Raw genomic sequence first — 288358 nt, 5'->3', positions numbered from 1 at the left:
ATTGGTTTACATTTTCCAACTGGTATAATTCTGGTATAAGGCATGTCAAAGAAATGAATCAATAGTAAATATCATAGTCACTGGATCAAACAAACTCGAAACCAAATACATGTTGTCACAGCCCTCTATCTTTGAAATCAACTAGTGACACAAAGGATAAAATAGATTTTCATACTTTTCCAATTAAACATTTGATAGGTTTTGGCTCCACTAAGGAGTACTTCTCCCCTGTTGATAACAGCTAAAAATTATAGATAAAATTTAGAAGGCAATTATTGGAGGTCTGTAAAAAAAAATTTTTTTTTTTATACAATAGCTGGGGTGCAGGTCAGAGGCACAGGAGGGTGAGAGGATTCACCAGAAACAGAGTAGGGAGCAGAACAGGCAGACAGACCAAAAGCACTGCTGAGGGGAGCAGCAGGCTCTACCAGAGAGGTCTGCCACGCCATGTGGGAATCTCCCTGGCTGACTGGGAATTGAACCCATGCTGGAGAGGCTGCAGACAGCTTCACAGCGCTGTGCCACTGGGGGGTCTCAGGGCCTGTAAAATTTAAATAAGAACAGGTAGATATTAAAGCTGAAAGCATGGCCATATTTTGGAAAATATTTTATTCTGTCCTGTTGTATATTTGATTTTTAATTGTATTTGTTCATTTTGCTTTCCACACTCTGGAATTACTTAGTCATCACATTACTGGAATTGCAAAAAGTCACTGGCAGAAAAGGCTCTTTACTCATAGGACCAGGAAGGGGTTACTTTTCAGAACAGAGCTCTTAAAACTTTCCTTGCCTACACCCCAGGAGAGTTTTAGTTATGAAAATGAAAGCTTATTGTAAGCAAAAATGGTGGTTTGAGCAACAGAAGTGGAGGAGGTAGGTGGTGGTGACAGTGGAGGCCCTCCTAGCCTCTTTCCTTCCATTAATTTTCTGCCAAGTAGATGTAGTCACGATGTACCAGGAGTCAAATTCTGCTCTTTGGCAAAGCTTTAGGAAAGGGAGCCTAGGGAATGTGATATGTCTGCTTTCTCTAGAGTCAGAATTAACAGGAACAACTCATTTCAGGAAAGTTGGCAAAATATGTCAAGAGCCACACAAATGGTTATATCCTTTGATAACTTGCCCGAGGAAAAAATTCAAATAGTTTTAAAAGTAAAAGATGGTATTCACTGAAACTATTTTATTGATGAAATAGTTTTGCTACATAATCAGTTGATTTATGTTAAAAGCAAATATATCAGCTTGAATTATGCTCAGCCATTCATGGGATTACTGTAAAAACTAGGGAAGAAATTAAAATCCATCGCAAATAGAATTATGTGAAAAAAACTAGTGTGAGGTTGGAGTTGAGATATGAATAAACTATATATTTGAGCAAAAAAAAGTATTTTAAAGACTTTTAAAAATATATTTTCAAGTTTTATATTATTACCACTGTGATCTTTTAATGAAATTAATGATAGTCTTCGTTAGGTGTAGCAATTGGTTTAAAAATAAAGCAATTTTCTGAAGAATTCTTTATTATTTGTTGGAGACAATCTTTTAGCATTAGAGATCTTTATAAGCTGAAATAAAAAAAATAAGCAGATGTGCAACAATGGCAAAATTCTGACACAGCAACAAAATTCTTAATATCTTTCAATAAATGAGAGTTTAGAGAATATCTTCCTCAAACCTTTCAGCTTTCTATTCCTGAAATAGTAGTAGACTAATACCCCCTTTTTATATTTTTTAAAATTTGGTTGAATAGCTTCCTTGTTATAAACATGTTGATAAGGTTATTGGGATAAAAATAATCAAATGGGCCATGCACTTAAAATCTCTGGACTATGATTTTTTTAATTTCACACAGCTTTGCACTCACATCTTCAGGCTGTGGATGAAGTGGAAGTGAGTGACAAGAGCACAGCATGTCAGTTCCAGTATTGTTCTCCACTCCTGATGGGTGGAGTGAACTGAGACATTTTAGATTCTGCTAACAGTCTGGAATTCAATTTAGTTAATCAAATACTGCCTGCCTGCTATGTGCCAGGCACTGACCAAATCCTTTGAATTCAGAGGGGTGATAAGCCTCATGATTGCCCTTCAAAAGAGAGAGGCACAATACAAATATAACGCAACAATACAAGGGCAGTAATAAGGGGATCTATTCAGTGGTAGGGAAATATAGTTGTTAGGATAACCAGCTCTTCATGGACATGAGAGCAGGTGAGAGACTTTTCCAAGGTAACTTTGAGTTTATTTTTGAAGCCTTGGGTAGAGAAGATCATGATGAAGAGCCGTTAAAAACTTTGTGTCATTTGGGAGAGGAAATAGCATTTCAGATCTTATTGAAAGCACTCAGCTGAGAGGCAATAAAGGTCTAAATCAAGGCATTGATAATGGAGATAGATGAGAAAAGAGATTTTGGATTTGGGAGTTTAGAAATTATAGCCTTCAGAATTTGGTGACTAAATAAGAGAAACAAGAGGGTCTCTAATTTTCCAGTTTAAAGTATTGGTCAAATCTTAGTGCCATTGATTTAAGCCTTGCAAGCTTAATTTTTACTTGATTCATGAATTTTTTTTTAAAGATTTATTTATACAAGCACTGGGCACAGTCAGAAGTGCAGGAGGGTGAGAGAATTCACTAGAGCCAGACTGGGAAACAGAACAGGCAGACTGACGAAACACACTGCTGAGGGGAGCAGCGGGAGGCAGGAGAGGTCTGCATGCCATGTGGGACCTTCACCGGCGGCCGGTGATCAAACTGGCACTGCAGAGGCTGCGGGAAGCCTCACAGCCCAGTGCTCAACTGCTGTGCCACCAGGGGAGGCCCACTTGATTCATGAATTGTTGACTAACTTTCATACTACACTATATTTAGTGTCATCTTTAATTACATTTTATATGATAAAATAACTAGCCTTCAAATTCCAAAAAGATAGACATAGAGCTTCCATATGATCCAGCAATTCCACCCCTAGGTATTTACCCAAAGGACACAGAAACAGTAATTCAAAAGGGCACCTGCACCCCTATGTTTATCGCAGCACTATTTACAATAACTAAGCTATGGAAACAACCCAAATGCCCAAAAATAGATGACTGGATCAAGAAGATGCGGTACATATACACCATGGAATATTACTCGGCATTCAAAAAAGATAAACACATGCAATTTGCAGCAACATGGATGGCGCTGGAAGGGATCATGCTCAGCGAAATAAGCCAAAAAGAAAAAGAAAAATACCGGATGGTCTCACTCATAGCAGGAATTTAGAAAACCTAAATAAGAGACCAGGAAAAAGACTAATCAATACAAAGTAAAAATAAAAAGCAACAAGCAACTATAAACCAGAGACACACTACGGGGGGTGGGGGTGCGGGGAAGAGCAGGGAAAGGTTGGACTAGTCAAAATAAGGGGGGGAGGTGCAATTGTATGGGGAATATAACCAAAATGAAAATGCATACATTGTGCAAAGATGAAAACAGATGTAAGAATTATATAAAATAAAATATTTAAATAAAAAAAGATAGACATAACTCACACATCTAAAAAAATTCAGAAAGTTTGGTGTTACTAATATTTTATCATCAATTTACTTGCCTTAAGATAGATATATATGCAGACATTATAGCTTGTGACTTTCGTTTAGTTTTATTGAAAGTCCTAGTTATACAGCAATCAAATATATAGGCTCACACCATTTACAGTGTTATTTTCTCAGTGATGGTTACTGGGGACAGAGGTGGGAGAATAGGAGAGATGTTGTTTAAGGGTGCAAACTTGCAACTAGTAAACAAATAGATGTTGGACACTTAGTGCACAGCATGGTGAATACAAACAACAATATTGGGTTATACTAGTCAAACTTGCTAAGAGTCTAGATGTTAACTATTCCCCACACACAAAAGAATAATGATGGGGCCTCCCTGGTGGCATTGGGGTTAAGTCTCAGTGATGTAACCACCTCAGCCTGAGTTTGATACCTGGCCAGGGAGCTAACCCACATGGGTTTCCTGTCTTACTCTCTGCTCCCCTCAGCAGTATATGTCAGTGGATCTGCCTGTTTTGCTCCCCACTGTGTGTCTGGTGAATCCTCTCACCCCTGTACCTCTGGCCTAAATGTCAGTTCTTGCATGCATAAATAAATAAAGTAAATCTAAAAAAAAAAAAACAAAAGAAATAGTGATGATGTGATGTGATGGAAGTGCTATACCTATGGTGTAACTACCTTTCAGTGCAGGGATATATAAAATAGATGTGTCTGTGTCTTAAATTTACACAATGTTATTTATCAAACATTTCAATATATAAAAAAACTATAAAAATAAATAAAATAAGGTTTTCTACTCTATTGGTATCTGCTGAGATATTTGAAAGTTGTGCGAATACAGAAAAATTCTTATACAACTTGGCCCTGCACATTTAGCATCCTATCCCCCGCCTTCTCAATGCTGTTAGTACATTTTAATCACTGGGGTTCCCATAAAATGTTCCTGTGAATTTACCGAAGATGTGCCAGTAACCCCGTTGAGAAATACTAGTCATAGTAGGTTACATAGGATCTAGGAAGTGTTAGGAGGCATTGCCATCCTTCAAATAGAGCAGTGACGTGCCTCATGTGTGACATGCCTCGTATGTAACTCTTGTGCCAGTGTGGCTGAGGAACATGAAAAATAAAGTGTTACAGATTGGAAGTAGAGATAGCTGTTATTAAAATATAGTAGTTTAATGGTAATAGGCTGAGATGAGGTAAGACAATTAGAAATAAATAGATAAAAACAGATTTTGGAGACATTTGCAGAAATTATAGTCTGCCTGAATATGATGGGTGGAAGTTGAGATGTCTTAAAAGAATGGGAGCCAGCGTTTATGACCCAAAAAGGCAAAAGAGGAGAAAGAGGAGGAAGGATTTTTGTAAATGTTCTAGGTTTTGTTTAGTGTATGGTCAATATAGTTTTAACTGTTTTGAGATTATGGTCAAGATGACATTACAGGCTATTTGGATGGGATTTTTGGTATTTGTCCTTGATACATTGGTATATATGCGTGTGTGTGTGTGTGTGTGTGTGTGTAAAATTTGCAATATATTCATGACCATTTGAATTTACAGACTTACTAGTTAAATATTTAATCAATGCTCATTAAATTGGAAGTGCCATTGGAACCAATATCTTTGGTCTGATTTTCTTCTGTATCTGCAGTGTCTAAATTCATATTTTATACTTGAGCATCCAATGTAGAATTTCTCAGCCTATGTATATAGGCATTCTGTTTTTGTGGAAGAGATGCCATTTGATGAGTCATCAATATATATATATATTTTTATAAGAACTTAAAGAAGTAGACATGCTTCATTAAGCAGTCTGCAAAAAGTTTACAAAACGCTGAACTGAAAAGGTAGGATCCTGGCTTCTGTTTCTGATGATTCTACTATGTGACTTGGAAAAGTCCTTTATTTTTCAGACCTCAGGTCTGAGTTCCAAATAAAGGTAAGTGTTTGGACATAGACCTTTAGTGTTCTCTGAACTACCAAAACTAATATAAATGGGATTTTTATTGTTAAATCAATATAAAAATTTGGCAGATAACAAAGGAGAAAACAGAAAAAAATATTCAAAGGTGTATGACAGAATATAAGTGGTGACTGATTAACAGACTCTATAAAGCAAATACTAAATTATTTGTGGGGAATACTAAGAATTACTTAGATCTACATAGGATAATAAGAAAACTATTGTGCAGGAGGTGGCAGCACCAGCTACTTCTGGATATAGTATTGAAGGGTGGAGATTTTAAAATATTTAATAAGCAAATAGGTCAGGGGTTCTCAATTTTGACTGTACACTGTAATCACCTGATTGAGTTTTAGAAATTTAATCGGTACCTAAATGATTCTATTGCATTGAAATTGAGAGACAGTGACTTCATATTGGATCAGTATGATTCAAGATTCTGGCTTGTGGAGGGGGAAAATTTACCCAAGTTTCTGACATATCTCCTTTTAAACTTACAGATTACTATAGAAAGGATATATATTCCATGGAAACAAGAGAGTACACCAAGGAGGAAGGGATAGACAGAAAATAGGTAGTCAAACCAGGAGTAAGACAAAGGATATTTCTAGGATTCAGGCAGAGGCAAGTCACCAAATAATGGCTATGCAGTAGAATTAGAAAGAAGCTAGTCTAAATAGCAAAAACATGGAAATTTCAGAGAAGATAGTTTTAAATAAATTGAGTTAATAGTGCAATTGATGTGATTCACCATGGTTACCAGTTCATTCAAAGAGTTTGAAACTTTAGGAAAGTGTATAAAGTGTGAGCAACAGGTCAAAGAAACACTGATTAACAAAATATATTAAGTCAAATAAGCAGTCAACACAGTGCTCAGTTGTGAATAATATTTGTATGGGATATATCTATTTATGAATACACATAACCTGTACAAATATTATATCCTATACAATTATATATGCACATGCACATTTAACCTTTTGAATATAACTTTCAGCAGGACGTTGTGGTATAGCAGAGAGAGGAAATGAGAATAAAAGAGCTGAATTATCATTTTCCTAATTTAGAATTGATAGACAATATGCTTAATTGGTGATACAAAAGATAGCAGATGATGTATAATTCTTTAGGAAAAAATAGTGGGAAAGTTGTTGGTCAATGGAGGGGTCTGTCACAGGGTTTCCTAACCTTGGTGCTATCTGGAACTTGTTGTGGGAGTGTGTCCTGTGCATTTTAGCATGGTTAGCAGCACCTCTGGCCTTTACCAGTCGCCATCTCCTCCCCTCAAATAGTGATAACCAAAAGTGGCCCTGGACCTTGTGTGATGTCTCCTGGATGGGGAAATTATCCCTGGCTGAGAAACACTGAATGGGAAGGAGGGGCAGGGTCCATATTTTATTATCATCATTCATAATTTGATTTTTAAAGCCATGTACTTGTTTTACTTTGATGCAGTAGATACCAACTAATCTTAAAACAAGAGAGTATTCAGATGATTTTGAGTATCCTTAAAGTCTGAAGGGCTACAAAGTCAAATTCCCTCAGTATGATTCTGCTACATTTCTTTCAATTGTAAACTATGTTTCTTGACAGTTAAGTAGACAGTATGCAAAAATTTGTAAAACCTTATCCCTGATTTTACCTACTTACAAACATATGTGGTCATTTGACACAAACAGTGATGTAATAATGAGAAGATTTTGGAGACGTGTTGGAGTCAGTGCAAAATGTTCTCAATTCTTATCGTTCTTCTACATTGGTTCTCTGTGAGCAGCATCTGGTATAATTGCCTTTCTCCTGAAAATTCCTTTCAGTTTCACGACTATGAAAACAGATCAAAATCTATGTTTGCGTTGTATGAACCAAAACAGTAAGTGTTATTGGTATTCCAAGGAAGAAGCAAAAACTCAAGTCATGGAAGCATGGGGGCATATTCTTAGAGGAGAACCACAGCTTCTCGAATGGGTACAATGTAGGGCATGAGTGTTTTAAATGCTTAAAGTCTTTGTCAACAAAGTTTCTTCTATTCTCAATGGAAAAGAGAAATATATAATCTCCTATCTCATACCTAGTGTAAGCCCTGTTGGAGTTATATTAATTTTTATGTGACTGATAGTTTGTTTCTTATTACTTAAAGTATTTGTTTGGCACAAAATTCAGCATAAAAATTATCTGACCCTTTGTTTTGTTTCTCCATATTCCACAAAGGGTCAGATAAAACCAACCCCATAATAAACCCTAGAAATCTGACTCAAGAACTCAGGCTACCAGAGAGGAAGGCTAACGGGAGGGGGAAAGGATGTGGAGAGGGAGCACAGTGGACTATGGTGTAGGATTGTAGGCATCTTGGTGGAGGGTGTGGTGTGGTAACACCTGAAGAGGGTGATTCTATACCTCTAAATCATATCCAGTGTTGTCAAACAGTGTATCCTCAAGAATAAAGTAAAATGATCTGTCATGAAATTGATAATCAGGCTATGAGGATAAATTTCTCTCTCTCTTGTATTTATCAAGGTTTTTGACTTTTAACAAATGCTAAAAATTGCATAAAAAGAGGCCTCTTTTTTGTAAATAAGAATTAAGATGCTTTTAAAACGTAGGTATGAATGTTGTTTTAAGTGGTAGTTTATTCAGGCAGACACACTGGATATAATTTCTTCTGATCTACCTCCTCAGGTAGATATAATTATATGTTGTTCAGAAGAATTATATTCTTATCCCAAATCAGTTTTGCTGCAGTTAAAGTTATTATTATTTATTATTACAGGTAGAACCATGGACATTTTCACATGGCATGAAGTAGACTTTTATTTTTCAAACTCAAGAATAGGCTCAAGTTTGCTAGTGAAACTGCTTGGTAAATACCATCAATTCTGATGACAGATTATTTTCAATAATCCCAGGCAATTTTGTTACACTGCTGTTGTGTTTAGGTGATAGCAAATTAAAATGATAAAATGTCTTTATCTTTTTCCTGCAGCTGTTTTAGCAATCCCATAAAATGAGTTTATACTGTCAGCTGTACTCGTCCAGAAATATATAAATACAGGTGGCATTGTTCCTTAAGTATTCCACTAGTCACTATGCTGTGTAGACACTCTAATGGTCCATTTCTAAAGAAATTGTTTCAGTGTCTGTTTTTCAATTATTTGAGAAATAGACACATTCATTGCATGTCAGGGTCATCTCACCATATATTATGGTAAATTACTATAATAGGAACACTTGGCATGTTGCATTAGAGTGAAAAGAAGAACAGATTGGATGGAAATAAGAAGAATTCATTCTTTCTCCTCTCTTGTGTGTATGCCCTGACTACCACCAGGGGAGCTTATTAACCTTTCTCCCATTGTAAATGTTTCTAGAAAGCAGAACTGAATTGAACAAGCTGTGCAGACAAGCAACCTTTCTCTCATTCCCTACTGAAGACAAATGCTTCTTTCCTAGACTATTTAGAAGAGATAATATAAATATAAATATAAATTTGGGTTTAGTTTTGTTCTCCTTAATATACTTATATGTGCAGTGTGTGCTTATTTATATATGCACCTTTTTTTTTTCTATTTAGGAACCTCATGTTTTTTTGTTTAGGGACCCTTGTTAGTTTGTTTGTACTGAACTTGTGGTTTCCCTCCTTTAACAATTTTTTACTGAATTCTTCCCAGGACCACTCTACTTGGTACTATGGCTTAAGCAAGTAGCACTGTGCCCATCAGGAATCAGGTTTATAGATTGAGAAACTATTACACCATCCCTTTATTCATTTTGTAGCTGAGCTACATCTGTTGATACACAAAACACCTTCCATCATTTCCAATATTCAGTCCTCTATGGGTAAGCTTCTTGGAATATACTTGTCTTCATTCTGTGTTTGCTATGTCCATTCTCTGTTATACCATATTCTCAATCAACATTCCAGCTTATTTCTTACCACTCTTCTCTAAATATCTGAACCACATTGAGACTATCTTATTCTGAAAATAGAGCAAGATATCTACTTCTATGATTTGTATATAGCTAGTTTGGGTCTGGTTTTGCTTTTATCGGACACGTCCTTATATCCAAAAGAAAGATCATTACATTCTCCTGAGTACTTCAGCTAGTTTTATTTGGAAACATTATAACTCAGGCCCACCCTGTTTCCTCAGGGAATCACTGCCAGTGGATGCCAGGTAACAGATGTTCATTATGGATGAACAACTGGAGACAGTCTGGTTTCAGGTCATTTTTAAGTCACTTCTTTTCATATGATTGTTGCATTGTAATTTGGACTTTTGCTGCTTAAGGGTGTAGTACTTCTTTCTTGACTTCATAAATCTCGATCTGGGATACAGAAAAGCATAGCAGCTAAGACATAGGGCCTGCATTCTATAGGACAGAGATTCAATCCTCTACCCACCATCATGCTGTCTAGGCAAGTTATTTAACTCCATGCGTCTATGGGATAGCTAAAATTAAATGACCTATTTAAAGCAGTTACCAAATTGCCTAGTATATAAAAATTAACTTTATTTTTAAAACATGAACACCATCATTCTTATTCTATTCACCCCCTCTACCCCTGTGTAACTACTATTTAATTCTCCTTTTTAAACAAGTTAATGTTTCTAGATTCTACATATATATCAACTGCCCTTATCATAAGTCACAGAGATCCCATACACAGTATAATGACTACAAATAATAATATTAGTTATGTAAAATAATAAATATTGCTTCAATGACAGTATTACATATAAATGTATGAAAGTGCCACGCTATATTCCTTAAATTAACATAATGTTACATATCAGATTTATTCAGTTAGAAAATAGGATTGGGAGAAAAGTAGGCCAAATATCCCCTTGGTACAGCTTTTGATTTGAAGACTTTATGCTATTTAAGGATATCTAAAAAACCCTCCTTGTTAGTACTAAACAGTACAATGGGACAGTACCTCTCTTTCAACATTTTATCTTTAGGAAGATCCTGGTTCAGATCCATCTATGGTTCTCAGGTCCTTGAAAGAAAGTAAGAGGAGTAGCCTATGACTATTTAGTTGTTCAATCTAGCAATATAATGATTATCTTTTCTTTGAAAAAAAATGAAATTTGTTCTTACAGTCTTTGAGATTCATCCATAAAAGTGACTAAAGCAACTTTTCAAAATCATGGAAAATACATTTTTGTTCAATGTTGCAGAAACGTTAACCAAAAACAAGTCCTGTGTTCTTACACCTCCTGAATTGTAGCTAAGATTGTGCTTTGGTTTTTGTTAGTGTTTTTATTTTGTTTTTTATTGAAAGAAAACAAAATATAGCAATTTGATCTCTGGTTTTATTTAATGGTTTAGAAAACAAGTGTAGGATTGAAGCTATAATATACCAGGGATATTGACAGTCATTTAAAAGAGGATGTATCCAGAGAATCTTTTTAAAAAACAGAACCATTGCATTATTGTATACTTAAGGTATATGTATGTTGATGGATATAGCTGTCCTCTGTGGGTTTGTGGAGGCAAAACGCTATTTTCTTGGTTGATAGATCATTTCTAAACATACTTGGTGCCTTAATGTTGTGTAACAATACAGATGGTTTTGTTATCTGTCTAATTTGGAGTGCACATTATAGATCCTGATTGAGTCCATTTTGAAAAGAAAGTTAGTATGAAATTACATTCAGTTTACTTATCTGTAGGCTTCCAAAGTAGATGAAGCAAATGAAATAATTTCTTGTCAAAAATGGAGCTACTGTCCTGGTTAACTAAGATCTGAATCTAGAGCAATGATATGCAACCAACATTGAAATGCTGGCATAATATTCAAGCACAAAGAAGTCTCAGTTTGAGTTCCAATTAGCTGTAGGTAATAATCTGTTTGGCAAGTGGTATGTTAATCCATCTAACATGTTTACCTATCTTTACAGTGGGGGAAATAATAGCACACCCTTCATAAGGACACTGAGAAAATTAATTAAGATAATATACACAAAGTGTTTAGCAATGTGAATGAACCATAGTATATACTTAAAAAAGTAGGTCCTAGAAATAACAGTATTACCTTACTACCATTATTATTATCATTATGAAAAATTTGCCTTTGGTTGCTTCTTATCTTTCCTTTAATCAGTCTTTCATTTATGGTATTGAGCTACAACCTAAGATGTGAAGTACCCAAGAATATACTCATGAAGAGGCTTAATCAGGCATCTTTACGTCTAATGTAAATTTAATTATCATGAGGCCAAAGGAAACACTAATCAAATCAGTGTCACAAGGAATATATCAAAACAATCACAGATCATGAATTACAGATTGTTCAGGTGTGAAAACTGCTTTTGCCTGATAAATATTAGCCCCAGATGTCTCGAGTCCAGCCATGTTCTTTGGTAGGCACTGCCAGTTCAGTAACCAACTGAGTGGTTCTCAGAGTTCCATGAAAAGGAACTCTCCCTCTGGATCAAATTCTTATATTCACATTCTTCATGCAAAACTTCCCCACAAAGTTAGTGAATTTATGCAGAATAGCTTTTCGTAGAACACTTCAGAAGAGGCAAGAAAAAGGAGTGAACAAATGAATGAGAATGTTTAGCATATATATCAAAACTGTGTTTTATAAATTATTGAAAGTAGTGTGTCTGTTTGTGGTAATATTTCATGATTATTACTGCTAATAAAATATTAGCAACAATGCAGCCATTTATTCGAACCCTAATTATATTTTTGTGCTGGACTCGTGTTGAGAGCTGTGATCAAAAATGTATTTCACTGAATGGGTGAACTGGTGGTAGGAATTTTATGGGAACTATACCTGAGAGGAGAAAGCATAGATTATACGAAAAGGGAAGAACTATGTAAAATATATATAAAATAAAATTTGAATGAAATAAAGAACTAAAAAGAAAAAAATGTATTTCATTGAACAGTCCCTGATATAGTAGTTGTTTAATCAGATTTATTTATTCATTTTTTTCTGGTGCTATTTATTTAATATATTCTACTTAGTGGGTATTTCAGTAAATGACCACAACATGGGCTACTACATAACTCATTAGCATGGCAATATATTTTTCAAATTAGATTTTATATTTTCAATAACACCTAAGAATATTTAGAGCTGGTCTTTTGTTCCCATTTCTTAGCATATCTGGTTGCATTAGGATCTAGATTAATTTGCTGAACTTTAAAACTGCAAGGTTGATGTAGAAAATTAGGGAGGGAGCACTATTCCCACTTTACTCTGCAAGAACATAGGCAGATTAGCATGTAACGGCTCAGCTTGGCTGCACATTGGGATCCCTGTGATATCTGAATCCCACTCAAGAGATTCTAATTTCTTAGGTATTGGGTCCAGCTTGAGTATGGGGATTTTTTAAAATCCCAGGTTATTTAAGATGCAGCAAAATTTGAGAACCACTGAATACGAACTCCTGTGTAAGTTCGGTATGCACAAGAAGATAATTAACTTCTTGGAAGGATTTAGCCTTTATTGAACCTTTACTATGTGTTATGGAATATGCCAGGCAGTAAACAATATAAGGCAAACAAGATGGAACCTGTTCACATGTTTAATGTCCCTCTGGTTCCAATCTTTTCCTCTGGCCTCACCTACTACATATCCCCTGTAAGGTTGAGCCAGGGTAGAGATGGGGTTCAGAGAGGAACAACTTGAAACTGCTGCCACCTGCATCCCTGGAGCCAGCTCTACCTGGTTTGCACAGGCCCTGATAAGCAGCGTTGAAAGAGCAACCAGTTCTGAGAGAAAAAACTTTGAAAAGCAACTTTGTCTCAGCATTCTTCACCTCCCTCCAAAGCCAGACCCTGCCCTATAAAAGCTTGCCCTTATCCCACAACTGTGTGACTTCTCTGACCCCCTTATGAGTCAGTGAACTTTGCCCGGGAGCACAATAAATTTCTTGCCTGTGAGAAACTTAGCCTGACTCTCCTTTTCTTTACTGCACCAATCCTTTCATTCCCCAGTACACTGAACCCCAGCCAATAACCTTCTCTTAGCACGCCATGTACCATGCTTGGTACTACTACAATATAATGATTTTCCACAGGTGGTTACTCCTCTCATGTTAAGTTATCTCCTGCTACCTGTTTTGATCTCATTTTGATCCTCCTGGCCTTGCCATTCTTTCTGGGGTCCAAACCATATACCTCACTCTAGCTGACATATATGTTCTTATGTGTTTGCTGTTTCTTTTCCAAATAGAAATCACCATCAAGCAGCCTACAACTGAGTTCCTTAATAAATTCTTAAAATGGTTATTGAATGAATGAAATAACTATGAATTTAATGGAATATAGGTCTATCCTGGTTTTTTTTGTTGCATAACAAAGTACTCTAAAAGTTGCTTAAAGCAATACTTGTTTTAGGATGTCCTTGATTCTGAGGGTGACTGTGCTCACCTGAGAAGATCTACTTCACGGAATATCAGCTGGGACTGCAGCCATCTGGGGGTCTGCTTGGGCTGGAACATTCAAGGTGACTCTCTCAACTGTCTGGTGCCTTGGACGGTCAGGCGGGAGGTTGGTTTTCAGTTGCGATGCTGGGCCCACTTGACCTCTTTCCGGTGCAGTCTTAGGTTCTTCCATTTCTACATGGCATCTGCCTGGTGCCTCCCACAGGTAGTCAGATTTCTTAACAACAGCTCAGAACTTCTAGAATGGGTTTCCAAGAAAGGAAGCAGAAGCAGCCAGGTCTCTTAATGACTGTGTGCAGAGCTGGTCCACTGCTATGCACTGCTACACCTGCCATATCCTATTGGTTCAAGAAGTCACAGGTCCATTCCAGGAAGATTGTGTAAAATGTGAAAGTGAAATGACAGATATCTCTTTGTGGGAAAACCATAAGAATTTTAGTCCATTCTAAATTCACCATAGAAGCAATCCAACATTGAACACATTTCATTTTTTTCTCCTTTTTTTGTGTAGATAAAAATTTTAGTTTGTATTTTAATATCCTAAGAACATTTAACCTAAGATCTATGATCTTAACAGGTTTTTAAGTGTACACTACAATATTGTCAATGATAGGCCCAATATTGTACAGTATCTTTAGAATGTACTTATCTTGTATAATAGAAACTTTGTAGCCATTGGTCAGCAATTCCACATTTCCCGTTTCTCTAACTCCTGAAACCACCCTTTGTTCTATCTGCTTCTCTTTTGGATACTTTGAATAAGTAGAATGATGCAGTGTTGACCTTTCTGTGACTGGCTTAGTATAATGCCCTCTGGATTTTAGGATCTCTTATTAAAGGGTGAATAATATTCCATTACATGCATATACCACATTTTATTTATTAATTCATTAATAGATGGGCATTTAGGTTGTTTGCACATATCAGATGTTGTAAATAAAGATGTAAACATGAACTACTCTTTTTTTTAAAAGATTTTATTTATTTATACAAGCACTGGGTACAGTCAGAAGCGCAGGAGGGTGAGAGAATTCACCAGAGCCAGAATGGGAACAGAACAGGCAGAAGGACTGAAGTACACGTTGAGGGGAGCAGCGGGCGGCAGGAGAGGTCGGCGCACCATGTGGAACTTCACCCAGCGGGATCGAACCGGCGCTGCAGAGGCTGTGGGCAGCTTCACAACCCAGTGCTCAACCGCTGCGCCACCAGGGAGGCCCAACATGAACTACTCTTGATATCTTGATTTCATTGGGGGGGGGGTGGGTATAGTGCCAGGATGGCACAGAGCAGGTGTTCTATGATTGGAGCAAATGGGTAAAGGAGAGTCTGCAGCCCTCGGTGGCTCTCTCAGGCTTTTATTGAGCTCTTATATGTAGTGCAGCAACCAGTTACACAGCAGGCAGGGATGCTGTGGGGGCCAGGAGGCCAATGGCCTCCAAGCCCCTGGCAAGTCTTTACTCAGGGCTCCTATCTCTCTTCTGCTCATTCTCCTGCCTGTGCTTCTCTTGGTGAATATCTCAATATTGCTGCCATGACCCACAGAAGTAAACAACACAACTTATAAAAATGTAACAAATGCAGGTACCCACCATCAGGCATGCAATCCTAATGGTGGGAGGGCAGAAAAGTCTGAAAATTATTTACCCTACAGGGGGAATGATAATTACAATTGGGAAACTAGATTATATGGTAGATATATTTGTAACTTTTTGAGAAATCTCTGTAATCTTTTTATAGTGCCTGCCCCAGTTTTAATTCCCATTAATAGTGCACAAGGAGGGCCTTCCCTGGTGGTGCAGCAGTTGAGCACTGGGCTGCGAAGCTGCCCGCAGCCTCTGCAGCGCCGGTTCAATTCCTGGCCATTGGTGAGGGTCCCACATGGTGTGACAGACCTCTCCTGCCACACCCGCTGCTCCCCTCAGCAGTGTATTTCGTCAGTCTGCCTGTTCTGTTCCCCAATCTGGCTCTGGTGAATTCTCTCACCCTCCCGTGCTTCTGACTGTACCCAGTGCTTGTATAAATAAATAAATAAATAAATAAATAAATAAATAAATAAATCTTAAAAAAAATAGTGTACAAGGGTTACAATTTCTCCACAAACTCACTAACGCGGGATGGAAACAACAGAATGAAAAAAACATCCCCGCAGAATGAGAGAAAATATTTGCAAACTATAGATAAAGGGTTAATATTCAAACTCCTACCCCTCAGTAGCAAACAAATAAAAAAAAAGCAATCCAAAAAGCTAATAACACAATTAAAATATGGACTAAATGCCTAAATAGTCATTTTTTCCAAAGAGACATGCAAATGGTCAACAGGTATATGAAGAATGTCTAACATCACTCATCATCAGGGAAGTGCAAATCTGAACCATGATGTGATATCACCACACACCTGTTCGGATGGCTATGATCAAAAAAATAAAACACAAGTATTATTCAGGATGTGGGGAAATTCACTTTACTTTCTTTACAACACCCTAAGCCTGACTCAGAGGCCCCACTCTGCCAGGCTGCCAGAAGCGTTCCTATCAGTCATTCTTCGGAATCACACTGTCAGGGTTTAGTCTCCTGGTGAGGTGCTGAATGTGCTTTTGCTCATCATCCAGCAGTCCTCACTGTCAGCACAGTGGACCCTTGTGACAACAGACTTGACTGCTTCAGGGACAGCTGTCGTATGGCCTGTGTGCCTGGGAGAGGGTCCCTTGGGGGAGTGGGGATGTTCTTACCTGGATCTTGCTTTCTGCGTATCATTGCCCAATAATTCTACCCTGAGGTCTTTCCTTTCCTTGACATTGCTCGGATAGAAAAATAACTTTTGCCTTTTGATAGGAGGGATGGGCGTGGCTGATGCCTGATCAGTTAACTTCATTACATATTCTCTGGTTTGCATTAGGACCAGGGCTAGTTTTATTTTTGGTTTTGTTTTGCTGTTGTTCTGTCATAATTATCATCTTTCCCCCCTCTGTTTAACTTTTAATCTTGACATATTTTCAGAAAATTTTCAAGAATAGTACAATCAATTCCTTTATTCTTTCATAAAGATTTTTTTTTTTTTACATTTCAAAACGACAAGTTTAGTAAGAAAGAGGAAAGAAAAGGAGAGGTACCTGCATAGTCACAGCTGGGCAGGAGAGCTGCTATTACATCATAAAGAGTCTCTAAATATTAAGGTTCTGTTTCTGTCATCTGTGTTATACAATTCATGTCACTTTATGTGGAACAGTTTTCATGTCTCCTTATGTGACATATATAGCTCATAGTGTAGTTGTTATAGGACAGGGAGGGGGCAGCCCAAACCCCGCTAACCTGCCTATTCTAAATGGGTTCTGCCATCCGCCGCATCAACACAAAACATATGAGACTTTAATGGGAAGGAACTTTAATACAACTAGGAAACAATACAGGTAAGGCAAAGAGTCTAGTTTCTAAATGAAGCACCCAAATTACCCGTCCCCTCGTGGATAAAAGTCCATCCATATGGGATCAGCCCAGAACAAGGTCCCAAAGCCTGCTACAAGTCTAAAGCATCTTCCAGTGGGGACCCACAGAAAAGGGTCACAAACAACCAGACAAGCCCGGAAGGAAAAGAGCAAAATCAACATCAAGATAAAAGCTGCCATTGTCACCTCCCCACAGGTCTCACCCACATCTGTGTCACCCAGTCCACGACCAAAAGACAAGCGCAGTTTCTTCACGTGTCTCTAGGCTCCATGTGCCTCCTCCAGGTCTCCTGGCTCCATCCTGCTTCCTTCCTCAGTCTCTTCTCCAGCTTCTCCTCTTCCTGCTCAGCTCCACCCTCCCTTGGGTGGGGCAGGGAACCTCCCCCTTTCCTGGGGACCACCCTGTTGCATAGTTTCTACAAGCAAGAACACTGGATTATATGGGACCTCCCTGGTGCCTAGGGGTTGAGTCTCAGCGCTATCACTGCTACAGCCTGAGTTCGATCCCTTGCCAGGGAGCTAACCAACATATGGTACAGTAGACCTCTCCTGTCTCTACCACCACTCCTGTCAGCAGTGTATTTCAGTGGATCTGTTACAGGGCAACCCCGATATAAAATGGGTTGCCTAACTATGGATCCTCACCTGCGTGCTTAAAGGGGGCTTAAAATGCCAGCACACACTAAAAGTTAACAAAGGTTTATTTACAAGGGAAAGGGAAATGAGGAAATGTACAGCTCAGAAAAGAGGGAGATAAAGTCTTAAATGTGCCCTACCCGTTCCGCCGACCTGGAATCCCAAATGACCAATGAGACCAAACCTGCCTGGCCGAGAGCACCCACGCTAAGTGCCCCAGACCCCACTAACATGGCTGGTTTTATTTACAAACAGAGAAAATGGCTGCTTAACTCTGCCCTTAGGTCCTTGCAACTTCCCTTTGGGCATCATGGGATTTGTAGTTCCCAATGTCTTGATGGAGTGGGGGTGGAGTCCACAAAGCCTGTATAGAGTTCGCTCAGGACATCCTTTCCCCGTAACAGATCCACCTGTTCTGCTCCCCATTCTGTCTCTGGTGAATCTGCTCATCCTCCTGCACCTCTGGCTTATACCCCAATTCTTCTATGTAAAAATAATTGGAAAAATAAAAACATTGGATTAATAATTAAAATTAGGAAATTAATATTGATGCATATTCAAATATTATCCTTTACCATAAAAGTAAGTTGTGTGTTGAATTCAGGTACTTTATCTCTTTGTTCTTTACTCTGGAAAAGTTCCTCATTCCCTCTATATCTTCAATGACTTTGGCACATTTGAAAAGTATAGCCTGAGATTTTGTAGAATGACCTTCAGTTTAGGATTGTCTTTTGTCTTCTCATGATTAAATTCATGTATTCTGTTTTGACAGAAATACACAGTAGTGTTGTTACATTCTTCTCAGTTCATCATACATCGGTTGGAGTTTCTCCATTATAAAGTTACTATTTACTAATTAATAAATTTCTTATATAATATATAAACACATTGCCAGGTAAATACCTTATTTACCTGCAGTTTTACTTTTCATATTTTTTACCTGAATTAGTTTTCATTGTGATGATTAGCAAATGGTGGTTCCTTGTTGTCTTTTGTTCTACCCATCCTAGTTCATTCTGAGGGATGTGATCCCAAGACTGAATGCGTCTTAGTAGGTTATTTTTGGATGATTATGTCAAATAGTCACGGGCAAAAATAATAGGCCCAAGGGATAGTCCATACTTCTTAATATTTTATTATTTAGTATTTGTAAATTATACTCAATTATTAAAATGAGAAACAGGGAAAAATAGGCATAAGCAACCCAACCTCTAAATTAGCTACTCAGTTTCATAATGTTATGAATGCCTTTATAAATTGCATAAAATTTAAAAAAATATAGCCTTCTCTGAATCAGGAGATTTGCTAATGTAGAGTCATTCAAAGTTATAAAATTATAGCTGTGGTTTGTCACTTAACATTTAACAGTCACTTAACATTAAATCACTTTTAAATCAAGAAAAGGAGGCCCTGTTTTTGAAAGTCTTTTCTAAAAGTAGATGTCTTTTCCTCAAATTAGTTTTTATTTTACGTAATGTTTAGAAAATCAAATATCTTACATATTGATATAAAATATTTTAAAGATAAAATAATTAAAAATTGCATAATATAGAGTCTTACTCTGTATTTTTTTTAAAGATTTATTTATTTATACAAGAACCGGGTATAGGCCAGAGGAGTAGGGGGTGAGAGGATTCACCAGAGATAGAGCGGGGAACAGAACAGGCAGATTGACAGAAATACAATGCTGAGGGGAGCAGTGGGGAGGCAGGAGAGGTCTGCTGCGCCATGTTCTCAGTCTCCCTGGCAGGCCAGGAATCGAACCCGTGCTGCAGAGTCTGCGGACAGCTTCACAGTGTAGCGCTCAACCCACTGAGCCACCAGGGAGGCCCTCAATTTCTTATTTCTATTTCAGAGTGGACAATTTAATGGGAACAGGATAAAACAATTGACTCAATTTCTTTAAGTAGGCAATTACCCTTTTGACTTTATGATGTGATTTGTTTTACAAAATGACAACAATTTTAGTAACTTGGTTATTCTTTCTCTGCCTCTCCTCCCCCCATTAAATCTCTGTCTTGCTTCTGTGCCTCCAGGGCTGAGCCTACAGAGGCATCACTGGGGCTACTTGGAACTCTGGCTTCCAATTGACTTTTGTCAATAAGGAGAATAGAATGAGGAGGAGAAAGGATTGATTATTTCTTTTCCTTCCCCCTCTCTGGTTCTGGTCTGATTCTCCCCTGAAAATTATAAAATACTTCTCCTTTTAGGGACATCCATCACTGCAACTCTCATTAAGCTCCTAATGTTTTTTCCTCTACACTTTTTTATATGGGACCTCCCTGGTGGCCTAGGGGTTGAGTCTCAGTGCTATCACCGCTATGGCCTGAGTTCCATCCCTGGCCAGGGAGCTGACCCACACATGGCGCAGCAGACCTCTCCTTAGCAGTGTATTTCAGTGGATCCACCTGTTCTTGTTTTTTAGTGGGGATCTGCTCCCCACTCTGTCTCTGGTGAATCCTCTCATCCTCCTGTACCTCTTTTGTCCTATTTAAGAACTTATGTTTAAGAGAAAGAAGAAGGAAGAGAGAGAAAGAGAGAGAGAAAGAGATTGAGAGATTAGATGGACAATATATTAGGTCAAGAATAGAAAAGCCTCTCACATTCTGCCCTAAAGTCTAAAGAGAGTAAAATTAATAGGAGCACAGAATTGTCTTGCTCCCCGCTCCAGGGGACATGATGATGGAATTTGTGAAATATATAACATGGAAGAAGAAAACTTCGTGAGTCCTTTCTGCATCCTTTGTGCTGCAGTGTTTTCGGACTGTCATGCTCCTGGCCTGGCCCTCCTTGTGACTTCTAACAAGCAGATCTTCAACAGTTGGGTCACAAAATAACTTCTCTTCTTCTGACTGTATGGGCATTTTCAGGTCCTTGTATTTCCTCCAATTTAGCCACAAAGTTGTGGGTAATCTACACTGTATAACAAGTGGGCCCACGAATGCCCTCGGTGAGCCCGTGTTGCATTGCTGCTCTCATTCTCTCACTTTACTAGGGGATTTTGTGGGGGAAATGTGATCCCTATGACTCTGCTTCGTAGCTTCCACTTTTTCGGTTTGCCCTAGTTGTGCTTCATTACACCTTATTGGTTCTTTCTGCCTTTTTTGTAACTACTCTCTTTGTTAAATTATCTTCAAAATCTTACTTAAGTTACCTTGCATTTTTGATTGGATCCCTGATGGATGCAGTTAACATAACTCAGGAATAAAATAAGAGGGACAAAGTTCCTATTAAATGACTAATGAGTAATAATCAGTAGGAAACAGACTGGGGAAAGTGTAGTTTCACCTGTTTATTTTGTTTTCATTCTGTGATGCTCTTGTAAGAAAAACTCCAATGAAATTGGCAGTAGTTCATTATCCTCCTGGATGTTTATGGATATATATTTTTTCTACTCTGTAACAAAGCAGTATATTAATTGCTATCTGACTTTAAACTTTGTAAACTCTGCCATACATAAGCTTTAACTCAAATACAAATCAAACAAAATGCTTCTAGAATATGTAGGGAGTATTGTTGGAGAGAAATAGAAGAGGGAATGTGGCCCTTCAAAGATAATCTTCTGAGGATGGTGATTAAGCGCTAGAATGGATATCATAGTCAAAGTCTAGCCTCATTTGTTTAACTGATGCTGCTTCATTTAGGCAAAATGCCTCTTTATATCTTAGGCAATTAGACAATGAATTAGAAGAATAGCTTAAAGGAAAAAAAATAGAGAGTTATTCCAGTGAAGCTAGGGAGTGAATAGATATTAAAGCTATTCTCACATTCATTATTCTTAGAGTCTATGACTACAAAATTCAGAATCACAGTTATGTAAATACATTTATTATACTTAAATAAATCAAGAAAGGTTCATTTTCAAAAATGCCAGATGTTCTGTATTTCTCTGGTGGTAATATAAATCTGAAGTTTATTTATACTAACATCTGTCAAAACACACACTGGTTTAAGGGAATCACCAATGGTTCAAAAATAAAGCACTTTGAATTACCTACATCAGTAGGTAAAAGGATTGTTCATTCTATTTATAAAATGAAATAAATACCCCAAGTAGTACCATATATTGTTATGCATATCTATAAAAGGAGGCAAATATATAAAAGCATGAAGGATGTAATTTGCTATATCTTGTTAATTTTGTGGGACACTGCTTTCATACTTTCAGTATATGTTTGTTTCTATACATACTAAGGAATACATGTAATGTTTCATTTCTCATAAAAGGGAAGAAGATTTTTAAGCCTGGGTGGTGAATGTGTGAGTGTTTATTGTAGTTTTTACTAGACATTTATAATAATCCAAAATCACTGTTAAAAATACTTCAAACTTTAAAAAAATGTAAAGAAAATTCAGAGTAAAAAAATTAAATAAGAATAAATAACAAAAATTGTGTATACATGAAAATTAGTGAACTATTTGATCAAAAAGTTAAAATAGTTGCTGCCTGTGGGTCTGTCATGCCTCCTTCTTTGCTCCTCTTCCTGAACATGAAACCTACAGTTTCATGAAGGAACTTACTTTCTTTGGAACTTACTTCTCCTTGGAAGACTAAGTTCTCACTGCTGAATCTGCTTTTCATTTCTAGCACATAAGAGAAATATAGTCATGATATTTTTGTAACTATTTAATATCTGTACGCATAACTAAAATGTTTGTTTTCATAGCTAGAGGGTAAGCAGAGATATAAGGTGGCTTGTAGGTAACAAAGGAAAAAAATAATGAATTGATTGATGAATGATTTAATTGTAAAAGAAATCTAAAAGATTTAAAAATTGTGAAAGATGAAAGGTGAGTTAAGCATGCGTGCATATGGAGGTGTGAAAATGTATCCCCCAAATTGAATAGATGTATAAATGCCTGACACATTACTGAAGTTTGAGGGAAAGTTTTTTTTAAGCTATGAAGAAAAAGTCTCATTCTTTATAGAAAGTTACTGTGTTTTAATCTGTTTTTAGTGTTTTAAAATGCATTTTTAAATTTGCTGTCTGTGTTACTATGTAAATAAACACATACATAATTTGGGGATCTTTTTGCACATATAGTTCACAATTTCTTCCATTATTTACTAATCCTGTTAATCTTTTCATGTTTTAAATATCATTTCAAAAACTAGTAGTTTTCATTGAAGTTATATAATTTCTCGAGGTAATAATTTTCCAGTGCTTTGCAAATATAGCCAATCTTCCTATAAATATCTTTTCCATATGCCATTGTGGACATAAAACATATTTGCTTAAAATAAAATGAGCAGGGAAAACATTAGTGGATCTAAGAGTCTAGAGACTTTATTTGCAGTTTTATTGAATCATAGTTGACAAAATTGTAATATATTTAAAATGTATAATGTAATGATTTATGTATGTGTGTATATTGAAAGGATTCCCACTAATTAAAACATTTACCACTGCACATATTTGCCCTTTAATTTGTTTTTTCCACATGTATGAAAACATTTAAGTTCTATTCTCAGCAAATCGTAAATTATACAATCCAGCATTATTAATGATAGTCACCATGTCATACATTAAATCCTCAGATCATATTCATCTTATGACTGGACTTCTGGTATCCACACTGCTGTCCTTCTACGTGTTCAACTTTTTTGTTTGTTTTTTAGATTATACATACAAGCGATATCATGCAGTATTTGACATTTCCTGTCTGGTTGGTCTCACTTAACCCCTCTAAATTCATTCATTTTGTCACAAATAGCAGGATTGATTTATTTCTTAAAGCTAAATAATATTCCATTATGTATACAGCATGTATTCTTTATTTACTCATCTGATGATGGACAGTTTGTTTCTGTACCTTGGCTGTTAGGAATAATGCTGCAGTGGACATCAGAGTGTCGATTATCTCTTTGAGGTAGTGATTTTATTTCCTTTGTATATATGTCCAGAAATAGGATTGAACATGTGGTTTTAATTTCTCTAGGAACTTACCTAGTGGTTTCCATAGTGGCTTACATCCCCAACTATAAGGTCCAAGGGTTCTCTTCATATCACCTTATATCCAGCATTTTTTTCTCTGGTCTTTTTGATAGTAGACATCCTAAGAGGATGTGAATTGTTAAAGAAGTACTTTCACAAACTTGAAAAATATAACCACATGGATTCTTTTATCACTATTTCTTCCTGGCACTGAACATTTTTCTTCCTGTCAGTAGCAAAAGATTATGGCAATAACCTGCTGGGGTAAATACAGTATGTTGTAAATAAAGTGCTATCAGTTCAGTGACTGAGCATATTCATTTTCAACCCTACACTTAACCAAAAAAAGTATGTATAACACCACAAAATGTTCCTTTCTCCCTCTGAATGCTATTTAAGACTTTCAATGGCTTATTTTAGAAATTGCAAGATTTCAAAAACCTCCTTAACATATGACAAAATGAAAGTGGTTGCCTGTGCTTGTTTGTATTTCAGTTTAGGCTAATTTTTGACAGTTGTTTTATTGATTTTTTTTTTCCTCAGCAGTCAGTGAATTTATTTAATAAGATATTTAACTTCACTTTCTTGGTTTCTTTCTTATTTTGATTGTTTCATTATTATTTTTTCCTTTTGCTTGAAAAATATTTTTGAAGTATGGGATGGAAAGAGCAATATTGATGGCATCACACTTAGGGTTTTGCAACAATTTAGTTGTTTTATGTGAATTGCTCAGGCCAGAGAGCTAGAAAAGATCAAGTCATGAGTGTCAGAAGTCTATGATGGGAAAAGAGAAATACCTGCCGAAGTTGTGTTTCCCAATTATAGCATGACTTTTGGTTATAGTTAGAGTGAATTATTTTGCCTTGAAGAATAATGGTAAAATATGAGTTAAGATCTGGAAGATATATTATGTAAAAATACTGTTAAGATCTTAAACCAATTAAGGAGCTGTTCTGTGGGAAAAAAATCACTCTCCTGAGTATGGCCAAAGATTCTATAGAATGTTGATGAGATAAGAAAGACATACAGATGATGAAATTCCTGTAATATTTTTTTATCATTTTGACATTTTTTTAGTGTCACTGTGATTTTGATTAACACACTTTATGTCTTTGAGCTTCAGTTTTCCTGTTAATAAGTTGAGATTTTTGTAGATAATTTTTAGAAATAATTTTATTTATTATTTATTTGTTTATTTTTGCATAGAAGAACTAGGGTGCAGGCCAGTGGTGCAGGGAGTGAGAGGATACACCAGACACAGAGTGGGGGGCAGAACAGATGAATTTACTGAAATCCACTGCTAAGGGGAGCAGTGACACTGTAGAGGTGTGCTGTACTGTATGTGGATTAGCTTCCTGGCCAGGATCTAACTCAGGCCATGGTGGTGATAGCACTGAGACTTAACCCCTAGGTCACCAGGAGGCTCCATTGATGATTTTTTAAATAGGCAGCAATACTGTAAGTATATGAGCAGCTTTGATAAAAGCCTTCATTAGAGAATTTACTTCTTTTAAGTATAATACTATCTTAAGGGGAAAATAAGAAACAGTTTTTAAATGAAATTAGGATGACAATCTTTCACTCATTCAAAATGTAGCAAAATAATTAATGTAAGAAAAAACTACTTATGTATCTTGTATATTCAAAATGATTTAGTCTAGATTCTCTCCCTATAATGTAGGGAATTCCTGTCTCAGAAATGCCAATTTCCAATTTTATGTTCACCAACTCAAATGTAGTGAGCTATAGGCTATAATTAAATTACATCATTTACATTTGCCTTAACCTATGTGAATGTGAAAAACACAAGCTTCTGGAATATATATGCCAAGATAATGTACTCTTTTTTAGAAATGATCCTTATATAATATATGAATACCAGGTATAGCAAATAATAATGTTATAATACAAGATTTGGCCAATAATTATTTTTTAAAAATCACAGTAATTGTTTTTTAAATTATTTTTTGAAAATCACATCTAATTTAAGGGATCCAGATTGGCAGACTGGGTGTTACTGAAAATTTGTAAGTCTAGCACTTACATCTATAAAAAAAAGGAAAATCTTTAAAATCAGGAAAATCATAATTTCTACTTTATGGATTTGCTGTGAAGATGTGCTATAATACATTGTCCAACACAGCATGCTCCTGTGCATCTGTGGCTCCCCAAGACGTCACTGAGTCTTAATTTTGCCATTAAGGCAAAATTATTTTCATAATACCACTAAGTGATTATTTACCTTTTTCACCCTGTTGACATTTTACACTGATGGTGCACAGTCCATGGTGTAACAAAATTACATCCATGAAAAGGATAAAAACTTTTATTTTATGAAATATTGTGATAATCTTAAGTAAATTCACTTGTGAAATACCATGAATTGACAAATGAACTGGCTTTTTTTTCATGGGACACTTTTTTACTTAAAGAAATGCATCATAGATAAATATGGCTTTTCAAACTTGGGTATTCGACATTTACTTGTAAGTGAACAAAAACTTATCACTTCAAGGTTAGCAACTGACAAGTATTTGTTGCCAAAGATGAAATTTGTGATTGCAAATGAAAGTTAGGATTTTCTAAAACTTGTATCTGCCAGATACAACATGTCAATACTTACATAACTTTATGATGAGTTTAATGGTGGTATTAGCAATGTGATTTTTTTATTTTATAATGAAATGTATTAGCATTTGCATGAACTGTATAATTTAGTGGACCAATAATTTTCAAATAATTAGAATCATGCACAAGTAAAAGGATTTGTTAAATATGCAAGGGAGGCTGAAGGAATTTTATGTAGCAGAGTATAAAAAGTTTGTTGATATGATTTATCATTCCACATTCTCACTAACCTCTAAAAGTCTGCCACTTGCCATGTGCAGGCATAGTATCAAAGAAGAATATTCTCAAATGTCTGAAAAAAGTTTTAAATATCCATATCTTTTCCAACTATATATATATGAGTGAGGCTGCATTTCCTTCAGTATATTTCATATACTGAAATAAAATATTGCATCTCATTGAGTAAAGAAGCTGATTTGATATTCAGCTGTCTTTGTTAAGCTAACCATTAAAGACATTTACAAGCATCTAAAATAATATTACTCTTTTAACTATTATTTTTAAAGTGGTGGAAATTCTATGGGGAATACACTTGTGAAAAGAAAGCAAACCTTGGGCCTCCCCGGTGGCGCAGCAGTTGAGCGCTGGGTTGCGAAGCTGCCCGCGGTCTCCGCGGCGCCGGTTCGATCCCCGGCTGCTCCCCGGCCACTGGAGGAGGGTCCCACATGGCGCGCAGACCTCTCCTGCCGCCCGCTGCTCCCCTCAGCAGTGTACTTCGGTCCTTCTGCCTGCTCTGCTCCCCGCTCTGGCTCTGGTGAATTCTCTCACCCTCCCACGCTTCTGACTGTACCCAGTGCATATATAAAAACAAAAAATAAACAAACAAACAAATAAATAAATAAAAACATGCCTCTATTAAAAAAAAAAGTAAAGAAAGCAAACCTTGTAAAAAAAATGAAAAAAGATGTAAAATATATAAATCCATTAAAAATACAGTTATTTTTCCTAAAATTTGCTATTTAGGGCAACTTTCAATGAATTTAATACAGACATTTCAAAATGAACCAATTCATAAATAATATATATTTTTTCAATTTTAATTTCAGATGTGGTAACATCGACAGCTACAACCTACATAAACAAAAACCTTTTAGGGTCCTCAATACTTTCTAAAGTAACATATTCACAAGACCATAATATTTGAGAACTTTAGGTCTATTCCAGAACTTTAGGTCTATTCTATTTCTCAACACATTTGGCTGTTACTGTAAAATTATTGACTACTGTTATCTAGATTATTGTGTTTTTGCATATGTCTTGACTTATTTTAAGGTTGTATAGAATATACTTAGGAACAGCCACAGAGCCATACCTTTTTTGTTCACATAACAAAATGAGTGCTTCCAGAATACAGTCAGACAGCAACTATTCTAATCTTAGAGAATTATAGTCTTTCTTTATCAATGATTCTTTATGGAGAGCTGGTATCTATCATACTATAAGTGCTTTGAAGTTAACAAAAATAGACTGCCTGAGTACCACCTAGTGGATTAGTAGAGAAAGTGACACACAATTAATGCTGTGAACAGATTTCAATCATCTATTTTAACTCCTCATTTTTGAAAAAGCAAATATGAAATTGATTTCTAGTTTTTTTTGGTGAAACAAAGTGCTTTGATAGAAAGGACATTGTTCCAGGACTCAAACAGAAAATGTAGATTGATTGTGTTTAATCTTGAGCAAATTAATTGACTACCATAGAAATAATGTAAACATTAAATTAAATCATGTACATAAAATTGATGCTAAATTAAATTTCCCACCCAATGCAAGTTCCTGTATTCCTATATAAAAAGCTTTCATTCTAGAAGTGGAAGAGATGAAATTAATTTCCACAATTCTATGTATATTAAATGTAGGTGGAAAGTCAATTCAATATTTCCTTTGCAATATTTCTTCATACATAAATAATGTTTTTTTTTTGCTGGGACTGAAAGTAAATGTCACATACTAATCTCTGTGAACTTCAGTTAACTATTTTAAATAGATAAATTGCATTCTAACTGGATCTGACTGAAGACCTTTAACTTTTGATGTACCCTTTAAATTGATATGAAGCCTAGCCTTCATTGAGAATAAAATAATAACCAATAAAATACAACAAAAATGGACAAAGTTTAATGATGTGACATTTTGTTTTATTTATATAACTTCTATTCCAATTTGTAATATAAATAAAAGAATACAGACTTCTCAGGGGAAGGACTCCACCAAAAATTGAAATGAAATGAAACAAAATTAAAATAAAAGGCTTTGGTTTATTTGCTGCCTATTTTCACGAACTACTTTCATCTCTCCTATTATGAAGCTTTTTGTGATTTTTAAAATATACTGGTGTGTGGAGATTTGTGCTTCTAGCCATTGTGGTGTAACTGGCACCAGGCTTTTGCTGAACACATATGTAAAACTAGATAATATTTGAAATAATTGTTTTCAAACCTTGGTAAAAGACAGCACATGTATATAATTCTGTAAAGAAGGAAAATAAATAAGGCAAACCTAGTGATTGTTCCAACTTTTCCCTTGGCACCACTTTCTAGACATAAGGTGGTGACACTCAGTAGCCTTAGTGAACTGGCAAAACAGTTATGTTTGGAAACTACTGTTTTGACTGAACTTTGTGGCAGACAATACTAAAGAGAAAGAAGTTATGCAGAGAAGGTGCACCAGAAGTCAGAGGAAGGGTTTTATTTAGTCCATTGCTGATGCTAAGTCACTCTGAAGATGAACCTATCATCCTAACTGCCTGCTGTAGTGCTGCTAATTCTATGAATCTATTTCTGTTACTGGCAGTTCTTCTGAAATACATATAGAAAATTCATCCTTAAAATTAAAAATGTAAACTCCATATGATCCATTTACCTGAGGAATACAAAACACTAATTCAGAGAGATATATGCACTCCCATGTTCATTACAGCATAATTATTAATGGCCAAGAGTTGGAAACAACCTAAGTGCCTATTGGCAGACAAGTGGGTAAGGAAGTTGTGGTATATATACACAATGAAGTACTCTGCCAAAAAAAGATGAAACTCTGCTATTTCAAACAACAAGGGTGGACCTAATGGGTGTTATGTCACGTGAAAAAAGATCAAGAAAAATACAGACTAATTTCACTTGTATATGAAAGATAAACAAAACTAATGAACAAACACAAAACCACATCAGAGCATAAGAACAAATTAATGGTTACCAAAATGGATGGGGGATCGGGATGGGGTTAATTATGAAAAAGGAGTTAAATGTATGTTAAAGGATGGAAACTAGACTTTAAGTGGTGAATATGATGCTGTATTTGTAAAATTGTTGATTTATGAAGCTATACACTTGTAACATAGGTAGTGTTATAAATCAGTGTTACCTCAATAAAAAATTATAATGAAATTCAGCTAGAAAAGGGAGGGTTGAATGAAAACATTTTAATTTTATTCATTAATTACATATTCCCTAGCCATAAGTTTTTAATGGGGTAGAATCAATTAAAATCCAGAATATAATCAAAACAATTTCTGGTTCCTTTAAAATAATATTGTAAAATAATATTGTAGGTTTTTTTGGAGTAATATGTTGTATTTTTAACATATGTTTTGAATGTGTTTTCTAATACAGTTTTTTATTTATTTATTTTTTTTTTCTAATACAGTTTTTTAAATTTCTTTATTTAATATTTTATGTAATTCTTACATCATTTTTCATTTTTGCACAATGTATGCATTTTCATTTTGGTTATATTCCCCATACAATTGCACCCCCCTTATTTTGACTCTAGTCCTTTCTCTCCCACCCTTCCCCCTCCTGGGTAGTGTGTCTCTGGTTTATAGTTGCTTTTGCTTTTTTTTTTTAAAGATTTATTTATTTATGCATATAAGACCTGGGGTACAGGCCAGAGATTGGGGGGGGTGAGAGGATCCACCAGAGACAGAGTGGGGAACAGAACAGGCAGATTGACTGAAATACACTGCTGATGGGCAGCGGGCAGCGGGCGAGACAGGAGAGGTCTGCTGCGCCATGTGGGTTGCTCCCTGGCTGGCTGGGGATCGAACTTGTGCTACAGAGGCTGCCGATAGCTTCATAGTGCGGTGCTTAACCCCTTGTGCCACCAGGGAGGCCCTTGATTTTTATTTGTATTTAGTCTTTTTCCTGGTCCCTTATTTAGTTTTCTAAATTCCTGCTACGAGTGAGACCATCTGGTATTTTTCTTTTTCCTTCTGGCTTATTTCACTGAGCATAATTCCTTCTAGCTCCATCCATGTTGCTGCAAACTGCATGTGTTTATCTTTTTTGATTGCTGAGTAATATTCCATATGTACCACATCTTCTTGATCCAGTCATCAATTTTTGAATTGTAATTTGGTTGTCTGAAAAACAGAATAGAAGATTGTTTCTTTAATGACTGATTTCTGGGGAAAATACAATCTTAGCAATTTTACATTTTTGACAAGTTGAAACGATTTTGACAAAATTTCATATTTATGCATCTTATAGAGTAGAAATGAATGGGATTCACAGCTGAGAAAAATGAAACTTCAAACAAAGAGAAGTAATAAATTGTGTCTTACAATGGCAACAGCATCCTATGCCAATAAAAAGGCTCTAAGTTCAAGTAGATGCCAGTTTGCCAGAATCACACACACACACAGACACTTCTTTCAGTTAATCAAATTTGCTATTGCTCAAGACTGTTTTCCATGACACACAATGTCTTCCAATCCTATAATATATAAATGAATGTGTACTACTTCCATTAAGGAATGGAAGCTGAAAATATTTTCATAGATGTAGGTAAGAGTCAAGGTTAATCAGAGTTTAAAATGAGTTAAACCATCTTCTTTAAAAAGTCAGCAAATGAAAGAAATGAGCCAGACTTTTCTATTTCATTTAACTTTCAACCAGAGTTGAAATAGTCGGTTCAAAATAGGGCCATTTCTTTGCCACTTGGGCTATACCTACATTGCTCTTTTGCAAAATAGCATAGTACCAAATTATTTCACTAGTGAGTCTTCAATATATGTTAAATATACTAAGCAACTATTTGCATTTATATAATTTATTTGATCATTTTTAAAAAAGATTTACTTATTTATGCATAAAGAACTGTAGGCCAGAGGTGTGGGAGGTGAGAGTTTTCACCAGAGACAGTGGGGAGCAGAACAGGCAGATCTACTGAAATACACTGCTGAGGGGAGCAACAGGCGAGACAGGAGAGGTCTGCTGTGCATGTGGGTTACCTCCCTGGTGGCTGGGGAGCAAACCCATGTTGCAGTGGCTGGTGATAGCTTTACAGCACTGTCTTTAACCTCTGTGCCACCAGGGAGGCTCTATTTGGTCATTTTTTTAAAAACATTGTTCCTCTCTCTTGTTTCAAATAGTTCCTGATGGTAGTGCTAATTTTAATTCAATTATATTAATCTTTTGGAGAAATATTTAAATGCTGGACCCTTTCTATTTCCCTAGAATTCCTTCATGACTTCAAGAAAATTGTTTGCATTATTTTACCAGTAGGAAAATCTCAATATATGCTCTCTTTTTTTCTCTCATTTACTAAACATGTATTTATCATCTGCCTCTTATGTTCCAGTGCTAGACTCGCTGATGATGCTGTGTCAGTAATTATACAGTGATGTTTTTCTTTCCTACTCCCATGAATGTCCATTTTAATGCAAAAAGCTAACTAATCATAAACAAGCTCTTTTTCATAGCCATACATGATGTAAATTAGAAGTGCAGGATTTTGCTGAGCATCTGCCATAAGGAGACACTGTTGCCTTATGGGGATAAGATTCAGAGTCAAGGAATTGATAGGTGGAATTAGCAATCCACCTGTGTGAAGTGCTTGGTGTCAAGGTCAAGTACATTTCAGGACAAACAATTTGAGGTTGCTGAGACCCTTCTGTCAGCTGACAGTGTCTTAAAAGCAGTGTCAGTTAGTTTGGATTTTATCTTCGGGAATTTAGTGAAGGACATTAAGCATGAGAATAATACAGTTAAATTGTAGTTTTGGATAGACTGCTTTGTATTTAATATGGAGAATAATTTGAGCTGTGTTGGGGTATGAGGGAGTGGTGGAAGAGAGAGAGAAAGACTCTTCAGTCATCCAAGCAACAGAACGTAGTGACTCAGGCTGGTCTGATAGTACTTCACAGAGTGAGTTCCATGCTGCAAACAAACAACTCAGCTTCTTAAACAAAATCCATGAAATGTGATTTTCCCAAGAAATTCCTTGTGAGTCTCTTATGTTCTAAAAAAGAAGGATGTTTGGGGAATGACTTACTTTTTTCTAAATCTTTAATCCTTTTGACTATGCCTTGGATCAAAATCGTGTGTACTTGATATTTTTGGCTATATGCCTCTGTTTGTTTATCTTTTTGAAGAAGCACCTTAAAGATATCTGGAAAGAGTTAGTAGTGACAAGTGAAATATAATATTTAATCTTTTTTTGTATTTTGTCCATGTTTTATTTGCAGTAATGTGTCTATGATTATTGAATACCCTATTTTGGGGAACTCAGTATAGTCTATGTAGAGTATTTACAAGTAGAAACCTTATTTTGATTAATAAAAAGTTGAAATTTAAGTGATGGGGAAATTATCTTGCAAATTAATACATTGTCAGAGAGCAAAAATACCGGGAGGAAGTCATTTTGCTGTCATTATCCCATTAAATACATTGAATAGCTATTTCACCTCTCCCTACTTTACAAATCAATATTCTTCCTTTAACCTAAACAGTAAAAATTGAAAGACAACTAATTAAATTAATAATATCTTTTGGAGAGGTACTTGTGTATTAGTTATAAGATTACTTATAATTTAAATATTTTATCATTAGGGAAAAATAGAATATCTGGAGAAGAACATAGCAGGAAAATGTATTTTTAGTAATTTGGCATCTCAGAGATCTAGCAGATATCAAAATAGAAATATGATATGTGACTTTGCAAAGGCAAAATATTTATCAAATTGAGTTTTTATCACTGTAAAATCCTTTTTCATTTTTAACTGACCTTGATAATCACAAACACACTACTGGTCCTGCTTATATTTATGACAGAGTAAGATTGTATTTTTGAAGTCACTCAAACCATCAAGGGTAAGTGAGAAATAAAACACTTGGTCAGATTGTCAAAGGCAAGCTGGCAGAGTAAAAAAAGTCACTGGAGTCTAGATATGTGGATGTTGGCTCCTAAGGGAACTGAGTAGTGCTTGCCCTGTATCAGACATATGCTCTAGTTGTGTTGCACGCCATGCAAATGTCTGTAGACCAAGTACTAATGTTGTAATAAATGAATAAAATGGAGACAGGTTCAAACCTGAACAAGATCTAACTTCACTGACTCTCTAGAGGGTCTAATCCAAATAACCAATAACAAAACAGATGCTAATACAAATAGTTATGGCAATAATTTTCTTTTTATGCTCATCCATACCCAAAGTCAAAGTATCATTGTGTGAATTATGAAAATCTAATTTTTAATTATATTCTAATTCTAAAATATATTTCTATTAATTTCCATTATATATATATGTGTGGAGAGAGAGAGAGAAGGGGATTTAATAAATTATTTTCTTATCTGTAATAATCTTTTATAACTGATTATAAGAAAGCCATGGAAGAAAGTTAGTGAAGGGGGTGATAATCTGGCTATATAATCTAAAGTGAGGAAACACTGAAACAGAAAATAAAATAATTTCCTTCATCTTGTGTTTCAAATAGGAAACAAATATATCATTCTTTTGTTAGAATTAATGTTAGAATTAAGATATAGTCCTGATGACTGTATAATGTTTAATGTTTTCCCCATGACATTATCTCATAACTGCTATAGTTATTGCTTAACTTGAGTTTTTAGGCATCAAGATAAGTCTTTGTTCCTGTAACAGGTCACATATAATCCAATGGAGAAGTATATTTCTTTTTTTTTTTTTTTTGATTTATTTATTTATTTATACAAGCAACTGGGTACAGTCAGAAGCATGGGAGGGTGAGAGAATTCACCAGAGCCAGAGCGGGGAGCAGAACAGGCAGAAGGACAGAAGTACACTGCTGAGGGGAGCAGCGGGCGGCAGGAGAGGTCTGCGCGCCATGTAGGACCCTCCTCCAGTGGCCGGGGAGCAGCCGGGGATCGAACCGGTGCTGCAGAGGCTGCAGGCAGCTTCGCAGCCCAGCGCTCAACCGCTGCGCCACCGGGGAGGCCCAAGAAGTATATTTCTTAGTTTGAAAAGCCAGTATAAAGTTAGCTGGTCACTACCATGGTTGACCTGTTGTAAGGTCCAACTAAATTATTTTAAAAAGTTTATGAAATTCATTTCACAGCTTTCTACACAAGGTAAAAAAGAGACATCCCTTTCTGCTTTATTTAAAGGAGGCCGGATGGAACCTTGATTTTCCTCCATATGGTTGAATATACAGGGAAGCAGGTAGTGCCCCTGATTGTCCAAAGGTGCCTTTTGGAAAATTCCAGAGCAGGAATCAAGAGGCACACAGGTTAACATGAGCCAACACATTGCTCAGTTGCATGAAATTGTGTAGTTTTTATGAAACTTTTCACTTCAACGCTGCTTAGAATCAGAATATGGGCTGAGTAGACTTGAGCTGTGCCTTAGTGTCTGCTATAGATATTATCATCACCAGTATTTGGACCCTGACCTAGATGCTTAGGAACCCTTGGTCACCCAAAGTCACAAGCTGGCAGAGCCAGATGTCTGTATGATTCTAGTTGTTTATACCAACAACTTCAAATATCAAAACAAATGAGTAACTATTAATTTTACTGCCAAGTGTGTCTTTGCCTATTATTAGCACTAGCATTAACTGTTAACATTATTTGAATCTAGTTACAGCTCACAATGTCAGAAAAATACTTCCTTTTACTTTCTCTACTTGCATTTTGAAGACATTAGGACTATAAATAAAATGTGGGGGGAAAAGTGTTACCATAATATGAAAGTCTTCACAGTACAGCAATACAATATTGTTTCCTGTTCATTTGTCCCCATTCTATCTGAATGAATTGATGTTGTCAGTACAGTTTCAGTTGTTAAATGCATGCATATAGTGTCTAAGCAGGTGGTTGTCAAGGCAATATTTTATAACAAAGAATTACTATATAGTCTGCTTATTTTTTGAAAGCTATAAAAATATAGAAAATATTTTTGTACCTAGTGGAATTCTTTCCTTCTCTCAGCCCTGTACCTTATAATGTTGAGGAAACAATACCTACTCTTCTGTGCAGTTCTGAAAATGAAGATGATGACTATGTGTGTGTGTGTTTTGTGGGAAGGGATATTTGTTTTGACTTGTTGATGAGAAAGTATCAGCAGTTGGGTTTTCGTGTGTTCCTTCCTATTTTGAGAGTGAAGGCACCTATCTGACCATTTTGTCTTACCTCCATGCCCACATCGCCTTAGAAATTAGCACTGAGATGAGATGGTAAAAGCATTTATCTTTTGTTTACTCTCTTTTCCTCTCTTTCTAATGTGTTTACAGTTACAGCTTGGCAAGTATTCATAAACTTGTTCACCCAGTTATTCATTATTTTGTATATACATTTCTTCATTGATATTTAATAATTTGGCTGGCTCACATTGACTGTATTTTTAAATATGATACAGGCACTATACGAGCAAAATGCTTTCATAAATAAGTCCCCGCCTTTGAAGATCTTTCCGTAAGATATAAATATAGATTGGTGCTATATTTTAAACATTGGCGATATAAAAATACTAAGCATGACTAACAGGTATGTGCAGAGTACAAGACCCTAAAGAGGGTGTGCAGGTGAGTGGAGTGTTGTTTTGCTGAATCTGTAAGGCCACGGTAACTGCTCTTGGTACTTTAAAAATATGCCATTGGATTTACTGTCATACAGTTGATTAAAGCTAAGGTTGAACTTTAAAAATCATACTTACAGCTTTGCAGACAGAGTGTAGAATTTTAACATGTTTAGGATAATAAATCCTGACTCTTAGATTTGTAATATTGCATCGATACAACCTCTAGGTGCTCAAGGAATTGATGCTATATATTGGCTGATTTAGCCTGTGTTTACCTCTATTTCTATCTGCTTCAACCTATTACCCACCGATTTCATTAGAAACATAATAAAATATAAAATGATTCTCCAGAACTCTAACTTGCCCTATAACAAACAAACACAAAAGCTTTTGTTCACTGTGGTACTTTTGATTCTACTGTTAAGGGCTTCTTCTGTTTAACATCATTAAAAACAGACTGGCAATATACTATTTCTGTAATTAAATTTTTGAGAAAAAGTAAGCTAGTTTTATTTTATTCATACAACAGATATTTTAATAGGTTTCATTAGTTTTTGTATGAATTGAGCAACTTAACTATATAAAAAACTTCAAATCAGGATCCTAACTCATTTAATTTAAAAGGCAAAGAAAATACTAAATTAATCTGCCAGGTACTTTGATTTTTAACATGAAGTTACCCAAGGACTCATTTTAATATACCTTTTGCAAAGCATTTGGCATAATTCTGCATGTAGAATATTATATATCACAATTACTGGACCATTTTATTATATTTAGTTACCAATGAGGAAACAGACTGTAAGAGGTTAAATTGTATGTTCAGTGTGACAAGACAAAGGATGTAGTCTGGCCTGTGTAACACAGAATGCTGAAAATATCACACTGTTTCTCTAATATTGCTAACCTTGTTAAATCTTTTTTCATAAACATTGGCAAATAAAAAATAGGGGCTCCTTCAAACTGATGTATTGTAGATATATTCAAAAGGATCATTTTGTTTAATATCCTGAATCTTGAATCCTTTCTAATTTTGACTATACATAACAATCAGGGTCACAAAATGAATCAATTATACAAAAATAAAAATAAGCTGAAATTTCTATATTTTGAAAGAAATGCATTGATATTTTGCTCATTGTCTTCTAATGCATATCTTTCTGAATGTGTATGTATGTGTATTGATAATATATGCATGGAATCATTCATTTTATTTATTTTTTTAAGGATTTTTTTTTTAAAGATTTATTTATTTATTTATACAAGCACTGGGTACAGTCAGAAGCCCAGGAGGGTGAGAGAATTCACCAGTGCCAGAGTGGGGAACAGAACAGGCAGAGTGACAAAATACACTGCTGAGGGGAGCAGCAGGTGAGACAGGAGAGGTCTGTCACACCATGTGGGACCCTCACCGGTGACTGGGGATTGAACCGGCGCTGCAGAGGCTGCAAAGACTGCAGAGGCTGCAAAGGCTGCAGAGGCTGCAGAGGCTGCAGGCAGCTTCGCAGCCCAGCGCTCAACTGCTGCGCCACCAGGGGAGGTCCAAGAATCATATCATTTTAAAGTGTATAAGAAGGCCAACATTTTAGTCTCTTTTTTCCCCTGGCATGTCTAAAGTTTCTGTTTCTCTCTTCCCTTTTTCCGGTGACTTGTATTTCACAGTCTTTCATTGCCTTCTGGGCATATACAAATACCAATACATAGACACACATTTAATAATTGTTATTATTAATTTATAAAAATGGGGTTATATGACATAGATCTGTATATATCAAGCTTTTCCTACTTTGATGACAATCATCCCAAATGGTATTTTAATAATTGTTGTTTTATGAGTGCTTAATTCTTATGAAATACATGTGCCAAATTTTTTTCCACATTGTTCCTATTATCATGACAATGTTAATATAAACATCCTGGCATTTATGCCCATGTGTGTTATTATGGATTGCAATGAATTTGTATTATGGACTGGGTATGTGTGCTGAGGTGACTACTTTTATTATCTTCATTGAGATCTAATTCATACGTCATTCAAATGTGCTGTTAACTATCTCATCTTTCTCAAAAAAAATTCAAAGAAATCTACTTTGACCTTACTGCAAATATATATACCAATCCATATATTTTATAATCTTTGTATAAAAACTCCTATATTTTCTATACTTACGTCTAAATTCCATGCTTCTACTACTTCATACTGTTCCTGTTAGTCCCCTGTCGCAAATATCCCCCCAAAGCTTTCATCCATATTACTAGTAAACACCATGATGCAAAATCCAATGTCTACTTTTGCCTTTAATCTTAATATATTGGAATTGTATAAAGAAGTTGATCACTCATAAAGATTTATATACTTTCTCTACTTGGTTTCTATTATACAACATGCTCTTGGTTTTCTTTTTTCCTGCTGCTTCTACTAATCTCTACCTCTCAATGTTAGGTTATCAGTGAACTCTTATTCAACCTTTGCATTTCCCTTACTATACATATCACATGAGTAATCATATTCAGTTCCATGACTTTAAATACCTTTGTATCAGCTACATGTTGGTAATATCCTAATTTATATCTCCAATTCATATCTTTTTGCTGAAATCCACATATCTATAGCCACTCATCTTGAGCTATGTCATCTATATATATGAAAACTATATAATAGCCCTTTGAAAAAAGAATTTAATTGCATCCAAAAATGCTTATTTCTCCTAAGTCCTGAGGAGGCTTTTACCTCAATTCCTCCTAGAAGGCAAAATTATTGGTAGTTACACCTAGTGACCATTATCTGTCATCTTATCTTGTGTGCTACATCCTAACAGCCCCTAATCATCACTCATTTCTCAAAGTTCTTGTTTCCAGAAACAGTGCCTACAAAGTTTTCTTTTATGTTTCAAAATTTACTTATACTGCAAAAATTTTTATAGTTAGATTTGCTGGTTTGTATAGGTTTTCATTTGTAAGGATGGTGGGGGACAGAGAATATTATAAGCACCATAAATGATATTGAACATCAGATCTCTAGAATTTATTCATCTTGCATAGCAACCTTTTTACTGTTGACCAACTCCCCAGACCCTGGCATTACCATTCTATTCTGCTTCTATGAGCTTATCAATTTTATACACCTAGTATAAGTGGAATTAGGCAGTGTTATACTTCTGTGACTGGCTTATTTCACTCAGCACAACATCTTTGATACTCATCATGTTGTGACATATGACATGAGTATCTTCCTTTTTTTAAGATTGAATAATATTTTACTTTATGTGTATTTCATAAGTACTTGCCACATATTCTTGTCCATTCATACATTGATGGATATTTTAATTATTTCCATATCTTGGTTTTTGTGGATAATGCTGCAATGAATATGGAGTGCAGATTTTGATGTTGGCAGTGACTTATTGGATATGACACCAAAGCATAGATAAACAATGCAAAATTAGGTAAGTAGGACTATATCAAAAAGCTTCTATACAGCAAAGGAAATAGTCAACAAAATTAAGAGGCAACCTACAGATTGAGGGAAAATACTTTGAAGCCTTATATATTGAAGGGGCTATACAAAGATATTTAGGCAACACCTACAATTTAGTAGCAAAATCAAAATAACCTGATTTTTAAAAATGAACAAAGGGCTTGCTTGAATAGACATTTCTCTAAAGAAGACTTACAATTGACCAAGAAGTGCAAGAAAATATATCCAACATGTAATCATCAGGGACATACAAATCACACATATGATGATATAGCACCTCACACCTTTTAGGATAGCTGAAAAAAAGCAAACTTGTTGGCAAGGATTGAAGAAATTGAAATTCTTATGCACTGTTGGTGAGAATGTAAAATGTTGAAGCTTCTTTGGAAAACAATATGAAGATTCTTCAAAATATTAAAAACAGAACTAAAATATGATCTAGCATTTCCCCTCTGAGTATAGAGACAAAGAATTGAAGTCAAGACCTCAAAGAGAAGTGAATTTAATTACCCAAAGAGAATAAATTAAATTCCCTGAGATACCAGGTTATCAAAAAGGGAAAGATACTCTTTAAGGAGAAACAACTGGAGTTGATATTATACTACACTATCCCAGATCTAGTGTGTAGTTAAGTAGGTCATTTGTCATGAACAATGTGGGTGACAAGGAAGGAAAAGATTTCTTTTGCAACTGTAGTAAACACTTGGATATACATATTCTTTAAAGTCTGTATTTAGACCTAGCTTTTTTTATATCATTGTGCTTTTGTTTTGCTTTTTTATAGTGCATTTGTTTTCAATGTGTCATTTGGTAAATGTAGGACTGTATTTAAAATAAAGAAAATATTGATAGCTGTAAACACAATTATACATGTAGATGGCTGGATAGTCAACAAAATGTTAATACAGATTATATCCAGATACTGAAATTATGAATTATGAATTATTTTAAAATTTCTTTGTGCCTTTCAATGTCATCTTCCTTTTTACAATCAGCATTTATGATTTGTGTAATCACAGAGTATGAAAAGTTGTTAATTTACACTAATAATGCATTTACATAGTCATGAAGAAACAAAACAGGCAATTGGAAGATTTAAGTGAAAAGCTTAATCTCACTTTTAGAAAATTCTCTTTATAGAGTAACATTCAATAACTTTGACCACAAACAAAAAAGCATTTGCAAAGCTAATTTCAAATATTTAGATTAATGAGGTCATTAGGTTGGTAAATTGAGGGGGTGAAGTATAGTGTGTATACTTTATGTGTATACATACGTGTGTGTGTGTGTGTGTGTGTGTGTGTGTGTGTGTGTATGTCTCAGCAAAGCACTTCTTGTAATATGACTGAAGATTTGATTGAAATAAGTGCTGGCAGGATATCCAAGTGCTTACATGGAGTCATAATTCTTAAGTGACCATCAGAATGTAGGTGGATTAATGTTTGATGACAACCCTTGAAAGGTTCTGTGGCATAGTTCTGAATTTGACCATATTTTATTTAATAATTTTATTAATAAAAACAGATGACATGCTCATTATAATTTAAGTAATAAGGTATCCAGCCTAGTTGATATTAGACCAAAACAGCTTATTTAGAAAGCTGTATGTGGAAAAGGTATGTAGAGTTTAGACAGAGTGAGAGTAGAAAATGTTTGTATTTTTCTGAACTTATAGAGATGGGTGTTAAAAGTTGTTATTCCTGAAAGATGTCAAGTGTAGGATTGATGATTATAAAGGTAATGGGAGGTGACATCAGAAAGCTTGATTTTTATAAATGGATGAAACCCACTAATTACATATACAACATGGGAATAAAATATATAAAGCCTGATACATCTTGAGTATGAATTCTATGCAGATAAAGCTCACTTTAAGTCTAGAAGCTCTGTGTTGTGTGTGTGTGTGCGCGTGTGTGTATGAGTTGTGTTTACAACATTTCTAAATCTCAGTGTGACTTAATGGTAAAATATTTGGATTATTTCAGTAAGTGTCCTTTATTCCAAATGCTCATAAATAGTATGTAGGTTCAATGAGAGGCTTCTGTATAAATTTATGGGGCTATCAATTTTCTGGCTAATTGATCTTGTACTTGATGATTCCAAACATGTTCAGCTCCATTAAATGCAATGTCATTCTTTTCCCAGGGGCTAGTTGATTTCAGTTTGTAAAAAATTATAAAAAAGTGTTTTCTATCATCCTTTGCTCTGCTACCATATACAAATTACAGAAAATTTTGTATGAATCAAAATTCATATGAATCTATGAACCATAATAAGAAAAAGAAAAAACAAACACAATGCACCCCCCCACACACTAAAGGAATAAAAAAATGTTTGTAAGACATGAAAAGGCCTAATAATGCCTATATAAATAATGATGTAATATGTAAAAGAAAAACTAAAAAAGCTTTTCATTGCACAAAATGATTAGCAAGAATAGTTATGCAAAGAACTTAGAAATATTTGATTTTTCCTTCCTATACCTTTGTGTCTTTCAGCAAATCATTTACATTAGTTTGTAATAAAAGCATATTTTAAAACCTAAGTCCTGTCACCCTCACTGCTTATTTATGTCTATTTTCTCTTTTCTCCATTTAATAATTTATAAACCAGAAAACAAATCTACCTGGAAAAGTGCTTCTGTCTTATCTTTTGCTGTGGTTCCTCAGGGAACATGCTTATCGGCAAGCACTTCATTGGGCCTTGCAGTCTTCTATTCCTGATTTTCCTAGTGCACATTTATTTCATATTTGATCATCTTAAAAATAAGAATATTTACTGGTTCTAGATCAAGAACCCAATATTTTGTTTGACCTTGCAGCAAATCTGAAGGAGAGAAATGAAGAAGAAAATACTCAGAAGAGAGAAAAAATAATGACTAGGTACTACCCTTGATGAGTGACACTGTTATTGATTAGAGGCCCCCTGTCTCTGGTTATAGGACCAGCTTATTTCTGTAGCAATAATGGTCACAAGGATCTGGCTGACAGCTAAATTATTAGAAGGGCAGGTAGGAAAAGATGCTACCTGCTCAAGTCTATGTCCTGTAACACACTGTAGTCTAGACTGTCCCAGTGGGACTCATTCAGCAAGTTGTGCCTGTGGGACAGCAGGAGATGGTATTAGGAGGTGATGGTGATGGAGGATAGAGGGTGGTAAGAGAAATTAACTTAGGGATGGTATATAAGCTTCACTTCTTGACTCACATTGATAGTAGTTATAGATCATGAAGGGTTCCTCACATCTGAAGGATGTCCAGTTCTGTTCTTCACTTCTAGAGTAATCATGGTGACCCTGGAATACTCAAAGACTCTTAAGGAAAGAAGATATCACAACTGGGAGTGTAAGAGGACAAGCTGGGTGTCTTCTCATGGCTGACTTCTTTCATTCAATCTAATGTTTCCAGGGTTCATCCAGAGGTAGCAAACATGCACACTTTACTTCTCCATTTTTGCAGAGTCTTTATTATTTTTTTTTAATCAAAATAAAGAGTCATAATCTGATCTGAGGATGCTGGTACTCAATGTAGTGGTTGGAAGTAAATGAAGAAGGCCACCTCTCCACGCTGTAAAGTCTCCACCCAAAGACTTTAGAACAATATCAAAAGTGCAAAACTCCTCTCTCTCTGTTTTTAAAATGAATCAAATGAGAATCTAGTTTTACTTTAATTTTGATGATGACACATAACTATTTTTTTGGACATTTATGTGCTTTAATATTTAATGACAGTGTTTAAGGACAATCCCTGAAAATTAAACAATCAGCTCTTGTGAGGCAGTACTCTAGCTCCAGCACATCCCTGGCTTGCATCCCAGTCAAAGTATTAGACCATAAGCTTTTCCCTCAGGTTCTGCTTTTTAGGAAATGTAGACCATTGTGCAAAAATGAAAAATGATGTAAAAAATAGATATATAATTAAAAAAAACAAAAAATGATGGAAACAATGGTGAATGGTGTTCTTAAAAAAATAAAATACTTCACAATTATTTTGTGGGTGATTCTCACATAACTATTTTTTAAAATTCACTTTAGAGGTAGCTTTATTTTTTTTTTTTTTTTTTTTTATAGAGGCATGTTTTATTTATTTATTTTGTTTGTTTGTTTGTTTTGTTTATACATGCACTGGGTACAGTCAGAGGCGCGGGAGGGTGAGAGAATTCACCAGAGCCAGAGCGGGGAGCAGAGCAGGCAGAAGGACCGAAGTACACTGCTGAGGGGAGCAGCGGGCGGCAGGAGAGGTCTGCGCGCCATGTGGGATCCTCCTCCGGTGGCCGGGAAGCAGCCGGGGATCGAACCGGCGCTGCAGAGGCCGCGGGCAGCTTCGCAACCCAGCGCTCAACCGCTGCGCCACCGGGGAGGCCCTAGAGGTAGCTTTAAAAGAAAGAACATGTTTGCACTATATGCCACTCTTATCCTTTTCTGGTGCTCCTAACAAGACCAGAAAGGAAGAAGTCTATATCAAATTCAAAATATTTATTTTCTGATAAGTTGAGATTGCTGATTTAGAGATGTGAACGGGACATGTTGGATTAAATGAAAAATGTTTCATATTTTGAAAGGAATTTTTGCTGTAAAAGCAAAAGGAAAAGTATCCATCAAATGTTTAATGTGATGTTGTAAAAAGAACAATACACTGGGTTATAAATACATATAACATGCTTCTGCCAATACAAACATCTAATATATGTGTTTATATATATTTATTTTTTAAAAAAGATTTATTTATTTATGTATATCCGAGCTGGGGTACAGGGCAGAGATGCAGGGGGTGAGAAGATTCACCAGAGACAGAGTGGGGAACAGAACAGGCAGACTGACTGAAATACACCGCTGAGGGGAGCAGTGGGTGAGACAGGAGAGGTCTGCTGCGCCATGTGGGTTGCTCCCTGACTGGCCGGGGATTGAACTCATGCTGCAGAGGCTGTGGATTGCTTCATAGTGTGGTGCTTAACCCCTTGCATCACCAGGGAGGCCCATGTTTATATCTATATGTATATGAGGGAGAGAGGTGAAGACTATATGTATATGACTATATTTGGTTTGTGTGTACATTTATTTCCTCTGGGAAGTTAAATAAATATTGAGGGCAGGAGGGATGATTTCATTATTTATTTTATGTATAATTGTATGGTTTTAATTTATCTTTTAAAATTGCCCTCCATTTGTCATTAGGGAGGAAAAATATTTGTAATACACTTGTACTTTCACTGAAGATCTTATACCAAAGCTTATGTTACAGTCATTATTTGAAATTCTAGTCAGTATAGTCAGTATATAAGTTTCCATAGAGAAGCATTATTATTAAAATAATAAGTCTTATGGAATTACTCATAGACTGTGTGATGATGTAAATTTGACATTGTATGTTAAGCACTTCAAAAGTTTAAATTATTCTATCTCCTTTTTTTTAAAAAAAAAGATTTGTTTATTTATGCATACAAGAGCCAGGGTACAGGCCAGAGGCGCGGGGGAGTGAGAGGATTCACCAGAGACAGAGTGGGGAGCAGAACAGGCAGACTGACCATGGTACACTGCTGAGGGGAACAGTGGGCGAGTCAGGAGAGGTCTGCGCCATGTGGGAATCTCCCTGGCAGGCTGGGAATCAAACTTGTGCTGCAGTGGCTGCAGATAGCTTCATAGGTTGCATCTTAGCCCTTACGCCACCAGGGAGACTCCTATTCTATCTCCTTTTGAGGAGAATAAAAAGGAATTACCCCAAAGCTTACAACTACTTGGCAGAGATGCTAAGATTCAAATTCAGGGTGGCCTGGATGCAAGGTCATAAGTGTTCACTGCAGTAATATTTATTAAAAGCAGATACTGTAAATAATTAAGTTTCCTACAGTAGACAGATGGTTAAATAAATTGTAGTTAAGTCCCCATAGTACCTTTTAAACCAGTATTGACATGGGAATGTGATCATGAAATAAACAATTTTGTTTTTCAAAAAGGTTGTAAATGCTATTCAGAAAAGTTTTCTTTTTATTATATATACTCATATATAGGAAAATATCAGAAGAATATTAATGAATTCTTACTAGCTTTTACTTCTGGTTGGTAGTGGGTAATATGGTTATTAATTTCTTTTGAAAATAGATCTGTGGTCTCTAATTAGAGAAAATGAGATTGTGTAATCAAAAAATGGACTCAGAAAAGAATGTTTTTTAAATGGAGAAATTATAGTGTATTTCCTGTAGGATTTATTTTAATTTATAAAATTTTTAAGGTGTTTATTGGCCTTGAGTTTCCTGTTGTTTTCATGAACTTCTTAAGGAAAAATATTATTTTCCACATTTATCAAGAAGATAAATGTTATGACTGATAATATTTATAAAGAAAAATAATTTTTCTTTACTATTTAGCAAAGAGGAACTATTTTTCATCATCCACAGAAGCAAAAGACAGTAAATTGAGAGTATTTTACAACTATCAGGCCAGTGCAGCACATTTTTCTATCAAATAATGCACCAAACTGTGAGAATGTATAATCCCTGCAAATGCTTCTATAGAAAAGTGCCAATAGCATCTACCCATAAAGTGAGAGAGAACGAAGCATTGTCATGAATGATGAGAAGAAGGAAGCACTATGTCAATAGAATGACATTTTTAGAATTTCAACTGCATGAAAAAGGAGATGTCAGGGTGGATTTTTTTATGGTGTTTTTAAGAATTTATAGTCTTCGGTGTCATTTATTTGTTATTATTTTATTAATTCATTTAAGCCCATTCATACGATCAGAACCCATTTCACAATACTTATTAATAAATGCAGTGTGAAGTATTGTTCTAAACCATGGAAATACAAATTTAATTGGCTCTAGGGAAACTTACAGTCAAAGAGACCTTATTGCACCTCTGGCCAAAAAAGATTTGAAGCAATTACAGAAAGAATGTTAAGCAATTATAATGTTTTTGCCTGCCATTGTTACTAGGAAACAATTAGACTGAAAGCATCATAAATATATCAGATCCTGGTCTTCCTCCTTAAGCCTAGTTTTGGCATCTTGACATAGCAGATTTTTGACACAAAACAATAAGCAAACTGAACTTAATTTGGTGACCAGTGTGTGAAGCAGGTAATTCCCACTTCACACATCCAATTATCAGAAATTATCACCTCAATTACAAATGTTAGAAGAGTTGGCTCTAAGAAAATCTTTTTTTAAAATTAATTAATTAATTAATTTATCAAACAATATTTGCTTCCCTCCACCCCCTCAAATTGAGTCCCCATAGAATTTCCTGCCCCAGGGCACCCGTGCACCATCACCACAGTCCCTTGTGCTCCTCCCTCCCTCTGATCCCTCTCCCTCCTCATCCCCTGCAGGATGTCTCTGGTTTATAATTGACTGTTTTTGCTTTGTTGTGTTTTGTACTGTTACTATTTTTTATCCTGATGTCTTATTGGGTTCCCCTATATTCCTGCTATAACTGAAACTATCCAGTATTTTTCTTTTTCTTTCTGGCTTATTTCGCTGAGCATAATTCCTTCTAGCTCCAGAGAATCTTAACTTACCAGCTTGCATTTCTGAGACCTGCCTCAAGGGAGCATACTGGAATCTCATTTCCTAACACATTCTTAGTTTGCTTTGTGGTTCCAGTTTGAAAGCTCTGAAAGTTAAATATAAGAAGGAAAGGTTTAGGAAAACTACACTTCCCTGAAAAAGACAGAGTTGCACAGGAATCATTGCCTTTGTCACATCCATTTTTGTGTGATGATTGCTGTATATTATTTCCCAATTTTCAGATCCTGTCATCACCAGCCATATTTGTTTTTAGAAACAATGTTAAAATTTATTTAGTTAAAGTGGCCACTTTTAGTTTGATCCAAATTCTATGAAAAGCTTAATGGACTTTATTTGAACTTTTTCATATTTATTTAAAATAATGAAGAGAGTGTCTACCCTCTCTTATTATCAAAGTCTAAACAACAATTTTTCTAAAGAGGAATGCCTCAGAGTTAGTTGTTACAGCAATTACCAATTATATTTGGCTTCATTTAATTGTTTGCAAAATTAGCTTTTTTTTTTTGTGGGACCCTTGTGGGCGGCTGGGGTACGAACCGGCACTGCAGCCTAGCACCCCAGCACTCAACCGCTGCACCACCAGGGGAGGCCCTGCAAAATTAGCTTTTTAAGGTACCATTTAATTCTCTTTCCAGTCTCACTTCTCAAGAAAGTGATTAATAAACTAACTATAATTAAATATGAATGATAAAGCATAGGGAACATCTTCAAAATTTTTTTTAAGATTTTATTTATTTTTAAGATTTTATTTATTTTTATTTTATTTATTTTAAGATTTTTATTTTTATTTTATTTATTTTTAAGATTTTATTTATTTTTATATAAGAACTGGGTACAGGCCAGATGCACAGGAGGGTCAGAGGATTCATCAGAGACAGAGTAGGGAACAGAACAGGCAGACTGATGGAATACACTGCTGAGGGGAGCAGTGGGCGAGTCAGGAGAGGTCTACTGCACCATGTGGGATTCTTCCCTGCCGGCCGGGATCGAACCCACGCTGCAGAGGCTGCGGACAGCTTCACAGTGCGTCACTCAACCGCCTGCGCCACCAGGGAGACCGATAGAGGGAACTTTTAAATTAAACCATCATTGAACTTTTTCTATACTATCTATCAGCCAATACTTGGGTACTGCTGGGCTCTGAATACATTAGAGAACTCAGCACACTCCTACTCACCCCCTCCCCCATTTTATCACTGCTGGAAGTTATATATTTAACTTATTAATATAATCAAAATGTCCCATCTGAGTTAATTTCTCAAGCCTGCAGGCAATCAAAAATTTATTTTAAAGTACTCAAAGTGCTGCCAAAAAATACATGTCAACAGTGATCCATCCAATCCCTGTGAAGTAGATAAATGTGACCTGAAGCTTAACCCCTGGTGAGAAAAATGTGTCTGTAGGCTGCAGCATCTGTCTCATACTCTTAAGTGTGTAGCAACTACATCTGCAGTTACTACCCCATAGTTCAGATTGACATATATGATTTTAAGAAATATAGTCGTTTCTCTCCAGAAGAGTTTTGTGCAACCACCTAAAAATATTTCTGGATCTCACTTCTGGAGGATTATAAATATATAAAGTAATCTTTTCATATGTGACAGCATTCAACAATATAATTTGTTAACATTGTTTCTCTTTTTATTGCAAATAATTGCTGCAATTTCGGAAGAATTGATAAATATAGACAGGCAGGAAAAGAAAAAATTTCCAGTGAATAATCTATAATTCTGTCATCATAATAATCTATAATTCTGTCATCAGAGCTAACATTATTAACATTTTGAAATGTAATGTACATGTATATGTAGATATATGTCACACATCCATATATACATGTGTAGCATACATAGCTTACATTCATATTTACTCATTTGTAATAATGTTTTTCTATGTATTTTAATGGCTACAGAATGTTTTATCTGCCATTGATACAATCAATTTTTTTACAATCATATTTACTCATTTGTAATAATGTTTTTCTGTATATTTTAATGGCTACAGAGTATTTTATCTGCCACTGATACAATCTCTTACAGACACGGAGGTTTTCAGCTTTTTAACTAAAATACTAAGTTATGTTGATCCTTATAATTGTTTATCTATCCTTGTATCATTTATTTCTGCTTTGATCTTTATTTTTTTCTTTAACGTGCTCACTTTTGGTCTAATTTGTTCTGCTTTTTTTTTGTTCCTTAAGGTATAAAGTTAGGTTGTTTATTTGAGTTATTCATCTTTTTTATTTAGGCTTTTTTTTTTTTTTTGCTATAAACATGCTCTTGCTACATTCCCAGAGTACCTTGTATTCATTGTTTAAATTTTCTTTTGACTTTGATCCAGTGACTTTTCAAGAGTGTGCTGTTCAATTTCTACATACTTGTAATTTTTCCAGTTATCCTTCTGTTATCGATTTTTAGTTTCATTCCGTTGTAGTTGGAAAAGATACTTGGTATGATTTCAGTCTTAAATTTGTTGGGTTTGTTTTGTGATCTAACATATGATCTGTTCTGGAGAAAGTTTCAGGCACACTTGAAAAAAGTGTGTATTCTGCTATTGCAAATACTTTCAGTCTATAGTGTAGCTCAAGTTCATCGTTTCTCTGTAGGATGTTTCATGCATTATTAAAAGTAGGGTATTGAAGTGTCCTGCTATTATTTCATTGCTGTCTGTTTCTTCTTTTGGATCTGTCAATGTGTAGGTGATCTGATGTTGGGTACATACATATTTATATTTGTCATGTTTTCCTGATCAACTAAGCTACTTATCACTATATTATGACCTTCTTTGTCCTTTGTGATCCATTTTTGACTTATTTTGTCTGATATAAATACTGTTCTCTTTTGTTTGCCATTTGCATGAAATATCTTTTTCCATCCATTCATTTCTGCATATGTGTTTCTGTAGTTCTAAACTGAGTGTCTTGTAAATGGCATATTATTGATCTTGCGTTACTTTTAATCCATTCAGCTGCTCTGTGCTTTTGATCGGAGGCTTTAATCTATTTACATTTAAAAGAATTATGGATAGGTAAAGCCTCACTCTTACTATTAATTTTTTTCTTTCTGATTTATGGTTCTTTTGTCCCTTTTTTCTTCTCTTGCCATCTTCTTTTGTGATTTATTGATATTTTGTAGTGATATGCTTTGGTTCTTTTTCTGTTGTGTATTTACTACAGGTATTTACTTCATGGTTACTGGGAAGCTGATAGCAACCACCTTATACATTTAACTATCTACTTTAAGGTAATAATAATTTAACTTCTATTGCATACAAATACTTTACACTTTTTCTCTTTCATTCATATTTACTCATTTTTCTCTCTCTCCTGTACTTTATTATATTGGTGTCAAACTTTGTATCTTGTTTTAATGGCGTATCATTAAAATATTTTATAGTTATAGAATTTCTTATTACTTTTGACTTTTAATTTTTATGTGAAACTACAGTATGGAAAAATGTGGGATAAACTAGATTATGTTGTGCTAATTGAAAAAAGCCACAGAATGACAAATGCTGATGATTCCCCTCATACTTCAAACCACTTAGAAGACAAGTAAAACATTTTTTTTGATGGTATTAAAAACAAATTAATTAAGGAAACTTCTGATGGTGATGTTTATTACCTGGATTGCAGTTAATTTTCACAGGTGTATGAATATGTTCAAACTTACCAAATATTATGCATTAAGTATTGCGTTTTTAGGTAATCACTTACACCTTGATTAGACTGCTTTAAAAAAATAGAATTAGTATTGTTGGGTGTATTATATTTCTGTCACTTTGTAAAACATTACCACAAATTTAGCAGCTTAAAACAATACCCCTTTATTAACTCATCGTTCTGTGGGGTAGAAATGTGGGCATGGCACCCGTGGCTTCCCTGCTTAGGGTCTCACAAAACTGGAATCCAAGTGTCAGTTAGTTGTTGTAATATCTGGTTCAGATCTCAAACATGCTAACTTCCCCCACATGGGAGAGATTTCACTAATGACTCAAGTCAGTCACATATAATCACATGACTTTATTGGCGAGAATCTACATTGCAATGATATAAACACAACACACAATTCAATTGATTGTAAAAGGTGGTTTTGCAAACCACTAAGCAAAGATCATACTGGAGGTCCATGGGAGACTGAAGTCTGAGGTCTACAACTTCCCTCCTGATGGCCAAGCCTATAGTGGCAGATACCAAAATCTAGAGAAGGCTTTGGAGACCCCATGGGCATGGAATCCAAAGCATCTCAGATTGGCTTAATTCAGCTATTCTATTGTGCTGTTTTCAGAGGTGTGTTATCAGGATCATCTTTAGTTTTAATTTGGGCTTGGCCACTCAGCACAGGTTGGCTTTTTTATCTTTCCTTGTATAACATGTCTGCTTATCAATGACAAGTACTCTCTTCTTAATTGATAACTCTTCTCAACTCACATGATTGAGTCAGAATCCTGTTCCTTGCAGCTGTAGGATTGAGGTTTCTATTATAGTTCTTTGGTGGTTTTTAGCTGGAGGCCACTTTCCATACTCTTGGCACATACCCTCCCCATCTGCAAAACATGCAGTGGAGAATCTTTCTCTATTAGTCTTCTAAGTGTGCTATTATATAACCTGGGTGAAGAAATTAATTTTTTCACATTTCTGAAAACTAGAAGTCCAAGATCAGATATTTCTAGGGTTGGTTACTAGTGAGAGCTCTTGCTCTACCTTATAAATGGCTACATCTTGCTCTGGTCTCTCATGGCCTTTGCTGTGTGTGTGTGTGTGTGTGTGTGTGTGTGTGTGTGTGTGTGTGTGTGTACATGAAAGAGAGATGGAGAAGTGGGGGGGGAGAGAGAGATAGAGAGAGAGAGACACTCTGCCTGTTCCATTGTGAGCTCATTTAACCCATTTTACAGGGTCCTTTCTCCAAATATAGTCACAATGGGAGGGCGGGGGTTAGGGTTTCAATATATGAATTTGGGGGAGGGTGACAGTTCAGATGGTAATACTTCCAACGTCAAATTCCCCTCATAACTCATAACTCTCTTATCTACCTGATGAGGTCAGGCCCATGAGGATAATCTCCTCTGCTAAAGTCAAATCTTGTGCCACTTTACATCTGGAAAACCCCTCAGAGCAGTATCTTAATAACTAGAAGTTCTTATGGTGAATTGAAAAAGTGTGTTACATAAGGGCATAAGAATCTTAGGGTCTAGGGCCTCCTCTAGTGGCACAGGCGGATGAGCGCAGTTCTGTGGAGCTGTCTGCAGCCTCTGCAGAGTGGGTTTGATCCCTACTGGCCGAGGAGATCCCCACATGGTGCGGCAGACCTCTCCTGTCTCACCTGCTGCTCCCCTCAGCAGTGCATTTCAGGCAGTCTGCCTGTTCTGTTCCCCATTGTCTCTGGTGAATCCTCTCACTCTCCTGCACATCTGGCCTGTGTCCCAGTTCTTGTATGCATGAATAAAATAAATCTTAAAAAAAAAAAATCTTAGGGTCTATGTGAGAATTTGACCTCCCACACTGAATCAAAGCATAGGATGCTTAAAAATTTCCATGTGGCACTGGTGTGACATTTTAAAGCAGGAGAGAGAAGGTGCCTCTGTGTCAGCTCTGCTACTAGCTGTGCAAGTCACAGTACCACCGTACCTGCATGAGCCATAATGTGCTTGTCTGAGAAATGAGTCTGATGACCCCTGTTCTAATTTTTGGACCTGATATATTACTTTTTTAAGATGCCAGATCATCTTTTGTGCTGCTTGCCAGTTTTCCTTTCTTTTGCATTTTGTCCATACTTGTCCTTTATTGCTAAACACTGACAGCAGAGGCAATTTCCTCAAAGTTTAAAAAGGAATGACTGTACAAAGGTGAAAAAAAATAGCATTTAATTTTCCCCTTCTGCAAAGCCTCACAATGGTGAGAATTCCCAGGGCACTTCAGATAGCCTCATGACTTGTAATGTGCCCCTGTAGCATCTTTAGGTGGCCGTAACTCACATCCATGAGGCTATATTTCAACACTAGTTGACAGGCATTTAGTGGGATTTTAGTATTTTTTAGTGTTGCCTTTACCATTTTAATAGGCTCCTTCAAAAGAGCAGAACCCAGCATGGTAGTACATGCCTGTGCTGTGAATGTCTGATCTCTTGCTTTCATATTGAATGAGTACCACGTAACTCTTGGGGGTTCATGATGCTTACTTTCCCATTCTAATTTATCGGCATCACCTCTGTTTTTCTCTTAAGCACTGCCAATCCCCTGCAGTGCACACCAATGCCTTGTCAACAGCCTCTCTTGAATTTACGTGGCACTGCCAGTCACCCTGACTGCCCGAAGCCAAAGAAAAGGGAATTCACTTCCATCTTCATTCCTTATCAGCTTGTAGTGATTCTTTATAAAACAAGTCTCTTCAGCTTTTCTAACAAATAAGATGTGCATTATCCATTATGTTTTCCAGTTATCCATTTTAACAAGTTCTTTTAGGAGCATAGGGCTGTGACATCCCATGTGGACCCTGAGTTCTTGTCAGGAGATTATGACAGGAGATTATGGTTAGAGCAATGCAAAGAAAATGTTCATGATGCTTAACTGGCTCTATTCTGTTAGGTAGGTAATTGACATTTGATTATTCTAGTGACAATCACAATTTCTGAGTATTTGCATTGCGTTCCTGGTTTTATCTACCCTGTGTAGCAGGTGCCAATAATTATGGTCTCTGCAAAGTTCTAAAGGGCATTTTCCAGGTGTCAGATACTAGAGTTAATACTTTACATGTATTATCTTATTTACTCCTAATAAAGCACAATTAAGTAGGTATTGTAATTATCCTACTTTGCATATGAAGAAACAGAACACAGAAAGCCTAAATAGCCATGTCTAGCTCAAAGAAACAATACATTGTGAAGATAATAGTTGAACCAATTATTTATGAACCTGGAGACTCCTCTGTTGCAACACAGTATGAAATACTTTAATCTTTTTTTTTTTTTTAACTTCCGAAAACATAATGTGATAGAATAGAGAGAAAAAATGTTAAGGATCTGCCTAGTTTTGGATTCAGATTTTGTTTCAGTCACTTATTAAGTTTGTGTTTGTGTCTAAAGTTTTTATACCTTGGCTTCCTCTTTTCTCAATGAGGATATAAAATATTCCCTGATGGGTATGTTTTTATTTCACGTGACTTATGCAACCAATTAAGAGTGGTTATTTGGATCTCTGGAACTTTTGATCATAGATTAGTGATGTTCCAAATGGATAGTTTGCTGCTATGTGAAATAAAATGAAGTATGCTCACTGAGTTTTAAGAGTTCTTTTTTAATTTTAATTTTCTTTTTAAATTTTAATTGAGAATTTTTAATTGCAAAAATTCTCAACCCATTATTTTATATCAGAGTACTCACTCGAGCCACGACTCCAGAACTCATGGAAATTAATAGTTAAAATGTCAGCAGTAGTAAAGCAGTAATCTGATAGGTAGAAATTAGTTTGCTTTCCTTTCAGTGTTTTCAGCAAATGTAAATTTTTCGATATCTACCCTCTCCCCTAGTTTATTTCACCAGTTGCCTGCCTTATTCCAGAGTATTGGCGGAGTACATCTGAACTGAATTTATTCTAGGGAGAGAACCGGATCCCTCAGCCCTTAAAGAAATACCCTAGAAACGTTTGTTGGGGATTTTGTCTGTCTCCCTGTCCAAACTGAGCCTAACCTAGACCTCACTCTGCAGCTCTCTGTATCGCTGGGCATGCTCTTTGCACTCCGGTTAGCCTACATATGGCTACGTTGGAACGACAGCTGACTGGGCTCCATTTCCAAGCACTCTGTGGGGGCGGGCACTCATGTATTTGGTATCTCTATGTGGTGCCCTCAGGATAAACAGTATCCCGTGTGCCATTCCTCACCCTGGTGTGCTCGGGAACCAGCTCAACTTTCTTTTCAAAGATGTGGCTGTTCATGATCTTAAGTTCACAGGGTGAATATTCATAGGGTAAATGGAGCAAATCACATTCTAGCCCTTAGATATTTTAGGAGAGAAATGTTCCCTACACATTTCATTTTGTCTTTGGGTAGCTTGGTTCTTGGCAACTTAGCAGATTCTATTAAACTTGAAATGTTTAATTGGAGAATAATGACTATGACTCTGACTTTAATCTACACTAATTATGAAAACAGATACTGAGTTCTTTCACTGCACTTCTAATTTTGTGAATGACTATATTCATTTTTTAAAAAGGATATGACCTATTAATGCATTTACCTTTTTTTCAGAGGAATATTGAGTATCTTGTTGTTTTTCATTATCAGGCCTAATAATGCCACATGTTCCTTCAAAGACTTGAGGAATCAGACAAGCTGGATGTCTTGGAAATATCCATCCCTGATATGATCTTGCCCGTTTTTGAAATATGTTTACTTGATTCTAACATAAAAGGACCAATATCTTCACTTTAGAAATGTCATAAAGATGGCTTGATTATACTCAAGAAAATATGTTGAAATTGTTTGGTCTATACTTAGAATACTTTTACTTTACTTTTAGACTATAATGTTATTGCTTTAATTAAAAAAAAAAACTTCATCGATCAAATATTTATGCATTGCAATTTACATGCCAGTTTCTATACTAAGCATTCAGGACTCTGTCTCAACAACATACACACTGCTAAGTATGTCTATTAACCTATATTTGGTTTTCATTGTTGCCTTATGAATTAACACAGACTTTGTGGCTTAAAACAAATTTATTATCTCACGGTGACTGGTGACTTTGTGTCAGGACACAAAGTGACTTAGTGGATCCTTACTTAGGAGTACTTTAAGGCCAAAATCTAAATGTGTTTAAGACTTCATTTCTTTCTGGAGGCTCTGAGGGAGAATTCCTCCTCATTCATTCAGTTTGTCCATAGAATTCAGTTCTGTATCCCATTAGGACTGTAGTCCCCATTCACTTGTTGATTGTTCTCAGCTTTTGGAAACATCTAGAATTCCATTTCATGACTTCCTTCAAAGCCAATAAGGGCAGGGCAAGTCCTTGTCATGCTTCAGATCTTTTTAACTTCCTCCTTTACTCATCTCTTTTGTCTTGCTCTTCTGCTCTCTGTCTCTTTAGCTTTACTTTTCTACATTTATGGGCTTATGTGATTATATTACCAGACCAAAAAATCCATGATAATCTTATTAAAGGTCAACCTTGGGCCTCCCCTGGTGGCGCAGTGGTTGAGCGCTGGGTTGCGAGGCTGCCGGCAGCCTCTGCAGTGCCAGTTCGATCCCCAGCCACCGGCGAGGGTCCCACAAAAAAAAAAAAAAAAAAAAAAAAGGTCAACCTTAATTTCATCTGCAAAGTCCTTTCACATCTTAGTACCTAGCTTAGTATCTGATTGAGTAATCAGAGGATCAAAATCTTAGGACATATCATAATTCTATCCATCACATTGCCTATATTATCTCATATTTTTGAAGCTTTGAGACAGTGGTTTGACCCATGTTATACCAAATATGAACAATGAGAAATGATTAGCACTATTTTTTTCATTGTCATTTTTCAATCATCTGCATGCTTATTAGTGGCATTCTTACATTTACTTTTAATAAGTACAACAATAATGGAATTGTCAAAATAAACTCACTTTCTATTTTCTATAATTCTCAATAATAATAGTGTAATGAATGATAGTCAATCAGCTTTCAAAAATTAGAAGATAATGAATATATGAATACAATTTGCTATAATGTGATGTCTGACTCAAACTGGGTTTTGTTGTTCCAAAACATTTCCAAGATGAATTTTTTTGAAGAGAATTTTTTTGACTATTTGGAGAATGAAAGAAAGAAACTCTGACTCATTAGAGAAGATACTTGGCAAATCTCAAGATATTGCTGATCTTAAGTATTTTATGTGATAACTACTTTTTCAAAAGACCAGAAGTTACAAGGTTAATAGTTAATCCCAGTGAAAATAATCTCTGTTCAAAATATATTTTTGTCATATGAGTGGTCAATAGTATATCTTTGATAAGTCATGTTCTGATCATCTTTTCTGTAAACTTACTTTTGAGGTTAGGTCAAGGTAGTTGTAGAGATGATGGTGATTAAGCAGTGAGAATAAAGGAATAGGATATCTTGGGTGTGTGTGTATGGGTATTTGTGTGTGTGTGTAGTAGAATATGTGTGTAATAGAATATTAGAATATAGAAATGAAAATGAAAAACATTTTGGATAAACCATACAATTATATTGTAACAGTTATTAATTACATATATAATTATTTATAGTAATTGACATAAATAAGTGGTTGAATATTTAACATTTTTGTAAGTTAGTTTGCATATAATATAATCTTATGTATTTTGTAGATTGTAAAATAATGGTACTGGCTCTGTATCAAGGAAACAATACAGTTTTTAAATTCAGTCTTCTTTAAAGTATATTCTTAACACCATTTTCATTTCTTTTATATATAAGAAAATATTCCCAGATTCTTTACAGGTGATTGTTTATCAGGAACGTGCAAACACACAAAATAATCAACTTACAGACAGTCTTCAATTATTTTAACCAAGGCAATTATTTCAGTTAACTTTTTTGTTTTCAGTTAACTTTTGAACACATGTGAAATAATCATGAAATCCAACACTGGCTAGTTTCCATTACTAAAAGTTTCATTCAGCATTTAAAGATAATAAGAGGACTATAGAAGCCACTGGCTCATTACATTAAATTTAAATGTCTTTCCAATTCTGTGTTTTTTATGCTTATACAGTCTCTGTAATGAATACAGCTTCTCTCCAAATGGAAATAATGTGAATTAGTACAGAGGCTGAGATTGAATTAGCATCACAGTATCTTCCATTGATGAGCTTTTTAAGGAGATAAGAATATGTGACACAAGCAGAATTAAGAATATCATTGGCAGCTGCACACTAAAATTCTCAGAAGGAAGCAGTTTGTGTTCCCAAACCTTAGTGTCGTGAAGGGAGAATAGCCAGTGCTTGAAAATGAGTCAGGAGCAATAGAAAAGCAGAGTAAATATATGAGGGGGACTTGCTAATTATTCCACTCAAGTATTGTCTGTAATTTTTCATGTAGAATTGCAGATTACTGAATTGTAATGCAAGCATAGCAAAAACCTATTGTCTAGTGATATTCTTTATCCAGTTCTTTGAGAGACTTTTTGTGGTTGTAAAGGTGATGGTCTACATTTCTAACAGTCTCCCTTGCATTAGAGGCAGCCATATTCCTAAGCACTCACCAGTGAGTCTGAGTGTAATTAGTACGAACCTCTTTTCTGCATGCATCATAAGCAATTACAATGCACTATCATAATTTTTGTCTGCCGACTGAATACAGTTGGAAAAGAAGCCAAGTAAATCGTACAGCTGGAGAGGGAAGGAAGCTGAGTCACTGAATTACTTCAGGGAGGAAGGCAACCCTACTGAAGAAATGATACACAGGCCTGTTAGATGAGCAAGAAGCAATTTTATTTTTTTTATACCAGTCAAGTGTTAGATTCTATTTGAATAAAATATTACCAAATAGACTGTCCTCACTCTAGAAAATCCTCTTTTCCAAGGTTAATGTTTTCTTTTATTTTTATTAAGTTCTAAGACTGAATACTTGTAAGATCACAAAATCAGTGATCAGAACACAGGTCTAAGTGGTGAGGACCTTTTTATTTAGTTGCCTGGAATTGCCTATGTAAAATAATCACTTTGTTTCTAAATTAAAGAATCAAAACAAACTGCTGTGAGGAATTCAAAGTGATTTTTTCCTTATGTCTTCTACCTCTGTTCTCAGGCAGAATAATATTTAACATTTACCCATTAGGTGTTATATACTGAGGAGATGTCTTATTCGGTGCTTGAAGTGCAGTTACCATTGTACCTCCAACATGACCACACCTTCAAGAGACTGGCAGTCTTGCAAAAGACATCAGATATTAAAACAGATAATCACTATTTGTTCTATAGGGATTGTGTATAAAGAATGGTTATGTTTCTAAAACTTATCTGCTCTCATCATCACAATAAAATAATAAAGTTATAGATTATAAAAATTAGAAAATAGTAAATATTATCTAATCAACCATCGCGATTCATGTGAGAGAACTGAGGTCTAATAAATAAAATTGCACCACCCAAGTTAAATCAGTAAAAAAAAAAAAATGGCTATTTGCACATAACATGATGATATGCATGTAAAACCCGAAGATGCCATCAAAAAAAAACTATTAGAAACAATAAGTCAGTACAATAGTGGCAAGTTTCAAAATCACCTTACAAAAGTCAGTTGTGTATCTATATGCAGACAACAAACTACAAGAGAATGAAATAAAGAAATAGTCATTTACTTTTGCATCAAAATAATTAAATATCTAGAGCTAAGCTTAACAAAGGTGGTGAAGCACCTGTACAATGAAAACTACAAGACATTGTTTAAAGAAATAGAAGACACAAAGAAGTGGAAAGATATTTCCTGCTTATCTCTTGGAAGAATTGCCATTGTTAAAATGTCCATTTTATTTTTTTTAATTGAAGTAATGTTGGTTTACATTGTTGTTTGTATTTTGGGAGTATAGGACCCTTCCGCCCCTCTTCAAGTGTCATTGTCATAGTGCACCCACCAGCAAAGCACCTGTGATTCACACATCCTCAGTGCGATGTTCAGTGTGATCCCAAGGTTCAGTGGAATTCTTTGAGTCCCTACTGTAGTTTGAACAGATGTTTTTCACCTGGTTCCTGGTGGATATGACAGTAATGTGAGTTCTAGACACTTTGCCCTAAATGAAATCTCAGCTATGTTCATCATTAAAATAAAATGGAGGAATGGATATCGGGAAGGCAAATTGCTCTGTCAGATTGATCATAGTACTTTCTTTTTTGGCCAGTTGAGAATTAAATGAAATGACTGGAGCAAAGTCCTAGCAAAATGACCCCAAACAGGATAAGCCCTCAATGCAGAGAGCTATCACTATTATTATACTTGTACTTTTTCACCTTCTTGAAATACAATATGAAATATGAACACAAGTGACATGTATTACTTCTGGGTCAAACTTTAAATGTCAGTGTGCAACTTGCCACACTTTCATTTCCTTCCTTGGCAGTCTGTATGTATTGCAGATGGTGGATACTGTGTGAGCCTGGGGCCTGAAGAGAGGATGATGTGGAACAGAACAGTCAGCTGTCCAACAATGATGGATCTGGCATATGAGAAAGAAATAAAACTCATGGTTTTAAGCCACTAAGATTTTGGGATTGTTTAATGGCCATATTGTAGCCTAGGCTATCCTGATTGACACATATTTCATTAAATGCTTTTGCTAAATATGACCTCTTATTTTTACAAGTGAGTTCAGATTGAGGCAGAGGTTAATGATCTGCTTAGCAACTAGCAAACAGTGGAATCCAGATTTGTGCCCTGGTTTTTATGTTTTCATAGGTTATTCTAGAGAGACTGTGTCAGGACAGTAATTGAAATGGAGGAGTTATATTTAGTATATGTATTCTTCCTGTATTCTTCTCTCAAGACTTTCATCAATCCTGGATTCAATGTTTCACTTCCTCATGGATAATTTTATGGGGACAAGAGCCTTTAATGTTGAACAGTAAGATAAAAGTAATGGGAAAGGAAACCAGCTTAGGATTTATGATGATTTTAACTTTCTTTAACCTTTCTCTATATTTTCTTTCTTAAAGAACTAGGGGCCCAACTTCTTCATATGTTTTCACAAAGCACTTTGAGGATATCATATTAATGGTTTATGTCATATGAGATATTTTCTTGACTATTCACATGTTACTCTAGTTTTTAAGTTCTGTTCAACCATGAACCATCAAGTTAATGCAAATTATTAGAACTTAAAGAAATTAAAATGGGACATGAAGAAAGAGAGTGGACTGACAGCATTCTGGAGTTGTATCTTCCCCCATAGGCAAAGCAAACCAGTGTCTTTACTGGAGCAGTTGTATTTGATAAAGAACTGAGGGTTTGCGGTGTCTCCACAAGGAAAAGAGATAGAAACCATCAGAAAGGGTAGGAAAGCATGAGATACAGTACGTCCCGTCAGGAACTATATCTGGGCACTAGGACAATTACAGGCCCATCCCTTACCCCAGTTTTGTGGGCTTCCTGGGACTTACTTGCCCACAGCAGACATGGGAACATGAGTCTCCTGGGAAAATAATGTCTGCAGAACTTGCTGGAAGTGGAAGCAAAAGCACCCAAGGCTTGCTTTCAGCCAGCTCCTGTGGAACCCCAGAATACTTACTGCTCCCTCCCCTGGCTCAGGAGGCTTCTGAGTAGCCTGCTCTGCTATTAATATTGCAACCACCTATAGAAGCTCAAGCCCACAGTCCCCTGCTGCTCTGCTTTTACCTGAGTTTCCAGGGCAAAAACTCTGTTTGCAGAACTTGAGATCAGAGTTCGACTGCAGCTGAGGGGTAACCTGTAGTCTAAGCCTTTTGAGAAAAAAATTCCAAGTAGAATCTGATTTGAGCTCAGTGTTTGAAGATCCTCCCTCAGCTAGAGCAGTTATGGAACCTAGGGAGACCTGTGTCCTTGATACTCTACAGCAGCAACCTCCTCATTTCCTGCTTCCTTGGCTCCTGCCTTGTAGGCTAGGTTCTTGGTCTGCCACCTTGAGTTGATTCTTAAGCTCTAGTCATCCTGACTATGATATGTTTCAACCAATACCACACTAGTATCTCAGCAACCAAGGCTAACACTATGGGTCACTACTTTTCAATTCTAACAGGACTATTATATGAGGATGGGGAAGAAAAACTGTTTAACCTAAGCCATAAAAATGAAGAGAACCCCAAACATGATGGCGAATCAGAGGAATTCATGCCAATTGATGAATCAACACAAAATTCTGGGGAAAAAAATAACCTGTTGCAACAGAACTAAGTAAGCTACTGAAATAAGGTTTCAAAACATCAATCTTTATGATGCTAACAAAAATTGGAACAATGAATGGACAAAATGAGCACTGCAATAAGGACAGAGAAAATCTGAAAAGTTCCAAATGGAAATCATATATCTAAAGAATACAGTAGTTGAGCAAAAAAAATACAATAGAGGGCTTTAACTGTAAACTCGAAACAGAGAACTGAAATGATGAATTAGAATTAATCAGATAGTGAAATGCATTAAAAAACTCAGAAAAAAGAATTTAAAAAATGAAGAGAGAAATGGGACAGTAACAAGAGGAACAGCATAATAGAAAGAGAGAAAGGGACAGACAAACTGAGAACTTCACCCTGGGGAAGGAAACAGACATCCAGATACAATATCCAAGAAGCTCAAAAACTGAATTAGAAAGAAATAGAAAACCTAAATCGACAAACTTCCAGCAAGAAAACTGAAATGGCAGTCAAGTCTCCCCCAAAACCAAAGCCCATGACTGGATGGTTTCACTAGACAGTTCTACAGACCTTCGAAGAAGACTTAATTCTCATCCCTCTCAAAATTTTCCAAAAAGTTGAAGAAGAGTGAATGATTCCAAAACACATTTTATGAAGCCAACTTTACCCTGGTACCAAAAGCACACAAGAACATCACACAAAAAAGTTAACTACTGACCAATATCTCTGATGAATATAAATGCAAAATTTCTCAACAGTAGCTTAGCAAATCAAATCAAACAGTAAATTGAAAGGGTCATACAACATATTCAAGTGGGATTTATTCTAGGGGGTGCAAGGATAAGTCAATATCAAAAATCAATAAATGTAATTCACCTTGTCAACAAAAGGAAAGGCAAAAATCACATTATCATCTCAAAAAATGTGGAGAAAGCATTTGACAATATCCAATAGCCATTTGTGATAACAATTCTCAATAAGATTTCACCTCACACATCTGAGAATGGCTGGTATAAAAAGACCAGAAAGAGAAAATGTTGGTGAGAGTATGGAGGAAGAGGAACACTCATACACTGTTGTTGGGAATGTAAACTGCTCCAGCCTCTATGGAAACAGTATGGAAGTATCTCAAAATTTTAAATGGAGATCTGTCATATGACCTACAAGTTTCTCTCCTGGGTATCTTTCTAACATAAAAAATGGTAATTCATATGATATGCACTCCTCTATTCACTGCAGCACTATTATAAAACAACCTTTAAAGTGTCCAAGGACAGAGAAGTGGATGAAGAAGGTGTGGTATAGATGCACAATGGTGTTTTGCTCAGCTGTTTGAAAAAACAAAAAACAAAAACAAAAAAGATAAAATCTTTCCATTTGTTTCACATGGATGGAACTTGAGGGGATTATGTGAAATAAAATAAGTCAGAAGGAGAAAGACAAATTACGGATGCTTTCACACATATGTGTACTATAAAGAAAAGCAAAGGAACAGACAGAACAAAACAAAACAAACTTGGAAGCTGACTGCAGAACTGAGGCTCCCAAAGGAGGTTGGGGTAGGGATGGGAGCAAGTGGACTGCGGTAGGTTATTATTACCTTGGTGGTGGGCTTAGATTGGTTGTATACATTCCACGAGATGTTAACTTATACTCCCAAACCATATACAGTGTTGTAAATCAACATTACCGCAACAACAACAAAATAAAATCAAGACCAAAATAGAAAAGAAATTACACCTTAAATCACCAAGTTTTTCATCTAAAGAACATGAAAGCAAAATAGCAAAAGCAGAATTTATTTTCTCTGTAGACAAAATATATTTTATCATTTTCAAATCAGTAGGAATAGCTATAGGAATTGAATATCACTTCTGCCTTTTTAAATTTATGATTGCACTCTGAAACTTAAGGGGTTGAACTGTTTACTATATTCTCAATGTATCAAATTACCTTTTGTCACACTTGATTCAGGAAGCATTTTTTAGTTTCCAAGTCTTTATATTAGAATGTACACAATGCCCTTTCCTTAAAGAAAAAAGAAAATGTTTATATCTTGATTGCAAATGATCTCTACTTGAATGAGACTCTCCAGGAAAAGATAGAAACTGATCATTCATTTAATAAACATGTTGAGAACCTGCTGTGTGCCAAACATTGTCCTAAGTGCGGGAGATGTAAACAAAAGTATGGGCTGACTTGTGCCCTCAAGTGTAGCAGTGGAGAAAAGTAGATGAAAATATAATTATCATACTATGTGTTAAGGGCTGTTGTGGAAGTATATGCTTCAGAAAGAAAGGAATACTTATCTAGGCTTTATGGAGTCATGGAAGATTCTATGCAAAGAAAAATGAATTACCTTTTTCAGGATGTATTAATTGCCAATGGATGTGAAAGGGAAGGACAATTAGGGGAGATTTGCATATCATGGATTAAGGTATATTAAACTGCCCTATTCGCAAAGCTCTAAAAGAAAGTCATTGTGGATGGATCTTAGAATTCATGTAGAAGAGTTATTGTGAGTGATGAGATTTGAAAGAAAGACTGGCAAATATGAGTACTTGATCCTGGAACACAGGATGCTGTTTGAGAATGGTGCATTTTTGCCCAGCTAGTAGGGACACATGATTTCACACATAGTTCTCACAAACATATTTGCCTTTCAAAAAGCATACTTGGGCATTAGTAGAGAGTGAAAACCAAGGTCTGTGGAACCATTTGAAATTTATTCCAAAATTTCAGATGAGATATAGGTAGAAATAGTGAGTACAGCAAGAATTGGAGATATAAGCAAGAGATACAACTTAAAAATCTTCATTATACTGCTTGGAGAATGGAAGAGAGAGAGTGATTAAAATTGAATCACAAGTTTTGATTTAGATGACAGGGTGAGGGCTGAGCCAGCATAGAAGATACAACATGAGTCACATGTTTGGGTAAAAGAAGAATGAGTTAGGTTTGTCCTATATTGCATTCCTACTGGAATTGACATTCCTACTGGAAATATACAGCAGGATGTTGATTATAAAGTCTGGTTATAAAAGTTTGGTCCAGAAATATTTATATAAAAGAGGATTCATTGTTTTAAAGATGGCAGTAGAATCCTTGATTTCACATATGGCCACACATAGGAACTTATTTCAAATAACAGAAAACAAAGGAGACAAGGTTGCAGACTAAGGAGGGTTGTATGCCCAAGAGATGAGGAGACTCAGTAGAGTGGACTCCCACAAAACAGGCAGTTCCCATCAGTGGGAGAGCTCATTAATATAAATGCCTCCCATGGAGCCCTTGTCATGAAAGCTGCAGCGGAATCTGTGTATGTGGCAAAAGAAAACCCCAAGTGCTGATGGAACAGTTTAGTGCCATAGCTAGGGTAGAAACCTAGCTATATTGGGTGGGAGAAGATGAAATGAAAAAGTAGATCATTCTTTCAAGAGAAGATTTTCTTTTTGGAAAGAACAAGGCAAGTTAATATTAGTTAAAAGCTGTGCAGATTCGGAAGTTTTATTTTGCTTTTTATTTTGAACAGAAGAGATTGACCTTAAATATCCATGAAGGAAAGGGACCCCAGGAGAGAGGGTTTGAAGCATGTCTGCATTGCTGACACTGGAAGAAATGGTAACTTAGAAAGAGATGGCTGTGGAAAAAAGAGGACAAAGAACGAATAAGTATTGAAACAGGTGAGTGTGGGGCAGATCATTGAAGACAGAAAGCTTTATTACCTTTTTTAAGACTACATAGAAAAGCACAAATAGTTATCTACTAATATTAATTTTAAAGGATTATGGATGTAAGGTTAAAACTAAAACTATAAAAATTCTAGGGGAACATAGAGAACATATTTTGACCTCAGGTTAGTAGGCAAGATTTCCCAGATGTAACAATGAATAAATTGATAAACTGACCTAATTGAAATTAAAAAATTTCTGCTCTGTGAAGGACACTAATAAGAGGATGAAGCGATAAAGCAAAGACTGGGAGAACACATGTGCAAACCACCTATTCGATAAAGAACTTTGTATTCTCAAAGCTCAGAAATAAGAAATACCCCTCTATAGAATGCCCACAATTTGAATAGACACTCCACCAAAGAAAATATACTTTTGGCAAGTAATCACATGAGAAGATGCCTGACACTACTGTCATAATATAATGCAAATTAAAAAAATAAACAGTAACATGCTACTATATGTATGATTTAGAAAATTAACATTTAAAAAGATTGGTAATATGGGAGCCGCCACAGGTAATACCAGTTTTTGGCAGTTATAGAGTGCAACTCTGTGACTAGTAGTGGAAATGTAAAATGGGACAATTTGGAAAACAGCTTTAGCAGTTTCTTTGAAAGCTGAACATATGCTGTCATGTGATCTAGCCATTTCAACTTTAGATATTTACACAGGATTTAAAAATATATAAACATAAAAAATTACAGACTTGTATATAAGTAGCCATAGAAATTTTAATAACCCCATCCAGAAAACAATACAAATGTCCAGCAAGTGGGGAATGGATGAATAAACTGTGCTAACTTCATTCAAATATTACTCAGTAATGAAAAGGAACACATTGATATGGGATTCTAAAAAAATTTAGTCTGTAGTGATAAAAGGGTTGTCAGGCATATTTGATTCCAGGGCAGTCCTAACAAAGTATACTGGTTGGGTGGCTTAAACACCCAACTGTGAGAAAACTGTGAGAAATTTATTTTCTTACAGCTATGCAGGTTGTGTTGTCTGCAGGGTTAACTATAATAAATACAAGTTATCTGCAGCATTTTGATTGCATTCTGAGGCCCCTCTCCTTGACTTGCAGCTGACTACCATCTTGTGTTGTCACATGGTCTTTCCTCTGTACATGTGATCCAGGTGTCTCTGTATCCAAATCTCCTCCTCATAAAATAATTCCAGTCATATTGGATTAGAGTCCATCCTAATGACCTCATTATGACTTAAGCTCAGCTCAGTGATGGCGCGATCTCACATATAGCAGTGTTCTGTGGTACTGTGGGTTAGAGAGTCAACATATAAATTTGGAAAGAAGACATTCAGCCCATCACTCGTGGGTGGGTAGAGAGAGGAATTACACAGGAACTGGAAGAAATTGGGAGGGGGGTGGTCTGTGGACAGAGATGTTCATTGTGCTGATTATAGTGATGGAGTCATGATAATACATATGAGTCAAAAGTGATGAAATTTTGTACTTTAAATGTATGTGGTTTATATTGTGTCAATTATATTTCACCTGTCTTTCAAAATACTTTAGAAGAGTTGTGGATTGAGTGCTTGTTAACTGTGCTATAACACAAGAATAAATGATATCAGTATCTTTTTAATACAGAATATATTCCAAGTCAGATTTCAGATATCAGCTATTTTTTTGATTGACTTTTGCGGATAACCCTTTTTTTTATGTTCAACTTTATTTTATTTTTTATAATAAATTTTATTTTTATATTCCCCATACAATTGCAACCCCCTTATTTTGACCCCAATCCCTCCCCGCCCCCCCCACCCCCCATAGAGTGTCTCTGATTCATAGTTTTTTGTTGATTTTGATTTTCACTTTCTTATAGTTATTCATTTTCCTGGTCCCTTATTTAAGTTTTCTAGATTCCTGCTATGAGTGAGACCATCCGGTATTTTTCTTTTTCTTTCTGGCTTATTTCGCTGAGCATGATCCCTTCCAGCGCCATCCCTGTTGCTGCAAATTGCACATGTTTATCTTTTTTGAATGCTGAGTAATATTCCATGGTGTATATGTACCCCATCTTCTTGTTCCAGTCATCTATTTTTGGGCATTTGGGTTGTTTCCAAAGCTTAGCTATTGCAAATAGTGCTGCTATAAACATAGGGGTGCAGGTGCTCTTTGGAATTGATGTTTCTGTGTCCTTTGAGTAAATACCTAGGAGTGGAATTGCTGGATCATATGGAAGCTCTATGTTTAGTAGGTCCAGAAATCTCCACACAGCTCTCCATAGTGGTTGGACCACTTTGCACTCCCACCAACAGTGCAGAAGAGTTCCTTTTTCTCCACACCCTCGCCAACATTTGTTGTTGCTAGTTTTTTTAATATGTGCCATTCTCACTGGGATAACCCTTTGTTAATCAAAGATAAACAAATCCCCTTCTGAAATCAGAGATCTCACAATCTGACTGTAAAGACCACGAAGCATAAAAAAATTAAATGAGCTGGCTTGTTATGAATCAGTTCAAAATTTGTACTGTATACCTATATCAATAAATGCAATCACTAGAGCAATTTTCAGGAGAGATAAATTAATAGACAGAAATGGAACTCAAGGAGCTTAAGGTGAAAGGATATTCCTCCCTTCCACAATTCCATGCAAGATACCTCACCATAGTTGGGATTAAATACTTCCAGAGACACCTGTCTTCCTAAAACCGGCTCAGTTTAATTTGAGGACATGTCAACTTTTAGACTGTGATTAAGGATAAAAAACAAGAATCAATGAAGAGAGTGTTATCAAAGATAATACAAAGTGGGATTAATAATTGTTGAATTTACCATTGATCGTTTTGCTGAATGAGATTACTATAAAATGGGATGGTCACAACAGATAATACTATTAAGAACTATTGCTTAGTAATCTGCAAGGCTATTATTTGTGGGGGTCAGTCTTAACAGAAACATGGCAGACTTTTTATTACATGCTAAGAAGACTGATATTTTATACTTGCAAATTTGAATGAAAAATAAATCAAAGGGAGGACTCAGTGCTAGACATTTATTTTCAGGTTGTTGAAGAAAGAGGTTACAGGTTTTGTTTTTCATATTTCCCCCATGTTAATTTAGTTGACTGTTCTCCATGTTTAGTAGAGACTGTGCATAGCTGACACTAGATGGTATTGTGACTCCTTCAATGCAGCTTGCTTCCTGCATGAGAGCCACTTCTGCTTATATGTAATTGGTGTGCAGAACATGTATTTAATGTGAGATCGGTACTTCATAGAAAATAATAGCTCTTTGTTTATGAAACATGGTTTAAGAAAATGTAAGACTATCTTCTTTTCTAGTGTTAACCATAAGAGAATGTGTTTGTGATGCTCATACTTCATATCCTCAAATACTAGTGAGATTTTTATTTTGTCAATAAAATTGAGAATAAAAGAAAAAAAGAAGTTAATAGGAAATTAAAAAAGGAATTGATATTATATTTAAAACACTGTAAGAGCAAGTTAATCTTTCTCTAAAACCATGCCATGGAAAAATACGTTGTTTATCTTATCTCTTTGCTTAAAAAAAGTTATTGAACTATTCAAATCATAATTATATTTTGCAAATTAATAACTAGCATTAAACATTGTGCTTAATTTTGAATACAAGGCTAAATGGATACTTTTATTACTGACCAGGATATTAATAATAACATTTTGCAACTAAAGTATATACAGAATTAATAATACCAAAATATAAATCTTGAGCCTAGATGCATGGTTTACCTATTCTTTTGATCTGGAAATCTCTTCTTTTTCATTTGTGTTTCAAAAAATGTGTGCCCATATTGTAAGTCCCAACTTAAAACCACTTTCTCTATGCCAATCTTCCAGTGTAAGTGAATCTCTTATCCTCCCATTACGCAAAATACTTTTCTTGTAGCACTCAGAGTAGGCTTTTATGTCCTAATTACCTTGGTAAATAATGCATGTCCTCCTCAAACATTTAAACATTTTAGAGTAAGTAATAGTCTTGCCCAGATTCATTCAGTATTCTTAATGCAGGATAGGGTAACACTTCAATAAATGTTCATAATTTGACCTTTTTACATACATACATATATATACACACACACACACCATATATGTAAGACTACCTTCTTTACTAATGTTAACTAGAATATATAGAATATAGAAAATATATATAAAGACAGAAATCTTGAATCAAGATCATATACACTATTCTATGTGTAAAGACTGAGAGCATAAAATTTACTCTTTATGCTGTATTTATAATAGGTATTTCTTTATGCTAAAGAATACATGATTTATTGGAAAAGTGTAATTTATTTTTTATTTTTTAAAGATTTATTTATTTATGCATACAAGAGCTGGGGAACAGGCCAGAGATGAGGGGGGTGAGAGGATTCGCCAGAGACAGAGTGGGGAACAGAACAGGAAGACTGACTGAAATACACTGCTGAGGGGAGCAGCCAGCAAGAGAGGAGAGGTCCGCTTCGCCATGTGGGTTGCTCTCTGGCCGGCTGGGGATCGAAATGGTGATGCAGAGGCTAAGGATTGCTTCATAGTGTGGTGCTTAACCTCTTGCACCACCAGCGAGGCCCAGAAAAGTGTAATTTATTTCCAAACATTTCAATATATTCACATTGTAAGTCTCCAAGGTCAGAGCTGCTTTGACTTTTCGATAGTGCTATATATTTCCACATGAAATGTTTGATTCCTTTTTGAGCAAACCTTTTTCAAATGCAATTAAAAGTGTCCATTTTCCAAGTGTTGCTACAACAATGTATATGAGAGCCAATTAGGGAATTAATTAAGCCTTGGGCCTAAATTAGTTCAGGTAGCTAATGTCTGAAATGAAAGGGGGACAGTTCCATCATATTTTTTATTGAAATCACATTAGTTTACAATGCTGTGTAAGTTCCAGATGAACAGTTTTTCATCTCCAACTGTATATATTACAACATGCCTATCACCAAATGATCAGTCACTATCCATTGCCACACAATTGGCCCCCTAGGCTTGTTACATCTACCTCCCCACCACATCTCTTCAAGTAACAACCATTCTGTTGTCAGAGCCTAAGCATTTGTTTGTTTCTTTATATTCTACAAGTGAGTGAAATTATGTGGTATTTGTCTTTCTCCTTCTGATATATTTCACATAGCAAATTCTCAGGGTCCAACCATATTGTCAGAAATGGAAAGATTTTATCATTTTTTATGCCTTAGTAGTATTCTGTTGTGAATGCTTCTCTCTCTCTGTGTGTATGTGTGTGTGTGTGTGTGTGAGAGAGAGAGAGAGAGAGAGAGAGAGAGAGAGAGAGATATCAATTTTTACCCAGTTATCTGTTGTTGAATATGTGGGTTGTTCTATACTGTGGCTATAATGAAGAGTGAGCAGCTCCACCATTTAAAAAAATAAATGATGTAGGTAGACACTTTTACTTTCTTAATTAGATATTCCAGGAGAATAGGGTCCAGGAAAATGAGATCAATTATATAGAAAGCTGCTTCAGTAATTTACCAGAAGCATTGAGATATTAGGGCAACTTGAAGTTTTGGGTTATCATTCCAGGAAAGCCTAATATTAATATAAATGGAACCAGAGTCAGTAGATGTTTGCTGTAAAGCACCAGAGAGTAAATATTTTCAGATTTTTCTCACCATATGGTTTCAATTACATTATTCAAATATGTGACTGTTGCAAAATAGCTGTGCATGATAAATAAGCAAATTGGGAGGCTGAATTTAGCTTTGGTCTGTATTTTGCTCCTGCCTTGTTAATAAAATATAAATAAACATTTATATCATTTGTAACAAGTCTAGATGAAAGAATAGGTTTAAATGTGTTGATAGATGCTAAGTTTCAAAAGAAGTGACCAAATTAAATATCAAGCGATTAGATAGTACAATTGTTTCAACTCTTAAAAAGACTTAATGATATCTTTTAAAGTTCTCCAGACTGAATTAACCTCTTCAAACTTCTCCCATTCATCTCATACACCCTATTGCCACAGTATGGCTTTTATTTGTGTCCATTTCACACATGTATTTTTTTCTTCACTAAAATGTAAACTCCTTGATATCAGGGACTAAGTATTATTCATCTTTGCTTGAAAACTTTGAAATATAAAGGTCCTATTTTAATATCAAAAAAAGTCTGTGCAATCCCAGATGTGTGCAGTTACATTTCAGCATCCATTGACGACTACATAATAACAAAAGGTTATGAATTTGGTAATGCTTACAAGAAATTATATTTAATTTGTTATGATATCTAAAAGCACTGAAAGAGGCATAACATTATCTGGAAAACATTTATTCAGCTCATGAATAATAGTTGATGCAAATAGAAGATTAAAAATTTCAGAACCCTACAGTTCTCAGAGACATATCAAATATACTCTCAAGAATTAATGTTAACTAACAGCATCTTCTCCAATGCTGATGGTAGGCAAGTATTTCTGTAAAATAATTTGCTGCAATATGTGTTTATCTAGAGTAAGACTTTATGAATAATTAAATATTACTAAGTATTTAGCCAAAAAAGTGAGGTAGTATCTGGACACAAAAGTTTTTTCATATAATGAAAATTGGAAATAAAGCCATTGTCACTGAATGTTGAACATTCAAGTGAAAGCAGAGGTATGATAAAAAACGTGATTTTTAAAGAAAGCATTAAAATGTCATCAATTGCGATTAGGCAGCCAAGAAAAGTATAGAAGGAACATAGAATCCGATTATTCAGTAAATAACTTAGTTGAACTCAATGTGAGTGGAGTTACAGAATAATGTGTGACGTAAAATCATGTATTTAAAAACTTGGACTGCGAGGAGTTGGATACTTGGTATCTCCTGTAGAGGTGATAAGTAACCAGATAGTTATCCTTCAATAAAACCTTTATGCTTTCCAGAAGCTAGGGGATAGGAGAATAGGGTAGTGTTGGCAAAGAATTCCGACTTTTAACTCTAAGTAAGTTCTAGGAATTGAATAGTAATAATAGTTCATAATACAATATTGCTTTATTGAAATTTGCTAAGAGAGTAGGTCTTAAGTGTTCTCATCACATGAAAAGATAATGGTTGGTTTTGTTAATCATTTTTCAGTGTGTCTATTAAATCATGTTATACACCTTAAAAATCATATTGCACAACACCAGTGTATACATTATCATTCGTAACATACGTCAGTAAAGTTGGGGGAAAATTTTGACGTCTAGTTATAGTAGAAAAATTCAATCAATTATGATCATGAGGATACTAATGGGAACAGAATTTATCCCATATTTATTGGGTACTAAACACAAATGAAACAATGAAATAAAAATTTCCCAACAGTATTTTGAGGAGTGCATTGTCATAATCTTTTCCATTTATAAAAGAAAAATCAAGGGCCTCCCCGGGTGGCGCAGTGGTTGAGCGCTGGGCTGCAAAGCTGCCCACAGGTTCTGCAGTGCCTCTTTGATCCCCGGTCACTGTTGAGGGTCCCACATGGTGCAGCAGACCTCTCCTGCTGTGCCCGCTGCTCCCCTCAGCAGTGTACTTCATCAGTCTGCCTGTTCTGCTCCCCACTCTGGCTCTGGTGAATCCTCTCACCCTCCCGCGCTTCTGACTATACCCAGTGCTTGTATAAATAAATAAATAAATCTTTTAAAAAAATAGAAATCAAGGCTTATCATAATAAAAAATGGCTAAAGTCATACAGCTAGAAGATGGTAATATTAAAGTAGGAATAAAATGAAACCTTAGAAAAAGAGTAAGTGCCCAAAAATGGCTTTCAGATTTTTGCAATAAAAGTTTTCTAGAAAATATTTCAGAAGTAAAATGTAGGCTAAGTTTTCACCAGTGGTAGCCAAAGAAACTATTTTTCCTAGAATATCTGAAAGAGAGGAATTTATGATCCTGCATTTCAAAGCACTCATTATTTATTAATAATTGTTTGTTTCAAAAACATTTGTTTTTTATTAATTATGTTTGCTTGTCATTTTAGAAGGAAAGAAAATGAGTAAATATGCAAAGAAACATCTCTAAACTTAGGGGGGGAAATGGGAGCAATGTTTGTATTTTTCTGATAAATTGATTTGAAGTACATCTTCATATAAACAAACACTTGAAATTCCATAGACATTTATATGTGTGTAGGACATTGGATGAATAATGTAAAGATATCTGATAGTTTTGAAGGTGTGGTTAAGGGTTTCAATTCACCTATGCAGTAACATTATTTATTATTGTTAGTGACCTGTCTTGGAATTGGTTTAGGCATTAATAAAAGTCATGTTGGGATATACAAATTAATTGTAGGTCATTTAACTCAGATAATTTCTAATAAAGGAATGAATGGTCCAGAATAAATGAGCAATTTAAACTACATATAAATGAATATATTACTTCCTCAGATACTCAGTATTGGTAAGAAATAAACGCGCGTGCATGTGTGTGTGTGTCCTTAATGTATTTGCTTTCTAAATCAGTTCATAAACAAAACATAAAGGAAAATACACTGTATAGTTCTAGGAATAAAGATGACATACAGCAGTTGTCAGCTTCCCTGAGACAGAACTTTCAAGACATCAGTCAACAAGTGCTAGTGAGCCCCCAGAATTCTCTTAAGGATATAAGAAATAGAAAAGATCGATAATGCCATCTACCCGATCCTATAATAGGATCAAGAAAAAAGTTCTAAAAAATGCATACCTGTTACATGAATTTTTATCAATAGAATTCTCCCTTTTTCCCCAAAGATCAGTTACACTTAAAAGTTCTCATAAGTGAACACACATTTGTTTATTAATAGTAATAATGATGTCTGTTAAAACAAATAATATCAGTTTGATGAATATTATTCAAGTAAAATGAGGAAAGGTAGAATTAAAATTGAATATCATAAATAATCTGGAAAGCATTTGTTGATATCTGTTCAGATTATCATGTGGTGTGAAGAGTTTAGCAACAAGAAGTTTTGGATAGTTTTTCATCAGAAAACATTGCTCAAAGTTGTTACGTAAACATGACTGTCATAAAAATTAATTGCATTTCCTCAAAAGTTGTTTTTAAGTAGAGGTTATGTTTCTCAAAAGTAATGCATTTTGTGAATGAAGGTAAAAATTACAAATATCTCTGCAATGTAGAATATATTAATAGCATTTCCATACCAAGAAAAATATAAGAATAGAAATTGTGATATATATATATATAGATAGATAGATAGATAGCCTCCATTTTTGTTGATGATCTTGACTCATAAAACATTAGATAACTCCTACTAAATAAATATTAAGACAGTAAAGAATTTGTCTTAAAATTTCAAATACCCACCAAAAGGCATAAATATATTACGAATAAGAATGTGATAGTCTGAAATCAATGTGCATTTAAAGTTCATGAGATATTAAATAAAGCACATGCAAGTCATATTAATGAATTGAACAGGTTTTAAGTTATTAATACTGTCCAATATGTTCATTTCAAATGTGAAAACATACAAAAGATTTTATTTTCAATTATATCTATTTATCTGTAAATAAACCTATAAGAAACATTGATTTAAAATTGCACTAAAATACTTCACCAAATTAAAATTTAGTATTTGTTAGGCTAATATGACCCTATCACATTTAAATTATTGTTGTTTGACTTTATAAAAGTTCTGGCCATAAACACTTTCATTAAAACCTTGCTCTTGGTGATTCTGTCCTGTAAGATGACTTTCAGTATTCACAGCAGCTACCCGGAGGTTAAGAGAGGAGAAAGAACACTCGGGGAGTCCTAACAGCTCCCTTTCCACAAAAGAATTGTTGCAGCTATGGCATGTGTACGAGAGTAGAGAGTGTAGTGCAATCACAACTGTATGTATGTTTTTATTTGGGGGGACATATGTATATGTGGCGGTATTTATGACTGAAAATTTCAAGTCTGTATAATAATATTTTAATGGAAATGTTGATCCACTGAAATCAAATGACTGACAGTTTTTAAAAATGACAGTTTAAAAAATTACTTCTTATAATTGTAATAATGTTTTGGAAATCTTAATCCAGCAATAAAAGGGACAGGAACATAAAATAAAACTCACAAAGCTTCCCCATTGCATTGTGACTAAGCTCCAGGCTCTCTCACTGTGCCTGTGGGTGGGCCCCGACCCCTCTCCAACCTCATCTTGTGTGATTCACCCACATATTGACTCACCTCAGTGAGGTGTTAGGAAGACACTGTCATCATTCCCACTTCAGAACTGTCACATTTTTTTCATCATTGCCTAGAATTTTCTTAGTTCACATTCATTTTGGAAATTTATCTATCATAAATCCTCTATAAACACTTGCCAGTGTCATGCCCCCATACTTTTTCTTAAACCACAGACTTTTTCTGGAATACCTTTTCTTTTTGGACCAACCTACAAAGTAACTATGCATGTCTGAAGATTCAGGCAAAGAATTTTTGCCCATAAAATGAGATTTTGTTTTTTCCCATGACAAATGGTATTGCATTCTCCCATGTTTTATCAGTATGCACCTTTAAGCACATCAGGATTTACCTTACAGCTAAAAGAATGAACAGCTCCACAGTGGGGTAGAGAGAGAAAGAATAAACAGCTCCACAGTGAGGGGGAGAGAAATTAGGAGAACATGATTTCAAAAAGTCAAGAGATGTCAATGGGAATAACAGAGTGAGGAGCTCCAAAAATCACTTTCCTATAACAACAACGAGAACTCTGCAAAAAATGGTCAAATTCAGTAAGTTTTGAACTCTAGAAATTAACCTAAGGCTTGCAACAATTCAAGGAGCTTATATTTGAGAAAAAGAAAAGTGGCAGATTCTTGGTAACAACAGCAAGTTTTGTGACATTTTAATTTGTCATATTTCAATCCCCTCTCTGCAGCTCCCTGGTAACATTAAAAACTGGTGCACTGTAACCACTGCTGCTGGAAAACTAGTAGCCAAGTAGCCATTGGAGTGGGCAAAATGGTTGTGAAAGCCCACACTCATCCCTTCCCCACAGAACTGCTGTCATCTTCCCTGGCTGCAAGTTCCCAGGAAACCACCATTCATGGGGCTTGATTTTTCAACTGACTCAAAATTTGGTCACTATGAATATTTTATTCCTGAGGCATTTGTCAATACAAATTAGTTACAACTGCTTGTTATCGCAACTATGTGAAGGGGTGATAATAGTTGGGGCAAAGAAGAAACTGAACAAAAGATGCAAAGAAAATCTGGGAAATGAGAGGTCCCCAGCAACTTTTGAAACTGGTGTCTTTCTGGCAATACAGAATACCACGTGCATGTGCCTCTGGGTATATGGTCAGCAATGACCTGAGGAAATCAAAGCTATTATTTCTGGCAGACCTTGAGGTCCTACACATGCCGGAAAGGGTATAGCAGAGCAATGAACTGTAGAAGTATGTGTGCCCCAGGGCACACACAAACCCACCCACAGGGGTAGGAGACTAACATCTAACAAAATGTAACAAAGGCATCTGTCAAAATCTGTCTAGTCATCAGCTGACCACTATCTTAACCAAGCAGGGATATGATTGGCCACACCTTAGCGAGAAGACTCAACAAAATTCACAAAAGTCACTAAAGAATCAAACAGTAGCGCCAGCAACAATAGTAGCTACAATCCAAAACATGGGAATTGGAGGGTCTGATTTACAGAATAACCACAATATATTATTTAAAAATAGCCAATTTTTAACAAAAAAAAGTCAAGAGAAAAATAAGGAAATAAGGAAGTTTGCTGATTTTAAAGAAAAACTAGACTATTCAATGAAAGGAAGGTGAGGAACATAAGTTTTAAGGAGAATGAAGATTCCTCTTATGTTGGTAGAAACTTAAATGTGATTTAGATTGTCAAGTTTTTATTGAAAACTGACTGAGGGACTGTTAAAAGATAGCCAGAATGAAAGCCCTAAGCAGTTGTTTATTTAAAATCATCAGGCTTTTAGTCTGGAAATATTCATTAAAAAAGGAACATTTTGGAAATAAAAGATGTGGAAATGGAAAAAAAAAATCTGTCAGAGTTTAGTACATAATATTGATATAATGTATTGTTGAAGGTAGTTTTGGCACTTCTGTGTGTTTTATTTTACTTGCTGTTATCTCTTATAAGAGACAAATTGTATATAAAATTGCCTTGAATCAGCAGTTAGAGAATATAATAATTCAGCAAGGAAATTCAACACAATGACACATCATGCCACATAAAAAATGTAACTCTCCCAAACAGATTAAATAAGACTGGGAAGAAACTCCTTTTTATCTTAGCTTTAATACATTTTAAAGAAAATATATGAGAAAGGTCTTTTATAATAGGTGAAAATATCAAATAACAAAGCTTTATTATAACTGCTTGGAAATATCTATGATGTACATTCATTTTTCACTTGAAATTCCAGTTGTGTTATTTTGTCTTATAATGAGTGAAAAATATGATTAACACTAGTGATTCTGGATCTATTAACTACTGGGTACTGTTTAATCTTGTAAGGTCTGAGTCTGGGGTGGAGGGGTGGTATGAGTTTATTTACAAGATTTGATGTTGCTGCCTCTGAGATTAAATCTCTTTTAATTAGAAATTTTTTCACATGTGATTTCTTATATTTTAACACATCCTTGGCAGATTTGTAACAAGTGCAATGACATTATGGAATTTAAGATGAATAAATTTTCTTGTCCAAATATTTTGCAGCAAAAATGAGGAGGTATTCAAATTATTTTTAAACTTTTTTATCCAAATCACCATCAGATTTGGGCATACTTGACATTGAAATTCATATATTTTGAGGGTAAGAGTTACATAAATTCTTTATCTTGTTTGGTAAGATCATAAACCTTGACCTCACTAAGACTTACTAGGACTTTGGAGCTTATGTTAGTTTCTTTTTTGGCCTCTCCAGGTTGTAACTGTTCTAGCATTGTCAAGTCAGGAAAGGTAAACCATAGGAGATATATTTTTTAAAACAACTTTATTAAAATACATTTTTTGAAATTCTTGCAGCAACCCCATAGCCTAATTAAAAAATGTCATCACCCCCAAATAATCTTGTACCCATCAACAGTTTGTTCTATCCACTCTGTTAAGTTTTGTAATCCTGGAATCCCCCTAAACTCCTGCAACCAAATGGCCTGCTGGTAGACTCCAATACCTATATGTGTAACGAAGTCCTGCAGGTGATTTTAGAGAATGCTGGAGTTTGACAACTACATCAGTAATCCTGCTCTCTTCTCACTAAATCCATTTCACTTTGCTCTTCCTTACATCTTGGAAGTTCCTAAAGATCTCATTATTTGATGGAGAGAATCATCTATTTGAAATAAACTATATACCTAAGTTTCTGCATTGCCCAATTCTGAAAACATTGTGAATGGTGGTGGGGAGAAAGCCCAGGTCCGAGGACCCCAATTGGGCTCTCTCAGTTCTTTTCTTCAGCAAGGAACAAATTCATTGTAGGGACCAGAGTTAAGCAGAACAGGAAGAGATTTATTAATAGATAAGAGGAAGGACAAGAACACTCTCTAAGCAGAGGGATTGCAAAGGGGTGGCCCCTGAGGGGGCAAGAAGTAGGGATTTATATGGGTGCAGTGAGCAAGGAGTGGGGCTTTGGCCATTGGGTGTCTCTATGTTGTGTATCTTGCTGATTGGTTGGGGACATGGGGTCTCCTAGGTTACTGGAGCTTCCCACCCTACCTGGCCTGCCTTTCCTAAATGGGCTTTGGTTTGTTGCTTTGGTATTGTGTTATCATGTTGGTGTTCTGAGCATCCAGCTCTTGGTTGGGTGGAGGTGGGGTACTCTGTCTCTCATTGATTGTTTCTCCTTCAGTTTGATAGCTGGGGTTGGGGCATCTTCCTGTTTGCCTGCGATTGTTCCTTATTCATATTGATAAGTGGGCTTGGGTTCCCCTGATCCTAAGTGAGTGTCCAACCCATCTCCTGTGACCTTACTCAATAGCAGTCACCTTAAAGAAACAATTGAAGAAGTTGTTTAAGCATGTCGTGGCTACTTGGCTAAGCAAAAGGGATTACAGAGGTAGCAGTAGGAAAAAATCTGCTACCGCTTAGGCTGAGGGAATAAAACTAGGTCCAGAGCCCTGAAGAGGAGTTTGTGCAACCAGTACTGCAGCCTCAGGAGCTCAGAGTCCAGCCTCTACGGATGGCTGCTGTCTGGCTACTTTTGGTACATGTGAAGGGAGAGAGGGGGTGATGGAACTTTTTAGGGAGTCTAAATATATTAGAAATTGGAATCATCTGGACTATAAGAACTAACTACTGGGCCTCCCCTGGGGGTGCAGTGGTTGAGCGCTGGGCTGCGAAGCTGCCCCCAGCCTCTGCAGCACCGGTTCGATCCCCGGCCACCTGCAAGGGTCCCACATGGCGTGCAGACCTCTCCTGCTGCCCGCTGCTCTCCTCAGCAGTGTATTTTGTCAGTCTGCCTGTTCTGCTCCCTGCTCTGGCTCTGGTGAATTCTCTCACCCTCCTGCACTTCTGACTGTGCCCAGTGCTTGTATAAATAAATAAATAAATCTTAAAAAAAAAATGAACTAACTACAGTACTGCTCCTGGGGTGATGCTGACAGTAACAGTGGACACAGGCCCACTCCTTCCTTCTCTAACCTTCGGCCACTCTCTAGTACCCCTTGATGGTCAGACCTACAAGAACTAGTCAGCCAAGTATAAATGTGATTTGCGGAGTCCCAGTCCTGCATCTCAAGATAGAATATTAAATGATGGGTTTGGAACTCAAAGACAATTGTTTTTATGATACCAACCACTTTTCTTTAGTATTGACATTATCCACACTCAATAAACCCACTAAAATTATATAGTTCTGTTATCCCTTAGGATTTTTATAAGGTTTATTTGTGGATGGAGGTAATAATCCAATCTTGTCCTTGAACAGATTTAAAACTTTACTCACATGAATCTCTTTTATGTAGGTCAGATCTCTTATTTGTATGCTGCTGGAAGTGTGCCAGTAATAAAATTACACATAACAATTGTCTTTATACACCTTTTAAAGAAAACAAAATGTCTTCCATTTATTTAAACATGTGGATGAACGAAAAACCTTTGCATTTCTCAGTGCTGCTATTAGCTCCCAGCATCATGAAACTGTACATAAGATGAGAATTAGATCTGTAGTCATTGTTAATTTGCTTTGATCTGATAGGATAACAAAACATAGCTTATCTCCCAGAAAGGGTGAAATAGTCACAGCCAGATGAGTTTCCTAGGTGACCTCCAGGATGCTAGGAAGACTCGAGTGTTTTTCTTTCTAGATACTTATATTTCAAAGGGATATAACCTAGTGTTTGGAGACACTTCAAGGTCATAAAAGCTGCAGAAACCCAAGGTTTTCTGGGTCCCACTGAAAGGTTTAATTTATACACTAAAAGACTGGAGTAGGAGGGGACAGAACTGCTTCCTTCCCTTTGTAAGCAGAGAAAACAGAGATCATTTTCCTGCTGACTCACCTACGGGTACCCAGGTACTCAAGAAAAGACACTTGTCCTGGCTCTCATCACATCACCACATCACCGTAGAGGTAAGGAGTAGGGCAAGGAGGCCCACACACTCGTCATTTACTATGAGGCATTTAATGGGAAGTCTGTGACCCAGAGCACCTTGTGAGCACACGCATAATAAAATTAATGAAGATGAACAATAGCCCAGCAATATGACCCACTATGGAAAATCATTCTTTCACCATCCAACTTAATTATCTAATAAATATAGAGTATAATATTCATTCAGATGATTCACTCTGTTATGATTTGTTCATAAAAACCATACAGAGAGGAAGGAAAATGTCTGTGATTTTTTTCTTTTGTCTTTTGAGATTGCTCAATGTGTTCTGATATTTTATACGATTATTTTTGTTGTTATACTTGCTTTTTCTCTAATATGAAATTACTCATTAGCTGACTGTGGAGGCATCTTAAGTGTTTGGGAAAGAGAATGTGTGCTTTGGATGGTTTGGAAAGAGAAGTAGATGCATATGGAGAGGTGGGGTGAGCAGTTACAGCTCGATGTTGTAGGCTGGTAAAGCTAGGTAAGAGAGATGCTGAAGTCCTAGTACATTTTTGCAACTTTTTTTGTGCTTTTATTTTAAATGAATTAAAAAGACTGCCAGTGTGTGTCTGTCTCAAATTAGGTGTTGATTTACTTATTTATTAATCTTATAAATATTTATAAAACTCATATTTTTCGGGATCTGTGCTAGGTACAGGGCATATTGCTATAAACAAAACAAGCAAGTCTCTTCTGTAGAGAAGGAAAATAAATATGAAAAAAAATTCCATATAGCAGTACTGACAAAGTTTTTGAAGAAGAAAACACAGTAAGGTTGTCAGAGAAGGTCTCTCTCATGAAGTTGCATTTGCAGAAACTCCTAAAGGAAGCGAGGGAATGTTCAGTGGGATTCTCTGCAAAAAGAACTGACCAGCTAGAGGCACAGAAAAACTCGGAAGCCTGGATGTTAGATCAGACAGAGGCCATCTCTGGATTGGTTTCTTATTTTTTCTCTTATCTGCAGAGTCATTCCTCTAACTTAATTTTTCTAGAAACTCCTTTTCCTGTGCAGGTTCCTTTTGGTGGCAAGATGACTGCAATAGATTTAGGGAATGTGAGTTATGAACTAATAATCAACTGGCTGGGAGAAAGTGATGCATAGCCTAGCATAGGACTGGGCCACATGCGCCATCCTACAAGACAAGCAAGGGTGATGGAGACTAAATGCAGTGCAGGAACTGAATTCAGAGTGGGTGGTGTCCCCGTGGGGTGCTGGGGTAGAGTTCCCAAAACAAGTAACACACTCAGGAACCCAAACCAACAATTGTTCACCACCCCTTTTAGAATTCCTAACTTTACTCAAAATATAGGAATGTGGAGAAAAATATCAGGTGTGAGGTAAATTCTACATAGACACAATGTTTCAAAATATGTTTCACAGAAAAAGGAAATTGTCAGTATAAATAATTTTTCAGATTCTACTTAGTATACTAAAAATGGTGAATCAAAGAATACTCTCCAAATCATGGCAGCAAATCCCAAACCTACTGGTATGAATGAGTTGTTATGTAGCATTTGTATTCATGATTGATAGGAGGCCAATTGAGCCAAAAAGTCACTGGGTTACTTTAAGCAAGTAAGCACTGGGTTACTTTAAGAGACAGAATGTAAGCGTTATGCATAGAGTAAATTTTGGTAATAATTTTCTAGTATGTAATATATAGTACATACTTTACCATGTAGAGAAATTGCCTCTTGTACATTTTATCCTACAAGCCTTCTTTCCTCCTTATAATTTCTTCTCTCATTCATCAATTAGATTTGCAGTAATAGAGGTAGAACCAACCTATCACACTGATATTACCTGTATGAGTAAGGGGTGGTGTCTACATGGGGAGGCGCTCTGATCTCAAATGATTGGTGAAAATTTTCTCAGAATGGAAAACATGTTGCATTTTGTAAATAAAATATTTTGTAGGGGAACCATCATTTTTAAAATTTTTCCTCCCTTAGCCCATAAAATAGGATCATCAGTCCTTTAGGAAGGTGGGATATTTTGATTTTTTTTTCACTCCACACTCATTACTTTTGATAAAAGTGAATGTGTTCAATAATAGCTGAGTGGGAAGAATAGGGAGAAAAATCCACCATTTCTTGATAATGATTTGTAAGCATCAAATAAAATAGGGAATATTATAGATATATGTTTTAAAGCATTAAATTATGTAGAGTTTTAAACCTATTATTTCATGACAAATGATTCGATTAAAATTCAGTTTTCATAATTCCATATGGATCAGGGATAGATTTTCTAGCTATGTCTCTTTGTGGTGTTTATGTCTACACACCTGATTTTTAAAGTTATAATTGGAATTGGAATTGGATTCTAATCTTCCAAGTATTGTAATGTCATTGTGACTAGAAAGAAGCTATGAATTAAATATCAAGGGCCCAAGAATAATCAGGATAAAATCCTCTTTTTATCCTTGTCCATATCTGCTGTGGAGATTTGGAGACTTAAGAGAGGAGCATCTCTTCACACTTTCCTCTGAGTTAGGAGTAGAGTAGTCCGGGAATAAAATGGAATCTTCCTGATAGCTTCATTTTTTTTTTAATTATTCAGATTCAGTCCCAAAGGGTTACTTCAAAAACAAAAATCTAGCGAGAAAAAATTCTTAACTGGAATAATACAGTTTTTCATATAATTATGAGTGACAATGGCTAAATAAAACATTAGAATTCTAACCGAGATTGAGATGTGCAAAGTAAAATTATGCTCACTAATCTCCATTCTCCTGTTCTGTTGGATGTGATTTATTAGGTGTTGTGGCTGATCTGACTGTTCATTCTTTGGGCTCACATGTTTGTGGATGTCCCTTTTGTGACTGTGGTTAGCAGAAGAGACAGATTTCTCAGCTAGAAAAATATTTAACTTCACAGTGAGTGAAACCATCTGGTAACTGTCTTTCACTTTCTACCTTATTTCATTTAGTATAGTCATCTTATCTTCCATCCATATTGTTAAAAAGGCATGGTTTTTTTTTATCTTTTAACAGCTGAGTAATATTCCATTAAGTACATATGCCACATTTTCTTTTTAAAAAATAATATGGTTATCAAGGGGAAGAGAACACAGAAAGGATAATGTAATAGAACTTTGGTGGTGAATGAGGGAAATGTGTGCATATCAAATATGAAGCTATATTCCTGAAATTACCATTTTATAAACAAGTGGAAAATCAATACAATTTCATTTTTAAAAAGAAAACTACAATTCCAATGAGGGGAGAAATTGCTGGTCACAATTATTTGCTCTCATATTATTAACAGTAATATGATTCATGTCTAATAATGTAGATTCATACATAATAGATTCATATGTAATTCATATTAGATTCATATATAGCTTCATATATAATAATATTCATACATAATAATACTAAGCATGGGGGCAACATGGGTGTGATAAAAGTGATGAATCTTCACTATGCAATGTACTACAGAAATTATCCCTTGTTTCTCATGTCCTCATATGTTTCTCACGGAAATACTAGAATATTCTCTCTCTTTCCCATTTTAAGAAAAAATATAAATTGAGTATTTGCCTTCTAGGAAACCTCTCCCAAGTGCCCCAGACCCTGTTTTCTCTAATTCCTAACAATACCCTTCTTAGTTGCTGGATTTGACTTTTAGATCCTCTCCTCAGTTAATCCTCTCACTCTTTTATTTCTCTTCTCAGTATGGGGAGAAACTATTTTTAACCAGCCTGGTAAATTTAATTTAGTTTAGGAAAAAGATCTGTGCTTATGGAGTCTTTATAAATGAGTATTTTAATTCATGGGGCCCGTGCTTGTATCTTATTTTCCTGACCTTAATTATGAGAAAGTATGTGCTATGGCTGAATGTGTGCCCCCTTCCGTCCCATTGGCTTAACTGCTCTCCATAACCCCCTCCTGCCCCCCACCATGCGGTGGAATTTGGAGATGAGGCCCTTGAGAGATAAGTAGATTTAGATGAGGTCCTGAGGCTGGGGCTTGGTGATGAAGAAGAGACATCAGAGAGCTCATTCCCTGTCTGCCGCATGCTCTGAGGAAGGGCTGTGTGAACACATGACAAGGGGACTTTCTGCAAACTGGGAAGGCAACCTTCCCTGGAACCCAATCTTGTTGGTACCTGGATCTCAGCCTTCCAGTTGCCAAAGATGTGAGAAAATAAATTTCTGTTGTTTAAGTCACCCAAACAAACTCTCCAATGCCTGATACCTTAACCAGTTAAATGGTTTTACATAATTTTCAAATTATGCACTGAAATGCATAGATACATTAAAATTTTGTCATTAACAATTTTAAATGATATTTACATATGTCATTATTAAATGTACATTTTTTTAAAAGATTTATTTATTTATTTATTTATACAAGAACCGGGGTACAGGCCAGATTCGTGGGAGAGTGAGAGGATTCACCAGAGACAGAGTGGGGAACAGAACAGGCAGATTGACCTAAGTATACTGCTGAGGGGAGCAGGGGGCGAGTCAGGAGAGGTCTGCTGCGCCATGTGGGACCCTCTCCATCCGGCTGGGATCGAACCGGCGCTGTAGAGTTTGCAGACAGCTTTGCAGTGCAGTGCTCAACCGTCTGCGCCACCAGGGGAGGCCCATAAATGTACTTTTGATTTATTAACACATGAAAATTCAAGTATTAAAAGTCAACATTTGAGGTAGTCAACATTTGAAACAATTTTAATTGCTTTAAACTTCTTGCCTTCACTTTCTGTGAAGTTACATTAATGTGATCCTTTCAGTCACTTAAAACTTTCTCTTCCACATCCTATTTTAATATTAAGCAAATACCATTAAAACGATCTTTTGATTATTTTTACATGCTAATTTAGAATATATTTGTTTTTTGATAGAAACTTTGAAATTGACTTGAATGCTGACATTCTTAATCCAATGAAAATTTTTGTTTGAAAACAGCACTTATTTAAAATTTGTAATGCTATATGGTCTTAGTGCTGTTCTAATTATTTCTATTTCTGTAGTTATGACTTTCATTTAAATAGGGTTTCATTTATCAAATACCATTTTAAGTATACGTAATTTATAAATGACAAGCAAAGCAGCACACTAGGTTGAATAGTTCTAACATTTTGTAGAATAAAATAATCTCCTAAATTCATAGAATGCACCTTATTTGAAATTAATAAATTATTGCCCACACTATAGCAAAATTTTATTTTATACTTCTGCAGTGAACTGAAACATTCAGAGTAATGTTTGATTATGTATCTGGGTACGATAGCCCAACTAAGTAACAAAATTAGCCATCACATTATGTCAGCTTTCCACTATGACACACTGCTTCTTAGATCATATGATTATGTCATATCATAATTGGTGAGATGAAGGACTACATAATGAAACAGTCGCCATAGGTTGATAGGGCTGGTGAAGGAGTCATTGATTTGTGCAGTGCTCAAGTTCACAGTTACCAAGTGGAAGAATAAGAATTCACACCTCATCTGTCTGACAGCAAACCTCATTCTCTAACCACAGGATGTATTGTCTTTCACATCCCATCTCTTCAGGTGATTCACCACTGCACTTAATAAAGTGAAACTTTCTTATCTTGTAAATACCAAAGGAAGATTCAGGTTACTGGAACACACAGTATGTCTTCTGAACCTCCTGTTTCACAGAGGTAGAATTTTGAGGGCATGTGGAGAGAGAAATAGGGGCACTTGAAAACTCACAAATCCTGGTGGGCCTCTCTGATCAAGTCTGGATCCAAACTGAACTGCTCTAAATTCTCCTTTCTTCCACCCAGGCTAAAAAGTGTTTTCAGTTAGGGAGTGAGATCCTGAGATCCTGAAACGATGGGAGCCTCCCAACCATGACAAGTTGAAAAGATGGCTAATTGTTTTTTTTAAAAGAAGATTTATTTATGTATATAAGAGCTGGGGTACAGGCCATAGGTGTGGAGTGGGGTGAGAGGATTCACCAGAGACAGAGTGGGGAACCAAACAGGCAGACTGATTGAAATACACTGCTGAGGGGAGCAGTGGGCAAATCAGGAGAGGTCTGCTGCACCATATGGGTTGCTCCCTGGCCAGCCTGTGATCAAACTTGTGCTGCAGAGGCTGCAGATAGCTTCACAGTGCTGTTGTTAACCTCTTGTGCCAGTAGGGTGGCCCAAGACAGATAATTTTTAAGAAAAATGGAATCATGGAAAATCTTTGGTGAGGAAATTTGATGAAAGAACAGAAAAGTTGCCATCATATTTTCATTTAAAATAAAGATTTGTGGGCCTCCGCGCTGGCGCAGCGGTTGAGCGCTGGGTTGCGAAGCTGCCCGCAGCCTCTGCAGCGCTGGTTCGATCCCCGGCTGCTCCCCGGCCACTGGAGGAGGGTCCCACATGGCACGCAGACCCCTCCTGCCGCCCGCTGCTCCCCTCAGCAGTGTACTTCGGTCCTTCTGCCTGCTCTGCTCCCCGCTCTGGCTCTGGTGAATTCTCCCACCCTCCCGCGCTTCTGACTGTACCCAGTGCTTGTATAAACAAAAGAAACAAACAAACATAAATAAATAAATAAAAACATGCCTCTATTAACAAAAAATAATAAAATAAAATGAAGATTTGTGACACACTGTTTCTGAAATCATTTCAAGTGCGTTGGAAAAGTACATTTTTTTTTAAGATTTATTTATGTATACAAGAACTGGGGTACAGGCCAGAGGCACGGGAAGGTGAGAGGATTCACCAGAGAGAACAGGGGGCAGAACAGGCAGACGGACTGAAAACACTGCTGAGGGGAGCAGTGGGCAAGACAGGAGAGGTCTGCTGCACCATGTGGGTATCTCTTTGGCTGGCCAGGAATCGAACGGATGCTGCAAAGGCTGCGGATGGCTTCACAGCACTGCACTCAACCCACTATGCCCCTGGGGAGACCTGGAAAAGTACATATTTTTATACATGTGTTAATGTGTTACTTTTATGGGTTCATGCTATATAATCAACATGTTCATGCTTTCATTTCTAAAGCCAAACCTCCTAAAGTATCTGTGCTTAATGTACTGATATTAGCAGAGTGCATATTTGACAGAATCCTTAGATACTTAATCTATTTGTCATTGTGGAGCCCTGTGACAATCTCTCTATCCCTTAATTATCTCCCTCTAGTATTATATCTGAAAGGATACTATTTCATTTTGAGTGAAAAACATTATAAAAGGTTTATTGTCAGGTCATTATAGGAAATCTAGTGAATATTTTCTCAGAAACTATGGCTACTCGGTACCGAGATATAAACATTTTAGTTGATAACTAAACTGTTTCTGTTTTCATAATTTCCAAACAGAACAGATCTCCACAGAGCATATTCTAATTGCATATCAAAAGTTCCTTGTTAAGAGAGACCATAAGGAACACCATATTTTAAACAATTTTGCATAAGACCACGTGACTATGGAAATTACTGTATGTTATAGAAAACAATTCCAAAATGAAAGTAAGAGAGCTATATATTAAAGCTGAGAGCTTTACCTCTTAAAGCTAGAAGTGAGCTTCTAGTAATTACTGCTTAAAGGAGTTACATCATGGAAATTAGGTCAGGTATGGTTTAATTCACCATCTTTGTATATGTCCATTTCAGTGTTATATATGTTAAAAGTACTAGTGGCTATTGTAAATTATATTTACTTTTTGTATAGAAGTATCAATAAATGAAATGAAATCTGACTTTAAAAAAACTACATTATGCTCACATTTATTGCCTTTGATCACAGCCTGGCCTTTGATGTGTGACAATCTCTCTATCCCTTAATTACCTCCTTTTCCTGCTTCCCACATTGGAAATTCCAATGTGTACTTTGATGACTAAGTACAATCCACCTACTTCCATTCATTCTCCAAAGTATAAATGCTTCTCAAAAGCAATGACATCTCTTAGCTTATGCATTTTAGAAAAAATAATTATGGCTGTGGGCTTCAAACACTGTTTTTCTGTCCTTTCTAGTGACAAAACTTTTAAGCCTAGATTCTTTCTCCATCTTGAGTATAAAAATGGGCCATAGTTGTAGTATCCCCTTTCCTTTGGCCTTTGCCTGCAACTCTTCAGCCATCCTCCAGCCCTGCACAAAATCCTCATTCAGGGGATCACTCACATGTGCTTCAGACTAGCCCAGACAGGTACCATATGGCATCTGTCAGACATGGCTTTCTTACCTACTAGGCGTCTCTGCTTATCCCGGGCACCAGTGCCATAGCCACTTTTGCTCTGCAGCGTTGGCTGTGTATCAGTGTGATTGCTGGGCACTTCTGCCGCTTTCATTCAACACTGCCATGTCTGCCAAGACCTGCTGACATCACCTGCCAGGCGCAAAGTGGACCACCTGGCACTGTAGCTTCTGCCATCTCTTTCTAAGAGCTGCTGGCAAAAAATGCTGTAGATTTAAACCTATAAAGTGGTCTGTGATAAAATGGGGGAGGATGAACCCCACTTCAGTTTTAATATTTCACTCTGACAGAGGGATTTTAAAGTATCTTGCTGTTTATTATTGAGATTTACTGGTATTTGTCCATTTCTCACTCAAAGCCCCATATTGGAGATCATGACAGTTTGAACATGGTCAGTTTTGGATAACAAAACTTACCAGAATGATTTGATGCATGACATGGGATGAAAAGAGAATGAATAAATTCTTTATTTGTTTGTTTTGGGTTAGGTTTTCTCAGCAGGCCCTGAGACAAATATTTGTAAGTAGATCAGTTTTAAGTCGAAAATAGAGAGTAGAGAAAGCAGAAGCTGGAAAGGAAAGGTGTGATTTAGGTAAAATCTAAGCTCCAGCTTGATTTCATGTGGAGTTCTGATGTGCAAATTATACCTCAGGTATTTCCAAAGAGGAGCTGTGTTCTTTTTTTTTTATTTTTTAAAAGATTTATTTATTTATTTACACAAGCACTGGGTACAGTCAGAAGCACTGGAGGGTGAGAGAATTCACCAGAGTAGGGAACAGAATAAACAAACTGAGAAAATACACTGCTGAGGAGCAGCGGGCACGGCAGGAGAGGTCTGTGCGCCATGTGGGACTCTCGCTGGTGGCCGGGGATCGAACCGGCGCCGCAGAGCCTGCGGGCAGCTTTGCAGCCCAGCGCTCAACCATTGTGCCACCAGGAGAGGCCCAAGGAGCTGTGTTCTTATACCTTCCATCAGTCGTTGGCCAAGGCTGCCCTGGAGCCTGCATGGAAGAAGTCAACTTTCAAGCATTCTCAGCTGTCTCGATAGGCCGTGACTCCACCTAGACAAATTTTACCTTCTGGATGTTAAACAAGTCACTATTAGGGCATTTACAATAGTGGTCTTTGCTAGTGACTTTTATATTGTCTTTATGAAAATTATTTTACTTGTAAAATATTTCAGTCACACAGCGAGAATTAATAACACAGATACCCGTATTCTAATTAATATTTAAATCAATATAAACATTTGATCACGATTGGTTGAGCTATTATTTTTCTATCAAAATGGAAAATGTTAATAATTCACCTACAGTGTCAGATTCCATTTCCACTAAACCTCCGTGTAATTTCTTTTTCTGCAGGAGGCACATAATATTAGATTAGATTTTTTGGTTGATTTTATTGCATTTGTATGTAGAGATATACACATACAAATATTACCACATTACATATATCTTTCCACTACTCACTTGTTGCACTCATTTTTTTAAAAGATTATTCCTTCAATACTTTTAGATCTAATTTATTCATTTGAGAAGCTGTATAGAACAGTGTTTATAACATTTCCTGAGATACACAGCCATGTTGTGTTCCTGCTTTATGTCAATCAGTACAGTGCCATTGGAAACTTTGCCTGCTGAATACCTGAGCAAAGACTTCCTGTAGCAGGTGTGGTCTTACTAGGTGGTGATGCATGCATAGCTTCTCTCTTCTAGGTTTATTTTTATAAAAATTTTTTCTTTTTTTTAAGATTTATTTATTTATACAAGCACTGGGTATAGTCAGAAGCACGGGAGGGTGAGAGAATTCACCAGAGCCAGAGCGGGGAACAGAACAGACAGACCGATGAAATACACTGCTGAGGGGAGCAGCGGGCACGGCAGGAGAGGTTTGCACGCCATGTGGGACCCTCGCCGGTGGCCAGGGATCGAACCAGCGCTGCAGAGGCTGCAGGCAGCTTCGCAACCCAGCGCTCAACCGCTGCGCCACCAGGGGAGGCCCTTTAAAAATATTTTAAATCAACTCTTCACTCACAAATTAATTTATAAATTTTCTCAAAAACATTCATTTTTAAGGCAATGTGCTACTTAATGGTCCTGATGTATCATCCTTAAGCTAAAGGACAATCATGATTTAAGTTAACTAGTGTGTTTTTTCATTTGATAGCTTTTTTTTTTAACAGAATCTAAACTTCACTTGCTGTGAATTGTTACGATAGCATTAAGAATATGGAAACACAATATTAAAATTGAATTAGCTGTGAACTTGGAGGTGGCAAACACCTTTCAAGTTTGCTTTCACCTTTTACTCTTAGCATATTTCCTAAGGCAGAATGCTTTTTTATGATTAGCCATATGTGCATTTGATTTTCTTTCCCTTACCCACGAAATAAATTTGAACATGTGTGAGATAAATCTGTCTTCAGTATTTATATATAACCCTCCAACTCTCACCTTCATCCCTAAAACTGCTGTGGTTAGAAATGGAGAAGTACACTTTATAGCAACTCCAAATTATTTCTCAGAAAAATCTGTCTTTTATAACAATATGCTCTTTGAATTATGGTGATATTAGGACTTTCTCAGGTATAGACATTGTAGGGTACAAGCCACCAGATCACCCATAATCCACCACTGTGCTTCCTTCTCTCTGTTTCCACTCCTTCCTTTTCCCACCAACCTCCCCACTTTGGATGCTTCAGCTCAAGGGTTAGCTTTAAGGTTGTCTTTCTCTGGTTCTTAGTTTGGTTTCTCCATATTCTACATATTAGTGACACTATCAGGTATTTATATTTCTCTTTCTTACTTATTTCACTTAGCATTACCTCTTCCTAATCCATCCATGTTGTTGAAAATGGCATGAGTTTATCTGTTTTGACTGTGAGTAGTATTCCATTGTGTATGTATATCTATATGTGTGTGTATATACACCGCATCTTTGTAATCCACTCATCTGCTTTTGGGTATTTAGGCTGTTTCCACATCCTGCCTATTGTAAACAGTGCTGCAATGAACATGGACATGCACATTTCCTTTCAAATTAGTGGTTTTGTGTTCCTTGGGTAAATACCTAGCAGTGGAATTGCTGGGTCATATGGAAGATCCGTTTGTAATCTTTTTTTTTAAGCTTTATTTATGCATACAAGAATTGGGTACTGGCCAGAGGTGTTGAGGGTGGGGGGGGGTGTGAGAGGATTCACCAGAGACAGAGTGGGGAGCAGAACAGGCAGACTGAACTGAAACACGCTGCTGAGGGGAGCAGTGGGTGAGTCAGGAGACGTCTGCCACGCCATGTGGGTCAGCTCCCTGGCTGGGGATTGAATTTGTGCTGCAGTGGCTACGGATAGCTTCATAGGTTGCATCTTAACCCCTTGCACCACCAGGGAGGCCCCTCATTTGTAATCTTTTGAGAAACCTCCATAATCTTTTCCATAGGGGTTGAACCAGTTTTCATTCCCACCAACAGTGTAATAGAGTTCCTTTTCTCTGCATCCTCACTAGCATTCATTGTTTCTGGTCCTTTTGATAAATGGGGCATTCTCAAAAGTGTGAGATGGTATCTCATTGTGGTTTTGACTTGCATTTCTCTGACAATAATGTGCCTGTTGGTCATTTGTATGTCTTCTTTAGAGAAGCCTATTTTGTTCTTCTGCCCTTTTTTAAATTGAGTTATTTTTTTTCTTTTTGTAGAAGTGTATGAGTTCTTGTAAATCTTTGATCTCAATCCCTTGTCAGATATTTGGCATACAAGTATTTTTTCCCTCTCAGTGAAGTGTCTTTTTGCTTTGGTCACAGTTTGTTTTGCTTTTTAGAAGCTTTTTAGTTTTATGTAGCTCCATTTGTTTATGATCTTTTTTTGTTTTCCTGCTGCTGGAGTTGAATCAACAAAGATATTCCTGAAGCATGTGTCGCAAAGTGTTTTGCCTATGTTTTCTTCTATGTATTTTATGGTTTCAGGTCTTAGGTCCAAATTGTTTATCCATTTTGAATTGATTTTGTGTCCTCAGTGTATATTTGTAGATGCTGACAATCATAAAATGTCCTCAAATACAACATAGCAATATAAGGTACCAAGCTTTTGTGGTGATATATTCTCTAAGGCTTTCCCTTTTGGTATAGATGGGCTTGGTATTGTGTTGAAAGGGGTATAACAGAGAAAAGGGACTTGCTCTGTTATTTGAATTAGAACTAATTATATTTTGTGAACTGTTGTCCTCAGAGTCAAGCTTGGTCTAGGGTGCTATCTGATTCTCAAGGCAGAAGGACCTACATGTGGCCATCCAAATCACCACGCTTTCCACTGTCTCATGGCCTCTGTGTTAACCTTATTTATCTCAGAATTTTTGAGTTCATTATTTTTGAGTTCATTATTTTAGAGTTCATAATTTAGAGTTAATTATGCAGTGAGCATAGATTTTAATTGAAAGAATTATTGAAGAGTGAAAAATAAACATCATTTCATGTATACTATTTATTAAATGGTAAGTCCCACCTCTAAAAGGTTAGTAGGTAGTTGTCATTCCCATTTTGCAGATAAGAATGTTGAGACCCACAGAGACCATTTGTCTAAGACCACAGAGTTTGGTCCTAAATTCAGTTATTTCTGGTGGTGTTCACGTTTTAGTATTATGTCACAACAAACCTTGGTGACATAAATTCTAATTAGGATCTTGAGTGTCTCCCAACCTCTCATATTACATCAGCAACCTTGACCCTGCTATGGTATTGAAATGGAATTCTTCCACTGTGTCATCTTTCTTGTTTTCTGACCTACATAGACAAAGTCATGCTGCTGGGACAGGATTTAAGGACAGCCACATTACACTTCTCTAGAGACAATATGGTATAATATTTAAGAGCCTAATCTAAGCTCGGATTCCCCACCTCTTTCACTGTTACTAGTGTGATTATACACAAATTAACTTCCATTCTTCATCTGTAAAATAGGAATAATCACAGCACCCACTTTACAGATGTGCGTGTTTAGAGGAATTACAGAGCACCTGAAGAGAGTGCTTGCCATACAGTAGGTGTTTATTCACGTGTCCAATAGTATTGCAATTCCAGTTTTGAAATATTGTGATTAGGTACTACACACTCAGGCATAGCTTCTCTAAGGGATGATGCTTGCCTGGATGGTTCAATTTTTTTTTTAAGATTTATTTATTTATGCATACAAGAACTAGGGCACAGGCCAGAGGTGGGGGAAGGGTGAGAGGATTCACCAGAGACAGAGCAGGGAAAAGAACAGGCAGACTGACTGAAATACACTGCTGAGGAGAGCAGCAGATGAGACAAGAGAGGTCTGCCTTGCCATGTGGGTAGCTCCCTAGACAGCCAGGGATTGAACTTGTGCTGCAGAGGCTGCAGAGAGCTTTGCAGTGCTGTGTTTAACCCCTTGTGCCACCAGGGAGGCCCTGAATGGTTCAATTTGTATACCAGGGTCATGCTTCTGAGAATTTCTTCTTCTTCATGGATTTTAAATTATTTTCTCCTACATTTCTGGTTATTAAAATCTGACATAAAATACAAAATCTGTACAAAAAATACTCCAAATGACACATTGCTTTGAAACAATAATCTTGAGAGACATTGTCACCTAGAATCTCCTCTTTCTCTGCTTCAGCCATATCTTCTTCCTCTTCCTCTGCCTTGCCCTCCTCCTGCAACAACTTCCCTTTCCTTAGATTTCACCTTCAGTGCAACATCTACAAGTAGTGTGCAGAGGTAAGCTATCTGGCAGAATAAAATATTGAGTGTTATTTCTTTGAGATCTCATTGTTTTCGCCTGTACTTCACATGGCTTTAAAAGCCAACAATTGGCAGAATTGAGAATCACATTTATAACTGAAGTGGATAAAGGAAATAAAGTTTTCCCAAAACTTACCCCAAGTTAAAGTAATAGCTAGTAAACTTAAGTAGTACTCAGGAATTACTGCAATGTGGTTCTGTTGCTTAATGAAATAGGCCTGTTTTGACATCTACCTATTTCATGACTCTGTTCTGTGATGCACAGATTAAAACAACTGATGACATTTCCAAAGGAGGTGGCAGAGAGAATCTAATTTTCATATATCATTTAATAATGGAGATAATAAAACATACATCTAATCACACAATCTTATAAAATTTCCTTTCTTCACAGTGGAGCCTTTGGGTTCACTTCCTCATTGCTTCTTCACCACCCTGCACCCTGCAATTTGGCTTATTTTTTTATGAGTTCTTTCCATTAAAACATAAAACAGACAACTCTGAGAGCATTAACAATTGAACTGCACAGAATGATCATTGGAGAGACAGATTTTAGTTGTAACAATGGAGTGTCCATCCCACAGCTCAAACAATGAGTCATTCTCTGTCCCCAATCTCTGTCTTTTGGTGGCATATTACTCTGCTGACCATTCTCTTTGGCAGGTCTATCTGCCATTTTATCTCATTTGTGATTGTGTTTCATTCACCTCAGAAAGTATGCTTTTTAGTTGTCCACCACATTTTTACTCTCTTCTTCACTTATCATATTCTCTTCAGTGACTTCACCTGTTTTCCTTGGTTTAACTGACCTTTATATCCTGGTAACCTTGGATTAAATGTCTCCAGGCTTCATTTCTCTGCTTAGAACTGGGACCAATGGAAACATTCCAGCAAATATAAGTTGAACTATATAATATGTTGAAAGTCTTAAAAAATATATAACTAATATAAACTATTTCTGATTTTGTAACAGGGATTTGTCTTTGTATCTGTCACAGTGTAACACATCTCTTGTTAAGGACTTATTGGATACATATTGGATAAATGAATTTAATTTCTTAAATTCTTATAAAATGCAAGAGAAGCTGTTCTATTTGTTTGAATTATTGAGTATAAATTTATTAACATTAAGTATAAATCTTAAGGAAAAACATCTCATAAATTAAAAAACTTTCATCATTGTTTATAAAATACATTAGTAGAGCACTGTGTGCCCCTGAAAAATGTGCCATGTGTTCCCCACAAGTTCTCAAAACTGTAATTCACTATCCAGCTGTTCTGTGGTTTATGTAAATTACATTTCCTGGAAGAGCTTACAGCTGTAATCAATCAATCACTCAAAAGATCAGTTAGTGCAGTTGAGTCAATAATGCTCTCAGTCAAGTCAACAGTCCACATCTCTGTTTTCATTACTGATCTGTGATCCTGGAAATGATTTCATGTTTGTTGTGCCTCATACTTTCTTATTTTTAAAATAAGACCTTAGCTAATGTTGACAAGATTACATAAGATATAGCTTTCTAAGGAAAAGAGAACTTACATTGGTAATTAAATTATGTCATTTAGGATAGCTTTGCTATACTTATGAACTTAATGGGATTCCAGTAGTAAGAATATCAATCCAGTGATATGATATGCTGGGTGATTTTTCAATTGTTTCCCCACAAATTCCTAAAAATAAACCAATGAAGTAGGTAATACTACTCCTACTTGGAAATGAGGAAACTGCATAAGGAGTCTGAAAAGAAATGGTGAGCACCAAGGGAGAGTGGGTGAGGAGTGTTGATAGTGGGGAAGGAGAAAACCAGATTAAAATGGGTTAAGGGAAATTTGAGGAGTAAAGAGCTTCCTGAAAAAATAAGTGGTCCATGCAGTTAAATATCAAAGAGTAATTATGTAAGATGAGCTAGAGAAGTGATTCATTCTTTGATAGAGGATTCTGGTGAACTTGCTAAAATACATTCATTTTAGTGGGAGGCAGAAGAAGGGACCGGAGTGCTAGAGGTGAAGGAGTAAGTGGGAGATGAGGAATCTGATCAGCATCTGCACACCATCTGGGTCAACTTGATGCAAAGGTAAGTCATGAGGGTGAAATTGCTCAAGGAAGGCAGCTTCTGGATACAGTTTTCATTGTGGTTGTCATCACATTTGAGCGGGTTAGTTTTAAGAGTGATATTACTCAAAATTTTTATGATACCAGTAAGAATCAGAAGGAGGGGAATGAAAAATAAATAAGTTTAATAATGGAGAAGGACCTTATAATGGTAGGAAGGTGTTGAACCTCAGACACTGAAGACCAGACAAAGGGCTCAGTTTCAGAAAAGGGTAATAAAGTATAAAATGTCAGGAGTAGAAATATATATTTAAAAAGTAGGTTGGGGGCCTCCCCGGTGGCTCAGCAGTTGAGTGCTGGGCTGCAAAGCTGCCTGCAGCCTCTGCAGCACCGGTTCAATCCCCAGCCACCAGCAAGAGTCCCACATGGCGCGCAGACCACCCCTGCCGCGCCTGCTGCTCCCCTCAGCAGTGTATTTTGTCAGTCTGCCTGTTCTACTCCCCTCTCTGGCTCTGATGAATTCTCTCACCACCCCCCTCCCCCCATGCTTCAGACTGTACCCAGTACTTGTATAAATACATAAATAAATCTTTAAAAAAAATAAAAATAAAAAGTAGGCTGGTAAATTGGAAAGTTGACTTTTCTTAGGGAAAAAAGAGAAGCCCAGTATCCTGGGATCTCAGAGTCTGATGGTGTGATTATATACCTTGTGCTAAACATCAGCAAATGGGGATCTTAGGGCCTCTGCAACATGATATATTAGGTAATCAGGGAAAAAACTCCATGGCAGTTAGGTGGAGACATGGCAAGTGAGTTGTTAAGGAAGAAGTAACTCAACTGGCCTGCTTGGATTGCTGAAAATCTCATCATCTATCTATCTTTAGGACCAGTCCTTGGTAGGCTCCTGGAAGATACATCCTGAGGCCTTGGAATAGGCTGTCTGAGAACACTTTTCATATGAGCAGTAAGTGTGACCTGGGGTTTGAATAGCTAAGTCCTATCATGTGGTTACTGCTTACACCCCCAATAAAAATCCTAGAGACTAAGACATGAGTGAATGTCCCTTATTTGGCATCACTTTGCCCCTGTTGTCAGCTATTCCTGTTGGAGAGTGTAACGGGGCAGGAATGAACACAGTGCAGGTTTTCTGATTCCATGCAGACCAGGTAAAGGAGGAATCGGAGTCCTCAGTGGTTTTTTGTAGGTCTTTTATTGGGGTTCACCAGACATATGGCAGGCAGGGGTGCCGGGGGGCTGGGAGGCTGGCAGTCCTCCTAACCCCCAGCAAATCCTCACTATCTGGGCTCTCCGGCCTTCTCTCGGCTTCTGCTTCTCTTGCTTCTCTCGGCTTCTCTTTCGGCTTCTCCTACCACTGGGTGAAGGGGTGGCCTGGCGGGCTGGGTGGCCGCGTCACCTGCCTCTGGGCTTAGCCTCGTCCCTGTGCCGAGTCCACGTACCCCCTGCGGTTGCCAGCCAAGTGGGGGTGCTGTGTGGCTGGGCGTTTCTGGCCTGGAGAGCTGGAACTTTGCACATGGCATATGGGGTTGTTCCTGCTACAACTGCCCCCCAACCCTGTCGATCACTACTGCTGCTGGCGTCCCCGTGACGCCGCCCTTAAAAGGCCAGTCTCTCAGCCCAGGTGTACCCACTTCAGGTGTCCACCATCAGGCATGCATTCAGGATCACAGGGTTCCCTCATCTATCCTGATGGCGGGAGGGCAGAAAAGCCTGATACCTTTTACCTTACCCTACAGAGAGTTAACTGTGTTCTCATGCGACTCCACCAGGAGGGAAAACTTGGGACTTGGCTCCTGTTTTTTTCTGGGCCTTCACTCCATGCACATTATTCCTTTTTAGATTTTAATTTCTATCCTTTTACTGTAGATACTTTTACCATCAGTATAACAGCTCTCCTGAGTCCTGTGAGTCCTAGTAAGTTACTGAGTCTGAAGGTCACCTTTGGAACCCAGACTCAAAAGTCAGCATTATTTACTATTCTTCAAAAGGTGTGGCCTTACAGTTTAGTCACTTGATTTATTATTTATGAATGAAGCGTCCAGTTTGGCCCAGGCACTGCACTGGAAATAGAACATATACTGATGAGCCTGTGTCTGCAGGTTAACCTCGCAAAGCTTGAAGAGCTGTAGAAAAAAACAAAGAGAAAACAAGCAGTCCCAGAGAGAATAAGTTTATTTATTTTTAAATTTTTAAAATTTTTTTACATCATTGTTCATTTTTAAACAATGTTTGCCTCCCCCGCCCTCAGGTGTGGTCCCCATAGAATTTCCTTCACCAATGCACCCGTGCACCCTCACCACAGTCCCCTGTGCTCCTCCCTGCCTCCCTCTGATCCCTCTCCCTCCTCATCCCCTGCAGGATGACTCTGGTTTATAATCATCTGTTTTTGTTTCGTTATCTTGTGTTTTGTATTGTTATTATTTTTTCCCCTGATGTCTTATTTAGTTCTCCAATAGTCCCACTATAAGTGAAATCAAGTTTTTAATAGTAAATACAGACATCAGCAAACTGGCTCAGGGACACTGTGGATAGTGTGGTCTCCATTGGGATAGACTTTTGCTAAAAAGATCATGAGAGAATCTGGACAGAAGAAAAGCCAATTTAAAGGCTCTGATGGTGGAAATGAATTTAACGTAGTATTTAGTAAAGACCAACTGACTGGAGGATAAATGAATGAGAAGCAAATTGGTAAGAACTGAAATCAGAAAATGATTGGGAAATATGATGTTATCTAAGAATATGTTTTAATATTCCATATTGACATGGATAATCTATCTAATTTTGTCATATTGAAATTTTTTACTTTAATTTTGTCTTTGCATTCATTGATATTTTACTGTGGTAGTCTGATTTCTTGAGCTAACTGTTAATTATCACTACCATATTAACCAAAATACCTTTCTTTAAAACACATGGAGGATGCAATGCATTTGAACATATGTCTTAATCTTTATAGTTTTCTACAGTAGCAAAGATGATTTGAATTTGCGGTATAGTCCTCCATAGAATTTTAATGATAATCCTCAAAATCTCTGTGGTAAATACTTCCTATCCAATTGAAAGCAATTAAGAGATATATAAGTAGGATATAAGAAATCATCTAGAAGCTTTTCACATTGAATTACTGTCTTGTTTAAATACTTCTTGATATAGACACCCATTAATGACATTCCTCTTTCCTCAAGCACCTGTTCCTGGTAAAAACAAGGGCTATATTGATTCGCTGCAATTTATCTTCTCCCAGGATTTTTGTCTTGACAGTGTGAGAAGATTAATTGGAATTAATGGCATTTGCACAGCTAATTAAAGTCACTCTTCCTAAGTCAAATCAATTCCTTTAATCAGAGGAGTGACAAAGCTTTGCTACTTGTTATAGTCTGCATGTAAATGTTCCCTGGATGAAAAAGAATCTTTGTGAGCATTAAATATAGAATACAGTAACTACTTGGGTTAGCCAGGAATTTTACTGGTACTTAGTAATTTACAAAATGTTGCTTATGCCACTTACATATACCTTATGAATGGTTTAGATTAAGTGTGATTCAACAGAATTTGCATATATTTTAAATACAGTTTATCTTTGAAACTCCTTAGAGTGGTTGGCATTGACAAGTATAAACCTTAGATCAGGATAAACCTTAGACGAAGTTCACATAGTGCAGGAGGAAGCATTGGGTTAGTAATTACTTGGTTAGTTCAGGCATCACATTATGGTTTAGTTTGCATTGTCTGATTTTATCAAATTCTGTCAAAACCTTCTCCATATTGGCTATGCCATTATAGGAAAAGTGTTGATCAAAGACTTAATACAATTCAGGGCAAAAGAAAGCATATTTCTAAAGGAAAACTTAGAGAGAAGCATCAACATTTTTGCCAAAATCATTGTTCTCTATCAATGCAGTAATGATATAGCATCACACATAGAAAATGGAGTGGGGAATAAGGGACCAGCACATTTTCTTCCTGCATTTTGCAGAAATGATATCTTAACATCCTAGACAAGAGGAGAGCCTGGGGAATATAGGAAAAATAAAGCAGGTTGCTATTGGGGATCAGCTGAAGACATTTTATAATATTCGTGGCAGTAATCTTTGCTCTATGATGGTGTAAACATTAAACATCACAGATCTATGGCTATCATTCTGTAATGGATGTTTCTTAAGCATAGCTTACTCTCCTGGCCTGACCAGTGAGTCCAGTCATTGCTATACTGTTCCCTGCAGACTTCTACCTCTTTAGCATTTGGTCACCTGTCTATTTAGAGAGTCTCACTTTCCCTTCTTGAGGTTTCTTTTGACTCTTTAAGAACTGATGCACTCATGTATGTGCAACTCCAAAATTTAAGGAATCAATGCCCCGTGAATCAACTCTTGAACCCTGGGGGACAAGAACTGATAAAATGAACCCGTAACACATTCTCTAGATTCTTCAGAAGGTCCAGTTTGGATCAGACACTACTCACAGACAACACTTTTTTGTACTGGCTATCCTGCATCCTTGCCTTCCTCCTGTCATTTTCTTGGTGCCTCATTGTTGCTTCCTGGGACCACTTTATACTTAACTTATCTTTACAGAAGCCCTCATATCATACTCTTTGTCTGTGGAATATAGGTTATGACCATAATGGTGTATGTACAAGAAGCTATAACACTGCAGTAAAGACACAATCTCTGTGAGAAATGGTGTGCAATAATGAAAAATAAGAACTGATTAATGACAATAAACCAAGATTTTAAAACAATGTAGAACTGGGGCCTCCCTGGTGGCGCAGTGGTTGAGCGCTGGGTTGTAAAGCTGCCCGCAACCTCTGCAGCACTGATTTGATCCCCTGCCGCCGGGTGAGGGTCCCACATGGCACGACAGACCTCTCCTGCCGCCCGCTGCTCCCCTCACAGTGTACCTCTTCAGTCTGCCTGCTCTGCTCTCCCCTCTGGCTCTCTGGTGAATTCTCTCACCCTTCCATGCTTCTGACTGTACCCAGTGCCTGTATAAATAGATAGATAGATAGATAGATAGATAGATAGATAGATAGATAGATAGATAAATATTAAAAAAAAATGTAGAACCACTACATTGACTTTCTTTTGGAGGAGGGGGTGCTACAGGGCAGGGAGAAGGGTACCCAAGGACCCCTCAAAAATGCCTGCTCTCAATAGGTTCTTGCTATCTGCTATAATCAGAAAAAAACATAGAAGACCTTTAATGGAAAGGAACTTTAATACAATTAGTGTGGAACAAAGGCAAGACAAAAAATATCGTTTCCAAATCAAGCACCTGAACTTACCCATCCTCTCCTGGGTAAATGCCCCGTCAAACAGACAAGACCCAAAATCCTGCCACAAGTCTAAATCACGTTCCGGCGGGGACCCATAGGAAAGGGACAGAAACAGCCAGACAAGTTTGGAAGGAAAAGAGCAAAATCAAAATCAAGATAAAAGCTGCCATTGTTGACCTCCCCATGCGTCTCTCACCCACATCTGTTTCAACCAGTCCAAGATCAAGAAGCAAGTGCAGCTTCTTCACGTGTCTCTCTGCTCCACTTGCCTCCTCGGGGTCTCCTCCTGGCTCTCCATCCTGCTTCCTTTTTCCCCAGTCTCCTCTCCAGCTTCTCCTCCCTGCTCAGCTCCACCCTCCCTTGGGTGGGGTAAGGAAGTGGAATCTCCCCTTTCCCTGGGGACCACCCTGTTACAGGGGTTGTTGGAGAGGACATCCCTTAACATTAACATGTGAAAATAAATAGTTGATCTTTGAGAATTTATCATTGTTATTGCATTATTTTTGAATTTATTCAGATTGTCTATTTTTAAATCTATTTCTTTCTTGGTCTCTACCACATTAGCATCTTTCTTATAAGAGGTTTCCTTCAACGCAAACATGTTGATACTATGGCGGGGAAAAAGAAATGTTCAGGCTGTGTATTAAAAATTCTTTTGTGGACTGTGGAGAAGACATAATGATTGAATTTTATTTAATAATTACAGATTTTTACTTTATGATTCCTTCATTATTACTATTGTTATTCATTGCAATAGATTTGGCTTACAGATTGAACTCCTCATATTTTCTTATCATTCCATAGCTTACAAATGTTTTAAAAACTCTCATCTGAGTCTCACAGCATCCCTCTAGGGTGATTGTTATTTCCATTCAGGGTTTTCCATGATCTGCCCCTCATATGTGTGTGTGTGTGTGTGTGTGTGTGTGTGAGACGTGCCTCTTAAAATTGCTTGTATACATTTTTATGTGGTGTCTGTCTTCTTGATATTTAGGTATTCTTTTTATATTCTGAATACTCACTGCTTATAAGTTTATGTTCTGAAATATCTTCTTTCATTCTCTGATATGTTTTCATTTTTCTAATGTTGTCTTTCAATGAGCAGAAGTTCCTAACTGTCAAGTAATAAAGTTTATATTTTTTTAAGTTTAAAGCTGGTTTTTCCTGCCCTATTTAACAAATCTCACGTGTCCTACCATCAGGAATATATTCTCCCATATTTAGAACTGCAACTCAATAGACTAGATTGGTATAGATTCATGAGGTATAAGGGAAAGCGAGTACTTCATTTTATTTTTCCATGAGCATAATCTCAGTGCCATATACTAAAAAGTTTGTTTTTCTATTGTTACAAAACAAAGCTGATCAAATGGTCTATTGACAATGACAACAGTGTTGGTTCATATTTTGGATTAATGATGAGAGATGAACAATGAACTTGGGATCAAGTGATCTTCAGATATTAAAGCATCATTAAAATATGGATAATATCCTCTGTACATGCGTCTTATGGTATTTATGAGATTGAGATGATTGTTTTCTTATTGCAAAGTGACCTACACATCTAAGAAATATGTGTGAACATTGAGGTCAGTGTCTAGCATGTAGAAGATATACCATATATTCTCAGCTATATAAATATTCTTACAAAACATCCATAATAACTATGTCTTCCCCTTTTATCACCTCTGTTGTTTCAGCTTTGCCCATTATAGTTTAGCAATCCAGTTAAGTTTACAAATTTTCCTAACTCCTTATGATTTTATCTCTTCCATCTGTTTGGAATGAACAACCAGAGATTTAGAGACTTCTTTTTCTATCCTGGAAATAATGGAGAGAATAATTCTGTTGATTATTAAATCAATGCCTTATCTTTCTAAATCAGGATGGTTGGAAAGAGTCATTGCTCTTTGTCACCATAGGGATAGAGTTAAAAAAGAAAATTTGAAATAGCAAGCAACTTCAAAATTCTATAGGAATTATCAAAGACATACCAAAACTCCATGTGAGTTCATTCCCTTGGTTGCTTCTTTGGTATTGTAAGATTTTTTTTTTTTTTTGTAGATTTGAACTGTGGGAGGGATATGTCAATGCTAATTTGGAAAAAAAATTACAAAAAAATCCAAAGATACCTGTTACAGTGATCAAAGTGATCAATGAAAAAGAACAATTACTGAAGATTTTTGGGGGGTTAATATATGTATAGTAGAGTAGTAGTGTGTTTGGTAAGGCAGAACTTTAAATTACATCTAACTCTTTCCATATCTATAGCTATTTAAATATTTGTCAAGGCTTTCTGTGTTTGACTTCTATGGATAGTAGAAATTCTCTCATAATGGAAAGAAACAGAGTGTGTTCCTTTAGCAACATATATAAGTCAAAGGAGACAACTATTACATGAAGAATAGAAGTCTTTTTTTTCCCCTGAAGGTCAATATAGGCTTCCCATTTAATATTCAGATTATTTTTGTCATTTAATCAGTAGATTGTACTGTCAGTATGTTCCATTTCATATATTTTTTCCTTTATTTATTAAACTTTTACATTTTGTTTAGGGAAAAATTTTCCCTACCTCACAGGCAGATGAAAGACTGTTGGGATCTATGTGTACCATGTACATATGAGAAGATAGGACCCGCCAAAGAGGGTTTGGAGACAGTTCAGAGTGGGAGACTGAGAAGAGTAAGATAGATTTCAATTATTAATTGAGGACTTGAATTTTCTAATGTTTGATTAGAAGAGCAATTCAGGGACAGAAATCTAGGCCAAATCTCAATTAAAGATGGTGAGTACAAGCTCACAGACTAAGAACATTGGCAGTAGAATGTCAGCATCATGGTGCTACTTCATTGATCATATCAGGCCATTGTGTTCCCTATAAATGAGTAGAGCATGGTAGGCTTGGAGGTGCATATTGGTCAGCCACCAAACATTTATGAATAAGAATTATGAAAACTCAATGAATTGGATGTGTGTACAGATGGTTCCTGAATACTTTTTGCATCAAATTGTGAGTTTTCCAGTGTAAAAGATCTCTGGATGGTGTCATGTGGATTAACTTATATTTCCTTTCTTTGGAAATAAAGTGGGACTTACCATGGCTTCCTCCGATAACTCATCCTAAATGGACTTTCCTCTAATTTTGTTTGAATCTCCACTATATGCTCTTATATTCCAACATGAGTTGTTTTTGATGTTCTCTCAATGAAACTATTGATTACCTGGGACTGTGGCTTTTGCTAGTTCTCTCCAAGATTCCCCCCCACCCCCCAAATATCCTACTTGTGGGATTTCTATGTGGATATTTTCTTCAGAAAACAGAGTTTCCCATACATAATTGCATAATCATGGATTTTATCAATTGCTTCAACTGAAATAAGTGCTTTGCTGTTATTAAGCCTTTAGCATTTCACTTCATTCTTTGCAGCTCTTATGTTTCAATATAAATTCACATTTAATTTGTTTCCCATTAGCAGTCCCAGAAATCATTCAGTAATAATGTTTTCTATCTTCTCTGCTCATTGAATATCTATTACTATTTATGCATCCCTGGAGATATTAGTTTGCATCCTTCCCAGCAGAATTATATTTTGTTATTTTGAGCTCAGAGTTCTGAGACTTTTGCATCTATTTCAGCTGTCTTTCTCTCAATTACATATTTTAACAGTTTCAGATTTAATATTCTTGAAAATATCACATGCATATTTTCTCATACAAATCATGTTAGTGCTGCTGCGTAAGACCAAAGAGAAGGCAACCTCTTCCAGAGGTCTCTTGGCTATATTACCTTTTATTTGTTCTCACCTTTATTTTACATATGTGTTTTGGACAAAACAACTTTCTGCTATAATGCTATGTGAACAAATATTGAAAATATAAATGGCAGATAAAAATATAAATGTAGTTGAAGTTTTTCGGTGATAATAATAGTTAATAATAATTATTTTAATAATATATGTGTATTGAGTCAAACATGTGCTCCGCTTTGTTACAAGTGCTTTATATATGTTTTCCTTCAGTTAAGGCTCACAATACCTCTATAAATTAGTGATGCATTTTATCCCCATTTTTGCAGACAGGTAAATTGAGCTTCTGAAGGATTAAAGTTTACACAGCTAGTATGTGAGAGATCAGAGAGTCTAATTTTTAAAGTAATATGTTGTTATTCTTTCATTGTACAGCATTGTTATTTGTGTTTAAAATGTTAAAATATACATAAAACTCAAAAGCACTCCCCACCCTCCATAGTGGGAAAATTAAGCAATAGTAAGAAACAGTGGCCTCTATCCTAGGTTTTTCATGGTTATCAAAATTAAAAATAGAAAAAGCAACCATTTTTAACTCTTGGCCCTGGTATTTTTTCTTTTCCAGAATTTACATTTGTCTTTTAATCCACTCTTTTTTTTTTTTTTGGTGCTTCATTGTTGATAATGAAAATTTACAAAATCATATTTCCCAGGTTTAAATTTAAATAGTTATTTATCATTAGCACATTGCAGTGATCTTCAAATGATGCCATTAATTATGAACACAAAATTTTATGAATAAGAAAATGTTTGATGGTTCATTTATTATAATATACCAATTATGAATATAAAATACTTTTTATATTATTAAATAGTGAATATAAACTTTTATGAATGAGAAAATTATTACAATATAACAATTATGAAGCTCAGTAAATTTCATGTTTATCTCACTTTTAAAATCACTGATTTACTCTTCGGGTATAAAACCAACTCTTTGGATCAATCCTTCTTGTGTTGAATAGTTGCTAAAGTGTTAAGTTTCAATGGTTAGAGCAAATATAAAAAGTTGGTTTTGACTCCCCCCCCACCCCCGGTATTTTGTAATATAGATTTAAATCTGCCTCCTTTGTGTTAAACATTAAAGAATAGAGTTTACAATAGATTTCATTATGAAACTTTTCCTGTAGTATTTGAAAAAAAAAATCTCAGCATTTATCAGGACAAGAACAGCATGCAAGAAATGAGCACCTGATCTCTAAGAAGAGAAATTGCAGAGATTATGATCATGAACCAGAATTAGATTATGTTAACATCTGGGCAAATGCCAGACTCTGATTATCAACGTCAAATGCCTTTTAGTTTTCTTGTGATCACTCTCATTTTTAACCAATTTTAAACTCAATTTTGTGATTTACCAAAGTAGACAAGCATGAAATGGATTTTTCATAGTAAAGAGAGATTCTTAGTGAATAATAATGTTGTGTAGTGGTGTCACTCCTCCAGATTCGTTTAACTTCTTCCCTATGCAATGCCTGTTTTGTTGTGAGAGAAATGTATATCTCTTACTCTGTGCTCACAGCTCCTCAGCCTCTTGATAAAAGATGGGTCCACAAAACTGACCTCAGGCCAATGAAAAATCAGTGTAAGTGATGTTACCACCTTCACATATAAGTCATCTTCATATAATTCCACTCTCTTTTTTGTTTCTGTGGCCATTTGGAAGCCAAGTGTGAAAGATGGTGGGTCATACATTGGAAGGAGCCAATGTTTCTCTCTCAACATACACGCACACACACATACATTTATGACTGTGATGTTAATAAAGGATAATGTCTCTACATTAAGCCACTGAGATTTTGGGTGTTACAGTAATAAGCCTACCATGAATAATGCAGTTACTCAGTTATTCCTGGTGTATTGTAAATATGCATAGTGGTTTAAGAGCACAGGTATATGTAAAATGTGTTTGAGTCCATGTCCTGACTTTCCTTTGGTTAATTATGTGGCAAGTTAGTTAGCCTTTCTATTTCTCAGTCCCTTCACCTGTAAAATGAGAATAATAATAGGTACCTCACAGGTAGAATAATTATATAGATGAAATTATATAGTGATATCTTGATATATATTGATATGTAATTACATATTGTTATCTAGATACAGCTATTGATATATAATTAGATATTTATATGTAGTTGATATATAATTATATAAATTATGATACTAGCTACCTCACAAGTAGAAATATTGAATTATATATATGAAATTATATCTATATCTAAATATAGATATTGCTATATATCTAAATGTAGATATTGCTATATAATTTGATATATAAATAAAATTATATAGCAATATCTATAGATCTACCTATATATAGATAATGCTATATAATTTGATATATATTAGATATAATAGACATATAAGAAGTGTATATGTAGATAGTTATAAATATAGATATCCAAATATTGAATTATATATAGATATAGATCTATAGTATTTTGTATAGTATCTTATGGATAGTTAAGTTTGATGCATTAGCTTTTTTAAAAAAATCTTTTTATAGCTATTGCAATTCATTTAGGTTTTCTTCCATTTCTTGAAAAGACAAAATTGAAGATGTCTCCTAGAGTTGGAGGAACAATTATAAATTGCTATGAATGGTTAGTTTTATGTATCAACTTGACTAGGTATAATGCACAGTTATTCAGTCAATCAGTCTTACTGTTCCTGTGAAAATATTTTGTAGACAAGGTTAATAACTATATTTAGTAAACTTCAGTGAAAGAGATTGCCCTGGATAATCTGAGTGTGTTTCACCCACTCAGTTCAAAGACTTAAGAGCAAAGCTGAAGTTTCCTTGAAAACTAATGAATTCAGTCAAGACTGTGTTATCAATACCTGTTTTTGCCTCATACTTTCCAGCCTGCTGGCCTGTCCTACAGATTTTAGACTTTCTTGCCCCCACAGTTGCATAAGCCAGTTTCTTAGAATAAATCTTTATATTTGTCAGTTTGTCTCTTCATCCATCTAGCTGACTTTTCTATATATCTCCTTATCTGTTACTGTTGACCTCTCTGCCTAGACAGCATCTCTCTATCTCTCATCTATCAAGAGATGTGCCTCTGGTTCTATTTACTCTGAAGAATCCTTATCGATACATTGTTTGCTCTGATTTCTTTAATCCAGTTTTTCCATACCTGACAGAAGGTCCTCCATTTTTTGAGTATTTTCATTTAAGGACAGAACCTGCTCCTCACAGTAGCCTTTTGCATTGGTGGCTTGACAGAATTATGTTAGTGTTGTATATTTTAAAGTTTATAATAAAATCATTACCCCTGTTTCACTGTCTAGTAATCTTTGTATTTTATTTAAATATACTTAGGGTTTCTACTTTGTTCACTAGATCTTATGATGCCCATTGGACAAAGCACAAGCATTATTATAGTATGAAATGTATTTAAGTTCCATGTAAAAACATTTCTTCTAGTGTATAAGTTCTTGGGGATAAACATGGTAGGAAACTATGCCGTATACATGATTATCCTTGTGCCTTTCTAGCTTATTCAAAACTACTGTAGAGTTGATGTTGATCTTGGAATCACTGAAATCTACCTCACCAACAGGTTACCTGTTGGCCCTCTCTTTTCTTTCCAGTTCACTAATTATCAATATTGACTTCATCTAAAATTGTCTTTCAAAAGTTCAAACCCTACCCAAACCATTTAAATTGGTTTGTCTCTCTAGGATTGGCTGTAGGTGTGGGAGTTTTTAAAGAGCTCTGAAGAGCTCCCCGATGGTTTGAGTACTGAGGCAAGGTGAACAAATGCTGCTTGGAATATCCCAGAGTATCCTGCTCCTTCCCTGTACACCACTTAAAATTTTGAAGATACTTTCTTATTTCCCTGTCTCTTTCCAAAACAAGGTATTGTATTTATAACTCCAGTGGTTATTACTGTTTCCCTAGAACCTGCATTATGTAGTTTGACTTCCTCAAGGGCTCATATTAACTCATCACAGCCATCATTAGATGCAACATTCTCAGCAAGTAGCTTTTGAGTCTTTTGGAGATTATCAGCTTTTCAACTGAGATTCAGAATTTATGAAATAAAAGCTCTGGAATCTGCTTTTGTTTAGCTCATTTACCACTACTACTCAAGGAAGTTGCCATTGGCTGTTTGACCTTATGTCTGATTCCAGAATTTCTATTTAAGAACCTGTTTTGGATTTGTACTTCTTCTAAATGAATAACAGCTGAGATTACAGGAAAAAAAAAATACAGCAGACTTTGAAATCTGAAACACCATGAATTAATATCTGTTTCTACCAAGTGTAACTAAGTTTGCTTAGAAAAAGCAGTGGTAGCTGGGAGAGATTTGTTTTCCTCATCTGTCAAATGGAGAAATGCAGTAATTTCTTGCATTATTAGTGAAGATTATAAGTAACACTGTAAGGGATTTAGTATAGAATCTGGCAGTTGGAAAATGTCCATCAAATTGTATCCATTCTTATAACATCCATGAATTTAAGGTGGTCATACTTTACCTATCTTGACCTTCAGTGAAAGTGAACTATGCTACAGTAGTTTTATACCAATAACAAACATTTTAGTAAGGAAAGTATTGAAACTATGCTGTTTTGAAAGGTCTAAAAGGGAACTTGGGCTGGAAGTATCTAATTTGCAGAAAACATCCAGCACTTCCTGGTAGGTTTAGGCACAGAGATTCATTGGTTATAGACCCACCCTACCCAGTCTAGTAAGCCCACACAGGCTGGTGCTCAGCCCGGGTAAAGAAACAGTGTTGGTACAAAACCCAGTTGTGAGTATCATGGGCGGTAGGTCCCATCTGCTTCCCTTCCTGCCACACTTCTAGGTTGGAATCATAGTCTGCTGCATCACAGAACATGTGTTAAGGGAGTATTAGAAAGGAAAAATAAATTAAGCCAGAGTTAGTAAGGAAACAAAAGAAGGCACAAGGTTCCCTATTTCTTATTATCTGGCATGAAGGCATGGTGGGGGATAGGGCATCTTGCTTTGTCCCCAGATTTATGTTTTTGTTGCAATAGATGAATTCTTTGGCCTCATGAGTTTATTTATTTTGGTGTGGTGGGAATTACAGTGTTAAAAAATCAACCTTGTCTCCGGAGGAATCAGATGATTTTGACTTCTAAAAGACTGTTGATAGATGTTTATAGCTGTTTATAGGTGTTTTCTGGGAAAAGCCCTCAGGAGCCCTGGGGATGTTCTTTGCAGGAAGAAGATACTGACTCTATTAGAATATTCTTTTTGCATCAGTTCATTCTATTTAGAGAAAGGCAATCTGAATACCAGCATCTTAGGCACCCCAGTGTGAGCTAATGGGGACTGATACATTCTCTTCTACTTTTTCCTTCATCTGAAAAAAAGCAGTTAATGAAAGTATTTTAAATTTGGTGACTGTCTTAAGCAAAGTATTATTTTGTGGCTGGCACAGAGATTATTGCTTCCCAGACACCGCCACCCAGAGGTTGGATGGTTGTGGGGTACATATTAAAACACACTAAAATAGAAATAGTAGATTTTATTTCTAAGTAACTACTGGCATAACTGCCATTTCATCACGATTCTATCATGCTTTCCCTTATATATGTGTCCTTACAAATTGCTATTAAAAAAATAATTTAATCATGACCCAGGAATCAAAATTATATAAAAAATGCTTATGTGGAGAAGTACCTGTTCCTATCTTGCCTGCATATACCATGGAAATAGCAAATTTATAATTCTAGGGATTTATGATGCTTCCAATGTTTCTTGAGCAAATGCGAACAAATATATCTACATATTACAGAAATTTTTCCTAACACGAATAAAGTGACATACAGTATGCAGTGTTCCTTTAAGGTTTCTGATGACTTTTGTTGTTGTTTCTCTCACTAAGAGTGGAAGTGAAGAGAGAATAGCATGGGAGGGAGCTTTTCTATTTCCTGGCTACCCTATAACTTAATTCCCCGCAGTAACGTCATTCTTTCTTCTGTTCACCTCCTAGTTTTCTCCTTTACTATCTTTGGTTGTTATCATCCCTCCACTGCAGTACCTAAGACAATGCTGGCCATGTAGAAGGAGGTATACTCGTAAGTGTATACGAATGTGTATGTTGAATGAGTGCTAAAAAAATACCACAGGGCCTAAGATAAAGGATCTTTGTGTGGCACTCCAGAGTTGCTCCTGCCAAAGGGCCGCTCCCTATTGCAAATTAACCGGTCTTAAGAATAACCCTGTGAGGATAACATTTAATGTTGTAGTCAAATATGAAAAATGGTATTCTTCTCATGCATTGAAACAGTATCAAGTGTTCATAATGTGCTATGCACTCACCCAGTTTTCAAATATATTTTAAAAATGATTCTTAATGATTTAGGAAAAGTGCATTTTGCACAAATTATATATCTGAAATACAGTTTAACTCCAAAGACTCAGTTCTTCTCATACTTTAAATGTTAATCATTTGGTTCAAATATCTGAGTTTAGGTAAAACAAAACAAAACAAAAAAATGGGTATCTTTATGATCAGTTCCTTATCAGTTGAATGGAGTGCAAAGATTTTTTCCCAATTAATGGGGTGTCTCTCTGTTTTGGTTAATGTATGTCTCTTTTGCTGTGCGGAAGCTTTTCAGTTTGATGTAATCCCAGGTGTTTATCTTTTTCTTGACTATCTTTGCTTTGGGTGATGAGTCTTTAAAGATGTTATTGTGCTGTATGTCTTATAGTATTTTACTTATATTTTCTTGTATATATTATATGGTTTCAGGACTCATGTCCAGTTCTTTTATCCATTTTATCCATTTTGATTTTTGTGCATGGTGAAGACAGTGGTTTAGTTTCGTTTTTTTGCATGTGGTAGTTCAGTTTTCCCAGCACCATTTATTGAATAAACTGTCCCTGTTCCATTGCATATTCTTTGTTCCTTTGTCAAAGATTGGTTGTCTATATAAGTATGGTTTTATTTCTGGGCTCTCTATTCAGTTCCATTGGTCTGTGTGTCTGTTTTTGTTCCAATGCCAAACTGTTTTAATTATTATGGCTTTATAGTATAGCTTGAAGTTTGGAAGATATACCAAGAACTCACATGACTCAACAAAAACAAAATAAACAATCCAGTCAAGAAATGGGCAGAAGAACTTAAAATACATTTCTCCAAAGAGGAAATGCAAATGGCCAACAGGCATATGAAAAAATGCTCAACATCACTTATCATCAGGGAAATGCAAATTAAAACCACATTGAGATACCATCTTACACCAGTAAGAATGGCACATATCAAAAAAACAAGCAACTACAAATGTTGGCAAGAATGTGGTGAAAAAGGAACTCTTCTACATTGCTGGGGGGAGTGCAAACTGCTCCAACCACTATGGAAAGCTGTTTGGAGGTTCCTCAGTCTACTAAAAATGGAGCTACCATACATCCTGGCAATTCCACTGCTAAGGATCTATCCAAAGGACACAAAAACATTGATCCAAAAAACTACCTGTACCCCTATGTTTATTGCAGCACTATTTACAATTGGTAAAACCTGGAAACCACCTAAATGCCCAAAAATAGATGACTGGATCAAGATGATGTGGTCTATATACACAATGGAATATTTTTCAACAATCAAAAAAGATAAACTCATGCCATTTGCAGCAACGTGGATGGAGCTAGAAGGAATTATGCTCAGTGAAATAAGCCAGAAGGAAAAAGAAAAATATCAGATGATTTCACTCAGAGCAGGAATATAGGGGAACCAAATAAGACATCTGTGTAAAAAAAAAATAACAACAGTACAAAACACAACGAAGCAAAAAGGGACAATTATAAATCAGAGACATCCTGCAGGGGAGGAGGAGGAAGAGGGATCAGAGGAAGGGAGGAAGGAACACAGCGGACTGAGGTGATGGTGCACGTGCATTGGTGAAGGAAACTCTATGGGGACTACACCTGAGGGGGTGGAGAGAAGCAAATATTGTTTAAAAATGAACAATGATGTAAAAAATTAATATGTAAAAAATAAAATAAAATTGTATAGACATAAAGTGGTTTCTTTAGATGGAATCTAATTCTGGTGAAGATGCTGTGATTACTGTTGAAATGACAACAAATTATTTAGAATATGAAATAAACTTAGTTGAATAAAGCAGTAAAAAAAAAACTGGAATAAAAGTATTGCTTTTCCAATACCCAACTGTATCCAAATGCATTTTTCTGTAGTTAGAATTTTAAATAAGTAGTTGAGAAAAGATACTCGATAATTTTATAGAATAGGATTTCGAGTCTATGATGACAGTTAATAAAATTTCCATTAAAGAGAAACTGAACTGAAATTTAATCACTTGGTCAAAATTATAATTGTCCATTTAAAGTTTGAAATACTGAAATACTGAAATTAAATGATGATAGCATTGCTTTTAAATTTTCACACCCAATTCTGTTGAAGGACAAAGCATCAGGAATTTGTCTGATACCCAGGATGTATAAGTAATTCCTCTGTAGTGAAAGCATAATGGGGTTTTACCAAACTCTTTATAAAAATTAGTTCCTGCTCACATGGTGATAAAAGATGTAAGGAAATTGTGTTTTGGTATATTCATATTCAATAGAGTTTGTAAAATCCCATAAATAAACTAAGGTTATATTTTGATTTATTGTATTACTATGAGACTTACTGTATTACAATGAGACTCATACACTGAGAAGGTCAAATAACTAGCAAAACTATGAAAATCCCATAACTCAAATTTATAGATGGTATTAGAGCAGACAAGTTTTTGATATAGAATGCATTAAGTCTGAAGATTTATTTCAAAAGTATCAGAATAATGATCCCTTATGTCCATGTCCCAACCCCTCCAAACTGTGACTATGGTACCTTAATTGGCAAAAGAACTTCACAGATGTAATTTAAGGATTTTGAGATGAGATCATTTATTTTTTTTAAAGATTTATTTGTTTTTATACCAGAACTGGGGTACAGGCCAGAGGCGTGGGAGGGTGAGGATTCACCAGAGACAGAGTGGGGAGCAGAACAGGCAGACCAACCGAAGTCCACTGCCGAGGGGAGCAGTGGGCGAGACAGGAGAGATCTGCTGTGCCATGTGGGTATCTCCCTGTCTTGCCGGGAATCTAACCTGTGCTGCAGAGGCTTCCAACAGCTTCACAGTGCTGCGTTCAACCTGCTACACCACTGGGGAGGCCCGAGATTATTTTTGTTTTCTGGGTGGGCTTTATGTAGCCACAAATGTGTTCTTGTGGGAGACAGGCAGAGAATCAGAATCAGAGAAGAGGTGACAGTGAAAGCAGGAGTGAGAGATGAAGAGAGATTAAACGGGCAACACTGGCTTCTGCAAAGTGAAAGAAACTGTCATCGAAATGAAAAGACATCCTACTCAGCGGGAGAAGTATTTGTATATCATACATTTCGCAAAGGGATAATACTCAAAATCTATAAAGAACTCATACAACTCAAGAACAACAAAAGATAATTCAATCAAAAACTGGGCAGAAGAGCTAAATAGACAGATCTCCAAAGAATACAGATAGTCAACAGGCAACTGAAAAAATCATCATCACTTATCATCAGGGAAACACAAATCAAAACCACAGTGAGATCCACTTCACATCTGTGAGAATGGCCCATATCAAGAAGACCAGAAATACAAGTGTTGGTGAGGATGTGGAGAAAAAGGAACCCTCATACACTGCTGGTGAGAACGTAGACTGGTCTAATTCCTATGGAAAACAGTATGGGGTTTCCCCTAAACATTAAAATTAGATCTACCTTATGATGCAGAATCCTATCCTTGACATCTATCTGAAGAATGCAAAAACACTCAAAAAAAGTGGGGGATATTGCACTCCTATGTCATTACAGCACTATTTACAGTAGCCAAGTTATGGAATCAACCAAAGTGCCCAAAGACAGATGAATGGATCAGGAAGAAGTGGAATACTAGTCAAATGTGTATATATAAAAAGATAACTCTTCCCATTTATGACAGTATGGAAGGAATTGGAGAGGATTATGCTAAACAAAATAAGCCAAAGGAGAAATACAAATACCAAATTGTTTTCCTCATGTGGAATATGGAGAAACAAAAACAAAACAAGGTTAGACACAATGGAACCAAAAATAAACTATATAAATCTGAGTATAAAATTGACAATACCAAAGGGAAAGTGAAGGGAGTAGAGCAGAGGGTCCCAATGGACTATGGTGGCTAACAGTACCTTGGTTGTGGATATGATGTGCTAAATCTGAAGATGTGTGAATCTATACATTTGAAGCATATAGAGTAATGTTAATCAGTGTTTCTCAGTGAAAACAAGACATGAAAAAAATGGCACTTGGAAAGGACCAATACCACGGAATGCAGGTGATCTGTAAAAGTGGCAAAGAAAAAGCGCCAGGAACAGATTCTGTCCTAGACATTCCAGAAGGAAACAGACCTGCTGACACTTTAATGTTAACAAGTATGATCTTTAGATCTGGGAGTTAATGTGTGTAGTTTGTAAAACCTTTAGTTTGTGGTAATTTGTGGTAATTTATTTGTGGTAGTTTGTGGTCATTTGTGGTAGTTTGTGGTCATTTGTGGTATTCCTAGGCTCCTAACGGGGAGTATTGCTCTCTTGTAGTAAGTCTTCCAGGTCTCCCACTCAGTGAACATTGTATGACTTTACATTTATCTAGGTCTTCTTTAATTTTTCTCAACTATATTTTGTAACTTTTGATACATAATACACTGATTTTTATATATATGCTCCTAAATATTTTATTATCATTTCATTTTAAATGGAATTGTTTTGTTAATTTCATTTTTGGCATTTTCATTTCTAGTATATAAAAGTACAGCTGATTTTTTTGTATTGGCCTTTTATCATTTTGTTGCATTCATTATATATATGTATAAATATAAAATTCTTTAGGATTATTTATGTAGAGAATTATGGCATAAGACTGACATAAGACAAAAGATGTCCTCGTATTTTATTATAAAATAAAATTTTCTTAGTATTTCTCTATCAAATATATTTTCTGAATATTTTCCTGTCCTGTTAAACTGAAAGCATAGGACATGCAGACCTATTTGTTTAGGGACTAGGAGGTGATGTTTTTGCCCCTTACCTCTTTTTTTTAATATTTTATTTTATATAATTCTTACATCATTTTTCATTTTTGCACAATGTATGCATTTTCATTTTGGCTATAGTCCCAATACAATTGCCCCTTCCCCCTTATTTTGACCCTAGTCCTTCCTCTCCCTGCCTTCCCCCCACCCGGGCCCCCCGTAGTGTGTCTCTGATTTATAGTTGCTTGTTGATTTTGATTTTTAATTTGTATTAATTAGTCTTTTTCCTGGTCCCTTACTTAGGTTTTCTAAATTCCTGCTATGAGTGAGACCATCCAGTATTTTTCTTTTTCTTTTTGACTTATTTTGCTGAGCATGATCCCTTCCAGCTCCACCCATGTTACTGCAAACTGCATGTTGTCCTTTACCTCTTAATGACAGATGAAGGGCAGCATACTTTGTTCTGCTGACACTTCAGGAAATTTGTTAGAGGTTTTCGGTAGTAATATACTGACACACATATATATTTTTAACATATGGGAATAAACTACAAATTATTGTTTTTACTGGAAGGATATTTAATTCTTATAAGCAGTTTACTAATATTAAGAAGGAGATATGATTCCACCTTTGTTTGTCCCCTTTTAATCCCAAGATGTTTCTCAATGAAGTTTTAGTGAGGGATATTTACAGGAGATAATACCACAAAAATACAAATAACAGATTTGGTAGAAACCTCTGCCAACAGAGGTTTATTCTGAACTTGGTTTGTAAACATACTCTACTAAAATTTTTGCTTGCCCCCAAGCAAGAATATCATGGTTTGTGGTATGACACTAGAGATAAGTGTTAAGGAAACAAAGCTGATAAGGCTTCCTCCATAAGGAGGAGCTTCTGTTTGGTGATTACTCTGGCAGCCTAACAAAGACGAGCAAGTACTGCTTTAATTTTGTAGTTGTTTCTCTACCTCTAGTTATGCATTCTTTCCTTGACCAAAATAGTTCATCAGAAAAGATTGTGCAATGTTTACTATGAGATTTTACAGCATGTAATGGGATGCAAATAACAACAACACAAACCCAATTTTACACGTGGGATTCCTGTTTCCATACAGAAGCTACACACAAAAACCCAGATCACTCCATTTTATTTTAGACATATATTTTGAAGTGATACAAAGCATAATAAATACATTAAAAAATGTGTTTTAAAACATCTTCTCCCCAGGTTCAAGAAATAATTTTTAAACATTTCATGAAATTGTTTGACCTGCTGTGCTTTATGTGTTGATAGATTCCTGTATGATTCTGTAAGCCTTGAATTGATGTGAACCATCATCTTATATTCAGGAAAACGTATCTACTGGGGAATCGTGTCAATTGCCTGTGTTGTCTTTGGTTCAATGAGAAATGCTTCTATTATAAAATGAATGCAGATTATAAAGTAGAATAACTACCTTTGCAAATATTCAAGATTCTCATGTTTTCTCTAAGATTGTTTAAAATCTTTTCTTGTCGTTGATTATTGATTTAATTTGTTTTTAAAATATAAGCTCAATAGAAGCTCATACGGCATTACCTCTTCAGGTGTCAAAACATTTTCTAAGATGTCTGAGCACCATGTAAATATAAAAAAAACATTTTCAGGAATTTTATTTTATGACCCTGGTAATGTATTTGATGAAGAAAAACTTGGTAACAATTAGAATAAGAGCTTCCCCACCCCCCCTGCCTTGTGTTGGAAGTAAACAGATGTTAACAACCCTGTGATTATCACTTGTCTATCTGTTCCTTAAAAATAGTACATTTGAAATATTCTTGTTCTTAAGTCAGACATTTTCAGAGAAAAGATCAAATGGAACAGAAAAAAAGTCATTTTGAAATTTTTATCTGATCCTGATCCATTTAATCTTGAGCTCAAGCTACCCAGCAGCACTTTCCCTTAAACCTGATTATCAGTAGGAAAACACTTCTTGTCAGACTACAAAGAAAATCTTTCTAAATCCAGACTCCTGTGAGGTCCTCTTGTTTTCAGTAAGTCAGAGAACTGGAATGATATATTTGTTTGATTTAGGATAGAGTTGTGATTTTTGTTGCTGTATTTGTTCATGTTTATTTGCTAGAAAACAGAAGTTCTTAAATCAGTCTGTGAAACTCATAATGGTTTTAGATAAGCCCCATGGAGGCTTTTTTCTCAAAGGGGTTAACACTGGGTAAATAAAACTACTCTATTTTTCATATACAATCTTTGCACAGAGTTTTTCTAACAACAATAAAGAATTTGTGGGATTCTATATGCCTTCTCTGGGCCACGATTCCTGTCACAAGCCATGCTTATTTGCATAATAGCTGGAGTTTCAGACTGCATGCAATTGTCTTGGAATACAGTAGAACAATCAAAAGAAACTTCTGCTCTTACCTAGCCTAAGAGTTGAGCCTAGGATGTAAACTTACCAGAACAAAAGCAACACTTCTGACCCAAGTGAGGACTAAGCCCATAACCATTTTCCACTTCTGTTAAACAATCTGCATTGCAAAATAGTTGATCAGATGACTTAAAAGAAAACAATTATTTAACCAAGGTTTTAGTTGTGACCACACTGGTATCCTGTCTATTTATGACATGGGCAATTGCATCTAGATTCTAGGGCCTTAGTTTATCATTTATAACAAGAAGTGTAGCTAAATTCTGCTCTTAGAATTCCTGGCCTGGGCTTCCCAGGTGGCGCAAGGAGTTGGGTCTCAGCACTATCAGACTAACGGCAACCACTGCACCATGAGTTTGATCCCCAACCAAGGAGCTAACCCACATGGCATGGCAGACCTCTCCTGTCTTGCCCACTCCTTCCCTCAGCAGTGTATTTCAGTAGATCTTCCTGTTCTGCTCCCCACCCTGCCTCTGGTGAATCCTCTCACCCCACCCCGTCCCTCTGGCCTGCACCCCAGTTCTTGTATGCATAAATAAATAAAAAGAATTTAAAAAAAGAATTCCTGGCCTTATTTCTCTTACAATTTTATGCATTTTTTTCCCCAACCAAGTTCATAAAGGATTTAAGTAAAAAATCACGTTACCATGTTATACCTGTGTGATCTTCACAAATGTTCAAGATAAATGGAAACATTTCCCCTGTAGCAAAGGGGGAACTATGTGTTTCTAAACTACCTGATTTTTAAACCATATACTTGATTGATGTTCTTGAATTGATACTTTCACTACCTTGCTAAAAACAAAGGTGTATATATATTTGAGAGAAGCTTATCAGTCCAACAGCTCCTACAAATGTGATGCTTTCTGTTTTCACATAAAATAGCTTGTCCTGATCCTTTGTTTTTTTGCATCCCCACAGTGGCTCATTTGCACCATTTCTAGAAATACCATTTCACTTGGCAGCTTTTCATTAAATGAGGGAGGGAATTTGTCAGCGTCCTCATAGCTATATTTATGTTTATCAGAGGTTGCTTTTACATACTGTGAGCTCTCTGCAGTCCTGGGAAGGCCATGGGGAGCTGTCAGTTCTCTGGACTTTTTGCCTATTGAATTTAAGGAGTTCACACAAGCCTTAGGCTCAGCCTATAAATGAAAGCAGTTAATCTCTTTTACAGGGTTCAAATCATACTGCATTTTTAAAAGTTCAAGTCCTGTTTTATTACTAGCTGAAAACCAATGCACTTTGAGAAGAAACACAAGATTTATTTGTCATTATATATACAATTTCACAAGAAAATTATTTTCAATATATTTTCCCATTTGATCTCAATGCATTTATTTTTCTTGAGCAAATTCCGTATTCACTGATTTTTGGTTTAAGGAGAAAATATTTCATGGTGTTGAAATTCAGTCTATGTGTGCTAGTTTTGTTGAGGATTTCTATTTGAGTGCTTGTTACACATTCTGCTAATCAATCATGACAAATCTGCAGCTACCTTCAAGTTTTCACGATTTATTGAAACAGTTGTACAGTTTTCCTTTTCTCTCTGTTAGATCAAATATCAGCTTTTGATAAAATTTTATTCTATAAGAGCTCTACAAGTACATTGAACAGGCTCTGTGTTCTATAGGTCTTTGCCTTTAGTAAGATTGGTGGGAATCGTATTAGATACTATCATTGCCATATACTTATAATGAGAAACCAAGAACTTAATCTAAACAATTTATAAGAAATTTTTGCCCTTTTCTGTACTGTTCCGGGGACTGTTGAGCTAACTCCTGACAAGAGTGATTTATGAGTTCCTTCTTTTTGTTAATTTTCAGATAGACTAAAAGAGAGCAATAGAAAAATGAAATTACCAGGAAAGAGGGGGCCGGGAAAATGGAATTTTGCAAAGCACAGGGACCCTGTATTATATATTTTTTGTGACAAAATCAAAGCAGTGTCTGGCACATAATAAGTTCACAGTAGGATTTTGTTAAAAACTGAAAACAGACAAAAAATTCTGATGCCATCACCTCAGGAGCTAATGTGGCCTAAAATACTGTGTCTTCATTTTGTAGATAGTGAAAAGCTTTAGGAATCATAATCAATAATCAAATGTCAAAGCCCTCTAAATTCCTTCTGTTTAGAACAGAATGCTCTACTATTCTGAATAGTATAGGAAGGAAAGCCGCATTCATAGATCTATTGTGTAAGTAGAAGAAAAGGCACTATACTCATCTGGAAGTTGACACACTTCCCGTAGTATTTACTGTAGTGACAAGTAATTACTTTGAGTCAGCCTTATGGTTACTAGAAAACACAATATTATATAAGATATAATAATAGTTATAATAATTATAGTCATACCTAATATTCTGGAGTTTATACATGGCTTTGTCAGAACCTATACAATATGTCTATATGTATAATATTATTTATTCTCTTGAATGGTGTAACAAGGTATGTGTATTATTATTTTCAGTTAAAAATGTGGAAACCAAACCAAAGATGTAGTTTAGTATTTGCCCAAAGTTATGCAGTTTTTACATAGGACTAGAATTTGAATCCAGATAATCTGATTCTCCAGGGCCTATAACTTTCATCATTATGCTGCAAAAATGTGAAAGCATTAGCCTATTTTGTGGTTATCTTATGAGTTCACATCTCATTCTAAATAAGGGTGGGGGCAAAGGGAAGTCAACAAATTTATTAGTGGTTTATCCAGATTGATTTCAGCTACTTCCTACATGATAAACATCACTATTGGGTGTGCACACACCTACCCACCCCATCCTCTTACCTACAAACACACACTTAAAACATCTGATCCACATAACCTCAGCAATATGAACCATTTTAAAAATATAATTGTCCATCCTTGAAAAATAAGGTGCCCACCCAACCATTTTTAATGTCAAATAAATATAGGCCTCTTGGTAGTAAGACCACTGCCTAGCAATCTTTGTGTTAATCATAAATTGGCTAAACATGGAGCTTTTCTAAGACAGCTTTATCACTATCATAAAATGTTATCCCTAAAATCTCTCAAACAGTTAAGAAGTTTGAAAAACATGCCTGGATGATATCTGATGAAAGGAATATTTATATTCTCCTGTTCTCCAATTAAGGTGACTAACATTAAAATGTCCATTACAGGAAACTGTATTCTTATGTTAAGCTCACCATTTACTAGATGTGTTTCTTTTGGTTTCTAAATAGTTTCTAAGTGTCAGCAGACTATGGTTACCTTAGTGGTGGGTATGGTGGGGTGACATTGCACCTGAGGAGCTGGGATCTTATGCCTCAGCATCATGTATAGTGTTATAAACCAATGTTAACCTCAATTAAAAAAAATAAGTTAAAAAAAATTAAAGGAATTATCTTAGTAGCAATATTGGTAGCATAAGTGATTTTTTAATATATAGTATATTTATCTGAGTATGTACTCTATGCAAAGTACTCAATGACTGTCAATGATGATAGTAAGATGAACTACTTTGTCAGAAGACACAAATGTTTTTCTACTAAGATACTCCAAAATGAACAAGTTTTTTTTTTTTTTTTTTTTCTGGGTTCTATCCAGAAGTCTGCATTATCAATCACGATGCCTTATAAAGGAAAAGAGCCATATATTCAGAATGATTTCTAGACTATAGTCCTGGTTTTTGAGTGGCCTTAGAAAGATGTCTTACTAATTATGAACTTGCACCATACAAAAGATTCTGGTCTTGGCTCCCTGACTCCCTTTCTCCCCATCCCTGCCCCCTTACTATGTTTTAACTGACTCTTTTATTTGCAGCTTTATTAAGGTATAATTGATGTACAAGAAATGAAATATATTTAACGTTGGCTAATTTTTGTCTGGCCTGAAACCTACCTACTGGTTTAGGAAATCTGTGTGGAAAAGTCTCCTTACCTCTTCTTCAGATTGACTCTCTATAGTCAAATTCTCATCTTAAATTTTCATGGGAGATCTGTGATAACTATCCTATATAAACCTTACTCATTCCCTAATTTTACTGACTCTTAATAATTACCATTATCTGCAACTATCTTATGTATTATTTTATTTATGTGCTGTTGTCTGTTTTTCCTTGACAGGTAAGTTACTGGGAAAGCAAAGACCTTGTCCATTTTCTTCAGTGTATTATATCCTAACACATAGTAGAGTCTCAAATATAGGTTTGAGACAGTTACTCTGTGAGAACTAATACAATCATAGTTGCCAAAGCATCTCCTGAACTGTAAAGTACATTACAAATCATTATTAGATTGTCTTTAACACTTTAATGTGATTTCCCGAAGTTATAGAGCTAATATGTAGGAGAACTAGAACTGAACCTGAATAGTCTGATTCAATAACCTTTAACTGTAGTCATTTTGCTGCAGTGCATGTGCAACTATAGAAACTAGATAAAGTAATGATGGTCAGCTTCTTCCAAAAAATTAATTGGGTTTTTTATTGTCTCAAGTTGGTGCACCAAAGAAATCTCAGTCTACCAAACTTCCAGTGGGTAGAGTCTAACTCAATCTGGTAAACTTTGTTACATATTATAAGAACTCAGTATAGAGTATTTAACTTTTTAATATTTAATCTCCCTTTGATAGCCAAAGGCTGGTTGAGATCAATGCAGTGACCTATACTTTTCATTTTCTGATGCCACGATTAAGGGCGGGTCAAGTAAGGACTCATTAATGAAAAAACTAGAAAGAAACTAACCACACGAAGTCTATAACTTTATAAATATTTTTTTCATGACCTCCAGACAAAAATGTACCTATATTGAGTCTGATTTCAGTATTTAAGCATATTTGCCTGGAGTGAACTCTGTTGGGATTTCATTCGCAGCTGTTAGAAAGAAAATGACTTAAGAGAAACCATATGTGCTTATTTTATAGTTGTTTTAGGCATCGCTTGACAAAATTCAGCTTTGTTAGCCTTAAAATATATTTTATATAACTGGCTTACTTAGGTGTCAGTGTAGGAGTTTTTTCATAATATAATAAGGATATTAAGTGAGTACTCTTTTTTTCCCTCATCCTCTGTCAATGGCATTTTAGGTACATTTGGTTGTCTTTATAGTTCTTCTGTAATGTTGAGTATTTCTTCTAGAGCTAGAGCAAATTTATATTTTTGTTTCTTTATCAGTTACTGTATAAAGTTTATCACAGATACATGGCTTTGAATTACTAATATTCCATTTAGAAAATAAGGAGAACCTACTGGGGGTATTAAAAACTAAGGAATACAAATGTTTTCTTTTGGTCAGGTATAGTAACTGATGAAATGATAGGAACTGCATAATAAGAAAATCCTGTTAAATATCTTTGAAGATAAAAGAAAGATTCAGGTTTAATGTATCAACTCTGCTCATATTTTATTTTATTTTTTAAAAGATTTATTTATTTATACAAGCACTGGGTATAGTCAGAAGCGCAGGAGGGTGAGAGAATTCACCAGAGCCAGAGCGTGGAACAGAACAGGCAGACTGATGAAGTACACTGCTGAGGGGAGCAGCAGGCGTGGCAGGAGAGCTCTGCGCACCATGTGGGACCCTGACTGGTGGTTGGGTATCAAACTGGTGCTGCAGAGGCTGCAGGAGCTTCGCAGCACAGCGCTCAACCGCTGTGCCACCGGGGAGGCCCTCTGCTCATATTTTAAAAGGGCCTTAAAGAGAAAATTTAAAATACTGGAAAGGTTAAAAAACATATCATGTAGCCTAAGGAAGCAGGATGTGTAATCTAGCAAAGAAGAGATTATGAAAAGACAGTATTGCTCCCAAATATTAGAAGTAACAGCATATTAAAGAACCACGAGAATACATATTTTTAATATCTTCTTTGACTCATCCTTTAGAGAGCAAATATTGTATTAGGAGGTGGTAAATTTCCCATAACTGGAAGTATTTAAGTGTAAGAAGAATGTTTACTGAAGATATTACAGCTAGGAAACAAATTTTTGGATTGGTAAAATGAACTTTAGATTCCTTTAAAGTTTAAGATTTTTGTGGACTAGTCATTGGCAGGACACTTGGGTTGTTTACATATCTTAGATATTGTATATAGTGTGCTGCAGTAAACAAAGGGGTTCAGGGATCCTTTTGAATTAATGTTTTGAATTCTTCAGGTAGATTCCTAGGAGTGGAATTGCTGGGTCATATTGTAGCCCCATTTTTAGTAGTTTGAGGAATCTCCACACAGATTTCCATAGTGGTTGGACCAGTTTGCATTCCTACCAGCAATGCAGGAGAGTTTCTTTTTTTCCACATTCTCGCTAACATTTGTTGTTGCCTGGTTTTTTTTAATTGTGTACCATTCTCATGGGTGTAAGGTGTCATCTCATTGTGGGTTTGATTTGCATTTCCCTAATTATAAGTGATGTTCAACATTTTTTCATATACCTGTTGACCATTTGCATTTCATCTTTGGAGAAGTGTTTGATTAGCTCTTCTGCCCATTTTTTTGACTGGATTGTTTACCTTGTTTTTATTGAGTCCTGTGAACTCTTTGTAGCTCTTCCAGATCAGTCCCTTGTCAGTTGTATTATATGCAAAGATTTTCTCCCTATCAGTAGGGTGTCTCTTTGTTTTGGTTAATATCCCAGCTGTTTATCTTTTCCTTCACTTTCTTTGCTTTGGGGGATGAGTCTTTAAAGGTTACTGATATGTTTGTCATGTGGTGTTTTGCTTATATTTTCTTCTATATTTTTTATGGTTTCAGGTCTTGTGTGAAATAGTAGTATAGTTGCATTCTTTTGCATGTGGCTCTTCAGTCTCCCCAGTACCATTTATGGAAGAGGCTATTCTTGTTCCAGTGTATGTTCTTTGCTCCATTATCATAGATTAGTTGACCATATGTGTGTAATTTTATTTCTGGGCTTTCAGTTAGGTTCCATTGGTTTGCATGTCTGTTTTTGTTCCAGTTTCATGCTGTTTTTATTACTGTGAATTTGTAGTATAAAGTCTGGGGGCCTTTCTAGTGGCACAGGGCTTAAAGACACGGCACTGTAAACTATCACCAGTCACTGCAGCATGAGTTCAATCCCCGGCCAGGGTGCTAACCCACATGGTGCAGTACACCTCTCCTGTCTCATCTGCTGCTCTCCTCAGCAGTGTATTTCAGTCAGTCTGCCTGCTCTGCTCCCTACTCTGTCTCTGGTGAATCCTCTCACCTCCCACACCTCTGGTCTACACCCCAGATCTTGTATGCATATAAATAAATCTTAAAAATAATAAAGTCTGGAGGTATAATTCCTTCATTTGTCTCCCTTTCAGTCAGGAGAGTTTTGACTATTCAAGATTTTTTTGTAATTCAAATGAATTTCATCAATATTTGTTCTATTTCTTTTGAGAATGTCAGATTTTTTGTTGGGATTGTGTTGAATCTGTGAAGATTTTTTTTTTTTTTACTTACACATACAAGAACTGGGGTACGGGCAAGAGGTGGCAGGGGATGAGAGGATTTATCAGAGAGAGAGTGGAGAACAGAATAGGTGGATTTACTGAAATACACTGCTAAGGGTTGCAGCAGGTGAGACAGGAAGGTCTGCTGTGCCATGTGTTTTAGCTCCCTGACCCGGGATCGAACTTACACTGCAGTGGAGCATCACAGTGCTGAGATTTAGCTCCTTGTGCCACCAGGGAGACCCCATATTGAAAATTGCTTCAGAAGGGTGGCCATTTTAATAATGTTAATTCTTCCAATCCATGAGCAGGCAATATCTTCCATTTCTTTGTGTCTTCTTCTGTTTCTTTTAACAATGTCTTATAGTTTTCTTTGTATAGGTCACTTACCTCCTTTGTTAGGTTTATTCCAGGTATTTGATTTTTTTGTTGTTTTAATTGTAAATTGGATGGTTTTCTTTATTTCTTCTTCAGGTTGTTTACATATAGGAAGGCTGCTGATTTTTGTGTGTTGATTTTTGTATCCTGCTACTTTACTAATCTATTATTTTAATTAGTTTTTCTGTGGTGTTTTTAGGGTTCTCTATGTATATTATCATATATGCCACAAATAGTGATAATTTTAGTTATTTCTTTCCCTATTTGGATTCCTTACATGTCTTTCTTGTCTTATTGCTCTGGCTTGGACTTCCAATATCATAGTGAAAAGCCGTGGCAGGAATGGACATTCTTATCTTGTTCCTGATCTTAAAGGAAAGGCTTTCAGTTTTTCACTATTGAGAATAATATTGGCTGTGTGTTTGTAATAAATGGCTTTTATTATGTTAAGATATGTTCCTTTTATCCCAAGAATGTTGAGGGCCTTCATCATCAATGGATGTTGAACTTTGTCAAATGCTTTCTCAGCATTTATTGATATGATCATATGGTTTTTGCTTTTTCCTTTTGTTGATGTTCAATTACATAAATTGATTTTCAGATATTGTCCCATTCTTGTTGCCTTGGAATAAAACCCACTTGATTGTGGTGTATTGTCCTTTTGATGCGTTGTTGGATTCTGTTGTTGAGGATTTTATTGAGGATTTTTTGCCTCAGTGTTTGTTAGGGAGATTGGCCTGTAGTTTTCTTTTTTGTGTGTTGTTTTTTTTGGTTTTGGTATTAATGTAATGTTGACTTTATAAAACATGGGAGTATTCCTTCTTTCTCAATTTATTGGAAGAGTTGGTGTAGGATAGGCACTAGTTCATTTCTGAACATTTGGTGGAATTCATTTGTGAAACCATCTAGTCTTGGCTTTTATTTTGGGGAGGGTTTTGATTACCATTTCAATTTCAACCTTGTAATTGTCTGTTTAGATGTTCTATATCTTCTTTATCTAGCTTTGGATGATTTTATAGTTCTAGGAATTTGTCCATCTCTTCTAGATTGTTGAACTTGTTTTCATATAAATGTTCATAGTAATCTCTGAGTATTCTTTTCATTTCTGCTGAGTCTGTTATAATTTCTCCTTTTTTGTTTGATCCTATTTGTGTTTTTTCCCATTTTTTCTTTGTGAGCCTGGTGAGAGGTTTGTCTATTTTGTTTATTTTTTTGAAGTGTCAACTTTTGGTTTCATTGATCTTTTGGATTATTTTTTTAAATTTCTATTTTGTTTATTTCCATTCTGATTTTTATTATTTATTTTCTTCTACTGACTTTCTAGTTGTGTCATAATGAGCCAAGCTGCTGTATATGGTTGCCCAGGTTATGCACTGCTCAGGTAGGCTTAGCCAGTGAAGATTCAATTAAGATGTAACTTGCCACAAGATGTTCAAAGCTCTTTCCCCCTAGAGAGAGGGAAACCTTTTCTTCAATTTGACAAAGGAATTTTGTGCTCTGGGGGTGAAGTTAACCTCTCTGAGACTCAGTTTTTTCATCTTTGACATGTACATAATAATATTTACCTTGTGGAGTTGTGATAATTACCAAAAATGTGTGCAAATAGCCTCTCATTCCCAGGAGGCACCTAATAGAGGCTTTAGAATAATAGGACAATTGTTTTGTCTTCATCTCTGTGCATGTATGGGCGATTGTGTGCATCATATGATGACTTCTGGGAGATTGTGCATTATTTGTGAAGAAAAGGACTTGGTAGCCATATTAAGTAGGAGTGGTCAGAGTAGCCAAGGGAAACTTCCTAGCAGAGGCTGGGACATTTTACTGTAAAACATTATACCTACTTAAAGAAATGTTTTTAAAGATCCTTTGTTTTGAAAGAAAAATGCATGTTATGATTAAAAATATGAAAAAATGGCCCTTGAAAAGGAGTCTGATAAAATATAGCAAAATGTTAATAGCATCAAGGGAGCCCTGTGTAGTGAACTCTAGAGTTAGAGAGCTTGGTTCAGACCTTCTCTCAGCTGTTTACCAGCTTCATGCTTTTTACAAAGCTATTTTCTGAGTTCCAAGATCTGAAGCTGGTGCACACTTTTGCCACTGTTGCTGCTGCTTTTTACCCTGATCATCCTCGAACCACGATGGTTCTTGTCTCATGAAGCCATAGAAAGGAATTTGTAGACAGACTCTCAGATAAATAAGCAGAGAAAAGCAAATATTTGTTTAAAGACAAAGAAGAGCTTATTTAGAGGAAAAAGAACAGAAGCAAAGACTCCAAGGCAACAATGCCAAGGAGGAGCAAAAGACACTACTGTTGTCCAGTGTCTAGGTGATATTGAAACCTCTTTATTCTATTCTAAAATCTCACCATCCTACTTTATGATCGGCTTTCTTCAGTGGTTATACACTTCTGGGAAGATGTGCCCATTTTCACAGATCTTAGCTAGCTTAGAAATTCTCTTAGAGATTCTCCTCTTACCTCCCTGCCCAAGGTCTTATTCTCTCAAGTCTTACTGTTCTTGTATATTTAGTCCTCCTGGACTTTCTGACCTCATCTCTGGAGTGTTTGGTTAGCCCCACTTAGAACTTACTGCCCTTTTCTCAGAAGCCTCTTTAATTTACCCTAAGTCTCCGCCTGAAGATCTAAGTCTTCTGTCCCTGAAGATGCCTACTTAACCCCAACTTGCCCTAGGACTCAGCTCCTCAGTAAAAATGGATTATTTAAAAGAGCTATTTTATACTTAAGCTGTAAGAATGAATGGAGATCATGAAGCAAATAACTTGTAGGCTGTTATCATAGAGCAGGATCACTGTAGGTGATTCCCTCTACCTTGTTGTTTTCAACCCTATAATTAACATGAATGATGTTTATAACAGAAAAAACATAAACTTAATTATAAAAACATTCCAATCACATGAAAGTTGTGATTATATATAAGAAAGCAGATACGTTTTAGGATCAAAAGCTGTGGAAGTAGCTCAAGTTTACGTCATATGGAGCAAAAAGAAATTCTGTCTTTTGCAGACCTATTTTCAAGTGGATGCTTCCTTGGAGTTCTCTAAGGCTACTGTTCGGCCAGATTAATACAGAAGTTACCAGAAGAAAGCTAGGAGAGAGTTACATGAATAAAATTGTCAGAGGGAGAAAAATAAGAGGACATGCATTTAAATTTGAATTTCAAATAAACAATGGGTGCACTTCTTTAGCATATTTGTGCTCTCCAATCTTTGAGACATGCTTACTTTTGTATTCATTGTTTACATGAAATAAAAATTTAACTGGGTATTTTGTATTTTATCTGCCTAACCAACCCAAGAGCCCAGTCATTAAAAATTCACATTCCTTGTCTTTCCTAAGGCTGCTGAGCTCATTTCTCCCTAGGCTACCATAAGGAGGGTGAGCTACCAACATCATCTCCCTCTTCCTCTTTACTGAAGGAACAATGAGGCCTAAAAAAGCAAAACAAACAACACATAAAACTGAGCAGAGATGTTGAGAGGAGTGACTAGAAAACATCACAAAGCTTCAGCCTCTGGTATAGCAGCTTAAAATAAAAAGGAAGTGATTGAATCAAGAGATATTTTAAATGTTGGAACCTCCCTGGTGGCACACGGGGTTAAGCACAGCACTATGAAACTGTCTGCAGCCTCTGCATCATGGGTTTGATCCCTAGCTGGCCAGCGAGTTGACCCACATGGTGCAGCAGACCTCTCCTGTCTCGCCTGCTGCTCCCCTCAGTAGTGTATTTCAGTCAGTCTGCCTGTCTGCTCCCCACTTTGTCTCTGGTGCATCCTCTCAAAAACCCTCCATGCCTCTGGCCTGTACCCCATTCTTACATGCATAAATAAATCAATCTTTACAAAAAAATGTTTTAAATGTAGTGTCAGCAAGACTAGCAATAGCTCCTTAGAATATATAGCCTTTTGAATCAATTTTTTTATTTTTCTTCCTCTCCCCCCCATTCATTTAACATTTATTGAGCACATACTATTTGTCGTCACTGTTTTCAGGACTAGGGATAGAGGAGTGATCAAAACAACTTCATTGCTCTATTGGCGCTTATTCCAACGAATACAATCAAACTACTTATTTGCTATTTTCTAGGAATTTAGAAGTCATTACTTTAATAACTTGTACAGATTTTGAGGGGTTTGTTCCACAACTGCCTCTTCTATATACTTGAAAAAAAATTAACTATTTGATGTAAATCATTTCTCTGATGGAAAAGTGTATCTTATTTTAGCCTTAATAATAAGTCTACTTTTTTATTGTATTATTATTTTTTTGTGAGGTAACACTGATTTATAACATGGTATATGACTTAGGGGTATAGGTTCATACCTTAAAAAAAAAATCAACTTTTCAAGACAAGTATAAATTCACTTTGTCTAAAGAGATAAAGGTCTGAGAGGAGTAATTTCTCAAGTTTACAGACATTTGCAACCATGTTGATGTGGCAGCCAGAGCACATTGGGGAAGGGACAGAAAGCTGTCACACTTGGGATATCAAAAAGAGCATATGTAAATCTGGAATCTGTCTGGGATCAGGAATGCTAAGAGCCATCAGAAGACTCATCTACACTTGCTTTCTTTCCATAGAGCTATATAATGTTTTTGAAAGATTCATGACTTACATCCTGAGGCTGGGCTGGTTTTGTGTGGTTGAAGATTTGGAGAGTATAATTCAAGTTTGGGTTTACCTGGGAGAAGAACAGAGAGCATATCACTAAAATGTTAATTTGTTGGATGAAAACTGTTTTGTGAAAAAATGCAAGGAAATTCCCATTCTACTTTCCATTTTTGTTGTTTTTCATTAAAGATAAAGAAATTTCAGGCTGAGAATCACTATTGCTTTTACTTTTTATTTCAATTATGTAAGCATTACTTTGATCACCTTAGAATTATTTTTGTGTAAAAATTTGACAAAATGTCCCTGTAGATGGTTTATGAAAATCTAATATTTAAGATTTCTAACCTACTGCCTTTTAAAAAATTACCGTCTTTGGGTACAGTAAGGGAAAGTGCTTTAGCATATATTTGTGTGAGATTTTATCTGTTAGTATATTTTGGTGAGAAGAAGTTTTTAGAGCAATTAATAATGCATTAGCTAACAGCTTATCGTTGCTTATTTTTTTAAAAAATCAAATGTCTCGCCACACCACTTTGTAATTTAACTCTCAGACATCTGCTCACCTAGGTACTTTAACCACAATTTGGTATACATATGTGGCCTACTTTGAAAGTTTTAACATTTCTCTGGCTTTGTTTTCAATAGACGCCAAATTCAAATAACTGGATGTGTGAATGTTCCACATTTTTATACAAATATAAGCATCACAGAATGTATGCATACCATCATTACTTGAGAAATATTGTTCTTTAAACTCTTCTTAATTGACTCATTGCTTCTTGATAAAGTAATAAAATCTTAGTATTTATTTTTTGTTTAAGAAAATACTTCTGATGGTTAGAAAAGACAACTAACTTCTTTAAGATTTTCTTTCACTTGTGATTATTCTCAGAACCTTAGTGAAATAACATATTTCCTGTATCCACTGCTGGCAGTTCAGTCCCACGAATATGACTTGAGGCAGTGAAGAAGATAGAATTCTTGTTCCTTATGTCCAAGTGGTGGATGTTGTGGGATTGGTCTCCCCAAAAGGGTTAAATAGGTTTTTTTCAATACTCCTAAAGTGGAATTTTTCCATTAAATGTCTCCTTGACATATAGGGAACCTCAGGAAATCTCTTGTCATCACCAGAGGAATATAGATTATTTCTCAGTTGTTTGCCTTTTTTTAATTTTTTTAATTTTTAAGATTTATTTATTTATACAATAGCTGGGGTACAGACCAGAGGCGTGGGAGGGTGAGAGGGTTCACCAGAGACAGAGCAGGCAGATGGACCTAAAGCACTGCTGAGGGGAGCAGCGGGCGAGACAGGAGAGGTCTGCTGAACTGTGTGGGAATCTCCCTGGCTGGCCAGGAATTGAACCCACACTGCAGAGGCTGCAGACAGCTTTACAGTGCTGTGCTCAACCCGCTGTGCCACCGGGGAGGTGCTGCCTTTTTTTTTTTTTTTAATCGGAGAAAAGATCTCGGGTCCTCCTTTTCATGTCCACAAAGAATGTGGTTTGGGTTTATCATTCATGTGTAGGTTTAACTGTGAATATGGTCTTTCCTTGTCTACAATATGAAATTCTCCCTTCTCTTCTTGATGTCCCAGATCCTTAAGCAAGGATAAATACCCCTAGTCCACTCCACCATTCTTTAGAATGTATAACCATGGGAATTCTCCATATGTATCTTATTAAATTTTGCCTTTTCTCCTTCAATCTGTCTGATGTTAATTTGTTAGTTTGTTCACTCTCAGAAGAACCCAGATGGGGTGGGGAGATTTTCACCCAGACAACACAAATGGAGTAATCCATATTAAAAGGCTCATATATATGACAGAGGACTCCTCCTAACTTTTACCATGCATTACTAGACTGAAAAATTTCCCAATACATCAAAGATATGACCGTAACCAATTTGCCAGAGCCCATAAATGTTACTTTGTTTGGAAAAAGGATCTTTACAGATTCGGATTATTTGAATGGGACTTAAATATGATTGAAAATATGCTTTTAGGAGAGAGACTGAAAGGAGACACCCATAAAAGGGAAGTTTTTTAAAGATTTATTTTATTTATTTGTGCATACAAGAACTGGGGTGTAGGCCAGAGGTGTGGTGAGGGCATGAGAGGATTCACAAGAGAGAATGGGGAGCAGAACAGGTGGATCCACTGAAATACACTACTGAGGGGACCAGCAGGTGAGACAGGAGAGGTCTGCTGCACCATGTAGGTACGTCCCTGGCCTGGGATCAAAGTTGTGCTGCAGTGGCTGGATAGCTTTATAAGGCTGAGACTCTAAGGTCTGTGCCACCAGAGTGGGCCCCAGAAAGGAAGCTTTTGTCAAAGTGGAGGCTGAGATTGGAGTTATGTGTACTTAAGCAAAAAAATGATGAGAGCCTTAAAAAGGTGGCTGGGCAAAGAAGACATCTCCTTTACAGCCCCCAGAAGCAGCATAGCTCTACCAACTGTGATATGAGCTCAATGAAAATAATGCTGAATTTTTGGCTTCCAGGATTGTGGGAAGATAACTTTCTGTTGTTTTAAGACAACAAGTTTGTAGTAATATATTACGACAACTACAGGAAACTAATATAGGAACCAACAGTGTCCTAGGTCTAAATGTCATAGATGTTACTGCCAAGTTATCCTATTCTTCGAAATTATTTGTACTGTGAGGAAGATTATTTTTTCCTCAACTTTATGGATGTGGAAAATGAAGCTGCTTTAAATTGCCCAAGGTCCTACAACTGCAGAGCAGCAGGGCTAGGATACAAGAGTCAGCCTTCTTGGCCCCAAAGTTTATGATGCATTTACCTAGTCCTGTTTTGCTCAGCAATGTTACTCCTTTAAACAGCATTTTGAACATTGATGGACTCCTTTTAAAGGATTTATCACTAAGGTTCTATTTGTATTAATGGAAAGAACAGTGAACCATTGTCTTAGAGAAAACTTTCATTGGTACTTGTTATGTAAAGAGTGGTCACTAAACAGTTACCTCTACTGTTTTTTCACGATAATCGTTATTTTCCCTCAAACCTCGTCAGCATAAGACGGTGCAACTTATTTGACAGGCTGTAAAGTTGGTTGTGATTCCCAAAGTCTTGACAGTTGGAGTTTCTCTTGGTGAAATTCTTGCTCACTAGACAGAGTCTGAGAGAGTCCATTACCCAAGAAAATAATAAATTTTCATTGTCAGTTATCTAATAAAATAATAAATATCAGGTTGAAAGTGTTAAGGAACATACACACATTAAATGTATTCTTCATAAAATGACCACATATATGCATTTATGACTCACATGGTTTCCTGTTTTAACTTAAAGTGATAGACAAACATACTATTTTTCTTTCTCCATCCTCTTTTACTTGTAAAATGCTAACAAACACATTCTAGCCTGAATCTAATTTTGTTATTAATATTGTATCATATTAGGTATAAAGCTGGCCAAAGCTTTAATAAATTATGTAAATCAGATCAATAAACTTCATATCTTTGCTCAGTGGTCTACCTTCTTGCATTTCAATTCAGACTTTCTCTAGTTTTCAGGTCAATAGGGATTTCAGGGAGGAAGCACTATGTTTTATGATTTAAAGGATTATCATTAACAAAATTAGATAGATTTGATAGCCAGGATAGGGTCATTCCAGGTAATTGCAATAATGACTTGAGTGATTTTTTTTGTAGACATTATTATTAAAAATAGTCAATAAAATTGAATGAGCCTATTCATAAGAATGTAAAGAAAATGATTATTTAAACTTTGTTTTACATCGTCTTATTCATAACAAATTTATTCTTGAAAAAAGTGATTCTTTTTAACCTGTTAAATTAGAGCATAATCATTGCATTGGATGAGTCTTGACATCCACTTTTCTCTGCATTGTCCATTGAACTGACCCTATTTTTTTTCCCCCCTTCTGAATCCTGTAGTGTCTGATGACTGTCATTTTCTGTCGGGGTATTTTTTACTTGTTATGACCTGAATTGTGATTTCACATAATCCTTTCAGGTAGACTCTTTACATGTCCAAACTTCATTTTGTGTGCAGTTTTGGGGGTGGACATATCCTTACCCTGTGCACAGAGCAGATGTTTTCTCTACTTGTTAAGTCAGGAATGTCTTTTTTGTCAGTTTGGCAGTTTTTGCTGTGTCTGTAGCACCATGGCCTGCACCACCAGCATCCTCTGCTATGCTGCAGCAACAGTAATTATATTTTCCTCTTGGCAGAAAATGTTACTTTAACTAAAAATGGATTCCACCTTGAAAATTGCCATGACACTTGCTAACAACATCCTTTTCGTGGCAATATATTTTTATCTGTGAAGTATAACTTATATACAGTAAAATGGGCCTCCCCAGTGGCGCAGCGGTTGAGCGCTGGGTTGTGAAGCTGACCGCAGCCTCTGCAGTGCCTGTTCGATCCCCGGCTCTCCCTGGCCACTGGAGAAGGGTCCTACATGGCGCGCAGACCTCTCCTGCCGCCCGCTGCTCCCCTTAGCAGTGTACTTCGGTCCTTCTGCCTGTTCTGCTCCCTGCTCTGGCTCTGGTGAATTCTCTCACCCTCCCATGCTTCTGACTGTACCCAGTGCTTACATAAATAAATAAAAATAAATCTTAAAAAAATAACATACAGTAAAATGCATAAATTTTAAGTTCACAACTTGACAAATGTTGACATCAAGATGTATTTTCATCATCTAATAAATGTTCTTGTGGCTCTTTTCCACCAGCCCATTCCCTGCTCCAGTTAATCACTACTCTGACTTTTGTCACATTAATAATTGTTGCCTCAATGCCCAAAAATAGATGACTGGATCAGGAAGATGGGGTACATATACACCATGGAATATTACTCAGCATTCAAAAAAGATAAACACATGCAATTTGCAGCAACATGGATGGCGCTGGAAGGGATCATGCTCAGCGAAATAAGCCAGAAACAAAAAGAAAAATATCGGATGGTCTCACTCATAGCAGGAATCTAGAAAACTTAAATAAGGGACCAGGAAAAAGAATAACTATAAGAAAGTGAAAATCAAAATCAACAAACAACTATGAACCAGAGACACTCTATGGGGGGTAGGGGGTGGGGAGGGGAGGGATTAGGGTCAAAATGAGGGGGTCACAATTGTATGGGGAATATAAAAATAAAATTTATAATAAAAAAAGAAAAAAGAATTCCCCACAAGTTGACTATTGTAGATGTTAAAAAAAAAAAAAATAATTATTGTTGCCTGGACTTGAACTTCATATAAATGGAATCACACACAATACCTTATAATTACCTTATACATGCATTGTGTATTTTGAATCTTTTGTGCCTGACTTATTTTACACAAGTGTTTTTGCCATTTTTCTATGTTCATACTCATTACTACTTGAGTTTTTGTAATGAATGAGTGTTATTCTGTACTGGAATGTATCAGTTCTGCTCTTAACAGGTATTTGGATTGTTTCCAGTTTGGGGCTACTATGAATAAGATTGGTTAGCAATATACCTAAAAGTGGAATTACTGGGCAGGCATTAAAAGTTGCAGCCTTTGTAGTAACACAGAATAAAAAATATGGCTTCTATTTCTAAAATTTTCAGGGTGACTGTTTTCATTTATTCATTTATTTGATAAACACTTAATAGAAGGAGAAAAGAATTGTCATATGCATGACCCTAGAAACTCCTAATGCCTCAATACAGGTGGGTTGCACCAATGATGATTTTCCTTAATAGGAGGAATTGCACCAAATCTTGCCTTCAGGTGGATGCAAGTCCCTCCCTTTCTCCAGTACATGCATTCTTAATGGTGGTGATCCTACCCCTAAAATGGCAAAATTTGGTTCTTGAGAAGGGAGTGGTGAAAAAATTGCATTCTTTTTGAGATTTAAGATATTTAGCCTTTCCAGTGCCTAGGTTCTTTCCTTTTATATTTCACTTCCAAGGTTATGTGTATATTTGATCTACAAGAAGGTACTTAGCAAAGTATAGGGACTTTTCCTGGAGTACCACTATGCGGTATTACCTCCAACCTCATCTGTTTTTCACCTGGCTTCACTATATATGATGAGTATATATCTACATTTGATAACCTGGAGCTATAGTTTTCCCCTAAAAAGGATGTTCTTGAGCCATGGTATTACACAATTGTCTCTATCCATGGTTGTCAGAAATGTCAAAACCCTTACTGTATTCTATCTTATATTTCATGTAAAACAACCCATATTGATTTGCTTGTTTCATTTTTAAAAATCTTTGCCAAGAATCAGTTTAGAAATCTATATCTTATTATAGTGAATTTCTTCCCCTAATCCCAAGTCCACTGCTCCCAATTATAACTCTTTTTGAGCATACCTAAAGAAACCATATATTGATGTCAGGACATTCACACTTTCTCTGCTTAACTCTACTGATATTTTCAAATATTTACCTTATGAAAGACCACCTGTTTATACCTCTTAAAACAAGCCGTAAATCGACTTTCCTTGATACCAAATATAGAAGTCTAGTGCCATATCCCAATATTCCTCTTGCCTATAAGTCTGACTATGAATACTTAGCAAAGTGAGGGAACTAGATAAATGCTAGGTTTTGAAAAAAGAATGTGACTGAGAACATATGCATTCCCTATGTCTTATAAATTGAATGCTTTGTGTTTTGAAATAGACCTTTGTTTCTCTCCTCCACATTGGCTCAGAGATACTCAGAACATTTAAGGAGCACTTGACTTGAGCATTGGAATATAAATGGTAGAGCCTTGCAAAGCACATCAATGGAAAGTCAGGGTTGGTCCAGAGTATCAGCATTATAAGCCTTCGAATGACCCACACAGCCTTGGACAATGAATATCTTTTTGTGGACCATAACATATAGACTTGTAGTCAATCCATAAGTTTTTCAAAGTTATTAAGTATGGATGTCTTCATGACTCTCAGGAGGGGAAAGTATCTTCTGTAAAATGACTGATTAAAACCTCATTGAACATTCAAGGAGAAGACAGATATAAGGAAGTCCTCAAAGCCCACTTGAAATCAATTTGGAACATGGAGAGTCATACACTCAAGGATTGAGAATCATATTTATACTGTTCTATTTTATATCATAGGAGCTGACTCAGTTAGACTTTCACCATGCTTTCGGAAATAGACAATCCATCTCGACTTTATATCACTTTATAACTTGCTTTATTCTTAGCACTTAATATATCTGACATAATGTTTGTTTATTTATTCTATCCTTTACTAATTTTAAGTCCCATAAAGGAAAAGCTTTGTTTTTCTTATTCACTGTTGTATCTCCTGTACTGATTATACTGCCTGGCATATGATTGGTTCCCAACAAAATTTATTGATTGGATGAATATATTAAAAAGGTCTTAGGTTAAAAAACAGGAGAAGAGGATAAAGGATGTTAAGATATTTAGTCTTGGAATATTAGCAAGCTCAAGCTTGCTAAGAAAGGGAAAATATTTTCTGGATTTCTTGAAAATAATGCAACATCATCATTTTGGTTCATTTTAACATTTTTTGATTTATCTAACACATGTGATTTCCTTTTATGTCTTATCTTTGTTCACAGATGATCCTCCTAGGGTATATCAGCAATTGGAAAGCATGTGATTTAATCAACTCTCTCTGTTTATTTGAGATATTCTTAAATTTCTAGTCAGTCTGAAGTGACCTTATTTGTGTCCCTCTTTGCATATTGTTTATTTACCTTGCTATTTTTTATTATATCTGTATTTTATCTCCTCCCCATTTCTGATTTTCCAAGGTAATGTTAGGTTATTTTCATATGGTGGAGGTTTGGTAGTCTTTACCTTCCTATTCTATTTAGTATATTTACATTTTTATCAGCATGGTATTTTGACTGCATTTTGAAATATAGAATTCATGCTAAGGAAATAAAAGCCACTCTCTTTTTTTTATTTAGAGTAAGCCAAAAAATAAATAGGAGATGAGGAAGAAATGTGAAAATATGAAAAAGAGACTCCAATGTAGAGAGCCAAATTCCAACAGATCCTCAAACAGCAGTGCATGTCATCTGAAGAAAACAAAAAAATCAGTGAGCTATAGGACTTTTCTTTACCATGAGATCTCACCAGGTTACATCTCTCTCCAACAAGAACAGTTTTTCATTTATTATTAATCTAGTGCTTAGTAACAAATCTTCCAAATATTGGTGTTTCAATCCAACTGTAATAGTTTGGTATCCTTCACATTTTTTCCTAGGTCAGAATTTGAAAGTGACTTGACTGGGAATTTTTGACTTAGGGATCACTCTTAAGTTTGTAGCCAGATATTAGTGGGGTTTGCAGCCACCTGAAGTTTGATTAGAACTGTAGAATCCACTATTAGATGATCTCACAAAGCTCACATATTGGTGCTGGGTATTACCAAGAGGTTTCAGTTTCTTTCCCTGTGGGAAGTTCTTTGAAAGTCCTTGTGTCATGATGGTTTCCCCCAGACTGAGCCTTCCAAAAGACCAAAGCAGAGACTGCAGTGCTTTTTATGATCTAGCCTGGAATCCATACCTCTGCCCTAACTATTGGCTACATAGAAAAGTCCTGATTTCTTGTGGGAATAAACTTGACAGAAATGTGAGCACAAGGAAGTAATAATCATTGAAGTTGATCTTGTGGGCTAACTTCCATACCTCTCATAGTTAAAATTTCCCTAGGCAGAATTAATGAGAGAGAAAGCAGATAAACATTTCCCTAGCTATGACTCCCCACATTATTATCTCCCTTACTAGTGTTTTTTTCCCCCTGTTATCTGAACTGACAATCAAGATTCAGAACATCCAGCTTTATAATATATTAGGACGAATTCAAGTGATGTTCAGATACACATGGAGGAGACCAAGGTAAAATATAGTCAATTTTCTTTTCTTCTCTTCCTTACTGCTCCCAACACCCAAATATCAAGAAGCTTGGCAAAACTGACTTGTTCTCATTTCAACATATAAAAACAACACTTGATCAAATGAAAATACAAAATCAAAATACAATAGTTTCGCAGTGGGTAAACTGATAAGACCTTCCTCAGTAAGCACTATAAGTGACTCATTTTACAGCCCTCAGAAAGATTTCATTGTCATTTCAATAATGAATAAGTACCAGTATTATATTATTAGATGAGAAAGCATAACACTTCTTATGAAAAACACCTTAGCACCTTGCATGTAGAATGTCCATTATCTTTAGCAATGCAAATCCTCTCTGATATTCACATTAAGAATTTGTATTATAATGCACACTCTAGTTCTTCACTTTTATCCCTAATTCATAATTATAACCATTTCATTTGGAACAGGATTAGAATCATTATTATTAGGAAAACATTCTTTCCTATTTAGAATGAGTGAATTCACTGGACACTTTTGCCTGCATGATAATTACTTGATTAGATACACCTGGACAATCATAAAAGGAAAAACCCATACAAGAGGAATTCTTTTATATTATTGTTTTTCAGATGTGTGCAGGCATTGGGGATATTAGAGACACTCAGGCTTTATAAATCAAACTATTTATTCAAAACATGGATATTTACTCATTGACCATTTTTGTTCCCATATCAAATTACAGTAGTATTAGAATTAATACATTTTCTGTAAAATGAGCAGAAGCTGGAACTAGAAGAATAAGAGAATAGTTTTATTTAATAATTTAAATTTGATTTTGATGATAACTACCTGTTCAGATTTTCTTACCCACAGAATGAAAAATGGCATGGAAATTTTAATTTTTCTATAATAATATTAACTGAAAACTTTCTTTGTAAGTAGATATGGGGAGCATAATAGAAATATTTTTGAGATTAAGGGTAGCAAGTAACTATAACCATCAATTTTAGTGACTGCTTAAGGCCTAGAGAGAGAAATTTAAGAGAAATGTTTTCCAAAAGCAATTGGATAAAAAAGTTACTTAGCATATTTAAATTTAATTAATATTTAAATATTTTATTAGGCTTCCATTAGTGGAAGATATTTTAAAGACATTTTTAAGGCATATTAATGCATAAAAAGTGTTATGAGAAAGCATTTGTCTCTATAATCTCATTCTGTAATTGGTGGAATTTGTGCTTTGAGTTTCACTTTTGGTAGTCAAAATCAGTTTCTTTAGTGGTACTTTTTTTGGGGACATTTTTTATTTAAACATCATTTTACATGCTAGCCAAAACAATTCATGAGATTACTAATTGTAGACTAGCTGGGAGTACAGTATTTTATTATAAGCAAATTTAGTGAGTTTACGGTATCAAAAAAAATCAGTACAGCTATAAATGAAACATATCCTATTAATATACAGAAAGAAAAGTGTAATCCTGTATTCTTCGTTGGGACTAATTTTACAATCAAATTACAATTATGAGAAATGATATAGTTTCAAATAAAATACAGAACAGGATATGTTTTCTAATGAATATTTGAATTATTTGAATTAAAATGCATGTTGAAGTACTGGCACATCTTGGAGATACTATGGGTGATTCCAGATTACTGCAATAAAGCTAACCACGATAAAATAACACTTTTTTTTTTTGGTTTCCCAGTGTATATAAAAAAAATATGTTTACGTTATACTGTTGTCTATTCATTGTGTAATCACATTCTGTATATATACACCTTAATTTTAAAATACTTTATTGCTAAAAAATGCTATCCATCTTATGAACCTTCAGCAAGTTGTAATCTTTTTGCTGATGCAGATTACAATAGTATCATCAAAGATCACCATAACAGGTATATATGATAATGAAATAGTTTGTTGTAAATGTTACCTCAACAACAAGAAAAAGAAATGACACTACTCATGGGTTTAGTTGGTTAGCATTTTAACTAGCTATTATTCTAGTTTAAAAATCAAGTAGTCAATATAGAGTAGTGACCACTGTGTGACTTGTAGAAAATAGTCAAGAATAGAAATAAATCCACATAAAATGGCTAAGAATAAGCTTTATATAGCAAATATAAGGGCAGAAAATAATTCTCCATTTTGCAAAATGAGAAGTTTAACTATATACTAACTTATAAATTCAATCAGCAGTTAAACATTGTTTGGTGTGTCCCCCCTCTTTGTCCGTCCCCCCACAATGCTTCCCCCAGTCAAATTGCAAATGATCTGTGCCAGTAAGGCAGGGGAGGTAGTTGTTAATGCAAATGGATAATGAGCATGTATATGTAATTACTATTACATATAACAGAATAATTGCCAATGTGATCTCATGTGAAATTTGTTATGCTCTTATGTCTCCAATTAGGGCACACACTGAGTTTAACTGACTACATGGCTAAGTTTCATATAGTCAAATGGTAGTTGGGGATTGATTCTATTAATGTATATAGATTTATGTGAGCATCCAGATTGTTTATGAATGATCAGGGCCATAATAATAAAATAATCTGTATTAGGTTGATAAAGTTAGAGGTCAAAGTTGTTCTTTGATTTATCATTGTACAGCATCTGCAACTGGTTGTACTCCAATGGACTACCGTGTTTGGCTCTTTTTGAAATTTAATGTCACCTAAAATTTGTTTAGGCATTAAGAAGGCCAAGGTTTATGGCATATGGAAAATTAAATGTGAATTAATTATTAACATGTTGGTGAACATAATGTAGGATATCACATGAGCCTCAATGAAGCACACCTGAAATGTTATACTATGTTACTTAAATAAAATAATTTTGATAGATTTAAAAGTTTAAAAAAAAATCCCCTGAAAATTAAGTTTTAAATTACATTGTTATTGTGGAATGGACCTTATATTTCGAGTTCTGTCATACTTTTTATACTTTGTATAAAGAGAAACCAATGGATGCTCTGATCTAAACTCAAGTCACACAGAATTTTAACGATAGGACAAAAGAGCCTTTTTCTTAGAAGTTACATCTTTAGAATATTTGACTGCTGCAATGAAACCATAAATTTTATCATCAATTTGGCCTCTCAAATAGTATTTCATTTTTCACTTGAAAAATTTGCTGTTAATAAAAATTTTAAGTCAGCCAATAATGGTTATGTATTTTGAGTGATTAGTTTAGATTTGATTATTTGTCAGTTTTTCTATGCTCTGAAGTCACTTCAACCAAAATAATTAATTTACTTAGATAACTACTTTTCATATTCATTTAATAAATTTAGCTTTTATTGGGTTTTCTAGTAAATAGAGGGAAGCTTGAATGTTTATTAAGTTACTTCTTTTAATCTTACTGCATGTATGTTTTAGGTTGGCAGTTCATTAAACTGATACATTCAAATTTTATTGGTTTCTCTCTATGCTCTATCAGTGGTTTACCCATTTGGGCAAGAGATTATGCAAAGAAGTATCCTAGTTAATTATATTAGTTTCTTCGCTACACATATAGGTTAATCCAATATTGTATTAGAAGTTGGTTTTGCTTATAAGTATTTAGTTATGGTTGAGCTGGAAAGCATTTGCAATTGGTGCTTTTACCCAATTATAATTTTGCTAGTAGTTCCAAGGAAGGTTTTATCCTGTTTCAAATGATCTGTACATATCCTGATTAACATTTAAATTTACATTAGTATCAATACTTCCTAAGATAAATTCAAAATTGAATTTATATTCTGCCTTGGATATCCAACTATCACGACTCTTTTTTTTTTTTTTACCTCTACCTATAAATCCTTCTAATTATTTTGTCACAGAGTTTTCCATATTAACTGTTTGCAGGCAACTCCTGTATTTTCTATGTTTTAAGTTCAAGTTGCCTTTTGTATATTATGCTCTAGTTATTCATTTGGTTATTCATTATGCCAAAGTATAAGATATAATATTTGTTTGTGGTTGTTATGAACCTTTAATGAGAAAGATATATGTGAAGTAGAGCTCAACAACACTGTGTCTGCTTTCTCACTAGGTTGAGGGTTGGGGATACACAGAGAATTAGCCAACAGGATACAATAAAAAAAGATACACAGCCAGGGAATGATCATTGGTGCCTGGCACAGTTAAATGCTGGGTTTTTCATCACTTAGCAGTATGTTGGGGATTCTACAGCAGACACAGAACAGACACTCTGACTGTGCATTGCAGCATATTCTCCAACACATCCAACTCCAGCAGCATGTGTGGAACATCATCCCCAGAATTTTCTCTTCATGTTCATGTAGAAGGTACAGAAGGAAGCAAGTGTCCCTCCTACACTTGGCGGGTTCAGCAGGTGGTGGGTGAGCAGCGTCAAGTCACCAGTGGGTACTCTGCCATACTATATATTTTTATATATATTATATCTCTCTCCCATACTATTTATTTTTCAATGTTTGTTTTATTACTAGTAGTTGTATTTGCTTGATTAGTGGTAATTGTATTGTTTTGGTTGAGGTTGGCATGGTTCAAAGTGATTTCAAGTTTAGTTTAATTCTCCAGCTATGTGCTTGGTGCTTTAAATTTAAATTATACCTTGGCTTGCCAAGTGACTTTCTAAGATGTTTACTGTTTTATTGTACTAAATTTTGAGATCAATATTGCTTATTTTACATTTTTCACATTATTTTTATTTGAGTGAAGTGGGCTATGTGTATAATTCAAGGCCAAATTCAGCTGGATTTCCTATTGTTAATTAATTAATTTTTAAAAAGATTTATTTATTTATGCATACAAGAACTGGGGTACAGGCCAGAGGTGTGGGAGGTGAGAGGATTCACAAGAGACAGAACGGGGAACAGAACAGGCAGATAGACTGAAGTACACTGCTGAAGGGAGCAGCGGGTGTGACAGGAGAGGTCTGCTGGCCTCCAGGGATCAAACGCATGCTGCAGAGGCTGCTGAGAGCTTCACAGAGCTACCCTTAACTCCTTGTGTCACTAGGGGGGCCCCTGTTAATTTATTTTTAACCTCTTAATTCCCTGAGGGTTCTAAGACTACAACTCTCCACATACACAGATCTAACATTGTTATGATAATTCTTATCATTCATCATTCTTTATAGAATTTGCTGAAAAGCATTATATTGGTTAAATCAGCAAGTAGTTATAAGGATGTATAGATTATGAAAAGGGTTCTTTTGAGGAGTTTAAAGCTACGTAAGATATTTTGGATTTTAAGCTACAATTATTAGAACTGTTGAAATTTCTTTAAAATTTTATGAATAACAATAAGTATCCTAATACATTCATCCTGGCTGTTAGAATTTATGGGAAATGCTTTCTATGGATAGCTCCAAAATAATTCTGTTTTGACACATCTTTAGAGAAGTATCATTTCCCTTTAAAATATCCCTCTGGAAAAGACACATAAATAGATGCAACTTAATACTGTTAAATTATAAAACCCTCTAAAGTCCCCAAAAAAACAAGTTTTAGATTCATTGGTTTTATATCTGTCCCCAGTAAAATGAGAAAGAATCTTTATGCTGCTGGAATATTTTCATTTTTTTAGGGCTTGGACTTTGAAGAGAACAACCTTATTTTCATTTTTAAACTGCAAATGAGAGTGTGATTGCTTATGAATGTATTAGTGAAAGACTCTTTATTTTAGTTAATTCTATGTGGTTTCTTATCTTTTTAAATATTATTAATACATTTACATATTTCTTCTCTTTTCAAAACACATTTATGCATGTAAGAGGATGGAAAGAATCTTTAAAAATGAATAAAAGGAGTTCCTGAAGTTGAGATTTTTCAAGATCTGAGAACTACTTTTATCAAGACTCATAAATGAGGAAAAGTATACTTCTTTCTAGCAGCTGCACGTTGTTTGTTAATCTGGATATAGAACTTGACGTGGGTAGGGAGAAAGTGAAAAATGACCCTTTCGGCTCACTGCTGGATGTTGACAGCTTGGCCATAATGTTCCTAGGAAAATATAAATAACTTTCTCAGAATATAGTCAATACTCTGCAATGCCACTCTGTGAGGCCAATAGAATAAGATGGAGGAAAAAGGACACTTTGCAACCACAAGATCAACTGAACATACCCTTTTGCAGGATCAAATGAGTGACTGTTATTTCTTTACCAGTAAAAATTCTAACTCCATTTTCAACCCCCTGCCTTCTAGATAAATATGAAGATGCCCAGTCATTGACTTGTCTCTGCTACCTGACAAACATCCCTCCTCAAATTATTGACAGGTCTCTAAATCCTCCTCAGAATCACCCAACCTGAGTCCAAATTTTTAAGTCTATCTCCTTTTTATAGAGACAAAAAAGTGTCTCTCTGATGCGTGTTCTCTCTTGAGGCAAGAAGCTAAAGAAACTCAACTTTGTTTGGTTACGGGTATGTGGTGGTTGTTGGTTGGTAGACTTTCACAGAAGTGACAGATGATCCCATGTGGTCAGACTGGAACAAGATCATGATGACCTAATAGAATGTATAATGCCAAGAGAATGACCCTTCATGTTTTTTTGCTATGAAAGGTGATTGGAAGATGTAAAACACAGGAAGGAACATTTTGGAATATTTTACAATATTCTTTTGTGGAAATTTAGAAGATAAATTGGTGTAAGTGTGTAAGGGAAAGACTGAAAGGAAATAATTTGGGGGACAGGTTTAGTAATCTGTACAAAAGATGATGAGGACCACAATAAAAGACTACCAGTATAGTTATTAAAAAAACAGACAGAAAAGAAACGTACAGAGCTTGGTAAATGATTGTAGTAATGTCATTTACTGAAAAGCAATGTGGGAGGAACTGCTTTGGGGAGGGTTGGATGATTAGTTGAGTAGAAGCTGTCTGTAAGAATAGTTTAATAGTCCAGAAGGCAACTCAGCCCATTGATCTGAAACTCAGGAGGGGCCTTTGTGCTGGAAATAACATATTTGGCTGTTGCTACCCGCAGAGAAATGACAATTACAGGCATTTAATTGTTACATGACATTTAGTTATATCCTATGCTGAATGAACCTAGAAGGCTATATTCTAGTTTTTGCTGTCTCCTTCTAGCAACTAACTAATTGATGCGTTCAGTCGTAAAACACCAAGTGAAATTGAATAAGATAATTTGTACTTGCTTTAAGAGTGAAGCAAACTATATTTCAGCAATTCATAAATACAGCTCAACTCAGAGGCAAAATAATAATCAAGCAAGAATGACCTTAGGGATAGAATTATTCAGCTAATTGCTCCTGTCCAACTAGCTCATGACAATGACCAGGCTCAGATGAGTTGATATGGAAGTAGAGGATTTTGCATGAAATGGGTCTAGGGTATATTGTGTGTGTGTGTGTATATATATATATATATATATATATATATATATATATATAAAGGAGTGACATAGATACTTCCCAAGAAGTGGCAATAGGGAGGATAACCTTGGTAATTCATAATCAGAGAATTTAGTGATTATTCATTTCTACATTCATTTGACTCTATTTTTCTTTACTGCAAATAACTTCTTTAAAACAGCTAAAATCTTAAAGCGTACATGAGTCCTTCAAGAGCAATATACTCTTAGAGTTTGACTAAGCAAAGCCTTTGCATGGCAGGGTTTTGTTGTCCCTAGTAATTGTAGATCATTAACATTTATTGTTTGACTCCACTTACTTGTTTTTTAGCTAGTGTTGGATGACATGTGAGTGTGTTGAAAGAATAACAATATTGGACATTCATGCAGTACACAATGTGAAACATTCATTATATACCTTGTTGTATTCAATTTTCATCACAATCTCATGAATTAGTTAATTTCATCCTGATTTTAGGATTGACACAACCAAGACTTACAGAGATTGTTTGTTGTAATATAGCTAGTAGGTATTGGAACTATTGCCAGAGGTAGAACTCTTAAGTACTGTACTTTCATTTACACAGTACAAAAATTAGTGCATAGTCTTCTGAAAAGGAAAAAAAGTCACAAACCTAATAATATTGTTATTGTTTGATAGGCATATTTATTTTTTATTTTTTAAGGATTTTTTATTTTTGCGTGCAAGAACTGGGGGTGTAGGACAGAGGTGCAGTGGGTGAGAGGATTCACCAGAGAAGAGTAGGGAGCAGAACAGGCAGATCTACTGAAATACACTGCTGAGGGGTACAGCCGGTGAGACAGGAGAGGTCTGCTGCGTCATGTGGGTCAGCCCTCTGGCCAGGGATGGAACTCATGCTACGATGGCTGGCAATAGCTTGATAGTGCTGAGACTTTAATCCCTGCATCACCAGGGATGTCCTGATAGCTATATATATATTATAATTTGCTTTTAGGTTTTGATTGTTTTCAAAATATATTCTAGGCATATAAAATTTTATATGGATATTGTTCATCTCTGATTTTAATAGTACTATGGTTTCAAATTCTTGGAATATAAAAGCATATTTATTCTCTCCCTTTTTTCTCACCTTAAAATTGCAAATTGTCTTCTATAACCACTGTTCCTTTCAGGTATGTTCTCTTCAACAACAGTAGGCTCTAATATGAACATATTGGCCTTTTTGCTTTCTGCTGTTGATCTGATTTATATTCTCTATAAGCGTAAGGAACGCTTTCCTGATCTATCACCTTACCTGCTTTTCTCCTTAGATAACCTTTGGCGTCCTTCCTATGACCTTGGTGTGCTGACTTAAAATGAAGTTTCCTGGACTCCACCTTGTATTTACTCAATCAGAATCTTTAAGGATGAAGCCTTTGAATCTGCAATTTTAACAAGGATTCTGAGTAAGTCTTATGTACACTCTAGTTTGGTGACCACAACTCTGGGAAGAGATGATTGGACCTAATTGTCTAGATGATTTACACAACTGCTATTCTTAACTAATGGTGAATAGAACATAAAATTTGTTTTTATTTCTTCTGAAATTGCAAATAATACATTAGTACTCCACATTCCTTATAAGTAGTGCAAGATATTTTTGGTTGCACATAATTAGTACATTTGTATAATTATATATATAAAACTCAAGTGTGAAAAGATTTTATTTTATTTATTTAACACATGATTCAGTGTTAGAATTCACAAACATAAAATAACACTTTTAAAGAATTAAAAAAGACCATAGACATGAACACAGAAGATAAAGTTTCATACTGAAAGAAAGAAGACCCTAAGTATTCCTTGCCGTAGAATCAGCAAGGGTTATAGGTTTTTCTCCTTTTTTTTTTTTAGATTTATTTATTTATTTATACAAGCACTGGGTACAGTCAGAAATGTGGGAGGGTGAGAGAATTCACCAGAGCCAGAGCAGGGAACAGAACAGGCAGACTGATGAAATACACTGCTGAGGGGAGCAGCGGGCGCGGCAGGAGCGGTCTGTCACGCCATGTGGGACCCTCGCCAGTGGCCAGGGATTGAACCGGCACTGCAGAGGCTGCAGGGGAAGGGAAGTTAATACAATTATATAAGCCAAAGGTATCATGATTCAGTTTATCAATTATCTTAGAAGAAAAAGAATTAAGTCTTGCCACTTTCAGAACTGATATAAACTTAACATTACAGCAAATAAAGTGAATATGAGTTATAATGATTTTCTTTTATGTCTAGATAAGGAAATAGAAAGGACCCAGGGATAACAAGGCCAGAAAGAGAAGCCACAGAGACAGAAAATAAGAGGGCAGAGGTAGAGGGCAGGGTGGGAGGTGGTGGTTATGCCTTAGCAATCATGGGGGAAAGCTGAAGGGGAAAAAGCAAACATCTTTAAGACGGCTAGTTGCCACACAATATCCATTTCCTCTTTCCTCTTTAGTAGAAGGCTCTATTCTCACAGTTCTCAGCTTAATGACATTCCCAGCCTTCCCTTATTTATATAAGATATCAAGATAAAATTTGAACCAATATGATATAAGAAAACCAGAGAGGGTGACTAGCAATGTTTGCCTAGTTGGGGGAAGCACCTTTTCTCCTACCCTTCTTCCTCTGTCTTGCTGCCTGATTTGGACATGGTGTACAGAGCTCCAGAAGATCCTGGACAGTAAGCTTTTGGGACAGCACATGATGGGAAGCAATGTGTCTCCTCGATGATCACACCAACCCTGGGCTGTCCACATATGGAATTTTTATATGAGAGAGACATTCTATCATGATTAGGCATCCATAACTTTATTTGTTATCTGAAGCTGATATTAATTTCAGTTGAATCAAAGGTAGAAGCCAAAGAGAATAAGTACAGATTTTCACATATTTATAGAAGGGTGCAGCAACAGATCTTATGGAACCAAAACCCTAGCCCTAACTTTGGCTCTAAACTGGTCATAGTGCATAGATCATACAGATTCATGCCCAGGGAAAGCTGTCCTACACTGAAGAAGCCAGGCAGAGACTCAAAGAAGGTGGCATTTTAGAGTTTCTGCTTGCTAATCAGCTGTTCTGTTTAATGTCATTAATGATGTTATTGATCAGTATCTTTAATTCTCCCAAGAAACTATGACTGACTCATATCCAGTACACAATGATCTCAGAACCCCAGACAAAATCCCATTGGTCTTAGATTCTGTACTTTATCATTACGCTTTTCAAGCAACTGCCTTCTGATTTACCTCTATTAGTTTGACCTTTATTTCTTACATTCTGAAAGTGCTGCTTCAGAAAAAAAGCAATGAGGAAAGACCTTGAAGCAATGAAACCTATCAGCCTTAATAGGTTTGATAATGTGCACATTTGTAAATGAACTGTGTGAATTTTTTTCTCATAGTGATGATCTAGGTGATCCACATTTAACATAAGAGTACTCAAGATAAATTGCTAGAATCACAAGGTCTATATTTGTTCCTATTTTCTTCTTTTGTTCATTGCAATACTAACTCTGCTCAATCAACAGTAGTAGTCTTGAGTTCAGATGGGCTAATCATAACATTGTAAACACAGTAAGTTTACCCAGCAGGAAACTTACTGAACTTTAAAAAATTTTACAGGATAAGCCCCCACACAGCACTCTTGGCAAGAGTATGACAGTGAGGCACATTTTCAAAAGCTGGGCACACTCTGAACACATATGGTGTCATGAGACAAGGCTAGTGTATAACACGTGCGGCCACATGAGAAAAGGGACCAGGGAAATCAGCTCAGGGAAATCCTCAAATCTTGGGACACTTTAACTTTTAAGCCTAGATAATAACTTAGTGGTTTGACTAATACATTTTTCAGTGCAGTTGTACCTCATCAGTGAGGATTACTCATTAATGCAATAACCATTCTCAGAAATGACAAATAGGTGTTTATTTTGGTTCAGATTTTAAATTACTTTGATTTTATATATTTTCTCATTAATTCTTTATTTAGTGTTACAAGGGTCAAATTCTTTTATATATCCCTAAGGCTAGAGAGCAAGGCTTCCAAACCAGCTATGTTCATCCTTTCCTTTTGGGCATTTCCAGAACTGCAGTGCTTTATATTGTTTCGCTTCTTTTTTGAATAATTTGAGTTCATTTAAACTTAAATAATTTATAGTTATATAATGCTATTTTTTCTTCTGATATGTCTACTAATTTTCCCAAGTCTGCCACCATGACTAGTAGGGGATGTAATTAAAGGTGGTGATAGACAAATATTTTGTCTTTGTTGCCCTAATACTATAAAAGTGTTTACTAGACAGTATAATTGAGAATAAATTCTCAACAAATTAGGGAAAATTGTTGAAATAACAAGAGATGGCCAGGTACAAAATTCACATAATTCACTAAAATGCCACACTAGAAATGTTTTCAAGTGGAAATTAAATGTACATAGTGTCTTTATTCATAATTGATCCAGGAATATAGATATCCACATTTACTATAATTTTAAAAGTGCAAAATTATTCCTTTATCAGCCAAATTATGTCTGTAATAAAAAATTAGAGATACTTAAATACCAGAGCACTCCACTCAGCACAAAGAATTGGATTCATGCTTTTATCTTTGCTCTGTCCTAAACACTCACTAAAGTTGTAATAGACAGCAAGGGCCAAAAAAAAACCAACAACAAACAAACAAAAAACAACCAAGAGAGCACATGACATATTTGTGAAAGTGGAAAAACAGGTAGGTAAGTGTTCAGTGGTTTAAAAGAGTAGGGAAATTTGAAATCCAACACTCAATCATGGAAGTTTGGAGAAGTGATCATACCACCCTATGCCAAAAAAGCTCAAATACAAAAGCTCTTGCAAATGGAGGTCCAACATGGAGAGGACTTTTTAAAAATTTGTATAAGATGTTGTTATCTGATCCCTTTTCACAACCAACTAACAACCACCTTCAGTGCCTGCAGAGATAAGAAAGTACGTTTGTCAACAAACTAGAGGGAATCTGGGCTCTGGAATATCAGTACAAAAGATAGAAGGGTATTGAGTGAATTTTTTTAAAGAGCTGGGGTACAGGTCAGAGATGTGGGGGGGGAGAGGATTCACCAGAGACAGAGTGGGGAAAAGAACAGGCAGACTGACTGAAATACACTGCTGAGGGGAGCAGCGGGCAAGACAGGAGAGGTCTGCTGTGCCATGTGAGTTAGCTTCCTGGCCGGCTGGGGATCGAACTTGAGCTGCAGAGGCTGTGGATTGCTTCATAGTGCGGTGCTTAACCCCTTGTGCCACCAGGGAGGCTCTGAATTTTTTTTTAAGATTTATATTTATTTATTTATGCATACAAGAACTAGGGTGTAGGCCAGAGGTGCAGGGGCTAAGAGGATTCATCAGAGACAGAGTGGGGAGCAGAAAAGGCAGATCTGTTGAAATATTCTGCTGAGGGAACAGCACGTGAGAGATGAGAGGTCTGCTGTACGTTGGGGAGTTCCCTGGCTGGGAACTGAATTCAGGCTGTGGCGGTGATAGCACTGAACCTAATCCCTGAGCCAATGGAAGGTCCCAATATTGAGTGAAATTTAATACACTGAACTATGAGGTTCACCAGCCCATTTCCACAGTTACCATAACTGTCATGCTGGAAATTCCTAATTGGAAAAGAAAAATTTTCATTTCTGAATAAAAACCTGTATGACATAATATTCTTTTTTATTTAATTTAATCTATTTTTTAAACATCATGGATTAAAATGTTTTGTTTGTTTTTCATTGAGGTAACATTGGTTTATAGCATTGTATGTGATTCAGAGGTAGAGGACCACACCTCTTCAGATGTAGATTATCATACCACACCCACCACTAAGGCACCCCTTGTCTTCCACTCTAGTCCACTGGGCCCTTCCCTATTTATTCTCCCCCTTCCTCTCTCTCTCTGGTAGCCTCAATTCTATAGTCATATTTATGAGATTTGTTTTTCATTTGTTTCTCTCATATTCCACATATGAATGAAATCAGCCCATCTTACTCTTCAGCCTTCTGACTTAGCATAATCCTCTCTACTTCCATCCATGTTGTTGCAAATGGTAATAATTTATCTCTTTTTAATAACCGAGTAATATTTCATTGTGTACATATACCACACATTCCTAATCCACTCATCTCTCTCTGAGCAGTTAGATTGTTTCCATAATTTAGTTATTGTAAATAAGGCTGCAGTGAGCATAGGCGTGCATATAGCCCTTTGAACTTGTGTTTTTGTATTTTTTTATATATTTTTTATTTTTTACATCATTTTTCATTTTTAAACAATATTTGCTTCCCCCCCACCCCCCTAGGTGTAGTCTCCATAGAGTTTCCTTCACCAATGCACCCGTGCACCCTCACCTCATACCTAGGAGGGATTTTGCTGGATCATACAGTAATCTGTTCTTAGTATTTTGAGAAATCGCCATACTGTTTTCCACAGGGACTGGACCAATCTACTTTCCCACCAGTGGATATAGGTTTATTCCTAAAGACATTCAGAGTAGGCCATTCCCCATCTCATTACCTTGGCTAGACCTGGATCACCCACTTGTTTGTAAGCCCTACTGGGAAGCTTCAAGATGCTTCCCAGTTTTTCTGCTGAATAATAATTTATAGCAAAGAATGCTAAGGAATTTTGGTAAACAACTGAATAGGAAAAACAAACACCAAAACAAAGAGATATAAAGGAAATGATAGGAATATATAGAGTGCAAGAAACAGAAATAAACATATATATATATCGATCTATATAATTAAACTTCTCAGAGGAAATGAAAAAATGTACATTACAGAAGAAGAAAGATGGTAAAGATAACCTTTGGAAGATAAGAAATGATTATTTTATTAGGAGAAATTAGTAATAAAATAATCGGAAGTAACATTGAGATATTCTCTGAGAAAGTAAAACGAATAAAGCCATTTGGCTAAAAATAAAACAAAACATTAATGATGTGAGGGAATAAACATCAATAGTCCAATATCTGAATTGTAGAAATTCCAGAAACTTAATGGACAAAATGGATGGGAGAAAATTATCAAACAGCAGATTATTTTCTTTCATTTTGAATAATTGAATAACTCATTTATCAAGATAAATGGGTACAAAGAATCCAATTAATGAGGAGAAAGAATATAAATGAATATAGGTCATATTATAAATATTTGAAATAATAATAATGGCATTCACCTCAAAAGCCATATTAAAGGAAGAAGTTCCTTTAAAGCACTGAAGGAGGGCCTCCCTGATGGCACAAGGGATTAAGTCTCAGCACCGTGAAGCTATCCACAGCCACTGAAGCATGAGTTTGATCTACTGTAGCACGAATTTTACCCCTGGCCAGGGAGCTAACCCACATATGGTGCAGCAGACCTCTCCTGTCTCGCCCGCTGCTCCCCTTAGCGGTGTATTGCAGTTGATCTGCTTGTTCTGTTCCCCACTCTCTCTCTGGTGAATCCTCTTACCCCCCACATCTCTAACCTACACCCCAGTTCTTGTATGCATAAATAGATCTTTAAAAAAAAAACAAAGCACTGAAGAAATATTATTTTGAACCTAGTATTCTCTACTTGACCCAGAAACAAAATAGTTGTAAGTGCAGATTATAGACATTATTAGAGAAGCAAGATATCAAAAATTTGCCTCTCAGAATCTTTCCAAGGAAGTTAGTGAGCAAAGTACTAAAATATGAAATAAATTAAGAGAATGAAATACATTTTATGAAATAGAGGGTTAGAACTATAGCTAGGAAATTATCTCCCAGGAAAATGGTTTGTGAATCCAAATGACAATTTTGCACTGAGTTTGGAGAAGCATTCTAGATTTGAGTAGAAGGATAAAGGACTCCCAATGAATATTTTCGAAAAGAAAGCATCAAATAGGATATGTGATGGTTTTTAATTTGTTTATAAAGGAATTTATAATTATGAAGAGTAATTTGGGAGTCAGTTTCTGATAAATTAAAATACAAAGAACAAAGCAAACTAAACAAAAATAATTATTTCATTCAATAAAAAGTTATACATAAAAGAAAATGAGATCACAGCAAACCTCAGCAGTGCATTTTATTTACAATGTAATAACTACATTGACGTGCATCATTGACTTAAACAAAATTATCATACATCTCAATTGGGGAGATGAAAGCAGTGGCACTGTGTTTTGAAGTTCACCATATAAGAGACCGCCTAAATCACATTAGATATTTTTAAAACCTAATAACGAAGAAACAAATGTTTAAATATGTCATTTAGAAACTTATCGTTAAATACAAAATCATCGGCTGAAAGAATTGACCTCTGAAAGAGTGAAAGGGTGACCTCTGAAGGAGAGTAAACCATAGAAGTTTAATTTTCTTTTCATAAAAATGTCTTGTCATTTCACCTACTATGTTAAACTACAATATTTTCATTTGTAATTCTATATACAAGTTATTGACTAAAAAACCACAAACATGTCGTGTTCATGTGATAAAATTGTAAGGCTGCCATGCCTTTGTTATTTGTAGTATATATATATGCATGTGTGTGTGTGTCTATATATATAGTCTATGTATTAGTCTATATATTAAGTCTATATATTAGTCTATATATATATATTTAAGATTTTATTCAATTTTTTTTGTAGAAGGACTGTGGTATAGGCCAGAGGTTTGGGGGTGAGATGATTCACCAGACAGTGTGGGGAGCAGAACAGGTGGACTGACTGAAATACACTGCTGAGGGGAGCAGCAGGCGAGACAGGAGAGGACTACTGCACTATATATGGGTTAGCTCCCTGGCTGGTCATGGAACTCAGGCTGCAATGGTGATAGCACTGAGACTTAACCCCTGGGCCTCAAGGGAGGCCCCTGTAGTAGTCAATATTATCAGTGACTTCCTAAGAGCTTTGTACAGAGATGCAAAAGCAAGGAAACAGGGAACACTGTCACTGTCACAAGAATAGAAGATGAAGACTCAGTAACACATGTTTTATACTTTCTAGCTTATTCTGGTTCTATTTAAGAAACTCAATCAAGATCTAATGGCAAAATACCAAACATAATCCATTATTAAATTACAAATAATAAGTCAATTCTAAAATTAAGAAAAATTGCAAAACACCAGAAATTATTGAAAACTCTCTCTCCCCGACCCCCTACAATTATATTATTAGACAATATGGGTTTTGTTTGACTATTGCATACTACAAAATGACTCAAGCTAGGACTTCAGCTTTTACAGTGACTTCAAATTATTTTGTGCCATTGCAAAATGATTTACTTAATATCATCAGGGCTGTATTTTTTAAAATCATTTCTATTCTTCTGTTACCATTCTTATGCCACTTTCTTTTGGCAATCAATATTAATGCTATTTCAAAGCATGATGGGAAAATCAATCCAGGGATTATTATTTTTTTTTCAAGGGCTGCCTCCAAGAACCTGTTTACAAAGTTGTAAGTTTTCTTAAGGACACTTCTTTCTGATGTGATTGAGTGGAGAGATTAATGAATTCAAACGTACTTGCAAAAAAATCTTTAAAGAAAAATCTCTATGTAGTACAATTTTATAAAACAGGAAAAACCCTGATCTTTAAATAATAGAGATATGTTATCTCTCTTTCTTTCCATCCCTACACACACACAAAACACAGCCACGTCAATCTAAGTAAATGCACCTATCCATCCATCCATCCATCCATCCATCCATCCATCCATCCATCCATCTACCTACATATTATAACCCTATGTATATACCTCTCATAGCCCTATCATATAGAATCACATATCCAAAGGTGTGTTAAACTGACATGGCCCAAAACGATGCAACTTTTACTACTTTACTGTTATTTCTTCACGTAATTCTGAACTGGTTATTAATGATATATGGAGCATTTAATATGCTTAAATTCATTGTCCAAAGCAAACTGAGAATTCTGTAGTTTACTGTTCCTCAAATATATATTACATAAGAATCTCTTGTTATTTATTACATTTGCAAATTGCTGCATCATTATCAACAAAGTTACCATGTCTGGAAAGCCCAGAATATGTACTTTCATCTTTATGAAAAATTTTGAGAATCACTGCTCTTGTCCTGGTGCCTACCTTATATTTGTTTTAAATTTTTTAGGACGAAATGGAATCCTATTGCCATTAACATAACAACCAGCGTCTACAATTATGATTCAAATAATTCACTGCACTGTGAAATAATATGAAATTTTTAAAAAACATAAAGCAAATCTAATTAGATTAAACCAGTGGCTCCCCAAAGTAATTCTATGTACTTGCTTCATCAGAATCTCCTAAAGGTTCTTATTTAAAATTATTTTGAACCTTTCCCATAGCTAAAGATTTATTTATTTACACATACAAGAACTGGGGTATAAGCCAGAGGTGCAGATGGTGAGAAGATTCACCAGAGACAGAGTGAGGAGCAGAACAGGCAGACTGACTGAAATACACTGCTGAGGGGTGCAGTGGGCAAGACAGGAGAGGTCTGCCGCATGCACCATGTGGGTTGCTCCCTGACCAGCTGGGGATTGAACTCGTGCTGTAGTGTCTGGAAGTAGGTTGATGGCACTGTCTTTTTAAAAAAAAATTATTTTATATATTTTTACATAATTTTTAATTTTTGCACAAAGTGTGCATTTTCATCTTGGTTATAGTCCCCATAAAATTCCCACCCCCCTTATTTTAACCCTAATCCCTCTTCCCCCTTCCCTCCATAGTGTGTCTCTGGTTTATAGTTGCTTGTTGATTTTGATTTTTACTTTATTATAATTAGTCTTTTTCCTGGTCCCTCATTTAGGTTTTCTAAATTCCTGCTATGAGTGAGACCGTCTGGTATTTTTCTTTTTCTTTCTGGCTTCTTTCGCTGATCATGTTTCCTTCTAGCTCCATCCATGTTGCTGTAAATTGTATGAGTTTATCTTTTTTGATTGCTAAGTAATATTCCATTGTGTATATGTACCACATCTTCTTGATCCAGTCATCTATTTTTGGGCATTTGGGTTGTTTCCATAGCTTAGCTATTGTAAATAGTGCTGCTATAAACATAGGGGTGCAGGGGCCCTTTTGACTTAATAATTCTGTGTCCTTTGGGTAAATACCTAGGAGTGGAATTGCTGGATCGTGTGGAAGCTCCATCTTTAGCAGGTTGAGGAATCTCCAGACAGCTTTCATAGTGGTTGGACCAGTTTGCACTCCCGCCAGCAATGTAGAAGAGTTCCTTTTTCTCCACATCCTCGCCAACATTTGTTGTAGCTAGGTTTTTTTTTTTTTTTTTAATATGTGCCATTCTCACTGGTATAAGATGGTATCTCATTGTCGTTTTGATTTGCATTTCCCTAATTACAAGTGATGCTGAACATTTTTTCATATGCCTGTTGGCCATTTGTATTTCCTCTTTGGAGAAGTTCCTATTTAGCTCTTCTGCCTATTTACTTTGCATTATTTTTTTTTATTTATTTTTTTTTTAGAGGCATGTTTTATTTATTTATTTGTTTGGTTGGTTGTCTTGTTTATACATGCATTGGGCACAGTCAGAAGCGCGGGAGGGTGAGAGAATTCACCAGAACCAGAGTGGGGAGCAGAGCAGGCAGAAGGACCGAAGTACACTGCTGAGGGGAGCAGCGGGTGGCAGAAGAGGTCTGCACGCCATGTGGGACCCTCCTCCGGTGGCCGGGGAGCAGCCGGGGATTGAACCGGCGCCGCAGAGGCCACGGGCAGCTTCGCAACCCAGCGCTCAACCGCTGCGCCACCGGGGAGGCCCCTTACTTTGCATTATTTACTTTGTTTTTGTTGAGTCTCTTCAGCTCTGTAAATTTTTATAATCAGTCCTTTATCATTAGTGTTGTGTGCAAAAGTTTTCTCCCAGTCGGTGGGGTTTCTCTTTGTTTTGTTTATTGTCTCTTTTGCTGTGCAGAAGCTCTTTAATTTGATGTAGTCCCAGCTGTTTATCTTTGCCTTCACTATCACTGCTTTGGGTGAGAGGGTACTTCCCTGCACCCATGGTCTGCCCCAGTGGTAGCTGGATCCCCCTTGATAGCTCTGTCTTTAACCCCTGCGCCACCAGGGAGGCCCTGCAGTCATACTTCTTCAGAATGTGTTCTAGTAGCTGATAGATAACAATTGAGAGGTTCCCTACTACCTGCTTAGACCGAGATTATTTTTGTCTTTCACAAAGTTTAATTTATAATTATAATAAGCAGTGAATAAAAATTGGAGAACTAATTTATGACAGTTTTAAGGTTGTTATTGCATAAGTCACAGTCCTAATAACTGAGTTAAATCTTCCCTGGATTTAAAGGACAGATTTAAAGGACAAGAAACCAAAAGAGGGGAAAAAAACCTTTGCTTTAATTTAGCACTAAGTTTTGAACTCTAAGTGAGGAAGTAAGCTTGCTTTAGCATGCATGGGTAGTCAAGTAGGAAAATGAAAGAAGAGTTTTTAAAAAGAAAACATGTTCATAGGAAATAATGAGAGAAAAAGGCTATAAAATGACCATCAGTATTTCTTATTGGATAACAATTTATCCCATTTGTTAGCCTTCAGCTACATGAAAGCAAAAGTCAAATCTGGACCAAATTGCCAAACTGGATCCTAAATAGAATTTCTAATGCTTATACTTTAAGTAATTATCCTGCTACTCAAAGTGTTTATTGATATCTCCAATCATTCATTAACATAACAAATTACTACATTTTTTGAGATGATATTGAGTTCTTTCAGCACGTTGATGTATGAAATTGCTACCAGGAAATAAATTTAATTATCTGAAAAGTGAAATTCCAAAATACTTATTAAAAAAAGCAAAGAGGATTTTTTGAAGTATTTCTAGGGACTGTTAAGAATAAGTATTCATTTGTTAACCAATTAGAAATTCACTTACCACCTTTTTTGTAGAGTTCTGTTGAGATGATAGAGAATGAACGAACTTTGAAGCTTCTTGAAGCAACCTCAAGAAACAAGCAGAAGTTGAGGAATAATAGCTCACATACAGAGCGCCTCAAAAGGGACAAATTTAGGGTAATGGAACAATTATACTAATACATAATTAGTGCCCACTATTTATGAGGTTTTGCACTAGGAGCTAGAGATAGAAAGTTTTGAGGAGAACACGATTCTGGATTCTGGAGCAAGTAAAAGGATTAAAATGAAATGAAGCTAACATGGGAAACTAATGGGATTAGTCTATTCCACATATTATGAGTAAATGGAAGAAAAGTGGGAAATAAAATTAATATTTAAACCTTACAATAATAATAACTTCTGTTTATAGATTGTTCAGTGTATAGTTAGAGATCCATTAACAGCATTAACTGCATTATGTCATTTAATCCACCCGAACATCATATAAAATGGACTTGTCTTATTTCTGTTGATAGTTTTTTGCCCTGAGGCTCAGAGAGTTTAACTAATTCTCTAAATTTACACAGTATTGATGGCAGACTAATCTCAGAGTCAGTGTCCCTAATAACTACACAGTGCAATCTAAGAGTTATATATGAGAAAAATAGTGAGGGACTTAAAGCTTTTAGTAAATGACATTCTCAGGCTCACAAAGCTTTTATGAGAAAGAAATGCTATTAAAAATATTATCTACATGATTTAAGATTATACCTCCCCCCTCCCCACTTAACCATATCTGCCTCCTAAGATTAAAAGGGAAGTTAAGGATGAAGAACAAAAGTTAGAACTGAGAGGAAATAAGGTTGACTGGGCAGCAGGGTGAGAAATTGTGGGAGCTACATAATTCATAGTTACGCAAGCTGTATATTTTTATATTATAATTTGACACCTTCACTGCATCTTAATTTGCATGAATTTTGCAAGGATTAATTTAATGAAAAAGCATATTTAATGTTTCAGAGGAAGAATAAAAACAATATTTTACTTCTGCATCCGATATAATAGGCCCTACAATGGCTAGAAACTTAGTGAATGAGTAAGTAACACTGTAAATCTTTCAAGAAAAATGAGTTCTTTAGATTTTTAACACAAATAGTATGGTTTCAGAATTGGCATTGTGCACTTATATTACATTTGAAGAGAAGTAACTCATTTCCTCCAACATGTTGGATGCCCAGCTTTATACATTACTGTTTCTGATGTGGTCCTGACATACTCACTGGAGATTATCAGAATATTTGAGTGTGTGTTTGTGTGTGTTGCTGTTCTATTTAATTATACTTTGTAACCTTTCTTGGTTAAATAGTTTTCTGAGACATAATGCATGGTATGTTAATTATTTTATATTGTTAATAATGACAATACTATTTTCATTTTCTCCTTCAATATTCAGTTTTGAGCAGTCTCTGAACTAAATTAAAATGTTTGCATATTCTCTTCTAGTTCTTTTAATGTCTAATAATGACATTTTCAAACAAACCTGTTATAATTATTGCTTTAGACAAATGGCTGCCATAAGAAGTATATTTATTGATTACCTGCCATTTTCTTTGTTTAAAACCTTTGCATGGGGCCTCCCCGGTGGCGCAGCGGTTGAGCGCTGGGCTGCAAAGCTGCCCGCAGCCTCTTCAGTGCCGGTTCAATCCCCAGCTGCTCCCCAGCCACCGGAGGAGGGTCCCACATGGCACGCAGACCTCTCCTGCCGCCCGCTGCTCCCCTCAGCAGTGTACTTCGGTCCTTCTGCCTGCTCTGCTCCCCGCTCTGGCTCTGGTGAATTCTCTCACCCTCCCGCGCTTCTGACTGTGCCCAGTGCTTGTATAAATAAATAAATAAATCTTAAAAAAAGAAAATAAATAAAACCTTTGCATGCATTACCTCATTTAAGCATTTTGGGTGTTATATTATTAGCCCTGTTTTACCAGTAATACTTTCTAGGTTAGAGAGTTTAAATAATTACCCAAAGCCACAGAGAAAGGGTTTGAACTAGACTGCATACATATGCTTGTCATTTTCATTCCTGGATATTTCATTGTGGTGTATTTTGTAGTGAGATTATACTGTGTTTACTGTTTGCCAACAAAAAAAGTTTTAAATGTTCACACAATTTCTACTTACACAAAACAATTTCTAATTCCTCTTTCTCTACCAGGCCCAGAAACTAGTTGTTTAATATATTTATATAACACCTGATCAGAACTATTTAAAGATATATTCAGTAACATATTCAATATATGCATACAGATTTTTGACAATAAAGCTTTCATATACACAAGGAAACCATTCAACAAATAAGCTTGCCTGTGTCTTCTTTTATGAGACCTTGCCCCATCATAAACTTCTCTTTCCAATGCTTGTTCCAAAGAAAGACAGATGTTGGTTTTAGTTTATTCTAATGGGTTCTTTTTTTTTTTTTAAATTTATTTTTTATTTATTTATACAAGCACTGGGTACAGTCAGAAGTGTGGGAGGGTGAGAAGATTCACCAGAGCCAGAGCAGGGAGCAGAACAGGCAGACTGATGAAGTACACTGCTGGGGGGGAGCAGCGGGAGGCAGGAGAGGTCTGCCAGCCATGTGGGACCCTCGCCCAGCGGCCGGGAATCGAACCACGCTGCAGAGGCTGCGGGCAGCTTCTCAACCCAGTGCTCAACTGCTGTGCCACCAGGGAGGCCCCTATTCTAATAGGTTCTTTTTGCTTTATGGGTTCCATTTTTTCCTGGCTTTCTCTCCCACCATGTTTATCTTTCCTTCACAACAGGCAGGCCTGCTAACCTCAGACCTTGTTCCAGATACAGATGCAACAAACTGATATTCGACAACTTAATCAGCTTTTGCAAGCATGTAAAATCTAATTCATACCTATAGTCTTATAGTTTTTTGTCTTTGAGTTCATCCTTACAAATAGAATTGCCATGTGTTCCTCATGTTCCCATTTATAAATATTAAATATTTATCATATTGAATATGCTGGCCAGTTATCATGAATGGCATAATGTGTGTGTGCTCATTTAGCATAAGTAAATTATAACTACACCATTGCATGGTAGAGAAAAGACACTGTTAGGAATATAAAAATCATATTTCTGAAAAGCAATGCTGAAAGGATTTAAAAAAAATGACTTCTACCATTGTCTTTTTCTTACCAATCAATTCTCTCACCTGCCTACCAATGTCTGTTTTTTTAGGGGGAGTTGCTGTCTTTTCTGACATATTCTAGGGATTAGAAACACCTCCGAAGCAGGCTGAAAAATGGTTCCTGACATCAACTCTGCTATTTTTCCCCTCTTTTTTTTTTTTTTTTTTTTTTTGGCTTGGGAAACTATCCCTAGGAAATCAATGATGTTCTATTTCAAGACTGACCTAGATATATTTATCTTAACTTCTAACTTTACCATTTCTTGAGGAGTAGGGCACCTGCTCTTATGACTTTGGAGTTGATACAGGCAAACATTCACACAGGGAAACATTCTTGGGTGTGCCTGTTCCTTCTGAGGTTTAGGGGTTCCCTGAAAAAATCTGAAATGCAGGAGGACTATAGTTTAATATTGTTTTTTCTCTGTGCACATTTCTCTTCAATTCTTTCACTGTTTGCAAAATTATTTGACTCCCTGGAGGAGTAATGATGAAGAAAAGGGGATCTTTGTGTACATGAGATTTATTTCTGAAAACATGATTAATTTTTCTAGAAGACAGGGCATATTTTAGATAAATAGCTATAATTTAGACAAGGGTTCATAAATTGTAAGAATTAGAAAATCTTGAGTATGTAATGCAAAATGAATGGGCAAGCTTGGGAATCAATAACTGCCAGACGTATTGTTGGAAGATACAAAACTACTAATTTATTTTAAAAAATCAGAATAAGCAGAACATATATATGAAACTACTCATTTATTTTAAAAACGCCAAATAAGCAACACATGCATGTAAAATCATGGTTGATCCTTTATTTTTATAGGAATCTAAAAAAATCTGAAGTGTCATTTTTTTTTTTTTGTTAATAGCTGAGCTTTCACCAACGCAGTCTTGCATCCCCTTCATATTTTACTGATTTTTTGTTTTATGGAAGATCTCATTCCTGTGCCCCCTCAGTCTAATTGAAAACAGTTAAGTACCAGTAAATAAATATCTGTCGTTACTACATGTAACGACAGAGAAATGCTCTGTTATTGTCAATATCCATAAAAGAGATATTTTGTTGGAGTGCAAATTGTTTATCCCTAAAGGATTATGCAACCGTGTTATTTATTTATTTATTTACAAAAGAAAATACAATAGCAAATGCAATCCTTTGGATATAAAACATGGTTTAGTTAGGGTAACCTTGTAGATTCAATCATGGGGTGATGAATCAAGTTTCTGATTAAAGGGCAGAGGTGGTTTTATTGTCAAGTATAAAGGTTTAACCACAACCAAAATATATACAGTTGTTCTCATTATTTGCAGGAGTTATGTTCTATAAAAATCACCATGCAATCTGAATTGATAAATACTGAACTGTTGCCCCAAGGGGAAGTGCAGGATTATAAGTTCCTATGAACCTCTGGTCACAACAATTTTCCAACTGTATTGCCATTTATATTCTATAGGTTTGGTTGCCAACATCCTGTGAAATGACTTGGTCTGCGCTCCTACACAGCTCTTTTTCCTGCATAACACTTAGCAGGTAATATTAAAATTTTTCTGCAGCATCTTGATCTGCGGAACCTGACTCACCTCCAAGTTTAACACTTTTTCATGCCATGTTGCCTTTTGAAATGTGTGAGCCATTCAGCCCTATTAGGAATGGGTTTAACCTTTTCCTGAGGTACTGTGACTGTGAAATCATTAGGCTTTTCACCTCATAATGGTGCTGTCCAGATATGCTTTTGGAAAAACCAGTCATCATCTCCTGATTCCACAAATTTAGCCACTTTTTAATATTTTTCTGTAGTTTCATCACACACTATAGATGTTACTTTAGCACTTTAGCTGTTTCACATACAGATTTGTGAATTTCCTCTTCCTTTTCCTGTGTGTAACTTACTCTGAATTCAACCTGGAAATTTTACATTTTTTTAAATCAATAGGTGTCATTATTAATCTAAACCTGGTAATAAGCTTTATTTACTTGAAGCTTATTAGAAGTAACAAGGTATTACTACAATCTTCTTTCAAGTATGTTGATTCAGTTCAAGGGAAAACTAGATTCGAAAAAGTTAATTACTCTTGCTTGTGACATCTGTCATTACTATCGAAGGCAAGTCATCACTGTTTTCTGATTCCTAATGAAAGACAGCCTTCAATGTATTTATGTATGTAGCAAACATTTGTAATAGGATTTGGTCTAATTGTCCATTATAAAGTTCACTTTAGGGCATTTCTTATGTTACAGTAACCTATAACTTCTAGAATATGCAACAAATTCAATTTTGTAATTTACTGTTTATATTTGTCTAAGGTTAGCAGCTTAGTGTTGCAAAATATTTTAAAGGCATGTAAAATGGAACTAGGTGGACAAAAGCACTACAGAAGAATATATTTAAAAAAATGATTTGACTCAAATCGATTTGAGACCAAGGGCCAATTAAAAAAAAAAAAGTAGATGTGACAAGAAAAACCTGTATGCCAACACCTATTTCTTTTTAGATTTGTTTGAGAACTGGTTAAATGTTTGTGAAATGTCTACTGCCAAACCTTTGTCAGAGCAAATTTATTTAAATTAAAAATATTGATTAAATTTATTACCTGTAGCATTTATGGAAGTGAACTTTTACCTTAAGGAAATCTGCTTTTGCCTGCTCTCTTCACATAACTGACATTAGTGACTGTTAGAAGTTACCCTAATTGATCTGACCATAGTAGAATTGTGCTGAAAAAAATCACAATTTTACTCTTAAAAATCAGGTGAAATAGTTTTTTCACCTTAAAAGTGACAACATTAAGTAACTGGAATGAATGTGTATAGACTTTTGAACTTTGGATTCTGATAGTTATTTTTAATCCTGAGTCCTTAGCAATAACTCCCACTGCTGTTTTATTGATTTTATTCTTTTAAATTTTATCACCATTGGACCAATGTGTAGAATTATTCTAGAACCACCTATAATTTGGTAACAATACCTCTGGGAAACCATACAAAGTGCACAATACCTTATGCTACCATTTAAAATCATAATTTGTAAAAATTATGCATTTTGGATAAATGCATAGTTAGTTATTAAAGAAGTTAGAGTTTCAAAATATATAGGAATAGTTCATTCCAACAGCTAATATGGATGCTTTTTCATGGGATAGTTACGTAAGTTCCATTTTATTTTTGAATTGCCTGTTTTGAATATAAATATTTTACATATTTTCTAATTGTACTTGTACAGAGTTTCTACTATGAGTCTCACCAAGATCTAGTGCTGGATATTGTAGTGCTGAAAACACTCCACAGTTACTATAATCATGAAGCATAATTTCTAGAAGAACTAGCCAATTAATAGTCATATGTACATATACAATACGTACATGCAGTTATGGTGTATATATGTATACATATCAAAAGTTATTGGTGAGCGTGGTAAAGAAAACAAATAAAGGAACATTATTTCTGATAAGGCTATCAAGAGGATGGTCCATATTGTAAATGGTGGTCATCATTTAATAAAGTCAATTGGTAAGGCAAATTCTTTCTCTTAAGGTTGGACATATATACACTAGATATTAGATTAAACAGTTTAAAAACAATCAAACAAATAAATGAAAATTTGTTGCAGTTGAAGAAGCATAGTAAAAGGGTATCAATTCCTTTGCTGTTTAAATAAGGAAAAGAGGTAAGCAGGATAAGAAAACTATCTCAGCTGTATTGCTGGTAAATTAAATTGTAGGATATGGCTCTGAAATATCAGATTTTTTTTTTTTAATATTAAACCCCAGGATAGAATTAGTCCATCCAAGCATAGATGATGCTGGAAAATTGGAGCATTTCCCCATAGGTTCCTGTCCTCATAAAATGTAATTGTTTTTGTTTTTGTTTTTTTTAAAGATTTATTTATTTATTTATACAAGCACTGGGCACAGTCAGAAGCGCTGGAGGGTAAGAGAATTCACCAGAGCCAGAGTGGGGAGCAGAACAGGCAGACTGATGAAGTACACTGGTGAGGGGAGCAGCGGGTGGCAGGAGAGGTCTGTGTACCATGTAGGACCCTCACCCCATGGCCCGTGGCCAGGGATTGAACTGGCGCTGCGGAGGCTGTGGGCAGCTTCACAACCCAGCACTCAACGGCTGAGCCGCCAGGAAAGGCCCTGTAATTGTTATTTTAACAAATCTGAATGTTCATCATGTATAGAACACAAAGTATAGTTTACCACCTCCCTTTTACTAGGTGGAGAAGTACTACTCTACTTCACAGGTCTCTGCTTGCTTTAGGTTTGCTTGAGATTTAAAGCCACAAATGCCAATTCATCAATAAAATGCCTGGGTCAAACTAATGCAAACTCGAACTTGGTTTAATCTGAACTGTTTCCTGTTCTGTCAGGTAAGCATGCTTTCAGAGAAGGCATTTGCCATTCCCTACTCATTTTCTGCTTTTTTCTTTAGCTGCCTTTGGACCATCTTTTCTAGGTGGGGGAGTAAGTCCAGGGACAGGCAAGGATTCGGCTTCCTTACCAAATAAGTGTGGGGAGGGGACTTAAGGGGTAGAAGAGAGGGTAAACAGGAGAGCTGAGAGAGTGAATTTTTGCAAATTTTCTTACATCCATTATTAGTCCAGTTTGTTCTACAGACCATACCAGCATCTCCTATCACAGGAGTCCATTGAAGTCACTTGGCTTAGAACTGGTCCAAAAGCATGACCCTGAACTTCCTGAAGCATTTTCTCAAATTTGGAAATTCTAGATTTGGTAACAAGCTTATAAGAACATTTGTTTCAGATTAGAAACAGTTTACATATTCAAGTTTCACTATTCAGTCACCAAATAAATGACATTAAGTACCATTGACACCCAGACTCTCCTTTGAATGCCAGTATATATAACAGAAATCAGTGCAAGCCCCTGTTTTTCAAAACCGTTTTCTCAAGTTGGTTGACATGCCCAGTGCATCCTATCAGTTAGATGTGGCTGATAGTAGAGAAGATTAATGTCATCTTAGTCTTTTTAAGGCTACTGGAACAGTGGGTTATAAGTATCAGAAATTCTTTTCTCACAGTTCTGGAGGCTGGAAAGTCCCAGATCAAGATGTCAGCAGTTTCAGGTGTGCAAGGTAGAACATCTTATCAGACATCTAAGGAAGATCATTAAAGCTTGGAAGATATAATGCTCAGGCTAAAGCAAGTAATAAAATACTTTTTACTTCACATTAAATGCTACAGAGATATTCAATGAAATACATATATGTTTACTATAAAACATTACTGACCAATGTAACAAATATATGTTGAGGCAATATGAAAAGAAATATAAGGAGGTTCAATACATTATTTAGTATGTATGTTTATACAAAGCATTAATTAATAGATTATATATTTATGAATCACGTGGTTCATTTCTTAGTGAATATGATGCCTAGCTTGAAAGGTGTTTATGGGCCTCCCTGGTGGCACAGCAGGGTGAACGCAGCGCTATGAAGCTGTCTTCAGCCTCTGCAGTGTTGGTTCAATTTCTGGCCAGCCAGGGAGATTCCCACATGGCGCACCTCTCCTGTCTCGCTCGCTGCTCTTCTCAGCAGTGCTTTCGGTCCATCCGTCTGTTCTGCTCCCCGTTCTGTCTCTGGTGAATCCTCTTATCTTCCTGTGCCTCTGGCCTGTACCTCAGCTATTATATAAATAAAAATGAATCTTAAAAAAAAAAAAAGGTGTTTACACACAAAAGAGAAAAGAATGTGAATGTTACCATTTTTTCCCTAATAATTAAAGGTTTCACTACTGCTGCCATAACATACTCTGCCTTTTCAAGACACAGAATATGAGATCCCTGCATTACAGATAAATAGACATAAGAAATAGCAATTCTTATGTTAATTTGATCATCATTTGTTTGCTGAGTCAAAGTTAGAGAAGAGCAGACTGTAAGCATCATCCAGTGGCGCTCCTATATCAGTGCAATCACAGTAGGCAGTTAATAGAATACCTACACTGTGTCTCCATGTTTAGCACATGCTCAGCACACATGTATCTTCAATCAAGCTAAATTATCCTAAATTAATTTGATGCATGTTGTACACTTATTCTATGCAAAATCTAGCAAGAAACAAGTTAGAACATCTATACAGATGGTGTAAATTTCATTAGCTAGGATAAGAGAGAAAGATAACTTATGCAAGATGCAATACAATAAATTTTATAAGACAGATGTAGACAATATGCTGTGGACGCTCAGGAGGAATAACACGGAAATTCTTAAATTCTTGAAAAATAAATAAAATAAATCTAAATAAAAGTATGAGACAAAAATGGTTAGAACTCAAAATACCTTTTAGCCATAGAAAGTATAAGAAAATGAAGAGATGCGAAGGTTTATATATATGGAGACTCATAATGAAGGAATGATTAGATGGCTAATTAATTCACTAACATATGTTGAGCTGCTGGGTTTAAGATAAATAAGATAAATACAGCCACTGGCTTCATAGCATTCACACTTTAGTGGGAGAAACATATCAGTAAACAAATATATAATAAATTTGATTATTCTAAAAAGGAATTCAGTAAATATAGGTCCAACTAATTCAGATTTTATGGATGAGGGGACCTGATATGGGAATAAAGAGTTTGGATATTGAAAATAAGTAAGAATTAATGTGACTCTATATTGGGCTGTCCACAGCCTCTGCGGCACAGGTTGGATTCTCAGCTGGCCAGGGAGTTACCCACATGGCATGGCAGACCTCTCCTGTCTCGCCGCTGCTCCCCTCAGCAGTGTATTTCATCAGTCTGCCTTTTCTGTTCCCTGCTCTGTGTCTGGTGAATCCTCTCACCCTCCCATGAATCTGGCCTGTACCCCGAATCTTGTATAAATAAATAAATCTTTAAAAAAAAACTTCTTTGAGACAGTCATCCACTTTTCCTATTTCTGACAAGTGAATGCAACTGCATTTTGAGGGTTTGTTAAAACATTTGAAAAACATCTGTGCTTAGTGAATTTCAGGGTGAATTAAAATGATATTGCAAAGAATACATATTATGATTGAGGCATCCTTACATGAAGTACACAAAAATATACAATGTGCTATTAAAAATTATTTGGATGTGAGCAGTTTTTTTAACATGAAATAGGAAAAAGATATGTTTACTCTAAGTTTTTATGCTTATAAGAAGTCATTGCTAAACTTAAAAAGTGATTTTTGAGAAAAAAGATTCAAAGTTTGAAAGAATCTCCACTTCCCTTCTGGAATGGACAGGACTGATGCTCATCTCAAAGAACTGAGTGACTCATTTGCTTCTTTTAAAGGTTGTTACCCAGGCTTTTGTGTGTGTTTATGTCTATAAGTATTCACCTGAAATTTAGAGGACTGCCCTCAATCTGCAGAAGCCACTTGATCCTCCCCAAAAATACTTTTATCTTATTATGGGACCTAACTGATAACTGATAGAATTATAAAAGCCCATTCTCTTCCAGTTGGGAAACATTGAGGCAAAATGCTTTTTTAGAGTTCTCCTTCAGAATCAGGCTGAGGTTACTCTCTAAGAAATTTGCTTGAAATCATATCCTTCTCTTTCCAGCCACCTCCACTTTTTTTTTTTTTTTAATTGTTCCGGAGAGCACATTCTTAATAAATCCCTGATACAAAACCCTTTTCTTCTGGGGAAACCAAATTAAGACACATCAGCTACAGTGTGTGTGCATATATAAGAGCAATGATGGGAAGAGTAAGTAGTTATTTGACATTGCCCTGTTTTTATTGCCATTTTGTTCCAAATACAGACAATAAACCTTGGCCAGAGAGAGAAGTTAGTTCAACTTTTGGAGAACTGAGGAGAATAGAGACAAAGAAAATGAGATGAGAATAAATTTACCAAGCTTAAAGTCCAGTAAGTAAAATAATATAGAGTGAATGAATTTAAATTTATGGTCATGAACAAAGGCAGTAGCAACCAGAGTGCAATGGGAAGATATAGAGGTGACATAAGAATAGTTAAGGTTTTAAGTGATATGAGTTAGAGAATGATTGGCAGGAATGCTAATGGGAATTAAGCCAGTTTTTAAAGAAGAGGTAAAATTTGTATTGGCAGGAAAGAATTGTGAGAGTATTCCCTTTTGTGTCACTATGTGGACAAAGATGTAACAGTTAAAACATTCAAAGACAAGTTTATGCTAATAGGTGAATAAAAATGAACATAGTAGCTAATAATTATTGAGATTTGTATGAACCAAACACTCTTATATGTGTCAATGTCTTGTATTAATATTTATTTATTAACACCTCTGTGAGGTAGGTGTTGTTTTTCTGCTCTATTATACATGAGTGTCAGGGAGACAAGGAATGCACAATTCGCTAAATGATATGAAGATTAATATTCAAAAATAATATATTTATGGAAGAAAAATTAGATGTTAATTTTAGAAATGCTGGTTCAAAGAAATGAACTTTTAACTTTTACTCAAATTGAGGACACTGAAAATAGAAATAGCAGGGACAGAAGTTACAGTCCTCAAAGTGCATGCCTAGTTATATGTTCGTTTCATCACCCTCAGAAATGTGTGAGATGCAAAATAGTTAAGAAATACTAGGCTACAAAAGAAAAGACCAGTTAGGAGACTTTTGCATGTACTTATTCATAAGGTAAGAACCCAAATAGCTACAGTAGATGTCAGCTGTAAAAAAAAAAAAAAAAAAAAAAAAGAAGTGCTGGGTACAGTGTAAAAAACTGAGGGAAAGAGGTGTGTGTAAAACTATCAGATCATTTTAGCTTTCCTTTCTGCCTTTGAATATAAGCAACAATAATATCAACCTCTATGCCACAACATAAACCCTCTTGAGATTTGAAAATCCACTGGATATTAATTTATGTCTGTATACACACCTATGTCCCTACAAATTACATTGAAGTAGTATTCTTAGAACATTAATTAAATCTGAGTGAAATGCACAAAAATAAGCCTTCATAAATACATTGGCTCACCAAGCCATTTTATGCTGGATTTTTTCCCAGAATTTAATAAGAATTTAGGAAGATGATATTATTGTTGGCATAATTCAAATTATTGCAAATATTTTTTTAACTTTAGATTTTGAATATTGTTTCATTAACTTTAGTGCTAATGTCTTCATAGTTGCCATATACATTTTTGAATTTTGAAATCATAAATTCAAACTGAATATTAGAGATTCAATTAAAGGTGTCAAAAGGACATCTGGGTATTAGCAATTATATTATATAACCTCTTAGAAATATTCTGCCTCTGTGAATTACTATTAAATAATCATCCATGACTGAAATTATCATATCTTCCCACTTGTAGGAAATATATTTTGAAAGTTTTGCAGAATTAAGTCCCACTTGGGTTTTTTTTCCCCATTGGTTGAAAATAGGGTTAACTAACATGATTTTGTTATGTTTATATTCAGCTATTCAAGTAGATGCAGAAGAGGTTGGGAACTTTTCTTAATAAGGGGAGGGTAAAAAATGTACAAAAACGAATATTAAAAAAAGGTTAGATGTGAAAAATTGAGACGGGGCATGAAAGTTGATGACTAAGAGAATAACTTTGTTGTACACAATGGACTTAAAAGAGTTTGAGGAGAGAAATAAAAGCATGAAGAAGGTGAGGAATGTAAATATATGATATTATTAATAGAGAATAAATTTAAATGTTCTATTAGACTATTAGAGGAACAAAGCTAGGAAGATAGACGATATTAATAAAAGAATACAGTAATGAGTGAGTGTGTTAACTAATTATTGATTATACTAGAGATGAAAATGTGGACTGTGACCATAGCTAAAAGTGACTAATGTAGGGATGGAAGATGAAGTCATTGGGAGAGAAGACGTCAAAAAATCAAATTTTAGTATATTGGAAGTAACATTAAAATGGATATCAAAATCACCAAGGATGAAGATAACAGTAGCATTGCAGTGATACAGGTGCTAGAGAGATCCAGTTTTAAAATTCTCAAGGGATGAAACACAATGCTGAGGAGGCCTTGATAGCAAAAAGTAGTGTCTGGTATTGTCTAATTAAGTAAAAATTAAAGCTCAAGAATTCAGTGGTGGAAAGGGGGAATTGTTCTGAAAGCAATGAGGAAAAAGAAGGTAACATGTCAAAGAAGGTATCAGGTCAAATGATATAAGGTGTATAGAAACATTTTTTTAAGCATGAATTACTTAATCAAAATCACGAGTGGAAGAGTTGAACTCACACTCACATCCTTCTGTCTTGAAAACATATATTCTTTTCACTTTTCTTGGCATGCAAAACAATATACTTGATTCATTGCCCAAATGTACTGTAAGTAAAGCTGAGAAATGTAATGTTCAAGAGCGACCAACAAAATAAAATAGAATTGTGAGCATCTCACCAATCTGCCAAAGCCACAGATAAATAGAATTTATTTACATTCTTATGAAAATAGAGTCATTCTGGGATAAGAAGGTACAAAAAAGAAATTATGAAAATACATACAAATATGTTGAGAAAGAAGCAGAGAACTTTCTAAATATAGCAATGAGTCAGACAGCAAGCTGTCAGCAGAGTTCAAAAATAAATATAACAGCTTAGATGTCAAGAATCTTGAGTGACTTTAGTTGTTTGAAAGATCATTAGAGTTACATTATTAATACAGAAAGAAAACTTTCAGCTTTAAAACGGAATAATACATGTAGCCATAGAGTTGGTCAAATAGAAAATTTTAAAAGGAATGTAACATCTTGAAGGATTTATGCTTCATGAGATATTGAGAAACCCTAGAATGTATCTGAAATAAGGAAACAGAAAGGGTAAACATCATATAGCAAAATTAGCTACTTAAGTAAAGATTTGGTAGGAAAGTAGAGGCGGAACACTTCCAGTGTGGAGTGGGAAAAACAACTAAGAAAGTGGTCTATATGCCTTTGGTTTTAATGTTGGGGTATGAGATGTCTCTTACAAGTTAGTCAACAAGATATAAATGGTTATAGCAAATAAGATTTGTCTTCAGTAAGAGTTATATGGGGAAATTTATCTCTGGTAAATCAACCTGAATAACTGATTGCATATTTTTGTAATTTTGGTAATATTTGGTATGTCTTGAAGAGTTGATCATTTAGCATAAGTAATAAAAAAGTAAATGACACTCTTATATGCCGTCACCATTAAAAATATTTTTTTTTTTGGATACTTATTTTCTGGGCTGAAAAGATGTTAACAGTGATTTCTTAAGTAAAGTGAAGTTTACCAAAATGCATAGTGTTCATTGCAGGTATTTACTGAGCACCGGACACTTGATAAATAAATGAGAATCGCCTATTATGTTATATAAATATCTATGCATTTTTATATGAAAGTTTCTAAAAGGTCTAGAAATAATCTCTACAGAGCAGTACATTTTAAGATATTTTAGCATTTTCAAATTATTTGCTTCTGGATACTCTAATTGATGCTGGTATGCACTGTTAAGTTAGCCCTTTAACCACCACAGGTTCTTGTCCCATGAAGCTGTAAAAAGGAATTTGCAGATATTTTAGATAAGTAAGCAGAGAGAAACAAACTTTGTTTAAGGAAAGGAAGGTTTATTTAAAGGAAGAAAGCAAGGACTCCCAGGTATGCTGTATGTGGGGGGAGTAAAAAGCCATTGTGGGCCTATGTCTATAAATATTTAAACCTTTTTTCCCTCTATTTTAAAATCTCATCATCCTACTTTGTGATTGGCTCTTTCTCTTAGTGGCAATATTCCTCCAGGCAGATGTGCCCATTTTCCCAGCTCTTATCTTAGAGTTTTTCTTTTTACATCCCCTGTCCAACAAAGGTCTCTTAAAATTTACTGCCCTTATGTCAGAGGCCTCCTGAAGTCCCTGCCTACACTGTCCCTGAAGCTGCCTAATTAACCCTAACTTGCTCTGGGACTCATAATGTTTTTAAAATTAACTTATTTTTTTGATAGTTAAAATGTAGAAAGGACTTATAAAAAAAAAACAAAGAAATGTCACAGGAGAGTCTATTCCAAAATATGATAAATGCACTTATTTAAAACTTTTTTTGGGAAACAATTTTGCCACACACCAAGTTAGGAGGGAAGATTATGATATAGGGAAGCAAAGGGCACTAAAATTGGCCAAGGACAGTGCCCAAATAGTTTACTGATCACCCTCTGAGTTCTTCACCAGCATGAACAAATGCAAGACTACTTAGGTTCAGAGAACAGCAATAATGGGATTTACTTAACAAACCAGGGAAAAACAAAGTTACTGAAGCCAAAAATGGCTATTTACCTCACCCGAAGCAGTGTCCAGTGTTTTAAAGTCATAAACACAAACACTCCCAAGATGGAATCCTCCCACCACTATGGACCTGGTGCATGTGGCAGCCAGACTATAGGCTGGGATCCAACTCATGAAGAAAACAGAAAACACAACAGGAGATGCTCCCCCAGGCTGTAGAGATGCCCCAGACAAATGACACTCAAAACAGCAGCTGCAACAGCCAAACAACCCAACAAATGGCCACATGCACACAGCTCAGCAAGGTGCCCGCCTCCCAATCTTTCACCTTCCCTGCCAGGCTGTAACAGCAGCAAAAGCAGGAAAAGTTTCAGTTGCTCGGCTACTTGCAAAGCCACTGAACTTTTCCTTTCTGGGCTTGGCTGCTGGAACCTTCTCCATGTCCTTCAGAGGTCCACTATAGCCTTCAGGAAGATTGGCATGGTGGGGGCAGATCACAGACCTGGGTATCGCTGAAGATCCAAAAATGCTGAAATCTCAAATACTGAATCCTGAACACTCAAGCTTGAACACTCAATCCTGAACACTCAATCCTTGGGGCTGCTTCTGCAGTCCCTTCTATTCCTTGTCAGGGTCTCCATCTCACATGCGATACTTTTCCTGTATTTTCCCTGGGGTAATCTATGCTTACCAGCACCCCCTCCAGGACGTGCCACCTGTAACAATCTTTGGCTCCAGCCACCGGTTGCAATTAGACCATCTTTTTCCAACCTATGGTCACGAGTCATCATGGAACCTGCAAATTTCCATTGTTCTAGTCCCCCAAATAGGTCAGTTGCAAATACTCCGATGCCTACTTCAAAGAGGGCTTTCAAAACTACCAGGGGCATCAAATTATATCATGCACCATCACATCTCTTCCTAAGACACTCAGGACTGCAGATCTGGCATTGCTCAGAGAGGGGAAGCCTAGCAACTGAAGCTGAAGTGAAAGGTAATATAACTGTGAAGTCCCACCTTTTATTTAGACATAAGTATATCATTTCACTTATTAAAAAAAAAAAAAAACAGTGCTGAAGGAGCCTAAACTTTCAGCATGAGCCTGTTTGATTTTTTTTTTTTTATTTTTAAATTTTGAAATATAGAGCAAGTGTTTAGGCAAGACCTAGAGAGAGAACTGGGGCAGAAAGATCAATATATACCATGCAAAATAAATCCCTAGGGCCAGGATAATGACCTCCATTATCTCTGAAGAGATAATGCCAGATCACTTATCTCCATGTGTCACACACACACACACACACACACACCCTCAGCCTCCTCACCAGCAGCTGCCATTCAGCAAGTGTGATTCATGGCATGCTGGGAATTGTAGTCCTAGGTGTATGAAATGCTAGCATCATAGTGCCCGTTCCCACAGTGTGTTGATGCTCCTCCCCTTTGGCAATGATATGTTCTGTAACAAGACCACATAGGCAAAGTGCCACTTTCAACAACTGTATCTTGTCTTTTTTATTAGTTTGCTGTGAATGCCAGAACAAAATACTACAGATTAGATGACTTAAAACAATGAAATTTTCTTTCTTACAGTTTTGGAGACCTGAAGTCTAAGATCAATATCAGCAGGGTTGGTTTCATAGTGAGGCCTCTCTTCTTCGTTTGTAGATGGTTGCTTCTTACTTTGCTTCACATGGTCTTTTCTCTGTGAGTGTTCATATTATCTCATTTTGTGTGCACATTTTCTCTTATAGGAACACCAGTCAGGTTGAGTTCGGGCTCACCCTGCTGAGCAAGGTCAGGATACAGCTGCAAGGAGATAGGGAAGCAGGGCCTAGGAAAGATGATGGCACCAATATCCAGAGGGGAGATGGTGGGGCCCTGGTCCAGAATGCAGCGATCCAGCAAGGCCAGGGGACAGCGGCTCCAAAGAAACAAAAATGCAAAACTGCCCCCTAACTATTCCACCAAAGGAGAGCACAACGGCTAACACATACTCAAACAGATAAAAGCAGCCTCCCGAGTCTCACTAACAGCAAGTTTTGTTTTCAAGACTTCTCCTGGCAACTGGAGCTTTTTGCTGCTTTATTGCTTTTTCTTCAAATAGAGATTTCCTGGCTTTGTTTCAAATAAACGTTTGATGTGCATATCCCACTGTCCTTTCTCCTGTTTTTGAGGCCACTGGTTCCCAACCCTTCTGCGGTCTGGGGAAGCCAAGAACTCTCCTGTGAAGTTATGGATGGCCCGTTTTCACTACTAGTCTCATTTTCACTTACCTTTTATTTTCCAATACTTTATTTTTTAAGGTCTTTTTTTATTTATTCATGCATATAAGAACCAGGGTACAGGCCAGATGTGCGGGAGGGTGAGAGGATTCACCAGAGACAGAGTGGGGAACAGTACAGGCAGATTGACTGAAATACACTGCTGAGGGGAGCAGCGGGTGAGACAGGAGAGGTCTGCTGCATCATGTGGGGATCTCGCCAGCAGGCTTGGATCGAACCGGCACTGCAGAGTGTCCGGGCCAGCCGGGCAGATCAACGCGGTACCCGGGGGAGGAAGCAGAGGCTTGGTATGGGACAGGGGTACGCGAGGAGTGGAGACAAAACCAGGATCATCGCCAGTCTCATTTATTCAGGAATGTGTACAATGTTATATAGGGTTCAGAGGAGGAGGTCTCTCGTTATCTCTAACAAGGAGAGACCACCAATGCAAACAAGCCACAGTAGCAAGCAGGGGGAAAGGTTCAGTCCTCACAATAGGAAACTTGAAACCTTCACTCGAGCTAACATTCAGTACCTGCTTCAGGCAAGAACCCGGATGTTCAGGTCTGGGCCCCAAGTCTGGGCCCCGACAGCAGAGGCTGCGGACAGCTTCACCTCCTGCGCCACCAGGGAGGCCCTACTTTAATTTTTTAAACCAGTTTTACTTAGATATTCAGCAAAACTGAAAGGTAGAGTTTTTACACAACCCCACTACCATGCACACACGTGCAGCCACTTCATTATTAACGTCTCCCACCGGGATAATACATTTGTTAGAGCTGATAAACCTTCATTGACCTATCACAGTCACCCAAGTATTTAGTTAATATAGCTTGTAACTTCCTGATAGCCAAACATGATATACTGACTGAAAGTGTTATAGGGCAGCCCCGATTAAAACGGGGTGCCTGACTGTGGGTCCTCACCCGCACGCTTAAAGGACTTATCAATGCTCTACTGCAGGCACACGCGAAAGGTTAATAAAAGGTTAATTTACAAGAGAAGGGGAAATGAGGAAATGTACAGCTCAGGGAGAAAAGTGGGAGATAAAGTTTTAAGTGAGTCCTACTCGATCCGCCGATCAGGAATCCCAAAATGGCGCTCTCAGAGTTGGCCGCCAGCCAGGAGCCGTGAAGCCAGGAGGCAAGCGATAGCGAGTCACCCCAAGGCCCATGTGTTTGGTTTTTATATCCAACCTGGCTGCCCAACTCCACCCTTAGGTCCCAGCCACCCTCCCTCTGGTGGTGATGGGATTTGTCTTTCCCAATGTCTTGATGGCTTTAGTCTGGGGTGGGGGTGGGGTCCACAAAGCCTGTATGGGATTAGCTCAGGACATCCTTTCCCCCTAACAAAAGGAACTGCTGCAAGTAGGCCTTTAGTAATGTGATGTTGAGGTTAGGGGACTGGGGCAAGTTCTATGATTTGGTCTTAACATTTTAGTGAACCTGTTTCTCTGTATGGTGAATTTCACAAGTGTTTCTCAAGTTCATATTTCTGTTCCCTTAATTAAAGCAGGATGACTGATCTGGGCAAGGGGTGGATATTTTCCCCTCATCCTAGGAGGAGGGCTGCAGAGCTCTGTAATTGGGTCTTTTCGTTCCTCCAGGTCTGAGGTTCTGACAATATCTCAGTAGGATAGCCCCTTCTTAACTAGTTTCTCCTGAGGGCTTGCTTTGTTAAGAACAGAGTGTTCTGGTGTATTCACAGTTGTTGATTTTTTCTTCCCCAGCCACATGGATTAGATTTTTCTCTGATATTCGCTGTGAGGACTTGGTCTAGTTCCTGACAAAAATTGTGGGAGCCCCCCGATGACTGAGTTCCCTTGGAATTTTTAACTTCAGAATTGTCCATAATGAATATAGGGTAAATGAAGATTGCTCAGGCTTTTGCGCTGTTGACCTCTGTGGCTATCATCTGTGGCCTTGAATGCAGGAGGCACTTAGGAACGTGGGCTTGAGGTACGCATGCCTGATGGTGAACACCTGGAGTATGGTGTGGATGTGCGTAAGTGGGCACACCTGCGCTGAGAGACAGAGCCTATAAAGGCAGTGTTGCAGAGAATGGTGCAGTGGAGAACAGCAGCTATGAGAGGATGAGCAATGGCTGTGAGAGGAAGCCCAGGAGAAGGAGCATATGGAGATTTGCAGGGGTCCCCAAGTTGCTGTCTCCTTGCTGGCCTGTTTTCCCCAGCATCCTATTAACATAACCTGTGGGGGTGATGCCTAGGGCTCCAAGGTTCTCTTAAGCTGCCTGAACCAAAGGTCAACCTAATCGGCCTGGGATGGTTGTAAAACACTGAGCCTCCAGCAATTCCTCAATTACAGTTCTATTTTTCTTCCTTCCAGTATCTGTGGCATTTTCCACTCCAGATTCTCTGCTCAGGTAAGCCATGACTCCCTATATTTTCCTGTTTATCTTTTCAATCCTGGTGGTAGAGGTTTGGTGTGTTTTCTTTCCATTCTTATAGATCTAAGGAAATTAGTTGTTTTTAAAGTCTGTTCAGCTATTTAGTTGTTGTTAGGATGGAATAAGGACTGCCAAGCTCTTTATATGCACATGTGAAAACATTAGTGACATTTTAAGAATTTTCTTAAATTTTTGAGCATGTTTTCATGTGGACACAGGCCAAATGGATATTAAGTCTGCCCATTCAGCTTTCTCATCCTGGCATATACCGTCTGAGCTTTCTTCTGCTTTGACAGTAGATGGCAGTTCTCAAATAAGAAGTAGATATTCTCTCAATATCATTTTGTCCTATTGAAAAGGCAGTCCAAAGCAAATTCCATACAGGCTTTGTGGACTCACCCCAGTCAAAGCCAAAGACACTGGGAAATCCATCACCATCTGGACCTGGGTTAAGCAGCAGGTGGATACAAAAGGCAGACACGTGGGCTTTGGGGGCTCTCTCCATTTTCGGCCAGCTCGCGGCGTCCGTCTAGCTCTGAGAGTGACTTTGGGGTTTCCAGGTCGTCGGATCGGGTAGGACGCATTAAAGACTTTATTTCCCTATTTTCTCCCTGAGTTGTACATTTTCCTTATTTCTTTTTCTCTTGTAAATAAACCTTTTATTAACCCTTTTGCGTGTGTCTGTAGTAGAGTATTCATAAGTCCCTTTAAATGAGGACCCACAGCCAGGAACCCGTTTAATATCGGGGTTGCTCTATAACACTATCTCTTTTATCCTTCTTAACTTGGCTCTTCTAAACTACATATGGTGATCCCTTTGTCCATTTAGAAAAAGCCACCTTTAAAATTTATTTTCTGTGTTGATTATTTGCAGAAATTTTACATTAAAATACTTAACATCAAATTGAGGATTTTGTTATTTTTTTTTATATGTCCTGAGTAAAGAAACTGGTTTGTGAAAAATGGCAATCCTAGGCCCTTGGATGGTCAAGGATTTTATAACAGATTTGAGCCTTCTAAAATGGACTGTTTGGGCTAGTAAGTATACTTTCTTTATAGGTAGTTGACATCTAACTGGTGAAGATATTGTAGAAAGAACTGGAAAAACAGTTAAGAATTAATAGAGTGGTATTATGAGGTGTCTTCCTACTCAATGTGTCTGTAAATTTATAAATTAATTTTCATGCAGTTAGTGATGATTTCACATGAATTAGCCTTCATAGTCACCTTATCTTCTGACCAAAAAAATTAGAGGTAGGGAGGCAAAATATCGGCCGATACTAACTCACTAATAGTATTGTTGTGGTTTTTGGAGTCTGTGGCTTTGGAGTGCTTGTAACAGGGTGGTCCCCAGGAAAGGGGGAGGTTCCCTGCCCCACCCAAGGGAGGGTGGACCTGAGCAGGAAGAAGAGAAGCTGCAGAAGGGACTGAGGAAGGAAGCAGGATGGAGCCAGGAGGCCTGGAGGAGGCGCATGGAGCCTAGAGACAAGTGAAGAAACTGCGCTTGTCTTTTGGTCGTGGACTGGGTGACACAGATGTGGGTGAGACCCGTGGGGAGGAGACAATGGCAGCTTTTATCTTGATGTTGATTTTGCTCTTTTCCTTCCGGGCTTGTCTGGTTATTTCTGACCCTTTGCTGTGGGTCCCCACTGGAAGATGCTTTAGACTTGTGGCAGGCTTTGGGGCTTTGCTCTGGGCCAATCCCATTTGGATGGACTTTTACCCACGAGGGGACGGGTAACTTTGGGTGCTTCATTTAGAAACTAGACTCTTTGCCTTACCTGTATTGTTTCCTAGTTTTATTAAAGTTCCTTCCCATTAAAGTCTCCTATGTTTTGTGTTGATGCGGTGGATGGCAGAACCCATTTAGAATAGACAGGTTTGCGGGGTTTGGGCTGCCCCTCTCCCTGTCCTATAACATGCTGGGGAAAGGTTTCACCAGAGCTCCCCATTCAGCGACACGTGGTGAGTTTCCCAGGCGAGCTTCTACACGAGACAGAGACATTAGTTATATTTAAAGGGCAGGTTTATTAGGGAAGGGATAAAACAATTAACAACGTTGCAGAGACACAAATAGGCAGGAAGAGCTGCCCCAGAAGGGATAGATTTGCTGAGAGGGGCCTGCATGGTTGCAGGTGGGCGGCTTGACAGGTCATGTGCAGGCAGGAAGGCAGCTGTCCTGCAGAGGGAGACAGTTGGTGAAAAGAGGCACCTGCATAGTCACAGGTGGGCAGTGGGATTGCTGCCCTGAGCCAGTGTGGAGACTGCACTGATACAGTCTTCTGTTTGGGAGGGGTCACCCATGTGAGCTGTCACTTGGTTGCTGATTTTGGATAACTGTAGAATTTGAAAGGAACTGGGAGATTCTACAATGGACTCAATCTCCATATCTTTACCTTTGGGGCCTGTTGGGCTCAATCTCCCCATCTTTATCTTTGGACCTGTGCTCTAGACACTCCCTCCAGCCGTCTGATACCTGCTTGGATGTTATTCGTTGTAATCTAGGCATCTGAGCCTCAGGATACTAGTTTCTGCAACTGTGTCCAGGGTTATGCTAATGTCTTCTGCACCCCCCTCCTTGTGTGAGCCAGGTTTCTGGTCTTGTGGTTCTTTTTTTTTTGTTTTTAGTTTTTTCTTCTATTCTTGTCCTCCCTCAATATCACATAAACCAGATCCTTGAAACCACATATTATAAACTCACTTTGAATGTTTTATGATATATTTACATGCAAATGCGATTTTGTGCTTTAAATTTGTAAGGGTTTTTTTTTGGATAATAGTCATAGTAGTTTTGGAGTAAGAAACTAATAAAAGCTTATTTCATTTGTATGAACACCTAACTGGCTATAGAAAAGATCAGAATTGAAAGATGAAAGGAAGGTCAATCTGACTTATGAAGGGCTCACTTTGATTTGTGAGGGTGAGGATGAAATATTATTGTGGAGTTTGGAACATAAGAGTGATACAAATAGGAACAGAGTGTAAAAGATTTGTGACTGATGTGAGGTAATATATAATTTTTGTGATATAAAATTGATGTAGAAGGGGTCAGCTATCAAAGTGTCGAAGCTCCAAAGACCAGAATTGGAAAGAACTTTGAGGAGCCAGTGAAGGACTTTGAAAAGAAGTTGCTTTGAACTATGTGCACTTTGCAAAATGATGCAGTTCAATTTTAAATCTTCTGGCGTTTATTCATGTGATTTTTGGGGACACCTAGTAAATGGGATCAATATTGATGGCAAATTGAATTTTCAAAAAACACTCAAGAAGCATTCATTTTACTAAATAAAACAGATTCATTTTTTATGAAATAAAAGCACTTTAAAAAAATCATATTAGGTCTAATAATATAAAAGTTGGTGGCTATTCATACTAGTTTGTTCATTTTATGCCACTATGCTCTTACTCTGTCAGGTCATTTTCAATTCATTTTGTTTGAAATGAGGTCTATAAAACATGGTGATGCTTTTTAAGTTTCTTTCAGTTGTTCATGATTGGAATATACATTTGTAGATAAATCTTTCTGGGGCAACTCCTTTACTTAATCATCACTGGTTCTTTGGAAATGAATACATTATTAATCTTTGCAGTGATTTCCATGACCATGATTGAATTGACTGTCTTTGGTGATACCATGAACTCTACTAATTCAATACATTCCATCGTTAGAAAAATAGACTTGACTTTCCTAGATGGAAGATGGATTAGTAGCTCCAGGATATCATGACATTTATTTTTAAAGTACAAAATAACATTTTAGCTAGGAGAATATTCAATAGTGCCCCACTCTTTTTCCTGTTTTAGTCACAGTAAACAGAATGCTGTGAAAACAAGAGTTGTGGTTCATCTGAGCTAGCAATCATAGTTATAAAATAAATATCTATGTCAATAATTTTTACATGATTGAATAGAGCTGTTTCAATCCTCACTCACAAGGGGAAGTTTTTTTTTTAAAATAAATACAAAGGTTAATGGACACCCATCCATAAAAATGAATAGTTCTTTTTCGGTTAGATCTGTTATGCAGCATTCATAAAATTTACAAGCTTTATATGGTTTTCAGCAGCATAACTGGATTGTGAGTTACCCAAAATTGACTGTGGAACAAATTAGGGGTCCTCAGCAGGGTTTTAGAAATAGCTTCTTGTTAGTAAATAAATGTTTTTAAGAGTGAGTTTGTAAAGATATTTCTTTAAAATTAACATTTTCTAGTCAAACCAGAATCTATAGCATCCTTTGTAACTTTATGAAAACACTTGAATTTAAAAATATCTTGCCATAGTGTTGATTATTTGAAGTACAATAGCTTAAAGAAAGGACGTTTTGAACTTACAAGTATTACTGTGAGCACTTGGTTTATTTCAAGAAAAATATAATCGATTTAAAAAATAAATTTGGTGTTTTGCTGGTTATTTTGAAGATCAGTGCTTTAGGAAATACACATCATTCAATTTTGTATTTTATACTATAAATGCTTAAAATAAAAGTGATAGTGTATAAAATTTAATAGTTTATTCCTACTTTATTACTGGTGTCTTAGATTTCCTATGCTAATTTGCTGCATAGGTATGTGTTTGCTTTATATCTAATTATCTGATTACATTACATTTGAAACTGGAAACTAAGGTAGATTTTTCTTCATAAAATACCAATACTTGTTTTCTTGTTTAATTTTTTATTCATGAAGATTATAAATATAATTTTTAGGTTCAACAATTCTCCTAGGACACCATAATCAAGGAAAAGGAAATGCAGCATTGGCCATGAGACAGAGTTAAAAATGCAAGTTTTTATTTGTTTGGAAACAATTCTAAAACTACTCAAATTAAAATTTGGTTTTAACAAATGTAGATATGTCATAGAGGTCAGCATGATATTTAATGCATCATATTCATGCATAAATATTATAATATTGTCAGGAATTGTGACTGTGTCTGTGTCAGAATGCATGTGAAACATAATATGTACCTCAGCCTGTTCTGCTCCTCCATCTGTCTCTGGTGAATCCTCTCAGCCCCCACACCTCTGGCCTAAAACCCAGTTCTTATACACACACACACACACACACAAAAAAAAAAAAAACCTGGCAAACCATCTTCCACAGTGTTTGTACCATTTTTCATTCCTACTAGCAATGAACGAAAGTTCCTATTCTTCTATATCCTTGCCAGAATTTGGTATAGTTAATGTTCTGGATTTTTACCATTTTAATTGGGGTTGTTTCTCATTTTTGCTGATAGTTAATGTGATATAATTCACATATCAAATATAATATCACAATAATGTGATATTATTGATGATATTTGATGTTGTATATCTTTTCCATTTGCCTTTTTGCTATCTCTGTGCCTTTTTTGGTGTGGTATAAAGGTTCATATTTTTAAATAGGTTTTTTTTTGTCTTATTACTGAATTTTAAAAGTTCATTGCAATTTTTGGATATTAGTCCCTTATCAGATATGTCTTTTGCAGATATTTTCTCACCATCTGTCATTTGTCTTCTCATTCTCCTTCAGCATTATGCATTTAAGATTAATGGATTTATTATATGAAATAAAGTTCAAGCAATTGTAGAATTTTGGGATGTGAAGGTCCAGAAGTATTTACTGGAGGATAAAAAAAATAGTCACCAACAGCTTAATCTGACAAGACAAGTAAATCTGACTGATAAATTGAAATCATGAACAGAGTTCCAAGATAATTCTGTGGATTTATTTACTTTGCATAACTTTTACTTCTGTCAGTCTAGAGTTAAGTGAGTGGCAATGGGCAGGGGAGCACTGATAGAGCAGTGACAACATTTGGAAATAACTGGATGCAAAGTGGAGGAAAACAAAGAAATGTTGGAAGCCACTGGGTACCTCTGTCTGCCATATTGTATGATTCCACGGAATGGAAGATATTGGAGTTGGCGGGGGGAACTTCAGAGAATGTTGGGCATTTATGACCTAAAAAATCTCAAACAAATTCTTCTGTTGGCTAACAGAAAAAGGAAGTGAACCTGTAAAACAGCTCCAGCATTAAACAAACTGACACAGCAAAATCAAAATACAATCTTAATATTTTAGTCAATAATTAGGCTAAACTACATTAAGCATGCAAATATTCATGCACAAAAGATAGAAATAATAGACGCAAAGAATATCTACAAAGTTTCTCTAGGAATTAGAGAAAAGTTGAGCCTACAGTAGTAGCTCAGAAATGTCAAGAAAATTATGTAAAGCAAAGCATGTATAAATTGTATACAATAAAGGTTAATAATTAGTAAAAGTGAACATGGCAAGGAAGTAATCTGAAAATGTAAGATAGTATTTTTTAAAAGTTTACAGTGAATAAGGAAAGCAGGAAACAGAACCTTCTGAAAAGGAAATTAGTATCATGAAAGACAGATTTAAGAAAAGCTTTACAACATGAAGAGTCAACATATAAAAAAGATGAACAAGAGAAAGATGATAGTACTGGCCAACAGATGGAAGAGATTCTAAAAAATAAAATGTTACTTGGAGGGTATAGGATAAATCCAGCTAACTGTTTTTTTCTCAACAATTTAAATTGTAGAACAATGAAATCCCACATATTTAGAATTCAGTATAGCTCATATATGAAGGAAAATGCATTTTTTTAGCTTTGCGGTAGCACATGAAGTATCCATTACTATGCGAAAGACATGAACAGTGAATCAATTAACTAAATAATTTTCTTACAAAAATATTAAGCAATTATCACACAACAGGGACATTTCCAAAGAACACTTACAAGTACAAAAATACTACACTGTCTTTTTTAGAATTAACTGAAAGCTCCTGACTGATATAAAATAGAAATAAGTGCAGAATTATGTGTTTTGATACATACATTTATTTAAATTCTAATAAATATTCCCCATATGTGGATTAATTAATCATTCCTGCATTTATTTGCCTATTGAGATAGATTTTTTTTTTTTTAGTTATCTAGATGGACCAGACATTATTCTTTTTTTTTTTAAAAGATTTACTTATTTATTTGTTTTTTTTTTAATATTAAATTTTATTTTTATATTCCCCCATACAATTGCAAACGCCCCATTCTGACCCCAATCCTTCCCCTCCCGCCCCCCACCCCCCAAAAAGTGTCTCTGGTTCATAGTTTTTTGTTGATTTTGATTTTCACTTTCTTATATTCATTTTCCTGGTCCCTTATTTAAGTTTTCTAGATTCCTGCTATGAGTGAGACCATCCGGTATTTTTCTTTTTCTTTTTGGCTTATTTCGCTGAGCATGATCCCTTCCAGCGCCATCCATGTTGCTGCAAATTGCATGTGTTTATCTTTTTTGAATGCTGAGTAATATTCCATGGTATATATGTACCACATCTTCTTGATCCAGTCATCTATTTTTGGGCATTTGGGTTGTTTCCATAGCTTAGCTATTGTAAACAGTGCTGCTATAAACATAGGGGTGCAGGTGCTCTTTGGAATTGATGTTTCTGCATTATTCTTGATAGTAGGTCTGTGATGTTTCTGCAATGTTACTTAATAATAAATATGAAGAAAAATCTGTTTAAAGGATAGGAATAGTTAAAAATCTATTCCAAATTAAAGATAAAAAACAATGCAGACTGAGCTTGAAGATATGACATAAGAAACTTACAAAACTGAAAAACAAAGAGGAAAAGAAATGAAAAAAAAAGTACAGACCATGTTAGAACTGGGATTACTATAAAAGGTAACATGGGTCTAGGTATAATGTAAATACCAGAAGAGGAAGTCAAAGTGAAGTGATGAAGACCTGGACATACTCCTCTAAGATTTAGAACCTGCAGGAATGTGGTACCCATTATTTAAACGTGTTATATAGTCATGCCACTCTCATAAGAAAATCCTCTGTCACTTAAGATCTGTACATTAGATAGTCATAGGTTGTGGATCATGGTTTTCACCCATACTGCTAGTTTGTGCACTCTGCTTTTACCTATTTCATTTTTGGCTTTGTCTATATCACTTTGTTGACTAATATGTCAAATACTTATTAATACTCAATGAATTAAACATATACACACAAAAACAAATCATGGGTATATAAAAATGTGGTATAATTTTGAGAATAGCAGTGTTTAGAAATGTGAAAATCATATTACTGTCTTGTTTGTTTATGTTATTTTCTCATCACCTGTTTTTGACAGTAGATGCAACATAAAAATTACATGGGAAAGTTAATGCAGATGACTTATTTATGCCTATTATTTTATGATTCAACCCAAACTGAAAGTATATTTCAACAATCTCATATAATAGAATATAATTTTGAGCTGACTATGAAACTTTTTACTGCTTTATGTGGGCTATAAGAAAATAACCTGTTTATATAGGAGATTTTGAGACTATCCCATAATTACTCAGCTGTGCTTCTATAGAAAGTAAATGAGATAAATCATTTGTAGTTTTAAGAGGGAACAGTTGAATTGTATTTCCCATGGTAGCCAGTTATTTAAGATGGAGTCCTGGGCTTCTGAAATAATAAGAAGAAAGGGAATTACATATTTGATTCACAATGTGATTTTTTTTTACTAACTCAAATGACATTTAAATTTGTTCTTTTAACTGAATAGGTAATTCTGAGTTTTTAAAATCATTGTTACCAGTTACGAAGACTGTGTAATTAATGCAGTGAAGATTTTATTTATTGGAGGAATTTGGAAGGTTTGTTTTTTCTTTTACCATGTGTTACAGAAATAGTGTGTGAAAGACTACATCTGTCAGATTTGCTCCAATGGATTTTTGAAGTCAATATCTCCAAATAAACATATGACAGTTACAAGTAATCATTTCTGCCACTTTTGAATATCTGTTTGTGTAAACAAGCTGGCTTCCCCCCCTGATGGACTAGTATAATTTATTGCCAGTAGGAACTGCTGATCAAATTAAGAGGCATTATAGTATTGCATTTTCTCACATGAGTTTATATCAAGAGAGGATGTTGATTAAGAATTTCATGGCAAAAATGTGGCTTTTATTTGTTAAGAGTGTATCAGTAGCTGTGTCCACAGAATATCATGTGTCTCCCTCTGTTCTTAATTTTAATAGTTCAATTTTTAATGGAAATTGCAGTAAATCATCTGTGTGATGTTGACTACTATAATTATTACAAGTGTTAATTACTTTAGTGCTATAGTTACTGCTTTATCTAGATTATGTGGAATCTAATTGTACTAATACACATCCTCATGTTATGACATTTCATATGTATGTAAAATACAAATGTGCATAATTGCATCAAGTGACTGCTTGAGTAGAATGACTGTCCTTGATTTGAAGTGTCATGTTTATGAGTTGTCTTAAATAAGCAGTCAGAGCCTTAAAGTAGTATAGATTCTAAAATCAGATTCTAAAGGAAGTAGGTAGAAACCAAAGCTTTTAATAAAGTAGTAAATCAATTAGAATTGGTAAATATATATTTATATATAATATAATTGCCTAAAAGACACTAAATAAGACAATAAAATACTTAGTGTTTAAATAAACTTTATGATACATGAAAACTCTAGGACTCATAGCAACAGTGATAGTTGAATGACCAGGATCAAGAACTTTATATTCAAGCAGACATGAAAAGCAACAATTTTTCTAAACCTTGCATTAATTTTGATAATTGTTATTTGAAGGAATTTGTCCAGTTTGTCTAATTATGAGATTTATTATTTTATATATGTTAATAATGGTTCCTCTGTTAGCTTTTTAAGTATCTGTAGGTCTGTAATATTATCCTTTCTCTCACTCTTTATGCTACAGTACTTATAGTCCTCTTTTTGAATGATTATCTAGATACTTGTAAATTTTCTTAAAATTTTCAAAGATGCAATTATAGCTTTGTTCATTTTCTCTAGTGTTTCTTTTCCTCATTCACTAACTTCATTTCCTTGTTTCTTGAAGTTCATATTTAGATAACAAATCTAATGTTTGTTTTTTTGTAATATGAGAATGTACATTTCCCTCTTCATACCACAACTTACATGATTTCCCTATACTAATTTATATGTGTGTTGTTTGATATTCAAATTTTGGATTTTTCTAGAAATATTTATTTTCAATTTCATTATGTTTTTGTCAAATAACATATTATGTTTACTTGAAGGGAAGCAAATAAATTCTTCCCTATAGGGAAGGTAGTTTTGAAAGTGAATAGTTGAATTGTATTTCAGTTCTTCAGAAACTTAAATCTCTGCTCAGCTTTTCACTCTTCCATATACTGCTTTTCCTCATACTCTTAGAGTCTGGTGCCCATATGAAAAGTTCAGAGGTGAATTAAGTATTTAGCAGTAATTTGTATGCATAGTTGGGGGATCCCTCCACTATAACTTGGACCTTATCCTGATTTACCCAGTTCTAATTTCTAACCACTTAGATGGTCCCAGTCTCCACTGATTAATAGGCCAGTAAGACTTCCACTGGTGACTTGAATTGTATAGTACGGTATACCTCATAGGTTCTATGCTTCCCAGTTCATTGACATGATTTGGAAATTCATATAAAATTGACTCTTAAAATATGATTACTTTTTTGGGTCTCCCCGGTGGCGCAGCGGTTGAGCGCTGGGTTGCAAAGCTGCCGGCAGCCTCTGCAGCACCGGTTCGATCTGCGGCTGCTCCCCGGCCACCAGAGGAGGGTCCCACATGGCGCGCTGAACTCTCCTGCCGCCCACTGCTCCCCTCAGCAGTGTACCTCGGTCCTTCTGCCTGCTCTGCTCCCGGCTCTGTCTCTGGTGAATTATCTCATCCTCCCGTGCTTCAGCTTCTGACTGTACCCAGTGCTTGTATAAATAAATAAATAAATCTTTTTTTTTTTAATTACTTTATTTCTAGTGTCAGATCCCCTCTTAGAGTTTGCCTTTTTTTTTATTACTCCTCCTTCACTTGAAATATATATTCCCTCCCAGTATTTAATAACCAAATGAAGGACTCTTACTTGGATAAAAGATACTCCACTATTACCAAAACTAGAACTTGTCTGCAGGAATTTTAATTTATATTATGATCATGAATTTCTTACTATGATTTTAAAAAGTATTTGCTCTTGCTCTTAATGATTAACCAGGGACACATATCTTTTGTTTCCATCAGCAGTTTCCTCAACAGCAGCTTTAAAGTTTCAGGTTCACATTGAGTTCAAGCAAATAAGCTGCCCAAATTATTATTTGACTCAGATATAATTAATCTCCTTGTTAGAGCATATTAATTTACTCCAGAAAATGTTATTCCAGGAGGTGAGAGTATTTTGAAAGAAGAAACAGACAAATCAAATGGAAGGATCACTGTGTTGCACAGAAACTAATTATTGACCCAGATATTGCGTTTTTACTGGAGAAAGCAAAATAATTACAGTGAACAAAATAAAACTTTAGGAGGGAGGTTTTCTTAATGAATGATATTGAAAGGGAATAAAAAATATAATGGTCTTAAATATAGACATGCTGTATGGCCAATCTAGAATTTTAGCAGATTTTTTTTCTTTTATTTCAAAGAACTTTTTGTTTAATTTCTAACTTGTTCTGTGTTTAGACTTCACCATCCCCTCCTGATCATGTTCACAGAGGGGTAATGAAAATAGTATGGCAAGTGTGATATTCCCAAGTGTGGCACCAGACACTGGCTTGTAATCCCTCTATAAATCCTGGTCCATAAAATTGCCCAAGTGTCTAAGATGAATGTAGCAATACAAGTTATTTACTTTTCCATTTAGAGGAAACTAAACGTGACTGTTGTGCTCCTTCCTGTTCTGTCTTCAGTTCTCTAAATGTCTATATCATCTGCAGGTATATTTTCATTTTCACGCATATTTGGTTCTAGTTTTGACCTCAAAGAATCATGTTCCATATTCTTCTTTCCTCAAATGTGTTGTCTTACCTAACAAAGATGTTAATTGGATTTTTCTTTTGGACTAGATAATGAGCCTATTAACCAAACCTCAACTTTCTGCTACCAGAATAAGAGATTAAATACCAAAGACTTGTCTTTCCTTTCTTCCATATCTACTAATTCAGCAAGAACAAAGCACAAATAAATACATTAAATTTTCCTGTCTTATTTATCAAATAGTGAATTTTTCTACTTCCTGAACTAAGAGACTCACACACAAATTATGATAAGGCATCTTTATTAACTGGGTCTTCAACTCTTTCAAGTATAGGGAAAACTAGGAATAGGATCACACATATTTATAAAGCTAAATTATATCTCTTAACTTTGCCTAATTCAACAGAAGCCATAGCCTCTTCCTTATAAATGTCAGGTATTTTCATGAAAACAAATTAGTACAATAAAATGTTTTCTAATAGAATGCACAATTTAGAATTTAATGTATTGATTTCTTGCCAAAAGGAGAAAGATGTTGAACTGTACTTATCTAAGAATTGCTCTTTGAAGACTGTCAGTTCTCAGCATGAGGCAAATGTTTAAAGAAAAACAAAAACAGCTGCACTCACACTACATGAGATATAAGAAAGTAAAAACTATAAATTCCATATTTTTTTACTTCCATTTCTCAGCGGACATTTATAAAGCAAATCTGTGTTTCTTAAGTTTTGACATGACAGTCAAAGAAAATAAGTCAAATTGTTGCAGCAGTTATAATCATGACGAACTGACATTTTGGCTCGAGTCTTCATATTGTCAAGCAAATATCAGGAATAAACAGCATGAACAGACCACCTGATGTTTGCCACAAATTTTTAAATCTCAGGTCACTAATTGCACAACTTTTTTTTTATAGTGTTATAATTAACATGTAATATTTCATGTGCAGAACATACAGTTCAATATTTATGTTATGCAATTATAGCAATATGTTTAGTTAACTTATGCCATTGTACATAGTTATAAAATTTATTTTTCTTGTGATGAGAATTTCAAGATCTCTCTTATCAACTTTCAAGCATGCAATACTGTATGATTTACTTTAGTCACCATGGTACTGTTTACCCAGTAGTTAAGTTTCTTTTCACCATGTTATTTAAATAACCTCTGTTGCCCTAATATGATTTTTCCACTATTTTTCAAACTATCCAACTTAAATTACACTGCATTGTCACTATTTTCTTTCTCCACCTTTTCTTTTCCTTTGTTTCATTCCTTCTAATTCCTTCCTTTCTTCTCATATCTTACTGTGGTTCCCCTTGAGTATTTGAGCTCTAAACTTTTGTGGGTATCTACTGAAATAAGCAAGAAACAACTTCCACTTTGTATTTATTCATTGGAATAATTTTATTATTGACTTCATGTATGATGCATTATATTAACCTCTGTGAAGAAGAAGATATTGAAGAGGAACATTATCTTTTTAAAGTAAACGAAAACTTATAGGACAATAAGGTAATTTAGTGTGATAATATACATCTGAGGGATGTGATCCTATACTTTTAAATCATACAGTGTTGTAAACTATTTTTATTCAATTAAAAAAACAATATTGAAACATAATATGAATGGATTAGATGTGTTAATGAAATACAACCTATAGGCAAATTATGAAGGTTTTGTGGATAAAATTTTCTCTGTATTCTTGGAAAACTAGTGAAGATTTTAGAAATGCAGAGGCTGAGAAAAGAGAATGTGAGTGAAGAAATGACTTGGAATTACTGTAGAAAATTACTGTTTTATTAATTCATTTAGTCTAAAACTTATTTTAAATAGTAACAAGTATTATTTAACTGCTGTGAAGGTTATTCTGCTTCCTTTAATTGTGAAATGTTCCATAATACAGCTATGTATATATGTGCATTTTTAAGAACTAGAAAATCGATGTCTATGTACCAACATCATATTTAATAGACTATTAAATAAATCTCATGACCTGCTCTCCTCTTCCCCAAACTATAGAATTTCCTTCACATTGTCTTAGGACCTAAACAAATTAATGATTCTGAATTTACTGTTTCTTTTTTATTCACACTGTATCTTTCTTTTTTTAATTATTTTTTTAAAGATTTATTTATTTATTTTTATTTTATTTATTTATACAAGCACTGGGTACAGTCAGAAGAGCAGGAGGGTGAGAGAATTAACCAGAGCCAGAACGGGGAGCAGAGCAGGCAGAAGGACCGAAGTACACTGCTGAGGGGAGCAGCGGGAGGCAGGAGAGGTCTGCGCACCATGTGGGACCCTCCTCTGGTGGCCCTGGGGGCAGCCGGGGATCAAACCAGCACTGCAGAGGCTGCGGGCAGCTTCGCAACCCAGCGCTCAACTGCTGCGCCACCAGGGAGGCCCCTCACTGTATCTTTCACATACACAAATAAGTGTTTCATTTGGCTTGCTTTAAAGTTCTATAGGTGCTATATTTACTATATTTTTCCCCTTTAACTCAGACATCCATTAATATTGATACATCCGGGTGGAGTAAATATACTTTTTATTCATTTTCAAGTATACAGCATATTCATTATATTACCATGTCAAAGTACATGGGAATTTTAGTCAGTAGGTTTAACTGGCAGATTATTTCACTAAAACAGACAACAAGCCATAGAATAATTAATAGATAATTAATGGCTGTGAATCAAAGATTGACTATTCACATATTGATTTTTATTCATTTGTTAGCAAATATGTATTTGACCACTTGATGCTCGAAACCATTCCAGACACAGAATACAGCAATGAACAAAGGTGGAGTCCCTGCTCTAAAAAGTGTAAATAGATGAATTTATAATATGCTAATTGGTTGTAGTGCTACAAAGCTTTAAAAAGATTAAGGAAATAAGGAATGAGTGTGGAAGCTATATATGAGACAAACTAATTGATGAAGTTTGATTCTTGATGAAAAACTAATTTGCTAAATTCATAATGGAAAGGATTGTGAACTGCAGTTAAGATACTGAACACATAATCTCTGCAGATAAGATTTCCAAAAATATAGTGAGTGTGTGTACATAAGGGTAGAAGATGTGTAAAGGAAATCTGCGAGTACATGTCTTAAATTTGCCAAATTTAAGAAGAAAATGTAAATGTAATGGGAAAAAAAATCACTCAGTTGAAGATAACCTGGAGTATAGAGTGAGTTCACCAATTAAAAGTGCAATTAGTAGGTGAATTTGACCAACAGCAAGCAGAGTCTTGGCAGTAGAGCTCTGCTTGGACCAGAAGATGTGAATAAACTTACACTTATTTATTTGAAATTCCAAATAAGTTGCTTGAAGTTTCTAAAAAATGAAACTTTGCCTGTTAAAAGTTTCAGTATTAGTACACTTGAGTTACTTCTTTTTCCCCCATTTTACTTTGCTTCCCTGCATTTTGAAGCTGCTTTTTCTGGTTCTTTTTTTCCCCTCCTCAAGACTTGTGTTTGTCAATAGAAATCATTTCTTTTTAAATATTGGGGATCCAGTGTCTATACTTCAATTTTTTTCCTTAAGAACTCGTCTTTGTCGTTAGAAATGATTTTTTTTAGATATTTGGGATCCAATGTCCACACTTCAAAGTTATGTGTATTTAAAAAAAGAGTAATGTGCAAGGTGAAATGCTTTTGGATAAACATGAGCCTATTTTCTGACCAAAAAAAGTGCAATTAGTGAAAATAACCTCACTTCCAGCTATTGTGTAGTTCATCTTTGCAATGTATGTGCAATATGTGCTATTTGCTGAGTAGTAGTAAGTTCTTTGTCTTCAGTATATTATTTCTCTCTCCCCCACCTTTCTATCCCTCCATATTTTTCCTTCTTTCTTTTTCTTTTCAGCAATCCTATTGATAGGATTCAGTGACTGGGGCTCTTGTGTTTCTTCTGAGAAAGATTTCAGCAATCTCCCATCAGTGGACCACAGGATCCTTAAGGAAAAAGATGTCTGCAGAGACACAAAGAGGCAAAGACTGCATTTTGAAAAGGCAAATTATTTTTTAGGAAAAAGAGACATCTGTGTAGACACAGATGGGTAGTTTTTAAAAGGCAAGAAACTGCCTTTGAAAGGGGCAGGTTTATTAATTAACAAAAAGATTCCTGCATAGATGCAGGCAGCTAGTCCTAGAACAAGAGCTGTGATTTGCCAGAGCAGAGAGTATTCTTATTTATTATTCTTTGGGGTGAGTTGGGGGTTCATTCCTTTGTGGAGTTTTATCTATTGTGGAATCTATCACTTCTAAGGACTAATGTTTCTTTGTAATGAGAGACAGTTCTCCATACCCCCACCTCAAGTTTATGTCTTTGCCTCCAGATCTCCCATAGCCACTTTAATGACTCGTTAATCCTTTCAGCTCTCATTTCTATCTAGTTTCTGGCCTTCCGAAACTTCCATCATCCTGGCAAAACTCAGCTATGAGGTTCTTTTACCTGAGAGGAAATTGAAGCTTAGAAAATTTAAGTCAGCTTCAATTGTGAAGCTGAAACATGAATATCGAACACCTAATGCTTGGAAACATTGGCTGGCTAGACAGAACAAGTAATATATCTTAAAATGCTAACATTCACATGTTACAAAACTGGTTTTTAATTTTGACAAATACAAGTAAAATTTATCACATAAATAAATAGAAATATTTATGATTTAAATTTTTATTTATAAATTACAGGTAACAGCCAAAAAATGCATACTCTTAAGATTAAGAGTAATATTATTAAAAGATGTGATCTAAAATTATTTACAACCTCTTGTGAATGTCCTTGTTTTAATGACTAATTTGAAAATAATACACGCTCTAAGTTTGAATACTTGAGCTTCTACATGCTCTTTTGTTTTGCTACCCTTTTGTCTATAAATTGTAAATATTTTAAAGGATATTTTGATTCCAAACTGATTATATAATTTCTCAACTAAAATTATTTATAGATCATACTAACTTTTGACAATATGTTTAAATGGCTTCAAATGTGTATGCAATGGATGAAATTTGTTTTTCTTTCAGTTGTAGGAAGCTAGCTTAATTTTATTTTCTTGTGTTATTTTCTGAAATAAAGCCAAAGTAATATTGATTCTCAAATTTTATCTAATAATTATGATTACAAAAATTGGCATTTTGATCCTAATAGGTATAATAATAAAATAACTGTAACCAAACCTTTCTCCTAATATGCAGACCATGTATGATGTCTTATTGTTATAGGGCAGCCCCGATATTAAATGGGTTGCCTGGCTGTGGGTCCTCACCTGCGTGCTTGAAAGGGACTTATTAATACTGCACTACAGGCATACACAAAAGGTTAATAAAAGGTTTATTTACAAGGGAAAAGGAAATAAGGAAAATGTACAACTCAGGGAGAAAATAGGGAAATAAAGCCTTTAATGCGTCCTACCCGATCCGCCGACCTGGAAACCCAAAGTCACTCTCAGAGCTGGCCGGATGCTGCGAGCTGGTGGAGAGCCAAAATGGGGGAACCCTCCAAAGCCCACGTGTCTGGCTTTATACCAACCTGGCTGCTTAACCCCACCCTCAGGTCCCAGCTACCTTCCCTTTGGTGGTGATGGGATTTGGAGTTCCCAGTATCTTTGGCCTGAGGTGGGGGTGGAGTCCACAAAGCCTGTATGGGATTAGCTTTAGGACATCCTTTTCCCCCTAACATTATTAGGATCTTTGTGATTTATGAGATAACATTTTTTAACCAATGCAGGAGTTATTAGTAGAGTTCACATAGTGTTAAATGTAACACACCTGGAACTGGAACAAATACAGAGTTTTGTGAAAATTTGACAAAAGTTAAAGTCAACATACTTCCTAACATCAAGGGTTTTCTAAATGAAGTCACTTGAAAAACTTCTGGGAATCCTGTTAAACCAGACACTTGACATAATTTTGTGTTATGTCAGCAGACTAGCTGTAAACTAAGAATTTTGTAACGTGATCACATTTAACTTCTTAGTGCATTTACTAGAAGATGTGGCTATGCAGTTGTTATGGGTATTTAAGGAATCGGGGAAGCAGCTAAATCATAGTACTCTTCAAGGAATGAATTATTAAGAGGCTGTAACTATAATAGCAGGTGGTTACAGCAATGCCTTTTCCTCGTAGATCTCACAATGAACCTAGTTAATGTTATAGAGCCTCTGAGATGAGTAGATAGAATGATTTCTCCATTTGTAAACAATAAAATTGTATCTCAAGATGTGCCACTCATAATTAGGAAGTGATGTGGAGGACAGACCAAAAATACCTGCAATTTTCAGTGCATATCAGAAAAAGCTTATTAATTCTGATTGTATATATAAAAAAGTTCAGTCATTAACAGAGACTACAGAGGTTCACAGAGATCTAGGTATATTGAGTATCATGTGTAATTTTAATTTATGGCATAAAATTTAAAATGTACAAGATTTGGATTTGGGAAAGCTATGTGACAAAAATGCTATTTATATCACTTATGTAAGTGATAAACATGAATTTAAGATTTTTTTATAAGATGATTTGAAGAAAACTATGTTGATGAATAATCTTATTTGGTAAATATGTTAAAGGATGTAAATCAAATTCAATGGACAGGAAATAATCTAGTTTTATGTGGCAGGGTTTTATTGCCGTTTGCATTGTGTTAAATATTTTTATCATTACTGTATATAAGGCTTAGGTGACACATCAGATGATCTTACTATAGGAAACTAGAATGATAAAGACTGTAAGTATTGAGATATTCAGGATTAAAATAACCTTAGAAGGACAAAAGAGTGGAGAAAGTATAACCAGGTCTGTTTTACTTAGATGAATATATTTATATTTACATTATCAAAAATGTCTACAAAAATAGATAATGAGAATGCAGTTGACACAAGTCTATAATCTTTCCAATGTAAGAAATGGCAGTCTGTGCTTACCTCCCACAATCCTAGGCTGCCTTAAGTATCATAAACAATAATGATTATGATTTTAATATTAATTAAATTAAGCTTGCTTTATATATTTTCTGATTTCCTGTTTAGAACAACACTGTGTATTAGGAAATAAAATATTGCAAGGTGATGAGAGACTCCTCCTTGTCACCCCCATCCTTGTTCATGTAAGTGGGTCTTTTTCTATAAAGAGGATATTAGGTGATTTGTGAATGGTACATATTATGAAAGGGTGTTCTTGGCATCACAATCATGCCCAGACTTCCATTCTCTGTAAAGAGAGCACAAGTGATGCAACAGGAAAAAAATAGTGGGTTCTCTGAAAGAAATTATTCCTTATGGACACAAGGCAATGTGCCTTTTTGATACTGACCCAAGACAAGACAATTACGGCAACCCTCTTCATAAGGATTCAGAATTCCATTTAGAGACCATAAATTATGAAGACCATGTAAAATAAGTTTCATTGAAAATTTTTGGTCTCAGGAAATTTGCACAACTTTTCCTTAGAAAATGCTAGATGACATGAAATATTTTTCTAATACACAGTGGGATTAATAGCTCGACTGACATCAGGAAACTAGGACATTTATTTTAGAGAAGTAAACATAAGCTGACATGACAACATATTTCTATTCTGGGTTGGAAATCGATCTTCTTTGAGAACTTTAAATACTGCTATTTCCCTTTTACCTGCAAAGTTTGCACTGAGAAGTATGTGGACAGTTTAGTAGGATTCTCTTGTGGGTAACTCTCTCTCAATGCTCTTATAATTCTTTTCTTGTTTTTAGTTTTCAGAAGTTTGTTTATAATGGATTTTGTGAGTGTATGTGTCTGTTTGGCATTTCATTTGGGATTCTTGGATCAGGATATCTGATTTTCCTAGATTATTAATAGTCTCTACTCCTATTTCTTTAAATTCTCTGTGTCTTTCTCTTTTTCAGGCACTCTCACAATATGGATATTATTCTGTGAATTATTCTGAAGAACTACATTTTTTTTTTTCCTTTTTGTTGTTCTATTTGTGTGTTTTCTGCCACTGTTGAATTCAAGTTCACTGATTCTGCTTGTTACTTTCATTTGTCTACTCTTGGGGCCCTCTTTCATGTTTTTAATTCACTTGTCGTTTTGTTTAGATCAACTAATTTTTTTATAACAAGCTCATATTTTCTGTATATTTATTCCTGTTTTTTGTTGATCCATTTTTTTCCCTTATTTTAACAAGTATGTATATAACTGTTATCTTAAACTCCTCATCAGGCAGAGTGTACATTTCTACTTTGTTGAAACTTCTCTGAGATTTTTTTTACTCTAGTATTTGTGGTATATTCTTCTGTTTCTTGATTATCTGTTTTTATATGTTGATATATGGAGCTTCCTTTTCTGTTTTGATAAGTAGGTCTTACACCATACTTACATGTAGCTGGGTATAACTGAGATTTTTTAACCTAGAACCTTATTTATTTTTTCAGACTGGTCTATGGCTCTGTTCAGATGACCAGGACATCTGTGTTGGCAAGGGATGGTAGATAGGAATGTGCAGTAAGACACCAAAACATCACCTCCCATTAGCACCAAGAGTTCAAGCTTCTTAAAGTGGTATGGCTACCTGAGTTATGTAGTAGGGATCCACAGTGATCCCCTCCCCTAGACAAAACTTTTCATCCAAAACATGTGAACAGTCTTGTGCCAGCACAACCTCTAAGCTATGATTGCATGATGGATGTAGTACCTGGAGAGGATTATATTAATAGTTGAAACAGGGACACAGGTGATGATTTATTCTCTTTACCTTCCTTACAACAGGAGTGCTTGCACCTGTTATGATCTGGGTACATTGAACTCTGGTTAATGACAGTACACCGTTTAGTTATTTTCTGGGCTTTGGCCCTGGGTACTAAGGCAGGTGTTTTGCATAAATTAGGTAGCAGCTGCAGATAATACCCTCTTCTATAAGGTGATCCAGTCTAGTTCTATCCACCAGTTCAGGCTGTAGCCATTCTCCTCTGGGAGTCACAGGGTCAATCACCACCTCACACAGACCTCATGCCACAAGTCACAAAGACTGTCTACTGTCCTCACACTCTGCACTTTAGGGATGTGAGGAGTTTCTCCAGCTCCTAGTGCCTTGTTGTTATCTGGCAGTACAGTGTCTGAGTTTTCAGGCATCTGTCTACTCTTCTGTTGTTCTGCTGAGAGTCTCTGCACCCTTACTCCTGTAATTCTCCAGTGGTCCACCATATTCCTGCCCTCTGCCCCTGTGCATTTTCTTCTCCATAAAGTCCCTAGGTGGGTGTGAATCTTCAGCCAGCAAGAGTACAGAGATTTCTCAGGGGAACTGCCCCTCTTTCTCTTTGGTGGCACTGCCCCAGTGTCACTTCCAATAGTTAAATGACATTTTTTCTACCCCAGACCACCATGTCCCTCTTGATGCATCTGACTGTCATCTGTTCATCACTGAGGTGTCACTGTTTTTGTTTAGGTAAAATTTGGTTGTAAATATGTGGAGGAGGTGAGCCTGGAGGAGTCTTCACTCTTCATATTTCCAGACTCCCAAAACATTCCTATTACAAAATGTTTTTAATAACCTCAATGTGCAATCTGGCTTCTTTTGTTCTCTAACTCCACTCCTGATAATTTCCTTCTCTTCCTCTGCTCCATCTACTGGCCTGCTTGCTGTTTTCTGAACTGAGACTGCACTAGCTAATGCTAAGATGCTTGTCTTTCAAAATGTCTTCATGGTTTTCTCTATTTTTGTGGGTTCTGAACTCAAATATCCTCCTATAGGAAACTTCTCAAATTGTTTTTCACCCCAAATTCCTCTCCCCATCTTAGGTTTTTTTTTTTAAGATTTATTTATGCATACAAGAACTGGGATGTAAACCACAGATGTTGGGGGGATGCAAAGATTCACCAGAAAGAGTGGGGAGCAGAACAGGCAGATCCACTGAAATACTGCTGAGGGAGCAGCGGGCGAGACAGGAGAGGTCTGATGCGCCACATGTGGGTCAGCTCCCTGGCCAATTGGTGATCGAATTCCTGCTGCAGTGGCTGGCAACTGCTTAATAGCACTGTCTTTAACCTCTGTGCCACCAGGGAAGCCCCGGTTCTTAGGTTTCTTATTCCTCGCCAGTAACGGGCACATTCTACTTTTTTCTTAGTTCTTTCATTTTTTTTTTTTTTGTCAGACTTCCCTAATGAGAATGTAAGTTCTATGAATGTGGAAATTTTGTGTATTTTGTTCACTGCTATGTTTCCTATGCCTATAATAGTTAACTCTCATTTATATTATTAAATATAATATCTAGATTATTTTTCACTCATATAGTCAACACAAAACTATTCCATTTTGGTATTTCATTTCAGAAAAGAGACTGTTTTGATTTTGTGTTTTTTATATTAATATTAAATGATTAGGTTAAACAGATGGTACATTTTGTAAACAGGCATTATATGAACAGCTGCTAAATTGAAATATATTGGACTTCACAATACTTACAATATAATAAAAGCTCATACAAAGATGGTTAATTCTCTATTAATATCCATAAATTACAAATCATTTTGAATCTGTAGTTGTTGCATTTTATTATTCCAGCAATAAATTGATAACTATGAGATAAAATAACAGGAAAGAATAAATAGGGATGTTTAATTTCTATTAAATGCTATCTTCCCAGCACCAAATGAGAACTGGAATCACTTGAACAGGGAGAGACTACTAGGACAAAAAAGTCCATAAATTGACTTCAAAAAGCAAGTATCTTTTTCCTTTACATCCAAGCCGTTGATTTTTTTCTGCCCTTACCTCTAATACTACATTTCAGAGATATGACAAATGCAGTTGGAACTACAGAGCCTGAAATGAGTGACCAGTTACCATAATTTTTTTTTTAAATTAAAACTTTCCTTTCACTATTTTTATCCCTCTGCTTATTTTCTTCTTTTTTTTGCTTCTTGCTGAGTATGTTTCACTTTCTTTCACATTCTTGATGAATCCATCTCTCCAGCTCTCAGCAGGGCCTTTGAAACACAAAGTGAAATTGTCTAGGAGGATGGATGCATTGAGGGTAAGAAATGGCAGGCTGCCAAAGAGCTGTCCCTGAGTGACAGATAGTTGACAGAAGGCTAGGGACCTCTTATAGAAACAGACAGAAAGCTAGATTTCTGTTATCAAGTACACAAGAGGCTAGGAAGGTGGTCCAGGGGTTCAATTACTGCATTCTGTGTGGAGGTCACACTTACAACACTCTCAGATTTACCAGTCCTCAAACTCTAGAGGGTCTGGTGACCAGTTCCAAGTACCTCTTTATCCTAATTCAGAACCCCAGGATCCTCACTACTAGCAAGTCAGCTTCTCCACTTATAAGTTGCCTGTGACTTGCTACCATGGTAAGCAGCTGCTGGGACATTCTTATATTGCAAATGTTTGTCTCTGGTGTGCACATCAGTGTATTGAGTCAGTTTTGCTCTGTGGTTGCCACAAACTCACTTGATAATACAGTTCCCTCTTCTGGGCATGCAGTACTGGGGCAGGGGAAATCTTTACCATCTATTTGTAACTACATAGCTCACCTACAGTGATCTGTAAAGGCCTGTTTTCTGAGAAATTCAATCATCTAAAAAATAAATAATGCACATGTAATTATATGTATCAGAAAATTAAATGTATAACAGAAAGTGACATTTCCATGAAAATAATTAAAGCAGGATAAACTACTAGAGGGTGATCAGTTCTCTCTGAAAGGTGGTATTTGAGGAGAGGTTCAGTTCTCACAATAGACCATGCCCAGTTAGATGTAACTCAGTAGGGCAAGGATTTACATTATCTTTACTCTAAACCTAGTGCCTAGAATAGTGCTGATATATATTGTTAATCAAAAATATTTATTGAAAACAATTAATGAATGAAGTAATGTTCTTGTTAGCCCTTTCTTTTACATAGGACATACAATTTGGTGATATACATTAAAATAGTTCTATTAAATGTGTTAATATATAATCTATTTCTAAAAGTTTAATCCTGTCATACAGATATACTGACTAATGGTATCATTCATTACCAAAATCATCATCATCATCATCTTCATTCAAAACAAAAAGGGGTCCACAAAATTAACAGTGACAGTATGGAAGTGAAAAAAGTCCTTTGCCCCTCCAGTTCAATTCATTTGATCTGATCTGGATTTCTTTCCTGCCTAACAGGGGGAATGACTTTTTTTGCACTTATGCTATAACACAAAATTTTTCATCAATGAATTTCATTTTCTTCTGAAAGGAAAGGGAACCGTGGATATCAGAGTCAAGTCAACCTTTCAGAATCTACCTGTCAGAAGTGTGGCTTACATATAAAATAGTAAAGCAAAGAATAATGGCAGAAAGACTCTTGAGACCTTTCAAGATTAATAGGTTTTAGAATCTTTCACCTCCTAGTGAGTTCCTCAAAATGACCTATTTCAAAGTGGTCAAGGTGAAACATCTCTGTTATATATATTTAAAATCCTATTTTGCCTCAATAAGTAGTTTTTAAAGGCATGGAGAACAAAAGATGAACAGATAGTGAGGGCCAGTAGATGAGAGTCAAGGTAATGGAACTTGAGTAAGTTTTGAAATAGAGGCAGTTCTTGATTAATTTGTCTTCCTAATAAAGACATAAATCTAAACATGTCTTTATTGATAAATTATGTTTATAATATAGATAAAGTTGGTATCCTGATACCCTGAGAGTTAGTATAGACAAGAAGATTTTTTCTTTTTTTGAGTTTGGAACTATTAAAATAGAAACAATGATAAGTTGACACTTGCACTTTGACATAGCAGAAATAGATCATTTCCCCTTTCTCTACTTTTTGGGAGAGTTTGACAAGAGTAGATATCATCTTTGAAGGTTTTGTAGAAATTACTAATGAAACTGCCTGGCTTTTGCTTTTGTTACTTGGGAGACTCTGGATTATTGTTTGAATTTCCTGGCCTGTGATTGGTCTATTCTGGTTTCCTATCTCCTCCTTGGTTCGGCTTGGTGGGTTGTAAACTTCTGTGAACTTTTCCATTTCATCTAGGTTATTCAACTTGCTGGCATATGGATGTTCATGGTAATCTTTTATAATGGACTATATTTTTGAAATGTCTGTTGTAATTTCTCCTCTTTCAGTTCTGATTCTACTTATCATATTTTTCTCCCTTCTTAGTGAGTCTTGCTAAAGGTTTGTCTAATTTGTTGATTTTTTTCCTTCAGTAACACATTTTTGGTTTCATTAATCTTTTGGACTGTCTTTTTGTTTTCTATTTTATTTATCCTGCACAAAGACACAAGGTCCAAATAGTGTCACACACAGAGATTTGCAAATATTTGTATTTTTTTTTTTAGTTTAAATATGACTTTAGGGGCTCCCTGGTGGCACAGGGGGTTGAGACACTGCCTTTGAAGCTGTTTGCAGCCTCTGCAGCGCAAGTTCGATCTCTGGCCGGCAGGAGAGCAACCCACATGGTACAGCAGACCTCTCCTGACTCGCCTGCTGTTCCCCTCAGCAGTGTACTTCGGTTGATCTGCCTGTTCTGTTCCCTGTTCTGTCTCTGGTGAATCCACTCACCTCCTGCACCTCTGGCCTGTACCCCAGCTCTTGTATGCATACATAAATCTTAAAAAAATGTGACTTAAACTATTTGAGGGCATTTAAAAAAATAATAAACCCCCCAAAATTTTATATAGCAGGTATGAGTGAAAAATTACAACTTTATATATGATGAGCAAAACAATAATCTGAACTATCTTTTAATAAAAAAATCCAAGAGTGTAAGTATAATACATACGATCAAGTGGGGTTTATTCTAATTATTCAATATTAGTAAGTTCATTACTATCACATTTTAATCTACCTAATAAGAAAATCATGTAATGCTAAACTGCAAAGGAAAATAGATTTTTATGTGGCAAAATACAGGAAAACTAGCTCAATAGCTCATCTTATTATATTCAAATTATTAGATACTTAATAATTTCAAGAAAAGAGTGATGTATGTTTTGAAAGTATTTAATATGCACAATAAAATAGGGAATTGAAAAACAATTCTAGGGGTAAAAGTTGAAAAGAAAGAGAACAAAGCTTTTTATTAGGAAAAATGTGATGACATTCTACTCTACTTATTTTTCTCTTTGACAAAGTGGTTATTAGTCTTGATCACATTTGGAATGTGGTCACCTGAGGGAATTGAAGGGGAAAGAGATAAATGAACCTTACATTAAGTTTGCCTCTATACCTCGTATTGTGCCAAACTTACGTAATCGCTTGGTTTGCTCAGCATTATCAAGAGAACTTTACTCACTTTGTAGCATAAAGTTAAGAAGCTTTTCATTGGCATATTTTAGAATTACCAAATTAATCATGTGTTTTAGGTATGTTAGAAGACTGGTTAATATTCTTGCATTTCTGCACACATTCTCATTTTTCATGTATCCTATCCTAATTTGATCTGTCATGTGATGAAGACAACCCCCTTATTCTCTGCGAAACCTAATAGAGAAAAACATGATGGGCAAACACAAGCATCCTGGAGAAGAAGTTTTAGGTCCTTATAAAAGCAGAGCCACAGCTCACCATGTACTCTTTCCTTTCTCTTTTCTAGGCGTCTGTTTCATTATCTGTGAAATTATCCTCAGTCTCATACTGACACTGTTTATATGGGTTGAATGAAAATAACATTGACATCATGAAGTAGAGTGCTCTATATAAATAAGATGTATTATTTTTACAAAAATGAATTATTTTGGAAAATTGGGAACATAACCACTTAAGGGGTGGAACATAGCAGCTGTTAAACAGTACACTTATAGAACTACAGTGCAATTTGGAAGAGGGTGCCAGGATCTGCTGTCTAATTTTATTTTTCAAAATGAAATTACTGGAAGAATTTAGCTCTGCAGCACAGTGCAATTATCTAAATGGGAATTGGCCAGGGAACAAGGGTTAATAACCTCATCCCTTTCAGAGTCTTAGTTTTAATTTGATAAAAAAAATGAGTTGATTTATACATTACCAAAAATGAAATGCAGATTAATAATATTTAAGTTTTCTAGTGACCCAATCCTCAGTTTATTTTCTATTTTTCTATAGGTAGATCCTAATATATTTATTCTATCTTAACCTAGACTGTTCAGATTATTGAAGCCCATATCTTAAAAAAAATAATTGGCAAATTATGATGAACTTAGAATATTGGCAGCAAACCTATCTTATAGAGAGTGGTTATCATTTTTAAAATCTAGCTTGATTTATGTGACTTTCAGCAGAAATATTCTGTCATAATTCCACCACCCCACTATTTCATCATCTTCAGTATACTCAGGAGATTAAGTTGGACACAACTTTATACATAGAATAGCATTAATTGTACTATGCAGGAGATAACTGTTAGTGTACAATTATTGAAGGCTTCAACCTGATGTCATCTTACTCCTTTTATTGCCAGTTGATCATTTTCTCATATAATCTAATTGTGCAAATAATTTTTAAACCTCTATTTTATATAGCAGCACAGTTATCCCCATCAATTATTGGAATGGAAAAGTGAAAATGAATGTAATTAGCTAGAATTTCTTTATTTTAGAACAATGCTGTAGTGGAGGGTTCTACCTTCTGAGTTTGGGGAGAAAATTGACAATAACGAATTGACTGACTCTGTGGGCTTTAAAGACCCATAGAGGTTTTAAATTTGTCTGATTGGTTTTTCTTTCTGCATGTAATCATATACATGAAGTTCTATTAAATAGTTTGTTGGAACTTATTCCAACAAGAATAAGAGGGCAAGAGGAAAGATATGAATTGCAATCTTGAGGGTGAAATCACTAATTCTCCTGTCCCCTATTGTTTTTAATTCTTTATTAATTTTGCATAGTAGAACTAGGGTCTAGGTCAGAGGTGTGGGGGTTAAGAGGATTCACCAGAGACAGAATGGGGAGCAGAATAGGTAGATTCACTGAAATATACTACTAAAGGAGCAGCGGGCAAGACAGGAGAGGTCTGCTACACTGTATGTGTGTTAGCTCCCTGGCTGGGAATAGAACTCAGGTCTTGGTAGTGATAGCACTGACTTAACCCATAGGCCACTAGAGAGGCCCCTGGTCCCCATTCTTTTCTGGGAGAACTACACTAATTATTCTCATAGTTGGACCTGACTTATGAGCACAATATGATTGATGTTCTTTGTTCCCTTTCCCCATGGCAAATCTTGAAGCCTTGGCTGATAGGTGTTAGAAAATAGTGGTGTTAACCTCAGCTTCTGTCCCTTACTGACCTTAAGAAATAATGCCCCTGGGCCTCCCCGGTGGCAAAGCGGTTGAGTGCTGGGCTGCAAAGCTGCCTGCAGCCTCTGCAGCACCAGTTCGATCCCTGGCTGCCGGGCGAGGTTCCCACATAGCTTGCAGACCTCTCCTGCCGCACCCGCTGCTCCCCTCAGCAGTGTATTTTGTCAGTCTGCCTGTTCTGCTCCCCGCTCTGGCTCTGGTGAATTCTCTCACCCTCCCGTGCTTCTGACAGTACCCAGTGCTTGTATAAATAAATAAATAAATCTTTAAAAAAAAAAAAAAGGAATAATGCTCCTGAAAAATGGTACTGGATATGTTGGGTGAATGAGAAATCCGCTGAGAAATGGAGTTGTTATTAACTACTGCATAAGTTATCCCATATTTACAGTTATACTCCTAAGTGACTTGTAATCATAGGTTACCTAATTATACACAACGTAAAATAAGTCAAACCAGATCTACTTCACTAATTCTTTTTATGTTGAGAGCAATTGATAATCTCTTTTACCAGAAAAGTGATAAGTATGTAAATACTTTCTAATGCACACCAAAACTATTCTGAGATTCAAATTAGGTTATTCATTTTAATCTCTTTTGAAAAATTTATAAGACAATTTAATGAGCACTTTATCTTTTTTGTTTTTTTACTTTATGTATCTTACTAAACTCATATGAGAAAAAGTAAGATTTTTAAAGTTTCCACACATTAGTAAATATATCACAGTTGCAGTTGTTAGTAAGATTTGAAATATTGGCTTGTTTTGTGTTCTTCATATCATATTTCTGAAAGGCACTTATTTTAATAAGGAATACCTGCCTTATTATATGCAAGAAAAAAAACAAATGATTTCATTAAAAAGGCAACTCAAAATTTCTTTTCAGATAATTTTGTAAGTCACATTTTGATACCCATAGCAAATGGTTGAGAGAATAAGTTTAGGAACTACTAAATGGAAGATGTGGAGATAAAAAAAAAACTTCATTAATCAACAATCTAACTGCTGATAATCGAATCAATAAGGGCTCAGCTTTGTACTTCCATTTACTCATGTAAATCAAGCTAATGATTTTGACATTTTCAGTTAGGAAGTGTTTTCTTTAGTCTGAATATCTCATCCTACCTTGGGTGACATATAGAACTGAAATTAGGGAGGCACATGGTAAAAATAATACTTTGGATTTTTTTAAAGGGGCACATTTGCCTTTTTACATAAATGTCAATAAGTATTTAGTACACTGTTAAAGTCCAATAAGGTATTCCTCCCAGTGACACTGGTAGATACTCATTTTCTTGAATTCCACACTTCAGTGGAGTTCATCCTTTAAAAAGCAAATTTAATAATAAAAGTTCCAGAAGCTTGGAAAAAAAGGAGGACTGATGGCATAAGAAGAGCAACTCTTTTCACCTCACTTGGTATTCTTCAACTTAACTTCCATCACAAGTCTGACAATTCTGCGTATCCTCAGGAATTTTGCCAACTTGCTCCTTTCTCTAAAATCACCCATGGAGAACACCAGAAAAGCAATTGTTACAATACTATCTTGTTTTATTATAATTCCTTTAACCTTTTCTGTAGATAAATTATACTATAAATGAAGAGGGAGGCAGATTTACTGTGAAATTAATGAGCTCAAGGTTCAGGTTATTTATACACATGAACCCCTCTGAGTATTGGAGTTTATAGTGTTCTAGGCAGGGAGGGGAAGCAGGATTGCAAGTAAAAAGCATTTCTATGCAGCCATTTCTGGTAGAATGCCAAAACACTACTCAAAAGAAAGTTATTTAGATTTCTGAGATGTCTGTTAATTTTTTTTCATTTTTTAAAAATGTATTTACTTTCATACTTAGATTCATATTTATAACCTATTGTTTTTCGTAGATGAGGATCAACAATTTTCATTAAAATTTTGATCTTTAGAATCCTCCATTTTCTCCCCAGGGAAAACAAGTTTAGGTGGTATCTGTTATACTTCTCACTGGTTTTTAAAATAAAGCCCCTATACACTAATCTACTGACCTCAAAATGTTACCCATTGTCAAATCTCAGTGGTTCAAAACAACATGTATTAATTTAACTCATGAGTCTATAGGAGAGTGATTTCAACCAGGTTGAGCTGAACTCACAAATCTGTGGTCAGTTGACTGGAAGTTGGGCTGTGGTGGTTTTAGTTTGGATAACTGGGGTTACTTGGCTCTATTCTATAATCTTTGTCCTTTAGTTTGCTAGTCTGGGCATATTTTCAAAGCAAGGGCAGAGGGAAAGTAGAGTAAGTTAGAGGAAACTTGGAAAAGCTTGTTGAAGAATCTCTGCTTTCCTAACAACCCACTGACCAAAGCAAATCACATGGATGACCTAACTCAGAATCCAGGGATGCAAAATCAATTCATAACTCTGGAAAAGGTTAATCAAAAGTTGTAGAGGCTCTACCTTTTAAAGAAGCAAAGTAAGACATTTGCTGTTGAAATTCTAGATTTGTTTCAAAATAATCTGAAAAGAAGCAATGGATATGAATGAGTGAAATAACATGGATCATAAACTGATGATTGTTGAGGATGGGAGATGGTATGTGTTAAATTACATTATTCTCTCCACTTTTGCAAATGTTTTGTAGAATTGAAAGAACCCTAATTTGCAATCACTACACTAAGAATAAAGGCACCACTTTTAGTAATACTTTGTTTTTTTCAGTATGGGAGTTCCATTATTTTTATAAAATATATGATGGGTAGGGGAAAAAATGGACAATAAGAATTACCTAATAAAATATTAGTTAACTGTATAAAAAAGAAAAAAATGTTTTATCAATGGATGCTGTTAAGTACAGGTTTCTTTCTCATTAGTGTATATACAGATTTACATATTTAATAACTATTGAGTACCACCTATACACTAGATGCATTTCTAAGTTTTGACTTTGAGACAGATGGACGAGGCTTCTGATATTTAGGCTTTTATAGTTGTGCTAGTCTTCTATTGCTGCTATAGTAAATTAACACAATCTTGGTAACTTAACACAAATAAAATATCTTACAACTGTGTAGGTCAGAAATCCAATGTGGCTCTTGGGCTAAAATCAAAAGTATTGGCAGGGCTACATATTTTTCTTTCAGAACTAGGGGAGAATCTATTTACTTGTTTTTTCCATCTGCTAGAGGTCCCCTATATTCTTTGACTTGTGACTCATATTCTCAATCTTTCCAGCAACCATGTTGCCATCATCCGTACTTTTCTTTTTTAGTCTTTGCCTCTGACTACAACTGAGAAAGGTTCTCCATGGTTTAAGGATTCCCAGGATTAAATTGACCTGCCTGGACATTCCAGGATCATGTCCCATGAAGGTCTTTAACTTTAATCACAACTAGAATGTCCCTTTTACCATGTTAGGTAAAGTATTTAGAGGTCCCGGGATTTATTTAGAATGTGGACATCTTTGGAAGGTCATTATTCTGTGTACCACAGTAGCTAAATCCTGTGAGAAAGAAAAGAAATACATAACAAATAAGCAAAATAGATAACTTTCAGACACTGATGTGTATTATAAAAATTCATAAAGCAGTGATACAATAGACAGAAACTTGCAAAAAAACATTTAAATTGAAACTTTTCTGACAAGTGGAGATTATCTTGCAAAGTTCTGTTGGTAGATCTTTTTTTAGTGAAAGCAAAGCTAATGGAAATCCCCAAAGTGAGGGAATGGAATGAAGATAAATGTGCTGGATCCTAAAGAACTAAGAGGAAATTAGCATTTCATGAGGGTGGAGAATTAGTCAGGGCTCAGTATTCAATATGCAGTGTCTGATTTATCAATTTCTTAACAATTATTAAAAAAAAACAAATAGGGAGGTTTAAGGAGAGAAAAGACAGTCTAAGTTTAGAAATGACATCTAGCTGCTTTGTAGATAAAGTGTAGTTGTCTATTCTCCGCAACACCTTGATAACATCTCTTTAATTGATTAATGTCAAGTTTTGAAAAGGATCACTATGATATTTGGAATGGATACTGGAAAGATAAGTGAAATTGATAAAAATGTCAATATTAATTATTTTGCAAAAGTATTCTTCCAATAGAAGTTAGACTGATAATTAGGCATTTTCTCACAGGCTCAAATTGTAATAAGAAAAAAAAATATATTCACATTTATTTTTAACAAATGCCAGCTTACAGTGTCTGAAGTTCCCTATCATATTTTTAAAACTAGAGGAAATCAACCATAATGTTTAAAACCAGTGCTACTATTTACATTTATGGTTAGAAAATCATTTTACAAGTATAGACATAAAAATTCCTAAGTTTGGCAGAAGAAGACTGAAAGAAAAATATCAGCAATTTATATTTTGATGAACGGGAGAGAATGATCCATGTTTACAAAGTGCATTGTGATAAATAGATAAGCTATGTTGTTTTCTTTTGTAATATATACTTAATGTGCTTAAAGGTCAGTCCGTGAAAAGTAATTCAGGTGGTAAATTTTGTCATTCACTAGCAGGTGGTAGCTAGAGGAAACCAACTATAACATTTAATAAGTAAATTTGACTGCTAAAGAAATACATGAAGCCCATTTTCCTCCCTGCTGATCTAGCCAAATCAAGTACCAAGTTCTTATTTTGTCAATAAAGGGTTCTAAAATATACCCACTTATCTATGGTGTTAATACATAATCCTTTCTGGTCTCCATATAAGCTGGCCTACCTTTCTGAGTAGTGAGTAGTGGAAGCTTGATCACTTTGATTAAAATTGAATTTAAATTTAGAATATACTTTGAAAATTAAATTATAATAAAAGAATTTTCAATGTTATTTTTCTAATTTTCACTACAAATAAATTTAATCATTGCATAATTACATCAGAGGATAAACCTAGAAAATCATGATGTATTATACTATGCTTTAATATAATATAAATCTGATTTTCTGTGTGTGTATGTGTAATAGTTATAACTTCATAATTACACTCATAAATAAGAAAGTTTTTAATGTAACTTGTTAATAATTTTAAAAAAATGCATATTTGAACTCCTAAACTTCACCTTAGTTGGGCAGTATGACTGTATTCCAGTGCTCTTCATGGTTGTTTATGAACAGCTTGGCCACAGTAACCCACATTCAAAACAATGGCTAATTCATTGGAAGTGAACATTCTTTCTCAGTGGCCTTGTAACATTATTACAATAAATCTATAGTTATGAAATGATGCAGAATCAGTTATGGCATCTGCCATTGGTAAATAAAGATGTAACAGAATCCAAGACATTTTTCCTCACCTTGAACTCCAGTGAATAAATAAGAGGAAACCACACTCAACAAGCTGCTTTATTTTCTACCCCCTTTTTAATCTCCTCTTGCCTTTCTGCAGACCAAGGAGAAGTAATAGAGCAATTAATCATGTGATATTCCTATCCTGACAGCACCAGCCTCTTCTGACTACATTTATTGCTGTACTGCCAGGCCTTTCTCTGCCATATCCTCTGGCTTGTCATAGCTTTCCCAGTAAATCTCCACACTATCAATTATTTAGTGCAGGCAGCATTATACCTCAATTCAAGAATGATTATTTAGGAAAGAAATCAATAAATGGAAGGTCTATTAAAACCCAGGTAATAATGGAAAATACCGGAAAGATTATATTCTAGCCTGTGCTTTGCACAAAAGGAGTTATCATAAACTAGAGTTCGCTTACAACGGTAAGATCATTGAAACATTTTTAGCAGTAAAGCTTACTTACCTCAATATTCTGACTTGCTAAATAGATTTCTAAAGGAGGTACAAATTGAGCTTCTCACAAAAAAGACTTTTGAAGTTTCAGATTTTGACAGACCTTGAGAGTACCGGAGCCACACTATTAGTCATTTTCCTTTATGAGTTTCAGTGATTGAAACACTCTAAGGGGTCTTCTGGAGACGACCCAGCCACTTATAACTAGGGAGATTTCAGGAGGCATTATACTCTCGATGAAATTGAAATTTGTTAAACAATTTCCTAGTCATTTGAATAAGTCTCAATCTCCAGCTCCTTTTCAATGTGTGGGAAAGACGTGATAAGACTGAGACCTCAGCAAGCAATTTTCTTCCAGAGTTCATAGGGGAATTCTGAGTTCTTTTAAGCTGGTGTATTCAGGATGTTCTTTCAAGGAACAGCCTCTTAAATGTTGCTATGGCTCCTTTCCACCACTGAATGTCAGGTGTCCATCTTGGTGAGTGCATTGATGGTGGAATGGATAGCATGACACTACCCAGCAGTGCAGTCTGTCCTGAAGAGCCTTGCCAGACAGTCGAGTGGCTGGGAAGTACTAAATCATGTCCAGATCATAGAGGGCATATTTCATAATAGACTCAATACCCTTGAGATTCACATGGGTGCTTATGTTCTTCATCTTTCATTTTATGTAAACCAGAAAAAGGTTTGGGATGACTGGCTTCATTCAACAGTCTCTTCCCTAAAGATGAAAGACTAGACCATAGAGTGATGAGACAATGTCTTGATGTCCATTACAGAATAATGAAAAATTATGTTTATACTCTAGAATAACAAGTTTCTGGCTGACTTTGAAATCGCTCTTCATGATGTATAATTATCAATGTTAGTATACAATATGCATGAGTATACAAAGAAGTTTTACTATTTCTTGTTTGGGCAAGATCATCTGTGCTATTTCTAGCTGGATTCTTTTTATGTCTGTTCCAGTGGCAACACTGGAAATGCTTACAGCCTCATGTGCTGCATACATGAAATTAAGTACAGGAACTCAAGTTCTTGCAAAATAAGAAGGAAAAAGAGAATGAGTAGTTTATGTTCTTAGATATTATGTTCCAAATATAAGGATGCCATATCTTTCTGAAAATAAAACTTTGCTTATAGCCCTGTTGATATGCTCAGTAAAAATATAGAATCGTGATGGATTTTTTGTTGTGTCATAGGTTTGGTTCCAATGGAATGCTTTTGTTTCTTTCACTCTTTCTGTAACTTCACAGTTTATTTTTCTTTATATTAAATAGTAAATCATGTTTAGCTCTAGCCATGGCAAAGGAAAAATGAAGTCACTTGCTTCCATGTCATTCCTACGGTCATTTTGTTTTTTTTCATCTCTAGAAATTTCAGACATAAAAGAAAATGGGTCTAGGGGCCTCCCCGGTGGTGCGGCGGGTTGAGCACAACACTGTGAAGCTGTCTGCAGCCTCTGCAGCACTGGTTAGATTCCCGGCCAGCCAGGGAGATTCCCATGTTGCGCGTCAGACCTCTCCTGTTGCACCTGCTTCTTGGCTCAGCAGTGTATTTTGGTCCTTCTGTCTGTTCTGTTTCCCGCTCTGTCTCTGGTGAATCCTCTCACCCTCTTGCTCCTCTGGCCTGTACCCCAGCTCTTGTATAAAAATAAATAAATCTTTAAATAAAAAAAAAACAATTAGGTCAAATTAAAAAAATACATATCAACAGCAGGAGTGACAACTAAGCACATTAACCATCAAAGCCATTTCTGACTTTGTGATGTGACTAATAGTCATTCTACCTTAGGCATTGTGTACAACCAGTTACAGAAGACATTTTTTAAAAAAGATTCATTTATTCATGCATACAAGAACCAGGGTACAGGCCAGATATGCAGGAGGGCGAGAGGATTCACCAGAGACAGAGTGGGGAACAGAACAGGCAGACTGACAAAATACACTGCTGAGGGGAGTAGCAGGCAAGATAGGAGAGGTCTTCTGTGCTCTGTGGGTAGCTCCCTAGCCGGCCGGGATCAAACCTTCTGCAGAGGCTGTGGACAGCTTCACAGCGCTGTTCTCAACCACCTTCCATACAATCACATATCTAGTTCTCCAGCAGGCACAAACATACTGATTCAATTTCTATCCATCTTCACAGCTGCTGGTCTGAGCTCAAGTCTTTGATTCTTTGCTCAATACCACAACATTCATCTTACTGGTTACACTGCCTTATCTATAGCTCTTTCTGTAGTCCTTGATTCAAAAAACTGCCAGAGTGTTCTCAAATACCAACAAATTTAGATGCTTCTCTTGGTAAAACACCTTCTGACTTTTAAGACTTTCAAATCAAAATAAAGGCCCATCTCCTCAATTTGACTGACAAGTAACGTAAGATTTGTTCAACTAACTGAATTTGTTCTCTAGCTTTCTCCTACATCATCCATTAGGCTCAAATCCTTGCTTTCTGTTCTTTGAACCCCAAACTCATTTCCATCATAAAATCTCTGTTTGTCTAGAAAGCCTGTCTTCCCCATATTGTTTTGTCTGATTAAAGGCACTTTGACAGCAATGTCTCCCTTCACACATTCTAAACATCCCCACTCCTGTCCCAACCTCACCCTAGAACTTCCTATCACATCAATCATATTTCCATTTTCATACTCATCGCTTTTTGAATTTATGCTACCTTTTGAACAGGAGTGTGTCTGTCTGCTTGTGTGACATAATCATAGGATTAGTAATGGAGAATGAATAACTTATCAAAATGGGTGATTTCTTATTATTAAATGTGTTTCTAATCTATCAGTACATTAGTTCCTTTATATTACATATGAATTCCTCTCAATTTTGACTGTCCTGTTTTGCAATTTGTAGCTGTTTTCATTTGTTTCCATTATGATTAGAACTTTCTAGAAAATATGTGCTGTATTTTCACATGAATTGAGGAAAAATTCGTACCACTCTTCTTTCCAAAAAAAAAAAAAAAAATCTTTAAATAGTGAATTTCTTCATACCATGCCAATTCTCTTCTCTGTGTTTGCAAATAAAATAGTCAAGTATGTATATTTAATAGATACTTATTTTCTTTTTGGTGGACTAAACATTGTTTACAGGTTATGTGGATCTTTTCTGTCAAGTATCATTTGTGTCTGTAGCCATTTTCCTAGAAAATTGGCTTATTTTATTCAGAATACTGAAAATTAAAAATAGTATTTCCACCATTCTACATGAGAAACTATTCTAAGATAATCACATATAGCCATATTTCTTATCCTCTATCAATGCAAATAACTTTTCTGATCTGTACCTTCTAAAAGTGGCCTAGTTTAACCTTTAGAGTTGTAGCAAAATAAGAGTTCTTTCATATAGCTTTATTGTTGCATTGGGCAACACCACACTAACAAAAACACGGGAGTGGTAGAACAGGCTACATAATGCAGGATGCTGCTGAGAGCAAGAGCCTGGCCGTTTTTATTGATAGAATAATCATACAGCATCAGCTACATGCATTAGGGGGATTTAGAGACCTGTCGATAATTTGAGGAGGGATGCTTGTCAGGTAGCAGAGACAAGTCAATGCTCCATATTGTCACTCAGGAATCGAGGCTAATGAAAGTTCCAACACTGAATAATTGTACCATCTGGGATATATGGCCGGCTAGTGCTACATCAAAGGAAGACCTCTGTAGGCATCTTGCTGATTCTTCGGTGCTTTGATATAGAATAGACATTTGACGTCCCTGCCCACAGTCCAATTGATGTAGCGAGTTATCAGCCCTTCCTTGGAATTGAATGGAGCAGTAAAAGGTTTACTGCACTCACACGATCTCCACAAAAGGTATGAACAATGGATGGAGGTAAGTCAAATAAGATTATTTTGTAAAAGGGTAAGAGTTCTATTTTAAGAAAGTATTCTCTAAGTCTCTTATCTGTTTTGGCTAAAAGCAATGAGGCATATGATCCAGATATATGCAATTTTTAAAAAAATACTACTTTAAAAATCTATTATCTAGATATAATTGAATAAATAATTATTGTCAAGTAGAAGCAAGAATTTTTCCTTGGACTTATCCTGTTCAGGCCAATTAATATTGAGATAAGATATGCACTGCTATATATTTTCTACTGATAAAAATTCTGTTTAAAACTTGAGCATTTATGGGTGTCCCTGGTGGCGCAAGGGGGTTTTAGTTCTGAAATAGAAAGTACCTATTTTAATGTAAAACATTTAATTACTCATTCAACAGGTGAATCCTGTTCCATTTATTTTTATCCTTCTGATTGTTTGCTATTTAAGTTTTATAGATATTTTATAGATATTTTATTGGAGCTATGAAAGTCATTATACCATCCATTTTGTATTTACATATGATTATTTCATATTATTAATGACTTAAGGGCAAAAAGTTAATAGAATATTTCAAGGTAAATAAAAAAGAAATAAATGTAAAGTTTGATAAATACAAATTCATGGTCTGAATCAATAATATTTCACTTGTTCCATACCTTTAAAAATTATTTGAATAGTTCTTTGAGTATATTGTCTTCATGGATCATCCATTACCTTCTTGCTGTTTCTTGTCATCTGATTATTATTGTACAACTTTCATATTATACACTATAATTTGAATGCCTATATCTTCCATAGACAGACACATACATGTACCATTCTGCTATCAAACAAAACACTACAATCACTCTTAAATAGTTCCTTGTTCTTAGAAAAAGGGGAAATAGAAACAAGTCAGTTATAAGGATATAAGAGAAACCATGATGTTTATAACAAAGCCAGAAAAGGAGAGAGCTGTCATGGAAAAGTTAATGAGAGACATCAGGCATCAAAGACTGTTTTATATGCATTGGAACTCAAACATAAGGGTAAGGCCTCAGGAAGCCAGAACAAGAGAACTTGATTTCCCCAGAGATGAAAGAAAATAGGTAATTTTATGTCTCGTGTGCTTAGAAGAACAAAGATGAATTAAGAGTTGATGAGGAAAATAAAGGGCAAAATCCTGAGCATACTGACAATTTGAATTTAATAAATTGTATTTTGTAAATCACGTAACTATAGCATGTCAACCCAATATTTATTTTGATGTAATATAGATGTAAAAAGTTTCAGTTTGGTCTTTGGTCTCCATTTTGGAAATGAAAGGTCCAATGACAATAATAATTACTGTTTGATTTCATCTCTTCTTCCCTGGGAAGATTATTATATCCAAGAAACAAAAACTGAACTGAATGTTTGGAAATGCATTCTTCGAAGCCCAAAATTGTTTGCTGATTTTTTGCATTTTTCTAGATTTTTTTGAAAATTTTTTCTAAAAAGTATCTTTGCAGAAACAGTGTAAAATCGAACTGCTTTGATTCCACATATATCTCTGAGGAGTATTAAACTGACAGCATTACTTCCTCACACTAACTAATCTATGGATTAATTTCCCATAAATTTGTCAGATCAGACTTATGTGGATAAGTGGTATGTGTATCTGGCTATTTTAAATAAGTAGCATACCATTTTTTTCTGAAGCTTTTTAATGACCATAACATTAAATGGATGTATGTACTATACCTTAACAAGCTCTTGTGTAAAGACTGTGTAAAGACAATGTTTATGTGTCTTGTGTAAAGACAATTTTTTATGTTATAAACATTGCTGCAATGAACAATTACAGGCATATATTGTTGAGTAGTTTTAATTGTTTGCTTTAAAAATTACTTGAGGTGGACTTAATGGGTCAATGAAACAGTTAAAATAAGACTAGATAATTAGGAATGCTTTAGTCTTCCTCCTTACACAAAAATGACATTTTGGCCTCTGTTACTTTCTACATGGAGAGAGTAATAATAAAAAAGCATGCAATTCTTTGCTCAATTCATAAGGTACCTTCAAAGAAGACACAGTATTTCAAGATCTTAAATGAGTAGAATGTCTAGGCATCCATATGTGTATGTGTTTATGTATAAAGAGAATCTGTTTTACATGATCATCGTCATAACTTAAGGCCATTAGGTATAAGTGCTGTGACACATCAAGCAATGTTGTAAACATTTTTTACTGTACTACAACAAAAATGTGCAAATGAAGAAACACAGTAATAACATACCCAAGCTCAGAGTAATTAAATTATATGACTGGATTTCTAAGCTTTCACAACTAAAAGTTATGAAAGAGATGAAATCAGCTATCAATATGAAAATGACTTTTGATCTTAGTCTATCACAAAAGAAGCAGAATCTGCTGCAGTCCTGCATTATAGAAAGTCAAAATCTATTTCCTTTTTGAAGATGAAAATTCTTATTTGTAGAAAAATAGTAAAGAGTGGCAGACATATCAGGTACAAAAACTGGCAAAAAGAAAATTTCCAGATATGGAATTGTATAAAAACAAAGTAGTTAATAGCATGATTTAAATATCAGATCCAGAATTTGCTTTGTAATATAAACCATGGGTCATCATATCTCCTGTTGTAGCATTTTTTAAAAGCATATTCTAAATTGGGATGAACCCTGAAAAATACTGAGTTTTTTACTTTAATATCTGCTACTGTAACTTCATTTTGACACAATGATGACAATGTCTACTATCAAAGCCATTGTGGTGATAAGAAAACAAACTTTGATTGCATTTAGCCCTGTTCTAGTGCATCCATGGCTAGAAATAATATTAAGATATATTCCCTGATAACTTGGAAGTAGTTTGTCCTGTGTAAGTGGAATTGATCAAATGGAAACACATTAGTCCTTATTAATTGTCTAGAAATACTTTGATATAAGTAATTAATTAGCAATTAACTGAAAAATAAGTGCATGATTATTGAATGAGAAAATTGTGTTGAATGAAAGAAAACAAGCATCTTGACAAAGCCTTCACAATGAGTCCTAGTTATCATATCAACTTCCTCTTGTTTTGAATGATCACTTGATAACTACTTACTCTCATATTACAGTATACCAAATTTCAGTGTACCAATTATAATATACCAAACAATGGCTTTGCCATTAATTAATTTCCCAAACCATGATAAGAGGTAACTTCATGGGCGGTATAAGCAGCTCCATGCTGAAATGGGCCATGGCTCTTTACTTGTTAATTAAAACCAATTAATTGCTATCCATTAATTTAACTATATTGAATTTAGCCAGAACAGTCTTCCTGCCTCTCTGTGTTGTGACAATAAATAGCTTTTAGTCCAGCAAGGCATTCATAGTCTTCAAAATGAAGTATTTGGAAGGTCAGTTAGCACTCCTTTCAGAAGAAATTTTTCCTACTATGCATTATATCATTTTTTGTAACTTCAAAATTTATGTATATAAAAAGGACAATAACTAAACTATCATATGCCAAGCGATAAAGGATAGTGTTAAAATATTCTCTGAAGTTTTTTTAAAGAATAGCTATAAAACAGTTTTAAAATAATAGATCAATTTGTACCAAGAAAAACATTTATTAGCATGATAAACAGCTGTTTTCTTATCTATTTATTGTGGTTTAATTCAAAACCATACTTTAATTACTGTGGGTTTTTATTGTCTTCGTTCAGTCTAATTGTCTGACAAATCACTCTTAAATAAAATTAAAAGATAGGATGAGATCCAGACAACCTTAAAGTTCCATTAAATTGCACATTCACATTTAATATATAGAGATGTAAATATAGACAGGTCTTATTTATTTTTTACAATTACTAAGGCTGGAAGGAATCCAGCTGCAGATAAAAGAAAAATTAAATTTCTTAAAATAGAGGTCTGTAATGAATGTACTTCTGATCTCTTTGTATGCTAAAGCACATCTTTAACCTCTCCTTCCACTTCCACAGCTCATTTTAAAAACTGGTTTTGGTCTATAAGTCCAGGGGAATTCTCTACCACCCCAAAACTTTACCTGACAATAAAAGGATGGAAATAGAAGAACAAAGATGTGAATTTTATATATCCAGTTCTGCACTGTGCTTTCATTCCACAAAACAAACCTACAGTACTTCCTTGCCTTCAGAGAAGATTATGCATCTATCTTAACATAAGTTTTGAAGGTTTTGTTTTGTTTTGAGTTTCTCCTCTCTCACATCCTCAACCCCCACCCTGATCTAGTTCTCAAATCCCTTGCTTCTTGGAAGGATTGAGCTCCTAAAAATAAAATATTACCTGGGTAAACAGCAGGCAGGAAAGAAGATAAAATTTCCATCAATGTTAGGATTATACCTTTCAGGTCTGAGCAGGGACAATATATTTTTAACTAAGTTTTTTTTTTATTTTTTAAGATCTATGTTGTAATGCAACCCTCTCCGCTTCCAAAACATTAGGAAAGCTTTTTAGGAAAATCATCCACATATTTATTCAAGGAGAGCTCCCTCTTTGTTTGCTTATTATTTAACTCAAAATGCTCTAGGAGAGATATAAATAAATGGACATGGTCTCTCATCTTAAGATTGTTAATAGAGAAACTTAAAATAAGGCAGTGTTAGAGAAGTGATCAGAGGTCAGAGCGTGCTCTGAGAGTGTTAGAGTGGGAGCAATTGTTTCTGGCACGGGGGATTAGGAAAACATTCACATAGGTAAGACTTTTCTGAGTCAGATCGCAGTTCTTAGGAAATGGCAGAGGCAGAATCACCAGATTTAGTGAATAGCATAAAGTATGAGTTCATGAATTTTGTCTTGTTTATGGAAAACTTGTTAGAATGAAGAAGTGTTTACAATCGTTTCTTTTTACCTGATGCTTTGTAAGTAGAGTCTAGAAGTTAATAATCTCTGTCCCTATTTTACGAAAGAAGTGAAAGGCCCGTTTGACTTTTTTTTTTTTTTTATGGTAACACTCATTTACAAGACTGCGTGATTCAGAGATGTAAGATCCCGCATCTTCAGATGTAGGTTACCCCACCACACCCACGGACAAAGCACCCATATTCTTCCACCTAAGTCCATTTGGCACCTCCTACCTCTGCTGTCTGCCCTTTCCTGCCTCCACTGGTAGCCTCAGTTTTGCAGTCAGACTTCTAGCCTTTGTTTTTGGTTTGGTTTTTGCGTTAGTCTGTGCTTTGTTTCTCTGTATTCCACATTAAGCAAACCATCCAGTTTTTATCTTCTTTTTCTGGTTTATTTTGTTTAGCATAATCACCTCCAGTTCTACTCATGTTTCCATAAATGTGAAGAATCATATTTTTTTTAATTGCTGAGTAACATTCAGTTGTGTATATACACCACATCTTTTGAATATACTCACCTGTCCTTGGACATTTAAGTTGCTTCCACAACTTGGCTTTTGTAAATGCTGCTTCAGTGAACATAGTGTGTGTGTATTCCTTCAAATTAGTATTTTTGCATTCTTTGGGTAGCTATTGAGTAGTAAACTGGATGGATCATATGGCAGATATGTTTTTAATATTTCGAGAACACATTTGTCTTTAAACTATCAATCATCTAACTAAATTTGGCATACTAATATAAAACTAGTGAGCAAAATCAGATCTGATACCTCCAAAATCCATTCTTCCAAAATCATATTGCCACCTAATTCAGAAATTTCAAGGTTCGATTACAAAAGATAGGTTATGTGGATGAGAAAATCTTTTCTGTGCTTTCCCGGCTATATCTAAGCCCATTTCAAAATGCAAGTATAATTGTATCATGTTCATTTATTTTGCCACACTCCATATTTTTATCATATAGTAAACATGGCTATACCATCAAGTGAAAAATGAAAATGTCCAGAAATCCAAAAGGTTATTCATATAAAATCCTGATTATTGTGTACTCCCACCTTCACAAAATGTAGACACTATATTGACTGTAGTATAGTCACTTTCTAACTTGCCTTTTGTAGATTTATATCATAGAATAATGAATTTATAAATGTTCACACTTTTTCTTTATGAAAAACTTCATATAAAAAGGTCATGTCATATGCGCTTTCATGTATATTTCTTTTTTGAATTTCTTTTTCTTTTTTTTTTAAGATTTATTTATTTATACAAGCACTGGGTGCAGTCAGAAGTGCGGGAGGGTGAGAGAATTCACCAGAGCCAGAGTGGGGAGCAGAGCAGGCAAACTGATGAAGTACACTGCTGAGGGGAGCAGCGGGCATGGCAGGAGAGATCTGCCGCGCCATGTGGGACCCTCGCCGGTGGCCGGGGATCAAACTGGCACAGCAGAGGCTGCGGGCAGCTTCGCAGCCCAGCGCTCAACCGCTGCGCCATCAGGGAGGCCCCTTTTTGAATTCATTTTTAATTGAAGTAACACTGGTTTACAACACTGATAGTATAGGTATATAATTTGATTGTATAGGTTCACATCCTTCATATATATATGAAGCAAAGTACTCATAATCCTCCACCACTGGAAGAAAATGGGGCTGCGACAGTTTGTAGCTCTGGCACTAATAGTGATGAAAATCTTGTAGGGTGAGATGACAACTTGTGACTTTCCAGAGACATGTTTAAGGATTGAAATCCCAATCCAAGGAATGAGTAAAGAAGCAGAGAGTTACTGGAGGTTTAAAGACTATCCTTTTTGAATTTCAATTTTTAAAACACATCCACCCCTGTACATATTTATACATATTTATCTTTTAATATGTGTTGTATTCTTTTAAGTTTTCTTAAAAAATTTAAGTTATATTTTCTCATCAAATTTCAACTTACATATAGTGTTATTAGCTATGACTGTACTCAGAGATACTGTGTCATACATTAGAGCCTCAGGATTTACTAATCTCATAACTAACCATTTGTACCCTTTTCTAAAACTCTCCCTTTTTCTCTCACCCCCTTAACCCCTTCCAGCCACTTTTCTGCTTGCTTTTCTGTCTAGTAATACCCTTAATATAATATCTTCCAAATTCATCCATATTATGACAAATGTCAAGGTTTCTTTGCCTCACAGGGATGGCTAATATTCATGGTATACCCCCTTTTCTTGGTCCATCCGTTTCCAAACACACAGTTTCTATTCCTTGGCAATTGTAAATAATGCTGCAATGGAAGAATAGATATAACTTTGAGATATCTTTGTGATAATCTTTGGTTTCTTTAGATTTATACTCAAAAACTGATCATGTGGTTATTCTATTTCTTTTTTCTTGAGGAACATCCATACTTTTTTTTTTTGCTAATGATTGAAGCAGTTTGTGTTACTGCCAACAGTTTACAAGGATTCTGTTCTCTTCACATCATCTCAAGCATTTTTTTATATCTTGTCTTTTGAATAACAGCCATCCAATAGGTGTGAAATAATATCTTTTTTTTTCCCATTTCTCTGTTATGGGTGATGTCGAACACCCTTCCATTACCCATTAGACACTTGTCTCCTTGGAAAAATATCTGTTCATGTGCTTGACCAATTTCTAATTGGGTTACTTTGGTTTATTTTTTATCTTGGGCTTTATAACTAATATGTTTATTTCAGATATTAATCACTTATCAGATATGTGATTTGCAAATATTTCCTCCCATTCCAATGTTTCACTATTCATTTTTTTGATGGCTTCCTTTGCCAAGTAGAAACTCTTTAGTTTGATGCAGTCCTATTTGCTTATTTTTGCTTTTCCTGTGAAATCCAAATATTCAATGCCAAGACAATTTTCAAGGAATTTAACTCCTATGTGTTCTTCTATAGAATAATATGGTTTCAGACCTTATGTTCAAGTCTTCAATCCACTATGACTAATTTTCCATGCATTGTATAAGATTAAAATTCCACTCTCATTCTTTTGCATGAAGCAATCCAGTTTCTCCAATACATTTATTAAAGAAACTATTCTTTCTCCATTATATATTCTTGGCCACTTTGTTGGAAATTAAGTGACCCTATAGTTGTGGGCTTATTAATGGGCTTTATGTCCAATATCTGGAATTATATCTAGATCATTTCAGCTTCTTTGTTCTATGCATCTTATTTTTATGTCAATACTGTAGTGTTTTGATTATGGAAGATGTTTTGAATATGTGAATAGTCTTTTTAGCTTACGTACCTCATGCTATTATTATGGGAGACAGCCGTTAAGGAAAGATTAATATGAAACACATCAGGATAGTTGATTATTCAATTATAATAATTTTTTTGATGATCTAGGTAATCTTGATTATATCACTTCTGTTATACTAAATATTAGAATTACTTCTATTGCATGACATGGAGGTTTTTAACTTACTCCCTTTTACTCATTAATGATGATTGTAGCATGCAATAGGTAAAAATGTAGTCCAAAAAGCTCAATTTTGCTTCTCTGACACTTTTTTCTAAACAATTTATTGGAACATCAGTTATTTATGAATCTTCTACATTTAGTAGTAGGAGAGTTATTCATACTCATGTCTTTTAAGGCCACACTATAAATTAAGGCTAGTTTAATGTTTTCCAAGATGGATTCTGAGTTCCTTTCAAGGACAATTTAATTTGAAATGCAATATTTAAAAAGTGGCAGATGTATCTTTAATGTGAGCCTATTTAAGCATATAATGTTCTTAATTTTGAAAATGATCACACTTTTATAGTCACCACTATCGGTACATTATATATATGTATGTGTTTATATATTAATGATGAATTATTTATAATTGAATGAAGCAAACTCATTGGACATTAAATCAATAATCAAAGTAAATTAAAATTTACCTGTACCACTGAACACAACACTTTATTTTCTTACATCATTGTTCATTTTTGTACAATATTTGATTTCTCCCCTCAGGTGTAATCCCCATAAATCTCCCATCCCTACCTCACCTGTGAACCATCACCATTGTCTTTTGTGCTCTTCCCTCCAGTTTTGACTCCCTCCCGCCCACTCTCCACTGTATGTCTCAGATCTATAATTTGCCTGCAAGTTTTGTCTTTTTTTTTCCTCTGACCCTTTGTTCAGTTCCCTATATTCCTCCTTGTAGTGAAATCATCCAAAATTTTTCCTTTTCCTTCTAACTTATTTCTCTGAGTATAATTCCCTCCAGCTCCTTCCATATTTCTGCAAATGGCATAAGTTTATCTTTTTTGATTGCTGAGTAGTATTCTATTGTGTATATATGAGACGTCTTTTTGATCCAGTCATCTGTTTTGGGGCATTTAGATTATATCCCTATCTTAGCTATTGTGAATAATGCTGCAGTAAACAAAGGAATGCAGTTTTCCTTTCATATTAATGTTTTTGTGTCCTTTGGATAGATTCCTAGGAGTAGAATTGCTGGGTCATATGATAGCTCCATTTTTAGTAACCTGAGGGTCCTTCGCACAGCTTTCCAGAGTGATTGGACCAGTTTGCATTCTTGCCAGCAGTGTAAGAGGATTCCTTTCTCCACATCCTCGCCAACATTTGTTTCTGGGTTTTTTTTCATGGGGACATTCTCACTGGTTCGAGATGGTATCTCATTGGGGTTTTGATTTGCATTTCTCTCATTATAAGTGATAGTGAGCATTTTTTCATAGACCTGTTGGCTAATTGTTTACTCATTTTAGCTCTTCTGCCCATGTTTTGACTGGTCTGTTTGCGTTGTTTTTGAGTCTTGTGAGCTATTTGTAGCTCTATGTAATCAGTCCCTTATCAGTTGTATAGGGTGTGAATATTTTCTCCCAGTAGGGTGTCACTTCATTTTGGTTATTGTCTCTTTTGCTGTATAGAAGCTTTATAGTTTTATGTAGTCCCAGCTGTTTATCTTTTCCTTCATTTTCTTTGTTTCTGGAGATGAGTCCTCAAAGATGTTTCTGAGATATATGTCATGGACACAACTCTCTCTCTTTTGGGTGTTTTTGCACTTTTAATATTTTTTATATCTTATATATTCAACTACTTTTGTTTGTTAATATTTCACTGAAATCATAGTATTAGTTTTATCTACTTAATGTTTCTTGAAAGCAAATAGAAGAATGCTAAAATTTTATTACAGTCAGATTTGCAACATCATTTTGGTAGCAATAGAAATAATTTGATTTTTATACCTAAAGGTTATCATTGCTGATTAAGATGAAATGATACAAAAAAATGAATGATTTTTATCAGTTGTAAAAGTAATATTGTCTTCATAATTTAGTACTTAAAATTCAAGACAATGTTTTATCAATTTATTATAAAATGTATCCAAATCACTATATAAAGAAGTTTTTATAAATACAGTATATAGGAATAGGCAGTATATTGACAATATATCAAGAGATGTTCCTTACGGACAAGAAGATAGTTACGAGCAAAGTAGACCATCAAAATTAGGTTTTTACAATTTAAATTCCAAAGCAATGTAAATTACTAGGGATATCAAAATATTTATTTTAATTAAACACTGTTTTTGAATGGTGTCAACATGAGCTAGTAATGTTGGATAGAATTTAACACAGTGGACAGTTTAAAAATAAGAATAAGCATGGAGAAAATTGGGTCAAGGAGATTGATCCAGTTATGAGACAAAATAAATCATAGCTTTGTTATAATATTAAATGTATATTTTAGGGCCTCCCTGGTGGCACTAGGGGTTAAATATCAGCACTGTGAAGCTGTCCTGCAGCCACTGCAGCACGAGTTCAATCCCCGGCCAGGGAGATAGCCCACATGGTGCAGCAGACCTCTCCTGCCTCTCCCGCTGCTCCCCTTCGCAGTGTTTTTCAGTAGATCTGCCTGTTCTGCTCCCCACTCTGTCTCCTCTCAGCGCCCCCGCATCTCTGGCCTATACCCTAGCTCTTGTATGCATAAATAAATAAATCTTTAAAAAATAATAAAAATATATATATTTTAGTTAATAAGGTCTATGGAACAAATAAGAAAAGGAAAAATTCTTGGTAAGGGACATGTCATATCAGTTAGGAACCAGGATAGGTGTATTTTAGTTTTAGTCATGACATAATAGTTATGTGCTTTATTTCTTCAGTTGTATGCTAGAAGTAAAAATTCCACCCTAATAACATTCTCTGGTTTATTTTGAAGATTAAATTTGATAATGCATATGAAAGTATGTTGTAAACCACAATGTGTCACGAATACATTTTATCATTATTAAGAAACACTTGCTGTTGTGTTATTTGTTGGCTGTATATCAGGGTTCTCAGTTTAAATATCATTCACTAACTATGGATAAAGGCATTATTACGCTAACACATGATAGCTAATTACATAAATTTATTCAAGCATGAAATTACTTTGTTAATACATAAAGGAACAGATTTGTTATATGTGTTCTTGTAAATGAATACATCTGTGTAAACAGTGACCTTCACAGTATACTTCATTTTCTTTCTTTCTTTATTCTTTTCCTAGTAAAATAATATTTGCACACAGAACTCCCTTTATCACTTGAAAACATGATAAGATTCATCTAATTTCACACCCATGGTCAAGGAAATAATGATAAAACATGACACTGTTAATGTAGAGCATAAATAAGAAATGTAAATGTTTCTGTGAGTTGAATGGCTATTTTTCTTTTATTTAAATTAATATTACCAAACCATTATGTGAAAATGAGATATTAGCATGGTGCTCTTTTTAACCTAAAATATTCTCTTGATGTTTCTTTTCTATGACTTATGTTGTTAATTTCCTCACTGCCTTAGTGGAATATCCTTTTCTTTTTTTCTGAAGTAAACTTATCAATGGGATAGATTTATGTGCCATAAACTCGTTTTTTAAAAAATAACAGATAATGTTAAGATACATAAGCCAAAATGCTGGATAGCCAGTACAAATTCATTTGGAGAATTGCCACTTGAATTTATCAAATCAGCTATAATTAAGTCCTTTACTTTTACTATTTTTGCCTTGTCTTTATTTTCCTAAGGAAACTGAAATTCATGAAATAATGTTTTTCTTTAATTAAAGCATTTGATGTTCTATAGCAATCACTGAAAATTGCAAAATAGGAAGGTGTGTGCTAAAAAATGGTTAACTCATCTTAGTTGTTTGCCAGTCATCTGTCAGTTAGTACAGCCTGCATCTTTCATTGGAATTTGTTTCTGTCAACTTCATACTATTGAATGATTATGTATCCTGTAAGAGGATGGTAATGAGTAAAGAATAACTCTGTTTCATTTTCTCTCTAAACTATAATGAGTTTAAAGAATTATAGATGTAACTCAGATGTGACTAACAGGGAACAATATGTATGCAAACAATTGCCTGGGATAAGTTTAAAAATGGAACATCAGAATAAAGAGTTAACATAAACATGGGAGTTTTGGTCATGGAAATAATTATAATTTGGATAGTTGGTTTTTTAATGGGATAACTTTGGCTTACAGCCCTGTGATTATTAGATATTGTTAATGATGTGTTATCAGAGATAAAACATCCTCAGATGCATGTTACCACACAACCCCTACCACCATGGCACCCAATAGACTTCCACCATGGTCCATTGGAACCCCTCCGTAACCTGCTTTCCAAACTCTGTCCCTTTCTGGTAGCCTCAGTTTCAAAGTTAGACTTCTAGGGTTTGTCACTGGTTTGGTTTTGTCTGACCCTTTTCTTTGTTAGTTTCTCCATAGTCCACATATCAGTGAAACCTTGTGATAGTTGTCTTTTTCCTTCTGATATATTTCAATTAGCATAATCCCCTTCAGTTCTATCCATGTTGTCACAAATGGCAAGTGTTCATTTCTTTTTTATAGTTGAGGAGTATTCCATTGTGTATGTACCAGATCTTCTTATCACTCATCTGCCCTTGGACATTAGGTTTGCTTCCATAACTTGACTATTGTAAACAAAATAGGGCTGCAATGAACATAGGAGTGTATATATCCTTTTGAATTAGTGTTTTTGCATTCTGTGGGTGGATACCTAGAAGTGCAATTGTTGGATCATATGGTAAACATTTCTAATATTTTGAAAAATCTCATACTGTTTTTCATAAGGGGTGGACCAGTCTACTTTTCCACTAACACTCGTTGTTTCTGGTATATTCATATTGACTGTTCTCACAGGTGTGGGGTGGTATCTCACTGATTGGCATTTATGTCATGAAAAGCGATGATGTGCAACATTTCTTGTGCCTGCTGTCCATTTCTGTGCCTTCTTTGGGTAGATTTTGATGAATGCAGAGGGGTTTCAGTCTTTTCCCACTAGAAAAGAAAACAAGTGGAGATGATGCTACAAAAGGGCAGGCTTTTCAATTGGCAAGGAGAAAATAATGAATAAGTGTAAATTAAGGTGTAAATTAAAGCAGAAGTAGTAGTAACCTTGAAACAGTTAATGTGTGTTTGTTGGTGTGTGAAATCACAATAGAAACTTTACTACAGGTAAAGGAACATCCAGGCATGTGAAGGCTGGATATTGCTTGCCATTACTAAAATCATAAAGGAGGTGATAAGTACTGAACTCCAAGTTTATCCCAAGCACTTTCTAAAGCACTTCCTTGCTTTATCTCATTTAGCGTTCTCATCCAGTGCATGAAAAAAAAATGTAAACATTACTTTTATTTTTTTTCCACGTGAAAAGCAATATATTCTCATAGGTACTCATCACATTGGAGGAAGATTTGTAAATTGGTGTGGCCACATTTTAGATAATTGATTTCTAGAAATATTTTTAATAAAACATTAAAAAAGATAAAGCTTTTAAAAAACATTTAAGAGAGAATAATGCCATCGTATGTTAAACCTAATTTAAATTCAGTGATATTAATATATCAATTGTCCTGGAAAAGTGGACAGATAATAGAATTATTGGAAGCACATCCAGATTTACATATGAGTATTTACTATATATAAAGATGACCTTTTCATATAAGAAAGAGAATATTCTTAGCGCAATTGGGGATTTAGAGAATAAAAATATAAACAATGTATATTCCATCCTCACAATGTGTACTAAATGTGTACACAATGTGTACTAAATTAAAATTTAGGATTCTAAGAATGGCTTCTTTAATAAAATCTCATAAGGACTAGTAACATAAATGAATATAAATCTAAAGTAAAAGACTATACAATAACAATAAAATGATGAAAAATATTAAATTCTCAAATGAGATGACAAAGAAAGGACAAATTAGGAAAAGTATCTTTAAGGTGTTAGAAATATAATCATCAATGTCATATAGGTGCTAATAATTTCATAAGTCAAGAATAAGATAATTAGGAAATAATACACCAATAACAATAAACATACTATAAAAAGAAATTTCCCAAATAAGTTCAAGTATCCCACAGTTAATAAAAAATCCTAACTCACTAATATTTGAAGAAATGCTAAATAAAACAAACACAAAATATGTTTTATTAATGAATTTGATAGCATGTGAAACAAATGATAACATGGGCAAGAATATAAGGAAAAAGCAATAAATTTAGGTAAAATCTTACTAGAAGACAATTTGAAAATATAAAAAAGACTCACATTGATCTAATGTTTATATAATAAGAATTTTTCCTGAGCAAGTGGACAGAAACTTGCACAAATACTTATTTTCCTTATATAGTTACAGTATGATTCCAATTTTAAGAACAAACTCACTAGGAAAAAATGAATAAATACTTAGGATCATCAACATTAATATTTCTGAAAAATGAAATGATGTGTATTTTAAGGAAATTATATAATTTCATAAATAATTTTAAGTTAAAAACTTATAAAGATAAAAAGAAGCACACAATACAACTGGGATTTAAACTTAAGTCTGTCTGACTCATGTTATTGATATATGCTTTGCACAGCAGTATTATATGGATGATAGGAGGTAGGTGTAAACTCTCATGCCTGATTGAATAGCTGTGGTAGCTTGTTTTATGTTAGTGTAGTGTTCCTAGTGGTAGCAGTGATTGTAATAATAAATCAATGGCAGTGGTAGACAAAGATGTGCGTGTGTACGTGTGTGTGTGTGTATGACTGTAGGAATAGCAGAAGTAGTAGCGATGGCAGAACATAAATATATATTTTTTAAGATTTTATTTTATTTATGCATAGAAGAACTGGGGTGTAGGCCAGAGGTGTAGGGGGTGAGAGGATTCACCAGAGTGGGAGCAGGACATGCAAGTCTACTGAAATACACTGCTAAAGGGAGCACTGGGGGAGATAGGAGAGGTCTGCTGCACCATATGTGGGTTAGCTTACTGGCCAGGGATAGAACTGAGGCCATAGATAGCATGATTGTGTGATAGCACTAAGATTTAACCCCTAATCCACCAGGGAGAGAGACTCCAGAACATAAATGTATTTAAGGTTTCCAATAGTTAACAATAGAAAGTCAAAACTAGAAAAGTAGTAGATTGCTTAGTTGGAAATGTGATGAATGGTAAGAAAAACAACTGAGGTGCCACATGATAGCTTTGTGACCTTAAAAAAATCTGACTATCTGATATTGATGTCTGTTTCCTCATCTGTAATCTGGGTTGCATAGCATTATGCTTATATTGAAAATTTGTTATTCTCATGTAGGTATGATACACTCTAGAGTATGACCAAAAAATTTTGTTTATATGAAAAAATATTCTTCATTCAAAAGTATTCATACAGATTATTAATCACTAAACCCCAATCTAGTTATAAAATTTGAAATTTTTAAATGTAATGACATACTTTTCCTACATCATAGTTTCAACTTTGAATATATGTTTTCTCCTAATTCAGTGGTTTTAGCCTTCAAGGATAAAGTTGGCGACATAGATTTATTGCTCTTAGCACTTGACATATGTCATGGGAAAAAGAAGATTTTTTTTTTCCAATTGAATTTAAGAGGCAGGACTAATAGGCTTACTATTATTTAAAAAAAGAAAGTAGAGATGAGACTCAGTACTTAGTGCAGTTTAAAACTAATGCTTTAATATATAAATTCATGACCATGAATTCATAGGAAATGACACAAAGATGAATATCACAGCAAGTAAGAGAAAACAACTACTTTGGGTGAGTGTGTGTGTGTGGGTGTGTGTGTGTGTGTGTGTGTGTGTGTGTGTGGTCTTGAGAAAATACTCTGTGGATACTGGTTTATGAGGAGATGAGGTAATCCAGACAGGATGGAAGTAATATCCTAAAAGGACAGAAAGAATTCTGAGCCTGTGGAGAGAAACCACACTCAGTGTCAAAACTGGTAAGTGAAGAAATTGCTTCAGAAATAGAGAAAAGTTCTTGAACATTGAAAGTTTTTTTTTTTTTTTTTTAAATGAGGTAACATTGATTTACAACACTTCCTACTTAGGGTCCAGTTCTTCTAATGAAGTTACAGTTGTTTCAACACCATGGGATTATTAGATATTTTGCTGCAATGTGGTTACTATCCAAAGAGGAAAGATGATGTTTCATAATAGATGATTGAAAAGAAAAAGGTGCTAAGGTTTTAGATGACAAATCAGGTGAGATCGCTCTAAGTCAAACCCTGAATCTCTTAGGGTTTTATTGGATAGAACATTGATATCTCTTCCAAACTATCTCAAGCCTCCATAGTATTTTTTCTTTTTCCTTTTTTTTAAAAAAATATATATTTATGCATACAAGAGCTGGGGTACAGGCCAGAGACATGGGGGGTGAGAGGACCCACCAGAGACAGAGTGGGGAACAGAACAGGCAGACTGACTGAAATACACTGCTGAGGGGAGCAGTGGGTGAGTCAGGAGAGGTCTGCCATGCCATGTGGGTTGTTCCCTGGCAGGCTGGAGATCAAACTTGTGCTGCAGAGACTGTGGATTGCTTCATAGTGTGGTGCTTAACCCCTTGCGCCACCAGGGAGGCCCTCTTTTTCCTTTTTATATTAACCATTGATGCAGCAACCAGCTTTATACAGTTGTGAACTGATACTGGCTCATTTCAGTTTTGTTTTCTTCCATCATGCCATTTTTCACAGTGGAGATTTTCTGGTATCTCTGCTGTGCTAACTATGGAAATCCACCCAATTCCCCTGGAATTTTTAAGAATAAGACTTGATTAATAAGATATGGAAAATGAAAGATAAATAGCCTATTATTTCTTGTCTCAGTATTGAAATTCTTATTCTACTGTTATGAATGTCTTTAGTAGAATCCTGTACCATGCTCACACAATGTTAATCCACAACATAACACAGTTGATTTTGCTTTCCTCCTTCACTTTATTATTTTGGTTCTCACCGATCATTGCTTATGAGCATCAATTTCCAAAATAAAAAATCTGCATGCAAGCATTTTTACATGCTTGCATGAAACATATTTATTTATTTATTTTGCAAGGAGGCCAGGCTAAGAAAGTGGGAAGAATGACCACAGAAAGCACTCTTAGGTTAGTATTCTGGACCTGGTTATTTCATTGTCAGTCAGAAAAACCTGGTTATGGAAAAGTAGAAATGTGGTGGTCCCCAAGTTATAGCAATGTCATATAGCTCAATAGGGTTGTAAAACATTTTACTGTTTTACATTTTGTGGTGGATTTTAATGCTTTACAAATGAAATTTGAAAATCTGGCTTTTGCAATAGTGGAGGCACAAATGATAATGGACAATTGTATTTTTTAAGGACTGTGGAGGTGACTGGCTTTGTAGTCTTGGAAGTCTTGAAGAAAAGAAAGTGACCACTTCATTCTACTCAACTGTTAACTAAGGTACTTTGTAAAAGTCAGAAGGGCCTCCCTGGTGGTGCAGGGGGTTGGGCACCACACTGTGGGGCAGTCTATGGCCTCTGAAGCATGGGTTCAATCCCCAGCTGGCCAGGGAGCAAACCACATGGTGGGGCAGATCTTTCCTGTCTTGCCTGTTGCTCCCCTCAGCAGTGTATTTCAGTCAGTCTGCCTGTTCTGCTCCCTATTCTGTCTCTGGTGAATTATCTCACTGCCCCCACCCCCATCTCTGGCCTGTGCCCCAGCTCTTGTATGCATAAATAAATAAATATTTTAAAAAATAATAAAAATCAGAAAACCCCCATGGCAGTTTATAAAGAGCTCCTTATTTCTGCAAGTTCAGGGAAGACTTTGATAAAAATCTGGCTCATTTTGTAGTTGGAAAAGCAACATAGCTCTGGAAGAGACTGAAGACATACTTTTTTACAGGACTTCTGGGTCAAATTCAGTGCTCAAATAGAGAAAGAGTAGGACTTTGAGACTTGGAAAATAGATATTTTCATAGAAAACCCTGAAAAATTTTAAACCTTAGATTCTCCTGGACTTTCTTGGCTAGAAAGTACAATTTCCTCCTTTATGCAGAGATGACCCTCCCTTGGCTTAGAGAGAGAAGAACCTTTCCTGGTATGTAGCTCACAAATTGATGCTTGTCTTCCATAAGATCTAATACTATCTCTACCCTTTTCCTGTAGATAGAACCATTCTGCTAATGATTTTACTAATTTGAAGGAGTATAATCACTCCTATGTTCATTACAGCACTATTTACAAGTAATAGAAACAACTTAATTGCCCAACAGCAGATGAATGGATGAAGAAAATGTAGGGATATATACACATGGAATTACTAAGCTATCAAACAAAAAAAGTGAATTCTTGCCATTTACAACAACATGAATTGGAACTGGAAGGGATTATGCTAAGTGAAATAAATCAGAAGGGGAAAGACAAGAACTGGATGTTTTCACTCATGTGGAATATAAACAAACAAACTAAGGAACTAACCAAATGAAAAAAAAAAAAAAAAAGAATCTGCAATAGAATTGAGGCTACCAGAGGGAGTGCATGTGGATAGGAGGAGCAGGACAAGGAGGCCCAGGGGGCTATGATGAAAGATTACAGGTGCTACTTCGGTGGTAGGTGTGGTGTTATAACATACATTTAAAGAAGTGTGAGGCTATACCCCTAAATCATATACAGTTGTAAACCAATGTCACCTCAATAAAAAGCAATACTACAGCTTACTTACTGAAAGAGTTACTTAAATATACATGTCTCATGTACAAGCAAGAATGAGGGAATACAGCTGGAACAAACTTGCAATTATTAAATCAGAGATAGTAGAAGATAGGAGAGAATTTGATGGCATAGCAGTTAAACCACTGAATTGTTATGTACAAGTTTTTGTGTATAATATTTTTATATTAGCCTATCATACCAACTAATTAAATATTAACCTAAAGTTAAGGAAGAGTTTACTAGGGGAGGTTTATAGTAAAAAAAAAAATGAGAATTTACAAATGCAATGGTATTTAAGTCATGCATGTAGAGGGACAAGTGTGCGGAAATTTTCTTAGAGTCAAGGCAGAAGTCTTCAATTTGAAGGAATATCTATCCCTACCCGAGAATTTGCACCATATGAGAAAAACAACTAAAACTGTTACAATTTCGCTGGAGTTTCAGGATATTGTAGACATTGCCAACATGAAATCATTTCTATCTCTAACATATGCTACATTTATCTTTATGATTCTGGCTCAGAGAAGAGAAAATGAATGCCAGAAAGATAAAATCTACATTTTAGTTTGAAAATCTGAATGTCAAGTTGGAGAAGTATCATTTTCCCAATGTAAAATATTGATTCAGAGAAAAATGTTTTAGGTTCTGCTTTCCTTCTTAGAGCTTTATTCCTCTTGGACTACTTTTCCTCTTTTTAATAGAGCCCTTTTATTCAGATTATTACATTGTTTCATGCTAATAGTGATAGCACAGTTGTTTGGATTGGATCTGTTTTACCCACAGATACTTACATCTTCGATTTTATCAAATTGCAATCTGTTTCTGAATTGCTGCAAATGGTCTTCAGGTCTAGTGGAATTTTTTCCTACTCTTTTGATATACCTACCTCTAAATATAAACCAGTATACTTCATTAATGCTCCCTAAGTGACACTCATCTATAGAATGTCAAGAATCAGTTGTTAATTTTCAAAAGCTTTTGTCTATCACTGCCTAACCCTGTCCTGTCTAGCTATAGGGGTAAAAGCATGTTTCATGTAAGGTTGATTTCTCCCATTTTCTGATTCAGTTAATAGAATGCTGGTCAGCATACTGACAATGCTTTTAGCCTCACCAGTAGCTTAAAGCAGATGGTTTCCCCATGTGAGGTATGCCAGGAAGATGTCCATGTGTGTCTACATGAATACTAAGCAATAACTATACCTCCCCAAGTGCCTGTTGATACTAAACATAAGATTATTTTATAGGCTTCTGTCTAATGACAGTATATGGCATCATTATATGTCAGAGGTAGCACATCTTCCCAAATGTGTTGACATTTGCAATGTTATTAACATCTATTATTCTTTTTGATTTAAAATGAGATAACTGCATGTTTCAAATATTAAGATAGTGTGTATAACGTGATTCATGTAGAACTTGCTACAGTTTGATAAGCTGCCCTTGTGGTTCTTCTTATTGAGCACACCAGGCCTCAATAAATATGATAAATAGCAGCTAGCAATATAATAATGAATAGAAGCTCTTTGTCTCCAGATATTTTGCTTCCAGTTAGACTATATAATAAAATTCCAAAAGATAATTGCTTCTATAATAAAAAATCAGAAAACAAATGATAAGTTAATATCTGTTTTTTTAAGTCAACAAAAATTGGGGATTCAAAAAATCTAAAGATAGAATTCCAAAGACATAACTGAAATTTCCTTTAAAAAAACACACAAAAAAGCTGAGAGAGTCTTCTCTTTCTTCAGACATATGCTGACACTTGGTAGCTGGATGGGTAAAAGATCAGAGTAGTCAAACATAGATGAACTCTGCCTGATCAGGAGAAACCAGCAAAACAAGCCACTAGGGCTGGTATGATGGATTAGAGTGACCTTATTTTTATCATTCCTGTTTTTGCCTCTGTAGTTTTTCTATGTTTAGTTATAGTAGGGTTATAGTTCGGTAATCTTGTCACTTTGACATTTTGACAAAACAGGAAACTCCATAATATTATTTTGAGTAAATAACCCCAAACTTCTTAATCAATTCGCCATATTGAGCTAAATACCTGCCATATTTTTATTACAATGTGTGTTTAATTCTTATTTCTAATATTGTAAATGTTATAATATCACAATACATATTTTGAAACTTTTTCTTAGCATTAATTCCAATAATTATGATCATTGGGTCAAAGCTTATTAAGATTTGTGGCTACACACGCACACACACACACGAACACATTCCCATTTTATTTTCTACAGATTTTAATTTTTCATGGTGTCAACATTATAAAGAAAAAGTCTGAGATTATGACATCTCTATCTTAAAGGAGGAGGGCACAGAAGCTATTCTGTAATTCCCAGTTCTCAGAACTTATTCATCAAACCAAAAATAAAGGGAAAACCATGTAGGAGAAACATGTTTCCAAAATCAAGTATTAGCAACAGCATATATATTTATTAGGGAAGGGATAACTAAATCCTGTAAATACTCAAGTGATGGGAAATGAAAAATAATTGAGAAAGGACGCATTGCCTATATATTACCCCATATAATGATATTAAGGAAAGTTTGGTATATCAGCCTTCGTTTTTAAAGCCTATCTCAATAGTGGCTAGAATGTTCATTGATTTTTTTTTTTTAATGCTAGAGAGATTTCCCTGGTACATTTTTGATATTCAAAAATGAATGGAAATTAAAGGATGATTCCCCTTTTCCCCTGACCATTCGCTCCATTTTGATCAAATATATAAAATGGAACATTAAATTGAAGTGTAAAAAAGATTATTAAAATGATCATCCAATTTAAATATTACTATTTATTAATTATATGTGATTTTAGCATAATTTAATATTTTATAAGATACTTGGAAAATTAGCTACTCGTTCATTCAGTTGAAAGCAAATTTAAATACCCTAAAAACACTCTAATTTAAAATACTAAAACTGAAGAAGTTTTATATGAAATGTTTGATACTACTAATAATAGAGTATCATGATTTATTTTAGTTAAGGTTAACTTGTAAGTAGCTCTTGCTACTGTACTATTACATCACATATTATTTCTAAGGCTTTAGATTGTTTTCATTTAAGGAGCAGCAACATTAGTCTATCCTTTTTCTAGACTGAACACAGAGCTCAGAGCTCAAGTAGGTTGGAATTAAAAGGGTATGTGCAACAATCTGTGTAGAATCACCATTGACATGTCTCTCTTCTTTAAAACACAAGCAGATAAGTTAACATACTAGCAAAGTACCCCAAATCTTATTTTGTTACAGGTTTCAAATAAGGAATTCTTTGTTTGTTACTCTACTAGTTCCTGGTTTGTTCCTTACCATAGGTTTCATACTTGGTACTTAAATTTCCCAGGGAAACACATAATAAAATAGGATTAGCTTCATTAATGTCAGTACCTACTGATGATGTAATACTTACTTCAGTCTTCTTTATTTGCATGTTCATCTTTTTTATTCATTGCTAGACCAAAAGTTTCCTGGTGGATGGATGGAAGGATGCAATTTTACAGGTTTTGCTCATGAATCCAAACATACATGCTTGCCTAATGATGTATAGCTATGGAGATGTATCTGCAAAGCAAAAGGGCTTCAGAGCCAACCACTGTAACTCTCATTAATTGAAAAAAAAATATTTGCTATATTGAAAAATGTCATCAATTTTAATACTGCTCTACTTCAGGCCTACCTAATAGTAGCAAAATGGGCGAAATAAGTAATAACCAAATAACTAATAACTTCAATAGCAATGTGGCATAGTTCATACTGCATATGGAGAAGTACTTATGAGATTGGAATTTGGATGTGTGTTTTAAAATTGGGGCACTGTTAAAATATCTGGCAAAATATCTTACATTCACTCCTACTTATAAGATAAAGCATTTAAGTCATGTATTTTTTTCCCCATGTGCTGCTTTGTTCTCCAGTGTGACATATTCTAGCAGCATGGATTAATAAAACCTTGCCAAAGCATCTTGTAACTATCTTTTGCCAATAAGCCCAGGCAGGCGCAAAAAAAAAAGTTGTTATTTTTCAATTTCAGATTGCTAGGTAACTTTCATTTTTCATTTGCCCATGATATATTACCAAGTTAAAATATAAACTTGTAAGAATGAAAAAATGTATTAATTAAAATAATAAAAGTCATGTATGTATCAACATACATATATATGTAAGAGCTGTTGTTACATTGTAAATGAGAAACATATTTATTGAAGTTTTTTTTCACTATGGAAGTAAAATAAATGTTTGCAGAAGTGAATTAGGGATAGTACCATTTATTTCACAACTCAAAAATATGTATGAAGTACCTGAATATTTAAGAAAAACAATCTGAGCAACAAACTGATGCTTGAAGATAGTTACCCACATGTAGTGGATTGAAGATCCTGGCATTCAAACAATTTTTTTAAAGATTATTTATACAAGAACTGGGGTACAGGTCAGATGCACAGGAGGATGAGAGAATTCACCAGAGCCAGAGCGGGGAACAGAACAGGCAGACTGATGAAATACACTGCTGAGGGGAGCAGCGGGCTCGGCAGGAGAGGTCTGAATGCCATGTGGGACCCTCACCCGTGGCCGGGGATCAAACTGTTGCTGCAGAGGCTGCTGGCAGCTTTGCAGCCCAGTGCTCAACCGCTGCACTACTGGGGAGGCTCCATTCAAACAATTTCTATTGGTCTCCACTGCTACCGTCAACAGGTGTTATCAAATTGTGGTCACTCTGTTTTCCTCTTTGGATCTTGGCATTGGGTTAAGTTCAGAGAGTTTCCTTTTGTGTTTGTTTTGATTTGTTTCTCAGACATAGAAGATTCTAGAAAAATAGGTGTTTGTTTCCAGGTACATCTTTCTTCTCCCTGGTGATAATGGTAACAGTTGACACTATCATAAGCCAGACTGTTCCAAACACATCTATAATTTATTTAATGCTCACAGCAATAGTATGAAGTACATTCTATTATCATCTTCTCTTTAAATATCTTGAAGAAATCACAACACAGTTTAAATAACTTGCCAAATATCACAAAGCTGGTTGGAGATTCAAGGCCTTCTGTTATTCCCAGTGTGAGCCCTACTGGAAGGGGATTTCTATACAGGCTAGAAGGAGCTTTTTCCTAGATTTAAAAAAAAAATTGCTCTCAGCAAAATGAAAGAAAAAGATCCCTACGTAGCACCAAACATTTCTAGGGCCTTGCTTTGAACAGTCATAGGCTAAGTATATTTACACAGGCTTAGGAAGTTTTGAGGAAGCCTTGAATTTCAGAAGTCCTGTGGGTTCTCAAAGCACTTTCTCTCCTCTTTAGGAGCATTCGGAGGAATCATGCTTTCATGACTAAGATGTGTGTGATTGTCTTCCCAACAGATGGAGCTGTTTGCTGTTCCTCTGTACAGGCTAGAGGTGCATAAGTGTTGGTGACAGAGAATCTGCTGTTAGACTGTTTTCAAAATGGAATGTTTGAAGGACTTATGGTCAGAAAGGAAAGTTGGGAGAGTTAGAAGAAGGGTGATATTCTGAGAATAAAAATTACATTATCGATGGAAAGACACAGGTAGAAGTTGTTTGACAAGATGATGCTTCCTCTTTAGATAAGTATTTAAAACTTTTTGTTCTTTTATAAGTTTTTATTATGCATCTTTTTTTTTTTCTTTTAGAAATATCCCAGTCATATAAATGGACACCTTGATACAACTCACAGTTATACCCTTTCAGGGTGAAAAGTAAATTTTCCTGTAAATTCAGAAATGTGCTGTAGCCAAAAAGGGAAATAAGGTCAAAGTCAGAGAAGCATAAGAACAAACAAACTTGCATAACAAGATAAGTCAAGAACAATGGGAGTAAACAAAGTGTTTAATAAGCATGAAGAGGGCCTCCCTGGTGGAGCAGCAGATTGAGTGCAGCGTTGGGAAGCTGTCCTCAGCCTCTACCGTGTCGGTTCAAGTCCCAGCCGGCCAGGGAGATTCCCACATGGCATGGAAGACCTCTCCTGTCATGCACGCTGCTCCCCTCAGCAGTGCTTTCGGTCTCTCTGCCTGTTCTGCTCCCCACTCTGTCTCTGGTGAATCCTCTCACCCTCCTGCACCTCTGGCCTGTACCCTAGCTACTGTATAAATAAAAAATAAATCTTTAAAAAAAAAAAAAAGCATGAAGAGAGCTAGACCTTGGTCCAAAGAGAGGACTCCACATGGTCTCAGTATACCAAGCTCCTCAGATAATTGTCTGAGTTCAGAGAAAAGATTATCCACATATCATTTAGATTGGTATCATTTTCACAATAGGCACTGTGTAAATTTTTTAAAATTTTAATCCTAACATTTAAAATTGTTTCACTTTTTCCTTGAAGAAGGATAAAAATTATCTAGATTTGGCTAAAGAAATTATTGTGCATTTGCATAGCACATTCAAATTTATTAACTTTAAGGTAAATTTTATTTATAAGCACCATTAAACTGACATTAGGGAATTATATTTCCTTATATGTTTATTTCCTTATGTATTTATTTCCTTAGGAATGCCCATGATTATTAAGACCATTTCTTGATTTCTGATTACCTATGCATATAAGATATAAATGCATTTTAAAACAGCACATTATAATTTACAGCAAACTTGTACAATGACAGTTCTTGCAAATCAACAGTTTTCTTCATTTCCTCATTTTTCTGAGTTGCAATACAGCTATAAAAATTATATGTAACTTTAAAAGGTAAATCAAATTATCTTTATTTGCATATAACACTATATTTTAACCCAAGAGACAAGAAAATCATCCCAAATGAGTTAATAAACTATTCTGTATTTTGGCTAATCAGAACAGGGGAGGGAAAAGCACAAGAGACTATGATGATGGTTCACGGGTGACTTGGTGGTGGGAATTCTATGGGATTACACCTGAGAGGAACAATGATGTAAAATATACATATATAAAAGTTTCCCAATAAAACACCCAGAATTCCCCATCCCCTCATTGGCAAATACCCAGCCAAACAGTGTTAGCCCAAAATCTTGCCACAGGCTAAAATACCTTCTAGCAGGGAGTCATAGGAAAGGGGTTCTGAAGCATACACCTAGAAAGCTGGGACAAAAGTAGATACCACATCAAGATACCTGCTGCCTTTATCCCTGACCCAGGTGTCTCACCCACATCTCCCCCTCATGTCCCTTTCAAGCATCCCTATCTAAGCGTGTCTTCTTCCACTTCAACTTACAGCAGTACCAACGTGCAAGTCAGGCTACAGAAGCACAAACTCTTTATTCTTTTCAGCCCACAGGCCTCCCTTGTTATATAGCTTCACCAGTTCATTCAGCTCTGCCTCATTAAGTGGGGGGACAGGGAACATAGTTCTTCCCCTAACATATTTATTAAATGGATAAGGAAAGCTTTTCTCAGGGGAGGGGGCTCATTCTGTTAGCAGCGTTGAGTTGTTATATAATATGTATATTCACAATTTAGTCCTTCCTCCCAAATAGATGAAAAAAGCATTAGAAATAAATTAATAAGAAAAATGATGAAGCCCTATTGAAAGAAAACACAATTTAAATATCAGTTACTGAATGGAAAACTAAAGATTTCAAAAATTCTCCCAAATTAATGTTTAACTTCTTGCAATTACTGTAATGTATTAATATGGCTTTTTGGCTTAAAAAGTAATTCCACAGATAATTGTGAAAATAATGGAACAGAGACAGTCAAGAGCATACTGAAAATAAAATGAAGATGTAGTTTCATTACAGGTATCTTAATATTTTCCAAAAGCATTTCAACAAATTAAAGAATTACATTATCATTGGGGAAATAACTTTTTAAAACATGATATTGGACAATTAAGAACATGGGAAAATAACATTACCACAAGATATACTTACATGAAAGTATTCTACACCCAACAACTTGAAAAAATAGATTGAGGAGGTACATGAACAAAATAAAGCATTTAAATATTAGAAGAAATGGAGGAGAATGTGAGATCAGTATTATTTGCTTGGGTTCATTGGCTCTTTTTGTATAAAGATAAGGATCATTTAAAAAAAAATCTTCGAAGTACGCTGGATGCAGAAAGTTCTGGGAAAAAGAATGATCGATTTGACTTTTGTCTTTGTACCACTCTGAATTATCTGTCTCTTCAGGGGAAATAAATAGTTGCTGAAATGTGAGGAGTGGAATGCAAATGAAGTCTTAGGTACTACCATACTTCTGGCAGGGAGCAAAAATTCTCCCTTATAGGCTTGGCTGCCATCTGTAGTCAAAATTGATATATTCAGAATTGGTATTAAGTGTTGGTTTGGAGGAAGTGCTTGATCTCCATGACTCTAGGAAGGATGCATGATATCATTTCCTTGCAGTTGTATCTGTTCTCCTTTTTATGTTTGTTTTAATTCTATCATTTTTACTAATGCTGATTTCCAGTACTATATTTGATTTAAGATGGTAGGTGCATACTTCTTTTGATGCATATTAGGAAATAGCTGGTTGGTTTAGATAATGAGCACTTGCAAATGGAGATCCCAAACCACAGGGAGATCAAGGAACCACAAGGCTTTCTTTAGCAACTCATGTTAGGATCACAACATCCCTGCTTCCTCAGCAAGCTATCAAGTCAAGAGGAAGAGCTTGGACTTATTATGCCCTACACCTGAGATCTAACTAACAGATCAAGATAAATGACAACACATTCAAAACTGAAGAGAAGTCTAAGAGAAAACTAAACTAAACAAACAGTAAAGGTCAGTAATAGAGAGTAATCAGTATTTACTGATTAAATTCATATGGAACCACAAAAAAACATGAATAGCCAAAGCCCTACTGATGAAAACAAAAGAGAAAGGTGGTATCACACTTCCAAAGTTCAAGCTATACTACAAAGCAAAAATAAAACAGTTTGGTATTGACACAAAAACAGACACACAGTCCAATGGAACTGAATGGAGAGCCCAGAAATAAAGCCACACTTATATAGACAACTAACCTTTGACAAAGTGTTAGGGGGAAAAGGCAGTCCCAAAGCTAATTCCATACAGGCTTTGTGGACTCCACCCCCACCCCAGTGTTAGGGGGAAAAGGCTGCCCAAAAGCAAATTCCATACAGGCTTTGTGGACTCCACCCCCACCCCAGGTCAAAGCCAAAGACACTGGGAACTCCAAATCCCATCACCACCAAAGGGAAGGTGGCTGGGACCTGAGGGTGGGGTTAAGCAGCCAGGTGGATACAAAAGGCAGACACGTGGGCTTTGGGGGCTCTCTCCATTTTGGGGCCCTCGGCCAGCTCGCGGCGTCCGTCTAGCTCTGAGAGTGACTTTGGGGTTTCCAGGTCGTCGGATCGGGTAGGACGCATTAAAGACTTTATTTCCCTATTTTCTCCCTGAGTTGTACATTTTCCTTATTTCTTTTTCTCTTGTAAATAAACCTTTTATTAACCCTTTTGCGTGTGTCTGTAGTAAAGTATTCATAAGTCCCTTTAAAGCGCGCGGGTGAGGACCCACAGCCAGGAACCCGTTTAATATCGGGGTTGCTCTATAACAAAAGGAGCAAAGAATATGCAATGGAACATGGACACTTTGTTCAATAAATGGTGTTGGGAAAACTGGACCTCCACATACAAGAAAATGAAACTAGACCACTACCTCTCACTGTGCACAAAAATCAACTCAAAATTGGTAAAAGAACTGGACATAGACCTGAAACCATAAAATGTAGAAGGAAATAGAGGTAAAACACTACAAGACATACATTTCAGTAATATCTTTAAAGACTCATTACCCAAAGCAAAGAAAGTCAATGAAAAGATAAACACCTGGGGTTACATCAAACTGAAAATCTGCACAGCAAAAGAGACATTAACCAAAATAGAGAGACACCCCACTGACTGGGAAAAATTTTTTGCACTCCATGCAACTGATAAGGGACTGATCACAAAGATATACAAAGAATTCACAGGACTCAAACAAAACCAAAGTAAACAATCCAGTCAAGAAATGGGCAGAAGAACTTAAAAGACATTTCTCCAAAGAGGAAATGCAAACAGCCAACAGGCATATGAAAAAAATGTTCAGCATCCCTTATCATCAGGGAAATGCAAATTAAAACCACATTGAGATACCACCTTACACCAGTGAGAATGGCACACATCAAAAAAACAGCAACAAATGTTGGCAAGGATGTGGTGAAAAAGGAACTCTCCTACTTTGCTGGTGGGAGTGCAAACTGGTCCAACCACTATGGAAAGCTGTCTGGAGGTTCCTCAGTCTATGAAAAAAGGAGCTACCATATGACCCAGCAATTCCACTCCTAGGGATCTACCCAAAGGACACAAAAACATTGATCCAAAAGACCACCTGTACCCCTGTGTTTAAATTGCAGCACTATTTACAATAGGTAAAACCTGGAAACAACCCAAATGCCCAAAAATAGATGACTGGATCAGGACGACGTGGTATATATACACCATGGAATGTTATTCAGCAATCAAAAAAGATAAACTCATGCCATTCGCAGCAACATGGATGGAGCTAGAAGGAATTATGCTCAGTGAAATAAGCCAGAAGGAAAACGAAAAATATTGGATGGTTTCACTTATAGCAGGAATATAGGGGAACCAAGACATTAGTGTAAAAAAATAGTAGCAGTACAAAACACAACAAAGCAAAAACAGATAATTATAAATCAGAGACATACTGCAGGGGAGGAGGAGGGAGAGGGATCAGAGGGAGGGAGGGAGGAGCACAGGCGACTGAGGTGATGGTGCACAGGTGCATTGGTGAAGGAAACTCTATGGGAACTACACCTGGGGGTTGGGGGGAAGCAAATATTGTTTAAAAATGAACAATGATGTAAAAACTAAACATTAAAAAAAGTGTAAGTTTCTGGGATTGTCTTCAATGGGTTATTAGAAAAATATTGCTTAATAAAGGAAAATGAAAACAAAATTTCACAGTGTATATGCATCATACCTGATAAAACAAATTCACTGCTTCCTTAGCAAGAAGTTTTAGAAGTACCTATCAGACTACTACATTCTTTTTAAGTCTTTGCTATAATTTTGCTTAACTTAAAATATATGGAATTTTCATAGCAAATTATAGTTAATTAATTCATCTTATTACATTCCTTGTGTGTGTATGTGTGTGTGTAGGAAGTTTGAAAACTAATCGAAATAAAATATTTTGTAAACTATAAAATGATTTATAGAAAAATGATGTACTCGCCATTCAATTACTGTCAGGCAGGTTTTCATACCAGTGGAAGTTTCTTTCCCTTCTCCATTTCTTTCTCCTCTCTTCTCCCTCCAGTATCCCTTCCACCCTCCTCTCTTCTCACCCTCCTCTTTTCACCCCCCCTTCTTTCTTTTACTACTTTCTCTCTCCTTCCCATTTCCTTTGTAAAGACAAAGCAAGAGAGAGGAAGAAATGTACTAATCCATAGTTTAGAGCATGAGTTGAAAACTGGAAAATTAGTGATTTATATAAAATCATAAAGCTTTCAGTGTAAGGTAGGTACTTGTTCCACATTGGTAGAAATATCTCCTCTTTGTAAAGTTGTGAAAATTCTCGCAAAAGTAATTTTAGCCATATGAGAAAAGTAGAATATTTCAATAATATCGTAAAAAAAAATTCTCAGACTTTAATAGACCTATTAGCATATGCTATTTTCTTTTAAAAATGACTCCATGGCTCTATAAATATTATTTACATTCAATTTAAGGAAAGCAAACATTGCAGAAAAATGCAGAGGAGTGGTAGGCCATTATTTGAAATTTCTCCATTTAGCAATACCTATCATTAACGTAGATGCGTATACTTTCAGACATTTCTTTGCCTAGATACAGATGGAAACAGACTAAGAGAACTAGACAGATAAACAGTCAAATGAAAATCATATGCTGTTGAAAATATGTTAAATATAAAACTGTTGGGGGGATTGGATGTCCTGATCGAACTCCACAGATAGGTTTTATGGACCCTACCCGCACCCCAGACCAAAGCTATCCAAGACACCAAGGACCCCAAATCCCATAATGGCATCACCACCAAACGGAGTATTGCTGGGGGCTTAGGGTGGAGTTAAGCAGCCAGGTTTGGTGTATAACCAAACATGAAGGCCTTGGGGTCCTGGGTTTTTCCCCTGCTCTCAGTGTGCTATTGGGTTTCCAGATCAGCAGAACTGGTAGGACATATTCACCAATTTATCTCTTTCTCCCTGAGTTATTTATGTCTTCATTTCCCCTTTTTATAAATAAACCCTTAATTACCCTTTTTGTGCATGCCTGTGGTTGAGTCTCATAAGTCCCTCTTAAGAGTGCCGTGGGTGAGGACCCACAGTCATGGCAACCCATTTCACATTAGGGTTGCCCTGTAACAAAACCATCAAATTTAATTTTGCTTTGATTTACAAGAAGAAACAACACAAGTGAAACCAAATGAACACTGAATATCAAAGAAAGTCTTTCTAGATTGTATTTATTTGAATATTCCTCAGAGGCAAATTGAAAAGATTATAAAACACATTTAGTCATTGTAGTCATTTTTAAACACGATGTTTCCAAATTTGAAAGTATTATTTTATCCCCCACTGGAAGAATAAACAAATTATTCTTCTCACTTTGATTCCCAACAACCCTCTCCTCATGTTTGGATGTTGATAACATTTTTATTTTAATAAGCTTCATTTATTTCCATAGAATTTTAACTTTCCTCTAAATTCTTAATACTAATCCTAGATGTGGACTTACTATATCACACTGCCATTGCTACTCTTCCTGTTTTATGTGTTTTTTTTTTTTTTTTTTTTTTATAGAAGGATTCAGCGATGCTATTTCCTGTCTAGGTACTTCTGCTTAGTGATTTTATAGTTCAACCAATCCTTTAGTTGAGGCTTTTTAAAAAAGATTTATTTATTTATGCATACAAGAGCTGGGATGCAGGCCAGAGGTGCAGGGGGTGGGGTAAAAGGATTCACCAGAGACAGAGTGGGGAACAGAACAGGCAGATTAACTGAAGTACACTGCTGAGGGGAGCAGCGGGCGAAACAGGAGAGTTCTGCTGGGCCATGTGTGTCACCTCCCTGGCTGTGGATAGAAGTCATACTGCAGTGGCTGCAGATATCTTGATAGTGCTGAGACAACTCCTTGCGTCACCAGGGAGCCCCTAAAGAGCATGTTCTTTTTCAGTTACAGTTTACATTCCTTGGAAATTTGAGGACTGCTCCATTGGTTTGCTTTTTTGTTGTTGTTATCTTGCATGTGGGAAAAAAATTAAGGAAGGCACATTCAAGAAGTCAGGAAGCATATTTAATTCCATGTAAATCTTAAATTGTGATTGGTGTGTTTGTTATTCTTTCAGTGCATTTCAAAAATTGAAAGGGCTGGTGATTTAATCAGTCAATCTAGAATACTTTTCACCCTTAGGCAGGAGTCTGGGATCAGCCACTACATTTTACATAAAATGCACATAAAGATCTTCCTTTGGTTTTTCAAATGAAATCACTTTGGTTTCCCTGCTTATGTCAATGGGAAGATGATTTGAGTACCTTGAAGTTGAAAATGAGTTATCCACTGTAAAAGTGTATCCTGTCTGCTTTAGACTCTTAATGATAGAGGTCTTAATTTTTCAGTCTTTTTAGTATTTTAGAGTGTGCTTTGTTATATTTATCTGTCCCCATTCTTACTTAGATCAACTGGCACCCTTTCCATACTGCACCCCTTCAGTTAATAACCAATTAAAACTGGCCAGATTTGTACTGCAACTTTTCATATTTAAATGGAGGCAAAAAAAATCCTTTCCAAAACATTCCAGCATCATAACTTGGAACATATGCTACTAAATCACTAAAGACAAGGAGATAACAAATGGAAAAGAGAGATTTGGTTGTTAGCAGTCTTATTGTTATATGGCACAAAGGAAACATGAACACAGAGCTAACAAGCAGGTTTAATGCACCAGTGCTTACTCAGCAGATTTGTATCCCAAGGCTAAGCCTGGTCTGTAGGAAGTCAGGGGTTTATATATACTAGTGTCTACAAGGTTGCATCACCAGGGAGCCCCTAAAGAGCATGTTCTTTTTCAGTTACAGTTTACATTCCTTGGAAATTTGAGGAGGAGGGTTTGCACTCGCAGCTGTACTTGGTCAGATAGGTCGTGGCTATATACCGAGAGATGAGTTGTATAATTGCATATCAAGGATGAATAAAAGGTGAGTAAAGGGTCATCAGTCATGTGCGCCTCCCCCACCCCCCCCCAGGTTCATCCTGTCTGATGGGGTATATGGTCTAACATGAAGCAAGATTCCTATCAGGGACTAAGTTGCATACCAGGAACTGTGCACAATGTTCTTACTAAGGTCCCCAGACTGCTTATCTCAGGTCACTGTGCTTCATTATGTACATAGACAAGTACTTCAGAAGTTTTTAAGTAAAAAATGCATTGCGATTAAAAGAGCATCTGTACACCTATGTTTATTGCAGCACTATTTATAATAGGTAAAACCTGGAGACAACCCAAATGCCCAAAAATAGATGACTGGATCAAGAAGATGTGGTATATATACACAGTGGAATATTATTCAGCAATCAAAAAAAGATAAACTCATGCCATTCGCAGCAACATGGATGGAGCTAGAAGGAATTACACTCAGTGAAATAAGCCAGAAGGAAAAAGAAAAATATCGGATGGTTTCACTTATAGCAGAAATAATAGGGTAACCAAATAAGACATCAGTGTAAAAAATAACAGTACAAAACATAACAAAGCAAAACCAGACAGTTATAAACCAGAGACATCCTGCAGGGGAGGAGGAGGGAGAGGGATCAGAGGGAGGGAGGGAGGAGCACAGGGGACTGAGGTGATGGTGCACAGGTGCACTGGGGAAGGAAACTCTATGGGGACTACACCTGAGGGGGTGGGGGAAGCAAATATTGTTTAAAATATGATAAATGTTAAAATAAAAATTAAAAAAACAATAAAAAGACCGAAAAAAAGAAAATGCATTGCATGTAAACTAGCCACAAAACAGCAATTGCCTGATCTTCTTAACAGTGACATGGTCCTGGGGTATTATAGACTAATACTTCAGCAACAAGATATATTCATAGGTCCCTAGTTTGACAAAAGGAAAACAGTGGAAGCAATATAAGCTAATTAAAATTCTTCCATTAATTGAAATATAGACAAACTGAAATAATTTAGATTTAGTTCTGGATATTCATCATGAAAAGAAGATTGTAAAGGGAATGTTTAGAACTTCTAAGAACAAATTATTTCAAACAATTAAACAATAAATAAATAGAATCAACAATTTGCAAATATAGATTGTTAAATTGAGCATTTTTTCATTTCATAATTATAGTATCCCCTAATGGACGACAAAGCACATTTATTTATTTTGAATGTTTATTAATTCAGACTGACTTTCTACCCTGGTATTTAGTAATTCCATTTAATAAATGTTTCCTTAACATCTGCTATCCATAAACCACTACAATAGATTATAATTTCTATTATATGTATTATTATATTATATTATATAAATTTTATTCTATTATATTATATAAATTTTTCATTAAATATAATCTTTATAAAAACAGTGAAACTTAGAAATTATACACATGCAATTAGAGAGGACAATTGGTAAGGAAATATACTATGGGTGTCTGGCTACATCAACTGATGTCTAAAATGTTTCCTGCATTTTGATGTATGCTCCACACTTCTACTTTGGTTCTTTAGTTTAATCGGACTATAGACATGAATTATTATCTCCACCAAAGTATATGTTGTTCTTGGAGACTCTTCATGACAAATTCTGAAGAGATTTATATAGAAACCATAATTTTCTTTATTGAATCAAACAGATTTTAATACTAGGAGATGACTGACTGTGGTCCCATTTTCCCAGAAATTTTATTTTGACTTACTGATTTGTCAATGGCTTATTGAATACTATGGAATGATCTGAAATATTTAGATATATTATTTTTTCATAAACATGATGCTATGTAGGAAAATACAACACAAAGATTTTTTTTTCCCCCACAAAGCAATTCTATCAGATAGAAGCATCGATCAGATTCTAGTTTTAATCATTGGTAAAGAAGCCATCCAAAAAGTTTTTATTCTTCCAAATACACTTAAACAGGGAAAATATAATTCTCCTGCTACTTGAGATTGATGGAAAAATTTTGTTGTTTGAGAGTACTTAATAATGATTTGAAAAAAATCAGACTTCAATCATAGCATTAGAGCTTGGCCTATTTAAGTGTAGAATTCTCTCTATTCATTTCATTTATATTTTTAGTTTTTATTTTTGAGTGTCTGAAATGGGATTTTATTTTCCCATCAATTTGTAGGTATCAAATCACTTTAACAACAAAAGGGATTGAATTAGAAATATTATTCACATACCCTTAATGAAGCATAGTCATCAAGTACAGATTTGATGGTAAGTGATACTGAAGATGAACTGTGGGGGAAAAAAAAAAACTAGCTTCGTGTTATATGTATTATATTTAGGATTCAGGTGAGAAAACCAAGGTGTATTTATGGTAAATAATCTGCCCATGCTGCATTTTAGATAAGTAACAGTCAGGCTTTGGACCAGACAACAGTGATTAATGATTCTGAGTCATATTTCTATATTAAATAGGTAAGAAAATAAGCTTGGTGTTTATTTTTAATCTTCACAAAAATAATGAGGAAGGCAACTGATAATAATAGATAAGAATTAAAGAAAAAGGCGGGACCAAAATTAGGGTGGGCAAATTAGATCCTCAGGGTGCAAAATTTAAGGAAGTATTTTATTTCAGGTTTGTGTAAGTGCCAATAATAACACTCACAAGGCTCTGAGAGAGGGTAGCTCCTTAAATCTTAGATAATTTATTTTAAAAATGAGAGAAGACACTTGTGTAGAAAAAAATAGTTTTGGTGTCAGCCATCAAGAAAACAGCTTCTCCTAACTACCTGCTCTCTGATTTTTGTATGTGCACATTTATTAAATTTGCAAAAAGCATTAGGAAGGCACCCTGCCCCTCCACCCCCAATGATGAAGGAAAAGAAATGAGACTCAGATCATATAGGTGGAAGCAATGGCAGATATAAAGCACAAAGTCCTATTCAATAGGACCCTGATAATTAAACATAATGCTACCTTTTTATATAGTTAAGTGTGTTGTAGATGGTTGGTTCTGTTTTCCAAAGGAAGAAGCAATTGGTTGATAGTAGGTTATGGGTGGATGTGAAGAAGGTATCTCTTAAAGGGAGGTAAAAGCAATCTTTATAAGTCATGATTCTTGCAAATGCACTTAATTACAAAATAGAAATAAATGTAAATCTGTAAGGGGGAAAAAAGCCACCATTAGAACAAAACTTAAGCTAATAGGAACATGCTAAAAATGTTTGGAAAGTTCATATAAACGATAGATCAAAAACTTCTCTACATGCTACAATCTTGCATGAAATATGAATGTAGAGTGATATGATTTTGACACTGTCTTACAAAAATTATTAGAATTTAAAATTTTTGAATTTTAGTTTGCCTCGCTATTGTTTTGTAGTGTTTTCTCACATTTCCATCCTATATTTTTACTTATCACCCACATTACCCATTATTACTGCTTCTTTAAACTAAAAAATATTAGTTTAGAGTTGGGCACTATTTTCTCACTTTCTTCTTCCTCTTCCAACCTCTCTTTTTTTTTTTTTTTTTTTTTTTAGTTGAGCTAGCATTGGTTTACATCACTATATAAGATTCAGGAGCTTAGAGCCACACTCTTTGGATGTACATTGCCATGCCACACCCTTTGGATGTATATTGCCATGCCACACCTACCACCAGACCTCCCATATTCCTTTATCACCCATATCCATTTATCATTTTTATATCCCTCCAACATTGGTCCCCTCCTTCCTTGATCCCTCCCCCTCTGGTAGACTCAATTCTATAGTCATATTTCTACGCTTGGTTTGGTTTTGTCAGTTTCTTTCACTTTCTTCTTTAGAAACTTGGGTTTTTTTTTTTTTTTCTATTTGACTACAACTATATTATTCTGTTCTCTTACAGTTTCATTGTGATATCTCTTTGTATATTTGTATCTTTGTATATTGTATCTTCTGAATCTGAGATTTCACATTTTCAATGAATTCCACGATATGCTCAGGTGTTTGCTTTTTGATATTCTTGCTGCTATTTCTAGTCTATCCATCTGCAAAGTGAAACTCAGGTTAACATAGTTTCACAGTTTATTTTTTTATGTTTCTTAATTTCTCAATCATATGTTTATTTTTCTTTTTATATTTCAATAACCAGGCCTTGTATCTAGCTATGTACATGGTAAATAGACTACATCTATTGGGCAGTGTTGTATTTCTTTTGCAAGATTGTGCAACAGTCTATGATTTTGGCCTCCAGACTGGTGCCGACTTAAGTGACTTATGTGGGCTCATGTACTGAAATGTGTGGAGCTGGAAAATAAGACATATATGTAATTATTCCTTTTCTACATAGTCTCCTAAGCCTTAATGATGTATCACTGTGGATCATATGGGTGCTTAAGTTTTGTAGCATGTTTTAATGAAATTATTCAAACATAGGGGAACACCACATAAAATATTTCTTGAGGCAACCACATACCTTACAAGCATCCCTGAGAAAACCCTTAATTCTTTGTCAGGGGTACACATACACTTCAAATGAATCTTATTTTTCATTGTTTGCATCTCTGAATGTCCTGCACTTTTTAAGAATACATAAACTTTTAAAAATATTGTTCATTTTTGAGAACCTGGAAAAAATTGACTAGATTTATTTTCTTTCTTTAAATAGATAATCCATATAGGGATAGTTAAGACTTTCTATGTAATAAGTGCTCACAAACCCTATTGATATTTACTTGTATTTAAAAAATGGGGAATATTTCATAAATAAGCATGGATAATTTCTAATTTCTATCATATTCTAATTGAGTTTCTAAAGAAAGTCATTCTTTTTCTCTAGTTTCCTTATCACCTCATTGTTAAAACCACTATTAAATATATAATATGCATCTTTTCATAATATTTTAAACAAAATTGTGTATATATGTAAACATATTTGTTTTTCAGTACTTTAAAGATCTACCCCAACAACTAAAGTGTTTTCATCTGCTAAAATCATTGCACACATTGCATTCTTTTTGCTTTGTTTTATATTTGCTGTTTTAAACTCAGCTTTATTAAATAGCATTAAACATGGCTGGTATCATTACATATGTTTCATATATTTTTTTTTATTTTTATTTATGCATACAAGAACTAGGGTCTGCACCATAGTGGTACTGGGGGGTGGGGTGAGAAGATTCATCAGAGACAGTGTGAGGAGCAGAACAGGCAGATCCACTGAAATACACTGCTGAGGGAGCAGCCAGTAAGGCAGGAGGGGTTTGCTGAACCATATGTGGGTTAACTCCCTGACCAGGGAATGGAATCCTTGTGGCAGCGATGACAGCACTGAGTCCAACCCCTGAGACACCAGGGAGGTCCCTGTTTTACATAATTTCTAAAGGGTAGGTATAGTACTGTAATACCCCAAATTACAGAAAATTCCTATTTTAACCACAACTATCAGTTTATTGTTTTCAGAAAAGGTACTTATTTATAGTCCAGTGAACAGTGTGAGAAGTTTGCTAATGCCCACTCCACCCAATTTCATTTCTGTCACTACTAGCTTTGTGACATGAGGGAAACATCTTCATCCCTGTGCTTTAGTTTTCTCATCACTAAGTTTAGATCAATAATTGAATCTACCATATAAGATCCTATAATGATTAAATGAGATGGTGCAAGAGAAGTGCATTAGAAACTGCTTGGAACCTTAATAAATATGAGGTAGTATTTCTAGAGATCTAATGCAGATATATTAAATTCCTAGTTATAACTCTGCTTACTTATATGCTCATTTTGGTAATATTTTAAACACTCAAAGATTCACAAATAAATATTATTATTATTATTATCTCAAATCTAGAGATACTATGATTCCTATATCTTCCATTATATATAATTTAGATTAAATATTTGAACTGAATACTTTGTTTTTATTGTTAAATTATGATTCTTGCAATCATTTTGGAATTTTTTTTAATGTAAGAATGGGAAAATCATAGCATATTTACTGAGATTCCTTCTTTGACAATTACAAAAGACATGCTTGATTTATGGCAAGTGTTAATTTTATTCATATGTCTTCCAGATTGTCCAACTATGTATTCTGGGACAGAAAATGTCATGCTTACTGAAGCACTATTTTTTTCCAAATAGAATCTATTAAACTATTGTGGGGTAAATGAAGCAGCTAAGGTATAATGAAATGTTTATTCACTTGTTTGACTCATAATAAAAAAAGGCAATATTGCTTTCTCTGATATCTTTCCCTCTTGGGTGCTCAATTCACTGAAAACTGGCTTTTACTTTAATGTATTTTGGCTACATTACATTAATGTACCACTTCTGTATTTCTGTTAAAATGAACATCACTGTCTTAAAGTATTCCTGGCATTCCCAGGTAATAACAAGAAAAGGCAAAAACCAGAGGTAGAGGACAAAAGAATCATAGTGGGAAAAGTCATCTTAGAGTGTATTTGTCAATACAAGTAATTTTTTAAATGAGAAAACAAATAAAAGATACCTAAGTTGTTGGCTGATTACGCATAAAGACAGATTTCATTTGAAAATCTAGTTCTCCCCAACTTCATGCCCATTGTATAGTATTGAGAGCTTATTGTGTTTAAAATATAAAACCCAAATGTCAGCTAAAATAAGTGTGAAGACACCACCTTAAGAACTTGAATTATTTCTCTAGAATAAATAACTTTCTGAAAAGCATGACTTGAAGAATATTTGACTCTTTGATTAGACTTGACACATTTGTGTATGTGCATGCAAAGTGCCTATAAGATATGGGCAATTCTAATGTGTTCTTGTGTAATCATTTTATTTTCCAACAGAAAATGATGCCAACTAAATAGTTATTTGAAATTTAGCATGCTGGTGTGTCGGTTATTGATTGCTTTCCTCACTTTAATATTAAGTGTAGATTTATTTAGGGCTAATGTGATAACTCCTTTTTAAAGCTATAGGTGATCTCTGACAGTTCTTAGAAATATTTTATTCAGGAAGTACACATTTGCCTGTGTAAATTATCCCAGAGGACTTTATTTTTATTCATAATATCAAGTTCCAATGCAGTTATAATATAGTTTCACTCATCATTACTTCACCTGAAAAATTCAATTGTCAATGTCATTTCCTTTTTGAAATCTTCCAAACTGCATTTGGATTCATCAACTGATATGAAATGTTCTTATTTTACATTGTTGCTCTATGATAATTACTGAAGAATTATTTTATACAAAAACATTTCAGAGGCCTTGGGTTAAGTTTTCTTCCGTATGTTCAAATACTCATAATGATTTACTGGCTCAAATATATGATTTCTAACCAATTGTTTATTGTATTCTGAAGACAACAATATATTTAAGGTTTTTGTTTAATCTTTAAAATCCTAGGAGCACTTTAAACAATTTGCTGACATCTGGTAGTATCATAGTAATATAATATTGAAAACATGACGAAATTGAAGTTTATATTGTTAAACCATTGGTGCTATAATTTATAAAACTTGCCTATTTTCATACTTTTTCTCTTAAAGCTTTTTCTACATAATTAATTTCAATTTTGTAAGTTAATTTTACTTAAGTAATTTATCTTTTTGGAAATAATAGAAAGTACTTCCAAATTATATTTAAGATGAAAAGATATCTGCAACTAGAATTAAATGGAACAACTTATTAAATTGCATTGGTAAAGGAAGGTGGGAAAGGGAGGTGGGGAAGGATGGAAAAAAAATCATTTGCTAAGATCTAATTTTTGCTCTTAAAGATTTATTAGTGTTGTAGATGAGCAAAATTACTTCTTTCAGACTATGAAATATTCTGTAGTCAGTCACTGCAGAAGCATTTATAATGTATACACATGCTATATTATTATAATATATTGTATGTATTATAATACATTATATCATGTGTGTATATCTCCTCTAGCAGAATAAATTAAGAATTAATCAGAAATATTAGCATATAAAGTATAAATGTATATGATTGACTGTCATTCCTCAAAAATTTGCTTCCTAACACTGATAAGGTATCTCATTTTTCATAAGAACAAACTTAAAATCACACTTGCATTTATTTCAGGTGAGCTGATAAAGTGAACTTTATAAGTGATTTTGTTCACAAAGGCTCCAATTAGACTAAGGACCTGTATAACATTTGCCGGACCATAAATCCCAGAAAGAACACATGATTTCATTTAATCATTATATTTTCAATCCTAAAATTAAGCAGTATAAGGTGATTAGAAAAGTTTATTTTTTATTTATTTTTTAAAGATTTATTTATTTATACAAGCACTGGGTACAGTCAGAAATGCGGGAGGGTGAGAGAATTCACCAGAGCCAGAGCAGGGAACAGAACAGGCAGACTGACAAAACACACTGCTGAGGGGAGCAGTGGGCATGGCAGGAGAGGTCTGCACACCATGTGGACCCTCATGCCATGTGGGACCCTTGCCTGTGGTTGGGGATTGAACTGGTGCTGCAGAGGCTGTGGGCAGCTTTGCAGCCCAGCGCTCAACCACTGTGCCACCAGGGGAGGCCCAGTTTATTTTATTTTTAAACAGAGGAAACATCAGAGACACTTTTTTTTTTTGGACAAATGATAATTTTTTTTCTGATCAAAATGTTATATATCTCCTACAAACATGCCTTGAATAATTAATTTAGTAACTAGAGGATATATAACTATGGATTCTCAGAAACCACTATTGCTAGAGATACATATGGATATTACTAGGTTGTTGAACTCCACCCATATGTTATAGATGACCATTGGAGAAGAATTTTATACCCTATCGTAATATAATACATATTAGAATGTTTACTGTTCAACTGCCATACAAAAGACAACTGGAAGCAAGAGGATGAGAGCATGAGGAAGTTCTAGAGAGACAGCTGCATCTTTAGTTTTTACTTCTTCCTTCCCTGAGAGAATTAGTATTTAATCCAATAGGGAAGGTTTTCCAGATCTCAAGTTCTCACTAGTGTCCTTCAAGTATATAACCAGGTCATTTTCCCTGACATTCATGCCTTTCTCTATTAAATTACCAGGGTAGGTGATATCTAATGACAGAATGGTGTAGGTGTTTCTCTTACCATTTGTATCAATCTAAAAGTATTAGGACTTTAGGATATTGACAGTTTCTATGTCACTCCATAGGTTTGTAGTCCAGAGACCAAATATTTAATGCACTGCGATTACTGGTATTACTAGTAACACAGCACTTGTAACACAACTCAATAACTTGCCAAAAGTCTGTGCTTCCTCTGAGTTAAAACAAACTATCTCATTATTCCTCTCTAAAGCAATGTTAAACATTTCTTTCTACATATTAAAATAATCTGCTTTTTTCCCCACTGATCGATGCAGGCAATTTATTTAAAATTACAAAACAAAAAGACTGAATTCTAGGATTCCTACTATCCTAACCACTTCTTTATGTTATTTCAGTAAAAAAGATGTTTGATTGGATTAATGATGTATTGTCTCCAGCTGGGAGGAGACAATAGGAGTCTCACTCAAAAAAAAAAAAAAAAAGATTTTTTTTTTTGTAGTATCTACTGAGGCTATAAAAACAATACACTTATTTACAAGAGATTACTGGTCTTGAAGATAAGCTTAGTCTTAATGGTTTTGTATACCTTGCTTGCTCAAGCTACAATGCCCTCATTTTGTTGACATTTAAAGAATCCATTATAGTCAATTAGAGAACTGAACGAATAGAATTACCACCTCCTAGACCAAATCTCAAGAGGCAGAAAAACTCCCATGAAAAAGCAAAATGATCCATTTAATGTAAATCAGTGGTTTTGCTATTTCCCTTTCTGCTAGTTTTTGGAAAGCACTGACACAGTGTCAAGTAAGCATTTATTATACTCAACCATCTGTAGGGCAACTAAGAATGCTTTGCTTAATTTTGTGTGTCTGCGGGTCAACCAGAACAGCTCCACTTCAGGCTCTGAGGCTGAGAGTTGACTGGAGCAACTCTACTGCATGTTATCCTTCTGGACCTCAGGCTAATAGGCAGCCATTTGACAGACTTGGTCTTTTCAGACTAGCAGCATAGGTGTAAGTGAGAAAGCCCAATTGAGCAAATGTATTTTAGGTCTCTGCTTCATTTCTGCTAATATCCCATTGACCAAATTAAGACACTTTCAAAACCAAAGTCCTGTGGTAGGAAACAACTTTCTATAAGTCTGTAGCAAAGGATGTGAATATTATACAACTAGAGGTGAGGGAAATATGAATAATTATGAAAATTATTATAACAAGGTCATACAATAATATAATTATGACAATATAATATTGTTGGGAGGACAGTATGCCCTAGATGAACTCCACCCTCCTCCTTGCCAAAGAGATCCCTAGTGCCTAGGACTGCAACTCCCATCATGCCATGTTTATGCCATAACTGTTGGAAGGGAATTGCTTGGAATGAAGGGTGGTGTTAAGCAGTCATGCTTGATAGAAAAGAAGACTTGTGGGCTGGAGAAAACTTGGTTTTGCCTGTCTTCAGGGTGCACCTGTGGTCCTAGCTCAGACAACCTTACCAGTAGGATGTATTACCAAATATCTCTCTATCTCTCTCTCCCACTCTATATGTATTACTTATCATATTCTTTATTCAGCGAGGGCTACTTGCATCTCCAACATTCTTTATTAACAAATCATTGTTGATACCATTTCTTAATCATGGAGTATACAAGGTGTGTAAGGATCAATCTTCTGGGTTTTGCCTAATTTTTTTAAAGATTTATTTATGTGTATAAGAACTGGAGTATAGGCCAGAGATATGGGGGGGTAAGAGGATTCACCAGAGACAGAGCGGGGAACAGAACAGGCAGACTGACTGAAATATACTGCTGAGGGGAGCAGCGGGTGATACAGGAGAGGTCTGTTGTGCCATATGATAGCTCCCTGGCCGGCTGGGGATCGAACTCATGCTGCAGAGGCTGTGGATACCTTCATGGTGTTGTGCTTCACCCCTTGCACCACCAGGGAGGCCTGGGTTTTGCCTATTTTGGATGAAAGTCCTTTGATAATGTATTGTACATTTCATGGCATTCTTCAACCTGGTATACTAAATATAACTTGACCTTTTAAATAAGTTCTGGTCATTATTATAAATATCATTTACTATCCTGTCCTATAAAACTGTTTTGTAATTAATAAACCTGTACATTTTGAGTTATCACTTAGATTTTTTCCCTACAATTTAGCCTTTTGAAGTCATTTTTATTGCAGCAATTAATATTGGAGTAAATTGTGATTCATTCAATAATTATAAACTTTAAAACCAATTACCTTAACTAAATGTATTTTATTTGTGATACGAATAAATAGACTCTAAATGAAGTGCAGGGAATGTATGTTTAAATTACATAAGTTTTCTTATATAGACTTATTTATAATTTCACTGGTAAGATTCAATTTTACATTCTTCTGGATGCATTCCAAATGGGGGAGGTATTACTCTATTACTCTTTCTTACCTTGCCTAATATGGAGTAGAGTTCCTTGATATTAAATTGTATACTTGGGGCCTCCCTGGTGAGCTAGGAGTTAAGTCTCAGTGCTATTATCTCTAAGGTCTGAGTGACCTGAGTTTGATCCCTTCCAGGGAGCTAACCCACATGGCACAGCAGACCTTTCCTGTCTTTCCCACAATATCCCTGTGATGTGTATTTCAGTGAATCTGCCTGCTCTGCTACCTACTCTGTATCTGGTGAATCTTTTCACCCCCCTGCACCTCTGGCCTACACCCCAGTTTTTCTAATAAAAATAAAAATTAATGGTGTACTTATATGATCATCTGGTTGCTGTCAATTCATGGAAATTGTCTTAAAAGTAATGAGTTGTGGGCCTCCCCTGGTGGTGCAGTGGTTGAGCACTGGGCTGCGAAGCTGCCTGCAGCCTCTGCAGCGCTGGTTCAATCCCTGGCTGCTGGCGAGGGTCCCACATAGCGTGCTGACCTCTTCTGCCATGTCCGCTGCTCCCCTCAGCAGTGTACTTCTTCAGTCTGCCTGTTGTGTTCCCCACTCTGGCTCTGGTGAATTCTCTCACCCTCCGGCGCTTCTGACTGAGCCCAGTGCTTATATAAATAAATAAATAAATCTTTAAAAAAAAAGTGATGAGTTGCAATGATTTAATTCCCAACATTTCTTAGCCTTATAAACTGTTTGATATGTCCTCTCAGGTATTTGATAATCCAAGTTTAATTTTACAATTTTTCTCTCTGTCACATAAAATCTATTTATTGTTACTGGAGAAACTATTTCTGTATAGGCTACAGAACACATTTCATTTTTAAATTCACGGTAGGCATCTCATGGAACATTAATATCCAGGGAAAGACGAAATACCTTCATTTCAGTGCATCAATTTTCTTTTTGAAAAAAAATGAATGATTTATTTATGCATACAAGAGCTGGGGTGTAGTCCAGAGGTGTGGCAGGGGGTGGGGTGTGTGAGAGAATTCACCAGAGACAGAACAGGCAGATTGACTGAAATACACTGTTGAGCAGTGGGCAAGACAGCAGAAGTCTGCTGTGCCACGTGGGTTAGCTCTCTGGCCAGGGATCAAACTCTTGCTGCAGTGGGTGCAGATAGCTTCATAGTGCTGAGACTTAACCCCTTGTGCCACCAAGGAGGCCCTCAGTGCATCAATTTTCTAATGAGTGAGGATATTTTTAACATACTGATTTGCAGCTATTTTCAGTATAAAATAATCTGCTCATGTATTTGCCATCATGATGAGACTGACAAATCCATTTATTTACATTTAGGTTATACTTTTTTAGTATTTTTGAGGTAGAACAGGAATATAGCACAATGGCTGTAGCCTCTACTTCCGTCATCCAATATTTCTGAAAAACAGCTGTGCACATTTCACACAAAGTGACTCAAACCCTATTATTCAATAGTTTATTTTATTCTAGGTGCACTAGATGATAAATAATGATAATAACTTATAATAACTTATGTACTGTATTGCAAGCACTTTTCAAAGTATTTTTATATGTTATTGATGGTGCTCTGGGGTGCTGAGGGACCCTGGAGGTCCTTGACTTCTGTACAGAAAGAATCCATGTGGAGTAGGAATAGATGAGTTAGAAATGAAGTTTTATTGTAAGGATAGTGTAAGTGGTAAGATGTTGGGGTTCAGCCAGTGGGGTTTTTTGGGTATCAGATAAATGAGTTTAGCTGATTTCCTCATTTATCACCATCTAGGTATTTTATAAGAAAAGGGAAAAAAGATACCTGCATAGACACAGGCAGGCAAAAAGTACATTTTATTTTTATTATTTTCTTAAAGATTTATTTATGCACACAAGAACTGGGGAACGGGCCAGAGGTGCAGGGGGTGAGAGGATTCACCACAGACAGAGTGGGATGCAGAACAGGCAGATTGACTGAATACACTGCTGAGGGGAGCAGTGGGCAAGTCAGGAGAGGTCTGCTGTGCCATGTGGCTGGTGAACCAACTCCTGCTGCAGTAGCTGTGGATAGCTTGATGGTGCTGAGACTTAACCCCTTGTGCCACCAGGGAGTCCCCCAAAAGGTACATGTTAAAGGGGTAGGTTTATAAAGGAAAGAGAAAAGGAAGAAAGAGGACATTTACATAGATGCAAATAGACAGTTGTTAATGGGCAAAAAGCAGACTTTTTAAGGGGCAGGATTAAGAAAAAGAGACTCCAGCATAGAAGCAGTCATGGGGCAAGATCTGCATTTTGCCAGAGCTAGGGGTATTCTTATTGTTTTTAAGTGGAATTTTTTTTATTGTTCTTGGTGGAATTTGTCACTTTGGACTTCAGTTGGTTTGCTGATATGATTGTTAACTTTTTCCTCCCCTGCCTCAGGTTCCTGTCTTCCCCTGCAGATCTTCAATAACCTGTTTAATGGTGATGTTATAGGGCAGCCCCAATATTGAATGGGTTGCCTGGCTGTGGGTCCTCACCCGCGCGCTTACAAGGGACTTATTAATACTCCACTACAGGCACACACAAAAGGTTAATAAAATGTTTATTTACAAGGGGAAAGGAAATAAGGAAAATGTACAACTCAGGGAGAAAATAGGGAAATAAAGTCTTTAATGCGTCCTGCCCGATCTGCCGACCTGGAAACCCAAAAAGCACTCTCCGAGCTGGCCGGACGCTGCAAGCTGGCAGAGAGTCAAAATGGGGGACCCCCCCTCCAAAGCCCACGTGTCTGGCTTTATACCAACCTGGCTGCTTAACCCCACCCTCAGGTCCCAGCCACCTTCCCTTTGGTGGTGATGGGATTTGGAGTTCCCGGTGTCTTTGGCTTTGGCCTGGGGTGGGGGTGGAGTCCCCAAAGCCTGTATGGAACTAGCTTTAGGACAGCCTTTTCTCCCCTAACAATTCCCCCCTTTCACTTTTTGCCACCATTTCCATCTCTGGCTAGTCCACGAGGCAAACAGTCTTGGGGCTAGGGTGAACGTGTTTTCCTTTCCTGACAGAGTATACTATCAGGGATATAGCACAATCAATTTTTTAAGTTTCCAGAAATCCAGTTAATGGTTAATCTTGAAGAGCAGGCATAGGGAATGCAAACCAGTGAGTTTTAGCAGTTAATTCTAAAGAGAGGAAAGAATGCAGTGGTCAGAGTATAATTCTACTTATTCTATGTTTTCTGCCCTGAGCTTCTGTCATTATGGCATTTGTTTTTCATATCAAGGCCATGGGCTAGGTACTGTTGTTTATATCCTTATTTTTTAGATAAGAAATCTGAAGATCAAAATACATTGTGAACTTGCTCAAGGTTATATAGCAAATGGTGAAGCTGTGCTCTAGATGTATCTGATGTCATAGTTATGTCCTTAATAAGCACAGGATAATGCCTCCTAAAGTCTTTTTTTCCCTTTCTGTGAAACAATAAATGTAACGGTGACTCAGTTCCTTGTGATGGTTTGTATAATTATTAAAACTTTAGGCTTAAAGTTAAATTCTACATATTTTATAATTGTGTGGTATCATTTATAGTGTCGTTGGGTTGATATTTTCATAACTTTTTTCATTTTAAAAAATAAAGTATGACTTCATAAAAAGGCCATATGAAATAAGTATATTTGCACATTCAGGTAATGCATACATAAGTGCACCTGGTATTCATCTGTGAATGAGCTTCGATCAATGTGCATCTCTTTGATGAATCACATATCTTTATGATTTGTAGGGAATAGGGATGCTGATGTTTTAATCTTCCAGGAGTTAATTGGAATTTGTATTATGTTCTAATAATTCTCTGTTGTAGTTATTTTCCAAATTCCATCAGTCTCTTTTAGTATTGTATTTTTATTACAAAACTTTTAGATTAGCACTAACTGCAGAGAAGAATTTGACCAATTTTAGAGTAGTTTTTGTGGGAGAAAAAAACAAACAATAGACAGACAATAAGAATGCATAATTCTGCTACAAAAGCTTAACAGCACCTGAAGAGAATTCATCTTTTCAGTATGAAGGCTAAAGTTTTAAAATTAATTGTGATAGTTTTCTGGGAAAAGATAACTTACCTTTGTAAAACAAATTGTGACTGTGAGTGCTATTAAAGTTAATTTCTCAAGACACTTTATTTTTACTTTGAAAACACATTCACATAAAAGAATTGTCATGCTTTCTAAATTTTAAGAGCATTTGCATAATCATTTTGTAAAAGCTTGGCTACCTAGAGCCTAATCAGTGATCATTTAATGAGTTAATTATCACTAAGATTGTTAGATAAAATGATTCTCCAATTTCTATTATAGTTTACAGCCCAGCCATACAAAAATTTCTAACATTTTAAGTAATCCTCTAATATAGTATTCCTCTAATACTGTATTTCTCAAGTTTTTCTCAATACGCAAATTTCAGTATTATGAGGCAAATCTTAGTCCTTCATAAAACACTTTATATGAAAACTAAAATTTGTGACAAATACAGATTTAGTATCTATATCTTAGCTAACATTTTTTCTCCTCCAGAGAGAATATAAATTATGACTCATGGCATGTATTTCTAAAGAACCTAGATCATTTGCTTTCCATTCAAACCAAATATTATCACTGATAATTACTTAAAAAAAAAAAACAACTTGTGTCTCTCCTTTAATTCTAATTTATAACAAAATGCTCAATTAAGTAACATGGGATTGATAACATTCTACTTCTACATATTTTAGGCCTTTTTAACTTGAGGTATGTTAAGAAACTATGAATCATTTTATTCTGGAACTCTCAGGTATTTAGTTATATATCATCTAGATTATTCTGAAAAAGTAGATTTTTCTCAAATTTTATCTGCTTGGGCCTAATTTTATTAACAATTAGTTTTATCGCTTTGTTATGCAGTTGCTTGATTATATTATAATTTAATTTTAACACCGCCAATTGATTAAGGAGGCATTTGACTCAGAGTATTTTTCCCTTTCATTAAGTAACCTCTAAGTTATAATTATTTTGGTCTTAATCAATAATATGGAGATTAATATTAATTGTAGTAATTTGCACTTGAAATCACCCAGCTAATGCTAATTATAATATGAGAACTCTATCTGTATTAACCTTTACTTCAAATAAGTGCAGCAGAGGATCAGTTATCAGCAATTTCCCTGGTGTATTGTTTCATTGTGATTGTGATGATGATCTCATCAGAGCACAGAGTGGTTTATCAATTAAATGGGAGCTTTTCAACATACAAACAGGTCTCTTGTGTTCTTCTATCATTGGTCTAGCACATCAGCTGTTGGGATTTAGCATCAGGCAGCCCTCATTTTCTGCAGTGGAGAACCTGAGCCTCAGGGAGCGTTGAGTGACTTGGATCTGAGGATACAGAAATAAATAAAACCAGAAAGACAGCTGGAGCCAATGTAATGATAGTTGCTACCATAAAGCATTTTGCATATACTCTCTAGACAGGAATATTTATATGAAGGAATTCATTTGTTCAAGTTTACATAGTTCACATGTGACATTTTGGGGTATAAGTTCAGGGATGTGTGATGTTTTGCAGATTCCCTTTCCATTAAATCACACAGACTATAATTTATAGGCAAATACATTCCCAAGTAAATAGAATGTGTATTTTCTTTCCAAAGCACAATGTTTTTGGATACTTGAAGTTAGAAGTATAAAATTTCTGAAAGTTATCAGAGTTTTAACCACCATAGTTTTAAAATGTGAATAGTGGATAGGAAAAACAAAACAAAATAGTGTAGGCAACAGAAAGGAGTTACAGTTGTTAGCAAAAAAAAAAAAAAAAAAAGTGGTTTATTGTCAGTATAATACAAATCCCTTATAGGGCATGCATATTTGCTTACTATAAAAATAATCAGGAGAGGGCTGTGTTCCAGGGAGATGTTGGGCCAGGACCCAAAACATTTGCCAAGGTTCCTGTGTTACTCCAGAGTCACAGACCATGCCAAAGGACTATTGTGATGTGGTAGCAAATGAAGTAGACCCCTATGAGGTCTCTTCTTAGGGGAGATTGTTGGGCTGGGCAGGCTGGTGCTTAATTAAATCCTTCCTGGATACTCCAGTCCTGCCTCTGCTCCCAAAGGGAATCCTTTAAGTCTTCTTTAATTTTTATTGATTGTATTCACATTTATTGTTTTTCCCCCTCTTTTATGGTTCATTATTTTTATTGGAAAACATTGTATATTAAAAATTTTAGAGTCATTTTTGAAAATTCAACCATTTTATCTCTTTGGTGTGAATTTTTATTTCCTACTGGCTAAAACTAGATTAAGAGCAGTACTATTTCCATATCACTTTAATTTTATCTTAAGGATTCTTTAGGCCCCTTGAAGGCCTAGGTTTTTACATATTTTATTCACAAAGAATCTGATATAGTCTCTGAACTTCAGTTTTGTTATCTATAAATAGAAACTACTAATACTTTGATTATTTTAAATGTCATATCTTTATGTATATTCTTAGCCAAGGAAATTAAAATACTTCAAATATAAAATTATTCATACTGATGTTTAAAATGTCTAAATAAGTGAAAAATTAATGCTTTATAACATTTAAATTATCTCCCTTTTTTACATGTTTTCTTGAGTATAATTGCTTTAATTATTTTTGATTTTTATTTCTTTAATTGTCCTTTTTTATTGAAGCAATGGTTTATAGCACTGAATATATGCTTTATAACACTGTAAATACAAAGTATATAACACTTTGTAGGAACATACTCCTTCAGATACATGTTACCACGCCAGCCCCACCATGAAGCACCAATTAATCCTCCATGCTAGTGCATTGAACACCTCTCTTTACTCCCACCTCTTGTCTTACATAATTTTATTTGTTATTATTGCTCAATTCTGAGAATTTGTGGTACCTCTTAATTTCATTAGCTATACAAAGTGATAGGTTATAAATGGATGATCTTGCATTCAATGTTAAAAATATTTTTGTTATTATTTCAGGTCCTTTCATTTCCAAAATAATCAATTATTTTCTGTCATTGGAGCCAGTAGAATATTTACCTTAGATTTATCATAATGCCTAATGGTAGATATGGTGCTGGAAGAGGCCAATGATTTGAGAGAGAGAGCCAGTGGGGTTGATGGAGGTGATAATTGATTTAGAATTGTATCTAGACATGGGACTAAACACCACGTTAAATTAAAGAAAGAGTAAAACTATCTACATTTTATTCAGATCAATACTTTGAGGCACTGTATCTTGCTGGTAGTAATGTATGAGTCCCCAACACACTAGACTGGCTATATGTGAAATAGTCACTGTTACGAGGGGATGATAAATTATGCAGTCAGTCTCATTGATCCACAAGAATGGTTCAACAATCAAATATATTAAACATTTGTCATATAGTTAAGATGATAATTTATTGCAATTTTACCCAAAATCGAAGTGTTATCTGACACACAGAATATGAATGGCAAATGCACACATAAAAAATACAGGGCATTATATATAACACAAAGGGGTAATAAATTATTAGAGTTATTCCACATCATCTCCTTTCTCAGATACCTAAATACACATCCAACAGATGTTAAATTTATTTTAGATGATTATTGTAAATAATATTTAAATGTAACATACTTGAATATAGTTTGACAAGTGATTTCTAAAGCTAGTAAATATTCATGACATTTATAAGGGTGGAAAGAAATATGAAATTAAAGTATTGTTACTTCTTAATTTTATTTATCATGGTTTACAATGGAATTTAAAGTTCTTTCAATAATCCTCCAGGTATTCTAGACTATATAAAAGTACTCCTGGGAAATTTCTGCTGTGTTAACATCTGGCAGGTAGCATATGCAGCTAGAGAAAGCATCACCAATTTTAATTGGCTTTCTCAATTAATATTTTTCATGTAAATTTAAGATATGTTTTAAACCATGTAGATTAGGAACAATCTTTAGAAACTTCAGAATTTAAATCACTTGTAAGTATGTACAAGATAGAGAAAAAGGTCTTCACCTACTTGACCACATATATATCAATACATGGGATGCAGTATATTATCAATATTTTCATGTTTAATATTCATATGCTGTTTGAAAATGTCCATGAAACTACTCAAGAACTCAATATCGAATGCTTACTACTTCTTTTCATCTTTCATATTCCCTCTTCTGCTTGTCTTCCTAGCTCTCTCTCTTTCCTAAAATATTAAGTTATTTGTATGACTAGACTTTTGTGTAGAAGTTACTTACTTAAAACTTAGATAATATAACTGCATCATCTAACTACTATTGAAGTTACAGCTATCCCTGTAATAGAGAAGAAAATATTTTTATTCTTTATTAAATATAAACCAAAAAAGTAACCTACATTAACTTGCTCTAACTGCCATAAGAAAATACCACAGATTGGGTGGCTGAAACTACAGAAATATATTTTCTCATAATTCTAGAGGTAGAAGTCCAAGGTAAAGGTACAGTCAGGTAGTGATAAGAGCATGTGATGATAGCATATGTATATAGACATGCAACGAAGAGTAAACAAGAACAAATGATTGGAACCTGTTTATATTTACTTTGTGAAAATCATTTTTATATCCTTTTAAATTATATTCTATTCAAATATCTCTCTCTCTCTAGCTGCTATACTCTCTTTAATGTACCCATATCATACACCTTATAATTTTCTATCTATTAGTAAATTTATTTTAGTAAAATCAGATTGTAAGAATTTATCAGATGCTAGATACTTGAATTCCAAAAGCCCTGTTTCACATAGACTCACAGTTTCTAAGGAACAAATAATTGGAATATATTGTTGCTCTATATTAATAGGCTATATAATTGTGCCTATTTGAAAAGTGACCAAATTATTGATTGATAATAATTTTATTGATCCTTGTTTAGAAATTTATTAAAAGAAATTACTGGCTGTACAATACTGGCAATTATGCACCTATGTGTGTGCATTTTTTATTTATTGTGCAAAAAATATTTAAACTAATGTTTATCAGATAGTTATTACCCAAAACCCAGTGTTTTAAATGAACCTCAGTGTGAGTCATTTGGAGGCTTCTTACCTGCACTCTGTTTGATTAATCTCAACTAACCTGGATCATGTTCTGCAGTCAGAACTACTTTTATCACCTGCTGGGTGGTTGGCTTGCTGTTGATTTGGTCAATGGGAATGATTGGGCCAACCTTCTGCCATCATAGGCTAGCATAAGCTACTTTTCACAGTTGCAGCAATACTCCAAAGAATTTGTTAAGGGAAACAAGTGTTCTTGAAAAGTAAACTCAGAACTTAAACTCCGTAAAATTCTCTGAATTCTATTCACCCAAATAGTTAAAGTTAGTCCATATTCAAATTGGAAAAATAAATTCTACTCCTTAATGGGAAAAAATTAAAAATTGCATTAGAAGGGGTGTGGATACAGAAGTAGATATGAATCACAACCTTTTCAAAGTCAATATATTGCACTAGAGTTTGCTTACTTGTATTTGGAAAACTTTACAGAGCAAAAAAAAAAAAAAGTAGCTTTGAAAATATTGATTGGGTTCCACCATCTAGTGTTTTTCTAAAGTAAGAGTATTGCTTTTTGTTAAAGGTGATGACATTAAAGCTCTTTAATTCCACTGTGCATTTTAGGCTTTTCCCATACAGAAAAAGCAAATTGCATTACAGTAGACACTTGACATTTTCTGGAAGTCATGTGAACACTTTGCCAATCTCTAAATTAGCAAGTATCAGATTAACACAGAAAAAGAATACCAAAGTGACTTTTGCAATAAACATGCCATTTTTGAGATATGCAGTTGGTAAGCAAAAGTTACTCTTTAATATTTCTCACTTAAATTTATCAAAAAAATACATGTAACAGTAGGATAAAATGAGTCATAAAACCTGGCAACATTATAGTGGTGTCAGACATCCCATGTTTTGAAGTAAGTCTCAAGACCACCTGGAATATGCTAAAAGATTTAAGAATTTTATAGCATTCGTGATCATCATCCTTAAACCATGTCAGCAGCTGAACTAGTCAATAGGAAGGAAGTTAGACCATATGTGTATGTGTGTGTATATATATATATATATATACATACACACATATTCATGTATTTCAATATATTTCATGTGTCTAAAAAATATAAGCTAGTCAGTAGTTCGAAGTGTTGAGTGATGGCAAAGGGGCATTCAGAAATGGGGGAGGATGAGGTCTTCTTCAGTCAATAGAGAGGGGATTGAAGAACTCATTGGAAATGTCTATTCCAGCGGTTTTGCAAGAAAAGAGACTAGACAAAGAGAGAGGAAGACAAACACCCCACTGCAGATTTCTTTTTTATTGTTATTGTGTAGAAGAACTGGGTGTTGGCCAGAGTTGGAGGGGGTGAGAGGATTCACCAGAAACAGAATGGGGAGTAGAACAGGCAGATCTACTGAAAAACACTGTTCAGGGGAGCAGCAGGTCAGACAGGAGAGGTCTGCTGTACCATGTGGGCCAGCTCCCTTGCTGGGTTTGGAACTCAGGCCTTGGCAGTGAAGATGCTGAGACTTGACCCCTAAGTCGCCAGGGAAGCCCCCCCAGTGCAGATTTCTCAACCTGTAATAAAGGTGAACAGAAGTTGGAAGAAGCTTTAACCTTAAATTTAGAATTTGGACTATTGACCTGGGTTAGAATTATTAGTTCTTAAATAACACTGTTCTTTTGATTAAAATAGCATATGACTCAGAAAGCTATGGAGTGTGCATGCTTTTTATACAGGTGGAAAATAACATTGAAAGAGAATTTGAAGAAACTATGGGAGGAAAAGAAACTAAAGTTCCTTCATCTTTCAAACCTGTGAAGTACAGTTCATTTAATTAAACTGGTTATTTTTCCACAGTGCTATATTACTTCTGTTTTCCCCCCACTTGTTACTTTTCATACTAAAAGTTGAGCGTTAGCTTCTCATTTGAAATATAAAACATGGAGATAGAGATGAACATCACAGTGGGTATCAAAGGTCTCAAATAGTTTGGACAGAGAAACCTGTGTGGGTCCTCCCTGGTGGCACAAGGGGTTAAGCATAGTTATTTTCATTTACAAATCAACCCCAAGATGTATAATGATGTGAACAATATAGAAGTTAATTTCCGGTTCACCAACATGTGCTGTGTGACTTCTGGTGGCTGACAAGTTCTACATGGATGGGGAATTCTGTGTGTCTGTTTCAGAAGCAATGCTTGGTGACAGCCAGGGCTATGTTTCTCTTACTCACTCCTACATTCAAAGTGACTAAGCCAGAAATAAGAGCACAGAATAGGTAACAGAATAGTTACTTTAAATGACAAATTTAACGGTTGAATGAATTACATGTGAAAATAACTGAAAGGTAAAGAATTGCTAGTTAAGATGAGAGATCAGGAATCCATAGGGCTGATTCTAAATAGCCCTGTAGCTCGGATGAGAAAATCATAGAACCCCCATGGACAATTCTTATTACTTAGTAATCTTATTTCCAAAGTATAACAGTTTTCTGGTTTTCCTCTTAATTACCTTTGAGACAGTTTTTTTGGTGTGTTCTTATATAGAAAATATTCTTTATCTTCTTTTTAAAAGCCACAAGAAAATGGCATTTATTTATTTATCTACTGCACAGTGCTATGTACTTGAGAAAGATTATTTCTCAAAACATGCCTGAGAAAAGGGTATTATCTTCATTTTCTTAAAGAAATTAACACTGTAGTTTAGGAAGGTACTGAACATACAGTCACATAGCTCACAATTGGCCCAACTTGAATTTTATCTTTAGTTTGTAATGTCAGTGCATCTACTTTTAGTAGTGCTTTTAGTAGTACTACTTTTAGTAGTGCTTTTAATGTCAGTGCATCTATTCAGTGCATAGTTTTCTTCTTTCTTATCCAGTTCTCTGAGTGTTTTCATTCAGTTGACTCTTGTTTGAAAGCTCCTGATATTTTACTTATTTGTTTCATCTGCTTATTTTATATACCAAATATCTACTATGTGCCCTATATGCTGGGCATGGTTCTAGATGCTAATATATAAGGCAAAAATATCTCTTGCTGTGTATGGACATTAAGTTTAAGCAGGGAAAATACAAAGAAAAAAGGAAACACCAGGTGGGAAAGAGCTATCAAGAGAAACAGGACCGGTTTTGGTGAGGGACTGGCAAGGACTGTGTTATCTTTTATAAGGTGGTCAGAGAAGTCTTACAGGATAAAGTATCATCTTAATAGTGACCTAAAAGAGGTAAATGGATGACCTGGGTGATATTTGGGATAAAAGATTTCCAAATGAATAGGTAGAGTACATGTGGGATGCCTGGTATGGCAACTTGGTGGGCTGTGCAGGAGCATCATGTAGGACAGTGTCCTCATAATGAGGAGCATATGTGGGAGAACATTAAGTGATGAGGGAGAACTAGATTTTAATCAGTGTGATATGAAGACTTTATGACAGGTTTTGAACAAAAGAGTATATTTTATTCTGTTTTTACAATGAGAGAACTTGCTTGCTGGTTTTATGGAATTTGAGGTATCAGTGTGTAAGTATTGCAGCAGGTGACCAAATGAAAAGCTACTGTAATGGTCAAACAAGGGACAGTGGTGTTGGACTGTCTGGAGAGGTGGTAAAAAATTGTCATTCTAGATACATTACAATGGTATCTCTGAAAGAAACCAAACCTTTATATTATTAGCCTACAACTTCTTCTTGAGCCCCCAGCAAATCTGTTGATAGGCTTATTTAATATTACTGCCTATATTTACCATTGACACCTCGTTTGCTGTACTTCAAGCCAAGGGTATCAACCTCTGTACCAAACTTCCTCATGCCCAGTATCCTTCCTATCTGATCTCATACTGGAAGTTATTTAGGGGCTCTAAAATGTTAACTGTGTCACAGGTAGCAAAAAATCATATTCTGTTTCAGGATGGCTGTGAGAATTTTTTAAGACTTTTTTTATTTATGCATACAAGAACGGGGATACAGGCCAGAGGTGTGGTGTGTGAGGGGATTCAGAAGAGACAGAGTGGGGGACAGAACAGGTGGACTGACTGAAATACACTGCTGAGGGGAGCAGCCAGCAAGTCAGGAGAGGTCTGCTGTGCCATGTTGGTAGCTCCCTAGCTGGGGATCGAACTCTTGCTGCAGTGGCTGCGGATAGGTTCATAAGTCTGAGTCTCAACCCCTTGCGCCACCAGGGAGGCCCTAGCTATAAGAATTTAATGAAAATATTTGTCGATGCCTCTTCCTTTTTTACCTGCCTCTACTGTTGCCTATCCCCATACTCCCTGCTACACACATTGTATTCTAGAGATGCTGAATCTCTTTAGTTTAGAGCAATAGTTCACAAATATCCATCATAACAGTAGTCACTCAAGTAATTAGTTTAAACAGATCCTCAGTCCCCATCCTATACCACTGCACCCAACACACACGAAAATACAGATTCTGACATCTTAGGTCTTGATTGAAGAAACAATATATGTTCCTTTCTTTCACTTTTCCCCGAAGATCTCTAGGTTTTCCAATTTTAAAATTCTGCCAGGTCTTTCATGCACAGCCAGACTTCCGTGAATAACCTGGCTCTTACACAGCACCTTGCTATTGTTTCCTGAACATCCTTTTCTATGCCTGTCAGCTGGGAAAACTCCTATTTTTACCTCAAAAGCACAATTAAATAGCACCTTCTTTGAGAACTCCCTCATGTTCCTCAATCACTTTATTATTTTTTGTCTCTATACTTGGAAAAAAAATTAGCATGAAAGCGTTTTCTTTGTTATATTTATCCCATGGTAATGTAAGTTTTTCATTTATATGTCTTTCTTCTCAGCAGATAGCAAAAGCATTGAAGAATAGAGTATGTTTGCCATCATATTGCTATTTTCTGGCATAGTACATATTGGATGACACAGAAGTTTATGTTAAGCTTTCTTCCAAATTGTTGTCCCTTATTGTGAATACAGTCCTTATTTAAAATAAAAAAGGATGGAAGGAGAGAAGGAAGAAAGGAAGGGGAAATGAGGGAGTAGTGGTTGCCTTTCTACCCACTACTCACAATTGGTCCTACACAATCATTTTCATTCCAGATTTTAAACATATGTAGTCACACATTTCCCATGAAGTAGCTTAAGAAAGAAGCAGCTTGATATCTTATTTCAGCAATAGTGCAATATCATGATTATTTTTGTCTGTATTGTCATTGGCATAATGTTTTTCATTTTACATGAAGAAAAATACAGCCTTTCTGAGTATAATTTTTCTGATGCCCAACTTATGTATGCCTTAGGTACAGTCATTTATATTCAGTTACAGGGGTTAATGAATGGAAAAGCTATGCACATTATGAGATTTTGATGAGCTTGTTGTTATTTTTTTCAGTGGGAAATTTGTGGGGAAAAGATACAAATGGAGCATAACAATAACACATTAAAGAGCTGAGTGCTGGGTCTACAGTTCTGAATACTGTGTCTCGTTGAACTAACACTGCCAGAGTGCCAGAGCAGTAAAAGTTTTGAACTACGGAAGTAGGGACTTCAAAAGCAAACCTCTTCAGGAAGAGATGGGACAGATTGTCCTAGGCCAAATTATTTTGATTTCTACTCAATCTCATAATAGAATGGACGCTAATGACTCATCCATTGAAGAGCACACAGTGAGCATATTCTAAAGAAATAGGAGTATTGAACCACTAGAGTTCTTCCTGCAGGTTTCCCTAAAATCATAAAAAAATCACTTCAGATATTTAATTTTTCAGCATTATTGCCAACCGAATAATGCACTTCATTCTCTACATCTTAAAGTATGTAGACATGCTAAATGCTATGTAGTATCTTAAGAATTATGGTTAAAACTTAAATTTGATATTCTGTTATTCATTGTTGCCTCACTACAGAAAGGTCACAGTCATATTATGCCCTAATGAAAGATGAGAATAATAATTAGTCCCCTGTCGCCTATTCACATATAAGCTAATTGAAGTTAAAAACCTACTTCTGGGGAAGATGAATGAGCAAAGAGTTCTATTTCTGATGTTGATTGTAGGCAAATAGACTAGAAGATCAACAGGTTGCAAATTTGGCATGGATTGCTTTGCTGTGATTCCTGACTTGTTTGAAGGGTGAAATTTGACTTTAACATTTTACAGGTGATAGTTATGTAACAAAGAACCCAATTGTCAAATGATGCATGTCTCTCACATTGCATCTGTCACATCTAGCTTGAAATAAAATGCCGTGATCTCATAATTATGCAAAATATTGGTAAATTAGAAGAAATTATTTCTACTGTTTTATTTATATACTGATATCAATATATACTATTTATGAGCTTACCATTGAATCAGTAATTGATCCATAAAGATGAGTTGGGAAGGATTGAAATAAACTATCTTCCTCCACAGAAAATTCCTTTGGTGACCTATTTCAGCAACTATAAATTATTTCTAGAATACCTACAAATTTTCTATCTTACCTCATAAATATAATAGCTAGAAATTGCTATCTTACATTATAAATAAGAGTTTGATTTTAAAAGGTAAAAATTATATGCATTCTCTGAACACAATATAACTAAAATTTAATAAGATAAAAAGAAACCAAGAAAGGGAAAAACCCAACCACTTAAGCTTTAGTTAAAATTTTTCTTCCTCAATAATTTTGCGGTCATAAATAAGACTTTAAAAATCACTAGAAAGGCCCCCCTGGTGGCACAAGGGGTTAAAGATGCAAAGGGTTAAGACATAGCTCTCAACAGCCACTGCAGCAAGAGTTCAATCCCCGGCCAGGGAGCTACCCACATGGTGCAGCAGACCTCTCCTGACTCGTCCTCTGCTCCTCTCAGCAGTGTATTTCAGTCAATCTGGCCGTTCTGTTCCCCACTCTGTCTCTGTTGAATCCTCACACTCCCACCCCTCTGGCCTGTACCCCAGTTCTTGCATGTAGAAATAAACAAATCTTTAAAAAATAAAAATCACTAGAAGATAATTAGGATGAAAATAGAATAATTAAATATATGAAATTTAAGCAGATATTTACTGGGAGAAATCTTCATAACTTTAAGTATGTTGATTGTTTTAAAGAACAATTGAATTAAAATTAAAAAAATTAAGTATCTAAAAGGAGCAAGAATATTAGCTTAAGTTACTTTATTATTATTTTAAAGTTATTTAAAGTTTATTTATGACTATTTAAAGTTACTTTACTTAAAGGTAATAACATGGTAAAAAGAAAATAATTAAAAATATGAAAATAATTACAATTATAAAATAAAATTTAAATCTCTATTGTTGTAATCAATAAAATAACGTAAATTGTGAGGTGGTTTATATAAATGTGTCCTAATCCAGGTACAGACAGAGATGCTAGATGATGCCCTATTTAATGCACAATGAATACCCTTTTACATTTACAAGTTTTCTAGCTGTTTTCTGAATTGAAGGTTGTCTTAATTGGTAAAGTTTAGCCTGAGTTGTCACTGAGGCATGCAGTTTATGGAGACTTTGTGGTTAATACAGGCTAATCTGAATATAAAATAGCCCTTATCAAAGTCTCACACCTCTGAAAACATTTTACCTATTATATAGAGAAATACTTTGACCTATTACTCCTGGAACAATGTTTACCCATGGCCGTTTCTGCTGAAACATAATGATGATCATGAGAATAATATACTAATTAAGTTAATAATGTAATTATATTTATAATGTGATTAACACAACTAAATAAAGACTATATAATTAATTAAAAACAATTTAACTTGATAAAATCATTACACTTAATTAAATCAATGCTTAAACTATATAATAATAGTCTTCATCATTACTGTATCTCTCATTTTTTAAATTGCTTTTAAACTGCTGCTCTGAAACTAAGTCATTACTTTGTATCCAAACTGAGAAAACATGGGCCTCCCCGGTGGCGCAGCGGTTGAGCGCTGGGTTGCGAAGCTGCCCGCTGCCTCTGCAGCGCCGGTTCGATCCCCGGCTGCTCCCCGGCCACCAGAGGAGGGTCCCACATGGCGCGCAGACCTCTCCTGCTGCCCGCTGCTCCCCTCAGCAGTGTACTTCGGTCCTTCTGCCTGCTCTGCTCCCCGCTCTGGCTCTGGTGAATTCTCTCACCCTCCCGTGCTTCTGACTGTACCCAGTGCTTGTATAAATAAATAAAATAAATCTTTAAAAAAAAAAAAAAACTGAGAAAACTGTGTTATGCTAGGGAGGTTTAAAAGCAGGCCAATTTTATTTTTCCATATTACCATATTACTCCAGGAATTCAGAATTTTTTATTTTCAAATAAGAATAGGTTTTATTTTCATCTACTCAAAAGGGTATTAGATAAACTCATCAGTAATGTGAACAAAGCTAAGTGGGAGACACAATTAATTTGTAAACATTTCAAAGCATCTTAAAATCAATTGACATTCAAATATCTGATGTATGTCATGCATTCAATAAATATATTCTTTGTAGAATCTGAAGTTAGAAATATGTTATTGTTACTTGAGTTACTAGACATACCTTTGATAATAAAATTAAGTTTTTGTATATTGTCTAATAATTCAGTTTCAGATATATCAAATAGCTGTCTCTCAATAGAAATTTATTAATAAAATTATTTAACATTTTAAGTAATACATCATGGTGGGAATGGAAAAGATATATAACATATGAATGATACTATGCTTTTTTTATATCAATAGAATGTGTGGATTATTACATAATTAGGAGTCTGATTTTTAAAAACATTTTATTTTTTAAAGTGGTTTGATGATCAAAGCAAAATTTAGAAGGGTTAGAGATTTCCCCCACACTATTGCCCTGCTCCCATACATGCAAGTAACTATTAATCACCCACCCTGGCAAATATTGATCGTTTTCCTCTCTCCATGGTTTTGCCTTTTCCAGAAAATCATATAATTAGCTGTGTATAGTTCAGATTAGCTTCTTTTACTTAAAAAATAAGCATTTACAGTTCCTTTATGACTTCTTGTGATGGCATAGTCATTTCTTGTAACACTGAATAATGATATTCCATTGTTTGACTCTATCATGATGTAGTTATAAATTCACCTACAAATGTCTTTTGATTACTTTCAAGTTTTGGCAATTATGACTAAAACTGCTATAAACATCTATATGTAGGTTTTTGTGTTGACCTATGATCTCAGCTCCAATGGGTAAATGTAAGAGAGTGACTATTAGAATACATAGAGTATGATTAATACGAGTGTTTTTTTTTTTCAAACATTGTAACTATTTCCATGGCATATTTTTATATTTATCCCCATAAAGATGTTTACAAAATGCAATTTACTTATCTAGACTAAGATATGTTAAGACACCATTAAATAATGCTTATTTTAAAGTCTAGGTCTGACTGGATGTATTTTATGAGGAAAGATAGCCTTGTATAGATGTATTGAGAATGGTTTTAGTTCTCCAATAGGGCTCCTTGGACATGAGATTGACATGAAGACAACAAGATCCTAGATACAGGTTTATTGAGGGCCATGAAACTAACTAGACAAATGGACTTTAGTACTTATAACAATAATCATTCAATAAGAAAAGGGAATTTAATAGACACTAGTACTTAAGAGCTAAATAAAAATATTCTTTTTGAAGAGTTTCAGAGGTTGGGAAGGAAAAGTTAGCAAATAATAATATGTTACACCCCTTTTCATCATTTCTAGATCTGCAGAAGAAAGCAGATCTAGAAATTTAGAAATACTGAATCAGCAGTGTTTGAGACCAAGTGGATTCAGCTATGTGGAAAATCATCAATCAGGGACTGGAGAGTGGGTTAAACCTTGGAAAATGCACACCACTTTAACTATGACTGGAAATGTTAACTACGACTTTGCATTTTATGGGCAAATGTTTAAACATCTCCATTTCAAGATTCTGGATAGAGTTATTATTGCTAATATGTGACAATTTAGTTGTCAATGATTTTTTAGAACATATTTTATATACCTTTGCTTGTATCCAAAATTGGCCATGTTTTCGATTAACAAAATGGATTTCTATTACTGATTCAATGTCTTCCTTTAAAAAGATGCAACTTTAAGATTATTTTTTAAAATCTATTTTTTTCATAGGAGAACTACAGTGTAGGCCAGAGGTGAGAGGTATGAGAGGATTCACCAGAGACAGAGTGGGGAGCAGAGCAGGCAGATCTACTGAAATACACTGATCAGGGGAGCAGTGGGCAAGACAGGAGAGGTCTGCTGTGCCATATGTGGGTTACCTCCCTGGCCAGGGATCAAACTCAGGCCATAGTGGTGACAGTGCTGCAACTTAACCCCTCGACTACTAGGAAGCCCAGAACTTTGAGATTATTAGCATGTTTGATGCAGTTCCTGCTGATCGCTTCTTACCAATTCACACAGTACATAAAGATAGAAAATAGAAAGCCCCAACTCTGTGTGGCTTAATTTCTTCCCTCATATAACTCTGGCACAAACTACATGCATGCTTAAGAGCTAGTTCCAGGGTCATGCACTATTTATTACAAAATAAAATATTATTTGATTGTACCACCTGAAATAAATTACCTGCAAATGCTCATCAATATTAAGAAGAAGCTAGTGTTGGAGTTTATTTTTTTAAGGTTTTTATTTATTTAATATTTATTTATGCATACAAAAACCAGGGGTGTAGGCCAGAGGTGTAGGAGTGAGAGGACTCAGCAGAGACAGAGTGTGAAGCAGAACAGACAGATTGACTGAAATACACTGCTGAGGGGGTCAGTGGGTGAGACAGGAGAGGTCTGCTGGGCCATGTGGGTTAGCTTACTGGCTGGGGATCAAACTCATGCCACAATGGCTGGCTATAGCTGACAGCACTGAGACTTCAACCCCTGTGCCACCAGGGAGGCCCAGGTGTTAGTGTTTAAAATTGGGTTGATAATTCCTGTCTGTGTAGGAATTATTAGATCAGTTTCTCAAACTATGCTTATAAAATCATATAGAAGCATGAAGAGTAAGTGGATTTGTTCTATACTGTCTAGCCTCTGATAACAAGACTACCTTACTATATGGCTCCTTGCTGAAAACAAATGTGTATTTCCTGGTGAGTAACTGATCGACAGAACTGCTGGCTTTGAAGATAGCTTTGAAGGTCCCACTTGGTTAGGGCTCCTGACAACTTGAAACAAATGTACATGGAACCAGAAAAAAAAAAACAATTATTGCCTAAAAAAAATGTAAAGGTGCTATCCATTGGCCAAAATTATTAATGGGTATTTAAGAATACATTACAGGTATAATTATATTGTGAGATAAACAAAACTGGTTGAATATCAAAATAGATAGAAGACTTAAGAAATATGTGAATGGAGCATAGCACCATAGTAGTTCCATATGTTCAGAGCATTAAAGGCTGCAAGCAGTCTGTAGTATGGGACAGTCCCTCGAGCAAGGGACTGAACTGCTAGGACAGAACTGAGTAGTTATGGCAGACTATGTTGCTCACTGAGGCTAAATGATTTGCTGTTTTGTCATTTAAAGAAAGTTTGCCAATCTCATAGAGGATTTAGTTCACTTTTAAAAATTGACTTTGTATCCAATAATTTTGCTGAATTTATTAATCATTGATTTTTCTACACAATTTTTAAAATTTTCTATGTATGCAATTATGTTGTCTTGTAATAATAGCAGTTTTATTTTTGAGGTTCCAATCTTTGTACTTTCTTTTTCATGTTGACTGTGTAATTCCTCAAGTTTAAGTCTTGTTTTTGAATTCAGGGGAGGATAATTCAATATTTAGCCTTTGAGTTTGAAGTTTGAGATTGGCTTTTTATTTTCTTTATAAGATACCTCTAATCATTATACATTTTTTCTTCTTTTGTTTCTACTTAACTGGTGTTTCACATCTTATACATACTTTTAAAAAAAGTTATGGTTTTAATATGCTGGATTTTTATTAAAAGAATTGTTATAGGGACCTCCCTGATGGCAGAGGGGTTAAGTCTCAGGGCTATTAACCCTGTGGCCTGTCCCAGGCCAGGGAGCTAACCCACATGGTGCAGCAGACCTCTCGTCTTGCCACTGCTCCCCTTAGCAGTGTATTTCAGTAGATCCACCTGTTCTGCTTCCCACTCAGTCTCTGGTGAATCCTGTCATTCCTCTGCACCTCTGGCTTATACCCCAGTTCTTTGCTGCAAAAATAAGTAAATCTTTAAAAAAAGAAGATTTGCTAACTCTGGTATATACATTCATGTACAAAGGTACACATAAATGTAGATATGTGAGACTATATAGGTAAGGTATTAAGGAATATATGTGGAAGGACATGAAAGAAAATATTAGTCTTTATGTCTTCTGAGTGAGATAGAACATCTTAGAATGAAACTGATTTTCATTTCATTCTTTGTTGTATGTGTATATAATCATTGTCCTTTTATTTTTTCATAAAAATAATTATATGCTTGTTAAGGTTTTTTAAAAAGTACATGCCGCAGCATTTTATGTTCCTCATAGTTATAAAATAATTTAACTTTCATTTAAAAAATTCTTAAGAGTTCTTATGATATATTAGGAACTGTGATTGGTACTTTACACATTGTAACTCATGTTCCTATAAAAACAATAAAAAACATTCCCCAAATACTCAAAATGTCACCTCGAATTAATTGGATTATGACATTTTTTAACAGATACTTTCAAATTATATTAAATTTTATTCATTATTTAAGATTTCAACTAATTAAAATTTTAGGAATTATTAACCTACCATCATACCTAATGTGAATAAACAATAAGATAATTTTATTTATGTGGATACTTTATGATTTCCACTTTTTCTAGGAAAAAAGAGTGGTGATTGCTTTGTAGCAGAGATTCTTATTTTAATGTTGGAGTTTGAAACCATCAGATTTCAGTTTGTGCTTAGAATTGATTAGATCGTGCTGGTTGTAATGACAGATATCTACATGCCCAGGCACCTGTTACTTTTAGGTCTAAATATCATCCTTGTTTAGTATCTATAAAAACGCCAGAGTTTTGAGATTGATTCCTTTATGGAGCAGTTTGCTATGTCCCACAGCTACCAAATAATTACCTTCTACAATTCTCTGACCCCAACAAAACAAGATTAATTAAGGAGAGGATATAGATTGATAGTTATAAATACATTTCACCCAGTATTGGGTGGAGGGAACGTTCATTCTGCAACCCTGTCATTTGGGTCAGCTTCTAATCTCAGATCAGAATGATGCAGCGCAAGCATCCTTTGTAGAAACAACTGTCTCATCTAAATTGCACAAAGTGACTGTAGATATTTTATGCATGTATACATCTCTCATGTTAAAGAAAAAATATTAGCCTATTAAATCTAGCTAACCTGTCAGATGTTGATAGTGTGATTTAACAAACATGTTTCTGTTCAGACATCTCCCGAAGCTCATTGCATGCTGAAATCTCAAAATATTCTGAGTTCTCTATTCTCTAACTTTGCATGAATGCTTGAAGTTATTTATTCTGTGGAAATGCAAATACTGTTCTACCACCTGCTTATATCTGTTTTTCTTTAATATAATTTGCCGCTGGGTTAATACTGTGCTTTACTTGATAACCTAGACTCTCTTTGGAGAAAGTAACTTCTATTGCGATAGCTAAAAGAGCCCTTTCCTCTTTCTATGTGTTGTGTCTTACTGGTGCAAAGCATGTTTTGTTTGATCTTGATTATTGCTTCAGGCAAAACAGGTGGACTCCCTTCCTTGTTTTGAGTCACAGCAGATCAAGGTTGTCTCATGATGGGTAAACCTGAAACCTTTACAAAGCTGAGATTGGTGTGCACAAACTTTTCTCATTTTGCACCTGTCATTTTTCATCATGGTTTATCATAGTTACCTCATGCTGTGTATCCACATGGCCACCAAAATGACACTTACCATTGCAAATAAGAATACAACTGCATTTTAGGAGAGGATGTTTGAGAGAAAACTGAAAAGAAAAACAATTGATTTTTGAATACTTTGAAATGTTTCATGTACTTTTATTGTCTCAGTTTTTAAGGTCATATATAGATATACATGAGTATATATATATATATATACACACATGGATACATACACATATACATATATGCTAAATTTTAAAATTATTTCAGAAAGGAACTTTGATAGGTAATTTTTGGAAGAGTGATTTGATGACCAGTGATGATTGACATTAGGTAATTTATTAAACTTCTCCATTGAAAAGCATCAAAATGACAGCAAGTGCAGATAATGATACTTAGGTAACTCAGTATGATATTTTATACATATATACGTGCAATTTGTTTTCATACTTTTAGCAGTCAATTTTTTTTAAAAGATTTTATTTATTTATCCAAGCACTGGATACAGTCAGAAGTGTGGGAGGGTGAGAGAATTCACCAGAGCCAGAGCGGGGAGCAGAAAGACAGACTGACGAAATACACTGCTGAGGGGAGCAGCGGGCGTGGCAAGAGAGGTCGGTCGCACCATGTGGGACCCTCACCAGCAGCCGGGGATCGAACCGGTGCCGCAGAGGCTGTGGGCAGCTTTGCAGCCCAGCGCTCAACCGCTGCGCCACCGGGGAGGCCCAGCAGTCAAAATTTTTATCACATTCTTTAATGCAAGTTAATTATATGGCGTATTAAATGTTCTTTCATCGAGATAGGCATTTACTAACACTTTTATATGTCCCTGTATTCTTCACATTTTCTATAAAGACCATATCTTAACTGTTGAACCAAACTTACATTTGAAATCAGTATCATTGTCTTGGATGTTATGTAGATTCACTTACATCACAACAAAGGAGAAAATTAAATACACACATAAATGTGTAGACAGTGGTATGCCAACAAAATGTGATTTAAAATAGACAATATGTAGTTTATATCTTAAGTTTTTTTGACTTTCTTACATTTCCTATAATAGATAGGTTTTATAAAATGAGGAAAATAATTTCATTTGCAAAAATTACATTTAAACTCTTAGAAATAATTCTGACAAAAGGCATAATGTAGATTAATTCAAACACCACCAAAAACAGGGAATTAGATGTACATTAAACATTTTCTTAGGGAATTAACTGACCTGTGCGTTTATTAGTTTGACATTACTACATAGTCGAAAAGTGTTTATTATCAAAAGGATAGTCCAAAAACATGGGAGACAGATTTTGAACAATTTGGGGAAAAGATATATAAAGTCTGGGCCATGAAGTATTAAAAGATAATAGATCTAAGTTTACTACTAAGTGTTCTGAAGTGAAGTTTCACTTTAATTTTTTTTTTTTAAAGATTTATTTATTTATTTATTATTTATTTATTTTATAGAGGCATGTTTTATTTATTTGTTTGTTTGTTTGTTTGTTTATACATGCACTGGGTACAGTCAGAAGCGCGGGAGGGTGAGAGAATTCACCAGAGCCAGAGCGGGGAGCAGAGCAGGCAGAAGGACCGAAGTACACTGCTGAGGGGAGCAGCGGGCGGCAGGAGAGGTCTGCGCGCCATGTGGGACCCTCCTCTGGTGGCCGGGGAGCAGCCGGGGATCGAACCGGCGCCGCAGAGGCCGCTGGCAGCTTCGCAACCCAGCGCTGAACCGCCGCGCCACCGGGGAGGCCTCACTTTAGTGTTTTTGATGCTCTTAAAGGAGAGAACCATAGAAATTCTAAAAATGCAAGTTCTAAATATGCAAGAAGTCTAAACAATTTTTGATGAGTAGACAGAAATGATAGGAACAACATAAAAATGAAGAATATAAAAGAAATTTGTTATTACATTATCTAGCTCTTATGCTAAATTTATTGCATAAATTTATTTAAAATGGTTTCAGTTATAAAGTAACTTCATTAGTTGTCATTATAGTTCATAAATTG

At 35.6% G+C, this 288358-nt stretch overlaps 1 long non-coding RNA gene across 1 annotated transcript; it reads right to left on the bottom strand.

Annotated features, from left to right (window-relative positions):
• Positions 1 to 9588: 9588 nt before the first annotated feature.
• LOC119232440 (uncharacterized) lies at positions 9589 to 17055 on the bottom strand. The gene is made up of 4 exons (XR_005122087.2): positions 17017 to 17055; positions 13891 to 14142; positions 10436 to 10498; positions 9589 to 9822 (listed from the first exon to the last, which is right to left on the bottom strand). It is a non-coding gene; the product is annotated as an uncharacterized LOC119232440 (long non-coding RNA).
• Positions 17056 to 288358: the final 271303 nt, after the last annotated feature.

Source organism: Talpa occidentalis, unplaced genomic scaffold (assembly GCF_014898055.3).
Source record: "Talpa occidentalis isolate TD23 unplaced genomic scaffold, MPIMG_talOcc4v2.1 talOcc4.7, whole genome shotgun sequence".
In the NCBI taxonomy this organism is placed as follows: Eukaryota; Metazoa; Chordata; class Mammalia; order Eulipotyphla; family Talpidae; genus Talpa; species Talpa occidentalis.
The sequence above is the reverse complement of the archived record's forward strand: the minus strand, read 5'-3'. Positions and strand labels throughout refer to the sequence as shown.